General features: G+C 44.6%; 3 protein-coding genes and 1 long non-coding RNA gene across 9 annotated transcripts; 3 read left to right on the forward strand and 1 right to left on the reverse strand.

Moving 5' to 3' along the window:
* The first annotated feature begins 35,694 nt into the window (after positions 1–35,694).
* CRHR2 (corticotropin releasing hormone receptor 2) lies at positions 35,695–174,054 on the forward strand. 5 transcript variants are annotated; one of them, XM_058830968.1, is made up of 13 exons: positions 35,695–35,891; positions 48,684–48,777; positions 76,243–76,362; positions 110,606–110,691; positions 117,268–117,374; positions 132,631–132,748; positions 135,015–135,168; positions 137,888–137,948; positions 141,939–142,011; positions 153,279–153,364; positions 155,819–155,954; positions 157,625–157,666; positions 172,293–174,054. In XM_058830968.1, the coding sequence occupies exons 1-13, from the start codon at positions 35,826–35,828 to the stop codon at positions 172,431–172,433; spliced, it is 1,284 nt and encodes a 427-aa protein (XP_058686951.1). In that variant the 5' UTR covers positions 35,695–35,825; the 3' UTR covers positions 172,434–174,054. The 5 variants fall into 5 exon arrangements, with proteins under 5 accessions (XP_058686951.1, XP_058686953.1, XP_058686954.1 ...); XM_058830970.1 differs by lacking the exon at positions 172,293–174,054 and adding an exon at positions 168,165–168,227; XM_058830971.1 differs by lacking the exon at positions 35,695–35,891 and adding an exon at positions 69,162–69,312.
* Positions 174,055–229,439: 55,385 nt separating this feature from the next.
* Positions 229,440–253,217, reverse strand: GARS1 (glycyl-tRNA synthetase 1). Its single transcript, XM_058832191.1, has 17 exons — positions 253,004–253,217; positions 249,884–249,985; positions 247,288–247,390; positions 246,111–246,252; positions 245,360–245,448; positions 243,838–243,914; positions 242,395–242,540; positions 241,754–241,903; positions 240,147–240,309; positions 239,021–239,185; positions 236,691–236,799; positions 236,225–236,369; positions 234,923–235,008; positions 234,338–234,447; positions 232,030–232,123; positions 231,011–231,201; positions 229,440–229,798 (listed from the first exon to the last, which is right to left on the reverse strand). Exons 1-17 carry the CDS (start codon positions 253,139–253,141, stop codon positions 229,673–229,675), a joined length of 2,136 nt encoding a protein of 711 aa, XP_058688174.1. The 5' UTR covers positions 253,142–253,217; the 3' UTR covers positions 229,440–229,672.
* Positions 251,136–258,571, forward strand: LOC131575991 (uncharacterized). Its single transcript, XR_009276896.1, has 4 exons — positions 251,136–252,684; positions 254,900–255,095; positions 258,136–258,277; positions 258,364–258,571. It is a non-coding gene; the product is annotated as an uncharacterized LOC131575991 (long non-coding RNA).
* Positions 258,572–266,249: 7,678 nt separating this feature from the next.
* On the forward strand, positions 266,250–268,513 carry LOC131576194 (uncharacterized). Of its 2 annotated transcripts, none has more exons than XM_058832603.1 (2): positions 266,250–267,225; positions 267,693–268,513. In XM_058832603.1, exons 1-2 carry the CDS (start codon positions 266,940–266,942, stop codon positions 268,190–268,192), a joined length of 786 nt encoding a protein of 261 aa, XP_058688586.1. In that variant the 5' UTR covers positions 266,250–266,939; the 3' UTR covers positions 268,193–268,513. The 2 variants fall into 2 exon arrangements, with proteins under 2 accessions (XP_058688586.1, XP_058688587.1); XM_058832604.1 differs by having other exon boundaries at positions 267,706–268,513.
* Positions 268,514–287,773: the final 19,260 nt, after the last annotated feature.

The raw sequence follows: 287,773 nt of genomic DNA on the forward strand, positions 1-287,773 counted from the left end.
GGAAGATTTACAGTAAACTTCTTAAAGCCCAGCATCTCTCTGCAGAAGGAAATTCACAGGTCTCTGGAAAAATGCTTTCTCTATGACCTGAGCACTCACCTGGGTGTAGGATCAGGCCTCACATGCACCCGTGTGAAGGGGAAAGAGTTTGGTAATCTCAGTGCCAGCCCTAAAATCAGCCTCTGGAGGAAACATGGTCAGCCCAGCTCAACCCTCATTTTCTGAAGTTCAAACTTAAAATTCCGCCATTCACAGAATCAAAGAACTGTTTAGATTGGAAAAGCCCTCTAAGATCAGAAATTCCAACCATTAACCCAGCACTGCCAAGTCCACCCCTAAACCACGTCCTCAGAAGCCAAACTTCACAATTTTTCAACATTTCCAGAATTGCAGATTCCATCACTTACCTGTTCCAATGCCTGACCATGCTTCCATTAAAGAAGATTTTTCCTAATATCCAGTCTGGACCTCCCCTGGCACAACATGAGGCCCTTTCCTCTTGTCTTCTATTCTGCTCCTTTTAAAAAAACACTGGAATGCAGCTAATTAGACAAACTTCAATACTGAGACTAAAATCTGCTTTAAAAAACCCATCTCCAGTTAGAGGCTGAGATGATTTATTATGTACAAGCAGCTTGGTGATTAGCCAACGTTCTGCGATCTGGAAGTAAATTTTAATAAAAAAGATGTAGGACTGCAAGTAAACATGCAAATTAAGGAATGAGGAATGCACAGCTGATTTTAGTGCCTGCAAAGTGAAGCTGAAAACCAGGAATCTCCCATAACGATATATATCTGTATGCACAGACATCTACTTAACGCACAGTGATCCCATATATTTTAAACTTGAAGTGGAGAACGTAACTCAGAATAGTAAAGATGCTAATTTGACTGTGTAACAGAGAGAGAAAGGCAAAATAGAGGAGTGTAAAGTACAGGCTTTGTGTTTTAATGGAGGAAAGCAACTCACCTTAGGCTGGTGTCCATCTGCAGCTCAATGAAGCTGTAAGAATGTGCACACTTTGACAATATCTGCAATCCTGGGCTGCCTTATCTTTATATTATGATTTATTTGTGGTTTTGTTGCATCTACAGCAGAAAAAGCCCTGCTATTTCCTAGAGTGCTCCTTTCCCTGCTTCATGACTTCTCCCAGGCTTCATCCTCAGGTTTTGTGCGTCGCCAATTGAGACCTCATAAATTATGGAGCTTAAAGACAGGTTTTAATCAAACTCAGTGGTCTAACAAAAACTAAAAGGTGCAGTGTTGTGATGGGGAAGGTTGATGTCCCCTCCTGTGAGTGGTGTCAGCTCTCACTGTCAATCCAAGGTGTTTCAAACCCGGCTGAGACACTTCCCTAAAACCCACAAATTTAATAATACTGGGAACTTAATGCGTACACAGTTCATACAGACTCTCTTGTCAATCCTAAACTCAGCATCTGTGGTCCCTTGGAAAATGAACAGCACTCAGATTTCCCTCTGAGGAAGTAGCAAGGAAAATATCCCATCCAAACCCTCCTCTGTTGCAAGGAAATCCAAAATTACTTTTTTCTTCCTGACCCGTGTTATGTCATCCTCAAAAGAGATAAATGACCCAAGGAAAATTGAGTTATTCAAGCTGAGGAGAATATCTGCACCCTTAGGCCACCAGTCACCAGCTCTCATTGGTGTAGAAAATGTATTCTGTGCCCTACAAAAGTTTTTTTATCGGGGTCATGGTCCCACGTGGGGCTGAAACGCAGTGAGAGATGTCTCCCATCTCACAGGGCTCATAATCGTGGCCAGCAGACCTGACAAGGGGAAGATGATAAAGAAAAGCTGAGAGATCTGCCAAACCCACATAGAAAGTCAGCAGTGGAGTCACGGGCTGAGCCCAGGTGGTTTCAGTGCTGGTCTGGGCTTTTTGGAAGGAATAAATTCCAACCACGTTTGCATTAGTCTGGCACAGGGTCAACAGCAGAGTCAAGAAGGAGAAGTCCAGAGAGGAGGCAAATCAAAGGCAATGGAGATCTGTATACTGCAAAATGAAACCACACAAAACCCTGGCCATTTGCATCCTCTGGAATTAGAGACATTTGGGGTTTGGTTGTATTTGATGGGCAATAAATATGAATCAGGTGAAAAAAGGTTCAAAAGCTTAAGCAGATTCACCATAAGTCCCACCAATCAGTCCATTTTTATTTATCACTCCCCTTGATGCAAAGACCACCCAGGATTTACACAGTGCTGCCCCAAGTTCCTCTCTTTGGTAGCTGCTGGGACTGTGGAGCTGTGAGCATGAGGAAGGGTTTTATATCAAATCCTCTCAAAGCACTCCAAACCACCTGAGATGCTTTATTTCAATTATCAATTTAAAAATAGAATTGGTTTTTGTTCCCCTATCCACTGATTCCTGCTTGGGTTGTGTTAGAATCTCACTGAGGCCCAGGGGCAGCAAGCATTTAATGAGGATTTAGCTAAATGGGTGATTATTTGGCTGAGTCTCTTTTCTTCTTGAAAGGCCACAAGTTATCCCACACCAGCTGAACTTTTAAAAATACCTCACCAGGTTCTAATCTGTAGGTAAAACATTAAAAAAATCCCCAAAGCTATAACAGATAAAAGTACTTAAAACTTGGTTAAATGTTGCTCTACCCAAAGCTTATGCTCAGTCCCAAATCATACTGGGGATTTTTTGGTTTTTTTTTTCCCAAGAAGAGGTTTTTTCTTCATTAGAAGAGCTACTGTGTTTCAGGAGGAGAGAGTCAAGGATTTCCTTGGAAATTTGACCTCAGTTGTGACTTAAGCCCCCACTTTTCTGCACGTGGCCCCAATTTATTTGCTTGTTGCCACAGTCTGACTCCACCAGAGATGACTGTAGGCAGCAACAACACCGTCTTGATTTTTGTGTGAGATGTGGGATGTGAGATTAATCATACATTCCCCAGCTTCTTCCCACTGGCAGCAGCATGTGCAAGAACAAGTGGGCATTTAGGGCCAAGGGGGATGAGAGTTTGGGGCTGCTGAAATCTTAAAAAGGTTTCCTAAAAAGGAATCACTACGATGACAAGCAGGAGATGTCTGCTTCTCTAGGGAGAGACTGAAGGGATTTCTGATGCATGAGAAAGGCAAGTCAATAAATAAGCATTTGCTGAAGAATAAAATAATTTATAGCCTCATCAGGAAAGCAGCTTTCTCTAAACATGGATGGCAGCATGAAGGAATTGAACATCTGCAGACCAAGGAGAATTTATAGAAAATTATAATGTTTCTGAGAGCAGGAGATCTGGGGTATTGGGCAGTTGGGTTTTTTAGGGGGGGTGGTTTTGGTTTTTGAAGCAGCTTTCAGGCAATTTGCCCAGAGAAGCCTGCAATACAGATATCTCAAGGATCTCAGCCCTCATGTGGAAATGAACTGAGCTTAATGTGTGTTTCTCTGGCAGTCAATAAAAGGGGAGGGAGAGACACAGAGAAATTTCATTGTTGGAAAAAACCCCAGAGATCTGAAGAGGCAGGAGTGCCATTTGATGTAACTGAGGGCAGATAAGGAGACAATTGATTTTAAGGAGACCTTCTAGGCCCTGTGGTTAAAGGCTTTTACCCCACACACAGAGGAGCACAGAGAAACACTGGAGGGGTGACAGACCCTAATATCCACACAGAGGAGAAATCCCAGCACCCTGCTGGTCCCAGGGCTCCCAGGAGAGCCTCAACCCATGTGGGGTGACAGAGATGATGGAGATAAGAGGCTCCTTGCAGATGTTAGGGGGAGGAATTGGAGAGGAAAGGGAGTATTTTGGCTGGTTTGGGGAGGAACAAGCATGGAAAAACAGTGGGATAAAGGGGCAGGTCAGGGAGATGAGAGACTTGGAAAAGCAGGTGTTGGGATGGACAAAAGTCTGGGCTGGATATGGGAGAGATGCAAGACTGCTGAGTTGGGTGCTGGAGGGACAAAGGGGTCTGAGCCAGAGAGACCATGGGGGTCTGCTGAGAGACCTGTTTGCTTCCTTGTGTGTCTGTGCACATCAGCTGGAGAGAAGAGGATGCAAGATCAGCTTCTGGGTGGGCAGGGTCCAAGGCCACTTCCTGGAGGGATCTGTATTTTATTTATTTTTTATCTTTTATTAATAATTTATTTTAAAATAATTATATTATATTATATTATATTATATTATATTATATTATATTATATTATATTATATTATATTATATTATATTATATTATATTATATTATATTATATTATATTATATTATATTATATTATATTATATTATATTATATTATATTATATTATATTATATTATATCGTATCATATTATTACATTACATTACATTATATTACATTATATTATATTACATTATATTACATTATATTATATTATATTATATTATTACATTACATTACATTACATTACATTACATTACATTATTTATATATGTTATATATATTGCACATTGTTTATTGTATATTGTATATTGTATTTATTTTATATTTATATTTTTATCATTTATATTTTTTATATTTTATTTGTATTTTCTTTTATTTTCCTATATGTAGGAATCATCTTGCTCTTGGAATTCCATTTCACACACCACAGCGATTGCTCTTTTCCTGCTCTGCTTTTCCACTGCTGGAAAATCATCAGCCAATGTTGTCCTTTTGGACTAAAATCAACATTCAGTTCCCTGGAACCATCTCAACAAGACTGCCTTGCCTCCAGCTGCTGGTCCCCACCCTGCATCACATCAGTGATCCAGGTATCACTGGATTATTTCCTGATCCTCCAAAAACTGTTTGCCACAGTTTGTTTGAGCTCTAAACAATAACTTGACATAACTCCCCACCACCTGAGACAAAAATTACTTTTTCTATAATTTCTTAACCATGAAAATGCATCTGCAATTTTTAAGGGTAATTTTGAGATTTGGAGTCAGACAAGGTTCAGGAAGGAATTATACAAGCAGGTATTTATCTGGCTGTCTCTGCCTAATTTCATTCCTGAAAACTAACGCTCTTTGTTCAGAATGGGTCTTTTAAATGAAGAATTTGTTATCACTATGGTTTGCTTTCTTTTCCACTATTTTTTTTTGAAGCAAAACCATTTATAATTTCATACCACATTATGGAGCTTTTCTGTCATATTTTTCATGTTCTTATTAGGCCTGGTGGGTAAGTCCAAATTCCACACAATGAGGCAGGACCCATTTCTTTATTCCATCAGTGTGGGCAGATTTATGTATTATTTCAGGTTACTATTTCTGATTAAACAAAGGTTTTAAGCTCTCCTTTAAGTCCCTTAATATATTGGATTTAGAATTGTTATAGGACTTTTATATGGGAAATGCTGTCTGGAGATTGGGACAGCAACCCAAGAGTCAAAAATACTAAATGGGATTTCTGAGGTTATGGGCAACTTCTGGTAGATGAATTTTGTCTTCTGATTCCTGATACAGAAACAGGGAAGGGAATGGAAATGCTTTCCAAGGAGAGCTATGGCTGGTTAGACAGCAATCTGTGTTTGTAGTCTGCATATTAGTGAAGTGTTTGGAGACTTCTGGAGAAGAAAATGTAAAGTTTCTGTTGCCTGGGTCAAACGTGGCATTGATAAAGTCCTGCCTTGGAAATCAGGAGAATCAGGCACCTGCTGGGAGGAGAGGGAGCCAGCTGGAAATGAAACAGGAAAATCACCAACCTTGGAGATACTCAAAACTCAGCTGGGAAATATTTTGGGAAGTCTCCCCTAACTTTGAACTCAACCTGCTTTCAGAGGTTCATTTCTAATCTAAATTATTATAAATCATTATGAGTCCCTGGTTAATTTATATTCTGTATTTTATTACATTTTATGACATTTCTGATCTTTTTATGAAGGCTTATAATGAAATTTGGGAAATTTTATGACTTTATTAATCCATTAATCTGGAATACACACAATATTGATCTGTGTATATAATGACTAACTCCATCCCAGTCTGACCCAATACATTTGGAAATGGGGGACATGTTTCCCTTAATTTATTTTATCTTGTCCTCCTCATTTTCTTGTCTTCCTTTATAAAGCACTACTTTCTGAAGCTATTTAATTCACTGATTTAATGCACAAGGAAGTGTCAGTCACTGAGGAATATCCTGTAGCTTCCAACAGTTTTTCCTAGGTTCCTCAATGGAAATGTGGATGTTAAAATTATCCCTATAATTAGAATTCGGCAAAAAAACCCTGTCCTATATATATGGGAGTGTAAATAAACACAAACCAAAACTAGCAAAACATTTCATTAAAAAAAATAAAATGCTACAACAGGTTTCCCACTGTGTTAAAGCACCTTTTTCTCTCTGTTTTCATCTGGGAAAAAAAAAAAAAAAAAAAAAAAGCAAGATTTTTGGTAAATCAATCTAGCATCTTGGGGTGTTTCAGGTTTTTTCTAATGGTGTATTTTCATAGAACACTCATTAATTTAAAAAAACATAAAAATAAAAACATTAAAAATGAGATGAGGGCTGCGGGTCCATGTGAAGTGGTGGTGCTGGAGGAAAACTTCAGAAACTCAAGAGACTCAGACCCAAGTACAGGAGCAGAATAAAATCTCTTACTCACTTAGGAACATTTCCTTACCCTTTCCATGCCTGTTTTGCCTGTCTTGGGTCAGAACTGCCAGCACATGCTGGCCCTCTACAAAATCCATGCAGTGCTCTTGAGAAAGGCTCTGGTGCCTCCTCAGAGCCCTTCAGCCCTCCTGAAGGAGGAGGAATGAGGAAAGGAATGCCAGACTCCATCACTGTAATGCCACTCTTTATCCTCAGGTTCTGTTTGTAATGCCCTGGAAGAATCTGCTGTGGATTTAAAGGTTTGAGGGGATTTTGTTTAAAGACCTCAGAGAGGTATTTAAGGGCTTGGGCCAGGTAATATTTAAGCAAATTTGTAATTGGTGAGCTCTGGGGTGGACTCCACCTTGTGACAGTGGTAGGGATGAGTGTTGTGTGTGCTGGTGATGCTTTTTTGAGAGTTAAAAAAGGACCAGGTTTCCTGTCTCTTTATTTTACCTGCTAGAAGAAAACATCCATAAAGCCTCTGAAGCCCAGTCAAGATGCAGATGGAAAAGGCAACAACACATTTATATTTTTCCTTATTTCCTACTATTCCTTTAATTGATATTAGTGTGTTTTTTCAGTCACAAGCAAAGATCTGAGATTTTAAAGGGCTATTCTTCCTTCACTGAACTTCAGTGATAAGTTTATTGTGCAGATGGTCTCATTAGGCAGTAAAACCAAGAGTAAAAAGATTCTGCCTTCCTAATTTTTCCAGTCAGTGCTTCAAAAGGGTGCTCAAGTGAGCTCTGCCCATCACCATTAAACTGCACATGAGACTGGTGGTGTTCAACACCCAGAACCCTCCTGTTCTCATGTGGGCAGTGGCAGAAAAGACTTTAGCCCAGAGATCTGTCTGTTCTTAGGGAATTTTCCACCCAGCAGCATTTGTGTGACACAGATACCAGGGAGCTCCTGATCAGACTCTCCCCTCTTCACCAGCATCCATCCACTGCTCAGCTCCAGAGAACATTTGGTTCCTCTTGGATATTCCTGGAGCATCTGCTGAGGGCAGGTGCTTCCTCTCTAGCCCTGCATCACACCAGGGTGTTGTGTTATCAGTTTGCCCTGATTTGGGGGATTAAGTGGATCTGAAATATTCTGGCGTGCATCTAAGATGACTGACTGGTTTTAGAAAGGGAATCAGAACAGCAGTGCAGGGAATGGGACCTGGCAAAATTCTTCATTGAGAGACTGCCTGGTGCTCATGGAGAGCAAAACTGAGTGACCTGGGAAAGACTGGTGAAAATCAACCAGAGGAGAAAAATTCCTTCGGGACAGCAACCTTAAGGAACAATAAACAGACGTTTCATTTTGCTTGCACACAGAGACTGCTAGATTTCCTGCCCCAGCTCCCAAGCAGCATTCCTGTCCCTGGAGAGGGTTAATCAGGGCCAAACATCAGTATCTTCTTCAGCCCACACCCACTCCAGGCCCTGGGGGACAGGGGAGCTGGAACCACACAGGCTGGTGTTGGCTGCAGGGCTCAGGTGAGGACAATAACTCCAAGGAAACCCTGTCAAAGCCAACAGCTGTCTCTGCTCATCTTTCCCCACCTATGGGTCTTAGAAAATACATGGATTATTCCTAAGCAGGGAAGTTGTCATTCTTGGCTAGGTGGATCCCAATTTGCACGGGAATGTCTTTGTGGAAGTCTGCAGCTGCAAGAAGTTTGTGTGAGTGGATTCTGTTTCCCTCCTGAGAGTGGTGTTGAAAAATCAATAGTTGCTGGGTTGAAAACCTGATTTTTCAGGAAAATTTTCATGAGATCATATTGGTATAACAGGGTAAGAAAAGAAAAACAAACCAACAAAGAACTGACTCCAGAAAACTCCATTACTGATTGCTCACATGGCTTTTAATTCTTTGGTGGAAATTTTAGTCAGGGTAATAACGGAGTAACCTGTTATATCAACAGAGGGCAATTTGTGAATCTAATGGCATCTCACCTCCTAGTTCCTGGCAGGTGTCCCTGTCTTAAAAAGAAATTAAGTGATAAGAAGCAGAGAGGGACATAAATCCTGCAAAGTACAACAGCAGGGACTCCAGTGGATGTGATCAGCACATGAAATCCCATTATCTTTGGACCCATTAGGCTTTAATAGAGTAAATCTGGAGAGGAGGATGCACAAGTGTAGGGAGATTCCATCAGGAGACTGAAAAATACTGAGAGAGCAAGCCCAGGACTCACAGACAGAGATAATTTTACACATGGTGCAACTCCAAGGAAATTTAAGTCGTAGGTGGGATATTCCTGCAAGAACAGAGTAGGATCTGGATATTGAGTTATATCAGCTCTCACAATCTGAGGTGACTTTTGGGAAAGGTTACTTAAAATTGCAAGAATAAGGAGAGAATAGCACTGACATTGTTTTTTTAAAGGTCTGGTATTTAAATTAATTAATAGTTTTCTTCTCCAAACCTTAAACTAGGAACTTGACCTGTTCTCTTGCTGAAGGGTTATTCCAGGTCCTGTACAGCAAGCCCATGTCATCCTCACAATGCAGTTCCTTAGACCAACAGGGCATTGTCCAGCTGACAACTTAATTACTTGTAATTGTTCATAAATATAAATTTTAATGTTTTGCATTTATTATTCATTAATAGTTCACATTAGGTTTGCTGTTGGCACAGGATCACCTCCTTCAGCAGTATCACATCCTCCAGATCTCCCTGGTGGAGGAGCGTGGAAAGAATTTGAGATGCTGTGGCTGGCAGCAGAAAAAAATAAAAATTTAGGAGGAGAGCTCTGATGCTGAAAGTGAGACATGAGAGCCAAACTCTTCCCACCACCAGCAATGGAGACAACAAAGGGCAACAGCCACAAGCTGCACTCAGGCTGGGCACTGTGACATTTCCATCAGCACAGGAGGGAGCAGAGGGATTGGTGGCTCAGAGAAGCTGTCAGGTTTCCATCCCTGGCCCAGCATCCAACACTCACCACACCTGATTCAGGCTAATGTTCATGGTTTTGATGGCTTTGAGCAGGAGGTCAGGCTGGAGGCATGCAGAGGCTCCTTCAAGGAGAGAATTAAAGCAGCAGAAGTTCATGGCATTTTATAAATCCATCTTCACACTCAACAATCATTGCAAAACTCACTGAATCTTTCCTCCCCTTGTTTATTGCTTAACTTTTAGTTTGCACACTACACGTGGAAGATAGTCTTAGGAAAAGTGTTCAGCACCTCAAGATTTGTACAAGACATTCCTGGGAAACCTCACAGACATATTTTCCTGACAGGCTGGAGATCAGAACAGAACCATTATGAGATTCCTCACTGTCTCCTGTCCAACAAACACCTTCTGTGATGGAGCCCAGCTCTCAGCTCGCACAGCCCCTTTACAGCCCATAGAGATGTTGCTATAATTGCTTTTTATCTCCAGTACACATTAACATATCTCCTTAGTCAGGATTTATCGGGGGGGATGCTGTTATTTTCTGGAGAAAGGCCAAATATGATTTTCAGTTGATGTGTGACTTGGGGCAAGGAATAACAGCTGCAAAAGTGTTCTTTCATCTTGCTGGCTGACACCGTACTTTTGCTCCCCACAGCTCAGAGAGAGCCTTGTTGAACAGAATACAGAACACAAGACCTTTCCTCATATTCCCTTCTTATGACTGCCCTGAGGACTTAAAAATGCCATCAAGTTGTCGAGGCTTAATAGGTTATCAGAGTCATCTGAGATGTCTGTGCATTTGTTCTTATCCCAGGGCAAATGGCAGGGGATACAAATTATTCCAGACTCCCTTCATTGACAGCCACGCACCAAAATAAATGATCTCCACCAGCCCAGGGGCTGTAAGCACACACTGTAACCACACAGCTAAAATGGGCAGGGCAGTGGATATCCACAGCTGAGAACATTACCTGGTGCTTCATCTGCCATTTCAGAGAAATGGGAGTTTTTAGGGCACAAGTCACCTGTCAGGTTTGAAAAGTCTATTTAGGGCAAGATGAATAATGCCCAGCAAGCAGCTCTTCCTTCCCATCAGCTCTGCAGAGAAACCAGGCAAAAAGCACAAATGGCACTGTGGTCATCTGGCCTGGTGGATCTCACCCACAGTCACTTTTTAAATCATCTTAATTGAGCGTCTGACATTTAAACTTGCAAAGAAAGAGGAGAAAAAGAGATGTCACACACTGCCTGTGCTAAGAGTTAATACACCAGCAAGGACTGGGTAGACAATCTCGACGGTTTCTTTATAAAGTTACTGGTTTAGGTTTGGTTCATAAATACAGCCATGTGGTATAATCAACAGATTTCAGGGCGCTAAGTGGATTCTGAGAGACATTCTGATTGAAAAAAGCACCTAAGGGACACATACCACAAATGAAGAACAGATTAAATGTCAGAACTTGGAAATGTCTGCCAGTAAAGGATTGCTAATACATGGGATATTTGTGAAGTTTTTCAGGAACTGGTGTTGGTCCAGGTGCTGTCGAAGAATTCCTGCCACTTTTTGGGTATAGATTAAATGATGTGTGACAGTGAGGACAGATGAAGGCAGGACAGCAGAGCCCAGACTTTCCCTTTTGATGCTTGTCACAGAAAATCATCTTCCTTCCCATGCCCAGGCCGTGGTCTACACACTGACCACATGCCACATCTGAGATGAGGACATGGAGAAGATATTTGCCTCATTTCCTTCAGTTTTTCCCAAAACTGGAAGCCAGGAATGCAGTCCAAGCCCTTACCAGAGTGGCACAGAGTGCAGGCTGATTCCTGATGGGAACAGCCAATATTTAGCAGTGCTGGTTTCTTTTGTGACAGGAGACAATTTTGCATCATGGACAGAAAATGTATTTGGGGTTTTCTCCTCCACTATTCCTCTCAAGGAAAGAACGTGCTCAATTCAGTGTTCCATTAAACTGTTTCTTTGGTGATGAATGTTAATTAAATTTTAGCACCCAAAGTATATCTATTCCTCTGAGGAACCCTTTTACCTTGTCCATCCTATTGCCTGGTGTTCAGAAACCTTAGAAAATCATGAGATTTAGATCAGTTCTTCAAAACTTGTCTCCATTTCTTACCTAGTACCCCCTTGGGAATTTGAAATCCTCCAAAGGATCTTGCCGGTCCTTCTAACAATGAGTAGAGAAGTCTCCCAATGCCTTCTGGGCAACAACTTTTGTAATTCAGTCCAGTCCTAGCTATTTTTGCCAGGTGAAGCTGATTTAAATATCCAATTTGCCATAGTGACACTGGTGTACAGGGAGGAAAAGAAGCTGTGATTGAGCCTTGTTTGAAGCACGGAGTGCCTGGTGAGCAGGAGATCCAGCTTCCACTGAAGTTTGTGGCAAGTTTTCCTTGTGGGATAAATTGTAATTTGGTTGATCTGAAGTTGAACAGTTGGGATGACTGACCTGGAATATTTTTTTATAGTGTTTTCCATGTTCTATAGTCTCTCTCTGTGTCAGATGCCATGTAATGAACTATTTCTTGTTTCTATAACTGTCTGCTGCAGGAGGTGGTGAGGTAACATAGAGTAGCTGTGAAAAAGGAGGAGTTAATTGGGCAGTCCAATGTCAAAGAGAAAGATAAAATCATCTGCTGTGCTTGTGGGAACAAAACAATTTGGGTTAGTGCTCAAGTGTGTTTGCAGAGAGCACATTTGAAACTTGTAAACAGAATTATTCCCTGAGGAAAAGACATGCTAAAAGCTCTGTTCCCTGTGCAAGGAACCAAAATGCAGCGCAGCTCCCCGAGACATCCTGAACTCTGATGCCTGTGTTCAAACCTATGGAAAAAATGCTTGTACAGAAGGGCAGGCTTAGAATCTCTCACAGATGTGATCTGACAAATATATTCATTCTCTGGACTGTTTGCACAAAGCAAACATGGCAGGAATATCAGGGTAAAACATGGTTTATTTAAAACCAGGAGTAAATATTTGCTGAACATCTCTTGCATTTTCGTAGATAAAAGGATCGAAAATAAAAACCGTATGTACTCGATCTGCTCTGCTGTTTAAAGATTCTCCTTATTAATAAGCCTACTTATTTTTAGTATTGCTAAAAATCTGATTTCCATGTTCTGTGTGCACCCTGAAATAAAAATGTTCTAACCTTTCACTTATGCTTCATTCCTGCAGGGGAATAAAGGTTTTTCTCAGCATAACAGTCTCAACTTTTTCACCATTCCTGAAGCACTTCACAATTTAGGCTTGTCAACTGTTGACACCGAGGCAGCAAAATGCTACTGTTGTGGGTGGGTGTGGAATCTGAGCCAGCTGTCTCCCACATCCACTCTTTAAAGCGATGAACAGGGAGGAAAACAACGCTTAGAGCACTGCAGTTCAGTGGCACGAGGTCCCCCACTTTCAGGCCAAGGTGATGTCCTCTCACGCTGCAGGCCACGGCTGCACACGCAGCAGTTACACGAGCAGGAGCTGGAATTTCTCCCTCATTTGATTTTTTTGTGTATCTCTGGTATATTTTTGTTTGGGTGAGTGAATGCCTCTGGGTTCCTTGGTAGTGATCACCCCACACACACCTGGGATGGTGCTACCCCAGAACCCACCAGCCCCATGAGCTGTGGAATCATTTGGGTGGAAAAGGCCTCTAAGATCACCAAGTCCAACCTCTAACCACGTTCACCCCTAAACCATATCTTCACGTGCCACATCCACACGTCTTTTGAACACTTTCAGTGCTGGTGACTCCACCACTTCCTTGGGCAGCCTCTTCCAGTTCTTGACAACCTTTTTTTGTGAAGAAATTTTTTCCTTATATCCAATCTAAACCTCTCATGGCACAACTTGGGGCTGTTTCCTTGCATCCTTTCACTGATTAACTGGGAGAAGAGACCTCCTGTCAGGGAGTTTTACAGAACTACAAGGTTTCTCCTGAGCCTCCTTTTCTCCAGGATGAGCCCTCCCAGTTCCCTCAGCTGCTCCTCATCAGACGTGTGCTCCTTCGAGCACTTTAAAAGCTGTTTTATTTCACTGTCTTCTTTCTGGATTCCACGGTGTCCCAGAAGTTTTGTTAACCTGTCAGAAGTTCAGTGAGGAGAGGGTTGATGAATTGTCACTTATTACCCCACAACTGCAGGAAAAAGCCATTTCTGGTACATTTACATATCTATTTGCAGCACTCTGGTTTGTGCTGCAGCTTTGATAATATTTATATACAGGACCAAATCATATCAGAACTCTTCTTATTTGGTAAATAACACCAGATAATAAATTAGATTGAGAAATGGCCTATGGAAGTGATTGCTCTGAGAGTGATCCTAAGAAGGTTTGATAAAAAAAATCCTGCCAATTTAATTTTTCTCTTCAAACCCATCAGTGTTTTATGGAAATGAGCACAGCATTTCAACAGGGCTGTAATGTCTGGTCAAGTAAGGGTCTGACTGAGGGAGCAATAGTTCACCACTCATCCCAGGAGCTTTGGGACTGCAATTCAAATCATTCTCCTGTCAGATTTAGGCCAGGGACTTGTACTCACACTCCTGTGTCACCAAGGCGTGCTGGTGCTGATTTATCCTTTCATCAGTCAACACCATCTAAGAACACTTGATAAAATAATTATTTTTCCTGCCATCCACTCACTGTCCTATAAACTCCCTCTGCTTTAGTTTTCTGCTTATTTTCAGCCACACAGTTTTCATGTTAGCTGAATAACAATAATAAAACAATTATCAGACATAAAAGAACAGCTGTACCACTGCCCAGGAGAGAGGATTGTGTGGGGGTGTGTGTGTCTGAACAGGCTGGCAGTAATAGAGAAATGACAGCTCTTCTCCCAGTCACTCACAGCTCTTGGAAATGTAAAGACTCAATACCCAGGAAACAACATCCTGGTTTCATAAATACATTCACAACAGGGAAAAAGCTCTCAGGGAGGAGGCAAAATGAGGCTGCCGTAGGCACTCACACATGGAGTGGCTGCTGTTGTTGGTATTATCACTGCAGGACCCTGCCAGCACCCTGAAGGGAAATTTGTCAGGAGATCTGCTGCAGTAATCCTGCACCAGGCTCAGGATTGATTAGCAGCCACTCTGGCCTGTCCAATGAGGCCAAGAGCTGCCAACTCTTAAGTTGTAGGACATTCCTGCCTTTCTGAGTGCAGGGAAACCACAGCAGGACAGGAGGTGGGAACTGGACCCTCCCTGGGACTGCTGTGAGCGTTTACCCTCCACAAAAGCGTGTGGGGCAGGACAAGGAGGGGCTGCAGCAGAGCAAAATCTCCTGTCTGGTGCCAGCTTGGGGTCACTGCTGGTCCAGATCCTTCACCCAGCGCTGGTCAGCAGCCATGGGGCCCTGTGGATGCTGCAGCAAGCGTGGAGGCCACCAGAGACACAGCACTGTGCTGATGGAACCCAGAGCTGCAGGGGATCATCTACAGGGATACAACAGGGGATTATCTACAGGGATACTACAGGGGATTATCTACAGGTGCCTGAGCAGGGCTATTGTTTTCCCTCACCGATGCCCAGAGCAGTGTCAATAACTAAAAAAATGATGGACAGCTCACTTTTAATGAATATTGCAAAACGACCCGGACAAAAAAGAACTGTCCTGGTGTTCCTGCCCGTGGCAGAGGGACTGGAGCTGCCTGATCTTTTAGGCCCCTTCCAACCTGAACATTCTGCGATTCTGGGAATCGTAAGAGCCAAGTAGACCCAGCACCTCTCTCAATAAGTGACAGAAAACATCACACACAAGAACACCTCCCTCTCCAGCAGGCTCTGGTGGCTTGGAGCAGAAAACAACTGCTTGTTCCTCAATTAATCCTGGCTCTTAGGAGCATAAAAGCTCCTTACTCAGAAAAGACTATTTCCTGCTAATTGCTCCTTTCAGCTTGTAAATGGCTCTTAGCAATCCAAGGATAATTCATCTGAAGAGTCATCCTCCTCCAAGGGGGACACAGAAACCTGCCATGGCCTCAGAACAGGCTGGTTCCTCCATGTCATACATGACATTCTGGCACAAAGTGCCGGGGCGCAGGTCGAAGGCTCGGCGTTACTTTCTGAAGTGTTTTGATAGGAATTTCGGGGAGGAGGAAAGGGGAGAAGAGAAATGTGAAATAACTGTTGGACCAGGGCAATTTGCAAAGAGAAACTGGAGAATAAATCACTCATCTAAGGGTATTTGTTCACTGTTGATGAATGTGTTACAATTCCCTTCATGCTCTTTCCCCGTATTGCCCTGATCAAGTTATGCTTGACCTTCTTTGTCTTTTTCAACGCGACATTGACTGTTTCTATTTTTATTGATCCATATAATCCCTTCATGGACCTGGTGACATTAATATCCTCAGGGGTCTGTCTGGGTTCCAAGTCACTGAGCTGTTCTGCTTTCCCTTTCCCATCTGTGCACGGTAATGGCATTGCTCCTGACAATTAATTCAATAATCCACTGGATTGAGGAACGCCTTTCCAAGAATCCTGTGTGAAGTGTCTTGTAAAAACATCAGGCTTGATTAGACTTTCAAACTGAGCATTCTGAGCTGACACTGAGCTTTGTGGTTTAGCAAGTACAAATACATATCCTGATTTAATCTGCCTAATTTAGAGCTGAAGGACTGTTATGAAACTATGAAAGAAACTAGAAAGATACCGTGCAGTTTTTAATCCATAGGATTGGGAAGATTGTTTAGTTTAAAAGATCAGCCTACTGGTACAGGGCACAATTTACTGACAAAGGGACAGATCCAAGGTTGGGATAAGTGTTGGGACATTGAGATTATTCAAATTTGACACCATTTTCTGATCAATAGGAAATGCTGAAGAGAAGCACACAGCAGAAGCACTTTCTCCTCTCAGTGCAAGCACTTTTGGTTAGTTAAATATTGCTACATAAATAGGGTGCAGAGCCCAGAGGATCCCTGGGGGTGGATGTCTGAACTTCACATGGCAAGGGGAGGCAGAGGAATATTCCCCTTGGATTGTTTCTAGAATTTGCATTAAATATCAAGGAGGGTAAAAAATTTCCCTGACTTCAAGGTTTATTATGGTTTCCACTTCAAGCTTTGCACAGTGCTTGGCTTGTAAGGTAAATGGAGCAACATCTGGGGCACAACCATGTGAACCACCCTGACTGTTCCCTGCTTTGCTTCAGTTCCTCAGAGAGCTCATTCCTTGTGTTGGGGCTCTCTCCTGATGCTCAGCTGAAAACAGCCTGTCTTTACTCCTGGTGAAACCAATGCAAAGGGTGTCATTTTTCTGCCTAATTTTATTTTGTGCTACTGTCACCACAGTGGTGAAACATCCTCTGCATAAAATCAGCAGGAAAAGCAGTATCTGACTCTGACTCGAGCTGGAAAGGAGCTTTGATGCCTGGATCTGCTGCTGCACACACTGCTTTAGTATCTCCAGGTTCCTTTACTTCACACAATTTACCTCGAGCTGCTCCTGGGCAAAGGAGGACAGATTTAGACTGTTTAAAGCTGCCTTTCTAAAAATAAACCGACTAAAGCACTCACCATGAGGGTCCTGCAGCTGCTGGGATTTCAAGGAAGAATTTGAAAGTTTGGCTCCACCTTCAGGGTCAAAAAGCCTCGTGCTGACACAATGGGAAACGCAATGGTGAGGGAGGATCCTATGGCAGGGACAGGCAGGCAGTGTTCCCAAACACACACTGCTATTTTTAAAGGAGAGCTGTCTTATGAAACAGATGACTTAGTGCTGCAGTCTCAAACAGGAAGTGTGAATGTGTGCTCTGCTAGCTGGGAAAGCAGGAAGATTATATTAATTATTGTTTTTGAAATGGAGAGACAGTGGGCTCAGGACACCAGGCTGGAAAGGGTTGTTAGGATGGAAGAGCAGCATCAAGTAAAGGAACGAATGTCCTGGATGAAAAAAAAAAAATCAATCCCTAAATCTCCTCAAATTTTCATGGTTATTAGATTTCCATTACAAACTCTGAAAACCTGATCAAATAAGCTTTAGGCTTCTCCCTGGCTGGCACAGTGTACGAAGCCATCGGTGACTCATGATTTATTACAGAAATTCTCTGATAGCTCTGTGCTACCCAGCCCTGTGGAAGAGAACATGAATTTCATGCCACAACACAATTCAGTGCTGTCAACTCACACCCTGCACTATGAGTACCCAACTAGTTCACACTTGCTTCTCCAAATTCTGTAACAAAACCACTGGAAAGACACTTAGTGAAGAAAACCCTCAGAGCCCTTCAATTTTACTCTTTTTTTTTTTTTTTTTACCCTGACTGGTTATGGAGAGAGTTCTGAATGCTCGGTGCAAGAAAAACAGAAATTCCCAATAAATATATGGAGAAACTTGTAAATAAGCATCTTCAAACTCTGCCTTTTGGAAGACTTTTCATGATTTCTAAAAAATTAGCACTGGCAAGATCAATTTAAAAAATCACTTCTGAGCTGGGTATTTATTAGAAACTACCAAAGAAACAGAGTGTAAAAAGGCAAATGGCTGGTTTGGCTTGCTGTGCCCAATAACAATAATAATAATCATAATAATGAGTTTTTGGATAACTTTTCATTAGATCTTAATAATTAGAGTCAAGATTAGCTTAGCCTAATGAATGAGACTTGGCAGTAGAGTAGATTTTTGGGGGTTGGTTTGGGTTTTTATTTGTTTGTCATTTTTAAAGTCCTTTAAAAAGCCTTTTAAAGGCTCTCTAGCAATGCAAAGCCTGATTTTTGATGCACAGGGGAAGAGGAATGAAAAATAAACAATCTACCTTTTCTTTTTCTTTTTTTTTTTTTTTTTTTTGAGTTGTTTCATTACCTTCTGGGTCCTCAGTAACCCTCATTATGATCAGCATTTCAGAGGTGCGATAGTTTCATCCAAGAAGTCCTGGTTCCAAAGGATGCTTTGTGTTTCCTCACTTTTCACTTCCTCATACCAGCTCGGTTGCACCCTCATGGAGCTGTTACAACTCAACAAACAACATCCCTAAATCAGCTGAGGTGGGAAAAAAACAACCAACACAGGTAAACCTTTTTCCTACCTGTTTCTGCCACTTCACACATCCAGAACATCACCTAAAAGCTCCTCAGGTGCTCAGGAGGATGATGTAAATGGATTTTTTGACCATAGAATTTAAATGCTTTAGGATTTAATCTGGAAAATACTACTTGCTGCCATGGTTCAGGCTGATTTGGCAAATATTCTTCAGCCTTATCATCAGCTTGGCCTTTAAAGGAAAAAAAATAAATAAAAATTAGAGGCTATGATCTCTTCTTCCAGTAAGTGCCAAGAAATTCAAGCTTCATTCATCTTGTTACAGAACTAAATGGCTGTTTCTTGGAATAAAGGAATTATGGTCCCCTCTCAAACTGACTTCTTGCATTTGCTCCCTGTATCAGGATATCCAAATGTGATCAGCCTGAGTTTATTCAGGTAATATTTCCTGGCTGAAGCAAAAGAGAGGAAAAAATACCTGTTAGTAATAGCTCTGTGTTTAACTTCTATTTTAACCTACCAGTAGAGTAATGCTTGGTTTAAAGATCAAAAGTTTATCTTTAAAAAGATTTATAAAAGTACTTCGTGGGGAAGTTCTACTCAGTCATTGAATATATGCTCCTCCCCGAAGTGTACCACAGTTTTACCATCACTGCTACCCAGCAGATAAGAGAATTTTTATTTCCTTTATTTATAGGTGCCCCTCTCCCCCCACAGATGAGGTTTTGGCTGCTGGGGTTGGTTGCTGCGGGGATTTGGAGGTACAAGGTGCTATTTAAGCCAGATGCCAAGTAATGAAACATTGCTCCCCATTTTGGGGGAGGTTGGCAGTTTTTGTGATTTCCTCCCCTGGTGCAGTTTCAGGTTGTGCAGCTCTAAAATGCCCATGGCAGGGAGCAGCTGCTTCCCAAGGCAGAGGGAGCCAGGAGCTCCCTGGGTGGTGACACCCTGAGGGTGACAAACCAGACAGCAGCACCAGGACCTCCCTGGCCCTGATCCTGCCCTGCAGTGCCCCACAGGGAGCCCAGCCCAGGGATGGCACTGAGCTTCAGCCAAAAGTCCAAAATCCTCGGGCAAGCTCATGGTGATGGGGCAAGTCCAAGGTTAAGGCAGGAAGTCAAGGCTGGATCAGGCCTGGATAATCCTGGCCCTGCCAGGCTGGCCCATGGTGACAAGGCAGGTGCCAGGTCAGGTGTCTGAGTCCAGATCAGTGGTGTCCATGTCCTAACACAGCTGGCACTGAGAAAATGCAGATATTCATCCAGCACAACTCTGGCTGAGGCTGGAGGACCAGGACTGGACTCAAGTGCAGGTGGTGTCCACAGGAGTGGTTGGTAAAGCCCCTCAGTGCCCTCAGGACTCTGTTTCTGTCCCCTGGTTATAAAGGGAACAGAGATAAGCTCAGACTCCTGCAGATCCATCTCCCATCAACTCTAACATCCGTTTTCTCCTGGGTCTGCCTTGGTTCATAGCCTAAAATGAAACTCTGCTTCAAAGAAAACCTTTCATCCCCGATAGAAGCAGGGCACTTTTGAAAACTGGAATAGCAGTTATTCATTACTATTTTGTTTCCATAGGAGGGATATACACTGCTTTCACAGAAGGGAGTAACGAATTAGATAATTCCTCCTTGGGATCTTTTAAGATCTGTCTGCTCTTGTGTGCAGAGCAGGCAGCAAGTTGAGGTCAGTGTAGTCCAACCTGATGCTGCTGAAATGCAGTAACCAATGAGGCAAACTAGAATCCCTGAAAAGCACAACAGGCATTATTTAGGAAGGTGGCATGAAGTCCTCATGAACAGTTTGGCTCCTAAGTCTTGGAAAATCCAGATTTTCTTATTGTGTTCTGCATCTTTTCTGATGATATCCATCTTTTTCTTCTGCTAAACCTCAGGAATTCATGAATTTATCTCCTCAGACTGTGCTGTGGTGGCTCTGTCACAGTCACCTGGACAGCAGCTAGAAAGAACATGACTATTTGTATCCCTGTCAATTCAGTGTTTCCCAGACCAAGCTATGTAAAATCCCAGGATAAATTCCTCTGTTCCATCCATCTCTTTCTATGGGACAATCTGCCCAAGAAGTTCCAGCAGCTCCATTCCCTGGTTTTCTTACTGAAAGATTCCAGCTCCTCAATCTTGGAGGAGATCTCTTCCATTTTGAATTTCTCCCACACTTTCTCTCACCACCACAAAACAAAACAACTGAGCCAAAAAAGCAGCGTAGCCTTAAATATACTCTGAATCTGGGAAGGAGAAGTGCCAGAGAATCTGTGGAATACTGCTGTTGCTCCTGATCCTATATGGAAAGCAATAACATATTTTTGTGATAGCTGACAGCAGATAGATTATGGATCTGTCTCCTGGGAAATATCTACGTTGTGCCAAGGCTGAGCTATTCAGTCTAGTCTCAACTAAGCTAATTCTGGACATGGAAACAATACAGTTGTGTCAGTAGGATGTTCCACTCAGATTAATTAGCCTTTCCAGCTGACCCATCCCTGCTCCCATCGAGGGGGATATGGCCTGGGTCACGATGAGTTTCCATGACTGTCATCCACAGCTTCCCACAGAAAGGAGAGCTCACACCAGGAGACAGCGATGGCAGGCCCATGGGTAAAACAAACCAGTCTCAGAAGTAAAATATGCCAAATTACACAAGGATTGAATCATGTGTTCTTGCTTCATTGCTAAAATCAACCTAATTTTATGCTGGTTATTCCACTGGAGTAGCCCTGGTAGCAGCTCATACCTGACAAAGTGGAATCTGTGTCCTTGGAGATTTTTGTGCAGTCACCCAGAATCCCAGGTCAGCTGGTATTTAAATGTCTTTGTATCCTAAAACCCTTCAGAATTATTTTTTCTATGAATTTGCCCTTGCTATTGCAGTACTTACTCTGATTTTCCTCATTAAATCTAAATATTTCTGTGTTTTCTACATTTTTCTCTTTCTGAGAGTGCCTAATTATGGGGGGAAATCCACATTTATTCTGTTCTTCCCAGTTTAATGGGGAAGGAGAATTCAAATCATCTTCCTCTTTTCTTAAATTAGGATATCTTGCCACATCTACACACCAAGTCCTCAGCACCTCCCACCATGCACTTTAACCATTCCACTTCAGATTTGGGAAACCCATGCTGTAATTAAAACCTGAGAGGGAAATAGATTTTCTTTTTCACTTGAAATTCTGAATGGGGGAAAAAAAATTTGATTTTTCAATGGGTACTAGAGAAATCAAATTGCATTGGATGTTATTTTTTTGAGGAGCATTAAAAATGTTTAATTATGATTGCCCCATCCCTGGAAGCGTTCAAAGCCAGGCTGGATGGTGAAAGGTGTCCCTGCCCATGGATGATCTTTAAGGTCCCTTCCAACCCAAACCATTCCAAAATTCCATGATCTATGTTTCTATAATTTCTGCTCTCTTTTTTCCATGGGAAATAAAGTAAAAATAAAAGCTGGTTTAAAATGGAAATCACACCCTGCTGCTCCTGAAAGACTGACAGGAGAATATTTCTATGGAAGTGTTCTATTCTGATTTTTCAACACAGTGTTTTATCAACTTGACATATTTCCATGATACAATTTTCTTTTGACAGGTTGCCATTTCCTCATGGGAAATTCCACAGGAATGTTTCTGATGGGCTCTTTCAGATGATCTGCAGTTCTGAAAGTGAAGGCACAACTTGTGGGATGCTGAAAAGAGTTATAATAATTCTGGGGGGGTGGGTTTGGGAGCAGACTAATCACTGTATTTTGTGTTTTGCCTTAATGAATCCATAAACAAATTACAGGACTTAAAGCAGCAGCTGACCTGGTGCCTCTTTATCATGAGAGCACAGATGCTGTACAAAATCCTTAATGTGAGACTTAATGCCCTGGCTCTTAATGAGCACTCCCTCATTAATTGCTTAAGTCTGCAGATTTAAGCTTAGACACTGAGAAGGCAGAATTTACTATCAGAGTAAAATACATTGACTGAGAGGCATTTATTCCTTGAAAACAAATGAGCAGGATTGGGACTCATCTTCTAAGCAGAGCTTCCCCACTGAGGCTGATGAGAACTCCTGCCTTTTTAGCATGCAGTGAGGGCCAGATCTGGCTCAGTAGTTTGAGCATTTTAAAAAGTCTGAAACCATATTCTCACTGGCTGTGAAAGCAGGATAATTCCAGCAAACCTGGCTTGCTTCAGCAATAGCAGATTATCTCTTTTCTGCTTTAGATGATATTCACACAAAGGCTTATATTTTTGTCATTATTAAAAAAAAAACCCAACTTGTGTGCTTTTATGTCCTTTACAAAATGATTGTTGGTGCTGTTGCTTGTACTGACAGCCTACCTTCAGCCATTGAACTTTTAACCCAGATGCATGAACCTGACAATCATATCCTCAATTCTGAGACAACCAGAATTATTGATCTTAGACCTTGAACTATCAGAGCAGGACAGAACTGCAGAAGAGCATGGCAAATACAAAAACAAGGGGATATTTGCTAAGTTACCATGTTTTCATTTCACAGCTGTATCCTGTGGCTTTAAAATAGCCTATATTGCAAACACTATGGCATCTGAAAGACTTGGAACCTGAAAGATTTGGAGAAGGTGGTCAGGGAACTTTTGTTTACTGTTTCTTGCCACTGAAGAATCAAGATTTGTAAAACAAAACTATCAAGGGTCACTGCTTGAGGTGTGAAACTGCTGTGCTCACACAGACCTGTCCAGGAATAGGTGACATCTGCATTTTCTATTCATTGCAGACAATTTGGTTTCATACCCATTTATTTCTCCCAGCTGAGCAGACAGGTATTATATAATTTCAGATTTCAGGGAGGATATGTTTGCTAGTGGGGGTTTGTGCCGCTGAGGTGAGCGGAGCAGATCTGCTCAAAGGATGAATCTGAGATACAAACATTTGCTAAACACATTCACCCTGATCGATTTTCCATGGCTGTGTTTCCTCAAGCTCTCAGAAAGTTTATCAGCATGTCATCAAAGTTTCCACGAACCTAAATCACCACTGCCTGTTGCTACATGAAATTAATCCAGACCTATTCACCTGACTGCAGACCTACTAATAACATTCTTTGCATGCTTCAGTAATCACTGACAAGCCATACATCTAAAAAGTGCTTTGGAACTACTGTCAAGCTCCTTTTTAAACCTCATTAAGATTGGATTACTTGGTTACATTAATCCTGGTGGCCTTATGCCAGTGGTCCTGACTCACAGTGGTTATTGTAACACATTGGCCGTAAGAATACGGGAAATGGAAAATTCAAAGGTGAGACTGAAAGAAAAAGAATCACAGAATAGTTTGGGTTGGAAGTGACTTTTCAAAGGTCACCTGGTATAGCCTCCCTGAAATAAGCAGGGGTATCTTCAAGCACTTCAGGCTGCTCAGTGCCCAGTCCCACCTGACACTGAATAATTCCATGAATGGATCATTTGTGCCACTGTTTTGCCACTCTCATACAATACTTTTTCCTTGTATCTAATCTAAATCAACCCTTCTTCAGTGTAAAGCTGTTACTCCTTGCCCTGTCACTCCATGCTATTGAAAAAGTCCTTCTCCAGCTCTCTTACAACTTTATTAGGTAGTGGAAAGTGCTCTAACACCTCCCTGGAGCTGTCTCTTCTCCAGGCTGAAAGAAAAGCAGAAATTGGTCCCCATGGCCCTTTTAGTGTCAGAGTGCTGTCCATAGGTCAGATGAAATGAGGAGCCACCATCCTGTGCTTTCAGCATTCAATTATTGTGTGGCTGGGGCACACAGAGATGCCTTCAGTTCACCTCCAATAAATTCAGCAGCTGGTGCACCCACCATGCAGTAGAATGGAGCTTCCTGCTTGCCATCCAAGCACAAAAATATTGTTTGTGGATATAAACACCACACGTTCCATGCTTTGCAAACTGATGCTGAATTTCATGGTAACAGCAGAAGCATGTTGGCTCTTTCCAACTTTATAAGCAGGGAAAGCAAAGAAGAGAGACTTTGCTTAAAACACATGTCAGCAGTAGAATGTGTGAGATTTGAATTCCTGGCTCTCATGGCCTTGACATTAAACCAAGGTGGTCTTTCCTTCACTTTATGCTTTGAGGTTTTGTTTTTTTTTTCTGAATACAAAAATGAAGATACCTGCTGCTTTGTTAGTTTCTCATGATTATGGGAATTGCATGCTCTGGAAAGCCTCATAGCGTAAGTCTTGTTTTGTGGGAAGACAGAGGTGAGGGGAGGATGGCAATCAATGGGCTTCCCACACAGGGACTGACACAGTGTGAGAATGCAGAGTATTATATCCTAATCTTTGGAAAATTTGATATGATCTACCATTTGCATTTTTTACAATCACCTATCAGAATCATTAGAATAATAGAATCATTTAAATTAGAAAAATTAGAAAAGACTTCTAAGAACATGTGAGTACAACCACTAAGCCAACACTGCCAAGTCATAGGCTTATGAGCAAAGGGATGAGAAATGGGCATTCCTAAATATTCCTCTGATTCCCTTGGATATCAGTGAGGAGAAATTCTGTCAAAAATGAGCGCTTTTTGAAGCCAGCACCACGGGGTAGAGGCACTGCTGGGAGGTTTCCTCTGCCTCACTCACTACCAAGGTGGCTGATCAACAAAATGCAGATGTCAGGTGTATCTAAATTTACCTTTTCTTGGGTTTAAGCTTTACTTGTGTATCTTACAGTCCTGTTCTGTAAAGGGTTTCCCCACTGGGCTCTCGAGGATAAAGCCTGCTGCCTGTTTTAATCCTGATTGCTGCTTGAAGTAGGAGAACGTGATTCCTCTGGACAGAGGGTCCAGGGATCAGTGAATTTTTGTTTGTAGAAGAAGTTAGAAGGCAGGTGTGGTTCTATGCCAGAAAAGGGGATGAATCCACTGAAGCAGGCAGTGTTCTCTGGAGACTCAGCTCTGGGAAAGTCCCTGTGCCATAAATGCCTTTTCCTTTCTTTTGGTACAAATATTTTTGTCTGTGTTTCACTCTGTGGCTCTGTGAGCTCTGTTTGTGTTCTCCCTAATTTCACTCAGGTAAAATTCACTCTGCTTTCCCTGGCTCCATTTGACTGACAGCATCCTTGGGAGGGAGGTGTGTGGAAAGCAAATCCAGGTGTTTGAGGATGCAGGATATAAAGCCCATCTATGCTACACCTGGCTCCTGGTGTAAATCACACAGGTAGAGCAGGACCTGACAAGGATCACAATCTACTGATGATAATCACACTTCACTATTTGTCCCATCAGGATTTCTATAAAGACTTTTCCCAAAGGAAAAATGTAAAATAAATTTCAATGGAATACAAATTCATAGACAAACCTGGGTTGGAAGAATCCTCTGGAGATGTTGACTCTCACTGCTGCTCAAAGCGGGACTGACTTCCCAGTCAGGCTCAGGGATTTTTCCAATGATGTACAGAAAATCCCCAAACTTAGTTTTTAAATACATTAATTCCCTGTGGCACCGATAGGAACTCTTTGAATCTCTTTTCTTTAAATAATGTAGAATACATTGGAGTCCTTCCCAATTTGGATCAGAAGAGATGTGCTACCATGGTAAGAGACAACACTGGTTTCATTTATTACTGCTGGTTCCTTCTGCCTCCATGTATGGGAATTTCAAGATTTATGCCTTTTATGGAATACTGAAAGACTTGGAATTCTTGTGGAGCACCTGCACACATACCCAAATTTTACTTCAAGCCCTATAAGGATAATATGGTTCTGTAGCCCAGCTGAATGTTCTGCTCACACCTATCACAGATTCCCAGGCTGGTGTGCAGGAGCTGCTGTTCTCGGGACATGAGTTGTATCTGTACATCTCACCAGCATCCTGAAATTTTTCATGTGGCTGGAAAGAAAGTTCTGTGGGGTCTGTCTGCTGTTCAGCTGCTGATATTGACAGCTGCAGGAATTTGGGGAATATTATTCTGTCCATCCTTATGTGCTTTACCCAGCAGTTTTAAAGATTTCAAATGACAGTGAATAAAGCCTTTGTTAGGTCTGTCAAACACCTTCTGCACCTGTTCTCGGAGTCAAAAGGAAGCTGAACCATTTTAGACATAAAATTTCAGTCTTATACAGACTAGAACTTGTTTTGTTGTGGGTTTTTGTTGTTTTTTTTTTTCTGGGATGAAACTCAAGATTCAGTCAAGTGCTCCTATCAGCTTATCTGGAAAGAGAGTGTCTGGCTTGCTTTCCACCTAAAAAAAAAAAAGAACACAAGACAAAAATTACACACCCTGAGGCATTTCAACTGTAGGTGTCTTTAGCTTAATCTCTCTAGCTCTGTTTCCATTAGAGGGTAAATTGCCTCAGCACTGATAATAGTCTCTTCCTTTCATTTTCATGCCTCAGGATGTAAAGCAGCATTTATTGACAAACAAACAATACCCAGAAAACTCAATTTCTGAGCAAAAGGAAATTATTTATTACCATGTCTCTGATAAATAAACATGAAATGATTCATCCCCTTCCTGCTACCATAACTCACAAAAATGCTGCTTGCAAAGGGTGCTGACACAGCAGCTCAGTACAGGCTGGACTGAAAAAATAGGAGAGTAGATGGATGAAAAGATGGTTTAGAGATGCAAAGTGGTGAGCAACCAGCAAAAAATCTTTTCCTTAAAGTGCTGGAAGGAAATTTCTCTAAGTGCTTGGGTAGCATCAGCTCTGCTATGATGAATAAGTGGTAGAATTTTAGAGGAGTGTCTATATTTTTATGAAATGTTTTCCTGGTTAATCCACAGGCTGAGTCCACCCACTTTGCCACCTTCTCTGCAGTGTCCATGGAAACACTGGGGTAAAACTAGAAATTAATTTTGTGGGCCCAAAAAGCCAAATTGTTTTAACTGGCAATGGAGGATCCCCTGGAACTTCATCTGACCCTTCAGGTGAGAGGTTCCAATCCTCACCCAGGATGTGCAGCCCGGAAAAGGCTGACCCATCCTAGTTTAAGGCAGTGTGAACAAGGCTATTATTTCTGCATTGAAGAAGTTGTGAGATAAAGAAATCTGATGCAGAGAGCTGCTCTGGAAAGGGATTTTGACTGATAGTCAGCCAGGACAGAAGAAATAAGACAAACAATCCCACAGTAGGCCCACCAGCATGCATTTTAATTAGGTGCTGCCTGAGTGAAGCATTATTCTGTAAAATTTCAGACCCTTTGAAACTGCTGAGGCTGATTGCTGTAATATTTAAAGGAATATTAACATGAGTGACTAACAGGTTCTCCAGCTCTCCTGCCTGGAAGAGCTCTCATGTACAATAAGGCAGCACAAACAGCTTTGATTCACACGCTGGGAGCCAGATGTTCATCACAGGGAAGTGTTGCCAAAGGTGGCACTAATTAATTGCTGTGAACAAGACAGGTTTCAGAAATCAAATTCTTTCATGCCTAAAGCTGGTGCCTCTCAGTGAGTGTTTAAGGGTGTGGGGCCAGAGCATCAGTCACTGTGAACTGTCCTAATCCTGTGGCAATGAGGAACAGCAAAGTGTGTGGCAAGTTGTAACATCTGCAGCGTGATTTCTTCTGCCTCTGAAGATTGGGTGGGATTCACCTAATTTCAGTTATCTACAATTCCCATCTGAACTCAGTGTCTTCAGCCTTTTTCACAGACATGGGAAGAAACAGACAGAAGTGGGATGTGAGTCCTCAGATGGGCCACAGACACCAAGTTTAGGGAGCTGTGGAGTGAAGCTGGGCTGCTCTGACTGCGTTGCTCAGACATCCACTGACTGCAAAGGGGGAATGGAGAAACCCAATCATTTATAGACACCTAATAAATAATGTCTTTTTTCAGCCCAGTCCTACCTTTGATGATAATTTGTTGAGCCATAAGATGTCTTAGGAGCTGACATCTCATTTCCTATGCCCTTGTTAAAAGTTTAGGGTCCCACACTGGACACCTTGTGAATGTCTTATGCAGAGACTGAATTGCTAACAGGAACCTCTGTTTAGCATTCAGTCTGTGTGCCTGCATTCATTTCTATTTATCAACATCATTTCTAGACCCATTGTTTACCACATGGAGCTTTGTGCTGCTGCTGGCTCCAGTGACTCGCAACACTGAGACGGCTGAAGGGCGAGAAGCAAAAGGAAAAAAAAAAAAAAAAATGATGTGCAAGTTCCTTGTTTCTCCTTTCTACCAGAAGATAAATAAGTTGTTTATTTAGCAGTGTCTTGGCAGCATGATTTTTGCAAGGAGTTTGTATATCAATGGAAAATTGCAGAAGCAAACTCTAAGTCACATTCAGGACCATAAGTGTTGTATCTATGTCCAGCCTGAGAGTCCTAACTCACAGGGATGCCTAATCCTCATTTTTTTTTTAGAATGTTACACTGGCACAGGTTTCCCAGAGAAGCTTCTCCATCTCTGGAAGTGTCCAAGGCCAGGCTGGATGGACAGGTTTAGTGGGAGCTGTCCCTGCCCACGGCACAGGGTGGAAATGAGATGAGCTTTAAGGTACCTTCAAACTCAAACCATTCTGGGATTCCGTGATGTTTAGTTTTAAGTCTGAAGTAACACAAATGCATTTGCCTCCATCCTTTGAGTCACTTGAGGCACTCAGAATAGAAAAAAACTGCAGCAAGCACAATCCAAAATAGAAGGCAGCTATTCCTGGGAAAAGAGTGATGCTTTTCTTCAGGGATGACACAGCACCATTAGGCTAGAGACAAAGAGAGATAAATTATGTTGACAGCTGAATTCTAGACAAGTGGATGGAGAAAATCCCCATTTCATGGATTCTTACACTCACTAAGCCTGGTTCTTCTCCCATCGTACCTCCAATGTGGATTCACTGAAACCCACATGGCTACAGAGTGTAAAATTGGAGTATTATTGCTGTGACTGACAAATGAGTATTTGTAAACCTGCTTCTGATTCATTCACCTGCCAGCTGCTGAGTGAAACTCCTCTCCACTAACACTGACAGTGTCAAGCAAGAATGACAAGAAATATCATGAACCTCTTTGTTTTTTTGTTGTGCTGTGAAATTCCAGAGAGCCTGCAAACAGTTCTTGGTGGAAAAAAGGAGAAAAATAAGTGATTTTCAAACCTTTCACTGCGAAAGGTAAGCGAGCAGCATTGTCAGGTGATGGCAAGATATAAAACAAACATTGCACTGACAAAAAAAAAGTTTTTCTAAGGAAATTCCTGACATGCTGAGTGATAACCCCACACAAGGAAAAATCCTAAAGTGACTTGGCAGATCTGGGGACAGAAATTGCTGACAGCTTAGCTGATAAAATAATTGAGACCTCAAGGAATTCAGAGCAGCCTGTCAAGGGAAGGATCCTCCCAAAAGTTTGTCTGGTGAAGTTGCACTTAAGCAGGGAGGTTTCTCAGACAATGATGAAACTTGTCAGAAATGAGAGTGAGCCCCAGAAGATATCTCTATTAGGCAAAAAAGTATTTTTTTTGTTTCATTGGGTTCCCTAGATCTCCACTCACTACAATATGAGCTCAGCATTAAAATATTGAGACACCTATAGTCATTTATCTCAGTCCACAAGAGAAATCCTGTCCATAGTAACATTTAAATTGCAGGACTAGATTGGGTGTCTCAAGACAGAATGAAAGCCACTCTAGCATGTAAGGGGACATAGCAAGCTGAAGATGAATAACTTACTTGAGCCCAAAAATCCAGACCTAATATTGAACCAGAAAAATCTAAAGAGGAAGGGAAATGGAAAAGGAAAGGAATAAGCTTCATTAATTCTTTGCAAAGCAGTAAATCTTTCAGTTTTGCTTTACATTCCCCAAAGTATTGTAATAAAAGTTCTTATTGAGGCCTTGACAATAACCTATAAATTATTTCAGGCTAAAAGGACTGGGGGTTTAGCCCTTAAGTTGTGTTATTTACTTTATTTTAAGACTGCTGATATTAAAAAATCACCCCTTGAAGAGTAAGCATTGTATGAAGACATTGTCTGTCAAGGGGGAAAACAAATACAAAATTTAGGAAAGAATCCTAAAAATTATATCCTGAAGAAAAAAACTTCAGCAGAAAATACATGAATCAGATTTTAGTGTAATCACAATCAATTAAAGCTGGATGCAGGAACTGTCTCAGTCTTCATTTGATTGTCCAATGCCAGATCTCTTTCAGTATAATAAAATACAGGTGAACCCTGCAATCTAAATGCAAAATTCAGAAGACATTTCTGATAAAAGCATGAAAGAAAGAGGCTGAATCACCCATTTCTCACTGCTATTTGGAAAAGCCAAGATTTATTTCCACAGAAGTAACTTGAAAGTTATTTGGAAATAATCAAATTGTACCAAGAATCCATCAAAATGTCAGATCTACTTAGAGGTGTGGCTCTTCTTACTCAGTGTGGCTTGAAATTCTGAACCCAAATTAGATGATTCCTCTCATGACACATTTCCCCCCGTCCCCATTTTTAAAGTGAAACATCTCTTTTCACCATATTTTTAAAATTTATCTTTGAAACTGCTTTCCCAGGGAACTTTGAACTGTGTCCAGGCTGCCAGTTGTCCTTCCCAGCCTGGAGCAAGGCACCTGAAAGCCCCAAGTACCCAGATCAGCATCCCCAGATGTGGCAGCTTTGCTGTCCCACAGCTGGCTGGGGAAAAGGGAACACGTGGAGCCCTGCAGCCACCAGAACAATTCTCCCAGCCCACATGGGCTCGGTGCTCGCTGAGGTTTGTGGTGCCCTGGGGAAGTGAAGAGCCAATTGCATCTCCTTGACAAGAGGATGTGCCAAACACCGAGCACGAAGAAAAGCCCTGTGTTATTCCATGAGAATAGAGCGGCCACATGAGTTCCATAGTAAAGAAAGCCAGAAAATCTATTTTATGCTGAAGGGGTGATGCTTTCAGCTCATTTTCTTTCTTTCTCCCCACTCCCAAGTTTTTTACTACACCCCAGAGACTTCACTATTAGGAACCATTTCAGACAATGGAACTTTCTTTAAATATCACCATTTTTTCCTCCATCCTACTTACATCCCCCCTTCCAATGCAATTGGAAGTACTGACCTACTGAAGAGGAAGAAGCTCTGTGCCTTTGCTTTGTCAGAGTAATCTGTGTTTTCCTGAGCCGTGCTCGTTACCAACTCTGACCCACCATTATTTCAGGAAACCATCATATTCATAATTAATAAGAACCCCCCAGCTAACTTTCCTCCCTTGCAGAAATTATTCTGGTTTCAAATGTCATCATGGCATTCACTCATTCTGCAAGAAGCAGGGGGAACTCCTCCCATTCCTTCTCCCAGCCTGGCCTTTTCCAGGTCTGGCATGCCCAGATCAATTCCCCAGCCACTCTGAAACAGAGCTGAAACCGATGCAGTAGGGAGGGAACAGGGCAGGATAACACTTCCAGAGAACTGTAGATGTTCTGAGCTGTCCCATCTCTGAAAGGGGTCTAACTTTATTAGTTTAGGGGATGAATAAAACATCTGATACATAATTAAAATTGGATTTCCTGCACAAAAGGCCTAAAACCTATCCAAGTTCCAAATGGGACACAATTTGTCCCCAAGTGAGGACCCACAGAAGAAGGAACTCACCTGAAGAGATGTATTTGATATTTATTGATGTTTTCCTGTAACTGGAAGACATCTCATCCCTCTGAGAGGTCCTCCAGTGTTTCAGAGAGATATTCAGCCCAACTTCACCCTTTGGTTACTGATGTCTTGTGTGATGCTTGTGGTTGTTATTAAAACTGTTTTTCAAGTTATTTCATGGTATTGTAGAAATTCCTCAGGGTTATGGACACAGCAAGGACCTTGTGTTAGATGTGACACCAAGAGCTGGCCATGCCCTTTCTCCAGTGAGGATTCTTTCTGTACAGCTTCACCACTGACAGCCCTGGGAATGCTTAGACTTGAGGTTCTTTCAGGAGCTTTAAAGAGGAATAAAAATCACCACAAAACAAGCAAAAGGGGGTTATCCTTGTATGGGCACAACTGCAAGCCATGGCTGAGAGTCACTTGGGCAAGAACTGAGCAATTGGATCCTTGTCATGACCCCATGTGGAGATTCACTCCATCCAGCTGATCAGGATTGTCTTCTCCTGCATTCCTGAGCCCCCAAGTATTGATCTCAGGGGTCTTGGTGTGTTTCCTTTAAAGAACAAGGCTTACATTTTGCATGCCTTATCCACACATGGGGGGATCTGTGTCTGTTCATCTCTGTCTCCATGTTAACCTCGACCAACCTCACCCACAAATCCAGCCAGTAGGATTCAGGATCCTGCAAGATTTATAAAATGACATGACTGGGAGAAGAGTGCCCTGAATGAAGGAAAAGCTCCAATATGAATTCTGCCCTAAAAGAGTATCCAAAGGGGAGTGACCTTTTAAGCAACCCACACAACAAAAATCTTTGATTGGACTTTGCAACCCAGCTGCAAGGAGAAAAGACCCAGGCACGGGACTGCAGGAATAATTTGTTTAATCCTTAGATAGTCACAATTTTGGGGTTGTTTTGCTCTGTTTCAATACAACTTTTAAGATTCTGAGGCTCTGGACAGTGCAATAAACACAGATAAATCATAATAGAAAGTCATGGAAAACCTTCCTGCTTCCAGGGCACTTGATGTGTGTGCACAGGCAGCTCCAGGCCTCTTTTACCAATTCCCATGAGTTCATGGAATCCTGTCACGTGTGAGTTTCCAGTCCCAGAGGTGGATGTTTAAATGCAATAAAAAATTGGGCTGGATATATTCCTCCCTTTTGCATTTTCATGAACGAACTCATATTAATTGGAAGCATGCAACTTTGGGATATTGCTTTGTTTTCTTTTAATAATGAAAGGAAACAAATGCTGGTGTGCAACAGGCAGAAGAGGGAAAACTAGGCAAGCTGAAATATTTACAAGTATTCAAACTGCTGAATAATCAGAGGAAAAGGAAAAATAATGCTGCTTTGTGAGAACTTTTGCCAGTCTCTTAGGAGGATTCCAAGTTTTCTAGTGCATATAAGTGCCCATCTCCTTGCTGGAATCTTCATGCTGTCCTAAATGGGATTTTAGGAATGTAAAAGAAAATACAATAGGAAATTAGCAATGTAAGTGTTGTTGTAGGTGTTTTAGAGAGAGTCAGAGGCTGTTTTATGCCTTTCTGAGTATATGAGAAAAAGCAAAATAATTCAGCAAAGGCCTTAAAGGAAGATGTCCAGGTATTTCTGCATCTGGGTAAGACTTGCTAAGGTTTTGCAAACCCTAAGAATTTGATGGAACACTTTGCTCTGTGCCACTATGACCTTTATGCCAATTGATTTTGATTAAAAAATCCCCAAGAAACAACAAGGAGGGTTGTGGAAAGGCACTGTCTTGGGGAGGAAAAGGAAGAAAAGGCATCATCTCCCTGAAGGAAACAGCTGGCAACAGGTGACTACACAGGCAGGGTATGTCACTGCTCCCTGAGGAAATCCAGCTGGGCTGGGAAGGAGCCGGTCCTGTCTGCTCCTACCCCAGACCCGTGACTGAGGGCTGTGTGCCTCAGGACACAGCTGGGCTTTTGGGGACAGTCCCAGCTGTGGCTGGAGGAAGGTTCTGACTGTGATTCACACACAGCTGGCTGTCCTCTGGGCAGATGGGGTGGAGCAGAGGGGAAGATAATCTTATTAGGCTCACTGCTGGCACTGGGAAGCCCAGGGCTTGGCCTGATGCCCACACCTAACAATGCCACAGACACATCCATTGTATGGAGAGGCCCAAGTGGACACGGAGGGCAGGGCGTGATAACTCTGCTAGACCCAGGAGCTGGGGCCCAACAGGGTCAGGCATCCAAAACTGTAAGATTCCAATTCCTTGATCATCAACATCCACCCCAGAACAACCAGAGGGCCAGAAGTTCCTTGGCCAAGTCAGCAGGAAGATGAGGGATGAGCTTGCTCTGCCTTCCTTGCACAGGGGTCTAGCCTGGCAAGCATCTGTAGATAAGAGCAGGACAAAAGTATTTTGTTTCATAAACCGAGTGCACAAGGATCAGCCAATCAGGCAGGTTTGGGGTTACCTAGATAGAAGTGTGTACGTGCACTGGAGAGTCCTAAAAGGCTTGATGCTGAGGATAAAAGGGCTTCCCATGGCAGCTGGGAATAGCAGAGGAGGTGCCCCACAGTCTTGGAGACTTTGGCAAAGGTGTGCTAATGAATTTGGTGACCTGTAAGCCAGAACCTTTTTGCCCTGGGGTACAGGGGAAGATGGGAGACTTGCTTCTCATTATCTTGGAGGTGTAGGACCTCATCACACCTGGTAATGTTTCATGGTGGGCTTCAGGGGTGTCCCATTACTCTTGGAGAACAGGCAGGTAGTTCACAGTGCACAATGTCAGGGAGGATTCTTCCTTTCCTTCTCAGCCTTGTAGGCTGACATAGAATCATAGAAAGACTTGGGTTGGAAAGGAGCTTAAAGATCATCCTGTTTCAACCATCCTGCCATGGGCAGGAACACCTTCCACCATCCCAGGTTGTTCCAAGCCCTGTCCAACCTGGCCTAGGACACTTCCAGGGATGGGACAGCCACAGCTCCTCTGGGCAACCCCACCCTCACAGACACGGATTTCTTCCTAGAATCTAATCTAAACTTCTAGCTTAAAAAGCATCCTATGTGCTCAAGCAAAGAGTTGCTCTCCCTGCTTTTATGAAACACCTCTAAATGTACTGTGTGCACAATGCAGTTTGTACCTGGGCACTGGGGGAAGCCTGTTGCTCCTGAAAGTTTTCAGGCAGTGGGGTTAACATTTTACCTATTGCCTGGCAGATTGAGGTGGTGGTGAAGGGATTATTAATGTTCTTGGGGCTCTGCGTCCATTGCACCTAATTTTGGAAAATGATCCGCACAGCACCCAGAGCCTTGGGCAGGGAAAATCCTCTTGCTGCTGGACGCTTTGGAGGCAGTGGAATTTCCAGTGTATGGGAGGGTGGAGGAGGATCCCCGTTATTTCTGGAAGCTGGTGTGGAAGGCGTCCCCAGTGCTGGGGGAAGAGGGATCTCCATCACTCTCCGAGCTCGGCGAGGGGGCTCCCCTGTGCTGCTGGACGAGTGCGGGCGGTGCGGCCCCGCTTCCACCCAGCTCCCGACGGAGCGGGAACCCCCCGGCGCCCGGAGCCGGGGCAGAGCACGGTCCCCCTCGCTGCTGGAGGCTGTGAGGGTCGCGCTCCCCCGGGGGCCCCCCGCCGCCTCCATCCCCGAGGAATCCTGGGCGGAGGGCGGGCTCGGCTCCCCCTTCTCCCTCCCTCCCTGCCGGGGGTTTGCCCTGGGACGCGCCGGCAGCGCCGGGCTCGGCTCTGGGACGGCGGGCCGGGGTCAAGGGCGGCAGGCGGGGGGCGATGCCGGCGCCGGGGCAGCGCCGAGGGTCCGGCTGAGCCCCGGGCACCCCCCGAGCCCTCATGGCGGGGCGGGCGCCTCAGCACAGCCTCCCCGCGGCAGCGGCCGCCGCGCTCCTGCTCCTGCCCGTAAGTGCCGGGGACGGGGACGGGGACGGGGCGGGGGGCGCGGGCCGGGGACCGGGAGGGAACGGGGGGACGCCCCAGGGCCGCGGGGAACGCAGCGGGGCAGCCCCCGGGCGCTCGGGGCTCCGTGTGGGGACCGTGCCCCGCGCCCTCGCAGGTGCGTCCCCGGCTGTGGGACAGCCCGGGCGGGCACCGCTCCCTGCAGGTGCTGCTCGGGGATCCGCCGGCCCCGCGGCCCTTGCCTGCTCCATCACAGGTGCTCTCAGAGACACCCTCTGCCCGCTCCCCTCTGGGTCCCCCTCAGAGCCCCTGGGCCATTTTTAGTGTCCCCTTCCCTGTGAAACAGCCGCCTTTGCTTGCCAGAAGTGGTGCCAGCACAGGGACCCCGCTGGGGTGGCGGCAGCTCCTTGCCCCAGCGGGAAGGGGTTTTCCCTCCCGTCTCTCCGCTCCCCGCCGTGCCCGCTGTGCCCGGCCTCTGTCCCGGTGCCTCTCCGGGCACCCTGCGCTCCAGCAGGGATCGGCACTCAGGGGTGCCGATGGGCAGGGCTCAGCCCACGCACCCTGCCAGGCACTTGATCCGACTTTCTCCAGAGTGAAAGCGCAGGAAGCTTTTCCGCCTGGTCCTTCTCCATCACCAGCATCCCCCCTGGGAGATGCTGGGATGAGGTGGAGATCAGGTCGGACTAGACTTCAAAAGCTTTCCCAGTGCTTTTTGGTGGCTTGTTTTGAGCGACGGTTTCAGGTGTGATTAAGCCAGACTTGAAAGGAAAACGTGAGAGGTTAAGCAGCATTGAACCTGTGCAGAATTTGTAAAGGCTGTTCCCACAGCTTAAAAAAAAGTGGCAGTGACCCTTCTGAACCGCAGTGTAATTGGTCTATCTTTAACATTTCCTTAGATAAAGAAAGAAAAACTGTTCTGTTTCCTTAAGTTCTGTCTATTTTGCTTTGCTTTGGGTTTTGGATTTTTTTGTGGGGTTTTGTTTGTTTATTTCAGGGGTTTGTTTGGTTTTTTCTCCCCTCTTGAATTTAGAAAGAAGGATAAAAGCCAGGTCAACAACAGGCTTCAGAGACAAGCAACAATTTAATTTTAATTTTTTTTTTTTTGCAGTAGCTTTCTTAGAAGTGAGAGAATACTTTCTCACCTCCGCCAGTGTCAGGCTTTTTTAATCTCCAAAAGAAGGAAGAGATCAGTGCACATGGGATCACAGTGGCATGGGCTGAAAACACACTTGCTGTTTTCAACCCCACTTCTTCCTGATCTTTTTTTTTAGTCCCTTTTCTCTCCCAGACTGTGTTTTCTTTTACTGATTTATTTTGGTCCATAAAAATATCTGTTTGTCTTTAGACTGTGGGACTTGCTAGTGAGGCTATCAGAAGTACTCAGGTACTGAGCATTTAGCCAGACTAATCCATTCTCAATGAATCAAGAAATTTCATGTGTTTCCTCTGTGGATATAATCTATGGATTTTCCAGGTTTCCAGTTCTACTGCAACTTTTCATTTGAATTATTTCTGCAGATTTTGGTAGTTACTTCACTGCTTTGAAAACAAAGCTGCCTCAAAAAAAAAGGGAGAAAAAATAGTAGATTAAGGATCAAAAAGTCATAAAATGTGTTTAGTCCAATAAATGTGAACTCTGAGTGTATTGTTTTTTTTATAGAGGAACTTGTTTGGGTGGAACATGCTGGCATCTTACAGGGGCTCATGTATACCTGAATGGGAAATAACATTTTGAATCTTCAGTTTCAGAACAGCTCTGGTTGCTCCAGCTGTAACAGAAGCTTTTGCTGCTCCTTTGGGGAGTGTTTAAATCCCTGGATGTTGTCAGTAAATCTGGATCTCTGCTTTACAGCTGGAGGGAACTTTGCACCAAGAAGCTTAAGAGCAGTGTTTTAAAACTTTGGCTCAAAGCCAAAGCTCTTAAGTTCCCGTTTAACTTGAAAACACTCGAAAGTAGACTCTAAGTCAGTGACTTTATTCACATTTGTGCATTTGAGGAAAGAAATAGCTGCTTGTGGGAGCAGGCCTTCACCCAATTAAGGGAGTTTAAGTTTTCACAGCAGCCGAGCAATTGTGTTTTATGGGAGCTGCAGGTTTGCAACGCCCACGAAATGTGGCAGGTTTCTGCTACAGAATTAGATCTGCCACATGAAAATGCTGGTGCAAATGACCTGACAGATTTCACAGGGCTGGTCAGCAAAAGGGTGAAGACTTGAGCTGAGATTTATGTTCTCTTAAAGGAGTTCTGAACGTGTGATACACTTGAAAACACATTTGACTGAATGTAGGAAACAAAAAACAAACCATAAAACGAAGGCAAATGAGTCTTATGACATTTTTATATAAAGTCCTTGCTAAGTTCATGCAATTTGGAGAGGGGGGGGATTATTCATCAAAACCAAAAGCAAAGCTTGCTATCATTTATTTGTTCTCCTGGAGCTGTTAAAAGAGCCTGGGCAGTGTGAGTGTATCAGCCAGTGATGACAGGTTAAATAGTATTCCTGGTCTGAGGCTGCCAAAATTCAGCCCTATTGTGAATTAATGCTGCATAAACATCTCATCAGGAGAAGCCTTTCCTGGAGCAGTACTTTGTCAGGGTTTGGTCTGTAACCATCCCATGGCAGTTATTGGGTGTTGGAGGGAGGTGGCTGTGTGCTGGGGTTGGCTGGCTGAAGTTTTGCCATAAAACATTTCAGTGATGATGTTCATCCCTGCCCTTAGCCAGCAAGAAAGCAGCTTTAGCTTTTGTGCATATAAGGCATCTGCTTACATATTATTATCCTGTCAAGAGCAGAGGAAATGTCATGATCAAGTCCTCTAAACTCTGTGACCTTCATATTCTAAACCAGAGCATGGTCGTGGAGGGAGAGAGAGCAGGGATCTCTTTGCAGGCTGTGCATTACCAGGTGCAGAATTTTCATTTCAGCCTCACAGGTTCTAACTCCACTGCTACAGTCTATCCTATCTCCAGGAAAGCTCTCCAGCCTTCAGAAACAAATGCCAGAGAGTGACTTGTGCTCATGTGATAGAGCTCCTTCAGCTTCTAAACCAAGGAGATGTGGTGCAGACTGTGCACGGAGCTGGTCCATGGTGCTCCCTAGCTCCCAGATCATTCCCAGGAAGTGTTTGAGATACCACCAGATTGCCTGGGGCAGAAATGTGGCCAGGAGCCATTCTAAAAATTTAACAGTAGAAGTGATTAAAGACTTAAAACAGACCTTTGCACTGCTTGATTTATTGGCTTAGATGGAGAGCGCTGTGCTGCCATCGCTCTGGGCTCGCCGTGAGCGCCCCAGAGAGGGGTTTTCCTCTAAGGCCAACTCTTTATTGCTTTGAATTTGGTGATCAGCTCTTTGTGCCAGGGATTACTGTGGGTTCCTGCTGCTGATGTGCTGAACTGAGAGATTCACCACGAGAAAAGCTGGGGAGTAGTGATATGGACTTATTAAGGATGCATTTTTCTGTTTTCTTTTTATTTTCATTTTGCCCCACATATTAGTAAACCAAATATTTTAAAAATATTGTATTAGAACAAACATTTGCACATTTCTAGATTCTTTTAATAGTACTGCAGATCTTATTTTTTGGGGAGAGGGGGAGGTGAGGAAGTGTGGGTGGTAACAACAGGCTGCACATGCTGCTGAATCTGTTCCTTTTTAGTTTATATCACTTTCAGGTTTTGCAGCACTGCAAACCCAAGAAGATTTAGGGGGAAAGCTGATTTACTCTAGATTAAAAGTTTATCCAGCAGATGACTTTGGTGCAGGAATTTCCTTTTCCACACCACGTCTATAAATTGTAACAGATTGTGTCCACGTCCTTCTTTCTTGTAATTTACACCACTTTTAATCCCAAATGTAGTCTCCTCTTCCTTAAAGTGCAAATATTAATTGTTGGATGTAAAGCTGGAGCTGTCCAGCGAGCCACTCTCACCTCCCTGCCTCATGTGGATACTCAGTGCCCTGTGTTAAAGCATTGCATAAACATTGTCTTTGCCTCCTTATCTTTCTCTTCATGACAACTAAACACTTCGTGATGGTTTGCTTTATCAAACTATTTCTTTATACAGAATTACTTTCTTTCACTGCTAATAATTCTTTTAATCTCAACAGCTTTGAAAGTAACTGATTTAAATTGGAAAATGTTGGGTAAAATGTTTTAATTTTCTTCTCTGAGAAGTTGGATAAATTTGGCTGTGGTCCTCGTTACCAGGGAAGACAAATAGAAAGTAGATCAATCAACAGACAGAACTGTCCTTCAGGTGACTGCTTGAATCTCGTCACTCACGTCCAAATACATGAAAATTTAATTTCTAGCTCATGGTGCCAGCTTGGGGATGTTTGTGAGATGCTCCCTGCAATGCTCTTTGACACGAAGCATGTTCTGTGGTAAGCACTGCTCAGTTCTCTGGCGTTGGCTCTCACAAGCAGATGTTCTGCTGGATCTTCCCAAAGGCTGGTCCATTTTGAAAGGGCTGTGGAAGGGAGAGAGAAAACCACCTCACAGAGATGGATTTCAATGTCCTGCCCTGATCTCTGGCTCCCAAATCCTTCCTTGCTGTGCAGAGGAGCCAACGTTGAGGGTCTGGTGCTGGGAGTGTGCTGCTCCTTCCCCAGATTGGCTGCTCTGGTGTGGAGCTCAATGGGTGGAGAACTTGGAATCTGCCTTTCCAAACATCCTTTAAGCCTCATGTGCCTGCACAGAAACTCAGCATGTTTTTACTAAATAAGAAAGAAAATCCATTTGATAATTCAAGAGCATGAAAAGTGCTTCTTCCACGAAGCTGTAAGAAAATGAAAGTAATTAAATGAAGCAAATTAAAGCTCTATAAACTTTTGCATAATGCTGGCTGAGTAATTGTCCACTCTGGGTTGTGTATGCCGGGAAAGTAAATAGTGAGTAATGCAGATGGAGATTAAAATACATTAGCTGTCCTCACTGCAATGCTAAACCCTTGCCCTGGTAATAGTAGCTGAAGTGCCAGAGGACTGGAGAGGAGCCACTTGCTTCCCAGGGCTGTGGGATAATCCTGTTGCTGTTCCCCAGGTCCCTGGGATGCAGGAGAGTTGCTCAGTGCTGTTACCTCTGCACTGCCATAGCTTGGGAAGTGCTGTCCTCTGGCAGGGGTGGATTTTCCAGTGCAAAGGAAGGAGGAAAGGAGGCAAAAGGGAAGGAAAGGAAGTGTGCTGACGGGCCTGAACAGGTTTCCTGTGGGGCTGCCAGCCAGGCTCTGCTCGCTGAGGTATCGATTCCCTTTGAGTGGCAGGAGCAGATCCCAGGCCCGGGCATGACTTGGGTTTCAGGGGACTCAGGCCAGCAGAGGCTCCTGAGCCACTCCAGGGCTGTGCTGGGCAGTGTGGCCATCACAGCTCCTCCCTTGCTGCTTGCCTGTTTCGTGGGCAAACATCCCTGCCAGGGACCAGGCTGCTCCTTCTGCTATCAATTGGCACTTTCAAAGCAGAGAGGGAGCCCAGGGTGTCCCTCTGGCTGCTGAGAGTGGTGCCTCAGAGCTCAGGAAAGTATTTTCACCAGGTGTGCTTCCAGTCAGATGCACTGAGGATCTTTCCTCATCCTACCTCAAAACTCACCTGCTGGGAGATCAGCTGTTTAGTCCAGCTTGAACTTGAGACAATTTCCAAAGTGTAAGAATCCCCTGCTTTATCAGAACAAGTATGCTCATGAGGATTTTGAGATCTTGTCAGACTTGCAGTATTTCTTCCCTTCAGAAAGAAAAAAAAAAATTAAAAGAAAATTCTATCTTTAAATACAATAATAATTAAAAAATGTCTTTTCACAGTATTTTCATAATATTTCAATTATAATTACTTGAATAGAGTAAAAAAATCTTAGAAAGATGAGTGAGAGAGAAACCTCAGAGCCTCTGGATTGCTGATTATTGTTCAAGGTACTTCTGTAAGCTATTTACTGCATTGCCCATTGAAAGGTTTGGGGAGTAGTTGTTATCTGTGGTTCTTTATAACAGAGGGACTATAGATCATATAGAATCAAAGAATGAAAAAATAATTTGTGCTGGGAGGGATTGCCAGAAGTCCCTTTTCCAGTCACCTTCTCAAGGCAGGGTTAGTTCCAAAACCAAATCAATCTCATCCAGTTAGGCTGTGAAAATCTGCAAAGATGGAGCTCTCACAACATCTCTGAAATGTCTTTTTACAACATTTCTTTTCCAATGCTTAGTCGTTGTCATGGTGCATAATTTTTTATGTCCTGTGAAATTTTCCCTCACTTCAACTTGTGAATGATGCCTGTCTTGTTGCTCTGCTGTCAGCTCCTGAGAGGAATCTGACTCCTCAGAGAAGAGTCTGTGATTCCCCTTCAGGTAGTGAAAGATAATTCCAGACCTGGAGTTAAATTTCACTGTGATACTTGGTTTTCAAATCTAAAAGTGTGCTCCATAGCAAGATTTGGCACTTTAAGGAAAGAAAAAATGGAGAGAAAGTTCACTGCTGATATCCAGTGCCACCTCACTGGCTCATTTTTAAATCCCTGTCAGGAAATTTTGTGAAGCATACAGAGGTACCTCTGTTGACATTCCATGGGAAGCTGAGCAGATATCATTAGCTGATAAAGTCTTGATCCAGATGGATTTTTGCCTTTTTCAGGTGGCAAAGACCTGAAAAACAGAGATTAGGAGCTCAGATTTGTTGAGCTGGAGCTGGGAGAGCCTGTGAGGGGTGGCTTTGGAAGTGTGACAATGGATGGGTGAACGATCCTTGCAGAGGCTCTGCATGTAGGTAAGAGATAGATGAGGGAGGTATTGGCATTCACTTGGGTAAACAGGACTTGTAAACTTGAGCTGCTCTGGATTCCCTGGGTGTTTTGTCTCCAGTGCACAATTACCTCATCCTGGAGTCCATCTTTAAAGCACAAGTGATGGATTGTTCCTTGACAGGGGCTCCTTCTCCCACGGAGCATTAGGGAGCCTGAAGCAAAGCCATCTGCAACAGGGGGGTGAGGTGAATCCCATTGGAGCTGCTGAGAGGATTCATAGGAATGGGAATTGGGTGGGAAAAAAGAACTCACGGGTTTGATGTGCACACCTAAGGAGGGGGCAGACATGAAGGCAGAGTGCTGTGAGGGGCTTTCTCCCCTTCCAGGCTCTGAATATGATACCCATAGGTGTGGGGAATGACCAACAAAACTCTTCAAGGACATGAAACTGAAAAGTCTTTCCATTAAACAGTTTCATTTCAGGAGAGTTGCAGCTTGTGGTTCAAATGCAGTTATGCCCATTTTTAGCATCTCAGGCTGCTTTGGAAGGGCTCAGAGACCTGGTTGGACAAGTGCAGCTCATGGATGGCCTTAACCAGGTTTGGTTTGTATCTTGTAACTTAGAAAATCCCTCAGCACCTGCGTGGATTTCAGTGGACAAAGAACCTCCCCTCCAAAAGCTGCTTCAGCAGAGCATGTAGGCAGTGCTCACTGAAGGCAGATCTCCAAGTTTCAAAGACAGCAGTGAAGTTCATTGGTGGGCTCAGTGCAGCAGATGCTCGAGGGTTTGTTGTTTTTTTTTAATTTATTTTTGCATAAAGATTGATTTAATTTCATGCCTTAAAACTGAGCATGTGTTTAGTTGCTTTATTGAAGTGGGGTCCTAATTCCCATTCCATGCAGACTTTCAGTCTCTTTTTCCAGACTTCCTGGAAGAGCTGCAGAATACATCTGGCTTCCAAGATCATGGAGCAGTGTCTCCTGGAGCATTTGGTGTTCTCTAGCAAGTAGCAATGTTTTATGTGGCCACTTGGATTAATTCAGAGGGAGTTTAAAGAGCTGAAGGATGACTTGAAAAGGAGCCTATTTTTCTTGAACAGTGCTCAGAGTCTTTCCCTTTACAGTAACCTTAGCTGGCTCAGGTTTCAGGTTGCAGGCTCCTGTGAAAACTTGTATTTAGACTTTCTATCCCAAATGGAAATTATTTTTCTGGTGAAGCCGAGCCAGACAATTGTACACTGCCAAGTGCTGCTGCACGAGTGATTTTTAGTTACTGTATTGAGAAAGGCCAGAGACATCTTGATGTGGAGGCCTGACCTTTTTGGTTCTCCAAAAAGCAAAGTATTTCCAACATGCTGGAGCTCTGAATACTGTTCTTTAATAAGCATCTCTTTCAGATGCATCTTGTGGATGAAGTAACCACATGGCAGTGGACATAAATCCATCCTGGGCACTGTAATGATGATTTTCCCTTCCTCTCCTGTCCAAATCTCTGTTTTTGTCCTGAAGCAGCAGCTTTCACTCCTCTGATTGTGCATATTCCTTCAGGTGATTAGTAGTCAGCAAATATTCCAGCTCTCCTCATTCTCTCCCATGTGTTGCCGTCTCTTAGAAGGAAAGAGTGCTCAGATGAAAACTGGCATTTGTTATAAGAGCATTCCAAGGAAAATCTGGTGTTTTTTCTCCCAAAGCATCTGTTTCCACACACCAGTGAAGTAGAACTTGCCAGATGCCCACCTGCCCTGGAAAATTTGTTCAAACAGAGGAAGGATTTTGTCAAGGAAGTGTGGGATTTGCTTTGATTTTTCTACGTTGAGCTCTTTCACTAATTACACTTTCATTGTGAAGTTAGATGGCTGTGTTTCCCTAAAATGAACTTCTGTGGACACAAACAAAAAAATTTTGCTTTTAATTGGGCCACTGTTCTGAGCACATCCATCCCAGAAGTTGGGGTGAGAACTCAATCTCAATGTGGACATGGAGTGAATTTATTTGTATTGCCTGATTGAAGAACTAAAAATTAAATGCAGGTTTCCCTTTTCGCACACACACTTTTTTTTTTCTTTTTTTCCCTGAGTTCTGGGGCAAAGCTGCTCAGCAGCAGCTTTTCTGTGTGCTGAATACAGTTTTGCTGCAATTTTGATGTTGAAACAAGGTAACATTTGCAGCCTCAGGTATTTTAAGGAAACCCATGGGAAAAGCTGAAGTAGGAATCTTAAGAGCAGTGGAGGTTCCCAGGGATGAAGGGTAGGAAGAAACACCCTCCTGACATGATCCGTGCCACTGCCAGAGGTGGTTTCTCAGGAGGGGAAAATGCTTTGGCTTTATAGAGAGCAAAGTGAGTAGTTCAGGCTAAGACTTCATTCTTGCATGGCAAAGAAGACATGAGGTGGATCCTTCTCCTGTCAGCTGTGGACTGAGCACATTTTGTGGCAGAAACTCCCACATTTTTTCATGTTGGAAAGTCACTTCAGCTTGCTCAGTGGAAGAAGGAGCACAGATGATTAAATAAGATGGTGATGTGCTCGTGTCTTCTGCAACCATCCTCTCTAGGAATGTTTTGACCTCTCCTTTCGTATGTAGTGTCTAAAGAAAATTTGGGAAGGATGCATCTAAGTGACCCTGTCCTTACAGTGCATAAGACCCAGCTGATGCAGTCAGTGGAGGTCATTCCAATTTAAAGATTTAAAATACTGCAGATGAACTGCATCTGGAAAATTCCTGCTTCTCTTCCTGAATTCCAAAGGAATCCCTGTGATCAGCTCAGCTGTTGCTCTCTCTGTTTTAAGTCTAAGCTATCCAATACAAATCCCACTGCTTTTTTGGGGAGTGGCTTTCTACTGAGATGCTGTTGTACTTCCATGGGATGGATCTCTCTGGGACCTCGGCAGCACTAGAAACTGCATTTTTTTAAGAAAGAGTTTTTACTCTGTTGCTTTGAGGCTGTGTCAGATGTCAGCACCTCTCAGCATGCCACCAGCAGATGTTTGACAGGGAGGCCTAACAAGTGCTTTTATTAGAGCACTGGAATATGGCATCTGGGAACTCTTGTGTGAGAATGGGAAAGGGGAGTGTGTGCATCTGTCCACGTTTGGCAGCATCCACTGCCTCCAAACTCACCTCCACCTTGGCAAGGGGAGTTCCACTGTTGTGGGTCATCCTTTTCCACTGCAGTCCTTCTCTACAGCTTTCACTCCTGCTGACTTCACCCGCTCTGCTGCTACCTACGGTGAGATATTTAAACTTACCAGATGCTCCACTGGGTCTCTGTGGTAGCCCCATGCTTGTATTGACATTCTTGGCCTATCCATAGCTTTGGGGGCTGGTTTATATTCCAAAGCCGTCCCTTTATATTCCTCTAGCCATTTCTTCCATGTTTGGGAGGAGAAGACAACCTCTCCCATGCAGGTGAATTTTTACAGCACCAGTGTTCATTTGGTTTTATATTTCTGTAATGCTCCATAGTGGAACTCAGTATTCCAAACCAGGACTCTTTGTTAATTCTTCTTAAAATGAAGTTACAAATCCTCTCTAACCTGGATGAAATAACCACAAATTCTGGTGGAAACTGAGAGTAGGCAACACTTGTGTCTCATAGCTGATGTCTTCTGGCATCATCTTTCATGAATTAATGAAGAGCAGTGACCATGTCTAAAGAGAAAGGTCCAACAAAATGCCCCTGAGAGAGGCAGACAGTGACAGAGCAATTCATCCTTTCCCCAGAGTCCTCTCAGATGTGAATGGAAAGTTGACCAAAGGCTCTGTATATTTTTTTCTGAAGACTCAGAGCTGGCCTGCTCTTACTTGGTGTCCCTGCTCTGGAAAGTAAAGGATTAATTTCCACCTCAATCTTTGGCTCAGTGCATGAGTTTTATTTGTTCATAAATGTCCACAGTGGCTCAGAGGAATTAAGTTGGACATTTCTGTGCATGATTTAGGTAAATCTGCAGGACAAAAAAGAACTGATTTGGTGGGCAGAGGTTATGGAATAGCTTTTTTAAGAGAAATGCAGTTTGAGTAAAGTCATGCATTAGTGACCCAAAGCGATTATTTCCGTATTTCAAAATATAATTTCTGTGCATCCTGGGCCCAATTACTTACAATTTACAATTTTACATTACTGAAATGTTTTTTCTCTCTTTATATTTTTTTTTTTTTCTTTTTTTTATTAAGTAAGAGGTGTTTTTCAGTCTTTTGGGATTTGTCTGCTTTAAACACAAGTTTTTTAAAAAAATAAGTTTCGCACACAGCAAGGCTGTTGCCTGTGCTTAGAGGAGTGAAAATGAAACCAAAAGTAACATAATATGTGGAAGGCACTTTTCCTCCTAGCCAAATTAACCTGAGCTGACCCTAAGGCAAATGTGACATTTAACCTTTCCTATTCCTGCCCAAGCTGTGCTGAGCTTGACCTCTGTCTGTTCTTTCCCATCGTCTTGGGGAGGGCACAGCTGGACACGCGGCGTATTTACAGTACACGGGATGGCTCGAGTTTCTTCTTTGAAGTGAGGCAGTGCTTTGGCCTGGGAGGTGGCAGAGGGGTGAGGGATGGAGGGGAAGAAATGTCTCTGCTGTGTCAACTCCCATGACTGTGTCTGACATGAGACGTGGCCACTGCAGAGTCTGGGTTTGGGAGCTGCGTGCCTCAGGAGGTGGAATCTGGACCTGGATTTACCACCTTTATCTCCTTCATCTGACCATGCATGGGAGTTTTGTTATGGGAGGCAGGAGTTTTGAGCCTCCCTAGAGGCGAAACAGAACCTTCATGGAGTTTGTATGGAAAGAATGAAGTCTGAGAAAGGCTTTCTGTTTGTACTTCAACACTTCCTATTTTGCAAAATAACAGCAAAGTGAGAAATAGGTAGAAAAAGGTGCAGTTGTTCTTTAGAGACTGACATTGCTGATGGATTCTGTTGAAATGAGCATTTACCCTCCTTTTTATTAAGTAACAGAGAATTCAGTGACATAAAATGGGTTCCTCAATCACTTAACACACCTTAGAGCACTGAAATAAAGCATCAGCCTTCAATGAGTAGGGTTATTTCCCTGAGTAAAAGCTGCCTGAATTGTGTTGGAGTCATTCTGTGTAAATAGAAAAGCAAAGGTATTTTGTGTGTTACCATGGCTTTATATCCCCCTCAGAAACAGTCAAAAAGATTTTGTTTCACAGTTTGAAAATGGAATTTTCTGTCATTGATTTGTGACTCCTGAATTTTCCTGCCACGTTTCGTTCTGCCTTTCTTAAAGGGCTTTCCAAGAGCTTCTCTTGTTCCAAGCAGAATTCCAAACTTGGCTTTATATTTTGGTGTACAACTCTGTGGGCTTCTCTCCTCTGTCTGCAATGGGCACTTCAGTAATTTCATTTAGAGTGTGAAAGTTAAAATATCCCCATTGATTTTCAACTCTATTTCCTAAAATTTACTTGGTGTTGTTCGCTGCCTTGTACTGAACCTGCAGCTTTCTCAAAGTGTCCACGTTGGCATTACTGCTCTTTCTCAGTAGAAGGCTCAGCCCTGAATGCTGAGGGTCAGAAACTTGTGTGGCTTTCATTGGCTAAAAAGAGCCACAGGACACCTTACAGGGATGCCCAATTATCCTATATATTCCATGGAAACACCTTCTTCAAGCCCTCTGAACTGCCCTTTGCCAATTGCTGTATCTCTGCAATGTGCAAAGGTCTTTGGCACCCGCATTCCAATTAAAAGTTCACTGAAAAACTCAACACATGATCTTCAATGGGATGTGATTCAGCTCTGCTATTTCAGGCGTCAACTTTGAGGTGAGACAAAGTGTATCCTGAGCTTTGTTCAAGGCACTGAGCAGCTCCCCCAAGGAGAGATCCAGAAGAGGTGGTTAATTTGCAGTTTTCTGCATTAATCAGGTGAATTCCATGTGATGCCTTGGAGCAGAGCAAGTATAACCACAAACCTTCCATGTCAGGGGTGTCTGTGCCTGAATAAATCATGGATGGGAACTGCTCTGAGACTGCTGGGGGTTGTTGTACTCGTGAATGAGAAAATCTGTTCTAGGCTGCTGCTTTACCTGCTTGGTTTCTTTCTGTTTATCCAGATAGTTCTCCACTGTGAATCCTCTGTGAACCTGCCCTTGTCTGTTCTGCTGGAAAAGTACTGCGAAGCTTTGTCAGCCCGCACCAATGTCACAGGTATTTATTCCTCCATTTCTTGGTGGCTTCTTGTTACTGGAGGATCTGTTTTCAAAGTGTCCTTGCTCCAGGAACATCTTTTCCTGCTGAGATAAACATTCTGCCTCTGGCCTTGGCTTTTCCTTGGTGACAATGTGACAAGCAAAGAGAACTTGGAATTTCACACACCTGGAGAGAGCTTCAGGGGATCTACTGACAGCCTGTTCTCACAGTTTAATCTGTTGAATTAGCAGTATTCACTGAGTGATGTGATAGCTGAAGATGAGTGTAGCTGAAGTGTCTTGTCCATTTATCCAGACCAGCTTTTAGGAGCAGGACAAAGCACTTGTCTCTTGGCTAAAATACACCAGCATGAAAATGATGCTGTAAGAGCTGTGAAGCTGAATCCAGCTTTGTTTCAGAAGGGAGAATGGGAGAAGCACGCTCAGAGCCACTCCTCTGCAGCATGACTGGGGGGCCTGTGCTGCAATAAATGGTGCTTCTGGAGGAAAACTAAGTATCTTTCCTTCCTTCTCACTTTTTTTTCCCTCCCTGGTGAATCTTCGTGGAGGGAGGAGTTTAAAATAAAATGTAGGTATCATTCAGCCAGTTCCCCAACCCTGGGAAACAACAACTGAAACGAGGCTCAGAGAATTAAAAATCTTTCTGTAAAATATGTCAGATCAGTGGTGTTTTATTCTGACTTTATCAATTCTTTAAGGACAATAAACTGATCTAGATATCAGACTGAAGTGTGAAAGTTGTGGAGCTTTAACTGCCTCTTTAATTTGCATATAAATGGGTGTGTTGATCTGTATCATGAATCTAGCCCAAGCTCTGCCCCTTGGTGCCATTGTGTTCCAGGGAGCAACTCTGCCTCATGTAGCAGATTTGTTTATATCAATTTAATGACCATCTATTCCATTCCCTAGCTGGAAACAAAGGGAAGATAAATGAGGTTCTATATTTGGACCTTTCTTTTAGGTGTTCCTTGCCTCTTGAATGTGTTTGTAAATATTGTCGTAAAACTTGCTATTTATTAATAAAGTGTTTCTCCTTGAGCAGAGCTTCTATTTTAGAAAAAAAAAAACAACCCAAATTTCACATCAGGCTGTCTTAGAAGTCAGCAAACAACTTATTTTTCAGTTGTTGCCAAAATACAATTTTCTGGGCTGTTTATGTGATGTGTGGACACAGGGAATTTTCTCTAGTGGCTACTGAAACAGAATTTTAATGGGAAAAGGGAAGGGAGGAGCCACAGAAGCCTCTTGCCTAGTCCACTAACTTTGTGAAGTATCACTGATCAGAGGTAAAGCAATGCTCTGAAATTAATAGATTTTTATAGTCAGTCCAACCTGCAGCTTTTTTAGAACAAATATTTCCTATCATACTTTAAAATCCTGTGAACCCATTCTGTGCTTTGAGAGTGGGTTCATGCATATAATAAACCCCAAATATAGTAAACCCCAAGTCTGCTCTATGGTCAGCCTCAGGCATAAGCATGAGGAGAACTTTGGGACATCCTAGGGACAAAAATCCACTTTTTTGCTTAGCATGGACCCATGTTCTTTTCTCAGTGTGGTGGATCATCAACAAGAACATGGTGGTTCTAAAACCACCATGACATGTTGGTTTTGTGCTCCATGAAAACTGGATATTCCAAACAGTCTGCACTATTCACCTCTGAGCCTTCTCACTAAAAATGGAGGTCTGCAATATGATTACCACCTCTTCATGGTCAGTATAGCTCTACTGGTACAGTTAAAGACCAAAGCAGAATTTAATCCTAAATTAAAACCTAAAATGGAGCAGAAACAAAGTGCTTTTTCTTTATTGGGATCCAAGGATAATGAGCTTCTGTAACTAAGTCTGCTCTAATATTTCAATTCCAAAATGAGGTGAGCTGCGTTACAACCCTCATTTTGAGCCCTGATAATGACAAGGATGTGTCACACGGGAACATTGGTGAGCTCCATTCAGCAGTGTGGATGGAGAGAACCAGACCACAGAGCCTGCAGTGTCTGAGTCTTTTCTCTGGCTCCTGTTCTTTGACACAGTGCAGATATCATATTTTAGAAGGGGACAAAAAAAATCAAGAAAAGAAACCCAAGGAGAGCCATATTGAACAATCTTTATTTAGCTGGGAGAACAGTAAACATTAAGCTTTGTAATTCGTTATCTTCCCTGTTTCTTTTCCAGAAGATGCTGTTAATTAGTCCAATATGTTAATTTCCTCCTCTTATAATTACTAATTTCACCCCCCAAATATGTTCACACTAAGTATCCCAAACAGATGGCATAAAATGCTTTTGAGAATGTAATGCATGGGTAATTTCACAGAATGGCTGAGAGAATGACATTGTAAATTCATTCTGAAGCGATTTATACCAAGAAATACTTTTTTCAGAGTTGGAAAGCAACATAACTCATTTTCTCTTTTGGGTATAGTTTCCTTGAAAAATCCCTGGATGGCACCTTCATGATTGCTTGGATTCAGTTCCTGAGCTTGATGGTGTTGTCAATGAGTGGTTTTAGGTCATTACAGAATCATCATCAAAGCCATTAGCAAAAGTATGTTTAGCATGAATTTCTAGAAGTGTGAGTTAGCAAAGTTCAGTGTCAAGGTCCACTCTATCATTTTTTACATGGATGAAACACTCAGAGGAAAATTGAGTTAGAACTGGGACAGAATGATTTACAAAGGGATGAAAAATGCAAAAAGGTAAAAAGGGACCCTTCTGCTGAGTCATGAGGGTCAGAGTAGACCTCCCTTGCTTGTTGAACTCATTCCAGAGCTCAGGCATAGCTCAGTCCAGTCTTAGTCCCAGAGCTGGTCAATCATTTACATCTGAAGGATTACTCATGTAATTAATTTGCATCACCTAAAGCACCATCATCAAACGAATCCCAGCAAAAGGTGATCTTAATAGGATGTTGTAAAAACACCAGGTAACCACAGGGGGAATTTTTACACATCTTCTGAACCAGCAGCAACCTGGGGTTTTTTCACCGTTTTTAGGTGGATCACAAGATTTTTAGCAGTTCCTAATCACTGACTAGTTCAACTTTTACAGAGGCTGTCAGTAGAATTTATTACAGCTACAGTAGTCAATCATAGAGATAAGATGGCAACATTCATACTACACTTTCTGTTGGTAGCTAAATTTCCATCCTGGCCACAACCTGGGTAGATAATTGCTGGAATTTTTAAAATTCCAGTAACAATGGAAGGTAAGGAATGTTTCACGGTTGTCAGGGAATGACTGAATATTTCCACCGTCATTCCCCACCCAATATGGTCTCTGCTCCCACCCTGGACACACAAAAGTCCTTGTGGTGTGGGGTCAAGGAGCACTTCACCACCAAACTCATTTCACAAAGGCCACAGCCTAGCAGGAATTCCTGGGATCATAGAACATTCCAGAAGAGATCTGGGTAATAAGGGAAATACACCACTCTGGATGGGGAGTGTCTTTTTGTTTGTGAACCTGAAGAAAGAAAATTGTATTTAATTATTATTTTGCTTTCATATATAATAGGAATTGGTTGAAATGACAGAATTTGTTTTTTTTAGGGGACTCAGTTTAAGATGTTTCTGATGCTGTAATTTCCTGTTCTGGTTTGACTAGAATTACAGTGATATCCAGGATGAGCTGGTGGCTATAATTCTATATATCTGTATGATACAGGCACTGAGTTACAGCTTGAATTTTTATAGGAACTTAGAGAACAGAGGTCCTCAGTTCACACTGATATTTCATGCATTGTGGAATGTTTCTGCATTTTTTCCCTTCACATCCCTTGACTTTCCCATCTAATGTGCATCCACAAGAGACTGCAGGTCTTGTCTTGCATTTGATCCTTCTTAATTTTGATCTGCGTAGAAATGTTTTGATCCCCCTATGGGTTCTGTTGACATATATGACCACACAATCTTTAAGACCTTGTCAAAAGACAATTCATCTGAAAACAGGAATTTTGTCCAAAATAAATACACCAGTATGTGGATGGCCAATGCTACTGTGCTGGATCAGTATACAAATTACATTCTCTGTTTTTCTTCTCTTTCTTCCCCTTCAGTCAGTTTGAAGGTTGCAGTTTGCATTTGTGGTGTTTAAGCGTATTCAGTAAAGGCGAGGCAGTAAATCAGATGTCATGCATTTCATCTCAAGAAGTCCTGGGATGCACTGAAAGGAAAAATTATTAGTTCCTCCTGGTGACCTGATCCTCTTGAGATGGGGCTTGGTTCTTGCTGTCATTCTGGTCACTTGGTAGTGAAAGGCTGTTGTCTCACAGAAATGGTGTGAAAATCCTGATTCTGAGTGGTGCAGGATTCCACCTGTACAAATTCAGGCTTACACTTCTCCTGTGTTGTTTCCTCAAGTCTCTGGGGGAGCTGTGGTTTAAGGAAGGTGTTGGTGGGGATGGGAGGAATGGATCCAGGGATGGATCCACAGCTCATCAAAGATGCTTATCAAGTAGTCTCCAGCTAACCTGACATCACTTGGAGTTTGCCATCATTTTCCCAGTTGCTGGGACAGTGCTGTATTCTAGAGGCTCCTCCAGCACTTCCAGAAGCACAAAACTGGGAATGTATGAATAGTGTTGTTCTTGGCTGGCTTGTTAGTTTTAAATAATCAATTTCAATCATTCTCTAATCAATCATTCTTGAATCAATGATCCTTTTAGTGGATGAAAGTTTTATGACACACAAGCATATTTGATAATTTGCTTTCCATCCTGAACTGTGACGGTGAGGCCCTCTCTGCTCCAGGGGTTATTTATTTCTGTACATCACACTATTCTGTTTCCTGGAAACAGCAGATTTGGCATCATTACATCCCTAAATATCCCTCCAGAGTAATGGTATGGCAGCAATTCTCACTGCTTCCCTTCTGATTTTCCCAGCAGGCCACATCAATGAGCAGTCCCATTTGGAATGAGACTTGGATGGGCTATTTATTTTCACATATGCTTTCACTCCCTTGGCGTCAGCCTGCTGGCTGCAGCTCCCCACGCTGCTCCTGCAGCTACCTGGGGGACAGGGTGACATCCACAGTGTGGAGGCTAGCTTTGGAGCAAGCTGCAGGCCCCATGGCCTGCCAGCCCTGCCTGAGAAGCTAGCCTGGGAAATTCATGGGAGGATTCAAAACAATCCTCAAAGACAGAAAACAGCCTGCAGGTGCTGTTTGTCTGTTCCCGTGTTTTCCTTGCAGGAGAAAGTCAGGGGGGTGGTGAACCCCACTGTCCAATGATGGTAATGTAGCAGTTTACTAACCAATAAGAGTTTCCTTTCTGTACTTTCCACAAACTAGTCTATATAACATGGATGTAGCAATAAACTGGAGATTCTCTCCTGTTCTGACTCCCTTGAGAGTCTTGTCGTTCTTCCTGCTGTTCCCAATTAGAACGACACCACAGCACCCAGTCTCTGCTCCCAGGCAGAATGATAACCTCACACATCGATGTTTGCACCATCACCACTCGAGCTGGACAACACCAACCTTCCCAGCGCTTCCTATTTTCAGATGTTGCAACAGCACTATTTAAATAGAGGTGATGATGTTGGTTTACTTTCCCACTGCCCCAAATGACATACCAGGCAGTCTAGCTCTGCTTGCTTGTGCTTCCCAAAATAAAGCTGACAGTGCTGGGTGTTGTTGAACAATTTGTATTACAAATTCAAATTAAAAAGTTGCATTTTTTTTTTTTTTTGAGTGTGGTGCAGTTCCAAACCAAGGGTATGGAAATCCTTTGTGTATTAGGAAACTGTAGACAGTCCTGCAGGTTTTGTGGTCCACTAGAGGGGACTTTTAGAGTAATAGAAAAATTTAATAATGCCAAGGTTGTGGGTTTGATCTCTGTATGGCCCATTCACTTAAGGGCTGAACTTGATAATCCTTGTGGGTCTCTTCCAAATCAAATTGTTCTGTGATTTAGGTTGGAAAAGGCCCTTTGGATCATCCAGTCCAACCATAAATACAACACTACCAGATCCACCACCAAACCATGTCCCTAAGCACCACATCTAATTTCTACATTTGCTGTAGAAACAAAATATTTAGGATGGGTTTGGGCTTTTATTTTTTGGGTAAATGATTTATGGATGAGATAGATAAACACATCTAAAGGTTCTCACATTTATCCTAGGTGTCCAGAGACTGATGAGTACTTCCAAATTTACACCAACAAATCTCTAAGCTGTGTGAGGGAGGCTGCAAAATTCTCAGCATGGAACATGTCTCAGTAAGAAGTTGCCCCAGTGTCTTGACCCCATGGAAAGGTGTTTTTGCAGAGCCTCAGTAGAGCACCAAATCTGCCCTTGAATTTTACATTACACAGGAATGTAAAGACCCTGGGAATAGACCACTGGGGGGTTTTTTCATGTTTCAGAAGAGTGGCACACCTCAGTCCTGGCTCTGTCACTTCTGTCTGGTGCATTCCCAGCAGACCCTCACTAGTGGCTGTTACAATTCCCCACTCCATCAAATATACCAAATCTCTGAATTTATATAGTTGTTTATACAGAATTTGTACAGGGTTATACACTTATACAGTTCAAACAATAAACACTATTTGCTGAAAGTGGTTTCTAAATTAGATGCCATTTTTTGCACACTTGATAGATGATAATACATGCTGCAGAACCTCTTACTTTGTTAAATTCCACAGTGCCTTCTCTGTTCACACAGAATCATCTCACTGTGCCTGCTCCTAAATGAAAACACTCCCTGTCCTTTAAATCAGCATTTTTCTGTGGGTTTGGGGGATGATGAGCCCTTCAAGGGTTAAAATAACACTGTGGCCAATCCAAGAGGAAAGCCACCAGCCAACAGCAGTGTTCTGAGGGTGGTTCAGAGGATGTCCAACACCTGCAGTGCTGCAGGATAACTGTTGTTAGGAAGTGGGAGAGATTGGGTGGAAGAGGCAATTTTTTTTTGTTGCTGTTTCTGATGTCAGTTAAGTGCCCATGAACCCCTGACTGAGTTGACTTTCCAGGTTAGGAATGAGCCTCTAGACGTGCTCCTGTTGACACACAGTCATCAGCTGTGTCTCCCTGCTTTGGACAAAGTGGATGTTTCCATGCTTCTTTTGGAGGGGTGTCCTGAGCCACACTCAGAGCCAGATTCACCACAAAGCCAGACCAGGGTGAGGCTGAGCTCCATCCATTTCCCTGTGAGGGTGAACTCTCTGTGTCTTAAGCCACTCTGTATAAAATCCTGCCTGCCACTGCTGCCTTCCTTCACTAGCAACTACTGACAGCAAAAAAAGAGGTTGACCTTCCACCATGTGTTCTTGGTGTGTTCCAGATGTGCCCAAAACTGTTTGAGAACCCAGCAGTGGCTGCTTTGAGGATGAGAAAGTGAAATGATGCTTCATACTTGCAGGTGCTGTTCTGGCTTACCCTGGACTAGAATTTGAACAGTGAAAATGGATCAGAGATTCAGCTTGAAGAAATCACCTGCTGTAAAGGTGTAGCTGGCAGCTCCTTGTTTAACTCTTAGTTGCATCACTTGGTTTAACTCTGATGAATGAACTCTGTTATGCAGGGAATTAATTGGCCTTGGCCTTCAATCCTGAGATGAGAACACCTTATAGTATAGCTATAGAACCACTGAACAACAGAATTGTCTGAGACCTTTAAAATCACTGAGTCCAGTCCTTGACCCAGCACTGCCCAGTCCACCACTAAACCTTGTCCCCAAGTGCCACATCTACACTTTTTAAATACCTCCAGGCTGGTGACTCAGCCACTTCCCTGGGCAGCCTGTTGTCCCATGTACACAAAAATAGTTAAGCACTAAAGCTTGTCAAAATGCAAAGCAACCTGTAAAGCTCCAGCTCTACATTGCTCAGCTTTCTTATTCCATTACCAAATAAGAGCTATAAGGGTTGGGTTTTTTCCCCCCTCCAGGCATTCATCTGACTCATTAAACTGTCAGAGGGTGGACACTGGCTGTATAAGAAAGAGATAATGGAAAATGTTAACGTGGTTTATGTAAGCCACTTGGACTTGAACTGTTCAACACTTCACCCTCTGTGCATCTTTATTTGTAGCAGATTCATTCTCTTTGTCGTGCTACTGCTGTGCTTATATAAATGGTCAGACAAAAGGATGCAGATATTTCAAGCTGCACATACCAGTAGCTAAGAGGTGACACAAATGAGAAACAGATTGCTAAGGGTATAAAATGCTGGGTGGTGTCTCAGCTCCACTGCTGTGGAACAGGAGTCTTCAGGAGATTTCAAGGTTCCCTCTTTACTCTGTGCACTTTCCACCTTGTGCAGGTGTCCCTGGTATATCAGGCCAATGATTTAGGAGCTGATCTCTTGCCTGCTGTCACTGTGAAATACATGGGGGGTTATTACCATGCCAGAGAAACCTGGTTCTGTGCAGGAAATCCTCTGGGATGAACATGGGAGCTGGGAGAGTGTTCATTTATCTCCTGTCCCCGTGCTGTTCCCTAAATATCCACTGCTGGAGACTGGAAGATGTAGTAGGTAGACCCTCAGGCAGAACCAAAAGGGCTGCTCTGGTATTTTTAAACAAGCCTGGGTTTTTTTATTTATTGAGTTTAAAGGCAGCCTAAGGCCTGCTCAGCTGTAGATTGCTACTTTGCAATATCCAGAGTTACAGGAAATTAATCATTCTCCTAAGAACCTGCTCTTTCTTTGAAAGAATCCCTGAGGTAATTCCACAGCAGGTGGGAGACTATTACTCACTGCCTTCTGTGTAAATAAAGGGGAAAGAGTTAATATCAGAAGTGAGATGTATTTGCAATTTTGCTGTTAATCTGTTCAAAGAGAGTGCTGGTGAGTTCATCCCTGTGAATGTGGGTGTGAAATCTTTAGATGAATCCTCAGTGTGTAGCCACACCTCAGTGGGCATCAGCTCTTTGAAATTTGTATCAGCTAAACACAAGTTTTCTGACTGAGATGGGCAGCTTCTTATCTAATCAATTTGTTGTGGGTTGTTAAAAATACCTATACCTATATATGTATTAAAATATACACATATAAATATATATATCAATATCTGATTATTTTAGAAATTAAATATATCATTATGCTGAAACTGTCTTTCCACTGGGTAAACTTCCGAGTTCTAGGATTTAGGAGCATCATCAGTAGTTTTTGCTCTCTTCGCTACCAAAAAATGTATCTATTCTCTTGTATGAGTTAATTTAAAACTTTGCACAGATCTCCATTTTCTTCATGGATAAATAAACTCAATGTATGCATTTATTTATGCAGGATGCTCACCAGGTTTTTTTTCCCATTACTCCTAGTGGTTTTAAAAGTCTTGATTTTCAGAGGAGGGAAATGTTATTTTAATGCCACTGTTGCCACCTAAAGTGCTTGTCACTTCTGCTTGGGTGAGTGCCCAGTTCACTCAGATGTGGCTGGTGTTCTCTCACATTGTTTTGATGGATTACTGGTCTTCTTTTATTTAATTTCTTATGAAACCTTCACAGACCAAATGTAAAATTCTTATTAGCAGAAAAAATACAGGTTTTTTTAGGTTGCTGTAAAACAGCATCTTGTGCTACAAATCTCTGGGATAAGTGATACAGAAATTCACCCATAGATGTACTTTTTAAAGAAGCAATTATTTTTTACATGATGACAATGAAAATTAATGTAGCCATACATGTTATTAAATTTTTGGCTATTATTTCCCCTACCTGGAGGATAAGATTTTATGACCTTTTTCAACAGGGAGACAGAGAGCTCGGGGCAGCACTTGAAACATGCACAGTAAAAATTGTTATGGCTCCTATTTTTCTGTTAAAATCATCAGAATTTAATCAACATCCACAAGACAGTGAAATAAATGTGTCTGTTTGACTGGGGAAAACACACAGGAAAAGAAGAACCTATGCAGCATTACATGGTCTCTGTTACCTTGTTTTTCTGCAGTCCCATAGTCCACAGATGGAATGAGCAAAGAATACTCGATTTTTGATCTGCATTGCAGATTTCAGAGCACTTTGTAACTTTTTATCTCATTCCAGGAGGCCTGACTGTGGTGCATTATTTTAAGTCCACAATTTTGCAGCTATTTCTTGCTTCCAGTGTTACAATAAACAGAAACACTTTGTTCTGATTAACTCTGTGTAGTTTAAAATCTAAAAAAACTTATAGCAATAGCAGAATGCATGGAAGCAGAGGGGTGGATATTTTTACCTCTATTCTGTGTATGGTGAAAGATGAAAAATGAAATTATTTGCCAAAAATTCCAAGTCAGTCATCAGAGGAATATCAGAGCTTGAGGCGTTCTTGCTCTGCAGGCTGCCTGCAGTACTTGGTTGGGACTGAACCCAGAGCAATTAAAAGCAAGCAGCTGACATTTTTTCATTGCAAAAGTTTTAAATATTCCGTGGTAGCCTGGCAAGCCCACACACAACCTGAGAGCTTTCTAATTGATTGGTGCAACTTGTCTTGCTTTTAGCTGCATCTCTCAAGTGTTGATATCTTCATTTGATCTTCCTCAGAAATGCTGAAGGCCCCAAAGGTGAAGCTCAGTTATAATCCATGCTAAAAAAATGGATTCCTTCTGAATTTTTGGTGGCTGCTGTGAAGCTCCAGGGAACAGAAGTAATGACTCTGGAGCAGGGAGTGCTGAGGTGTTCACAATGAATAATGCAGTGACTACTGGAAGCTCAAGTAAGGGCACTGGAGATAACTTGTCCAACATCCCAGCATTAGCTGGAGCTGGGTTTGAAATTCCTATCTCTCTGCCCCATGCTCTGACAACCACTCTTTTCCTGTATCAAGTGTGCCACTTATATATTTTGATATGGAGAAAATAGGATTGAATTCAGTGTTACAACACTGACAGTGGCTGGTGTGTTTTGTGCTGCAGAAAAACACCTTTATGCCCTGCAAAAGATGGTATTTGAAAGGTTTTGTGGAGCATGGGGAAGGTGATCAGCATTATAAAAACATCTGTCCTTTTTATCTGTGCCATGGATACTGCTGGTTATTGATATGGAAATGTTAATGGGGGATGCTGTGAGTGTGTTTATAGGGTAAATATATTTGTTTAATTAATTAATAGGCAACGTGGGAAAGGCTGTCATGGGACAGAATAAGGATGTGGGCATGGCAGAAGTCTTACCTGACCATGTCCAGCCTTTGTGTGATCTGATCAGTAGCTGGAAAGTCTTGACCATGTGATCAAACCTGACAAGGAAAACTGAAACACAGTCCAAGTGAGTTAAAGAAAGCTCTTGAGTCACTTTGGTCCTGGCAGACCTCACTGAACTGTTGCAGAATATTCTGGCACAAAGCCTAGGAGGGGGTCAGCTGTGGGATTTACCTCAAAGACAGCGTGCCCAAACACCTCAGCACACGCAGTTATGGGTTTAACGTGTGACAGAAGTGCTGCTAACCTTGTTACCATGACAGCCTTTGGTCTATCCAGCACTTCTCTTCCTGGAATCTCTCAGGGTGTCCATGAATAAGCAGCAGAAGTGCTGCATTCCAAAGCTCTTTTATTATTTCTCTTCGTGTCAGTGCAGTCTGAGTCAGTGTTTTCCTTCACCTTCTATACCCTGTTGATGGGACAGTGAAGATTCAGTGCTCATTTGGAGATTTCACTGGATGGGGAGGGGCTGAGCAGTTGGGGCACAGCTGAGTGTGTCTCTTTCTCCTCTTCTTCAGACTTTTCCTCTACTCTCTTTCCTCTTCCTTCCTGCTCCTTCACAAATTCCTGAGATGTAAGACTTCCATCTCTCACTCCATCTTCCTCTTTGGACCCTCAGGTCCTCCTCTACATCTCATTGGAGCTTTCAAGGTGTCCCCACCAGTCCTTATTCATCTTATGGAGCCTGTTGGGCTGTTGGGAAGATGGGGGTGGTGGAGATGAGGTGGAGCAGGATCTGGAGCTGGACTTTGCTCTGAAGATCAGGGGATGGTTGGGTATCTGGGACTTTTTAGGGTTTTCTTCTTCTGCTGCCATTTCTGCACAAGCTCAGTGGGTTAAGACTGAATGGAGAAGCAGCTGCCATGGGATATTCCAAGAAAAATTTTCTTTCAGTTCCCCTGATGTACTGAGGGATTCCCAAGGAGTAAATATAATTACAGCCAGAGTGTTTGCTGTTCCTTTCTGTTTAGGAATTTCCAACAAAATGCCAATGATAATATAAAATTCCCCATAAGCAAAAACAAACTTTGAAAAAAAATCTACTTTAAAGCTTAATACTTCTGGTTGCTAGTCATTGCCTAAGTGAGAGTAAACCAATTTTTACTCCAAATCATGCAGATTTAGGAATGTGTTTCATTTTCAACAATTACTGCTAGAGATTTAAAAAAAAAAATCTTGATTTCCATAAGTGTAAATGTATTCCTTTAACAAGGGAAAAATTTTTACAAGCTTGGAAAATCTATTTATTAAAAAAAAAATCATATTAAATCCATAAAGGAAAAAATGTCCTTAAAATCAATTTCTTCCCGTTATGTCTAGTCAGAAAATGATTAGAAAATGATTAGAAAGTTAGAGGCTTGTCTGAGTAAATTCAGACATTTCCACATTTTAAAATAATGAAGATAAAACTCACTCTCCACTGTGGGTGCCTAAAATTAGGAGAGAATAATTCTGCCCCTCTTTTTTATCATCCTCTTCTCTGCTTACATTCATTTTAGTGCAATTAAGGTATCATCAACATTTCCCAGCCCTCGGCTTGCATTTTTGTGTGTTTCTCCAATAAACTGAATAGTAAATATCCAAGGAAATTGCTGTTCTGAACAACAGGGGTTCAATTAGGGAAAGCAGCAAGTTCATTTTGAAGAATGATCCTAGAATTACTGGAATCATTTGTGTGGGAAAGACCTTTACAATCATCAAATCCAGCCGTAAATCCAGCACTGCCAAGCCCAGCACTCAGCCACGTCCCCAAGTGCCACATCTACACAGTGACTCCACCACTTCCCTGGGCAGCCTGCCTCAATGCTTGCAGCCCTTTTGATGAGGAATTTTTTTCCTCAAATCCAGTCTAAACCTCCCCTGGTGTAGGTGGAAGCCATTTCATCTTGGCCTATCACTTGCTACTTGGCATATAACATTCATTTTCCACTCCTGTGGGCTTTTGCTTCCACAATTTCTATGACACTGAAGACCATTTTTGGTGATTCATAATGAAGGAATCTACTTTAATGCTGAAAAGACACCATTTTTTGTGTCATCAGCTCACTTAGGTGTAGATTATGTAGCTGAGAAACATAAAGGGGACGTTCTTCTTTCTAGCTCCTTAGAACTGGAATGGTTGTTAAAGTGCAGGCAGAATTCTTTGAAAACCTTTCAAAAAACATTTTGTCTGTCGTGAGAGGGACAATTTGAGTCAGGTGATCACACCAAGGAGGGCTGGTCGTGTTTCTGCACCTGGGAGGAGAGGACACAACATGCCCAAAGGCAAGGGAATGACCTGTAGGCAATGGAACAAGGATAAAACAGAGTCTGTTTCTGGCCTGTTCATGCTTCAATCTCAATATTTTGTCTTCCTGTAAAGGGCCAGGTCACCCAAGTGTCTGCCTTGCCTCTGAACCAGCCACCGGTTTTACTGATTTACAGCCAGTGTACAGAAAGAGGCATCTCCAGAGGGATGGCTCCTGTTAGGAGCAAATCACAGGATAAAATAAATTGATTCATGAAGGCATTTGTATTCTTTGCTGGAAGGTTACCAGCTCTTCTTGGAATCCTTCATTTTCTGTACCTGGATCTTTGCAAATCCATGTAAACTCTGCATTCACAGGTTCACAGCTGCTTTCTATTTTAATAGTTTTTCCTTTGTTTTTACTGTTTCAGCCCATTAATGAAAGCTTTTAGGAGACCAGTGAGTTCTTATTTTCTGGGGCACTTTTAATCTCAGAGATGGAAACTCCAAATCTGTCTCGTGGTTATAAATTATACTTTTATTGTTAGGATTCATTTTCTCGTTAGGATAGGATCTAGAAGCTAAACCAGATCAGCATGTCTCTTGGGATAAACACTGCAGATCTCAACATAATCAGAATGGAGGAGAAATTTTACCCTTTAAACAGTAAGAGTTTATAGTTTTTTATAGGCTTGTTGCCTCCTTCCTTCCCTTTGTATTTATTCTGGAAAGGATGTGTTTCAATGAGATTTTTCTTCTCTTAACTGCGGCTCTTAAAATTACATCAGTCCCAAACTGATGGGCTCTATTAACAGTACCAGTGTAAATGCTGAAAAATTAAAATCTCTTTGCTATGCAAATGGAAGATACTCAGCAGAAAATCCCCCAAATCAGCACTTTGCAGTAGCTGGGTATTTGATTGCTTTGTAAGAACCTGGCAATGTTGAGTTCTTGGTCCTGAGCAGTTCAGCTCCTACTGGGTCCAGAAAATGGGGCAAAATGGGTTGGTTTAATGCTGTTGCTTAGCTGATTGTTTGTTACAGCCTCCTGCATGCTTCAAGACAGACCATGGATCTGTGAAGTCAGCAGGTGCAGTTATAGGATACAGCTCATTATTTCTAATTATTTCTTCACTTTCCTCTTAGCTGGTGCTGTCGGTTGGTAAAAACAAATTGTAGAGTCATGGAAGGGATCTTAAAGACAATTTAGTTTTCCCTTTGCCATGGGCAGGGACACCTTCCACTATTACCAGGTTGCTCCAAGCCCTGTCCAGCCTGGCCTCGAGCACTTCCAGGGATCCAGGGGCATCCTCTGGGGGCCTGTTCCAGGTTCCCAGCCTCACAGGGAATAATTTCTTCCTAATGTCCAATCTAAACCTCCTCCCTGGCAGTGGGAAGCCATTCTGCTTGTCCTGCCACTCCTTGTAAAGAGACTCTCCCCATTTTTCTTGTTGGCTCCTTCAGGCACTGCAAGGCCACAATTGGGTCACCCCAAAGCTTCTCTTTTCCAGGCTGAACAATCCCAACTCTCCCAGCCTTTCCTCACTGCTGAGCTGCTCCATTCCTCTGATCATCCTGGTGCCTCCTCTGCACTCACTGCAACCTTCCTTGTCCTTCCTGTGCTGGGAACCCCAAGCTGGATACAGGACATCATGGATAGGAACAGGATTCCTATGTAGCCAAAATTAAATCATCACGGAAAACTGTACAAAAAACAAAAGCCAAAGCAAAGCCTCAGTGTAAGCATTCAACTCTGCACAAAGTGAGGCTGTTTTTTACAGGACAGATCTTCCAGGCCTGATTTCAGTTTTATTTTCCCCACAGATGGAATTCCTGTCCCTCAGTTCAGACATTAATAGCACAGACATGTCCCAGGGAGCAGGTCAGCTCTGGTTGTCTTTATTGTTAATGGTGAGAAAGAGACACTTTTAGAAGACAATTTATCTGATCCAATTTAAGTGTCTCCTTTATGGTGACAGAAATCATCCCAGAGAGTCCACTGACTTCACAGAGTGGATCCCTCTTGACTTTTAAGGGAACCTGGAGAGTTCTCTGCCCCGACAGCTCCTCTGCAGACCATAAACTGAGACAAATGATCCCAGCCACATCAGCTGCAACTCAGAGGAGTGCTGGCATGAGCAGTGCCCATCTATCAATTTTTTATGGACTGCTTAGTTTATATTTTCTGCAGGTTTTGCTTTCAGCAAAGACTTTTAGGGAACATAATCCATAAAATCCAGTATAATTCTGCTGAAGACAGGTGGTGTTTTCTTCTAAAAAACATAAATTGCTTATTCTTATATAAATTGGCCTATTCTTTTGTCTCCATGAAATAATCAATTCTTTTAAATGAAACCATGGTTTTCTTGGTGTGGGGGAACACTAGCTATTGATTTCTGTGGAGAGTGGAATTTTAATGTTAAACTCACAGGACTGTGCTGGAGAAATAACCTTTGCTCATAATTGTAGAATGGGTTGCAAGGGCCTTTAAAGTTCATCTAGTTCTAATGCCATACAAATACTACTTAATACATAATAATAATAATATAATAATAATAATAATAATAATAATAATAATAATAATAATATAATAATAATAAAATAAATCAAAATATCTAAAATAAAAAATAGAGGTGGAGAAAGAATTCAGCTTTAAAAGGTTAAATATACATAACGTAGACAACCACAGTTAAGTCAGACACCTGAGACTCCACTTCTAGGAAATTACAAGTGTTGGAACAGGTGTCCAACAGGTCCAACCTGGCCTTGAACACTTATCAACACCTAAAATTTAAGGATCCCAACCATTTTCATCTGGGAAGCTGCAGATTTCAAAAAAATCTAGGAGACTGATGTAAATTTCTGCTCAAAATTTTACACCTTTGTTCTTCTGTCTACATTTTCTGTCACCTGGTGAGCTAAAAATTCAGTACAATTCAGACTAAATAATTAAGGTGTAATTTAAATAACCTCTAGGATGTTTCAGTCCAACTCTAGCTAATTTTATATTCAAAGACAGAAGCAGAGTCAAGAGGCCAAGAAAATCCATTTGTCCATTATCTCTGGTATTTTTTTCTATCTGTGTTAGACTATCTCAAAGGATTTGGGATAAAATGACCACAGCCAGGGTTCTTTATTCAAAGCTACTTCTAATTCATAGAAAATGAAGTATTTTTTCTGCCATGTCTGATGGGCTGGCTGGCTTGTATCTAACTTAAAATTAAAAATATTCAAGGTAACTCAGAGAAGCCGTACCAGGATAGTGGCAAAATCCACATCCCTCCCTGGCTGGTGGTGACAAAATTGATTTTGATTCAGGATATACCTGAGAGTTTGGGTGAGCAGTGAGTGACAGAGGTGCAGGGCAGAGTTCATCCCAAATTATTGTTCTGGGGTGATTGAAGCTACTTAATCTTTTATTTTGTCTTTTGTTCTGGTACTCGATATGGCCTTAAGAAAAGAGAGAAGAAAAAAGAATATATTTAATGACTAAGAAACAGTCAGAAATTTTCATTTGGCAATAGTTTGCAGGTACTCCCAGCAGTGTGGGCAGAACATCCCTCAGGGGAATGGAAAACCTTGAACAGTCTCCTCTTTCCACAGGAACAGCACTAATATGAAAGGGGTAAGATGATTGATCCATCAAGAGCAAATTGAACCAGCCCGGGAAATTGGTATTGGGGTGGGAAATAAGTTAGAAATGAGCTGGCAGAGGGCTGAAATCACACTTAGTTGAAAAAAGGAATTGAGTTGTGCAGTGATTTCAGAGTGAAACGATGCGGCGTGGGGAGGAATGGGTGATGAAGGCAAACACTGCTGGCCATCTTAAACCCGTAATCTCTTGTGCAGTTCATAAACTTGTGTGGAAAAAGAAGTTTTCTCTTCAGGGAAATTCATCTCTTCCTGTAGCAACACTTTTTGCTGCCAAAGGCAGGACAGTAAAATAGATCTTTTTCCACCTGCGGATGTCTGGATGAAGCAGAGAACTCTTTTTTGGATAGCTGCTGATTTTGCATTCAGGTAACTACAAGCAGGTTTTCTTTTGCAGTGTTTCTGTCCTCAATCATTCGTTTCTTTTGCAGTAATGAAGAATTAGGAGAGCCCTCCAGTGGCAGAGGGAAAGGGATGAGATCTGGCAGAGAGCCAGAGCAGCCTAGAAACCAGGAGCAGAAATATCTGCTGCGTATTTCAGAGGCAGGAACTTCCAGCCCTGTTAGGGATGACTTACACCCTGCTTACATTAGTCCTTTGATCCAGAGGAATTCCACAGCACCTGAAAAACCCTGTGAGTGAAATATGTGTGTATTCCTTCGTTATTTCTGTCTAAAAAATGGCTTTTTGCCTGAAGGGGATAAATTTTAGGGATAAACTGATAGCTTTAATAACTTCACAGGAATTGAAAATTAAAAGAACTTGTTCCTCACAAAGGTAGTTCTTAGTATTCATAATGCAATAACTGCCAAAAAAATCTCTTCAAAAGAAAATTAATAATTATTATTTCTTTGTTTCATAGCCCTCAAAGGTAAAGCCATGATGACCAGGTCCTTATTGCCTGGAACATTGCTGTAAATTATTATTCCAGTTATCTTATTAACTGGGGAAGGGAAGAAATGCTGAAAAATAATCTTTTGTCCAGGCATCAGTCACAGATTTTGACATCTGCTTCTGATAACTGGCAGTTATCAACCTCATGGATGGGCACTCTGAGGGGTGGTGGGAGATTTTGGAAGGGTAATGAGGAGATTTGGTGAGTCCAGAAGAGAAGCATCATTTGCTTAGCAGTAAGATGTTGTTATCTTGCCTTTGCAATTAAGTGTGAGAACATGTGAGTGACAAAATGTTTAATCAGACTGTTCCATGTTTTCCCCAAACCCATTCTTTAATATTCATTGGGGTGAGACGTGCAGTTTTCCAAATAAAAAACACATTAACACATCCTGGGGAAAGAAACCCAGCTGTGCTGTCAAGCAGATTGGGAGCGCCACACTCCCCAGGATTAATTTGTTCCTGCACCTGTTACTAAAATCTCTATCCCATTAGCAGCTTCTTGATGACATTTACCCATGTTTTATATCTATGCTAAAATAAATCTATTTCAATGTTGGTGCATATTTCAGTTTTCACCTACTTTGCTTTGAGTTCTTGTGGATTGATCCATGGCATTTGTAAAAATCCGCTATAACCAATGCTGATGGAACCAGTTATAGATTGATATCTGCATATCCAAAGTCTTGTTAAGAACAGAAAAAAACCTTGGATTTTGAGGCTTTAAACTGTTTTCCAAGGTTTATACTTATTGTGAAAGTTAACATGAAATGGACACAGACAATTTACAGGTGGCTCAAAATGTATGATTTAAAATAATAGATATACAGATCTTATACAAGATCATTAAAATTCAAGTAAAAACATAGTATTTAAATAAATATGTGTGCATTTCAAAGCAGAATTAAGTCCTGATTTTCAATTTCTGTCTGACACACAAGTAAAACTCCAATACCCATCTCAGATATGTGGTGTGTTGGCAGGTGAGGACTCTTTCCAAAGTACAAATGCATCTTGGGGTGAATAACATCCTACTAGGTACAATATCTAAGAGTTTTAAATTTGAAGAAGGTATTTGTCGCCAAATTAAATGAATCATCATTCTCTGAAAGTGTCCATTTCCCTGGAGACTGTTACAGAACCTGACTTAGTCTAGACACACAAATTTTCAGTGGCTGGAATTAGGTGAGATGAATCCTTCTGCCTCTATGGACCTCTCAAATGGCCTAAGCCATGCAAGACCTGAAGTACCCTGAGCTGCAGAATCACAAATACTGGCCCTGGTGATGAAAACATCAAGGGATAGTGAGCCAAGCTAGGGAGCAGATCTGGAAAGGGATTTTTTTATTCCAGGAGGTATCCAAAATTATATGGGGTCACTGCTTCCAGACACAGGCACAAGCTATTGCAACAGAATTAATGTTCTGACATCCTCTGTGTTCTTCTGGGGCTGCAAACATGTGCAGTAGCAGTTTGAAAATCACACATCAGACAATTATAACATTCTTTTTCCTCAGTTATCGTGGCCATAATAATATTATGATAATCCATTTTCATGCCTAATCATTCCAGCTGGTGTCTGGTGTGACGGGATCCTCCTCACTGTCTGGTGAAAATGATGTGTTTGAGAACAACTGCCTCAATTCTTGAAGTCAGTATTCTGCTCATGCTTCCTGCCACTTCATTTCCAGGCATTTTCTCTGGTGTTCACTGAGTGGAGGCTGGCAGAGAGATGCAAATCTATTTTACAGTGTTCGTGTTGTATTGATTTCCTCCAGTAAATCCATTAAATCTAAGATATGGAATCTCTAAACATAATGCTGCTGGCATTGTGATAGCCCTGTCCTAACAGGACATTTTTCTTCTCATATTTATTCCTGATGTGTTTAATTTCAAATATTTTTGTTTGCTCTCCCGTGAAATGATAGGCCCAAAATTATGGGATTACAGCTGCCAAACACTCTAGGGAGTTGAGGTGGGTCACTGGGGAAGAGCTCAGCAAACAATTTGATCTTTCTTCATGGCATCTGGAATGGGATTAATCTGATTAATGCAGACATTCACATCAATCCAAGCTAGTTCCTCTTACAGACAGCAAAGATCTACTCAGGCTATTAGTTAGAGCTGAGGACAAAATCAATCTCATCAGGTGGATCTCATTGCAAAAGTTCTTTTTTTTTTTTTTTTCTGTTAGCTGCACACCTCAGTTAATTGGCATGTCTGGAAACATTTGCACTGGGGATACCGTAAGAGATGTGTCCAAAATTTGTTTCCCCACTGAGATGTCTTAGCAACATAACAAGGGGAGAAAATGGTCAGGAAAACTTGAGTTGCTCTACAAGGCTACGGCTTGTGCTACTCTGTGTTTTAGGGGGTTTCCCACATTTATGAACCCAAGGAATAAAAATCTACATAAAGCCTAAGTAAGAATAGTGAAAGACTCCCTGTGACATGCTGCTGATGGGATTCTTCCCTTTTATGACAGGCCCAGGTTTGCCCAGTCTGATATCCACAGTTGAGATGCCTGAGGACAAAATGTGGCTGCTGCTTCAGAAGGGATGGATCTTCCCAAGCTCCTGAGTTTCTCTGCCAGCCTCATGTGTCTATTCCAGATATGCTGAAGTACCTCAGATCTTGTGAGTCACACACTTTTGGGCAGTGCAATCAGAGTCTAGATCCTTCTTGCCAGTAAATGGCAGCTTTGATAACTCATGGAAGGCAGAGAGTCAGAGAAATCTTGAGAGCTGGCAACTTTGCAGTGTTTCAATCTGTTACAAGTCCTGGATTTTCCACTTGGTTTGGGTCCAAAGGAGTACAGAGGCCCCTAGCCCAGGGTCCCAAAGCCAGACTGATGGTGCTTCTCAAAAAAAAAACCCAAACAAATATGAGTTGGATGGTTTAAAACTGAGAGTCACGACATTGTAGCTACCACGTGTGCTAGGCCATGAAGGCAGAGCCCAGACCCCAAAGAATTAATTCTCTTCCTTCTTCTGTTAAAGTTGCTGAGGAAGCCCTATTGATTAGATCCTGGCAATTTGGAACAGGCTGGTTTTGCTGGTGACATCTGATTTGGATCATTTTTAGAGCTGGGATACTGAGCAGCATGATCATGTGTTATTTCTCTCTCTTTGTGCTTTCTGAGCTACCTGATGTTTCAAAATCAGGCACCGTGCAGTGCCTGTGAGTTTTCAGAGGAAATGAGGGATTGACTTCTGAACATTTTGGTGTCTTTTATTTCTGTACATCCTCCCAGCTTGTGATGTATGGGAAGAGTCCTCAGATCTTCCCAGCATGCACTGAAAGGCAGCACAACAAAGCAGAGTGGGAAGCAGGGAGAGCAGAAGTTTGGCATATCCTGAATTAAGCCACAAGGAATTTCATGGCTGATGTGAGGAGAGCAGGACAAGACCCCTGAATCTTTACATCCTTTTTGGCAATGGTCCCATTGTACATAACAGAAAGAGTGGGACTAATGACACACATCCTCATGGTCATCATTTGTCCAGGTGGGACTTAACCCCCTTTATTTTTGCTATTTTTTGTGTTTATGCTGTAAACAGAGCACCAGGCCTTTGCCAGGCATAGATAAATATATCAGATGGGCTCCTTTGTGTATCCGTGAAGCGCTGACTCTGAATTTGACCGTGTATAAAATCAGAGTTATTCTGGAGTATTGCTGTGCTCTTATGCCATAGATGGTGTTCTGCACATTCATCCAAAACAGCTTACTTCAAGAAAAATAAGTCTGGCAGGTTATTAGTGTGCCAAGGTTGGTTCTTTTGTGTGTTTTGTGTTCTTGTAATCTCCCTGCAGTGTTTTAGCATTTGTCTCATGCAGCATGATTCAATCACACAGGTTTTGTAGCTGTAGAGAATGACAAGTGTATTAATGTGCCAAAAGAAAAATATTGATATTATATTGAAATATATTGATTTGACAGCGTAAATAATAAATGGCTACAAGCCATTTATTACTTACGCTGTTGGATCTTTCTACACCCCCAGTAAATATTTTCTAGCATCAATGAAGCTGAGAAGATTCATCACCACAGACCTGCATTTATTAATTTTATCTTTGCTCAGTGGAGTCATACTTCATTTCTAGCTATAAAGGATGTCTCCTGTTTCTAACAAACGAGTTGATCAGCTGAAACAAAGATCTCTATGTATCTGCATCTAATCTTCCTCTCCACATACAACAATTTTCAACTCTGAGCTTTCAGTGTAGGTCTCAAGTAGATGCAGAAAGGACCAGATTTTGATTAAAAGTGCAGTCCTCAGTTTGAGAAGGGGTTTTCTTTAGCAGTCTGCTGCTGCAGCAGCAGAGTGGAATTCAAGGTGAGGAGCCACGGTGTGGTGTGGCAGAGAAGTCAGCCATGTGTGACATATCCATGGCAGTTCTAGAGCTGTCTGTGGAGATCTTTAAGCTGTCCTCAATCTCTTGCTGCTTGAATTATCTTGCTCCCTGTGGTCTGAATGTGCTCCCACTCTGAAAATTGCATTTACACACCAGGAATGGGAAGACGAATGTTCTACCAGATCACAGTCATGTTGTCATTGCATTTGAGAAGTGCAGCCAGAGCAGTTTTGCAGTGCAGCTTGAGAAGGAGGGCCTTGAGGTTTGTGGCCCAGAAGCCACTTTGGTAAATTTGTACCTTCCTCAAAGTCTTGCATTCCTTACCAAGCTGAATAGTCCCAGTAGGTTGAAAGTTTGATGCTGGAAGGTCATTGCAATAACACAGGATTACTGGGGGACACCTTTTAGAGAGGAAAAAGAGATGAGAAAAAATTTATTGTTCCATTTGAAATCCTCCAGCCTCATATTTAAAAGTAACAGCTCCATGACTGAGTTAACAGACCAGCTTATCCATTAGATGAAGATGTGGATATTCATAACTGGGTTAGGAGGAAGAGAGCTAACATTGGGATCATGGTGTGATTCTTCCACACCAATCAGGTAAAATTCCTGAAAGCCAAATGGCACTGAGGTACAGAGGACATTGGTGTCACCATCACCAGCCTGACAGATGATGCATTTCCTGCCCTAAGCTTTGGCACAAAGCAGAACAGAGGGTTACTGTGCCTGGGGAGCAGGAACTCTTCATATTGATGGATAGAGAACATGAGTGATAAAACTGTCACTGTAGTGGGAGGCTGAATACAGTGGCTTTTCTTTCTCTGAAGAAGGAAAATGAGGAGAGAACTTGTGTTCTTTTTTTTTTTTTTTTTTTTTTTTCTTTTTGCTCTTTTTTCCCTCCTCTCAATAATCATGCTGGGTCTTGAAATACACAGGAATTTCTTGATTTTGTGTAGATTGAGAGTCTGAGGAAAAGTCAGGTGGTTCTGGAGCTCCTTCTACCCTCTCCAAACACTTAGAGTGACTGCCTGAGTCTGCATAGAGCTGAGTTTTGGTGTTGCTGGATAATCTCAGCTCATCCTTGCTACTCACTGTTACAGGGCAAACTAAAAGCTGTGCTCTGGCTAATTCCATCAGCTGTGGCTTGGAGTGGGTTGTAGATTAAGAAAGCAGCTGTGTAGCAGTGGTGTGAGGGCTGACATGCAGAGGTTTCCATTGCCATTTATGAGCACAGCTTGTTCCTTTCCCAGAAGAACTGTAGGTGACCTTTTAATAAGTCCTCTTTAAAGGGTCTTACTGGGCTCTGTGTGTGTGGACAGGTTTGTCTGTCCTGTTCCCTTCCAGAACCTTGCACAAGCACCCAAACCAACTGGGGAATAGCAGCACACGAGAATCAGCCCGCTTTGAAGCTGGCAAAGGTTTTCTGCCTGCCAAGAACCAAATCCCAGCTTTCCTGGGATGCTGAGGAATTTCTAAGGCAGATCTCTGCTGCCTGGTGAGGTCTGATTTGTGTCATGTGCACCATGGCATCGGCAGAGAAGCAGCAGTGTCAGCAGCTGCAGGATTTCTGTCAGTCTTTCATATAATTGAATTTGCTTCTTGCACAAACAACAACATTTTCACATCAAACGAGTCCAGCTCACAATTCACCAGTCAGAGGGAAACTTTGATGAAGTGGTTAATTGTGCCCAGGGATAGCTGCAAAAGTAGTTTTTCATCAAGAGGTTACAGTAAAATTTGGTTTATTAAAGAATGGTGTTGATTTGTGGACTAGAGAACAATAAATTATTTTCTTCATTCAGACTTAATCTTCAGCATTCATCCCCTCTATATTTATTTTTGCAGTGGGTTTTTTTTATTATTATTAAATATATGGAACACAACAGGATTAAACAATACGTACTGCTTCTGATTTTCTAAAGTTTGAACTGAAAAGATGGAAATCAGTTCAGATTGAAGATTTTTCTAGCTCTTCTTACTTAAATGAAGAAATCATTCTCCTGATCCTGAAAAAACATTTAGTTTAATTCAGGACTATTGTTTCAGGTGTTAACTATAAAGAACAGAACTGAAATGAAATCCAGCTTAGTGTTTGACTGTAATATTTGAACCATTTGAAAAATCTTCAAGAGTTTATGCTGGAAAACACAGGGCAGCATTTAGGAACGTGAAACATTTACCAAATTTAAAAGTAGTTACTTCTCTTCTTGAAACTGTCATTCTTATTTTTGGTAATTTATTAAGTGATGCATTCCTCAAAAAATTCAGGAAACTCCAGTGCCCAAAGCCTCCAACCAGGATTTTGATTCCAGTGTGCTGAACAAACAGTGTGAAAAAATAAAAAAGGCAGGCAGTAGGTGAGAAATGAAGACTTTTGGCCAGGCTATGTGATTTTTCTCCTGCAGAGAGGCAGCAGAAGCAGGAAAAAAAAAATAATCTTACAACATCCTGGACCAGTGTCCTGCTGACTGCTCAGTCCTGCCTGTGTGGAAGAGGCCACTGGGCTCGGTGGTACCACTGGGCACCTTCAGATGAGCCTCTCACCCCTGAGAGGTTCAGCTTGAGGAACAAAAAGGAATTTTATCAGCTCAGCTGCACTGTCAGGAAGGAGAAAGGGGGGTTTAAAGCACCCTTTATCCCTCACTCTTGAAAGTTCAAGAAAAAGGGTTTTCTCCTCAAAGCGTTGTTCAAAGCCAACCAGTAGGTTGGTGGTGGCCATGTTACATGATTGATGTTAAACAAATTTTCTCCCCTGCTTTTTGGGTTTGGAGGTGCATGGGACAAAGAGATCTCTTGGTGTTAACAAGGGTTAATTTGTTGCAATTGAGATTTCTCCAGAAGGGCTGCAATTTTGGGAACATTCACTTGGGAAGGAGATCAAGGCTCCAGAGAGAGAAGCAGAGAGATGGATTCACTTGCCTCAGAATATCACAGTGTCTAGAGAGTTAGTACACTTGTTATTCTTGTGGGTTTTTACATATTTCAAATAAAAATACTTCTCCCAAAACCACAGTGGCACTCCTCCCCTCTCTGCCATTGCAATCTGAAAACGTTAAAAAATCTCCAGATTCCCAGATGGCAAAATAACATCCTGGCTGGTTCTCTCCTCAGTGCATGTTGTTAATTTATTTGTTGTTCTAACCCAGTTATTTTTTCTTTTTCCTCTTTGGATGCCACAATTCTTTTGGTCCTTCAAAAGTAAAGAATAAAGCCTTTAAATCTTAATTATGAATAAAAGGAAAGTCCAGGCCATTGCAGGGTGGGAAACAAATGTTACAGGAAGTCATGTACCACTGCTTGGAGCTCACCTTGTCCAATCTAAAGCTGTGAACAGACTGTAAATATTTCACATTCATTTCTTTCTGTCAAATCTTCTTTGCTGTCCTTGACTTTCTTTTTCTGCATTCCTCTCTGCCACTTCCATATCTACTGATCTTGGTCTACTCCCTTACAAGTTAGTTTTCTGTTTGCTTCCCAAAATCCTTCTGAATCTGTGATCAAAAATGATCCTCCTTAGCAATACCATTTTTTAGGGATTTCCTAATAGCCTGGTGTAGCAAGTCAGAAAGGCTGGTGAGGTCTGAGCTGCTCTCCAGCACGTCCCAGAGTGCAGACCTTCACCCAGTTCCCACTCTGCTGAGCTTTTGCTCCCCAAACATAACCAACCTTCTGGGCAGCTCCTTCCAAATTTCTTCTCCTTCCCCTTCACCACACCCTTCTCATCCTGTCCCACAATGACCTCAGTTTGTCAAGCCCTTTGCTCTTCCCTGCCTCCTCACACCAGGGTTCTCTTATTTAGAGACTCTTCCTCTTGCTCCTGGTCAGTCTGGGTGCTCATCCTTTCTGAAAACCTTGCTCTCTCCTACCACTGGAAAATGAGAGGGGCATTTCTTTTCTTCCTTGTCCCCTGAATGATCCATCCTTTGCTTCAGAGCTCTCTGTGCTTTGCCCTGCTCTACTCTCCACCCCATCCCATCCGTGTGGGTGGCTGAAAGATGGGTTCCCTTGGTGCCTTCTCCCAGGCTGGCTTCCCAACCCTTCCCTGCTCTCCCCACGCTGCCTCTTCTGTGGGTCATTATTCCAGATCTCTTCATTCCAGGCTGGATGGGGCTTGAAGCAACCTGGTCTATTGGAAGGTGTCCCTGCCCATGGCATTCTCATTGGGATGAGATGACCTTTAATGTCTCTTTCAAGCCAGACCTTCTGTGATTACTCCAGATTCCTTTATTCTAACGTCTCTCTTCTAGCAGATCATCTCCTTCATCCCTGCTTTTATTATTTCTCCTCTTTTTCAAGGCCTGCACAGCATGCAGCACTGCAGCTCCTGGACCGGTTCCCTCCTTCCCCCCCTGCCCCAGCATCCCTGCTCATCCTCAGTTCCACGCAGCAAAGGCAGGAATTGCTTTGCTCCACAAAAAACCCGAGGAGTTCTACTCCTCTGATGGCTTTTCCTGTTCTCCCTGGCTTTAATTTGCAGCGAGTATTTTTGCAAAAGTGCTCATCCCTGGAGCTAACAATAAAGCTGTGCCTCTGTGTGTCAGAGAGAGGGAGGGAGAGGCAGGAGAGGGAGGGAGATGCAGCAGCACAGCGGTCTGGCAAAGTGAGGCGGCATCTGGGAGCTGCGAGCCCAGGGACACCGAGGAGACGTGAGCCCCTCACTCCGGGCTCAGCCCGATCCCATTGGCTCCCGAGCCGCTGGATTTAAAGGGAAGAAGAGCTCGGAGGGCTGAACTGCACAGGCAGACGCAGACTCTCAGCCAAGTTGTCAGCACGCTGCGAGCAGGAGAGGCTCGCACACACGAGACTGCGGGGTGCCCGCAGCTTGATGCTCCTTTGGCTCCAGAAAGGGAAAAAGAAGAGGGGACCAAAAAAAACACAAAAGCCAACAACAAACCACAGCCAGAAAGGGGTGAAGGAGCCTGATCCAGTCCAGCAGTCCCAGAGGGAATAATGGATGTGACGATCTCTCAGTTCATCTTAGAAGAATTTGATGTGAATTGCAGCCTCCTGGATCGCTTACACGAGACTTTTTTAGAGAGTTCCTCTATCCCTTTCCTGGGCTTTGATGGTAGGAATTGTTACCTGGTGCAGAGCTCGGGAAAAGCTTTAGAAGTGCTGAGATTCGGTTTGTTTTGTGATGCAAAGTGTGTGGCTTTTGTGCTTTCTCAACCGCTTCTTTTTCCCTTTCTGTCTCGTATTTTTCATCCCAGGTCCGTACTGCAATGCCACCACGGACCAGATCGGAACCTGCTGGCCCAGAACCTCTGCGGGGGAACTGGTGGAGAGACCCTGCCCGGAGTTCTTCAATGGGATCAAATACAACACCACGAGTAAGTACAAACTCCCTTCTTCGCCCGCAGATCTCGTGTTCAGAAAGCGCCTGGGGACACCCAAAATATATTTCCATTAAAGAAAAAATAATAATAATAATAAAAGAAAAAAAAATTGTTTTCTTGGGAATCAACATTTCCTCCACATTCCAGGCTATATATTCAAAATTCTTGCCTGGAATGATGGAGATTTCTCAAAAGCGCAGACTTGTGGACACTGTTTCCTCTTTGCTGAAGTACATTTAGGGAGATCCGGGCAGAAAATATCCTCTGCAGTCTGAGGAGGTGCTTTGTGTGTTTGTGCCTGTGTAGCTCCGTACAGCTCAGTGTGTCTGTGGCAGTGCTGCAGCCACCTGGATAATCAGACAACCTTTGGCTCATGAAATACTTAGTCCTAACAGCTAAAAACTGTATTTTGAAAGAACAGTCCCTTTTCCAGGCTGGCTGTGTGAGCAGGGGTTCAAACCGTGCTGGGAGTTGTATCTGACAGACAGAAAGAAGGCTGAGGGCTGGAATCTGTTTCAGCAACTTCATCAGGGACTGATTGCTGAGGCTGGAGCTGCATCAGCTCTGCACAGGAGACAGGAGAGGAAATTAGGAGGCAAATAATATTCAAAGCAAGAGAGCATGGGGGCTCCTTAGAAATCTCCTGGATGCTTTATTCTTCACGGTAAACAATCATGACTCACTATAAATTTATTATTCAGGCTGTGGGATCCAGGCACTCATTTCCTCTTGCTTATCTGTCAATACCCTTTGGACCTTTCATTAAGAGTTTTTAAACATATTAATTCCAAATATGTGCACCCACTTGTTTGTCACTCATTTTTTCAGTGTGGTTTTGAATGTAAGGATAGTTTCATTCCGTGTTTCACTCTGATCTGTTGCTTGGGTGTTGGTGGTCTCATTTGCAGGTAGTTTTAATTTTGTGGGGCCAGCATTCTCCTTAAGTCCCATAAAAGGGTGACCCTGACATTTTAGATCTTATTTTTAAATTTGTAGAAAGTGAATTTATTCTTTCCCCAGCTCTTGGTATCATGGTCAGATACCTTGCCAAAAGTTTGGTGCCTTGGCTCTGTGAAACAAAGTCCCCTGCCAGATTTGGTCTTAGGGATGAGTTTCTGTTACCCCAGACTCTGAGCAGAGTAAAAGGTTGCCTCAGAGAACTGCAAAATCATCCTAAAGCCCTCCCATCTCAGACCTGGGTCTTTGCAATAAAATAGGAGGGAACCTGGAATGGGCTGGGTGATGCTGGCTTTGATTACAGCAGGTAGTTCACTACTTGGACAAGTCTCAGTTGAGACCAGAAGAAAATTTCTGAGAATCAAGGGCAGTGCAGAACACAGTGGAAAGAATTTAAATGTTTTTTCCTGCGTATGGAAGAAAAAAAATAAAATTGAATACCCCGGTTTGGTTTTATAAACTCTGTTGATGTTTTCACTAGTTCATCAATGACCTGATTTAAAGTTCTTCCCTGCTCCTCTCTTTATCAGTGGTGGCTCATCCTTGTATTGCTTTGCCAATAAGTTTTCTTAAATTCTCTGCTCTTAATGGCATGTTAATTAAACTAAAGACTGATGGAAATAATGTTATTGAAATGGTAATGGGTATTTTTCTCCTTTCAACATAAAATATGAGTCGCCACCTCCAGTTGATCTTAGACACTTCCATGTGCATAGTTCCTCCAAGTTGTAATGCAGAAAACAGACAGAAGGATTATATCAAAATTTGGTCAACTTTTGGAATCAGTAGCTCCTTGGGAAATAGCAGTTAAGTGATTAAAGCTTGGGAACGCAGTAGGACAGCAGGTGAAGGTTTGAATACACAGTGCAATCTCTTTTAGTATTTGAAAAATATAATTACTGCATGCAGAACATGTCCAGAATTTGGGAAAACCAAATACTGACACATTGTGACCACCTGCATGATTTCACCAAGTTGGTTTGTGGGCTGCCTCATTTGTGATCAGGCTCATTGTGCTGAAAACCTCAGCTGTGTTCCCCATGCAGATGATAAAATGAGCAGAGACAACTGATTAAAGAATGGGAAATGGATCTTGCAAATCTCAGAGGTGAATAATACAGCTCAAAATGAAGGTCTGATAGGAGAGGGCTTGAATCAACATAAGATTTGTGCCTAGGACATGTAGTTTTGTTCTATTTGGTTTTGCATTTTGATGAGGCAGAGGGAGAAATGATGGTTTGTTATATTATACTGATTTATTATTTTTTTTTAAGAGTAAAATCAGACCAATTTAGAAAAACCACCTTGCATTGCCTTTCTTCTGCTAAGAGCTTATCCTGCTCTAGGTTGTCAGCATTTATTAAACTATCAGGTATCCCATGTTCATGAGCTGCCACCTTTTAGGAACTACAGCTTTTCTTTGCATTGATTGTTTATATCTGTTGAGTATATTTTGTATATCTGTGGGTATATTTTCTCTATCTGTGAGTATATTTCTCATTTGAAAGCATGTGAAAATTTTGGATCAGTTCCAGTGATTTCTTTTTCAGTTTTAGAAATCAGGCTCTGAAAGATTCCAATTTCCCACCAATTTCCTAAAAGCAGCTGGAGGGAATGAACCCAGTAGCATTCCCTGTGAAGGAAAGCTTTTGCATTGTAGACATTGTCAAATCCAGACTGGGAAGTGCCCAAACTGTATGAAAAGCTTACCAAAAAACTCAGAGAAGCACAAGACAGTGATCCATGGCCAAGTTTTGGTACTCACGGGGCTATTTCTGCACCTCAGTGTAGTCTCTGTGCATGTAGGGAATGGAACTCAAGACAAAAACAGACAGGTAGGTTCCTCCACAGATTCCTCCACAGATCAGCTCATCAAAGGCTTTGGATGCACCTCCCCTGCTTTGTGTCCATCCTGTCACCTCTCAGGCTTTAATGTTCACTCTTACTCAGATGGGGAATGCTATCAAACCCTGCCAATGCCAGCAAATTCAATGAAAAAGCATTTGGGGCAAAAAAAAAACCCTTAAGAAAAAGAACTTATGCTTAAAAAACTCCCCTCCTGTTTGCCATGCTAGAATAAACTGTTTGCATAAAATATTTCCATCCGAACTGCAAGAAATTCCCGTGGTGATTCTGTGCCTGGGTCTGTTTCTCTGTGTCTCCTGGGAGCTGCTGAGTGACTCAGATAAGTTTCAGATGCATTCATAAAACAACGTCTGTCAGTCTGTGAGGATTTTATATCCATGACATTTTGTTATTTTGGTGATACGTTGGGTTTTTTTCCTCCCTCTTTATTTGGGAAATAAAGTCATGTTGACAGATCACACTCTGGTTACCCTGCAGTGTGATTTGTAAATATGGGCTAAAATGCTCTTTGACCAAGGATGTGAAAATCATGCCATCCACTTACAATTTTACAGTTTTGTACCAAAGCTTATGTATTATTCTTGAAGGGGGAAAAAAAAAAATTGAAAGAAACAGGAAAAAAGAAAAGTCTGTGTTGGTGCAGTGTGTGACTGTGCACTTGTCTCTGCTCAGGTTCTATATTTAGCGAAAAATGACAATATCGTTGCTGCCCTCTAGATGTGTTTATGCTTTGACAGTGTGAAGCTTTTAGTCTTGTTTTAGGAAACAGATTAATTCACTTATTAGGATATCCTGAAGCTTGATTAATTCAGCAAATGGCCTGTAATGAGTCTGGTTTTGCTGCTTGCTAAAAAACAGCCATTCAAGCACGTACTTAGAGCATGTTACAGGCTAAAGTATGCCTACATTAACACTTCCCCTACAAATTTCCCTGTGCAAGGGGAAAATCTGGGCTTCAGTGTTCTTATGATGGATAATAAGTGTTGACTTTTGTAGCTTCAACTGATTTGAGTTTGTCTCAAACACGTGGTGGGGCAGGGGGATATTCTGTGGTGACACCCACCCATCATGGGCTGCTCACTTTGCTCTGGGCTGCAGGCAGGAGCTGGAGGCATTTGGAAGGTCTTTCAGATTAAAACCCACTAATCTAGGTATTTCCAAGCAATATCAACAGCTAATTTAAGTATTTAAGCTCTAATACACATCAGTGGAGCTCTAATTGACAGAAGGAATGAAGCCCAGGGAGTTACTGTGCTCAGCCTAAATGAACAGCTGAGCTCAGCAGCCCCTGCAGAAGTGATAGTGCTGTTTGATGTGCCATGGGGTATTTTGTTCCTGTTTCAGAGGGCCCAGCCTTGTTGCAGGTTTGTGTTTTATTTCCCAGGCTTCACAGGTGTTGCAGATGCTCGGTGACAAATGATCCAATGCCTGTGTTCAGGCAGCTGAATTCATCCCTGGGCGTGTGCTGTGCTGCACTGATCCCACACCGGGGGATTAAGATCCAACTGCTTTTGTGATGGACAGGAACAAAAGGTCTCTGTAGCTCCAATCCCTGCCTGCAAATCCCCCTCTCCCAGTGCAGGGAAGCTCTGAATGAAACAGCCGCTCCACAGGAGTGTTTTGGATATCACAAAAAGCATCCTCCTCACCTTCTCCAGGGACTGTGCGGCTGAGAACAGGCACATAATCACTGCTAACCTTGCCCTGATGGGGACTTGGTTCCTCCTTGTTCTCAGGGGGTGTGCAGCACCTTTTCCTTGGCCCTACAAGCAGCTGCCTGCTGAGAAAGCTTTGGAGAGGGTTGGTGGCTTAGCAGGGCTGTGTTCAGGTGGATGGGCATGGGGGAAGGAGGCCCTGGCACATGGATCACACCTCTACCTGTTAGCAGGGCTTGCTCCACACTGAGAGAAAAATTCCTGCAGTTTGTGGTTGTCTCATCTTGAACACAGAGACATAATATTTTGTGTGATGAGGGAAGGGTGAAGAAGTGAATTAATAGCTCTTCTGGTTTGCATTTCCCCTCTTTTGAAAGGGTTTAAAGGGATGATTCAATTTTTAAAGGAGCTAATTTTCATAGGTTAAAAACCCATTCTTTTATGGAGAGCTAACCTTTGCTGCTTTTCCTTCTGATTAATTATTGTTCAAAGTTCTGGAGATGTGGCTCCAGCCTGCATATAAAACATGAGCCTTGCTAGGAAATCGTTGGTCTCAGAGTCTTGTTCGTGTTTTGCAGGCAAGCCCTGTCCTGATAATTACAGAAATGTGCACTTTTATAAGTGGCTGGCCCAGAGGCTCAATTAACATTTTCACTTGTGTTTTATCTCATGTATTTTAGTGTCTTGACCAATTCTGTTGATCACATTCACATGACTTACTTGTTCCCCAGAGGTTTTTCTGGCTTGATTTCTAAAGGCTGCATTTTTGAAAGCAAAGTCCTGCTGTTAATGACAGATACCCTGAAGTTTTTGTCATTACTGGAGAGAAATAAAATGCCCATCATGGCCATGCATTTGTATTTCCAGACTCAAAAAAAATCACTATTAAACCCTGAAACTACTCTCACCTCAACTGTCTTCTGTAACCTTGTTCAATGTCCAGAAGGCTTTTGTCCCGCTGTTAAATGACAGGGGATTTGGGATAAAAATAAATGTTTTGTAGCCAATTTTAGTTATGGAGTCACTAGAAAAATACTTTTCTTTTGTTAATAAAAGTCTGCAGCCGTGCAGTAGCCATGTATCAGCCATCCTAGGAGGTAAAACACAGTATTTTCAGCTAGGAAGTCAAGATTACATGAAAGTTAGAGAAAGGAGACTGATGAGAAATGAAACAAACTCGACAGTGGAAAAAAAGAAGTCCAGAATTGGAATTCTGGGGCAGGAAATAAAACATCATTTTTAAGCTCATAAAGGTTCTCTCTGAGGAGATCAAATCTGCAGCTCATTAGGTCAGCTTGTCTCCAATAGCTTTGTGTCCAGATTAGGATTTCAACCATTTTTGTTCATTTTCTCTCTCTGCTTTTGCAAGAGAAACACAAACACACACATCTTCCACAAATGCAGTGGGAGACTCTGCATTTCAGTCATGCACAGATGGGAGAGGCTTCACTTGTTCCCCCAAGTTTTTCTTCTCTTTTTTCCTTTCCTTTGTGAAGCATAATTTGTGGTATGAGATGGTTCTGATTTTGCAGTCTGGAAGAAAAATGTAGGAAAAAATATTTACAAGGAGGAATGAAAAGAATCCATTTTTCTTGCTCCCACTACTATCATGTAAAACATGTGATTTCTTCATTGAGCCCAGAATACAAGTTAATTGCATTTAGCAAAATAAGGAGATTGTTGATGTTACTTCAGTCAACACTCAAGGACTTTTTCTCCAGCCAATTAAACACGGATTTGTACTTTTGTTCTTTGCTAATAAGTTACGAGGTGGCTCTGCTGTGGTCCCGTTGTAGCTGCTTTGGGTTCTCTTCACTTTAGGCTTGGCTTTTGAGGCAAAATTCACCCAGACTTTACCAGAACTGGAACACCCAAGTCAGTCAGACCTGAGCAGTGGCGCATCTTGGAGGGGGTTTTTAACCCTGGGCCTTTGGGAGGGCCAGCAGACAAAGGGTTGCCCACGTTATTTTGGAGGATTCTTTGTGATTCTTTCTTTCCCAAAGGCGGGTGCCTCCATCTCTCTGGAACTCGCTGTTGTCTAAGCTGGCAGTGACTTCCAGCTGGCAAACAGATGGACTGAAGTCCATTTCTTTCCACACGTTTGGAATTAGATGATACTTGCAAAAATACTTGCTTCTGGAGCACGGGAAGGAAGAGGGAATGGCTGAGGAGCAGACGGGGAAGGGAAAGAATGAAATATATTACAAATCCTCATCACACCGTATCAGAATGAGAGGAAAAATCCCACCCAGCTGCATCCAGTGCGGTCACTCTCTTGTGGATCGGGATTTCTTGTTTTATTGTGCCACCCAGACAAGCTGTGGGGGCTGAGGTGGAATGTGAAGGTGGAACGGGGCTGTTCTCGCCACTCGCTGAGCACCCGAGGCTCTCCGGGACTCGGCGGGTCCCAGCCCCCGATTGCTGTCCCAAAAGCCGGGGACAGTGTCAGGAGGCAATGGTCACCCGCCATGGCAGCCGCCAGCCACAGGGTGTCACCTGGAGTGCAGCTAAAGGCGGTGTCCCCGCGGCTGCCCGAGCCACCTGCAGGTGACCCTGGGCTGGGACAGGGCTGTCCCCATCCTGCTGCACGGCTAAAAGCCTCCCTGAGGTGAAACGGGGCCGAGGACACAGCGGGGAAGGATGGTCTCTGTGTCCCCTCTTCTGCGGGGTGTTCAGGTCACTGCAGGTCACTCTTCCACCAGGGCTGCCCCCAAAAGCTGAGGGAAGGGCAGTGCCAGGCTTTGTTCCCAGGCAGGTTTTTGTGGCAGAGGATGTGGAGCCACACAAAGCACAACACAGCCACGAAGGGGGGAAACAAATCCATCAGAGGAGCCTGAGCAGGCGACAAGAACCTGCCCTTGGATGGTGCAGGGATTGCTCCTGGCTCGACACTGCTGCCCTGTGCATCAGTCTGATGTCTCAATTTGGTTGTATTGTCCCAATGCTGTCCCCTGGCAGCAGCTGTTGATTTCCCTCAGTACCAGACAGATGCTCCAGCTGCTCCCACTTCACAGAAATAACTCATAGGTGTGTTAACAACGGAGCAGCACCACCTCAGCTGTGACCTGCCTGTTGCTCGTGGTCTGCACAACAATTAAATCAATAAATTAACCAGATTTAGATTCCTTAGGTTGCCCTCCATGCTCTCTCCTGACATAGAAGTATCTTTGCTGCTCATATAATGGTGAATCTTTGCAATTCTGTAGCTTAGAAGAACAGAACTTCAAGCTACATCCTCGTCCAAATAAAATTCTCAGGCTCTGACAGTCATTCAAGGCTTTGCCCAAGGTTTGCTGTCCTGGGAAAGGGAACCTCCTACTCAGTTTTGGACCCCAACATCCAGATTTGACGCCCCAATTAGAACAGCCATTCTTAGCAGCTTGAGAAGTCAATAAGAAACGAGGTTTCCCATGGAAATTGAAGGGGAATGGATTTTTAGTAGATATTTTCCTTTTTTTTTTCAGTGTGGTTTTCAGTCCCCTCAGATGTTATTCTTGGAGTTCATAATTAGTAGCTCTTGGGACAAATTCACAGAATCAATAAAACTTGGATTGCTTTATGCTGACTTCTCTCTCTGCAGTGCTGGGAATAACAGAGGGCCAGATACTGCTCCATATGAGACTTTGCTGGGAGAAGCAAAACTCTGAAACAAATTATAGGACTAAAAACTCAATATTAAAAAAACCAAGAAAACCCAGGGAAAAAAAAATTCTCAAGTCTCATGAAGAGTCTTCCCTGGGAAAACAGAAGGAGAAGGAACCTTTCCCAGTTTGGTTGTATTGTCCCAAACCCCTGGTGGTTGGAAAGCCCTGACCATGCTGTGACAGAAGAATTAATGCAGAGGAGCTGCATCCTCCTCAGTCAGCCAGGGAGCAAACACAGCTTTGCAAAACAGAATGTGCTACGGAAATGAGACAAACACAGAAAATAGGAAATTACTCTGCTAGTGCATCATCACCATTTTAACTAAACTTAGATGTGACTTCCTAGGGATTCTTTTTCTCATTTCTAAGAATTTTTATCTAATTTAGGAATTGCTGAATTATGCCAGTAATCTCTGAAACATCAGCATTTGTGTATTTCAAAGTACACCGTGAGCAGTCAGGACTTGTTGCAGGATCTCCAGGCTCCACACTGATTCCTGCTCTGCAACAGGAGCAGCTGATGCAGAGTTTGGAAGCAGAAGGATTTCAAAGATTTTTGTTTCTGGGCTGATCTTAACACACTTGAACAACTGAAAACTCTGATCTCTGTGTAGGAACCGGTGTGGAGAATGGGAGTTTGGGTGCTGGAAATGGATTCCTAGGATTCATAAGGAGGGGACACCCTATTCCTTTGCAAGACAGAGTAAAAGGCTGGGGATGAAGGGGAAAGTGAGAAGCAGAGCCCATCATAGAGATTTCCCAGGGCTGGCCTTCACAGAGAGAGCTCCTCACAGGTTCCTTCCCAGTGGGAGTTTTTTCTGTTCCAGGAGCTCTGGGGGAGAGGGCAGCCCCTGACTTGGAAAGCCCTTTTGGGAAGTCCTTTTTGTAAGGGCTTATTTTTCTTTTCAGGATGTGGGTGGCAGTATCTTGGGTGGGATTGCAGGGATTTGGGCACCTGCCTGGGTGGGTGGGACTGTGATGGCACAGTGACCCCATCACCAGCTAGCAAGGCCTTTGTAGAGACAACCTTTTTCATTCTTCATTGACAACACTTTGAAGTAAAGACAGGATCCCATAAATTCACATTTTGGTTAATTTTGGCCATCTAATCCAAACTTCTGATTCTCCCACTCCACATAACTATCACGTATAAACTCACCCACTTGCCCCTATGTCATTAATTACCAAATTAATGTCTGAAGATGCACTTTTCCACCTGAGCTGCCTGTGCCTCAGGAAGTCTCCTTAGCAGCCCAAAAATCAGAAAGCTTTTGTTTGGTGTGAAAGTGAGGGAACAAATCCCCACTTGGGTCTGTTTTCTGTTTCCAAGCCTGTCTCAAAAGGGACAGGGATAAATCCAAGTGCAGTTGTGGGGGTTCACGGCATCGCCCAGTTCCAGGCAGTGGCTGTAGCAGTAGGAATACTGGGTTTTACTGCTTCTTACTCCTTCTTGGGGAGAACTAAAGGATCCCCACAAAGATCTTTTCACACAGTTAAATCATCCTCGTCCGTGTACAAACCCATTCTCAGTCTGGATTTATTTTTTTGCCCTAATCTGTTTTTAATCCTTTCATCTCTCCCGTGTTCACAGCATGTTTCTCCTGGGAAAAAAAAATCCAGCAACATTAATAACAGCAGTTTTATTGTTCATGAGCACTGTGGTTTATTCCTTCAGTGAGTGCTGAGGGGGAGAGAAGGAACTCTGAGCTGACCCAGTGAGGTGAGTGTGTTAGAAGAGCACAGACACCACAGCAGTGTGATTCAGTTTATCCTGGGAATATGTAAAAAGCTCTCCTGAACCTAGAAATACACTAATCAACAGCTGGATTTTTCAGCAAACAGGTGCAAAGTCTTTCCTAGGGATTCCTGTTTTACTGATTCTCTGTTAGATCTCAGCTGCAGATCTGAGGCTGAGTTGCTGGGATTACAGATGAGCACCTGACCACGATCACTGCAATTACAGGGCTTTGAGAGAATCTGGGGGTTATTTTTTCATCACTTCTTTAAGTGGTTGGACCTGCCTGTCTCCTGTCTGGCTTCAGTACATTATCTCTCCTAGGCTCTTTATCCAACCCATTCTCATTTTCCCAGTCCCTGAGCAGGCCCAGGAAGAGGCATGAATGGGGTAGATGTGAATGAGTCACTGATGCTCTGGGACCAGGTGAAAATCGACTCTGTGTGCACTCAGCTTCTGGTGCACCTGAGCTAAAATTCACCTCCTGCAATCTCAGAGAAAGAAATTGATTTCTCTGTGGTAGGTCAGTTATGTGTGTGTGAGTTTTTAGGTTCATGAGTAGCTTTGAAACCTTCACTGGGATTTTATTTCCTTCATGAAACAAGCACTTCTAGGAATTTCAAGCATGGAGCTGAAGAAGTTCTGGCTTTGCTTGGTGAAAACAAACCTGGTGTGGCAATAGGACATTGCAAGTTGGACCAGATGAACTCTGCTGCTCCTTCTAAGCAGGCATTTCTGTGAGTCTGTGATATCCCTACAGATCTCAGATAGATCCTTTGGTGGCCTCTATCACCAACTGTTTGTTTTTCATGGACACCTGTTAGTGATGGTGTTTTGTGTATGAAGATGTTGTGTTACCAGGTGTGCATCAGAGTGAGAGTGGTCTCAGGCTCTTGTTTTGATTCCATTTACCTATTGATGAGTAATATGTGAATTTCCTGCACCATGAAAATGGTTTAATTCATCCTTTACTTGCTTTTAGGGGAATTGAGTATGCTGCTTTGCTTGCTTTTAGGGGAATAGGGGCACTGACGTTTGTCTAGTTGCCATGTTACCTCAGTGAAAATCAGCTGGAAAAGGCAGGGCTAATTGCTTTGATTTAATCCTGAAATGTCAATGACTCAGTGATGGCTCATTCATGGAAGTTATCTGCTCGAGGTAGAAGGACTGGATAAATATATCTTCCTTGGGATGAACTTTTAAGTGCTGGAAGTTTCAAATCATAGTATCAAAGATTGGTTTGAGTTGGAAGTGGCCTTAAAGATCACCTAATCTGACACTTGTGCCATGAGAAGGGACAAAGGGATGGGGCAAACCTATGGGAAGCATTCAGAAACATTTGTGGGGAAGAACTGCAAAGCCTCACTGCCAGCTGTGGCACAGCAGGCAAAAATCTGAATCACCATCCCAAAGAACAGCAGGTGAGAGAAGGGAATCCAGGGTTTAGTACCAGATGTAGAGAATAAGGGTGATACTGTCGCACATCCAAGGCAGGCAGCAGAGGATAACAGACACAATTCCTGGCTGCAGGGCCACCAGAGCCCCTGAGCAAACTAAAATTCAACAGAAGAAAGTCCCAGACCCAAAGTTTTTGTCTTGTAAATGAACAGGGGACATGCAGCTTGATTTTTAGCATGTTTGGCCTAAGTACCTTCTCCCTTCCCATGTCTCAATGGGAAAGAGATGTTCATAAATTAATTTTCTTCATTATTTTTCTTCCTATCTCTCAGAAGGTGTTCTTGTCCTGTGTTTTGGTGGGCAGGCACACAGGGCAGGACCACAGCTTCCCATTAGAACCACTCTGGTTCTGGCTGTGTTGCCTTCAGTGTGAATTCCAGGACTTCCCTGGCCTCAGCTGGCAGGGATCCATGTGGGACACCCGGGTGGGGCTGTTCTGGAGCCCTGCTGCAGCCAAGAGGCAGCGTCTGTGGCTGTGCCAGTGTGAAAGGGAAGGGATGGAGGCAGTTTCCAGCTTGTTTCTGTCAGAGCAGGCAGCAAATGAGACCTGTTCATACCCTGCAGCCAGCCCTGCCCTTGGTAAATTAACTCCAATATTTCAGGGACTCTGAAGCTTTCCAGCTCTGGAGACTTCTCTCCTCCTTTTTTTTGTTTAGAGTGCAAGAATTTCCCTGCTAACGTGTCACCTTTATTCCTCAGCATCATTAATTTCTTTAGGGCTGAGCCAGGAGAATTTTGAGGAGAGAATCTGTGTTGTTCAGTGCTTTGTAAGAGTTTCCATAGAAAGATTTTTGGATGTACAAATTGCTAAGCAGGCAGCTGGATTTCAGTGTCTTCATAGTGTTCTCTCCAGGTCTCTCTTTCAGCAGTAAAAATCTTCTGTTCTCAATATGGAGATGTGAACTGAATGGAAAGCATGCCCTTGTGTGGTCTGAGAAAAGCAGCAATACTTTCATTAATACCTCCAGAACTGCAGAAATATCCATGAGCTTGGATATTTAATTTGTGTAAGTGATGGGTACAGTCACCAATATATTCATGAGTTTAGCCATAAGATTTCACATCTCTGTAGCTCTGTTTTGCTGTCTTGGTGCAGACCTGCTGGTCTGTAGCACCTGCAGGTTTTCCATGTGCCAGATGAAGTGCTCAGTTATCACAATCACATTTATTCAGCTATTTGCTGCTCTTCTCTGCAATGCAGGGTTGTTTCCTAGGCTACATTTTCTAGTATAATACATATCCTGTTGTCAGGTCCCTTCCAGTGGATTTGGCTTCATTCCTTGATCCAGTGAAGATAAATTAGTGAACTGTCCTGCTTTATCAGTGGAGATGGGCTTTGTTTTCCATAAGCTGAGTTTTATTTTTTTCAATTACTTTTTTTTTTTGCTTTCTGAAAACACACTTCAAATACATCATGCAACTTTGCAGCACGGATGAGGAGGAATTTCAAACTCTCTGACAAAATGATGTGAGACATGGAAAGGAGGGAACAGCCTTTGATCAGGCTCTGCATTGCCTTTTTCATGCTAAAACTCTAAAAAAAACTACTAAAACCTAAATAACAATGTATTGATTCCCTGCAGGCTTCTGGGTGTCAGCCCCGTGGGCACAGGGGACACTTTGGGTGCGATGAGCAGTGCAGGGTGTGACAAGGTCAGCAGCCCACAAATGTAAAAACAGAGCAACAGTGAAACCAGCAGCTTCATTCTGGGTCCAAAAAGTGCAGAATTGGGGTTTGTACTTAACAAGTGGTAGAAGGAGAAACAAAGCTACTGTCAGGACAAGGAAGGAAAGAAGAGGGAAACAAAATAGGAAATGTGAGAAATGGAATTATAGAGGATTCTCAGGGCCTGACTAAAAACTTGCATAGTCTTGTACATTTATATTCAAACTCTGAGATGAGGGGTGCTGACTTAGCGGGGCCATGGAATAGAGAAGATGTTGTTGAGAGAGATTGAACTGGAAACAAGTTTTAAACTGTGATCTTGCAAACAGACCTGATATTTCAGGTAATTTCTGATTCAGAGAATCAGAACTCTGAAAGACACATTGTAGTAAGACCATGTGGGGTAAAAATAACAGGTGATTTGTGTTAGAAGTATTAGCAACATTGTGTGGTTAATGCTAATAGGCTGAAAAACATTTTTAAGGTGTTGTAAGCAGAAAATAAGTTGGCTTCTTATGTGATGTAGCATCTTAAATGTCTCACCCTTCTATGAGGCTGATAATGGAATAAAATCTTCTAAAGCACCTCTCTGTTGCCCCGTCTCTGTAGAGCTGGATTCTTCCAGCAGGAAAGGAGAGGGATCTGTTTTTCCTGTGCATTTTGGGGTTTGATGCAGCAGCAAGTCTGGCAGCCTGCCCTGGAGCTGGGCTTTGTGCCTCTGCTCAGCTCTCAGCACCTGGGAGTGAGCTCTGCCTTGTGCAGCTCCCAGCCAGCTCTTGCCATAAATGAGCGTTTTTGGAGGGGCTGCAGGCAGTGCTGATCTCAGCTGTGCTCTGGGACACACACAGGGCTGGAGCCAGGCACTTCTACAGGTGCACTCCTTATTCCTGAATGGGTGTCATTAGCTCTGCCCTCTGCCCAACCTTCACACTGCTCTCACTGCCAGCAGTCACTGAGATGAGCTAATTACACAGATTATGCAATTCTGCTGCACATAATACATGTAATTTTGTAATGAAGGAGTGGTGGGTGCTATGAAATAACATGTCACACAAACCTGCCTTTGACACAAGGCTCTGGCAGGAAGCCTGGCAGGAGAAACTCTGTAGAAAAGAGTTAAATAAGATCATTAGATCATTGATAGGGGAAAAGATCTCCAGACATCTGTGTTGTTTTGGAAGTGCTAATTTATGTGCTTAAAATCCACTTAAATAGATATATGATAAAATATAAATATAAAACTTTAATAGGTATATTCTAAAAGAATATACCTATTTACATATAAGTACATATATATAAACATGCCTATATTATAGGTGTATTATTATATACAAAGTTTCTTTTATAATAGGTAGTTTTCAGCTGCAGTAGTAGTAGTGTCCTGAGTGCTCAGATGAATTTCATGAATATAAACAAAAAAATGATTCACAGAAGACTTGATTTCATCTTTTTTTGCATGCTCAGGCAAAAGACTATTTTTTGCTTGTTGCAACTGTGGCTTGTTGCTGTGGTGGTGTTTGTTGGAGTATTCATAAAATAATAGAATAACTAAGGTTGAAAAATACTCCTAAGATCAAGTCCAACCATTAAAGCAGCACTTCCTGTTTGCTTCTTTCTTTGTGAACAAGATCACTGATTGTTGATGGTAAAATTAACTTCATTTTGGTGGCACTGTTGTGGGGCTTAAGGACCAGATTTTTATTTTTTTAATAAGCTCTAAATAAAATCTGGAAAATATTTTCCCCAGGCAACTATTGGGAGGCCAGAGAAGAAAGAGAGGAGCTGTACTGGGCTAACATGGCAAGGGTTTGGTAGCAGAGGAATGCAAGAGTGGTTATTCTGAGCAGAGGTGGTCAGGGGCTGTCCCCAGGTTTGACAGAGCCAAATTAATTAACTGAACTGTTAATTACTCACTAAACTGTCTTTTTCTCGTGCTTTGAGTTTTCTATCTTATTTTGTCCTCCTATCATGTTGAGGAGAGGTGGAGAACAGGAGGTCTGGTGGGCTCCTAGCAGTCAGCCAGTCATGCCACCCCAGGGGGATATCAAATAAATGCAGGAAAATTCATCCTGATTTTCATTATTTTTCTCAAAATTCTTCCAGCTTGGGAATACAGTTATGAGGGCTGAACGCTGCAGAGCACAGGCTGCTGTCCTAGGGAGAGGCTTCCAGAAGGCAAACTGGGGCATTTGAATGGAATTTTGAATTGGAATATTCATTCAGACTCATCTCTCTGACTGTATTTTACACCAAGTGGAAATGTTTTAAACCCAGCCCTGGTAAATGCACTCCCTGGTTTTCAGTCTCAGAACACAGTCAGGATTCAGAGTGCTGACTCAGAGACATTTTTATGTCTCAGTGAAGTCATGAAGGAATTCTCTCTGCCTGTAGCAGATATCCTTTCCTCAAACAGAGACACCAGACTAAAGTGATGTTATTTTTACATGAAATTCCAGCTCAGTTGTCTCACTTCAAAGAATATCAAAATCAGTTTTTAATTGAAACAAAGGCACTGATCTGTGGTGTCATCATTCCCTACAAACATTTTTAAACTTCCCTGAGGTTTCTGATGTCATTTGACATGACATATCTTGTTTAGCATGGTCCTTAAAATCCCACAGCAATGAGTGTTTCTGCCTTCTCTAACGTGGCTCCAGAGCTGAGGGTCTCAGCTTCCAGTCTGGTGCCATCAGCTGATTCTTGAGGAGCTGTACTGTGACACCTCCAAGCTAAATGTTCTCCATTCAACTTCAGGAACTTCACTGTCTGCCATTTCAGCAGCATTTGTGAGTCAAATTCCCTCTCAAGTTATCACAAGGAGGGTTGTGAGTTAAGCTGCTGCTCTCCATCTCCCCAAACCCTCCTATAAATGAGTTCTGTGTATCTCAGTGCTTCACTTCTGAGAGCAATCACTTCAACAGATCGTAAACAACACTATTTCAGGGTGGAAAAAAGTGTAAGTGGAAAGAAAGTGGTAAAAAAAAAAAGGAGAAAATAGATGTAAAGGAGAGTTTGTAAGCTGGCTGTGGTCACTTGTAATCAAGCAGCATTTCCTGCAGTCTGAAGCGTCCTGTGAGTGGCTTTCAGAAATTATTTCTGTACAAAGGTAACAGAGGCCCTCAGAGTCATTGGTATATGCATTTTGCACTTTAAATTTGTTTAAAGAGAAAATGAGCTGTATTCTCCTCTCAGACTGAACTAAATCCTAAGTACTTCTCTGAAGTTTAATGTTTCTTCCTGATGTATTCATGATGTGCAGTCATGTAACAGCTAATTACAGTGATTAAGTGCATTTCAGATGATGACCAGAAGAAACTGTTACATGAGGTATATTGCATCTCCTTTGTGTTTCAAAAATGAGAGCAAATTTTAATTACCTTTGTACTGTTATTAAAATAATCTGCCAACCTTCTTCTATTGATTAATCCAAAGATAAATCCTTGTGCACAGGAAGAGACATTTTATTCTGAACACTTCATGTGTAATTACTTAAAGAATCTTCTATCTATAGAAAGATTTAGATTCTATTTTAAGAGGAGAAGAGTTTGAGGGTGGTACATCAAATGATCTCATTTCACATGATATAATTATCAAGATCAGATAGCTGAGAAGGGAAAAAAAAATCTTGGTAATCATTTAATTTTAAATGCCATTATTGGGAACTACTCCAGGATGTTGTAGCTGTGTGACAGTAAAGTCATTTTTTACTCACTAGCATTTCATTTGGGAGCTGTTATGTGGGAAATCTCTCTTTATAAGGCACAAGGAGGGAAATGCAGGTTCAGCTGTGAGCTCCCTAATCAGAGAATGGTTTGGGTTGGAAGGGACCTTAAAGATCATCCAGTTCCACCCCCCTGTGCCATGGACAGGGACACCTGCTGCTAGACCAAGTTGCTCTGAGCCCCATCCAGCCTGGCCTGAAACACTCCCAGGGATGGGGAATCTCTGTTTTTATTATGGATAGGATTTACAGAGTCACAGAATCAGAGAATATCCTGAGCTGCAAGGGACCCACAAGGACGTTCCACTTGATGCCTTTAAGTTTTAGCTTTCTATTTTCCAGATTCTGTACCGTACTGGTATATAACTCTGAACTTCATGTAAAGTGTTGCCAAGTTCTCTTCACAGTTCAGTCAGAAAAAACAATCCTTTTCCAGCCCAAGAGCCAAGGACACCATTGCAGCCTCTTGAGGCATAAAACTCCTGGCCCTGCACAGACACCCCAACAATCCCACCCTGTGCATCTCTGGGAGTGTTGTCCAAAAGTTCCTGGAGCTCTGGCAGCCTTGGGTGGGACCATGCCCATTCCCTGGGGAGCCTGGGCAGTGCCCAACCACCCTCTGGAGGAAGAACCTTTTCCTGATTTCCAAGCTAAACCTCCCCTGACTCAGCTTCAAGCCACTCCCTCAGGGCTTATCACCAGAGAGGAGATTGATGTCTGCCTCTCCACTGCCTCTCAGGAGGGTGCTGGAGACCACAGTGAGGTCTCCCCTCCTGAGCAAGCCAAGTGCCTTCAGCCTCTCCTCACATGGTTTCCCCTCCAGACCCTTCACCATCCTCACTGCCCTCCTTTATCTGAGTCAGGAGCACTTATGTAAAAGCCATCCTCACCATGCTTGTGGCCATCACTCCTTTGGGCTGTGATCTGTGACTGGGGCTTTTTGTTGGGCACTTTGAAGTCTCCTCATTGCCTGGTTTGGTTCCTTCACCCAGCCTCCAGTTTCTTGTTCTTACACCGTTCCTTCCTAGCCTTAGCTCACAGGGATTTTGGAAGGGTGCTGTTTTCAGTCACAGCACCACAACACTCTGGGTCTCTGCCTGAGGCTTCTGCTGCTGGAAGTGCGGTACAAAACCTCCAGATGCCACTCCAGTAGAAAGAGTCTTAAAACTCAAAATATTATTCTGTGGGCATTAATCAATCACCACACCTGCTAAAATCATAGAGGGATCAAAGTCCAGACTCAGGAAGTATTAACTTCTCTTCAGGCTGTGGCTTTCTGCATGGTCTGTGTGCACCTCAGGTGACCCTGCCACACCAACCTGGCCTTAAAAAATGTACAGTTTCATTTAGATTTTATTACTGTGGAATTCTTCTAAGCCTAGTGCTAGAAAACTGTAGCACTGAACCTCAAGATCCAAAGTAAGGGGGGTTTTGTCCATATGAGGCAGGCTTTATCTCACTGAACTTGAGCCATCTCTGCAGGATGACTCCTCAAAGCCTTCTCAACTCTCTGGTCAACAGAGAAAAGTGAAGGGACCAAATCACCCTCTGAACATGTCCATCTTTAGCTATAATCCCAGATGTTTCCACATCTGAGCTGTTTCTGTGACTAAAAACAAGTGAGGAAAGCCTTCTATCTCATCCTGAAGATGGAAGTGCCCCTTGGATGGGCTTGCAGAGGCACCACTGCAATACAAGTAAAAGAGGAATTATTTAGGTGTATTTTGTGAACAGATAATTAGAATGTAGCACTATGGGCCTTTGTATCACATTTTTTTTACCTTTTTAAAAGCTTTTCCCCCCCTTTTCTTTATTCCTCTCCTCCTGTCTTGTCTGGAGATAAGGTCAGACCCACCTCTGGAAATCCATTCCTTCAGGAGGATTCCTGAAGGAGGAACTGCAGGTACTCCAGCAGGTCTTTGCCATCTGGCTTTGCTCTGGGAATGGGAGGTGACAGAGCAGCTGGACACAGACTGGGTCTCCCTATTGCACTGTTATAAATAAAATTCATAGGGTAAAAAAGGGAACAAACAGAGCTTAACAGAACAGCCCTTACTTCATCCCTTGAGGCACTGGTCCAAAATGAGCATTTCCAGTGCAACTGTTAAGTAATTGCTTATTTTTCTTAGAGAGGAGGCTTGAGGATTTGGATGCTCATTTGTGCAGAGGTTTTATGTTGCACTGCAGATTTTTTCATGCTCACATTAAATTAAAAGTAGGTCTAAACTGTCAAGCTTTTATACTTTTCAAAAATATTATGTAGCTTTTCTGCCCCATTCAGGATGTGCACAGGAGGGTTTTATTGCCATAAAACATAATTCACTGCTCTTCAGATGCCATCAGTATTTCACTCTACCTTTAAAAAAAAAATGAAGTTACCTTTTAATTAGTCTATCAAAGAAAGCAACTCTAGTATCACCATGCCACCTTTCCCACATTTGATATACAAGTCAATAGCTCATTATCACTTGACAGACAAAGTCTAAAGCTGAATTAATTTGAAAAGTGTTATAAATTTCAGATACTTTTTCATGCACTTTGGATTCTTTGAAGTCCAAAGCAGTTCATCTGCCCATTCAAGCATCTTTTTTTTTTTTTCCTGTTGTTTGTAGGGTTGGGGTTTTTTTTCTTTTTTCCTTTTTTTTTTATTTTCTTTTTTGTATTCTACACCACAGTTGTTCATGGCAAGCTTGGGATTTGAGGTTTTATGGCTTGGTACCAAGGAGAATATCAATTAAGCAGTCCTCACTTGACTACCCAGTGGTTAAATATTGCTCAATCAGTTTGCTCTTGGGGAGCTCGTTTTGTAGTTGAAAAGCAAATGGCACTGAGGATAAATCTGCCTCAGTGTAAGAGATGTATTGTATGAGTTTTCAGTAGTTTTTCTTGTCATGAGAGAAGATCTGAGAAAATCTCTTGCCAGAGTCAGTAAATGTATAAATGGCAGAGTCTCAGCTAAGTGGAAGTGAATGATGAGCACTAAACATTTCTCTGAGGTGAATGAGCACTTCCAATCATATTTTACCTGATCTAATTGCTCTCTTTGTTGAAAGGAGATGGCAAATTTTTTCAAGAGACCTTTTTTACCATCTAGTTTCTAAAACTCCTTCTGCATTGTCACTGTAAACAACCAATCTTAGTGCCCATCTTCCATGTCGGCATGACAAGAAACCAGGAGGTATTTAAGGAGCAAGAAAATTCAGCTCTGAATGACAGGAGCTTCCTTCAGCATCCTCCCTTCTAGCCATTCATGCAGTTACCTGTATTAAATTAATCAGGGAAGTGCTGAAGCATCACCAACTCTTTTATCCTCTTTGCAGCACCTAGAACATTTCCTCCACTGCCAGATCTTGGCTTATGTCCTTGCTGGATGCAGCATTTCTTTAGGGATGGTGTTGGCATGAGAAGACTGCCCTGCTTCCCTCTTTTATTGTTTAATTTCAGTCCAGATCAAATTTATTGTGCTGCTTCCAAATCCCTGGAGCCAGTGTTTATGTCAGAACAATGTCCCAGGAAGGTGGTACATAAATCTATAGATGGTTAAACCAGCAGATTTGGGGCTTGGAAACTTCAGCTCTGGATTTGAAGAGATTTCCATATCAGCTTTAGAAAGAAAGGGAAAAGGTGCAGTGTAGGGAAAGAACGTTGAGAGAAACACTGAGCTGAGTTGAAACAGTGAGAGGTGTCATTTTAGTGCTCTGAGAGGGTCTAGAATATTGGGGGGGTGGGTGGAGAGGCTGTTCTGTCCTTTTTGTATTGTGGGGAGATTTGTATGACAAGCCTAAGATTAATGCCCTGAATGTAAAGCTGTGCAAGGTGTGCAGTGTTCAGTGCCAGCATGAGATGATTTATCCTTTGCATCCACATCCTTATCATCATGGAACTGCAGGGAGAATTCATCCCATGAATTCGTTCAACCCCTGTTTCCTGCCATTCCCAGAGCTGTTTGAGTGGCACAGACAGCACTGAGATCACAGATATGTGATCTTTAAAACGTGTGTGATGATGTTGGAGATGCCACACCCTGTTTGCCAGGCTGCAGTGAACCCAAAACCACATGGCATGGTTCAGAGATGGCCCACTTATCATTCCTGCTTGAAATAAGCTCAGGATCTTAGGATTCATCAGGGAGTTTAGCCAAGAAATGAAGCTGGTGAAATGCTTTTCTTAGACTGTCACAGCATGTGCTGACAGCGTTTTATGTGCTATAAAATTAGAAGAGATTTTAAAATTCCCTTTCTCCCTCCCATGCCATTTCAAAACCCCAAAGAGACAATAATTACCAGGTGATAAGAAAGCACCTTCCCACATAGCAGCAGGCTTTCCAAATGAGAGATGCATTAATCAGGTTATGGCAAGGGAACAGCCTCTTTACCTCTTTTTCAGCTGCCTTTTGCAGAAGATTATCCCAGGTCTTCCTGGCCAACAAGTGATCCCTCATCTCCTTGTGCATGGGGAATCTCTAGTGGAGGATCATTTGTGTGTGGGCTGGGAGATATCTTGGGAAGCTGGGCTGAAACAGAGACCCAGGAGCAGGGCAGACACTCTCAGAGAGCCAAAGGCATATCTCTGATCTGCCTCTTCTGGCTGATAAGGTGCTGTGGGCATGAAAACAACACATACAGAACAATATGGTCTTTCACAGTTCCCTCTCAAAATGAATCTCGTACTTCTTCACTTCCTTTATGATATCACTTGCAAACCAAATTTCCTGCTGCTCTACAGCACTAGCAAACATTGTATGAAATATTATTTCTCTCAGGTTTGTGATCTCACCTAAGGTTTCAATACATGCTGTCCTGGAGGAAAGGACTGGCACATGATTCATATTCCATGCTATATTTTGGGAAAGAGTGGAAATGCAGCAATGGAAGCAGCAATTTAAAGTATGGAAGGGGAAGACTGGGGGTTTGTACAGTTGGTGAACTTTTAAATCCAAGTAGGTGCATCATCAGCCAGGAAATTGCTTATCTACAAACTCAGCTATTTCCTGCTGCACTTCTACATCCATCTACGAAGCATCTCTGGACACTGAGTTCCCCATAGCACTGCTGTGCTGGGTGATTAATTCAATAAACTTCTTCACACTATTTTCAAGGATGGGAAGAGGAAAACAGAGGGGGAGGCAAAATTGGATCTCAAAAACCCAGTGCTCCTTATTGTAATTTCTTTAATGAAAGTTTCCTGTTCCTCATTGTGGCTGTGTAAAGAAGAAGATCTGAGCTGGGTGCTGCTTTTCTCCTGGCAAGAGCTGGTTTTAAACCTTATTCTTCACCCAGTGAGAGAAGGAATTTATGTGGAGGGACAGCAAATGTAGCACTGTTAGTGCCTGTAAAAGGTTTCTGAGACTTGGAATTATTGTATTTCCCTGTATCTGCAGGGACTTTACTTCCTCATCTCAAACAAACCTAATCTGTGATGGCCTAAAGAAGCTTTTTATATAAATAAATGTGAGCTATAACCCCTCCATCTGCAATCTCCACAGCCAAAATTCTGCCTCTTGATGTTGCTGAATATTTTGCTCATGCTATAAAATTGTATGGTTTGGGAAGGGATTGTTCTCACACACCTTAGGTTCACTTCACAGAAAGTGGGAGAACTTGCCCATTCTCATCCCCTTTTTAAACTAACATTATTAGAAGGGGAAATGTGGCTCAGCAAAATGGGCTCATATCTGCTAAGAAACATCTGGAATTTTTTATGTTCCTATATTAGGCTTAGCTATGAAAGCTGGCAGAGGCTGCTTTGGCAAATGGTCACCCGTCTGATGTTTGCAGGCTTTTTTTGTCTTGCAGACAGTCTGTTTCTTGCCTGCCTTCTGATGAATATTTAGGCTCGGGGAAGACACGGAGCTTTTTGGCAACCACACACAGCAGAGCTGACAGCAGCGTATGTTGTGTTTTTGTCCAGACATCCCAAGACGTGCAAGTGTGACAGGACCTGTCTGAATCATCCTGTGATTTTCTAAATGGCAAAGACTCTTATAAAATGCTGGATGTATGATTTGGACAATGGTTTGAAATGGGAAAAAAAACCAAAAAAACAACAATCCCAAAACCCCAAAACCAACTAACAAAGAAAATCCCTTTAATCCAGGCGACTTCTGTGGTTCCTGATGGGCATTCCTGTGGTGTAGGCAAACCCCAGTGCTGACTCAGGGATAATAATCAGGTTTTGCAGATCCTCCAGGCCTTTAAGCCCAGCTCATTCCCTGTGTTGTGTGTGCTGTTTTCTCTCACCTTCCTGGGTTGCTTTTATTTTCTGTCTCTCCTGTGCGCTGCTTTCCTCTCACAGCCTCTGCTGCTGCACCAGAGGTTTCATGTGAATTCCTTGTCAAAAAGTATTTGAACCTTACCAGGCAAATATCACATGAATAGGTGCATTTTGGAACCTGCTCTCATCCCTCCTTTTCTCAATCACCTTTCTCATTATTTTTGCAGAGTTTTGAGAGCAGATCAGGATTGTTCCTGGTGAACGCTGGCTCTGTGTTCCATCATGAGCATTCCTGCAGCTGCTGTGCTTTGCTTTTGAAACTTTTTGCAACTCATAAATTCCTGAATAAATTCCAGGCAGTGAAAGCTCTGTGAGGAGAGTATTGCTTCCCACATTCCCACTTTGCTGAGGCAAAAACTAAAATAAAGGGAGGCTGCACACACTCCTTTCCTTTGAGAGGTTGTGCAAATTGTCTTCCCGAGTCATCTGTCCTAAACTCCAGCCTCCAGCTCCTTTCCTCTCCCTCTCCCTCCTGTCTTAATCAGATCTTAGTGCTTCTCAGTTCCACAGTGCTTTACTACAGGTAATAAAGTACAGTTACACCTCTCATTATCATTGCCATCTCTCTGTGCATTCAGTAATTATGCCAGGTGACTAATTGAATTTTGAATTTCAGCTAAGAAGCAATTACCATAAAGACCAAACATCATTAGCAGCCTGTGCCCTGTCAGCCTTCCAGAAAGGGGTTAGGGATGGAGTTTCATGGCTCTGTGCTCACAAACAAATTGTTCTGCAGCCCTGGGTGATGCCTTTCCTCCTCCTGTGCTCTGCAGGAATTCACTGCCACTACACCACAAAGGGAGAATTAATGACCTGTTGGACTAACCAGCAGGAAGAACATTTTCTTAGACTGCACCTTTCTCCCACGTGTGTTTTTCAGGTAGCTGTGTAGGTGGAAGTTCCCTCTCCATGTAGGTGGAAGTGTTCTGGGCCAGGGAATCTTTCCAAGTAATTTGTGCATGACCCATGCAAAGACAAGTTGGATGATAGCCTGTTCCTTAAAACAATTGCATTACCCAGAGTCAAATGAGGGAAGTCTTTAAAATAAAGTGATTGTTGCACATCAAATGACAGGCCCATTCAGGCCAGTGTTTTGTTTACCTCCAGCACCTAAATTTAGGAGTGCAGATGCTTCTATTTGCTGTAGGTGGTTAAATCTGTCCTGTTGTCAATGTGGAATCAATGGAACAACTCAGCTCCATAAAGTAAATGGCCATGGATCAGCTGAATCTGTCTAGACTGTGCTGGCTGCAATCTTGGAATCAATTAATTAGCTTAAATTTGGGAATTCAGTATGGTTTGATGGCCTGGATTGAGTAGATAGCATGGACATGAGAGGTGACCTTAGTGCTGGATGTCTGTCTGGCAGCAGGGACGTGGTAACCTTCACTCACACATGAACATCAGGGCCTCAGAGTCCAAATGTCTGAATCTTGAGCTCAAGTAAGAATAGGACAGGTCTGAAGAAAGACTCTCCTGGGTGTTGTTGTCATTTCCAGCAATCCAAGTGTCAGTGACTTGCTGAAGTGCAAGTGATGTCTGTGCATCTTCTTTTGTGTGTGATACCTGGCCTTTCAGGAGAGATTAATTTGAATAACTGGGTGTGGAAATAATCCCAGCATAAATGCCAGAATTTTATTTTGCAACAGGTTTTTGGGGAATTGAACAATTTCTCATTTCTGTTCAGTCAGAAGTGATTTGGGTTGGGAGTTTGGTTTGACTTTTATATTTTTGGTTTTTTTCTCTATTTTTTTTTTCTTGCACTGAAAACCAGGTGAAGGGAAAAGATGATAACCTGAAGAGTTAGAGCTTTGTAATCTTCCTCTTTTATCTTTTTTCTCTAAGATATGTGGAGGTGTGAGCTGGAAGCCTTTTGGGTTCTGTGTGTGCTCACACCTGGCAATGTGCTGTCTCAGGGATTTACCTGCAGACTGCAGGAAGCCTTGGGAGGCTGCAGGCAGGATTAGCCAAGCTTTTGTCAAGTGCTGCTGAGCCTCTTCACTGGGTTTTCTCTCCCTGTCTTCTGGGTATTCCCTCAGCTGTTTCTGTCACAGCACAGCCCTGACCTTTCAGAACAAGAGTTCCCTCAGTCACAGCCATGAAATAATTTCTTAAGGAAATGAATGTTATATAAGGGTAGTAATTATATAATTGAATAATGATTCTTTTATTATTCAGTTATTAATAGGAGGATTATCACAGGAGCTATAAGCAATTTGGGATGAGGAAGGCAGCCTCCAGGATGATTCCCAACTCATCCTTCTGAGGAGTGATTGTCTTGGGAAAGGGCAAGTTTGGAAATTGCCTACCACTGCCCACACCTCAATCCTGAAACAATTCAAAATGAAGCTGTGAAGAAATAGAGTATTTACTATAAAAAAGTTTTATTTTATGGAACAGTTTTTGCTAACGCTGGAGGCACAAGGAGTGAAAAATATTGAAAGATATTGTGTTTCCTGAGGTGAACCATGTGGGGATCAGAAATTCAAACAGAATGTGCGAGATTTTTTGTGAGAAGTTTTACATTAGCAGATATTTCATTGAACAAGGTTGAAAAGAGCCACTTTTCTGACATTTCTGCACAATTCAATCTATGGGATCTTTCTAATGTCACTGCTTGCTGCCAGGAGCCACAGCCTGGGGCAAGGAGAGTTCAAGGCCAGCTTGGATGGGGCTTGGTGTTCTGGAAGGTGTCCCAGCCCATGGCAGGGGGTGAAACTGAATCATTTTAAAGTCTTTTCCAACCCAGAATATTCTGTGATCCTCTGTACAAACAGAACTGAGTTCCTCAGGTGCTTTCAATCTCTGTAGGTCCAACAGAGAGTGCCTTGGGCTAGAAACACAGCGAAATGCTTCTCTAAACTTTGAAGGAGCCTGAAGCACTTGTAAACTTCTGAAAGGTTCTGTTCCTGCCTTTTGACGTGTTCTGTGACCTGGGTGGATCACTTGAGCTCTTCAGCAGATGGGAAATCGATGCACAAAGTGAGCATAATTAGGCTGCTCGAGCTTCTTGTAAACCTTTTCAGGATTTCTTGGCAAAGGAAAACAATACAAAACTCATCGAAGTTCCTAATGTGCTTGAAAGCCTGAGGACACATAAAGCTGAGCCAGACAGAGCTGAGTTTAGGAGTATTTTTCATGGGGAACATTCCTTGCCTAAATTATTATTTATCTGCCTTCCAAGACTCTCCTATAAGTGCATTATATTTCTGTACAAATTCAAAAAAACCCCAGCTGTGACATGCAGAGAAAACCTCTTGGCTTTCAGGTTGATGCTGGCTGATGTACAAAGCAATAAGCATCAGCTGGATAACTGTTCTTGCCTCTCCTTATTTTTGTCAGAATATCCCTCATTCACAAATAAAATATGTGCAGAGAGATTTTTTTTTTATTTATTTTTTTTTTCCCAGTCTGCTGGATGTCACAATTGTGCTGCTGTCACTTATGATTTCTAGAAATAGTAAGCAGTTGTCCTGATGTTTTGTGAATCCTACCTGGCTCGAGCTTGTCACTGCAACAATCAGAAAAAAATAAAGCACCAAAGAGAGAAGGTGGCACATGAATAAATAATTTATAGCCCCATGATTCAGCCTCTATTTTTAGAAGCTTGCTGTTTTTCTGAGACTTTGAAAGGGGCTAAGAATAATCTATACATGAAGTGATGTGTACCTTATGCAACAGAGGGTTTTTCTGTCTCATCTGGCTCCTAGGAAATCTGGGCAGCCAATGTGAGGAATTTGTATCATGCAGTTCCTGTTGGATTTACTGGGGATCATGGTGGATAAGTACCCAAGAGAAAATTTTTTGCTCAATACCAAGCAAAAGGTTTTATTTTGAACATTAAATTAATAAAAGAAGACACTGGGAAAATCTTGCAATGTCCCAGTGATTAGAGCCCCCTGAAAAAAATGAGTCCTTTAAACTGATTTTGAATTGCTCATGAAACCCAGCATTGGAAGAGACCGGAGCTGAACTCCCTGTTGTGAGCACCTCCTGGGCTACAGCATTCAGCACTGGGATATTTTGGGTTGTTTTCCTCCTGTGTTCTTTGAATGTATATAATTTTTTTTCTTCAGGGGGTAAAACCCAGGCCAGATTTACTTTCACCAAACCTCTCAAGTGATTTTTGTTGCCCCAAAACCGTGTATTTGAAAATCCATTTATTCAGCTCAGAAGATGTCATCCAGCTTTAATCATGGCACTGAGACAAAGCAGGTTTTCTTCACTGTCTTTTCTGATTTTACAGACCAGCATATCACAGAAACTATTTTAATTTATATCTAAGGGAAAACCTCACTTACTTGAGCTTGCTTTCCATTGGAAAATTTGGCATAAACACCTTCATGTTGGGGGCACCATGGGCTGCTGTGCTGTGCCATGAAGCCAGAGTAGGAAGGGATTGGTGAGATGTGGACAAGACTGGCTGCAAGTTGTTATTCTAAAATTATAAGGCTGAACTCTGCCCGTGGCAAATATGCTGAACTAACCTACCCTGGAAAGGATGGAAAATTGCTCATCCAGGTCAGAGGGCAGTACAGGGGCAAAAACAGTTCAATAATTGTCTTAAAAAGTGAGGAAAAAATATAGATATAGGATATCAACAAAAAATAATCACAGTGGAGAGATTTAACAGACTGTCTGAAATAGTTTTACAAAATAATTACTGAAAATCTTGGGGCTTCCATTTTTTAATCTGGACTGAACAAGTCCTGTGGGTAGGGAGGTGGATAATGTGTCCCACTGTGCTCTTTCAAGGTGTTTATTGTATCTGTGAGTCTCTGCCACAGTCACTGCTAACCCCACTTCCCAAAACCCTGTGTGCTCCAGGGGGGATTCTGCTTCTCTGATTGATGGACCCTTCATTTCAGCTCAGCTGACAGCTAACATGGGTCAGCAAGCTGTCAAAGCAGCCACATACCCTCAGCTCAGCGCTTAACAGGCTGTTTTATTTCTGTATTCATTTTCCTGTTTATTCCCTTCACTCCAGTAGCTGATGAACTTGTCTCAAGATTCCACGGCCACTCTGTGTCTGTAGAATCCAGGAGATGAAAGGCATAAATAGCCAGAGAAGTCAGATTTCCATTTTAATGACAACTGGAAATGTAAACCTTGTCAAAAAGTCATCTACATGATGTTGCAGCCTGCAACCTCAGGATCTTGTCCAGGGAAGCAGCAGGGTTCTGGGGACCAGCATGAAACACCAACGAGACGGGCTCCCGTTCATGAAACCATTTATTCAGCATGAGAACAAACTCAGGTCCAGAACAGAGAGCCCCGAACAGAGGCACAGCAGGGGTTTTTGAGGGACAGAACCCCCGAGGGTTTACACCTTTGAGGGTGGAGTTCAGGGTCAGGGACCATTAGAAACACAGCAAGGGAGAACCCCCCAGGGACTCAAACCCAATCAGAACTCCTGGGCCGCCCTTCACAAGGGGTTTGGGGTGGAACAATGTTAACTCTTTGCCTCCCTGAGGCCGCTGCAACATCTGCTCCTTTTTTATTTTTTTTTTTTTTTTTTTTTTTTTTCTTTTTTTCAAATTTTAATTAGGAGCTTAAAATGTTTCCAAACATACACCTTAAAATCTCACCTCTTCCACAGAGCACCCACTTTGCTTTGTGGGACACCAATAGCTCAATCACAAAACACATTAGGCAAACAGAAAAAAAACAAAATTAAAAAGAAACACTTAAACCTTGGACCACGCCGGGCAAATTAAACGGTGATGGTACTTAATACAAACATAATATTTTTTTTGTTCAGTCTCTTCCAGTTTAGGATTCTTTGTTAGGAAGGGTGCAGCTCTTAGATCTCCTCTCACGAGGGGCAGAATTCTTCGATCTCCAGCTTCGGCTCCGGCTCCCATGTGGGCGTCGCCGCTTTAGATGATCTCGGTGTAACACTGGCTTTCGGAGCTCGGTTACAGTTTCGATTTCCCTAGAGGGGGTGTTGCCCACTATGGAACAGGCACAGCCCCCAGGGGTGGAGCACCGAACAAAGGGATGGGGCCAAGTAGGAGTTACTGGGAGGTTCGGGAAGGGAAGGTTTGGGACCGGAAAAGAAGGAGCAAGGCGGGAAACAAGGGATCCCAGACCGCGTGGCCGGCGCCATCTTGGGATGGGGGGGGAGGCCGGGACGGACTTTCCCGGACAGGGAACGGGGAACACGGAAAGACAGGGGGTAAAGGAGGACACGGAACGGCGGGCAGACGGCAGCAACCCCGAGCCATCTTAGCTTTTTTCACCCTTTGTCCTGCCCTTAGGAACAGAGGAAAGGGGAAGGTACAGGAAGGTATACACCAAAAAAGGAACTCCACAGAAGACAAAAACAGCCCACCGGAAGATCCATACCGTCCATAATCGTCCATAATGTTGATATAATCGTCCATAATCGTCCATAGTGTTAATAGAATCGTCCATAATGTTGATATCGTCCATAATACGTCTCGTTGGGTGATGTAAGGTGTTTGTCCCAGCGTCTGGTCTCGGCTCCCCCACCTCCGTAATCCCTTTTCTTCCCCCATGCCCGAGGCACTCTCAACCCAGTCTCCCTGCCAGGTACTCTCGAGTCCTCCTTTCCAAGGCGGGGGTCTCGCCGGCTCTCAAGCCATCAGCCGGGGACTTACGAGGTGTCCATGGAGCCGCTCCTGCTGTTCTCCTGGATGCCACGCATTCTCTCACCATTTGTTGCAGCCTGCAACCTCAGGATCTTGTCCAGGGAAGCAGCAGGGTTCTGGGGACCAGCATGAAACACCAACGAGACGGGCTCCCGTTCATGAAACCATTTATTCAGCATGAGAACAAACTCAGGTCCAGAACAGAGAGCCCCGAACAGAGGCACAGCAGGGGTTTTTGAGGGACAGAACCCCCGAGGGTTTACACCTTTGAGGGTGGAGTTCAGGGTCAGGGACCATTAGAAACACAGCAAGGGAGAACCCCCCAGGGACTCAAACCCAATCAGAACTCCTGGGCCGCCCTTCACAAGGGGTTTGGGGTGGAACAATGTTAACTCTTTGCCTCCCTGAGGCCGCTGCAACAACATGAGACATGGCAAGACAAGTAAAATCTCTTTCAGAACCAGCTCAGTTCCAGTTGTCAGGAACAAGATCCATTCTAGCAGTGCCTGTGTGCAGGGTCTGGAATTGTCTTTCACTCCCCTGGGAGGGAGGGAGTGGTGAACTTGTGCTGAGAATGACATCCCCTTACCTTTACCCAGTGCTCCTGTCTCCTGTTTGTGTCATGCTTTTAATGGACTTCTACTGACTAAACACAAGCCTCCCACCAGGCCAATCCATACATATTGAGTTACCACTACCTGAAGGGCTTTGTGTTCTTCAACAGGGTCAATAAAAAAAGAAAAATACGGAGAGATCACTCATCAAACACTTCACTTTACATACCCCATTCGGAAATGCAACATCATCTGCAGTTAGAAATTAAATTAAAGGCTAGGTTTTACCTCATAAACTGATGTAGAACATTGTGCCTGAGCTGTGTTTTAAAGCTATTCCAGAAGATAACTTTATGCAGTTAATCACAGAACCACAGGATGGCTGAGATCTGGTCCAGGCCCCCTGCAGTTGCCCAGGAGCATGTCTTAAAATGTTCTTAAGTATCTTCAAAAAGGGAGGCTCCACAACCTCCCTGGACAACCTGTTCCAGTGTTCTGTCACCCTTACAGCAAAAATATGTCAGTGGATTCTAAGGAGCAGACAAATCCCAGTTGGGATGACAGATATTGGATGTTGCTGCTCCATTTTCTGTTTAGACACTCACTGAGGGCTCTCTAGGAGAGTCTCTGGCAGTGTTTTTAATAAAGTGTTATAAATCGGGGTGGAATTCATTTTACATGAGTTTAGATGACTAAAAGACTCATTTCTGCTTGGGATAAAGGTCCTTGAGGTGATTTGTGAAAAACTGCTCTTATCCCATGCAAGTTTCCCCAGAATTATCTGGTGATACTGGTGCTGAGTTGCAGGGATGCTGAAGAGAGTTATGGGAAAACTGGAAACAGAGTTTGGATGTCTCCCCCCTTTATCAAAAACCAGAGGTGTGAGGAGTCCTTCAAAATGAATAAATAAAAGTCTGTGAGCTTCTCTCTTGTCCTTCCATGCTAGATGAAAAACATTTTCCATTATTATTGATGTATGGGCTCAAATCTGGGTTGATCAGCTTCTTTTTATTGAAACAACAAATATGCCCTAGTTTCTTAAAAGTCCCATTTTCCCTGAAAACAGACAGAGTTATGATTATCACAGTCTGTTTTTTTGGTTTTCTTTATATATGCAAGACTAATTTTCTTCTGCATTCAAGGAACTTTTGCTCTCCATCTTGAATTTCTCTCTTGCTCTTCAATGGTTCTACACCACAAAGAATAAAGGTCAGGCTCTGTATAGTGTGTGTGTGTGGCCACGTGTGTATAAATACATAAAAGTGAGACATTCCTGTAGGTGTTTGATTGTTTACCTGGATATATTCTGTGAAGAACTTTCAAATGATAGACTGAGCTGGACTTTCCCAAGAGCTGGAGTCAGGGAGAATTGGCTGTCCCAGTTGTATTCCTGCCAAAGTCGTGCTCAGATCTTTTGCTTCCCTTTTTGTGATGTGGGATGAAGTTTTTCAGGGGTGGAGACCCCTCTTACATCACCTCGAGTCCATGGGAGCTGTGAATGTTGGTGCTGCTGCTGTTGCTGTGTGTCTGGGCTCTGCCTGCTGCCCTTGGCTTTCCTGGTGGAATGTGACTCTGATCAGCACCCCTGGGTCAGCCCTTAGGGGAAATAGGACAATAATGCATTTGTAGTTTGGAGGGGTTGAAATACATTCAGTGAAAGCTGGATGCTCTGAGCTCTCCTGGATATTCCTTTCTGTTCAGGCAGTTTTACCTCCCTGCCTGTCTCCTGGACTGATGATTAAGCAGAAGAAACCAAGAGCCACAAATCTACAATAAAAGGAAATCAATATTTTCAAAGTGGAAGAAGAGACCACAGACTGAGGGCCAGGAGTGAATATTGGATGATGTGTCTCAGAGCTCTGTGCATAAAGGCTGAGTGCTGCCTGTGCCATCCTGAGTCACCTACTGCTCGTTACTCATTTGCATGAACATTAAATCTCCTTGTCCAGTTGTGTTATATGAGTGCAAGTGCACACAGAGCACAAATAACCATGTTATTATATATAACCATAACGTTGCAACCACCAAATCTCTATTTGGTGTATTCCTTCTTGAAAACAGAGTCAGGAAGGGAGGGGAAATTACAGGAAGAGAGAGTACGCTGAGTTCTTCACCATGTCATTTGTCTAGGAAAATGAAATTTTACACAATTGTTTTTCAACTAGGAAAAAATATTGCTAATAGCTGTATATTTTTTTTATTTTTACCTCTTGTTGCCCTAGAAAGATCATATAAGTGTTCTATGAGGAAGGAAGGAAGGAAGGAAGGAAGGAAGGAAGGAAGGAAGGAAGGAAGGAAGGAAGGAAGGAAGGAAGGAAGGAAGGAAGGAAGGAAGGAAGGAAGGAAGGAAGGAAGGAAGGAAGGAAGGAAGGAAGGAAGGAAGGAAGGAAGGAAGGAAGGAAGGAAGGAAGGAAGGAAGGAAGGAAGGAAGGAAGGAAGGAAGGAAGGAAGGAAGGAAGGAAGGAAGGAAGGAAGGAAGGAAGGAAGGAAGGAAGGAAGGAAGGAAGGAAGGAAGGAAGGAAGGAAGGAAGGAAGGAAGGAAGGAAGGAAGGAAGGAAGGAAGGAAGGAAGGAAGGAAGGAAGGAAAAGGGAAAAGGACCTTTACTGTGGCATATAAATTAGTAATGACAGCCAGAGTTTGGAATGAGAGATTCCCAGAAGCCAGATCTGCTTGCTGCTGTTGTTTCTGAGAAGTGACTGATACTGGAGGAGATCCTGGATGAGAAAAATTCAGAGTTTGGTTTCCCCCCCTCCTGTTCATACCCTCAGTGTGTGGGAGATCTGCTGTGACAGCTCAGAGAGCTGCACTGATGGGGGTTGTACATTCCCTGTGCCTCACAGGGTGGGTTGTGTTTGTGCTCTCCACAGCTGAGCTGGAGGGATACAACCAGGGAAAATGAAGAGTAAGAATGAGTAAAACAAGGGTTTGAATGAATAAAATAAGGGTTTCGTATGAGCAGTACCCTGCAAGTGGGACTCAACATCCAACTAAGCATTAACTCATCTGGAGAGTCAAGAGTTTGCTGGAGGCTCAAAATCAGCAACAATTCTGCACAGAGAGCTTCAGCATTGGCCACAGGAGGGGACAATTGCAAGGGCTTTTAGGGATGTAAACTGGATCCTACCACCTAAACCCCACTCAGACTGTTTTGTTTTGTTTGGCCTCATCACTCCAAAAAGAAACAGTGGAAAAGTGCCAATAGACAGTAGCAATATGAAATTCAGTGATCTGTGTGGATCCGGTGTCATCTGGAGCTTCTGCAGGGACTGTCATTTGTTGACTTCCCTTCTCTTAGAAAAATCACCTGTTCAAAAGTCTCTTTACCTTTTTCAAAGGCTGGTGTCAGCAGCACATTTGGGACCATTTGATTTTCCTGCACTAAATGACCATGGCAAAGGCCCAAAAAGAAATTGGGTAAAAGGCAGAAAGAACATCATGAAGAGTCCATCAGGAAGCTGCCTGTATTTGTCCTTTGGGGATCTTTCTGGATTTCCTGTTTTATTTTAATTCTCTTGTTTCTAGGAAACAGTTCAAAATAAGAATGGGAAAAAAACCAAGAACTTGGGTTTGGGATTGGATGTGCCTTTGATGAGTAGAGGAAGGTTTGTATAAAAACAGTTTTCTCTCGGAATTCCTTGGGATGAAGGGAGTGCTTGGTAGAAATTGAACTCCCTTCTTCAGCCCAGTACTGCCACATGTAGTTCCCAGAGCCCTGCAGGGTGATGTTGAATTTGGACATTAAATCTCTGCTGCAGTAATTTGTGATTTTCACTTACGATCTGTGAGAATTGGCACCTTGGGAAAACACCAAGAATGGTTTCAGTTGCAATGTTCTCATACCTTTGCTGTCTTCTGAATTCATATTCTGTAAGAAAAAAACTATTAATAAATACCTTTAAATACTCGTTGTCTGTAGATGTGTTTATTTATTTCTCCTCTCGGTGGGTTGCTCCAGTCCTCACAGAGCTGGGATGAGTTGATTTGCCTTGTAAATAATCTGTTCTGACAATCTTTTCTTGAACCTGTGAAGTGTCTAGGCTGTTTCAAATCCAGCACAGAGTATTCATCTGTCTTTTATTTTGGTCTGTACCAGGAAATGCCTACAGAGAATGCCTGGGCAATGGGACATGGGCTTCCAAGATAAACTACTCTCAGTGCGAGCCTATTCTGGATGACAAGGTCTGTATTTTTCCCTTCATTCTTCTCAATGACATTTCTCAGCATAGATGAATGCAAAACTAAACTTAAGGTTAATGTGCTAATTTGGGACTTTTGAGAGAGATTCCATTTTTGTCTCTGCAACAAAACCTCCCTGTGAATTGAGGCAAATCACTTATCCTCTCTACATATCCCCTACTCACATGGTTTTTTAAAAAGGATGTTTTATCTCACTCTGTCCCTGATGATGTGTGTTTATGGAGATTTTTCCTAGCTTTCTTCAGAGCCTACAGCTGCTACAGTAAATGTTAGTAATAATAACAATAAGACCTAAAGCCTCTTTGGCACTAAAAAATAAGTTCAGACAGCTGATTCCGCCCTATATCTGCCCATTCTGAGGTCAACAAATGACCTTTACAGATCTCAATGTCATTTCTCCTTAAGCAAATATGTAGAGGGGCAGCAACAGAAAAAATACATAAAAAGTAGACTCAGGACCCAGCTGTCCTTAAGAGATTGAGCCAGTCTTGCATGACATAGGAATTAGCAGATTTAAATTAGCATATGGGGTTAAATTCCTTCAGAAGGGCTGTGAGGAATTAAGCAAAGCCCTTTTCAGATGTCTCAGAGACATCATAGACATTCACCCTCACACAGTTTAAGCCTTCAAGCCCTTCATACTCTTCCTCCTGTGTTGCTGTGTTGGGACACAACCCCACAAAGGCTTTGTTGCTATTTCTGCCAGGAGTGGCTTTTCCCTCTAGGAGCCAGGGTGGAGCCCAGCAGCTCACACTGGTTTGTTTTGGGGTTCATTCAGCTCATTCTGTCCTTGTGGTTGTGCCATGCCAGGGACAGAGAGGAGGGAGATGAGATCCCACGTTTAGTACTCAGGGACTCTGGAGTGGGGCTCTGGAGGATGTGCTGTGGCTGTGGTGCAGCATCCATCCTGTAAGATCCACCTGCTTGCTCAGTGTGGGCTTTCACCAGTGAATCACAAAACAAGTAACAACACACCAGCTGCTGAGGAGGACCTGTTCTTACCCCCTGGCTCATTTAATCCCCTCTCCTTTCCCTAGAGGCTTCTAGGAATTAAGAAAAGTTGTGCCAGTACCTGACTGCCACCCAGAGGGACATTCAGGGTGTTCCAGCATGGTAGGGAGGCTCCCATGGCAGTTTAGGCCAACCTAAGCTGGGACCACCTCAGTGCAGCCCCTCCTTACAATCCATTCCCATTTAAAATGAAAAGCTAACTTGCTGCTGAGTCTTTTTTTTGATGAATCAGGTCCCAGTGCTTTGTTGCAGGAGTGCTGGGGCCAGCACAAACTGGGGGCCTGGGAGAGACTGACTGACCATGTCTTAAAAGTGGGCAAGAGAGGGGATGTGGAGCAGCCAGTGGTGATTTGGAGAATGGGGAGCAGAGCTGGGCAAAGACTCTGTGATGTGGTTTAGGTGGTACAGGAAGCCTGAGCTGGGAGCAGTGAGCTGCACCCCTCAGGAAAAGGCTGCTGCATTTTAATAACCCTCCTTATGTGTTTGCATGGCTCCCAACAGTGGCTGGCTGTGCACGAGCAAATACAGAGGGGTTTTATTTGAAGAGGCTGGAGAAGTGTTGTGACTAGAGGACAGATTATTCCCTTTACTCTGTTTTTGCTTTCAAAAACTTTGCAGCTATGGTGATAGCTTAAAACTCCTTAAATAGCATGTTTCTTAAACAGATGAAAGTGCAGATGTTCCCCCACCCTTGCTTACAGAGGCTTAAAAACTCATTTATTAGATCTTTAAAGATTTGTGACAAGCTTTGCAAATATTAATATTTGTGAATATTTTTGAAATCTCTCATAATGCTCAGTGTTACAGATGAATACTTTGTGATCTCAAAATAAAATAATAGAAAAAAGGAAAAATCCCCACAGATTTGCTCCATTTTGATTAAAGGTGAGATTCAGGCATACAAATGGGTCTATTGTTATTTATTGAGTTTAGCAGATGCTAGACATCAGTTGGGGAAAATGAAATACCGTGTGATTTGTGTTTATTTTTAATCCAAAAAACCAACACTGCTTTTAAGCTTGACCACTCACCAGCAGAGTGCTGAAAAATCACATGGTTTTAATTCAGTGATTGATAACAGGGGATAGGAACAGGACTTCTCAACATCAATCCCATGCCTTATGACAGAGTTTTGGTAATGTAGCAATAGAAATGTTAGGTTTTTATCAGCTGTGGGTCAGTCCTAGGGGGCATCAGCCCAGTAACACACATTCACTGGGTTATATTAATGCATCATTGCTCTGCTTGTGGTTGAGACCTGTGGCAGTAGCTGATAAAACTCTGCCCTGGGACTGATATGGTGTTAGATTCCCACTCTGACTGAGATCTAGTTCCTTGCATGTAGCTGTGTGGTGTAGTTTAAAATGTCCCAGTGTCTCCATGCATCTGGCAGGTGACTGTCCTTTGGAATAACTGTGTCCTTCATGTCCAGAGGAGGGAATGGAGCTGGGGAAGGGGCTGGAGCCCCAGGAGCAGCTGAGGGAGCAGGAAAGGGGCTCAGGCTGGAGCAAAGGAGGCTCAGGGGGAATTTCTGGCTCTGCACAACTCCCTGACAGGAGGGGACAGCCGGGGGGCATCGGGCTCTGCTCCCAGGGAACAGGGACAGGGCAAGGGGAAATGGCCTCAGGTTGTGTCAGGGGAAGTTTAGATTGGATATTAATGAAAATTTCTTCACTGGAAAGGTTTTCAGGCATTGGAACAGGCTGCCCAGGACAGTGGTGACACCATCCCTGAAAGTGTTCAAAACACTTGTGGATGTGGCACCTGGGGACAGAGTTTAGTGGTGAACAGGGTGGTGCTGAGGGACCGGTTGGAGTCAATGATCTTAGAGGTCTTTTCCAACCTTAAAAATTCTGAATCAGCAGCAGGCATGGAGCTCAGTCACCAGGACCAGCTGGGAATCACAAGTGTCCCCAGAGCACCTCAGGGGACACAAGGTGCCTGTGTGTGCACAACTTCTTCTGACACCTGAGTGTTGGTGTCCTCATGTCAGACTGAACCTCACCCTCTGAACAAAGAGGTGGCTCCTCCTCCAGGCACAGGAACAAGATGTAGAAATCATTTTGATCCAGCTGGCTGTTTGGTGGCACGGTGTGTGACAAATGGAAAGATTCTCCTCAGCCTACAAGGTCCTGTGTTGAGATGGCTTTCACTGCATCTGACACAAATCTCTTTTTCTTAGAAGAGAAGCACCTCAGGCAGCAAGACACATCTTAGCCTCCAAAAAAAGCTGTAAATCAGGAACTTTGGTGTTGTGGTCTGTGGCAGCTGTACATTAATTTGCTTCTGCTGATGTTTTGAGGTGGCTTCAAGCTGAGGAGCTGAGTTAGCACCACGCTGGGCTCACACTAATGTATCCTGCATAGGAGCACGGTCACATCAGCCACAGCAGCTCCCAGCTGGCTCAGGATGGGAAAGCAGTGAGCTCAGAGTCATCTGGGATGACAGATACTTCCCAGCTGCTTCTGAAAGTCTTTGGAATTGTGTCCTCAAGCTGTGCTGGTGCTGAGATCATGCTGGCACCAGGAGGAAATAGGAAGTGACTGACTGGCAGTGGCGTGTGGAGCCTCCCAGGGAGACAGGAGCTGAAGACACTGGCAGGACCTGTCAGTAAGTTCTGTCAGAGGCAGCAAGATCCTTGTCAGATGGTCGAAGAGTGCAGCTGTTGGGTGGTTATTGATTCCAATCACTCTCTGAATTGTTTAGGACAGGTTAAGCAGCCACATTCTAGCTGAAGCAAGGGGAAAAGTGCCCCAGACAGAAAGACTGTCATTAGTTTGAAACCTGCCTGTGGGGAACCCACCATGCCTTAGATGTGCAAAGTGAGTGCAGTAAGACATTGTGCTGGCATTCCTCAGTTTACCTCGTAGGAGGCACCTCTGCTCTGCCTGGTGGAAGGTGATTGTCATGTCTAATGTCATGGAACGGGATCACAGTGGTGTGACCTGCTGTGGCCAGGGGGTAAAACCATCTCTGGATTCCCCATCCCTGGATTCCTCACCTGTGGAAATGTTCCAGGTCAGGTTGGACCAGGTAAGGGGCTCTGAGCAGCCTGACCTAGCACCTGGCATTCCTGACCATGGCAGGAATCATCATTTAGGTCCCTTCTGACCCAAACCTTTCCAGGATTCTCTGATCTCCTTCTCTAGCTCATTTCTAATCTAGCAACCTCCCTCCTAAGCCTGAATAGAATTTAAATCTTTGTTTTAGTGAAGTGAAGCATCTTCCTGAAAGGAGAAGGATATTGGGTAACAGGAGAAGAGTGCTGACATTTTAAATGTATCAGTGTCCAAGAGGTCGAGCCAGAAAAGAGTTGTGCAAGTATTTTACATGAGCTGAGCTTTGGGGAGCATGCACATGATTTTCTGGGCATTGCTTTTCAGCCCTGAAGGTGTTGCCTCCCATTCCAGCAGAGATGCAGATTGCATGTAGGCTGGTGGAAAGTGATCTTGCCACCCTGTCAGCTTAGTTTGCAGTTCTTGTTTCTATGATATTGAATTTGCCTTCAGGAAACCTTGTTAGCATCAGAAACAGAAAATATGAAAGTCGTGCCTGTTTTTTCTTGATCAGTGCATCAAACAGGAGCTTAATAATTTTATTTTTCCAAGTAATTTTCTCATGTTTTGAACCACACCTTCTTAAAACTTGAGTGAAGTTAAAATAGTGGTCAAGAGCCAAAGAAGGGTCAGACTTAAAGAGCAGGAACATCATGCTGGAAAAACACAAGGTTTGCAATCTTCCAGGAGATTTCTAGCACTAAATGAGCAATTCTGAAAAAAGTTCTTAGTCAGATGGGTTTGGGGTTTGATAGTGCTGTGGGAAATGATCCTTTTGGATTCCTTGAGATGTTCTGTGATCCTCTGGCTCTGTGAATTAAGCAGGAGAGTCAATGAGCCCTGCAGTTTGCCAGGGCATTGTTGAATAAAGCAGCATTGCACAGGTAGGAACATCAGATCAAATGAGTTTTCTTTCCCTTCAGGTGTCCCCTGGACTGAAGGATAAATCAAACACAGTGTGGAATTTGCATTCTGTAGCTCCGTTTTGTTGTGTTTTTTTTTTCTTTTCACCTCCAGGCAATTCAGAAAATGGGCCTGGAGATGGGGAAGTTTATTTTAGGGGATTTTATAATAGACTTAAAAATACTCTGCGTGGTTGAGTTCTGTCCAGAAACAGCACATTACTCTGTGAGCTGAAGATGCAGACAGGTTTCATCACAAAAACCATTCCAAGAGAGCTCTCTGGCAAAGTGCTGGAAGATGCTTATCTTCACAGAACAATGGAACAGATTCACTACAGCTGCTGGTTGTAGTTTCAGCCAAACATTCATTCACTGACAAATTCCTTTCACTGGAGTAAAATGTTAAGGGAAATTGTTAGGGGAAAAAAATTAAAAAAAAAAAAAAAATTCAACCAAAATTTTTTAAAAATGAAACTGTTTGTAGTATTTTACTTTCATATTTTTATCACAAGGGAGGAAACGTAGGTGGTTAATTTTTAAGAGTCTTGTTCTTATGAAGGAGGGCAACATCCCAACTTGGGGAAAGATCTGCTTAACTTGAAAAGAAATAAATGACAAAACTAATAAATAAATATATTTTTCAGGGACATTTAGTCTTCCAGTAGCAAGCCTCTTTTTTAGCCAGCTTCAGTATTTATCTGAATAATGTCTTTCTACTTCTTCCTAGCCAGGCAAAGAGAGGAGATGCTTCTCCTTTCTCTAGAGCCAACAGCAGCCCACCAATAAAGATGTTTCTGCAAGGTCACATCGTGGTCACTAAATCCCTAAATTCACTGATTTAGATGGGAGCACTTCTGTACATATTTTTTTTGTTTACAGGATCAAGAACCTACCAACAATCTCCCCCACATCCTAAGAAATAGACACTAACACAAGAAATTTCCCCCCATATTTAGGTTACTGCTAAAAACAGCAGGATCCCTGCTTTGTCAGGCTCTCCCACAACTGAAGGGACACCACTGGGTTCTCATTGGTTCTGCCCTGGGTTTGAAGGATAAAGATCACAGCCTTCAAGGAAGATTTTCAGAAGATTTTCTCTGATTTCTGAGGAAAATCTGCCTTTATGGGAAGGGCATGTTATTTATTTTTACTGACATTTTTGTGTGAAAACCAAGCCATTTCAGTGGGAAAATGGCATAGCCTGGCTCATTAAGACCGTGGTGTTTCCTAAGAAAATGCTTCATAACTTTTGAAACTCTGAGAAGATGTGTCTTTAGCAGGTTTGTCACATAAAATGACAAAGGTTTAAAATAAGAAAACCTGAGGAATTGAGAGAGGGGGAAAAAAAAAAAGCTGAGACAAAGTAAAGTTTTTTGCAGATATTTACAATAAATTGTAGACAAATCCCAACCTGAAACGACACCAAGCCTGTACTTTGTGCCTGGGCAATATGGGCATCAGCCCTGGGACTATTATGTCATTGTAAAGTTAAGAAAAGTAATTACTGTTTTCTGAAGTGATGAACTGTGCCTGAATGCCAGTGCTTGGAGACTGATGCTGATTTAACCCTGTTATCTCTTTACCTCCAGAGGAAGTATGCGCTGCATTACAAGATTGCTCTCATCATAAACTACCTGGGCCACTGTATTTCAGTAGGGGCCCTGATAGTTGCCTTTATGCTTTTCTTGTGCTTGAGGTGAGTAATGTGTTTGCATGTTTCTAACTCAGTTGGGTGATGATTTCTGGGTTGCTCCAGCCCTCTCGTAACTCTGTCCAGGTCGTGGATGGTCCTGAAAGTGGTCATGGCTTTTATGTTCCTCAGCACATCCGTGGTTTTGCTGACTAATGTGCTGGATGAGCTCCTCCTGAGAGTAGGAGCTAAAGCCTGTTTGGATTCAGGGAAAGAGCTGAACATGATTTATTGATGCATCAAAAAAAATGCAGTGAGTGCAGTGTTCTTCATTAAGGGGGACTGGGATCTGAGTGTGTCAAGTTGCAAGTTTTGGGGGCAGGTTTTGTTTTCTCACGAGGCAGAACATGGTAATGCCTTGCATTCCCTGACAGCTAAACCCAGATCTAAACCAAAGGAAACAGAACAAAATATTTCCATTTTGCTTTGGGTTAATTTTGGTTTTTCTTTCATTAAAGGGCTTAGAAGTTTTCTTAAATAAAAAGGATTTATCATCAGTGGAGCTTAATCCCCAGCAGTGCTCATGAAATGATGAATGCAAATCAAGGAGACTGCATAGAAACCCTTCCCTGATCTGGTCCAGGGTGCAGAAGGGAGTTTGGCAAATGGAGATGTCAGTGAAAGCAGAATTAGGGCTAAAGGGACCAGAAAGGACAGGGGGGAAGGCAACTTAGTGGAAAACAAGTAGATGCAGATCAGTCATCATATGTATATCCACAGCCTGAATCACAGGAATGTATTTTCATAGGAGTGGCCTGGTGGGTTAATTCTGTATTATGTCTTGGATTCCATGGCATTTCTGTACAATTTGTGCTTTGTTGTCCAGGAGAGTTCAACCTGAATTTAAAACCAGCTCCACTGAGTGCTGTGGAATGATAATCCCTAAGAAAAACCTTGCTCTAATAGCAGAGGATAAACTGGGTGGAGGACATCCTCCCCCTGCCCAGGATTACAACAGGATGATTGGCAGTGACCTCAGAGCAAGAATTACTCTTTTCCTGGAGCGGAGCATCCCAAAAGTCTTAGCTAAGTCTTCTGAGCATTCCTAACAAGGCCTTTTCTAATAACAGTAGGAATCTTCTCGCACTCCAGCATCTATAAACAGAATAAATCTATGCTAATGGAAACAAAAAAAAACACCTTAAAAAATTAAATGGGAACTTTTATGATGCATCAATTTAAACTTCCATTTCCAGCCCTCTACAGTGGATATAAAGCTAATTCCCACAGTGCTTGGAGACCTGAATTAATTTGCACTGAATAAAGAATGCAAATTATTCATTGCAATAACTATATTCCCTGCTTTTATGCTTAGTCTTTTATAAATGCTTGAGTAAATAACACAAAAACAATTAGGTAGGATGGTATAAATGTACCCAGCTTCAAACACAGAGGGGGCCCAGCTGAATTCTTCTAAATTGTTCTTCTGTTATTTAAACTTAAAGGTTTAAATTTTGCAGTCAGCTTCAACATTAAAAACAACTAAGTAGTGGCAATTAAGTATTTCCCTGTACATGCTGTGAATTAAGATATTCTATCTTTTCAAATTCACATTGTGTCACGTAAAATGTGTCCAGTGTGCAGCCAGAGTTAACCAGCATGAGATTCCTCAGGGTCTCTTGACACACCTCCACTCCCCAAAGTTCTAGAGATCTTCCAGTGAAGGCAACCCAAATTCATGTTTCATTACAGGTTGTCCCTACCCAGATTTTGGGTTATGGACATCTTCATCACATTTACCTCTATAAGGTGCCCCAAGAACATATCAGTTTTTATAATCACTTTCTGTTACTTGGGGCTTTTTTTTTTTTTTTTATGCTGTTTTATTTTGGATGGAAGAAGGTATGATGGAATTAGGTGAAAGGAGAGAATTTAGGCAATTCATGGCCAAAAAAAAAAATACAATCTGATAGCTCCTCATCTTGACCTAAAGTAGAAATCTGCCAGTTCCTTATTCCTGCCCCACTCCATCCATCTACCTCACTCCATGAGTCCCTACTAAGAGTGAAAATAGAGGAGACCTCCAGGAAGATTCAAGTTTTACATCTGCTCCCAATTTTTAGGCTTCTCACCCATGACCTGCTCAATTTTCCTTTTCTCTGTCAGTTCAGGTGGATCCCAAAGGCAGCCCTGTCTCAAGAGGGAGGCTGGAGCACACCTGCTCTGTTGGAACATAACTGTTGGCCAGACTTTGGGATCTCTCACTCTGGGGGTTTTAGGAGCAGGTGAAATATCTGGCATGCACGACAAAAGGTGTTGCTGTGGTGTTCAGCTGGTCAGGAGGATTTTCTGCTCTTTGAAATGAGCTCCACCATCACTGGTGCTGCCCCAGCCCAGTGGGGCTTAGTCCTCCAGCTTAGTCCTCAGTTGTACTGAAGTGGGAAAGGGGAAGGAACTGGTTCTTGACCCTGTTTGCCCAAATTTATCTGTCACCTTGTACCCAGCTTTATCCTTCAATCACAACCCATGCTCCATTTAATGGAAGAGTCTTTCTGCCGTAAACACTGAGGCATCACACACCTGTTTTAGGGGTCAGGAATCTCAGATGTAGCAGCAGGTGATGAAATCATCTGCCATTTGTGTCCGTGAGACCCCAGCACAGCTGGGAGGGGATGAGAGCTCAGCCAGGGCCCCCCTTTTCCTGTGCAGACCCATTTTAGCCTTGTTTTCTCCACATCTGCCACATCTGAACCTGTGCAATGACAAGCAAGCCAGTAAACATTTCATTTAGCACCTGAATGATAAACAGTGAAGGAGAGGGCTTGATTGTTGCTGGCACACTGGCTGAGTGCCAGTGAGTCACTGAGGCAGCTCCAAAGGTCCAGGTCAACAGCAGTTTCTCAAGGTCTAAATGTAAGTGGTCTTAAAATTGTGAGATCCGTGGTGTCTGTACCATGCAAAACCAAACAAACTCACAAACAAATAGGAATGCATCAAGAAGGAAAAACAAAGAATTTGTGCACAAAGTGTGCTGTAGATGGAGGTCGATTGATTTCCAATGCAGGCCTGGAAAGATTTGCTCAGGGCACTTCACTTGGCATTTTTGAATGGGTCTGCACTGCTGGGATTCTCACAGTCTGTTTGTTCTCATTGACAGTCAGGTTTGCTCCCTCCCTCAGGTGCACACAGGCAGCTCCCACTGACTCAGCCTCATTGTCCCACTGAATCACAATCTCGCACTGCTGAAGCTGAAATTTTCCATAGGAGGAATCCTGCTATCAGTAATACCAATCAAGATGAGGAAAAAGAAAATAATTTTAAAAAAAAATTCCAATGGATTAAAATACTTCTTTTGAATCACATTTTTCCTTTGCTGATGCTGATAATGCAGAAACCCAAATTGCTTTGTCCTAGATTTTCCCTTGTCACTGTGCTGTTAGAGCATCCTCTGAGGTAGAAGGAGAGTCCTTTGTAAAACTCCTGACTTGTTTCTAAACAAAGTGCTGGCAGTGGCCAGCAGTGACCTGAGTAGATTCCATCAGAAGTTTTATTTGTGCAGTGGTTATCAGAGAAGAAGTAGGGGAATAAAGGTATTTGTTCTGGAAAGCATCAACGTCCCTGCTGAGTTTTGAATCCAATAAAGGACGGTGCTGACAGGAAGATAGGCTGGAGATTAAAAATGGCATGTCCTTGCTGGATAAAGGCAGCTATAAAAACAACCAAACCCACAAACATTGTCATAACATCTTTTGTCACTACTATGGTAGCAGTGAAAGCAAATTGAAGTTTTGGGGGAAATTCTGCTTTCCTGTTGCCCTTAAATTTAGCTTTTTCTATTTCCCCAGTAAAGCATTTGATTATTTTTTGTCCCTCATAAGCCTGAAGCAGTGTCTCTGTTCTTTCTTATGATTACACACAGATTTCCTAAATCCCACATATTATTTCTCCCCAAAAGACTGGAACATTTTTTCCTGAAACAATATAGTTGCTTCTTTTTTTTCCTTCCCCCCCCTCTAACCATCTCCTATCTACTTTCCTTTATTCTCTCCTGTTCCAAGTCCCTTTGAACCACCCTGTGCTCTTCAGTCTGGTGCAGGATTGGCAGGATTGCTGCTGCAGGCCTCTGTTTGTAAGAATGGAAGAGTTTGATTAAACGATTTTAGAAACCTGTCAGGAGAAATGCAGAGCATCAATACAGAGCAGGTTCCACAGAGCAAAGTGATGTGACACCTCTCAGAACCTGCAGACTGAGGATATCTCGAGTGAGGAGGAGATCTGCACGATTAATTCTGGTTTGCATTTAAGAGGATGAGGTTTCTGATGTGACTGGAGCAGAGTAGGCTCCACATCTAAGGCACAATATCTTTTCTTCTTGTGGAACAAGAGGAAAGAGCAAGTCCCAGGTCAGGACATCACTTAACAGAGCTCGTGTCAGTGCTCCATGTTCTTCCTCATCTCCTGCCTTCCCACCCAGCCCAGTTCAGTCTGTTCCCTCTGCCACTTCAATAGCAGAGCCTTCATTAATGATTCAGGCACATGGAAGTGTTAAACTTCACCATAAATCCTGGGCTGGGTGTGATGGCTGTGGGTTTGAACACAGCTCTGTCCCACCCTGTAACAATCCACAGTAAAGTCCACAGAGAAAGGCAGGAATGAAAATTTGGGAGCTCTGTAAATAAGAACAAACCCAGTGAGGGGGCCATCTTTAAATACAAAACATCTGAAGTGCCTGTACTGCCTGAATCTCTGTGAAGAGTCTCATCCAATGAACTCAGATGAAGACCAGAAACACTTTTGATATTGATTAACCCCAGGCCATTGCCTTTGCTTCCCACTGCCTTTCCTCGCTCCCTCCTCATCTCACATCTGTAGGACTTGTTCTTTACACTCTTTGTATGGAGCCTACGCCACACAAAATAAAACCCCAGAGAGCAGGGCCCTCATGAGCTCCTGGAATAATAGCAGTAATTAAAAGTGTGCCCAGAGAGCTCTGTTCTTAAAATGTGAAAGGTTTCACAAGCTGCATCTGAAACAGTGGTATTGTAACCTAGCACAAAGAAAGCCACTGAGGAGTGTTGTTGCTGCCTATAAATACATCACCACTGGATAAACACTGGGAACTGAAGAGCTGCTTCTGATCAAGGACAGTGTCAGTGCAAGAAACAAAGGGTATAGGTGCTCTACAGACAGATTTGTGAGTGGATGTGAAAGGATGATTTCCAGCCCACAGAGCAGAGGGGTCTCAGAGCACTTTGGTAGAGGAAAAAATTTAAGTTGGAGTCAAGCTAGAGTAATGGGAATTTATGAAATGCTTCTGCTCAGTAACTTTCTTGACCTGAGGTTTGGAGGCCACTTTCTATCCTGTGCTAGAAAGATGTTACTGCTGGTATATTTCTGTTGCTGCCAAGATTTTTGGCTGTGAGTTTTTGGAGATGGACATGAACATGTTTGAATTCTGATTATAGAGCTGCTCTTACAAGATCTAGATCTGTGCTGACTGGCAAGCTAAAACCTGTCTGTGTTCTACTTGTGAAGATGATGGAATGGTTTTGGGAACAGTGGAGAAAACATTGCAGCTTTTCCAAAGTTTCAGAGAAAGGAGGAAAGGAAAGTTGGGTCTTTGCAGTTTATATCTGAATCATGTTCAGGAGTGCAATTTGATTAAAAAAAAAACAAAAACACATCCTGAGTCACCTCTGGGAAGGAAAATCAGAGAATATGTTTTCAAGATGATGTTTAGAGTTATGAACTGCAGATGCACCTTCAGCTGTTCAAGTGCTAAATGGTTCAATTTCAGTTTTCATCCATGGAATTGCACATGTAGGTCCCTCACTAACTCCACTGTAGTTGTTCATCACTCGGGAACCTTCTCTTCTGCCTAATCTAAAAGATAATTCAGATGCTGGAGGGAGTCCAGGGAAGGGAACAGAGCTGGGGAAGGGTCTGGAGCCTCAGGAGCAGCTGAGGGAGCTGGAAAGGGGCTCAGCCTGGAGAAAAGGAAGCTCAGGGGGAATTTCTGGCTCTGCACAACTCCCTGCCAGGAGGGGACAGCCAGGGGGCATCGGGCTCTGCTCCCAGGGAACAGGGACAGGAGGAGAGGGAACGGCCTCAGGCTGGGCCAGGGGAGGTTTAGGTTGGATATTAGGGAAAATTTCTTCACTGAAGGAGTGGTCAGGCATTGGAACAGACTGCCCAGGGCAGTGATGGAGTCACCATCCCTGTAAATGCTCAGAAAGCATGGGGATGTGGCACTTGGGGGCAGGGTTTAGTGGTGCTGGGTCAATGGTTGGACTTGATGATCTTGGAGGGCTTTTCCCACCTACAACAATTCCATGGTTCTGTGAATTCTGCTGTTTCACATTGCTCTGTCAGCTGAAGCATGAGAGGGGAGAGGGGGATGTTTCTGTCACCCCTAAATGGGCCATGGGCACCCCTGGCAGCCTCTGGGTTGCCCCTGCCTGCTATGGGAACAGCAGCTTCCCTGGGGATGTGCCCAGGCTGAGCCACTGGACACATTTCCTAATTCCCAGTGAGCACCATGAGAATGAATAATTTAGACCAAGCACAGGAATGATTATTTGGGAAGTTTCCAGTCTTTCCTGAATTCCTGGCCAAATGCTCCAAAATAATTAAATATTTCACACCATGTCTTGGTGTAAATGAGGCCAAGGAGAGTGTGAACAGCAGCATCAGCAATTCAGACTTTCCTCCTTGGTTTATCACCACAGTATCTGCAAATGTAGATAATGTAATAAACTTTGCTAATTGTGTAATTGTATTAAAAGAAAAAAAAAAAAATTAAAAAAGCATAACCTTTGAATTCCCTAGCTGGTTATTTAAATTAATTTGGTTTCAGATTTTTTTATTTTATTTTATTTTTTTTTTTGTATAATCCCATAAGGGGATTATGAATGAGGACATGCTGTGCTCTCATATTTCCCAAACAGTAGCTGTAAGCCAGATCAGCTACTCTGAGCTCTCACTGTCTGCCTTCTGATGTCCTGTCTATGATTTGTGCAATCCCACTGCAGTACTCACTCTCCATGGAAAACATTTACCTTTCCACAGTGTGAACTGGTAATTACAGTCTGTGTCAGAAAACTTAAATTGCAAGGTGTTTTCTGCTCAAAAAGATACTTTACAGCCCTGTTTTCTCTTTGTTCAAAACTTACTGGCATCTGACTGCCATTTACCAGTCCTAAATCTTTTCTTCAGCCACACTCACATGCTGCACTAAATTAAGTCATCTTTATTTATCATTTCTGTGAAAATTGGGGATTTTCTCCAGTGGATGACTCGATGGCACAGTTAGGGTTGGAGTTCTCTTGGAGTATGCAGGGGCTGGGTTTCAGCTCTTCCTTATTTAAGCAGCAAGCACAGCCAGTCTGGGGCTGCCCTGCCTGTTGTGTGTTGTGTTGGCTGCATCCTTCCCACCCCTGGAACATCAGTGCTGAAAGCCTTTGTGTCTACAGCAGGCAGGATGCCCCAGGTCCTGCATTAAAAACTGGTTTGCAGGCAGGAGGGTGAAGCTTTGGAAAAGACAAATGCACAGACAGTTCCACAGTGGGTTTATTTTTGGGGTCTCTGTACATCCTAAATACTCATGGAAGTTGCTGCTTCTCCTCTTCACCTGAGCATTTCATTCCTGTCCTCGTGATAAGCTCTCACTTCCTTCCAGGCTTCCATTCTTCCCTTGCTCTTCCTCTTGCTTTTCCTGTGGGAATATTTATATTCCCCAGGCAACTGCCACCAAGAAGCTGATTTTCCCTGCCAGCCTCTCCAGCTGCTGTTCCCATCTGGAAGCATTGGGAGTTCCAGAATATTTGCACTGATTGAGCACACCGGGGAAACCGTGGGGACCTCAGGGGAGGCTTCCATGTGGGTGAAAGCAAATAACTTGCTGGGAAATAACTTGCTGGGAGGTATTCTTCCCACTCCGTGCCATTTATGGGTTGTACATGTGCTTTGCCTGCCCTAGAAAAGACTAAAGAGGGGAAATGGTTTTTTAAGTATTGTCCACGATTCTCCTCCTTCTGGCATGTTCCACTCATGGAATGGGAAGAGCTCCAGCAAAGTGCACTCCTATTTCTCCTATCAGCTATTTCCAGAGAGGCTTTGGGACAGCAGTCTTAATTGAACATCATTATTAATGGAATACTACATGAATTAATAGAAGGTTTCCAAGCTTCCTTAATAAAGTTTTCATTTGTGATTATTTCTATGCAGATGATGCAACTAATTCAGTGTGCTTTCAACCATGCTGGCACATTATTATGATTGTTAATGCTAATTGTTTGTCTCATGCTTTGAATCAGAAAATAGTGGCTCTGTGCATCCCAAAGGAAAAAATACCACTGTATGGATAGAGTGAGGAAAGAACCCAGTAAATCAACAGAAAGCTACTTCTAGTTTTACCAGGGCTATTTATAGATGGACATTTCTGTATCAGTGAGGCCACCTTTACAGAAAGAGTTGATGTGATTTTCTTTCTGCCTTTCCAGATCTCACAGTTTTGCAAGTCAAAAGATTGGGGTTTCTATTTCTCTGCTTTCTCTATCAAATCACACAATTAAGGTCATTTGGTAGAAATAATTAGCAGGACATCTTCTCTCTACCAACAATCAGAAGCTCCTTCTGCCCACCTCTGACCCAGGCTGCAGTCAGCTGCTGGAGAATTTGGCTTTTTTTCCCCCTTTGCTGCTGTTTTCCTTTGTGGAAGCCCAGCTCTGACACCCTGCACACGAGGCAGTTCAGGAGGCTGGTGGTAGGAAACCGAGTCAGGGAACAACATGGTCTGTTCTCAGATCAAATAAAGGGGCTGTTGTGTGCAATTTCTCACAATGCACCTGGCTCTTGATTTACTAATTAGGAAGGCTAAGGAGAAGCATGTTGGCTTTTACTTTAATTGCTTCTTCACATCCAACCTGCTGCAAAGCTGAGCTGAGTGCTGTGTGTGTGTGGTGAGAGGGAGGCTCATCCCAGATCCCAGATAATTTCATCTGGTTTGGTCAGCCACAGGCTCTGGGATTCTGGATTCACTGGAATACACACATTTTCCTATAGACCCAGGGAGATTCATCGAGGTTGCAGTAGACCTCTAAGATCATTGACTCCAATCTTTACCCCGGCACTGCCAGCTCCACCACTAAACCCTGTCCCCAAGTGCCACATCTAAATGCCTTTTTGAACCCTTTCAGGGATGGTGACTCCACCACTGCCCTGAGCAGCCTATTCCAATGCCTGATCACCCTTTCAGAAAATAATTTTTTCCTAATATCCAATGTAAACCTTCCCAGGTGCAACTTGAGGCCATTTCCTCTGGTCCTGTCCCTGTTCCCTGGGAGCAGAGCCTGACCCCCACTTCCACCCTCCTGGTCAGGGAGTTCTAGAGAGGGAGAAGGTCCCTCCTGAGCCTCCTTTTCTGCAGACTAAACACCCCCAGCTGCTCCTCATCAAACTTGTGCTCCAGATTCTTCCCAGCTTTGTTTCCCTTCTCTTCACAAGCTCCGCTATTGTTGTCCCCAAATTCCTGCAAATAAAAAACAGGACACTTCATAACTCAGTCTCCGTGAGTGTGCTGTCACTTGCTACACTCCTCTACCCAAAGCCTCACATCATCAGCCTTTGAAACAGGTTTGGTGTCAGGTAGACCAACCCTTGATGAAAAAACACAAAATTCTCCTGGTGACACCATGCTCGGAGCATTGATGATCTGCTGGCTCTTCCTCTTCCTTCCTTCATCATTCCCTCCACCTGGAAGGATAGAGGAGAATGGTATTTGTGCTTCTTATCCCTTAAGCAGTTGTCTGGGTCATGAGGCCATGAAAATATGAGGATATGAAGCCATGAAAACATGAGGATACCTCTGCTGAAAGCCACAGCAGGACTCTTGTGCATCAGGCCCTCATCAGAAACTGCTGCCCTTTCAGGAGGAGGTGTCTGGATACATTCAGCAGGGAAAGCACTGGTTCTTAAATCATGAGGAACCGATCAACCCTTTCATTTACAAGGTTGAGATGCCTCCAGTGGCTGTATCTTTTCTCTCCATGTCAGAAATTGTCTGTCCTTTTCTCAAGGAAATCCTTTTCCTTCTGTGTGTTCCTTCACTGACACACACCCCCTGCTTGTGCCTGGCTGACTTTGCTGTATTTCAGGGGGAAATTTCCTGCCCAAAATCTGCTGTCAGGCACAAGCAGAAGTGAAATTGCTGCATGAACCGTGTGAGAGCAGGATGCAGCACCAAGCACTCCTCCCAGCCTGTTCCACAGCCCATGGATGAGCAGTTTCTTGCTGTCCAGATCCAGGCATTTTCTGTTCCTTCACTTTGCAGCTTCCAAGGACAGGAAGGGGTGAAATTTGTGAGGAAATGCCTCCTCACCCAGCCCTTGGGAATGGGCAGAGAAGTAAAGAGGAACCCAGACAGACAAAGGTGTTCCACTGTGAATAACAGGTTATGAGCTCTTCATTCCATCGTGTTGGTGGAGTAATCCATGGTCTGACCCCCGTAAATATAAACCACAAAAGGAGCCCAGTGACTCCTGGGAGGAGTTGGGGCCACCAGTGAGGTCATTTAATGCATTTAAATAGTCTCTGAATCAGGAACATCTTCAGACTGCCAGGAGCAAGGAGGTAAGAGCAAGGAACAACTTACAGTTCAAATGTTTTCTCCCTGTTTCAAATGCTCTTTCCCAAATTAATTTTTACTGATCCCCACAGGGACTGAGTCCCAGCCTAAATGGCACATTGGTCTAAGTGAACATGAAAGTTCTTCTGTCTTTATATTCTGACCTCAATCTCTAAGTCTGTGGTGAGTGAATTGCTGCAACTTCTCTCTTTATTCCGTCCATCCTCAGCCCCATGCTCCAGGGAAGAGCTAGCAGAAGAGTGCAGCCCAAGCTTTGACCAGTGATTTTTGTCTGAAAAGGATTAGAGTAGGAAAGCAATAGTTAATTCCTCCTCAGTGGAAACCCATAGCCTCAGTCCTTGGTGTCTTGTGATGTGCCAGCCTTCAGGATCTCAGGGGTGGTGATTTGTGCTGCTGTTCTTGCACCATTCAGCACACATCAAGGCTTGTAAAACAAGTGGAAATGGCCTAAGTGATGTTACCTGACATGAAGATGAATAGGAAACCTTCTGTCATTGGATCCTTTGGGCTGGGGAACTCTGAACGGCTCTGTAAGTCACAATTCTTTCCAGCAGTGCTGTAATTATGTCTGAAGCAGCAGTTCAGCACCCAGTCCCCTCAGCTCCCATTTCTCCCCTCTCCCTTGTGACTCTTTCCCTCCTGAGGGGCAGCTCTCTGCTCTCTGTGCTCTCATTCTCCTCATGTTGCCACTGCCACCACCCCCAATTGTGACATCCCCCTCCTGCGGTAAGAGCAGCCCCAAATTTCCTAGCTTCTGGATTTTGAGGGAATTCATTCATAACAAGGCTTGTGCCTCCAGAAAAAGCTCACTTCACCAACTTGTGACACAGCTTAATGTGTTTTAAATTCCCCCTCCTGCCAGTTGCAGCATGATAGGAATTTCTTTCTCTGTGCTGCCTGTGAGGGCAGCTATTGCTGCTCCTGGAGCACAGGCTTGGTTACTTTTCCACTCCACAGAGCAAAGGCAATAATTAATCAGGGAGGAATGAACTGTGGGGTTCATTGTCATAGGAGACTGATATGGGTGTTTAAGTTTTCATAACAGGACGGGTCATTTTCATGAATAACAGGAGCATTTACATTTAAATTAAGGCTCATAAATTTAAGCTACCTTCTATCTGCAAAGAGCCAGGAAAAGACCTGTGGAGGATAAATGACTCCAATGAGTATTCTGGTTTATTTCCTCAGGCTTTGAGATGAATGAGTATGACAAGGTCGGCTTTGTCCTTTCAGCAAACATTAGCTGTGCTGCAGGTCTCCTGTTGTTCAGCACTTTTGTTGGCCAGTTTGGGAAATGTCCTTCATTCAGTGTCCACCTCGGTCTCCAGCCTGGCTGCAGAGATGAATTCTGTGCACAGAGTGAGCTCCTGAGCCCAGCAGAGCAGTCTCACATGAATAAAGCCTGGAATGAGTACCCTCCTTTCCTCAGTACCCCTCCAGATGCTTTACACCTACTAAATTACAATAATTCCACCCACCAGCAGTGCCTGAAAATGAGAGCAGCTTTTTCAGGTGGCTGCCAAGAGATTGTTCTCCTGTTCATCGACTGCAGCCCTGCACTGCTGTGCCCTGCAGCCTCCACATGCTTTATTATCCTGCAGATTCTCCCTCCCCTGACACAGTTATTTCTCAAGCCTTCCCTGCCCTTGGCTGTGAATTGCATTACTGCCACTGTGATTTCTGTGCTGGTGGTAGTTAGGAGACAGAACCGTGGGCTCTGGGCTCATCAGGAACAATAACAAACTTTCAGTGTCCAGCTGGGACTCTTATTAAAAGAAAATGAAAAGGAAAAGCAAAAAGAAAGGGAGAGGGTTAAAGCCATTCTGTGCCTGGGGTCACATCACTGCCTGAGTTATTTAAGAAAGTCTGTGACACTTTCAGATATCTCTCAGATTATCTTGCATGGCTCTGTTGGCCCCAAAGACAGGAAGCATTTCAGGAGGGAATTTAGCAGGGAACTCTGCAAAAGGGAATGAGGCAGTGGTGTGAGGTTACTCATACCCAAAATACAGCTTTTGCTAAAGGCAGTGGGACAGAAGAGCCAACTGTCCCTGTTTCACGGCCAAAGCCAGAACTTCAGGCTTCAGTTTGGTCAATTCCAGCTGCTGGCCACATTTACACTTTACTTAATTTTACACCAGGCACACATTTTCCCTCAGCAAACAGGGTTTTTTAAAAACAAGGAGTGTTTTGATAAATATCTGTTGAGATTGGGGGTTTCCAGCACAGGCCAGTCCCTCTTGCTCTGGGTCCTGCACAGACATCACTAAAAGTCTGAAGGATGCAGAGTGATGGGCAAGAAGCAAGAAGCAGTAAGGAGAGTGAAGATCATGTAGATACTAAATAAAAACATAGAACCATAGAATTGTTAAGATTGGAAAAGACCTTTGAGATCATCAAGTCCACTGAATTTGTCTTAAGACAAAGAAAACAATGTACATTTGATGACTGGGATCTTCCTGGGGGAAAAAACTCTAGTTTAGGAACCAAAAATCTACAATTCTTTATTTGATCCTGTTTGCCTGTGTGTCCAGTCCAATGTCCTCTTGTAAATCTTGTGGCAATAAGATTGCCCCTAACCAGATTCAGTGATGTTCCAGCATATGGGATGATTAAACTAAAGAAATATCTAAATATATCTATATCTAAATGGATGCCTGCAGCAAGGAATTTTTTTTCCACCCACTACTTTATCTTATGTTTGCCAAGAAATACATTCAGGTGACAAGTGTGCTGGATCTGTTTTGTTGTTAGAGATCTCAAAAGCAATTAATTCCATCTCAATAACTCAGAGTTTGACCTGAATTTCCTTAGTTTTAGTTCCCTGCCTCCTTTTCTCCCTAGAAGCAGTGTTTCAAACTCATCCTTTCATTTGTTAATCCTTGACCTGGAGGGAGTGAATAAAGCTTTTAGGTGAAGAGCAGCTGCAGGACATTGATGTGCAGGATGATCCACGGAGGACAGCCCTGAGCAGGATGTTTCAGAGCCAGGTGGTTTCCTGGGGCTCAGCATGGGCAGCTTGGTTGCCTCATTTCTTTGAAAGCCAAACCCTGCACCTCAGCCCCTTGTTAGAAGTGAAATTCTCAAAGTGAGAGGTGCCTGATATGTCCAAGAGCAGCCTTTTGGAGTTTGTAGCTTAAATAAAAGAGAAAGGGTCTGAGCAGCTGGAAATTTGTTCTCCAAATTAACTCATCATGAGTCACTGAGGCTCTCAAACCAAATACCAATTTCATTCTGGCAGCCTGAGTTGTTAAACTCAAGAGGCCATTTTAACATTGGCTTAGCAGGGTTATACCTCTGAGTGTCTCTCTGTAAGGATTTCATATGTGGGAGGTCTTCTGTTTGTTTTTTTGCTCAATTGCTTGAAATCTCTGAAAGATTTATGAGGCTGAAGGCCATAACAGAATTGCTTCTGGCCCTAAGACTGACTAATTTAGTCCTAGGAAAAATACAGTGAGTGTTTTATGACAGGAAAATAGTGTTTGTTGCTAAGAAGAGTGGTTTGTTTGCTGTGCAAAAGACCTGAGGCAACAAAAAGTTGGTTACTGGATTGAGACTCTCTTTTGCTGTCCATGGGGTGAGATCAGTCAGTTCCAGCAGAGCAGCTTTGAGCCACTTTCTGTGTTTGTCCCACATTATCTGGCAGCTTTCCTGGCAAGCAGGGAGCCTGATCTGGCCACTGCCAAATCCCAGGAACTGCTCTGGCTGTTTGAGCCCCTCTGGAAGTGATTTTCATAAATTGAGTACTTTGCTTTTAGCTGAGAAAAGATCATTTAATTGAAGATTCTGCAACTGCAATGCTGTAACTTGGCACTTGCCATCCTTTACCAATTCACAAAGAATCAGAAGAGAAATGTTCTGGTCTTAAATGACTGAACCTGTCACGAGCAACTCTGTCTTGCTTCAGTGATGCTTTGTTTTTGTCAACAGCATCATGCCCTGCCTGCCTCCTGGGGCCATTTCCAGCAGCAAGTGTATTTCAGATGTGCCCTCTTTTGTTTTATGGCTCTGTGTCCCAGCTCACTGCAGCTCATATTTTACACTGTGCCCATAATTTACATTGCACCTGAATGGGGGCTGGGGAGGGGCTGAAAACAGACACAAATATTTCCTGATGAAGGAGGTTGTGCAGCTCTGCCTTGTTTAAGGTACAGCAGTCTAACCCAGGATTGAAAACCAGGCACTTCATGCTCTCCATTGCATTAATTCAAACTCACCCAGGTGTGCCTGTTCAGGAATTAACCAAATGTGAACTGTTCCAGCTTTGCCACTCCAGCACAAATATTTGTCACTAAATCTCCTTCTGTGAGCAGCTCAGCAGCCTCTAGGGCAGCCTGGTTGTTCAGAGGCTTTTCTATCAGTTCCAGTGGTTCTAGAGATGGAGGGAAGGGGAGCAAAACTAATAACTGATGACATGACAGTTTGAATGTTTGATTTTTTTTTTTTCCAGTAGATCCTGTTTCACTTGCTTGAATTGATTCAATTGTGTTGTCAAGACAAATTCTTGTACATGGCTTTGCAAAAACACAAACCTCCTGTTTCATAGAGTAACAGAGGGATTGCAGGGGGATAAAGTGTGCAATAAACAGAATTTACTCATTTGTTTTATATAGTTATTGATGTGTGTGTGTGTATATTCACTATAATATGTTCACTTAAATGTGTTTCCCTGTTCAGGAGTATCAGATGCCTGCGGAATATTATCCACTGGAACCTGATCACCACGTTCATCCTGAGGAATGTGATGTGGTTTCTGCTTCAAATGATAGATCACAACATCCACGAGAGCAATGAGGTGAGTGCTGGGAGGAGGCAGGGCCTGGAGTTCAGGGCACTGAGTTTCTTGGTATAAATATTGCAGAGGACACTTATCCACGTGCTCAGAGAGACTTTGATACTTCCCTTCATTTCAGTGTCAGCTGAGCACTCATCATCCTTGATTAGCTCTCCAAATGTAAGATTTGACATCTGAACTTCAGTCCCATGCTTTGGGAAAACAAACAGAGAAATCATTAGTGCCCACATAAAGAAGATGTCCGTGCATAAATCTCTATTATTATTCATCCAGATGCTCCTTTGAGAAAATGTAAATTCTGTTAATTTGGTGTTTGCTCTGTCTGTGTTTCTGACAGTCTCACACTCCAGAAGATGGAGTTTATGAGATTTATGTTCAACAGTTTCATGCTCTGTGACTTGCTCTCATGATAATGCTGCAAATCTTTATTGAGATTTTTGAAGTTATTTAAGAAAAATCTGCTGGAGACAGGACTCAAATACCTCTCAAAATGTGAGCATGAAGTGCCAATGAAAATATAACCTGCAAATAAAAGAACAGATCATCACATGCTCCAGTTTTCATTAACTCATCTTTTCTCTGCAGCCTTTTTGGGAAAGGTGCTTTATACAAACCTGGTGATAACTTTGTTATGTGATTGTGGGATAAGCCAGTCAAAATAACAGTACCAAAATGAATGGGAACATCATTTATTGTAGCTATTGATGTGATCTCTTCTGTGCTGATCAGTGGAGATTAAATAACAGATACAGAAGCATCAATGTGGAAATATTTTGCATTAAGTTTATAATGCTTACCAAAAGTTCAAGAAGGAATTGGTGAAGTTATCATGAGTCTAATGGTGGGTACATGTGGAGATCAAGAACCCTCAGTCAAATAAACAGAAAGGTGTGAACTAATGAGAGCTTTGCAGTTTTGGTTTACTATTCAATATTAATAAATTCACAAAGGACTTGCTCAAAATTTATTTTATCCTGGTCTGCTATGGAAGTCATGAAGGGGGAGATCTCACCATCATTACTTGTCTGTCCCAGAATCTTCCCAATCCACCAGCCAGGTCCTCTTAGTTCTGACACAAGAAAAATTGACTTGGATATAATTCTATTTTTACAGGAAAATCAAGGCAAGGCAATTTGGTTTAAACAAACTTTTGAAAACAAAATGCTTCAGCTTCTTCTGGGTTGTTTTGGGCTTTAATCCTATTTAAGGATGAAGCCAAACTAAATTTCAAATATTAATGAAATAATACAGAAATGAAAGTGTCAACACATCCAGAAGAGTTCTTTTTATTTCCATTCAATAAACAGAAGTGATCACAGCTTGTGGATGGGCTGCCATTTTTGTAACTGTGCTTCTTGCCCAGTAAATTCTTAAACCTCAGAATTTTCCTGGGCTTGGTGCTGCACCTGTTGCTCTGTTGGCTGCCTGTAGAACATCAATATCTCCTGCCTATGGAGGCGAAAATAAAATTAACTGAGGGTAAAAGCTGCAAATACTTCACTAGAGTTAATTAAAAAGCTGGAGAATGGTGAGACCAAAATGACCAAAATCAGTGGTAGCAGAGAACCCAGGTAATTAGAGTTGTGCTTCAGGGAATGCACTCGATGTCTGGAAGTTTTCCCAGACTTAGGTGGGCAGCAGTATGGAAATTGCCCCCAGTTCCTTGTGATTTTTTGCTGGGATGTTCCCACTGGAGGTCATTGTGCCTCCCACAGCTGTGCTCTCACTGCACAGCCATTCTGGGGAGATCCCTTTACTGATACACAAAAAATTCCTGTTGAGGCTGTGGCAAAACTCAGAGGTGACATGTGACATGGTGTGACTTGGAGAATGAAGCACCAGTAACAGGAACAGAGGAGATAAACTGGCTGACAAAAACATGCCTTTAAAATATTTTTTTCCTTTAAATATCAGTTGTGCTTCTTCCCCTCAGTGGATACGAGGCAAGACTGTGACATTGACACAGCTCACCTGTGGACAAATGGAGAAAAACCTCTTGGAGGCTTTTTCTGGAACCTGAATTTTCCAGACAGGTTTAGATGCAGCAGATCCTGCAGGTTATGGTCAAAGACAGCCTCAGCAGAAGGTCACAGTGGATCTGTGAGTTCCTGTCAGCACCTAAATATTGTAATTCCCAGCCACAGGATTAATCTGCATCCCACGAATGAATTCTACCATTGGATTTTTTAAGGGAAAAACAACATACAGAAAACTTTTAAATGTTCTCACAGTGATTTTAAAATATTCTCTTCTGTTCCCTTTCCAGCCCTGGTGTCGATGTATTACCACTGTCTACAATTATTTTGTGGTGACCAACTTCTTCTGGATGTTTGTGGAAGGCTGCTACTTACACACTGCTATAGTGATGACCTACTCCACAGATAAGCTGAGGAAATGGGTCTTTCTCTTCATAGGATGGTGTAAGTGACCTTTGTGGTTAAAATGGTGTTCTGTGGTACCTGGAATTAAAGTGTTAAATACAAAGAGAGGCAATAATAAATATTATAAATCCCCCTGGGGTAAAATCTGGGCCACTCAGTCTGAACAGACACTTCTAAGTGAGGAGCTGACTTGAAAAGGAGCCTCACTATCTGCCAGGCCAGCTCTAGGGCTTCTGAGGGGTTTGTTCCTAGAAAACAGCCTTTAGCAAAGAGTCACACGTCATCTTTGTGCTGTCCTTGGGGCTACTCAGAGACTCAGCTGTGGCCAGGCTGCCTGTGGGATGCTGTGGTCAGTTCTGGTTTGTGAGGTCAGAAAGGCATGTGGAAAAACTGGAGATTGTCCAGCTGAAAATGTGAGCAGGGATCTAAAGGACATGAGCTGTGATGTGAGGCTGAAGGAGCTGAGCTTCTTTAATCTGGCAAATTAAAGATAAGGGGAAGATAAGGAAGGATCTGTCTGGTACCAGGAGTGATTTGAAAGATAATTACAAAGATGATGGAGCCAAATTCTTCTTGGTAATAGCAGATGTTATAAATAGGGACAATATCCATAAACCACAGACTGGGAAGTTCCAGGTGGATGTTAAGGAAACAGAAAATGTACCAGGAGATGGTGGAACACTGAAACATGTGACTTAAAAGCTGTGAAACCTCTGACTTTGAAGTTATTAAAAATTCAGCCAGGCTAAGCCCTGGCTGAGGTGGGTGAGTGTTGATAGTTCTGCTCAGAGCAAGAAATTGGAGCAAACACCATCAGAGGTCCTTCCCAACCAACATCTCCATGGTTTGAATTTGGCCAGGAGATGTTTGGCAGGACAAACCCCATGCAGGCAGTTTGTTCACTTGATTGAAAATCTGAGATCAATCAGAGCTAGTGAATCTAGCAGTTCTTTTCTGTTGAGGGAAGAAAGGTGGAAAAAAGTCACCAATATTTTCTTTTGTGAAAGCAAAATGACATTTTGTTCAGAAGTGCCTCTTCCTCTCTGCAGAAGTAATTGAATCACAGTTCTGAAGGCAGAAACAGCCTTTGAAACAAATATGTCATTCAATCCAAAATCAAATGGCAAGAGAGGAGTTGCAGGAGAAAGAAAATGTTTATTTGGGGAGTTAATTCAATTTTTTCCCCAATAGTTTTCAGTTCTCTCAGCAAACTGGAAAATCAGCTGCTTACACAGCTCTCACACACTCACAGACTGGTTTGATCCCTGGTGTTTTCACTCCCTACCTCAGTCAGAATCCTCTGGGTCTCTCATTACTAATTTTGGAGTGCTGTGAGCTGAATGAACCTTTCCTGCCACCTTTTGGGTGCATTCTGGCTCTGCTCTGCCTCCTCATACACATTTTTTTACCAGTCACATTCTCAAATCCCTATCCTTTACTTAACAAGGAAAAGTAAAATGTTTTCCTTCTGGAGAGAGAACATGCCTCCATTTTCTGTGTCCATTCCTCCCAAGAACATGGGGAGATGAGAGCACCAGACTCTTTGAGTCCCTGGTGAGCAGGATGGAATAAAACACAATCATTTGAAGGACACAGGAGCCAGCAGAGATGAAGGGGCAGGAGATCAGAGCTGCTGTACTTCTTGCTGAGGTTAAAGATGACCCTTCAGCAACTCAGCCCCATCCCCTCTGTGTTGTGGTTCTCTTTCCATCTCTTTAAAGCTTCCATTTCACACAGAAGGACCAGGTTAAAAGGGACAAATTTGTGTTAGAAACAAATCCACCTCTGCTGCTCCACGAGGGTTTGACACACGTTACCCTCACTGGGGTAGAAGCAGATACTTGTGAGAGTCACTGGGGCTCTGTCCTTGCACTCCCCCCAGGGATTTCAGTGGTTTCAGAGAGACATCAACCTGCAGTCTGGAATGGAGGATGGAGCTGGTGAGGCTGGACTTGTCTGGGTTTTCCTGAGGTGAGAAGTTAAAGGGAGAATGGAAAGGGAAAAATCTCCCCTTTTAATTTTGACTTCGGTCTAGTCCTTGCCTGAGTGTGAGTCAAGAGGCCACTTCCATTTACTCTTCCTCCCTTCCAGGTCCCTCCTCCAGCAAATCCCCTTCAAACCAGCTGGTTTGGGAGGCCAACACAAACACTTGTTAGGGAGTGCAGTGATGTCTGTAAGGTTTAAAGTAGCTGGATCCTTCAGAAAGAGAAAAAAACCCAGGAATTCTGATACTGCAAGATCTCAAGCTGTTCTTTCTCACAATCCTATTTCATAAGGAACACTCAACTCAAATTGTTGCAAGTTTTGAAAGTGTGCTTCATCTAGAGATCACAGTATGTTTACAAACTTCTTGGACCCTGGGAGATAAAAACCTAAACACCCACTTCCAAGTGTTGTCTTTTAAGATTCTGCTGTATCAGCTGCAGGAGAATAAAAAGGAACCAAAACTGCCTTTAAGTCAGCCAAAATTCTTCTGGTCATTTACATGAAAATATAGGTATTTTTGTGTGTGTTTGTTAGTATTTTTATTAACTTTCCCTGCTGGTACTAAAGTTTTGTTGAGATGATCTTTTTTCATTTTTAAATTAAACAATCTTAGCAGTTGTGATGTCTCAAGCAGACCAAGATAGGACCACAATTGTTGAGAGTCTCCCATTCATTAACTCAGACTCTCCTCACACAAATTTAAATTTACTTTGGTACCATGGACACATCCATCCAGCCATGATTAACTCCTAACCTTTTTTTGCTTCTGAAGGTATTCCCTGTCCAATCATCATTGCCTGGGCCATTGGCAAGCTGTATTACGAGAATGAACAGTAAGTGATGTTAATATTTGTGTTTGTGTGGCTCTCTAAACAAATTAGGAAATGAATACACATCTGAACCATATCCCAGGTCACATTTTCCTGCTTCCACTGGCTGTGCATTTCCTTCTTCCTCGGTTTGAGGAGCTGCTCCTTGCTCAGCCGTGCCCAGTCCCTGCCTGATTTCTTACACGTGGGATTGGAGAGCTCTCGTTCTTGATAAACATCCTTAAAGAGCTGCAGGTCTGGCCAGTTCCTCTGTCCCTAAGGATGGGTCCCCAGGGGGATCTCATCCCCTAATTCTTCAAACAGCTGGAAGTTCCTCTTCTAAAATCCAGGGTCCTGACTTTGCTCCTTGCCAGAGCTTTTGTCCATTTGTCCTGAGCACGGGGGGAATCATGTGCTGCTCCCAGGAGGTCAGACCCAGACAGCTGGACACAGGCAGCAAACATGGATTTCTCTGCAGCTTCCAAGACTCTTTGAGACTGCCCAAAATTCAGGAAAAATGGGAAGTTTCTCTTTCTCCATCTGAGGATCCATTTAAGTTGGGTGGAGGTTCAGCTGGGGTTCAGGTTGTGTAGGTTATTGTAGTTTAAAAGCTCAAAATAGAAAGAATGTTAAAGAAATGCTTCAACCAACTTCCTAACATTTTAATCTTTGTATTTAATAGAGATCATTTTCTGCACAGTGAGGTAATTTTAATTGGTGCTGTGGCAAATATCCTGTCTGGGGTTTATCAGTTCTTTAGCAAAATATGGCAACTCTGAAAAAAAAAAAAAAAAAAAAAGAAAAAATACTGTTAAACCTCAAAAAAAACCACACACAAATTATTAAGTGTTATTGCAGTAATTTCATTGATGGGCATTTGCTAAGGGGAAGAACATTAGTGAGATCTAATTAACAATAGTGATAAAACCAGTGGTGGGTTTGGTTATATAAAGAACTATCAGAGTGCCCAGAAGAATATTAAATAGTGCTATTCAACAGAAATGTGTTTTACATTACATAAATGAGTCTTATCACAACTGTCTTCCTAAATTGTCCTCTTCAATATTCAGGGGGTGTTTATTTATCCTTCCAGAGGTAAAAAAAGAATAAAAAGTGGTTAAAGGGCTTTTATTTCACACATGCACCAAATAATTATCAGAGATGCAGCAAATAATTGTCAGTGATTTATGTTTCTCTTTGTGGTTTTAAAGAAATTGTTTTATTCCAGGAACAATGGCTTGTGTTAGATTTAAAGTAAGAGTTCAGATGATTGGCAGAACAGTTTTGCAATACCTTAGCTAGAAGTCCTAGTTGGAACAGTTAATACTCTAAATATGAAATATTGCTAATCAATTGCAGACATTTAGAATGTTTCTGGCAAATAGCTGTCTTCTCTCAGATCTGGTTTATAACCTAATGAGATGAACACAGACCTAAAAAAGCTGTTGAGTTTTTTTCTCCACTACCTACAAGAGGAACCCTGGAGCACCAACTCCCCTGGAGAATCCTGTGTTGCAGAGTCTGTCTTTGGCCACAACTTTGTTTCCTCAGTGTGGAAATTAATCCACATTAACTCTTCACTCAGCACAACCTTGGACTTCAGATAACAAATTTCAGCATTTTGGTCATCCAGCTAAACAACATTTAAATTCCAAAGAGCAACAAGCAGCCTTTGCCCTGGAGCCTCATTTGTGCTCTACCAGTTTAGTTCCAAATTCTTTGCTGACTTTTCTAGCCCACTAAGTTCCACCACATGCTTCAGTCTGCTTCATATTAGTCCCTCTGCTAGAGCAGCCAGCTTCCCAGGAACTCTTTGCTTCTCTTAGTTCTCTGAGTTTCAAGCAATAAAAAATAGTTCTCCCAAAATACCCTTGACAATCTTCTCTCAAATGTAGATCTTGCAAGTTCTGGAGAAATTTGTTTCCTGCCCTGGCCTATCTTGTAATTATTTTTTTTTTCATGTCTTTCCAGCTACACAAAAAAAAAAATAAAATTCAGAAACACAGTTTCATTCATTTAAGGCTGCCCTGGGGATTCTTCTTGGATGATAACTTGGCTGGAGGAAGTACCTTATTCCAAGTCTTGCTCTCATGCCCAAACTTTGGAAGATGAGTTGCAGAATTAGCAATTCACACTCATTTTCAGCCAGTGCAGCAGGGAATAGCAGACATCTTTCACATTTCTAGAACATCCAAAGCTTTCTCATTCATTTGGAACTTAAAGGATTTAGGAATTGAGCCAAGAAAAGGCCAATAATTGTGAGGTCCTGAACTGTGTTCCTGATTCCAGCTGTGTACCTCAACACTCCTGTCCACTCAGAGCATCTTGCAGTGGGCAAGCAGCTCCTCCTGTTATAGCAAACAACACATTTTGGAGAGAGGCTTCGAGGGTGAGGTGTGATCCACAGGGATCCCATCAGAACCAGAGCTTTCCTAATCCCAGCTCATTTCCCCTGGACTCGTGAGGTCGTGTCTTACAGACTCCAACCTCTTTGAGGCAGCCTATTACATCTTGCTGCTTGTAAAAGAGCAAATGTGGCTCCGTGGTCTCCCTGGCCCAGGAATTACCTTTGTTTCCATGGCTCCAGTTATCCAGTCTCTAAATTATCTGTTTCACAAAGCAAACATGGGGAAGGCATAACTTTCACTGTAGGGACTTGTTATGGGGTATCCATGACAGGGAAGAAAACTCTCAGACCCTTGAACTCCAAAATCTACTTCCTAAGGGATCTGGAGCTCCAATGATCTAAGCTTAAAGGAATTATGAATGCAAAGCTGTCTTTGCTTGGTGGAATCCTGGATCCAGACCCCGTGGCTGTAGCTGTAATACTAAATTAGCTAGGCCTGGATTAATTCCTAGGGCTCAACTTCCAAATACCTTCCAAATATCTTGGCCTCCAAAATCAGTGGAGCTGCAGTTTGTGGACTATTGGGAATGTCCTCTGGCTCCTGCTAGCTCCAGATTTGTTCCCCAAGAATAGTTTTGGACGTGGTTAGTTTTCAGCCTGGACCAAAACTACCCAAAGGAAAATGGAATGGTGTGAGTTCAGACTTGAGCCCAGTCTCTCATTCATTTACCAGCATAAACAGAGCAGATTTATTGTTCTCAGTGAAGAGGATGAAGTGAGTGTCAGTGTGGGTTGCTGTGAAATCACAGGGTTCTTGTGTAACACAGCAGGGAGAAAAACACTTGGAATTAGTGGAAGTCAAGCCGGTGCTCAGTCACGTGTGACACATCCAGGCTCTCCTCTGCTCTGAGGCCACTCACTTCACCTGTGACTTCACCTGAGCCCATTTCCCAGCCTGGTTTGGCTTGTCCCAGACAGTTTGGAAGGGGATGTTGGAGCAGGAGTTTGGTGGTTTCAAGTGGTGGCTCTGTTCTGTCTGCTGGCTTTGGTGGCCATGGAATCATTAAGTCTTGGATTGTGGAGCTCAGCCACTCACCCAGCACTGCCAGGTCCTCCACTAACCCATGTCCCCAAGTGCCACATCTGCATGGTTTTTGAGCACTTCCAGAGTCCCCAGTAGTCCCCAAATTCATCCAAAGCCAATGGGATAACTCCTTATCCATTCAGTGTTTTATTTAGACAGCATTTCCATGCAACTTGAGACATTTGCTTTAATTAGCAGCATTTACTTTGTGTCTCTGGGCACTGCAATGGATAACAGGGTTTGTTTTTTTCTTTCTTACACAGAATATTTCTTTAATCCATTTCTCAGACATCTCCTGTCTCCTTCTCATAACAGGTTCTCATATTTCTTGTAAATATTTACATAGGCAATAGCCAAAACCATAGAGGGAACATGAATGTTCTAATGGCAGGGGAAAGTGGGGCTCAGATCTGTGTCCAACAACAGGTGATGTGCAGCAGAAAATTCAGTTATTTGCTGATTATTTATATGTGATTAAACAATGCAGTGAGTTAAGGAACCCCTCTACAGTGTCTTTCATGTTACAGTCTAAAAGTGAATTTACCTTTGCAAATTGTTTTCTTATTTGTTTTGTTTTTCACAGGTGCTGGTTTGGAAAAGAGCCAGGGAAATATATTGACTACATCTACCAAGGGCCAGTGATTCTTGTTCTCCTGGTAAGTGTTTATGTGGGTGGGAGGACACTGCCCTCTCCCACTGAGAGGAAATTTGATCTGTCATGTTCCACATCTGCTTTTATGGGAAATAAGACACAAACAAGGCCAAACATCTTCAGGTGTTCTCTGAAGTGGCCACAGCGGGTAACACTGCAAGAATTGAAGTGATTTGGTTTTGGCTGTTTCTTTGGGTTTGGGCCATTCTTTCCTCCTCCCTCTGCAGTGCTGTTTGCCTTTGTGTAAGGTTTTGAAGGTGGGAAGGAGAAATGTTCCAAGCCAGGGGGTGCATTACAATATCTGCTCATCCACTTGGATGACAACTACAGCAATTCTGTCACACACATTATTTAGAAAAATGTAATAATCATGGTCAGGAATTGCATCTTTCACAGTCATCTCCATTTTCTCCATCACTGCTGTGTGTTTGTTTCTAGATTTCCTGTTATGAAGTTCCCTTCCCAGTGCTGCCCACGCTCACAGGCTGTTTATCTGTTTACCCAACACTCTGTCTCCTGTGCCAACCAAGAGTAGGCAGAGGGAGAAGGAAGCTCATTCATAACCCACTTTGAGCCTTCAGCTGAAGCACAGTGGTGCTTTCCCAGAAAAAAAAAAAAAAAAAACCCCAAAACTGAGTGTGGATGGAAAGCATTAATTAGCTATTAGTAAGCTGAAAAAAATTCTTCTGCTCTTCCAGGCTCAGTGGGTTCCCCTCTCTTAGGGAACCAAGGTTTGCTGTAGTTGGCTCTTATGTCACTCCAGCCCCCAAGGGAAGGTGCAAATGCTCCTGAACAGGCACCACTGGCAGCTTTCTCAAGGCTGAGGATCCTCATGTTCTCACCTTGGCAGTGCCCTGTTCAAGGGAGTCAGCGTGAAAAAGGTTTCTGTGTTGCCCAGCAGCTGATCTGAGTGTGTGTCCTGAGAGCAGGAGAGTTCACTTCTGTGTTAATTGTTAAGATAAAGCAAAAAAATCACCTGAGAAGAGAAAAAAAACCAACATAATAGGAGTAAGTTTTTCTGTTAAAATTCTTTTATTTATGTTCTAAGGAGAGAAATAGCAATGGGTGTGATATACAAAATATAATTTGTGCTGCTGAGAGAGCTTAAGGCATCACCATCACAAAAGCAGAAAGCCTCACAGTAAATTGACCTCACTGATACAGAGATTCCCTCACAAATAAATCCTATTTAGACAACACAAGGTGGGAGATTTATGACATTTGGAGCACTTGGGTTTCACATCATTGCCTGGAAATCTGTGACTCTGAATTTTCCATAACCCTTTTAGTCCACAGGATCTGGGTATCATTGGGTAGCATCTCTGACAGATACCACAGAGTCATGAAAGTGTTTTTTTCTCTCCCCAGAACAGCACTGTAAATATTTAAAGACCCCAGAGAGACCCAGGGATATCTCTGGAGGTATAGTTGGGGGCTGCCACTTTCTGTGCAGGTCATTATATCTGTCTCTAATTTGGAACAGCCTTGAGACCCCTCTAAACTGAGCCAGTGACTGAAGAGCCCAGACCTGATGCTGTGAATTGAACCTTCCTACCTTGGCCTGCCTGCACTTGAGCCCTAATTAAAACACTAATGAGATAACAGCAGTAATTGCACTGTGGAGTGGAAAGGAGCTGGTAGAATTGACAGAAGCAATGTAAGGGCGAGCCCTTCCTCCCCTGGCTTTAGGGTTATTCCCCACAGAAAGCACCTCTGGGGGTGGAAAGCAACCCTTTGCACACAAAATCTAAATGGCAAATCTGAAAGCTCCTGTTGGAATAACTCCTGATTCCTAAAATCTGCCCCCCTGCTTTTGTTTTGTTTTTTTTTTTTAATTAATTTGAACTGTCAGTTCACTTTTGGAGTGTTTCTAATTAAAACCCACAACCCCGCGGTGCCTTAAAGCCGCTTGACGTGCTCATTTTTTTGATCCTTATGTGAATAAATTCAAACTGTAGATAATGACTGAAGCATCACTTGCTGTTATTGGAGTCACTGACCCTTTCAAGGGTGCTGTGAAAAGTGCTGGATTAAGAGCACTGAAATCTGACATCTGCCACGCACTCAGGGCAGCACAGTCAGGCATCACCGCCCTCAGATGTGATTATGTCTCTGCCTTAGCTCAGACGGGGACAAGGCTCTGCCTTCCTCTTCCCTCCAGTGAACAGTGATCACCTCAAGTGGAAAACACAGGGATTTCAAAAATAGGACATCTCTGGGACCACTTTCAGTCACCGCTCATGAGAATTTGAACTAATGAGGAATTGAAATGGAGCTGCAAATTGTGTTTTGTGAAAGAACGTACAGGACAGGGCACAGTCCTCATGGGGCAAGGGGGAATGGCTTGAAGATGATGGAGAGTAGATTAAGATGGGATATTGGGAAGAAATTCCTCCTTGTGAGGGTGGGCAGGCCCTGGCACAGGGTGCCCAGAGAAGCTGTGGCTGCCCCTGGATCCCTGGAAGTGCCCAAGGCCAGGCTGGACAGGGCTTAGAGAAACCTGGGACAGTCAAAGGTGACCCTGCCCAGGACAGGGGTGAAACTGGATGGGCTTTAAGGTCCCTTCCACCCAAACCCTTCTATGACAATTCTGTGAGACAACTATCCCAGGCCTCTGCTGGAAAAATAAAGACACATGAATATTAGAAGAGGAAATGAGTGTTATTTCCAAAAGAGGACTGTTGTAGTCTAGGGCATAGCAGAGCGGAAGAATTCGGGATGTAAGGGAAAGTGAGTAAACCCCCTCTCTGTTAGGATAGTAAAACCTTCTGCAATTAGCCAATAGCATCTAGGTGTGATGTAAGCAGATGGGAGTAACACAGTGACCTCAGGCTATAAAATGTTAAGTTTCCCTGCAATAAATTGCCATATTTTGCCGTCCATCACATTGATGCAGTGGGATATGGACCATGTGGCTGAGGATAGCCGCCCGTGCTGGCTCCAGCCAGGGTACCAGCCTTGCTTGAACCCCCACAGAGGACTAACACTAAAAGCTGAAATTCTAAATACTCCATGAAATTACAGTTCCTGTGCTCCTGGGAACACTCCACCTGGGGCAGTTAGAATTGGCTTCACCCACCTGAGTGAAGAGCCAAGAGCTCAGTGTCTAACCCAGGGTGAGCTTTGGTTCCCTCTTGGACACATCTTTGTGTGTTCCAGAAGCATCATTGCACCAACCAGTGGCAATATGATTAGAGAGCTGAATATTCTTAGAGGGATAAAACTTCCTTCTAAAGATGCAATTCTGTTTAAATATAATTTTTAAGGATTTTTTTTGTGTTAAAAATTACTTTCCACTGATTTTGATTTCTCATTTTCTTACCTCAGGATGGTGTGAGACAAGGAACAGGTCATGCAGGAGCTCTAAGCCTCACTGGGAAATAAGGATTAGCCTAAAAAAGGCCTTTGATCATGGCAGCAGCCCTCAAGTCCACCTCTAGATCACATTACTGTGTTGTATCTAGGGTAAAAAATCTTTGAATGAGGCAGTTGAGTTGCTTGATTGATTGATTGATTGATTGATTGATTGATTGATTGATTTTCTACTTGTCTGTAGAAGGAGCTTAGAGATTGACTTGGGCTGAAAACAGGGAAACTATTTCAGAGACAATTTCAGAAGAAAAGGAAACTTTTAAGTGCTGATTCTGTATAGTGAGCAAGAAACATGTATTTTTACTGGCAAAACATCTGAGGGAGAAAATTTAGGTAATCATCTTTTTTTTGTTTGTTTCATTCCTGAATGGATTTTGATTTGCACATATCCCACAAGTGAACTAATAACTGAGCACATTGGATGCTCTGAAATTCAATTTCTGATAGCACTAGAAAAACACACTCTATTAGGTATTTTCTCTTTAAATGAGCACATTGGGGTTTTTCAGTTCTGATCTGTTTTCTCAGAGTCACATAACTGAGTTTTAATCACACATCCCTCTCTGAAGCTAAAGAAGGGCTTGGAAAAAAAAAATGCCAGGGAATTTCTTCCTGATTTTGTTAAATAAAACACATTTCTTGCAATTTTAGATGTAAAACTGCCAAAGAACTGGTGAACCATGGAAACACAGCAGGGTCAGAGGACAAACCTCAGGGAAGAGGCACCAGGGGCAGTTCCCTGAGCTGCTTTTTCCCTCAGTAACTTCTGCTGTGAATTCACCCCAGCTATGAACCCCTCTGCAATATTTCTCAGAGATAAGACTGTATAAATTTGTAATTTTTCAAACAGGCAGATCAATTTTTTTTCCCCAAAACCTTCCACTCTGCTTTAATAGATTTTTTTTTTTTTTCCTCTTGTGCTGGAGAACTGAACAGTTTTGCAACCTCTGGGCTTTTTGGTGTCTGGTTGAAAATAATTCAGTACAACCAATTAGCTGCTGGAGTGAGTGGGTGTATGAGGTGGGGGAAGACCTGGATTTCACTTCTGCCTCTGCCTTCATCATTTATTTAATTTTGAATAAGTTAGATTGCTACTCAGAGCTCAACTTCCCCAGCTACAAAGCCACTTTAATGATTATCTATTTTAAAATTATCTATTTAAAAATTGTCCTCCCTTGCTTTGAGATTCCTGGATGACAAGCAAAGGAGTGAAGGGTCCTTATTTCAGTGTGGGACTCTGCTCAGGAGAGAAAACCACAGATAGCCAAAGGTCTTCATGATGTGCTGCTCATTAAAGATGCAGCATTTTTGTGGTGGCAAGATCAGAGCTGGCCCCTGTAATCAAGGTGTGACCACACAAATGAATTTTTACATCTGCATCCTCTTGCCTGGTTTATTTTCTTCATCAGTAATTCCAAGCATTTCTTTTTTTGTTTCCTTTCTCCTGCTGGGAACTGAGATGAGGTTTTCAGGGAGCCAGAGAGTGTAATTCCAGCATTTCTACTGTGAATGAAAACTCCCAAAGCTCATAACTCTGCATGTAAAGCTGAGATTGTTTGTCTCCCCCGTGGTGTTACCTTCACATCAGGTGATTTTCTGTGCCAGATTATTGCCTGATCACTCAGTCCCTGGACAGCTCTTTGCAATCAGTCTTGATTTTTGCTGTTGTGAGCAGTTTACTGCCACTAAAAATCTGTCAGCCTGTTCTTCAGTCCCTTTTACAGATCACTGAGATTTGTGTGAAACAGCACAGATCTTTCCATTGAAAAATCAGAATAATACATGTGTATATATATATATATATATATGTATATACACACTTAGGTATGTATTCCTGCCCTTTTTCCCTTGTGTTCTTATGCATAGTGATCTCCCCTTCAAACCTGCAACAGCCAAATTTCTATGGGAACCTTTGGAGTTTGGAGTTTGAATTTCTTTCAGAGGATTGTCCACTGGATCTCCCTTGTCCTCATGTTGGCTCTTTCAGAGAACTTCACAAACCACGTCATTCTTCCCTTCACACCTTGTTTCTCTTCTTTACAAAGAATTTGTCCAGACCACCTTCAGGTTGTGGGAAACACCAGTATCTCAATGTAGCAACCATTGGCTGATGTTCTGGAAGGCCATGACAGGAAAAAAAATTGACAAAAATAAAGTTTTCATAAGTGAGAGTTGTCTTTCCACTATCCCAGGGTGTTCCAAGCCCTGTCCAACCTGGCCTTGGACACTTCCAGAAATCCAGGGGCAGCCACAGCTTCTCTGGGCACCCTGTGCCAGGGCCTGCCCACCCTCACAGGGAAGAATTTCCTCCTAATATCCAATCTAAACCAACTCTATTTCAATTTGAAGCCCTTCCCCCTTGTCCTCTAACTGTCTTCACTTCTTTTGATCTGCCATGCTCCATTTCAAACACCACAGTCCACATTGCTGAAGTTCTTCTGATCTTCTAAAGAAAACAGAGTTTTCTCACTCACAATTTTATGTATAGAAATGTCTCACCTGTGTATGTAGCTGTATGCATTTCATTTATGGGTTTTTTTTGCTGAAAAGCATTCCCTAGTCCTGTGTAAGCATCCTCCTTGCTGATGCACTTGCTTGTCTGAATATTTTCTTAGTTTCTACTGACTCTCTTCACACTTCTGTTTTCACTTCTGCATTGTTCTGTTCAGAAACTGAGATATTGTTATTATATTATTGATTTTTTTTTAAATTTCCCTTTCTCTTTCCTCTCTGAATGGCTTATGTTTTTTCTCCAACACTGATCAAATTAGTTTTCCTATTGATTTTTTAAAACTTCTTTTCTCTAAAGAGGAGCAGTTCCTCCAGTGCTGCAGGTTTGCAGTTGATGACCTGTTGACATCCCCAAGTTCTTCTTGCAAAGCCTTGATCATAATTTCTGCTGTTTTGCATGCAGGTTGTGCTATCTGCACAGGGCACAGAGATAATGTGCTGGTTTGAGTACAGTCCATCCAGAATTTATTTCAAATATTGCTACTATTGCTATTACTGACTTTCTGCTGTTTATATTTTGTAGTTGTGAGGTCAATAAGTGCCCAGCAAGGTGTCCAATGTCTCACACACTCTACAAATTTTCTGAAATTTCTACTTCTGTTTGTGAAATGTTCATTCTTCATAATCATGTCTCGTTATTCCTGATTGTACATAAAAGTGTTTTCCAGCCCTTTGCCCAAAGGACTCATTGTGGTGCCTGTGACCTTTGAAAAGGAAACTTTTGTGATGAAAAGCCCTGTCTGAGGATCAGGTCAGGCCAACATGGTAGAACAATTAAAGCATTAATGAACTGGCAGAGTGCTCATCTGAGGTCAGGGTGGCAGCATCCAGAGCTGCCACTCAAAGGACTGCTCTGATCCCAATCTGAGTTTCTTAACCCTGAGGTGATTTTACAGCACTGCATAAAAATATAAAGTCTAAATGGAATAACTTTTACAGTTCCTGGGAGTGAAGAGGAACAAACATTCTAGGAAGCACAGGAGCACAAGCTTTCTTTGAAGCATGACATACAAAGCCCAGCAGAAAATGAGCAAAATAAAAGCCAGTTGTCCATTAAATTCTCCAAAGAAAGAGCAGAGCTTAATGACCTCCCTTTGAAACTCCTGGGCTTGGGGAAAACTGCAAAGAAGCCCTCAGAGTCAGCATTGACTCTTTTGTGCACTTTGGCTATATTTCATCTTGATAAAGGAGATAAATTTCCTCCCAAGCAGAGTTTGGTTTTTATGACAGAAAACTTTTACCACCAAAATCATTTACTGAGAAGTTTCTTTTAGTTCAGAAGATTTTCTGGGCTCCTGTGTTCAGGTTATAATAGAACAGTGCCAAAACAGATGGCTCAAATACTTTCTGGATCACTGGCTTGTAACTCCATTTTGGGGGTCTGAATTTTCATCCCAATTTAGAAATGGAAAGACTAAACTTCTGTCAAGAAATCAAAACTTTTTCTTTCCCATCTGTAGTTGGAAGGGGTCTTATTCCAGCAATAGTGATATTCTTAGCATGGCATAAATAAAGGAGAAGAAGAAATAAGCCACTTTATTCTGTTTTCAAGACTTTGCCTTTGGATTCATTTCATCTACCAGTAAATTTCAAGGTAAAAATCCTTAGTTATGTTTTCCATTAGGAAGCAGAAAACATGGATAAACAGAAATGAATGAAAACAGAAAATGAGCCTAAAGAGAAATAAAAAGGATGCACTGCCTTTTATCATTACCTCTCTTAAATTACCTTTCCTGAGTCTCCATTTATGGAACTGATGTGTGGGTTTTGTTAGAGCTGCCCAGCTCAGAGGAATTAATCTGTTGACACAGAGCTCCGATAATAACAAAAAAGTCCTTGACAAATAATTGTGTACTTTGGTCAATACAGCACTTAGGCTCTTTTCTGGGAAAACTCACTTTGCAGTGGAGTGAGAACCTTCTTCCTCTCAAACACTGTGATCTCTCTGAGGAGCAAACACCAGAGGCTTCTTCTCTGCCTGTAAATCAGGCTGGGGCTGGTAGCCACTAGAACTGCATGGTGTCTCTCCAGCTGAGAAAACAGCTCCATTTTCATCTCCAAGCCTTCAGCTCCTGCAGGCTGTGTGCAGCAGCCTGACCCCTGCTTGATTCCCAGACCGTGTCCTCTCTCCTGGGCAAACTCCCCCATCATCCCCAGAGCTGTGCTCTCAGGCCCAGCAAGGACAAACGGACAATTAAAACCCCATCTGATTATGCACTGAAACTTGATCTGCAGATCAGACCCCTCTGAGTGCTGCTAAAAGGCCCTACTGAGCCAAGTGTCTTCTTCTGAAATTTCTTGTTCTTTTTTTAAAGAAATCATTGAAATTGAATATACTGAAATGTGCTTCTAGAAGGCAAAACAAAAATAAGTATTTTTCACGTTTTCCCGTTTTCATCTTTTCCCTTGGATTTTTTGCTCGCATTGTAATGGTGACTCTAATCCAAGCCTTAAAGATCTCTCAGAGAAACCTTAATAGAGACAAAATGTTGGTGCCTCAAAACATTTTTAAGCTTCCACAGACTGTAATGTCACAGAACCTCTGTTGACACATCCCCATTCACTTCATTGAAGCTCACATGGGATATCCTGGGCAACCTGAAGATCAGGTGGAAGATTTGTGTGGACAGCTGGTTCAAGTCCAAGCCCTATTAGTCCAAAAACACTCATTTAAAATATGTCAGATGAACTGCTGTTGAAAAGTTTCCATTTCTTTCCAGTGAATATAAATAGATCTTGGGATAACCAACTGCTTAATCTAACAAGAAATTATGCCAACCCAACTCAGTTCCTTATGCTCTTGCTCTTCTTATCCTCACTCTGGGATGGAATTGATTCATAGCCAAGGCCAAGTCACTTGGCTTTTCTCTCTTAGGTACTAAATCTAGAATGGGGGAGAATCAGTTATTCCTTTTCCTGGAGAAACTGGGATGAAGCCAGCAGCAGGAGCTGTGTGTGGAACAGAGCTGCACTCATGTCCTGTCCTGCTGCAGCAACAACTGGGAGAGAAACTGATGGGAAAGTGGAAAACCAAGCATTGAAGGAGCTTCACACATTCTAAAGGAGATTCTAAAGCCAGAAGGAGCTGTGAATTATTTTTCTAACCTCCTCTTATGCACTGAAAAGGCCAGAGGATTCTCCTGACTTGATGGTCCTCTGCATCCAAGCCATCACTTCTTGGGCATATACATGAGACCCATTTTTCCAGTACCTTCCCTCCAGCTCCAGATACTCTCCTTCCACCTGTCCCATTCACCAGCCTTTAAAAAAAACAAAACAACACAATTTTGTGGTTTGCAGAACTGATTCTCTGATTCTCTGGTTACCAGAACTGGTAAAAGAACACTATAAGAATAATGGAAGAAGCAGAGTGAAATTCACTCTGAAGTTCAGATTACTCGGGAGGAGGATTCAGTTTGAGTGGCCAATGCTGCTGTTACCTTCTCCTAGAAAATGTAATTAGAAATGATGTCCTGGCAGGCTTTTCTCAGACACCTGGGCAGTTTGTTAAAAGTCAGCACTGATGAATCTGCCTTCCTGGTGCTCCTGCAGAGAGCTGAGGTTTCTCACCTGGTGTTACATGTGGCATTTGTGCCACATGTCCCAGTGCCACTCTCAGACTTTGGGGATGCAGGGGTTCCTCAGGTGCTCCTCTGCTCTGGGCTTGGGCATCTGAACTGGGAGAATTAAAAACAGGATTTTATAGAATGAGAGTGTTTCTGACTAAATAACTCCCAGAATTTTCAGCTAGCAATTCTTCTGGACTGATGAATCACGCCTATGCAACTGAATTTCAGAAAAGGCCAGAATCTCTAATTTTCTGATGCAGGCTGTGGCAATTTGAATTTCCAGTTCAGATAGCAGGATGCTGTCACATTGAGGAAGGACTCATGAAACTTGAAATGCCTTCTTCAGCCCAGTTCATTATGATAATGCCATGTAATGAGTCTGACTGATATTTGGAATTAGCTCTTACCTAAGTGTCTATAATTCAGTCTGGCACTTATTGCAATTGCAAAACTGGCACATTTTGGATTGGTGCCTCTTTTGCATCCTCGGTAGAAATAACCCAAACATGGCCCTGAGCTGATTGAGAACCTCAAGATTCAGCAGCAGAATTTCAAAGGGGAAAGTTTTCTTTCTGTGGGTGAAGGCCACTCCATTCACCTCCCTCTGAGCAGAGACTGCCTGAACATTTCTTTTTGTGTTACTGAAGAGCAGTGCAGTCACCAGTGTGGGGAGTTTAAGATTCAGCTCAAACCAAGATACGGAGCTGGTTTTGTCTCTGATAAATAAAGCGTGAGCCCATTGACTTCAAGCTCTTAATATGACACAAACAATTCTGAGTAGAACAAACACACAGGCTGCACTGTTTTATTTATTTCTTGTACTCCCCAGGGCTAAGGAAATAATTTCCACAAATGCTGTTTTAGCTGGTGGAACGGTGTTTTTGCATCTCAGGTAGTGTGTTTACACAATTCCCAGTGCTGCCAGTCTCCCAGTGTCTGCTCAGGTGTTTTGTTGCTCCATTTGCTCTGAGCCATGCAACACAGAATGCTCTGATGGATGCCATGAGATGTAAACATTGAAATACACCCCATAGCATGGGGGGGAAAGGAGCACATTTTGAGAACACCTTTCAGTTGCCAGCTCTGCTGTAGTGTTTGTAAATATTCAGGTGTCAGTCACAGAATTGTTCTGTTCATGGGCTGAAAAATGCCCTGGAATTGTGTGTGAGGTAAATATTTTCTGTGCTGGGACCCCAGCAGTTGTGTAGTTCTGACAGCTGTGGGACAGACCCATGTCTTGTTAACTGCCCTACTTTATGCTCTGAAAGCAGCTCCAAAGAGTTTTACTCCTAAGAGTCAAATCCTTCCACTGATCACAGTCTACAAATCAGTCTTCTCTTCAGTTTGGTGGGCTTTTTAAAATCTCCTTAATTTTTGAAGTATGCAAGAAAAGCACTAACAGATGCTACAACAATAATCAGAGCAAATATCAATTCTCAGTGGTGAGACTGCTGCACAAATAATAATTACCCAGCTCAGCAGATTGAAAAGGGAGTGGCAAATCCATCAATCTCACCTTTAGTTCCTCATTGCACCCAGAAAAGGAGAAAAGGGAGTAAAAATAAGCTCCTTGTTAGGGCAGTAATGATGTACTCCATTTTCACTGCTGTTTTGGAAACATTAAGAGCTGTAGGATGTTTGCTGTATAATCTGGTATTTCTAGTAAACTTCTGAGTCTGTTGCAATCAATGGCAAAGCCAAAAGGCTGTTTTCAGTCAGACTGAAACTGTAAAATGTGCTTTTTAGGGTGTATCACATCCTGTTAGCCATTATTTTAATGACTGGTTGCATTTTTTCCTCTCTCTCTCTTGTTTTCCAGATAAATTTTGTATTTCTATTTAACATAGTTAGGATTTTAATGACAAAGCTGAGAGCTTCAACCACTTCAGAAACAATCCAGTACAGGTAAGTCAGCTTGTGATTCCTGCTGCTCTGGTGCTAACTAAGCTCTGCCTTGATTGTCCTGTCCTCGTCACATCTTTATTTTTCCAGGTGCCACTGTTGCTGGAGATCATAAATTAGGCCCATAGATAATAGTATTTATCTATGCAGGCTCTCCAGAAAAACCTGCTCGCATTTTTTTCTGTCCACTCCATTTCCCTTCAGCCCCCAGCACACACATGGAGCCCCCTCTTTTCCATGAAATCTGAAGGATTTGGTCTCGTGTGAAGACAAATTTATCAATTTCTATGTGTACACAAGTGTATATTTAGTAAATGCTGCATCCAGCTCTGGGGTCCCCAGCACAGGGAGCACCTGGAGCTGCTGGAGCCAGGCCAGAGGAGGCACCAGGATGATCAGAGGGATGGAGCAGCTCTGCTGGGGGGAGAGGATGGGAGAGCTGGGATTGTTCAGCCTGGAAAAAGCTTTGGGGTGACTTAATTTTGACCTGAAGGGAGCCTGCAAAGAGATGGAGAGAGACCATTTACAAGGATCTGGAGTGACAAGAGAAGGGGAAATGGCTTCAAACTGACAGAGAGTTGGTTTGGATGGATATTAGGAAGAAATTCTTCCTTGTGAGGATGGGCAGGCCCTGGCACAGGGTGCCCACAGCAGCTGTGGCTGCCCCTGCATTCCTGGAAATGTCCAAGGCCAGGTTGGACAGGGTTTGGAGCAGCCTGGGACAGTGGAAGATGTTCCTGCCATGGCAGGGGGCTGGAACTGGTTGATCTTGCACCTTCCAAGCCAAGCCATTCTGGGATTCTGTGGTTAATGTGTGCATACAGGTATTTAATGCTCCATTTCAAATGTAGGGCAGGAGAATGAGGGGTGATTGTGCTCCTTCCTTTCAGCTGGTGCCAGAATTAGTGTGACCACTCACTGGATCACATCACAGAACTGATCCTCAGCTAATCACTACCTTTATTTGGGTTTGGCTTCTCAGGTAAATCAGTTCCCACTCCCAGCATAACCCCACAAGTACTGGGATGGCAGAAAGGAGAAGTCAGGAGGGAAGGTGGCCTGGCCCCTTCAGCCACCAGTGTGGGCTTAGATCAGCATCAACAGTCTAAAAGTGAATTCTCAGACACCAGGAGATGCTGAGTGTCCTTCTCTTGTCATTTGCAGTGTCTTGAAAGATATTTGGAGGAGTTATGGATTAACAGGTCCTTGCAGTAGGAAATGGCACAGTTTTAGTGGAGTTAGAGCAGTCACTTCAACTCATTTCTGGATAAAATCCCAGCATATCAAGCTGAGTTGCATCTTGATGTCCTCAAATCAGGCTGCTCTTGACTTTGGAGACAGTTTTGCTGCAGTAATGGTCTTTGTTGTTTTGCCTGATTCCTTCCTTTTACTCCTGTCAGGATTTTGCTAGTGAAGTTAGTGCAGTGATCTGACAGTCAGATCCCTCTCTGCACATTTCCTGAGAAATCAAGGGAACAATACCCCTTTTTATTGCTCAAACCTCATGCCATAAAATTAAAACTGGCCTGAAAAGGCCCTGATTCAAACCTCAGTACATTTTCATCCCTTCTGCAGCTTGCAGGGGAGCATTAGAGACATCAGAGTGAATCAATCTCCAGCAACTGCCATTGTTCTTGAACAGATGACAACGATCTTATCCTTGCAGGCTCTGTGAGAGAATTGTCTTTTCAGAGCCTAAATGGAAACCTTTACAATTCCAGCAAAGCCTGGGGCAAGCTCTAAAGCAGAGCAGTGCAACCCTTTGCTAAGCAGGTATTAAATTGTGTGCATTAAGGCTGTCACTTTATCATGACACTGGCAGTGGTTTTGTGCTCCCCTGCCTGTCTTTATCTACTTGTTATGGCATTATTCAGAGATTTATACAGACTTAGCCAAATTTCAGCCTCTGTGCTTGCACAGTGCCTAGTGCAATGACATGCAGCTCTCAGCTGAAATCCCAAAACGCTGTTACAGCATCAACAATAAGGATTAGCCCCAAATAATTCTGTTAATCACTGATGCTTCTTCATTCACCACCTGCTTTGTGATTTGTGATTCCTAAGACAGCTCTGAGCAGTTGGGTGGACAGGTGTTGCAGAAAGTGTTTACATTGCAGATAAAATCAAATTATGGGTGCAGAGCGGGTCTCAGCTGAGCTGGGCACTGATCTCCCTGAGGTGTAAGAAATCACTCAGCAAACCTGCACATCCCAAGGCTTCGAGTGATAGGAGAGAAAAGAAGGAAGAGAGTGAAAGAGAGGGATATAAATAAGGTTCCCATTCACCACGTGGAGTTCAGAGTGTGGGGGGAAACAGCAGGATTCAGAGGCTGTCCCAGGACACTTTCCCCAGGTGGACAGGCACAGGAGGGGAGGCTGGCACTCTTTCCATGCTCCTTTCCACTCCCAACACGGTTGTTGTTCCCTGTGTTCACTTGTTTTCTGTTCCCTGCCCACAGGAAGGCAGTCAAGGCCACCTTGGTTCTCCTGCCTCTGCTTGGCATCACCTACATGCTTTTCTTTGTCAACCCTGGCGAGGATGACATTTCCCAGATTGTTTTCATCTATTTCAATTCCTTCCTTCAGTCTTTTCAGGTAAGAGAACAAGCTTATAAGCTGTATCAGCTGACAGGATCCTCGGTGCTTTTCAGCCATGAAACTTCAGGCAATGAAGTCTGTGATAGAAATATTAGTTGCAAATAGCTCAGCTGAGTTCACACACACATCATAGATGTACAAGTGTGTCATGTGGAGTGGAAAATCCTCTCAGGTGTGGACTGGAGGGATTCATTTCCCCTAACTCAGCACTGGGTTCAGCTCCTCACATAAAATCAATAGAGAGATAGAAGATGTTTCAATCCCCATCCCGAGGTGTCTCTCTCTTCCCAGAGCACACAGTGGGCTGAGACTTGGACTCAATGCTGCTAAACCAAAGGGAAACAGCTCCTACCTCTTGGATTTGCTGTTCTATTCAGGTTGTAACAGTCTCCAGACAAGTTTATGTGCTGTTCTGTGCAGTCAACAGGCCAATTTTTAATTAATATTAGAACTTATGTAACGCAGTGATTTTTTTTAAGGGATGTTAGGAATTTATTTTAATTATTTTCTCTGATTCAGAAAAAAAAAGTATAAGTATATATGGTAAGTATAAGTTTAGAACCAATTGGTTAAAAAGAAAGTTAAACAATCCCATAGGAAAACAACAAAATATTAACCAGCTGCTTTCAGAGAAATTCCTAATATTTTGCCTTCAAAGATAATTCATGTTTCAAGGGATGAACAAACTTTTGGTAGAACTCAGGAATTTAACTGGGAGGAAAGGGACAGTTTCAGACACACTTGAGCTGTTTCCCAGCCTGCTGTGGTGCCATCAGCTCCATCTCCTCCCTCCCCTGAATTTAACTGGAGCTCTGGCAGGGTGGGAAAGGCAGTGGAAAGTGAGAAATTGCCCCAACTCTGTGAATCTGACACAAACCCAAAAGCAACTGAAGATCCTGAAGGATCTTTAGCCCAGGTGTGTCCTGTAGCTTTACCTCTTGAACTAAGGTGGGAACGTGTTTGACGTTGATGTTTTTACCTCCTGTGTGCAGGAACAAGTGCTCTGATACCCAGGATATCAATACAAAGATACAGCTGGCAAAATCTACAGCTGGATTACTGCTTTTGCTGAGTGCTTCCCACCAGAAATTACAGATGAATATCCAAAATAAAAAAATGTCCCTTTTAACCTGTGGAAAAGGAAACTTAGCCTTTACCTGTGAAGTAATTCCATGCTTTTCATTCCCTAAAATTGGTTGTATTTTTTATCTGCTGTTACTCAGTGTCTAAAGAAAATGCTGCATTGCTCATTCGTTCTCTGAAGCTGTGTGTAAGAAAGAAAGCACAGGGAGTCTCTCTTTAATGGTGATAATAATTACAGCCCTAAAAACAAAATGGGCAGAATTCCACCCAGAGGAATTCCAACCTTTTCAGTCATTACAGGGCTTTAGTCACTGCTGTCAGCAGAGCCCACAAAGCCTTTGAGCTCAGGTGAATTTAAGCAATCTGATGATACCCTTGGCCTCATGAGACCAGCTGAAGCCATTCAACACCTCCTGTGGGTGCCTGGGATGTTCTCCCAGAGCTGGCAGCCTTGGGACAGCTCCTCTGAGGGGTCTCAGAAATTGGATGCTGCAGAGATGTTTTAGCCCAGCTGCAGGGACAATCCTCTCTGTCAGTGGAAGTGTTAAAATATTTACCTAATAATTGCTTTCTCTTCTTTCCAGGGTTTCTTTGTGTCAGTATTTTACTGCTTCTTGAATGGTGAGGTAAGTAATTCACCCTGGGGAGGTGGAATTTCTTTGGGTGCCTGATTACAGAGGCCTGAGATGTTTTTACAGGGTGTCACAGTCCCATCAGTCTCTTGTGAAAAGCTCTTAACGTGCTCCTGAATTTCCCAGCCTTTGTCCTCAAAACTTTATCAATTTCAGACTTGTGAGGTTAGGGCAGAGGGAAAGAAGTTTTGTCAGATTATAAAATTTGTGTTCTTCATCTCAAGACTTCTCTGAAGTTTCTCATTAGTTAAATTTATTATTTCTGGGCATAGCTAATTGCTTCTGAGCTGGACTCTTGTTAGGGATATGCTGCAGGGGACCCATTTTTATAGTGTCATGATGAGTTGAGTGAGTTTGGGTTTCTATCTCTGGGTGATCAGTGCCTGTTGCATTCAGAAAAGAGGGATGAAAACAGATTAAATCAGAATTAATATAAGGCTACTCAAGCAAGAAATGCTTCACTAATATCCCTCAGTGTTTACTTCCACCCCAAGGTGTGAGAGTTTTAAATCTTTCCCCTGCTTACATTGTCACTGTCTCATTTACCTGCATTAAAGTGTGTCGTCCTTGTCCTGCTAAAATTTTAGTCTCTGTGAAAATTAATTCCATATTTCATTATTCCTGCTGTATTGGTATAAACTTTGTGCTGCTTCTTAATTTCATTGCAGACTATGAGAAAGAATAGGCATGTCTTCAAAGCAGCAGTATTTTATTTTTAAAATTTTATTTTATTTCTTTTGTTTTCTTTTACATTAGTAACTTCTCTCTTCCTCATTCATTCTGAGGTGATGTTAGCAAGAAGCAGCTCAGTTTTCTCACATTAAATACACACCACTTTTGTACCCTGGCAGCAGAGCTCTCAGTTCTCTTTCCAACTTTCCTTCCAGAAATTGTCACCATTCCATTTCCCTCTTAAAAAAACGTGGAGTTTAAATCTTCCTCCAAAATGCGGGTGCCTGTTGAGCTCCATTTACCTCAGGCTGTGTCAGGGCAAGGTTCCTCCCCCAGAGGGTGCTGGCACTGCCCAGGCTCCCCAGGGAATGGGAACATTCCCAAGGCTGCCAGAGCTCCAGGAGTGTTTGAACACCACTCCCAGGGATGCTCAGGGTGGCATTTTTGGGATGTCCATGCAGGAGTTGGACTGGATGATCCTTGTGGGTCCCTTCCAACTCAGGTTATTCTGTGACTCGTCACATTCATCAGGTCTGCACTGTTAAAGCAGGAGGAGAATCTTCCTGTAGACAGTGGCTTTTTAAATGTCTTTTTTCCTTTTGGTTTTTTTTTTTCCATGGTGTCCCAGTGAGGGTCAGGAACTGGAACCCAGGCCATGTGATCTCACAGCCAGTCAGGACTTTCTGTCACCCCACTTCCACTCTGTGACACTCAGACTTGGAGTTGTTGGCTGTTCACAGCAGGTTTTCGCCCTTTTGACTGTTCTGGCATTCTTTCAGCTCTTTCTACTGGGAGAAATACCCAAATATCCCCTTCCCTTCAGCAGTCTGAAGCTGCCTGTCCAAAGCCATGAGCCAACTTCCCATCTCTTGTAGCTTTGATGAGTTCAAACATAATCGAGCCTGTCAAAGGATTATTCACCTCATGCACTTCTAGGCCTTGATAACAATCTACTGGGAAATCTGGAATGATTTCAGAACTGATTTTCCTGCTGTATCACACTGCTGTCACAGTGGGAACGGGCATTTCTGAGGGAGTCTGTCCAAGGTTGAGACACCCAGCTTGGGATGTTGATTCATTTCCCTAAACTCAGATATCTGGTGCTGCTGGGGAGGCTGCAGCGATCTGAGGCATCCACGTGGCTCTTCCCAGCTGTTCCAGGATCTGGAGAACATTCACATCTGGCTGGGAACTGGGAAAACCAAGTGGGATTCAATAGGGCTACTCCAATGGTTCTGTGTCAGTAATCCAATCAGTCAATACAACCTTTTTGCTTTTTAAGCTTTTCATCAATTCAGTCTACAACAGGCACCTTCATCTGCTCACCTGAGCAGCTGCAGTCTTTGCTGGCAGTCTGGGCTCTCCACTGCATGCTCGCTGCCATGTGGGCACCCACAAAATTTGGGAATTTGAATTTCCCAAAGTTTGAATTTGGGAGGGAAGTCTTCCCTGTAGCATTTTTTGACATCTAATGTGCAACTTCCACTTGACTGACTAAACCGTGGCAACTCTCTGACTGCTTCTTTGAGAACTTTGGGGGGTTTAGACTTCAAAACATAAGCCCAAACTTCCCAAATATTACAATATTGTCTATTTCAAAACTGTGGAAAAACTTTGGGCTCATCTTAATGTACTGTGAGAATGGCTTTTTGTAGTATCATAAAGCTTTTAAAGGATAAAATTTCCTGTCCTGTTCCAGCCTCAGCTTTTCTCAGCACCAAAGAAAGCAGCAAACTCAGTGAATTTTCAGAGCTTTTGGGGTGTTTAACCACAAATTTGCATCTTATAGTGCATTATTTTAAAAACTGAGCTGCTCCCAGCTGGGCATCCCTACTAGAAGTGGTGATGAAGGCAATGCCACTCAATCCCCATGAGGTACCAGATTTTGCTCAAAAAGGGGGAAATAACCTGTGAGGAGCAGCTTTTCAGTAGCCTGAAAGCTTCATAGATGTCACTGAAGCCTTGTTATTATCTCTTCAGTGAGCCTGATGTTGCTGTCTCCGTGGTAGGTGTGCTGATAACTTGCTGTCTCAGAAGGTTTTAAATACTTCAGGTTTTCCAGTTATAGCAGAGCTGTGTTCTTTAAACACAAGTAATGGTCTTTATCAGGTTACTCATCCCCCACAGTGCCAGACTTGCTCCAAATGATGACACGAGCAAAAAGCCTGGAAAATCCATCAGTTTTAGCTTTAATAATATTCTGATCTCAGCTGCATCTCTTCCACCCCACGTTTGATACACATCCTGCTGAGTCCTTACGAACTGCCAGTGTCTGTAGCAGAGCTCAAAAATTACAGATTGCCCTCAAAAAAAAAAACCCAAAATATCTTTCGTGAGATCTTCAATGAGAGCTTCATGTCTGAGAGACTTGTCCCTTTGCAATTTATGTATTTCCTTTTGCTATGGGACTAAAAGCTGCTGCATTTAGTGGAAGACAGAGGAAACACCATTGTGAGTTCCTCAGGTGTGAAAGAATGCCTGTAAGGATGTTCTACTCCCTAGGTAACCACATTAAAAACTCTAATTTGGGTTTCTCCTGAGGCTCAGAGTGTGATTTCACTGAGTTTTTTTCATCAGGAAGTATTTCTGGGGAAGGAGAGTAACAGGAAATAAAGGAGCAGAGGTGATGTTGTTTTCAGCAGCCACTGAGGGACTCATGTGAAGTTCCTTCCCTGTCAGGACTGGAACTGGATGCAGCCTTTGCCCAGTTGTGCTGTATTTTAATGTTCTCAGAATAAGGAGAGGCTACAATTAACTCCAGCCCTTTATGAAGAAAGGAAATTGTGCAATGAATTTACTGCCTGTATTTTAAAGTGCACATAGAGATTTTGCAGTGAGATTTGGTAAGTGCTGAGACTATTTCTCAATCTGATGTGAAAATCGCTTGGTTTGGGTACAGGGAAAGCATTAATAGCAGTTACTGGAATGAGAGAAATGGCAGAAATATTACTTAAGGCTACATTTTGATAGAGTCACAGGAAATGGAACCACGTGTCCTGACAAACCTGCATGAACTGAAAATAAAGGGGAAAATTCTACTGGTTCTGGTAGCTTTATGCTGTACCCCAGTCCAGTTCCTACAATATCTGATCAGTGCGGTCTGTGTAGCTTTAAAACCTCTGTACAACTAAAACTGGGTTTAAAGATCAAAATTAGCATCTTAGAAACTCTCAGGATGTGAGAGGCTGTTCCAAAGAAGAGTTTGCCAACAGAGCTGACAAGGGTTGGACTCAATGATCCTTTTGGATCCCTTCCAAGCTGAGATATTTTGGAATTCTGGGATTCTATTCTGGGAGGTTTCTTTCCCTTTGAGTTCTTTCTGAAGTTTGTAAAAAGAAACAAATGGGAGTTTTTCCTCTGTAACTTCCATTGATTTAAATAAACGTACCTTGAGATCTGACCAAAAATGACACCTTGGTAACACCTGATACCACCATAAAATGTCTTGATTTTCAGTGATTTGGCCTCACAAATGTGGCATCACTGAAGGGAAAAAGTGAAGTGATTAAATTGCAGTCCATGCAAAGAATTTCAAACGAGATGAGTTTATTTCCTTTTGTTTTTGAGCAGACATTCCACCTGGGAATGCAGTCCTTTCCCTCATTCCCAGTGTTTCACACAGCTCCTGGACTGGCTCTGTTGGCTGCAGTGAAGGAAGGTGTGCCAGGCCCCTCAGCTGGAGATAAAGAAATCAGTAAATCAAAGAACTAATGTAAGATCATCAAGTTCAACCATTCAGCACACACTGCCAGGCCCTCCACTAAACCATGTTTCCATCTACACTTTCTCAACACTTCCAGGGATGGGGATTCCACCACTTTGTCAGCCCGTTTCAGTGCCACCCTTTCAGTGAACAAATAGTGCCAAATATCCAATCTAAACCTCCTCTGCTGCAATTTGAGGCCATTTCCTCTTGTCCTATTGCTTCTGACTTGGGAGCAGAGCCCAGTCCCCCTCTGGCTGTCCTCTCCTGGCAGGGAATTGTGCAGAGCCACAAATTCCCCCTGAGCCTCCTTTTCTCCAGCCTGAGCCCCTTCCCAGCTCCCTCAGCTGCTCATGGGGCTCCAGACCCTTCCCCAGCTCTGTTCCCTTCCCTCTTTCCAGCATCTTATACACAAATTATTGCAGTGAAGCCATGGAGGAGAAGCAGTTTGGATTAAAAGTTTACAGCTTTTTATGTTTCATTGCTTCTGAAAAGTTCTGAAGCAGTTTTGAATGAAGCGTGTGTGCCATGGATGGGCACAAGGGGCCGTTGGCACTTGACTCATTAATTTGTTTTGAGACTTTATGGCAAAAGAATTATATTTTTTTGGACATAAAGAAACACTAGAGGGCAAAAATATGCAAATTTCATTTAATCCAAGTGGAAAAGAGCATCTCTGGATTTCCAAGAAAATTGACAATGAGAGGTTTCTGAGAATTTGAAATGTTATGAAAACTGGCATATTGAAAAATCTGTATGCATTTATGTTGAGTGCCACTTCAGAAGAGTGAGTGCAGCTTTTCAGCTTTTCATTGAACTTTTTTCAATCACTGCAAAACAACAAGATGCTCCTCAAAATTTTTTCAGTCAACTTACAGATCACAAGACTGAATTTAATTTCAGATAACACTGGATTTAAACAAAAAAAGGGTTTAGGATGGAGTTTTTTGGAACAAGGATAGATGGACTGTACAAGAGCATGTAAAGACAAGCAGGAATGTCTTCAAACTGAAAGAGGGCAGGTTTAGATGAGATATTAGGAAGAAATTCCTCCTTGTGAGGGTGGGAAGACCCTGGCACAGGGTGCCCAGAGCAGCTGTGGCTGCCCCTGGATCCCTGGAAGTGTCCAAGGCCAGGCTGGATGAGGCTTGGAACACCCTGGGACAGTGGAAGGTGTCCCTGCCATGGCAGAGGGTGGAACTGGATGAGATTTAATTTTCCTTCCAAGCCAGGCCATGCAATGGTTCTGTGATTCTGTGAATGGAACTGTGCTGGAGGAATGCACTCCCACACAACTCCTGCTGGGCAGTTTTCACTGCAGCTCATTTTTTTCCTTTCAGTTCTTTAGTGTGCACCTTCTGCTCAGCAGAAGATGGGTACAGCACTCCCAGCATTTCTCTTTTACCTGTGACTGGTTCCAGACAAAGCTTCTTTAAAGGAGGATGGATCTTCCATCCAGTTCCCTTACTGGTGTCATGTGTACCTTACAGCCAAACCTTCTTAGCAGTGATGGTTTTCTCCTGAGACAAACTAAAGTGTTTCAGAGAGAGGAAAGGAATGCATTTATGGTGTTTCATATTTCAAATAGGGCTGGCTCCACTCCTGCTAGCTCAGCAGATGATGAAAACAAGAGGATAACAGAGGAATAAGAATCCCTCCAGAGATTGCTTGTTCTTGTGATTAGGTGCTTCATGCAATTTCCAGTTACCACCAGATCCCTCAGAGAGTTCTGTGATCCTTGGAAACCTCACCAGCCATGATGGGGGATCCCAACACAGCCATCCCAGAGCAGGAGCTTGGGAATGGAGGTGCCAGTGTTTGAGAACAACCCACATCTAAAATGGGATGTGCTTGATGAGGAGCTGCTCAGGGAAGAGCTCCATTCTGAAACTGAATGAACAAGGCAAATCCTGATTAAACAGGGAAGAAAAAACATAATAGTGAGGGTGTTGAAGCACTGGAAGAGAGACTCAAAGGTGCTTTGAGATCTCTGTCCTTGTTTGTGCTCAAAATGACTCGATAAGAGTCATTTATGACATAATCTCAAAACTGGATAACACCACTGTGCTGTGATCATGGCATAGGAGCAGAGGCCTTCTGATGTCCCTTCCAACTTTAATTATTCTATAATTGATGAGTTCTGTGTCCATTAGAAAGTGTCTGTCCTTCCTTGCTATCCATATCCTGGATGGATACATAGCCAGCCAGACCTGAGTCTGAAAACATCCTTTTAGAGCCTGAATCCTTAGCTCAGGACTCAGATTCAATATCAATAATCATCTATGAACTGACATTTAAAACAGAAAGCAATTAGCTAGCTTTGAGAGAAAACATCATCAGAGAGGAATAGATCAGATGCCACTGTAAATTATTCTCACAACAAGGTGCGAGGCAAGGATAAATAAGGTTAATTTCTTTTTTCTGTTTTACCCTTTTACCCTTTAGCCAAGCACCATCTGTCTCTCAAGATCTCTGAAGCTCAAAGTGGCTTCCTTTGAGCTGATCATCCTGGGAGGCTGCTCATTAGAACTGCCAGCTCTGAGTCACCCCTGAAGTGGTTACTCACCCCCTGCCCGTCAGCTCAGGAAGGCTCCACATTATTCATCCCAAGCCCAAAGGACTCGTTTTAATCATTCCTTAAAACCTCTGAATAAATATGAATATGGAGGTGGACTAGAGGGCTAAAGTTTGACTCCATCAGCTCTGAGGGTCCTTCCCCATCCCATTTTCCTCCTCCTTACACCACTGTTGATGTGAGGGTGACTCCAGAGCACCCCACAGGGGCTCGAGGTGGGCTTGGTGCACCCATGGCCTCCCTCTGCTGTGGGTAGTTCTGCTCCTTTGAGGGCCAGAGCTAAGGAGCAGCATTTGTTTCCACACAAAAATGCGTGGCAGATCTTCCTGACTAGTCAGAATTGTTGCAGCTTCTTGAACTGTTATTTGCAATAAGAAAATTGCACTGCTGTGGTCTTAGAAATAAACTTTGATATCCCAGGCTGGCAGGTGCTATGAAAATATCCCCAGATTGTAAATAATAATAAAAAAAGGATTGCAGACCAATTAAGCAGGAGAATTTATTTTTTTATTATTTATTTTTAATTTAATAACAATGTTACATAAATAGTGGTGTGATGTAGGGTACCTGCTGAAACAGAAATCAACATTCTACCCAAGCTTTGTTTTTGTTTCCTTTAAGCCTTGCAGTTTGTTTTGACTACATCCCTTCCTGACCTCAGGAGGATTAAATACTGATAATGGCATCTTGATGGGGATGTTCAGTTCAGCATTTTGTGTGATGGTAACACGAGCACCCTTGGCCTGAGGGGTTGGGTCTGTGGGAGCCTTGCAAAGGCACAGCAGCAGGGTAGGACACAGGTGCAGTTGCTCAGTGGTGTGGTTTATTTACAAAACGTAGATAAAGACAATCCAATCTCTCTGGGAGCATTAGAACTCCTCACCTGGAGATCCACAGGTCTGTCAGCCCAGGGGTCTCTGTGCTTAGGCCACTCTGTTCCTTTGCTTCAAATCATTCTGTGCTTAATCCTTTCAGGGACCTGGAGAGGTTTGACCAACAGCTGCTTCACAGCATTTGCTATTAAATACAGCATTTGCCATCCCTCTCCCCTGAGGGACACCCTGAACCTTTGGAAAACTAATTTTAAAGTACCATTTAAGGCATCACCTTACATTTATTTAAGTTCTGTTAAGTAATGGATGGGATTTTTGCCCCCAAATCTTCAATGCCTAATACATGCACAGAACCAGCTGAGCTTATCACCTCCAGCTTCATTTATAGGCAGCGATTCACACAAATGAGGGCAGATTTCAACTGACCTATTTTGGTTATTTTTGATGAGATGTTGCCAATACCTTAGGCCTTACTAAGTCTGCTGGATGCAGGGAGAGGCCAGGACTTCAAAAACCTCATGGAAGTGAATTTTACTGTGGAGTCAGGTGCAGTGAGACCAGTGCCTTGAAATTTAAACATCCATTTTGCTGATCTGGACATTGCTTGAAAGTCCCTCTTGTTCACCTATAGATCCATTAGAAAAAGGTCCATTCAGTCTTCATCAGTCTTCCCCAGTTTGCACCACTGTTCAAAGATGTTTAAAATCCAGAGTTACTCTCCAGTCACCTCCAGCTGCAGCACAAGAATCAGAAACACGGCACAAAAGGTCCTTAAATGTAGATGGAAGTTGTTGAATTCACCACTGTAACCTGTTTTCAGAGAAAACATATATCAGTCTGTTTTAAAGCCCATTGATATCTGTGTAAATCTTACTAATTTAATTAATTTGCCTTCTTATCAGGATTTCTGGGAATAAAAAGTGGCATTTGAGCAAAGCAAGAACTTAATCAGTCACAGAGTACTGAACACCATGAATATACAGATTGGATATTAGGAAGAAATCCTTCTCTGTGGGGGTGGTGGTGCCCTGGCACAGTGAAGCTGTGGATGTGCCATCCCTGGGAGTGTCCAAGGTTGGGCAGGGCTTGGAACAGCCTGGGATAGTGGAAGATGTCCCTGCCTGTGTCAGGAGAGTGGAATTAGATGATTTTTAAGGTCCCAACCCAAACCATTCTGATATTCTGTGATTATTCTACAGACAGAGAGGACCTGCTGTCCATCTGACCCTCCTTCATTAACACTTCCAAGTGAGGGATGTCCCGTGGGGACAGAGGATGGTGGCATCCCAGGAGTCTTAATTCCAGCTTCCATTACCGTGGCAGCTCATTTATTCCTACTCTATTTACCAAACACCTACATCACCATTATAATTTAGTGTTATTATGTCAATATGACAATATGAATGGGCCCCTTTACTCTGTGTAAATGGATCAAAACTTCCTCTCTGCTAATGACACATGGCATTCCTTCCAATTTTTAATTTTGATTTTTAATGTTGCTCAAGGCTCTTTTCTCAGCTCATTTCTAGTCGATGGCTGCAAGAAATCAGCCAGCAGCCAGTGTCTGGCACAGGTTATAGCTGTACCAAGTTGATGTCTATTTTGTCAACAGAAAACCTTTTAGATGTTTTCATCCTTCTCTTCATCTCTTTCATTCTTTTTGTTATTCTGCTGTGGAGGAGGGGGAAGAAAGGTTTTTAACAGTATTTTTTATTTAATGTGATCTAAAAGTTTGACAAGTCCCCTGGTTAGGTGATCCAGTAAGAAGAGAAAATCTGTCACCCACTGATTTCCTTTCATCCCATTATCCAAACCCTTTTTCTTGACTGTTCCAAAGCAGTGCCCACACTCAGTGGGTACAAATAATGTTGGCAAACCTGATTTGACCACATGCTCAGAAACTGTGATTATTCACTGCACACAGAGCAGAAAGAGCTGAAAAGGGTTATTCTGAAAGAGGACCTATTGGCAAGGAAAAGACCAAGGGTCAACACCCAGCTCATTGCTCAGAGCAGGGATAATTTTGATTCTCTCAAGCAACTAAAGTTCCACAGAGGTGAGGCTGATAATTTGTGTTCCCAAGATTCCTTCTGGAGCTTTAAGCACTGCTGACAGCCTGGAGCATCCTTGGGCTGTTACAAGCCAGTGCTGGCAATTTCAGGTCACAAATGTGCTAATGCTGACTCTGGGGCATGGTCCTGACTCTAGAAATGTTTAATAATAGAGGAGGCTGCTCTTACAGATATGAACAATCATGTTTGACAGTTGATATTTTGCATTCTCCTTTTCTTTTACTCTTCCACTCTGCAATAGCTTTTTTGGTGTCCTGTAACACATTATAACAGCAGCCACAACCAGTTTTTTCTTTTCTTACCTAAAGTTAACCTGGCTTTGTTTTTTTTTTTTTACAAAAAACTAGCTAACCCAGCGTTTTGTTTCTCAGTTCAAGTACAAGATATAAATTTGACCTTAACCTTTTCCGCTTGCCCTCTGGTCACATACTAATTGTAGTTAATTATTCTGTCATTAAAAAATGCTTTGCCCTCACCCTTGAAAGTGCAGAGCCTGTTTCCATGTGCCCAGTCTGTTAGGAATGGCTCCTCCAGCTGCACAAGAAGACAGCATTTTTGGTTTTGGGTTTTTTTTATCCTATCTCAAACTGTATCACAAAAGCCAACTGCTCGTTTAGACTCACGTCTTTATCTCCAGGTGGCTCTTTTTGACTTGGTTGGCTTGAAGCACAAATAAATCTAATCTGGCTTCACTGGCTGAGTAAGTATCTCTTCACACTGGTTGCTCAGAAAAAAAATAAACAAAATATCACCGCAGGAGAAAGGAGGAAAATCTTCTCTAACAATATCTCGGCATTTGGTGATATCTGGGGAGAAAGCATCACTCCAGAAGTAGCATCCCTCTGCATCTCAGGTCTTCATGGGACAATTTCTCATGACAATGGTCTGACACTTCATGTGTTACCTAAACCACTTGTCTGAGGTGCCCAGCATTCAGTTAAGCTGGGTTTGTACCCAGAGGAGCAAGGAGTGTTTCATTCCATGTGTCTAAGTGCCATCCTCAGGGGAATTGCCTCTCTTTCTCTATCTGTGTTGGAAGCAGAAATAATGGATGCAGTAATTGGATGGGGCTTGGAGCAGCCTGGTCCAGTGGAAGGTGTCCCTGTCCATGGCAGGGAGTTGGAATGAAATGAACTTTAAGATCTCCTCCAACCCCAAACCATTCAGTGATTCTGTGATAATTGGCCAAGGTGTGAGTCTTTTATGGGAGGTGCCTCCCCCTTGCATGGACTCTGGCACACGGATTTATTTACCTTTCAGTGTGCATTATATCCTGCCTCCCATCCAGAATCCCTCTGCCACTCCAGGTGGAACCATGGTAGGTTTGAAAATAGCGAATTTCTGGAAAAGTACAACACAATGGCACGGCTTTTCAGTGTTTCTCCTGTTTTCCCAGGAGTGTTCAGTGAGCCGGGGAGGTCAGTTTGGTGAGAAGGGGATGATGGTCAGCAGTTCAGGCTGCTGCAGTTTGTGATTGAGTCCATCCATCCTGACTGGGCTATTTCAAATAACTGTGTCATTCAACTCATGGTATAACCTGACCAAACCCCATCATAAAACTGGTGGAGAGGTGTTGCAGCTACTGCTTCATGAGAGGCTCTTCCAGAAATCCTCTGCACTGTTGTTTAACCACATTGTTCTCGTTCTTATCTCCAAATCATTCATGATGATCATGTTCTTCCTGGAAGTGCTGTCTTTAATTCCCCTTTCACTGGGTATTGTCTCTTTGTCCAGTTCTATTCCCTCATAATCTTTGTTTCATTAAGTTCTGTCTGAGCCCTACTAAGTGTAAAAAACATTATTATTTATATTGAAACAAATAATTGATTCAAAATTAGGAGAAACCCAGTGTGGCTTTCTCCTCACCTTACCTTAGAAATCTGCATCTGCTTATCTTAAATCACACAATCACAGCATCACTTAGGTTGGAAAAGACCTCTGAGGTCACTGAGTCCAAAGTATGACCTAAAACCACCATTTCAACCATGGCAGCAGCACAGATCACAGATAGTTGAGAAAACAATCAAAGAAAGAAATTCTCTGCTCTGATTTGCCCAGTCTCTGCCTTCTAGAAGGGCTCTGATGGAAGAGCCACGTTTCCAGGTTCAGGATTCCCTGAAAAGGCACCAAAGAGGCAATTGCAAAACTGTTTTCCAGGCTGGGACTCATAAAGCTGCAGTGGAGCGTATTTCATGGACAAAGCTGTGATGAGAGGGGATGTTGCTGCCAGACCACAGCAGTGCTACAGCCCAGGGCTCTGAAATCCCACCCAGAAATGGGAAAATTTAAGCCAGCCAAGAGAAGGAGGGCAGTTTCCCCCTTTCTGTGTCCTCCTTTTGAACTCTTCTATGTTTTAACCGTCAGACCTTCACCCTGTTCATCTGGGGCACCTAAAACTGACAGGGTGTGGTTTGGGTGGAAACACCTCCAATCCTGGAGCTCTTTAACTCACCTGAGCACCCTCAGACAGGATGTTTGAGCTGCTCTGAAGTGGGGTGCAGACTGCCTGTGTTCTTTGTATTTTGAGTAAGCCTCACAGACCCCTGCAGACAGTCCCCAGGTTTTCAAAGAAATGAAGCAGTGACTCTTCATCTTTGGGCATTTTTTTTTTCGACTCCACCTTCCCTGCAGCCCCAGAGGTGGTGACAGACACACCCAGGGTGGCTGTGATTGACCTCAGGTGCTGATAACTGAGAACCTGTGCCAGCATGGGCTTCACAGGCTCTGGAAGCTCCTCCCTTGATTATCCCATCATCCTTGTACTGATATTGTCACTCATGCCTCTGAGACAAGGGAGGAATGAACATGATCAAAGTTTGGCTGCTGCCTTTTTTTCATGTGCACCTCAGGGATTTTGTAAATATGCTCATGTCTCCTCTCTTCATGGCAGCTGATCCCTTTGAGGTCTCCTCCACAACAGCATCACTGCTGATAATACCCAAAGTTCCCATTGTCTGTGGTAAAATGGGGCTTAAAACAATCCTTTACATTTGGGGGATGCAGTGAAAATAAGTACATTAAAGACTAAAAAATATCCAGAGTTAGATATCAATATTGTCTGAACTTATTTATAATCCAGACATCTAAAATAGAGCTGGTTATCTGGACTCATTTCATAACCACTTAAAGGAAATAGTTATTTTTCATCAGACCACAAATATCTGGCCTATTTTGGACACCTGCTTTAGAAGGAGATGAATCATCCCCTTTGACCACAGTGACTGGTTCCCTCTTGGTCAGAGGGAGTCCTGCAGGTCAGTAGCTGAGGTGCAATGTCTATATTACATTATTTATAACCCCTCTTGGTAAAAAATACCCAGTTTTGGTAAAGGAGGCCCTGGCTTGATATAGAAGTTTTATGTAACAATGCTTCTTTCAAAGTTCACCAGGTTTCAGGTTGGCAGCAGAACATCAGCAGCCTTTCCAAGTGTCATGAATACATCAGGCTTTGGACTTTCCAGGAAACTGGGCCCATATTCCTCTCACCTAATTTTGTAGGTTTCTTTATCTCCCTAGGTTAGGGGTCTGAATTGCTCTCCTCTCTGCCATAAGCAGATACCAACAAGAATATCCAGAAATTGGTCCAAATGCTTCCTGCCAGGTTCTGACTTTGAGTCTTCTCTGCCAGGGATTTGGCAGGAATTTGGTCTATTTTAGGATTATTTCAAGCCTTCCCTCCCACTGTGGTTGAGGTTTAGGGTTCCTTTCTGCTGTTTTTCTCTTGTTTATATATGTATATATTTGAGCCCAAGTTCCTGGGCTCTCTCTATGCTCCATGCAAAAAATAAGAATTGCACTGAAATTCAAGGTTCATGTGAACTATTGGTCAGCACCTGCTTGAGGATGACCTTCTGCTGGTGTGGAGCAACCTCCAGTGCCTGCATGAGGTGCTCCCAGGGGCTGGGTCAGGTGTGCCTGTGCTGCAGAACCAGTGCTTGCTTAGATCCCCTGTGCTGGGATGGGGCTCTCTAAGAGTTCCATCAGGTCTTGGACAGACCTTGGATGCACCGTCAGGTCCACCCATCCTGAGGGCTTGATTCAGTTGGAAATGCTCTGGGGTATTTAAGATACCAGATATGAGGCATGAGGTGTGTAAAAGCCATGGTTTTCCCTGAGCCAAGTACTTAAGAGAATATCAATGAATTAGGCGCTCAGGTTCAGGCATCTGAATCAGTCTCTGTGATGCCTTGAGAGGCTCCCTGGAACAGAGGCTAGAAAGGGTTAAAGGAATAAAATGGGCATTTATTAAAAGGCCTTTAAAGGATGCACTTTGGGCAGTACAAGAGCCCAGCTGTGGCTCCACCCAAGATGGACACCTGGTCTCAAGTTTTCACACTTCTGTAAGTTTGGTGTGTTCCCATATTGGGGATAATTGTCCAATTCCAGCTGCAGGTGATGCAGTCCCATCCTCCCAGACTGCTCTCCTCAATTTGCAGCTGTTTGTACTTTTTGGGCCTGAAGCTGCTGCGGTGTCCTTGGTTCTGGGGCTGGAAAAGGATTGTTGTGTCTGACTGAGCTGTGAGGAGAACTTGCTCACGCTTTACATGAAGTTCAGAGCTATATACCAATGCAGGACAGAATCTGGAAAGTACAAAAGCTAAAACTTAAGGCATCATTGCCCCCCTTTAGAGGCCCAAGGCATCACCTGTGTGCTTCAGTGCCTTGACAATATTGTCTCAGCACTTCCCAGCTTGTCCCTTCTTAGGGGAAGTTCTGAGGACACCTGAAATTCTCCCTTCATGTTGTCCCCTGTGTTTCCCCCCAGGTCCGTTCTGCCGCCAGGAAGCGGTGGCACCGCTGGCAGGACCACCACTCGCTGCGGGTGCGTGTGGCACGAGCCATGTCCATCCCCACGTCCCCCACGCGCATCAGCTTCCACAGCATCAAGCAGACGGCGGCCGTGTGACCGCACCGACACCGCCCACCAACCACCCCGTGGCCTTCAGAGTTCTCCTGTCTTCACTCCCAGCCCAAAGCCCCTTTCTGCAAACTCTCCTCCTTTGTCCTCACTGGTCTCTTTTCAGTGAGGGGCCCGTCCCGTTTCGGCGGGCTCTCATCTCCCATATCTGCGATGCTGCTTTGAGGAAACCAGGAAAAAGCCTCTTGGAGTTGGTGGTGATAAAACAGATTCAAAGAAGGAACAGGTTCAACCCTGACTGCATCCTGTGGAAATTCACAATGCACAGTCTAAAACAGCACACTGGCAGGAATAATCAATTTTTTTCTCCTTCCTTTCTTTTTATTTTTTTTTATTTTTTTTTGTTTTTATTCCCCCTTTCGTATTGCAGTGAACAAAGACTGTTTTTAACACACTGCCCATCTCCCCCTGTACATTAGTTCCAAATGTTTTCAAAAGTTTGGTGTATAATAGCCCATCCCTTTCTTGTTTTCTTTGTAAAAAGTTTCTTCTCTGCAAAACTGTCGTTTGAGAACTTGTGGCAGCAAGAAAAAGAGCATCTGAAAGGTGGTGTGAAAAGCCTGAATTTATCTGCCTTCCCCATTTCTCTCTTGGACTGACTGGGAATTGTCAGGGCATCGCTGGAGTGTTCCACACAGGGCACTGTGCCTGCCAAGCATCAAGCCCTGCTCTTACACCGATTTTCAAAGGACAGGAGTAGCTCTAAGTAGCTCTACAAAATACTCTCATTCCTCTTAGCCCCACGCTTCCAGCACAGTGTAAGTGGAAAGCCTTTGGAAAGTGGGGTTTTTTTTCAGCTCAGAGGATTGGGGTGGGGAAGGACAACTTTTCTGGGTTTAAAAAACACAAAAGGGAAGCACTGTAAAGATAATGATGGTGAGAAGAGGATGTTTGTGTTCCGAGGATAATGCTGCGTGCTGCACAAAGGTATCTATTGAGCATTTTGAACTAGAGCAGTTGTATCTACCAGGCTTTTTATGTGGTGTTCAAAAATACTGTATATTTTCAATAATAAACACTACTCTGGGTTGGTTTCAATAAAACCAGGCATCATTTTCTTTACTCTGGAAAGGAAGAGGACACCTGTCTTGAGAGTGGTTTTGTAGCCAAGATCAGGGAAGGAAATCCTGTTTGATAATGAGCCAAGAAGAAGAACAACCTCGTGATAAAATCCTAACAAGGGGGCATTGAAATGCAAGAAGAATTGCCTCCCTTCTCAGCTCATGGTCTTACGCTGGATCCCTGTCCCTCCGCTCTCTCTCCGCTGGGTTTTGCCACAGCTGTAAGAGAAAATATTGTGTAATGTGTTCTCCATCACCTGCATCTCAACAGAGCTGGAGTAATTTACTCTTTCCACTTTTATCAAGCTTATTCTGAATTTTCTTCAGATGTTTTATAGGACTTTTCAGCACGAGCTTGAGTTAAACCTCCAGATTTATGTTGCTCTTGTTTTCAGTGGCTGGAAAATCTCTTGGAAAACACTGTTATAAATGCCCTGCTTATTGGGGGGAGGAACATCTGTCCTAACAGCTGTCCTTACAGCTCTGTCATATTCAACTTTGAGCTTGCTGGCAATGAACAGCAAATTTAAATAAACAACATTTTGTAACTTTTCCCTCTCCTAAGTCATTTGGATGCTTGTGCCTCAAAGAGAGAACAGAGGGAGGAAGGAGATTGGAGTGCCTGATGAGAGAGGACCAGGTCAGTGCTTTTATTCATCACAGTAGCAATGCACAGCCCCTGGCATCTTGTGTCTGAAGGGAGGGATACATCTACAGGTTAGAAATATGTACAGTGAATATCTCTGTGTTTGCTCTGGCTCTGGGCCATGCTGGGATGAAAAAGGGATTTGCAGTGCAGTGGATTCTGTCAGAAATTGCAGATTATTGGTGCTGCCAGGAGAGAAGCAGACATCCAGGCATGGAGCAGGTCTGAGCAGAGAAGAAATCTGGCAGCTGAAGCAGGGAGCTAATGGTTAACTCTAGAGTTCTTTAGAGCTTAGAGTTTACCTCAGTGAGCCACTGGAATATATCAGTGCCAGTGTTTTGGGCTATTGCTGCAATGTCCCTAGTTTCACTTACAGTAATATTCACTGAACATGTAAGACCAATAAACAGGTGAAGACAGTTAAATTGGGTCTGTGTTTCAGTAAGTCAGGTGGCTGATCTCCCTCTGCATTTGGTACCTATCCAAGGAAATTGTGAAGCTTGAAGAAAATAAAAGTAACCTTTTTGACTCTGCAAGCTCTCACCCACAGGATTTTGGAAGTTCACAGTTCAATTTCCTGACAGCAATGGTGCTGCTCCTGTCTCTGCTGCACTGTCTGGTCCCACAGGTGGAGAGCTGACATCTGTCACCAACAGCATTTGGCACATCCAAGCTGGGATGACAGAATGCTCACCTTTCCTGGGAACACCAGCCAAAGTAGCTGCTGATGCCATCCCGAGGCATGGGGCTGCTCAGAAATGGATTTGAGTTTAGCTCTTTGGAAATCAGCCCAGGAAAAAAAACACCTGGGAGCAAAACAGATAAGCAAGAACTTCCATTTTCCCTGGGTAGCCCTTGACAACAATGTTGGAGGTGAGCCACACACCCTCATGTCAAGAAAAACAAACATTTCTGAATTTGCACTGAGTGATGTTCATCTTGCCTTTTAACTGTGATTTAATGGTTTGATGATAATCCAGGACACCTGTGAGCAGAGCTACTGAGATGTTCCCCAGATGTCTTGGGCAGAAAAGGGGAGTTCTTTGGCCACCTGGGCCCTCTCCTGAAGGTGAGAACTTGGCTGAGGAGCAGCAGTGTGGAAAAGCACCCAGGGAGCTCATGGATGCTGAAATCAACCCAAACCAGGTGTGTGACCTGGCAGCAAAGGGACGTTTTGAGGGAAATGATTACTCCCTTCTCCTTTGCACTCCTTAGACCACAGCCAGATGCTGTGCCCAGCTTGGTGACCCCATACAGAAGATATTAATAAACTAAAGCAAGATCAGCCACAGGGACACCGAGACACTCGGGTCTGGAGCACTCTCCATGAGCAGAGATGCAAGGGGACCTATTTCAGAATCCAGAAAGGATTTTGGATGGAGCTAACAACAGCCTGCCAGTACCTCGAGGTTGCTGATAGACCCAAGCCTTTCACAGTGGTTTGAGGCAGGAGGACAATCCCCAAGCTGTAACAAAGAAGGGCCAGATAAGATACAAGAAGAAAGTTTTTCCTCGTAAAGATAGTTGAGCAGTGGGAGAAGTTTCCCAGTGAGGGTGGGAAAATCTTTAGAGATTTTTCAAGACCCAAATGGATAAAACCCCAAGCAACAATCTGAGGCTTCTGTGAGTAGGGGGTTTGGGCTGGAGACCTCCTGAGGAGGTTCTCTCCTCCTTAAACCTGGATTATCCCATTGTCCTTGTACTGATATTGTCAGTCTCTAAGACAAGGGAAGAATGAACATCATCAAAGTTTGGCTGCTGCCTTTTTTTCATGTGCATCTGAGGGGTTTTGGAAATACGCTCATGTCTCCTCTCTTCAAAAGAAGCTTCTTCCTTTGCTGTCTCCTGGCAGGAAGGCAAAGATGAATAAAGTCACATCTCTTTAGGGAAAACTCTCCTCTTTACTTTGTGATGTCTTTTAAAGCTCTGTGTCCCTTTCAACAAAATAATCATTTATGGCACAAGTCTGGGATGACTCAGAAGCAGCTTCTGGATCAGCAGGAACAGTCTGAGCTCAGCAGTGCCAGGAAGATGGTGGTGGATCTGTTGGACTGACAGCATCTGTGCACGTGTGTGTGTCTGTGTGTGTTTATGCACACGTGTGCCCATGGCCTCTTGTGCCTTTGAAGAAAATGGATCAAATTGCTCTGGATTTATAGCTTATTGTGTAGGAGGAAAACAAAGCTGCTTGTGTTCACTGAGTCATTATGGAAATGAACAACTAGGAGCACTCAAGTGCTTGAAACAGGACTCTCCAAAGCTCTTCCAGGAAAATGTTTGCAGTGCTGAGCACTGCAGACCACGCCTGTGCCAACTGGCATGGGGCAGCAAGTGTAAGCTGACTTTGGATCTGGGCTAATTGCTTCCCTCTGACACTATTTAAATCTTTTTTCCCCCTCCTCCTCCTTTGCAGTAAATCCCCAGTTCCAGCTTGCAGGGGAGACAGCTGTGCTGCAGGTCCTGGGATGCAGGAGTTGAGGATTGGGTTTGGGTGCCATCACTGTGAGTGTACAGGACAGGGGACTGGGGCCTGAACACGGGGTGTGGAATACCCAGCTGCAGCTTCCAGCAGAGCAGCACAACCCTGGGGATGTGCTCTGCACTGAGACACGCTCCTGTGCTCAAGCAAATGGGTCTGGGGTGGAAAATGTGTTCTGAATGCTGAGATGGAGTCACTCAGGACACTGTGGAGCAGGAGGCTGGGCAGAGAGGAGCTGTGAAGGGACAGAGCCCTGCCCTGACCACCCTGGTCTCTGTCAGACTCATTGTTTGTTTGGTACCTTCTCCTGCAGACAGCCACCACAAAGCTCTTCTCTTAGTCCAAAAAAGTAGTTTTGGGGTTACAGTCCTCTGAGTACTGAGTATCCCTACATGGAAAGGATATTGTAGGTTCATGAGTGTGCAGGTTTCAGATAAATACCTCAAATTTTCATAGATTAATTCACTTTATTCCTTTTCTCATGTATGTCTTCCACAGAGGTGGAAGAAGAGAAACTTCTGGAAAAGACATAATATCTATAAATTTACTAATGGTAAAATATATAGTGGAAAAACCTGGATCACCTGGATAATTCTGTTGGGTTCTACATTGGTTTCTTAAGTTTCTCCACTTTTTAATTAGTGCAGGAGAAAGCAAGCCCTTCTGGTTGGTGTAATTACCTCAGAGCAGTGCTATAGTGACCTTGTGCTCTGATGGGCCAAAGCTTTAAAGAACTCCTCAAGCTTTAATGAGTTTCCCAGATGCCAAGGAGGCAGCCAGGAGGGCTGTGTGTGCTCAGCACTGTCCAAAGGCTGGGAAATGACCCTCCTGACACATCTCCCCTCTGTATTGAGGGCTGCATGAAACAATTAATTGCACTCTGCTGATTGGTATGTGTCAAACGAGAGATTCAGCCTGCTGAGGTGGGAAGATGACAAATTGCAACGCTGCTGGCAAGGTCACAGGGAGCAGCACCCTGCAGGGAGGTGTCCTCAGGGTCCAGCAGGGTTGTGTTCATTACTGGCACGGTGCTAATGAGCTGCCCCAAGCAGGATGAGCAGGGAACACTGGTTAACCTGGATTATTCCAATCCCAGGCAGCCACAGCCAGCCTGAAAGTGCACTTCCACAGGAGAAATCCTGCACATCCCTCAGCTGGCTTGCCCAGGATGTGGTGGTTGACTCGTTGTGACCTTTGCTGGTTGCTGACTTCCAGCCCAGCAGTTCAGCCAGAGGCTGATGGATCAGCAGCCGTGACAGCCCAGGGATCCTGGCACAGCAGGGATCCCCTCAGCCTGGGAAATGGGGATTGCTGCTTCCTAGCAGGACAGAAAAGCTGACTCTGTGTGCAGCAAAGAAGTGCAGTTCACAAGGGACAGCCCAGCTGCTTGTGGGGCAGATCTGAGGTTTGTGTCTCCCTGCAAGCCTCCTTGTCCTGCAGCCAGGCAGGGATTGGCCTCAGGTCTGTAAATCACAGCTAATTTGGGTTGGAAGGGACCTTTAAAGGTGATCTGGTCCCTGCACTGAGCAGGGACATCTTCAGCCAGGTCAGGTTGGTCAGAGCCCTGAGCAGGTACCTGTGCTCAGGCCATCAGAAAGGTCATCGAGTCTAAGGATTAAAGAATCCTTCTCTTTAATGAAAGCATTGTATGATTTTGGAGAAAAGAACCCAAAGACAAATCATAAAATCATGGAATTACCCCTCTGGGGTGCACACTTCCCTCAGTGTCTGTCCACAGAGCAGCTCACACAGTGTGGGCTCTTTTTGCAATGTGCAACACCAAAATGCATAAAACCCCATAACAAAGTGACAGGTTTGCTCAGCTGAACCCACATCTGAAACCTGGTGTACCCCTGCATTTCTGTTGGAAATGTGACAGACTCAACTCACTTTATAAACACCCTCACATGTGCTTGCGTGGTTTTCAGTGTGCATGAGCTTCTTTAACATATTTCTGACAGATCTTCTGGAAATATCACAGCTCCATCGAAACACAGAATGGTGTGGCTTGGAAGGGACCTTACAGATCATCTCATTCCAACCCCTGCCATGGGCAGGGACACTTTCCACTAGAAGGAAAACATTCAGTCCTGGGTTTGGAGTAGGAGAGTGATGTTTTCACTGGTCCTGAGCTACATCCTGTGCATGAAGGTGCATTTACTGCACAAAGTAGCTCAACACGAGCATCCACTAAGTTTGCTTGAAGGTTTTGTTTCAGTTTTGCTGATGGGCATTTTCTCCTTTCAATAAAATTACTCATTTTGCATGTTTTACATACTCACTGAGAAAAATCTGCACCCATCAATATTCCTCCTCATTTGTGCTGTGCTCCAGGCTCACCTTCACCTTGTTAACAGCTCATGGTTTTCCAGCCTCATGGTTTTCCCCTTTTTGGTGTGCACAGGCTTTCAATTTGTGCACATATTCGCTTTGCTCAGCACTGACAAGCATTGGGAAGTTGCTTGCAAAGCAAAAAAAAAGAGAATAAGTTGCATAAAAACATTTTCTCAAAGCTGCCAACATCATAAATCTTTAGGAACCATGCAGTTCCCTCTCCTGCTGAACTCATAAAGGCAGAGATGTAAAACCAAACAGCTCCAATCTGCAGCCTCTCCAACTCTCCCAGGGATTGGGGGGAAAGCCTCGAGCCTGTGCAGCCCCACAGCTCATCGTGTGCCTCCTGCCATAAATCATCCCTTCCCACAGGTCCTGCAGTGACAGGAGCTCCCATCCACGAGGTGTTTGTGGTTCACATGGGACGGGCTCCTTGCGAAATGATTGCAGCAGTCCCATCTGCAGCACGGAGCTGAAATGCTGGGCAGGCAGAGTCAATTAAAAACCAAACCCATCAGACCTCCTGCTCCCCAGTTCAGCAAGTGAGGATCACATGCTTTTCCACATCACTTACACATCAGCATCTTTTGGGGTGGTGTTACTCATCAGTTGTTCATAAATGAATCAACAACCTGAACAATCAAACTCTCTCAGCTCAGATATTTTACTGTTCACAGACGGTTTTATTGGCACCACTGGAGTAGGCACATATATCCCATCTGTGTCACTGCTGAAATGAGGATATTTTGTTTGCCAGGACCAGATTAACATCCAGAATCACGTGGAAGACTCACCTCACACCCTGCAGAGATCATGCCAAATTTGTGGCTGTTGCCACGCAGGGAGCATGAGGTGTGTGGGATTCAAAACAGGTTTTCAAAAGGTGGGGGCTTCCCAAATATCTTTTTGCTTTCTGACACCTCCACAGGATTCCTGGCCCACCTCTGTCCCAAGCTAAGGAGAAATCTCAAATCTGCTGCAGGAGAAGGCACCAACACCTCAATTCCTGCCCCTCTCCAAGGGCAGGTGAAGCTGCCACCTCTCCATCAGGATTCACCTCACTGAGAAGGACAACCAGTGTGAAGTATCCCCATGGGTGTTTTCTACACCCCCTGTTTTCTGGCAGGATTAAACTGACAGGGGAAAAAAAAAAAAAAAAAAGAAAAAACAAAAGAGAGAGAGCAAAAGCAATAAAATAATTGTAATGCAATTACAAGTGCCAAGGAAAACATTCCCAAGTCACAGCGCAGTTTTTCACAGCAGAACTGCTGGTCTTGGCTGGAGAGCTGGAGGAAGAAAAGTCCATCAAAAGCAATTCTGAGGCTTTCCTGACTCAGCTTTGGGACTGGGATGTGCCATAACCCCTGGAGCAGGCACGTGGCTGGTAGGCAGGCTGGAAGCAATCCCTGCTGTGGAGACAGAGAAGGGAGCAGCCAGTGCTCCATCCCCTCAGCCCTGTGAGCCATGTGTGGCTGGGGGATGGCTCCTGCCTGCCCAGCCAGGGGCCCCAGCACAGCTTGAACACTTGGAAAACCTCTCCTGTGAGGAAAGGGTGGGAGAACTGTTCAGCCTGGAGAAGTCTCTGGAGAGACCTCGCTGCAGCCTTTCAGCACCTAAAGGGACTGCAAGAATCCCAGAGAGGGACTTTTGACAAGGGCTGGGAGTGACAGATGGTGAGGAAATGGCTTCAAACTGGCAGAGGACAGGGTTAGATTGGATATTGGGAAGAAATTCCTCCCTGTGAGGATGGTGAGGCCCTGGCACAGGGTGCCCAGAGCAGCTGTGGCTGCCCCTGGATCCCTGGAAGTGCCCAAGACCAGGTTGGACCGGGCTTAGAGAAACCTGGGACAGTCAAAGGTGTCCCTGCCCATGGCAGAGAATTTGGGAGTGGTTTTAATACCCTTTTTTAATACCCTTTAATAATGCCTTTTACATATGAGATCTCCTGGCTCACCAGAGAATTTTTACCATTTTTCCACATACTGCAGAAGAGATCTTGCAGTTTTCAGTGAATTTAATTACGTCCTTCATAAAGAAGAAGGTAAACAAAGCAGGATTTCACATGATGCCAAACATGATTTATCTCCAGTCTTCTGTTGTGGTTTATTAGCTAATTTATACACAGCTTGGATCAAGAGTCATTATGGGCTCGTATTTTTCCAGCAAAAACTCACTGTAAGTAAAGAAAAATTAGCTGCTCACATTAGTGTTCAGCATAAAATTAAAAGGGAATTATTCAAGGTTTGACATGAATTAGTAAATGCACAAGCAGTGGCATTTTAGAGTCAGACACAGGAAAGTTAAAAACCTCCCTTCTGCCCTTTTCACAGATGCACAGTTTATTTGTAGCATTTTGAAGAAATCAGTGAGTTTAACTGACTCGTGCCCATTTCATACTTGTCTAAATTCACAGCAACAGTCAGGGACTTTCAGCAAATGCCCAAGTCTGAGATGGAAAAGATCCAGGATCCTCATATCCCAGTACTACAGCTTTTTTCCAGATTTTATTTTTTTCCTTTCTCTACTGATCAGGAATATATGATTAAATATCTCTATAAAATCAATCCATCAACACATTTTTCAGACTCTAACAATCTACCCAGAGAAGTTCAAGGCCAGGTTGGACAGGGATTGGAGCAGCCTGGGCTAGTGGAAGGTGTCCCTGTCCATGGCAGGATGATCTTTGAGGATGATCCCAGCCCAAACCATCCCATGATTCCGTGATGGTGATGAAAGAGGCATTAATTAAAATAACATTTTCCACACTTGTTTTCTTTGTGCTGTTCCTGGCAGAGGAGGTGTGCAGGTAGCAGTGGTTGATTTTTAAGCAGCCTAAAAGCTCTTCCATAACCCCGAGGCTGGGAGCAGCCTGAGTGAGAATTGAGGAGATCTAAGCTCTTGCAGGAAATTCATGGCAGGGATTTAACAAGCTCCCAGCAATGTTTGCTTTTCCAGAAAACTGTACCCTTATTATGGAAAGTTCTCCTTTGTCAAAGTTAACTCCTGGATGAGATCTCAGACATTTTCCTCCAGTCCTTGTTCTCAGCACATGGGAGAGATCAGAAACGTGGACACTTTGAGATAAAAACTGTGAATCTTCTCAACCAGCTTTTATTCAGACCTTCCCACTCTCAGGCACCTCTTTGTGGCTGAACCAGCCCAAACCCCAATCGTTCCAGGCTGATGGCAGAATCTGTTGGAGTCAGAGGCACAGAGAGTGTGCCCTTATCTCTGATACCTGGCTCTGACATCCAAGAAAACTCTGAATTACATATAACACCATGAAAACACATTTGAAGTTAAATAGAAAAGCTAAAAGTGTGAGTGTGTAAATTAGAGAGTTTTCTTAAGTCACTGGGTGAAAAAGTTAAAGTTTAGAGATTAAACAAGATGGAAGATTCCAGGTGTTGTCTCCTGTCCTTCTTCTTTCTTCTTCATCATCTTCTTCTAGAGGTTTTTGGGCAGTAGTAGGTGATTGGATAGAGAGCAGCACACAGGTGTTGGGTCATTGTGTCACTCAGAAAAATAATTTACATGTCTATTGTTAATTGGGTGAAAATGAGTAAAAAGATAAAAGAGCTGCGTATTTTGGGGCCATTTTGCGCCATTCGAGCCAATTTGAGCCAGGTGATGGTGGATTGAACTTGAGCAGAAAGTCTGGGGAAGACCCACCAAGCCTTTTGATAATATATTAATAAACATGAGAAACAAGAGCCTGAGGAGCCTTTGGAGTATCCTTTCTGACACAGAACCAAGATAAGCGAAACTCCCCGTGAGGGAGTACCCCAAAATCCCTGCAAAGACCAAGATCACGCATCAGAATCATTCCTGCTGCCACAAAGGGTGGATTCCACTCCCAGCCACTTCAGCAGGGAGAAAGCAAAACCTAAAATCCTTTCCCTCCCCATGTGAGGTTCTCTGCTACAGCAGCTCTGTCAAGAGTTCACTGGAAGTCTGTCAGTGCATCATAGCACAAATGAGCTGCACCAGGACCATCTCAAAGGGAGGGGAAAAAGGGGAAGAAAACATTTTGCAAACTGTTCATGAACTTGTTGAAAAAAGAAATTTCATTTTGATGTTAGTCGTCTAAACTTTCATCACTTTTATCTTTTAAATTTTTATCACTTTTAATGAATATTAGTCCAGACTTTGGAACCAAGAATGATTTTCAAGATTAAAAAAAAAAAACCAAACAAAATACACCATGAAATACACCATGCAAAAATGAATGAATGTCAGGAATGTAATAACAAAATAACTTCTGGTATTAATAGGTTTTATCCTTTGAGAGTTGACAAAACTAATGAGTTCCATGAGTCAGCTCTTCTTTCAAGTGCTTGCTACTTTCTAGAGTTTGATCAGAAAATTCAAGGTCTCCTTTTTAATCTGTGGTTACTCCATAATTTAGCCCTGTCTTAATTTAAACCTTGGCCAGGACAATCTGGTTAATGTTGGAATAAAACCCTAAATAAATTTGAAGTGCAAATCTTGCTGTCTTCATTCAAAAAGTCTTAATGCCAAGTGCCTTGATTTGTCTTTTATGGATAGAATAAACTAAAATCAGTCACTTTAACCCCATTTTGTGTTATTTTTGGACATGGCCTTGCCCTGTAGATGACAAACTCCAACAGCTGCTAAAGGTACAGTGAGGACACATCCTCTGGTGCTGGATGAAAGGCTCCATCCCAGCTCATTTGGGATGTCCATGATGTAGAAACGAGTCTTTGAGCTTCTCACTCAGTGAAAGGAACAGGCACTGTGAGGCCAAACCCACCTGTCCTCTCACAGGCACAGCTGAGATGAATTCCCCTTTTATCCCTCAGCACAGAAATGATCCCCATTCTGAACCTGCTAAAATCCACCTGGAATATTTCACTGGGGGCTCACTTCACTTTTTTTTTTGTCTAATGTGGTGATGAATCAGATCTATTGTTTTCCATGGAGCTCCTTTTGGATCCAGAGTGGAGTAAGTGGGAGGAGAAAGCTGCTAAATGATACCATTACCATCCTTTTAGGGAAAGTCACCTCCTGAATCAGACTGTCACTACAAAATTCATTTGAATTCACTTGAACATTGCAATATTTATTTTATGCAGAAATTCTACATGGGGAAAAGTATATAGGGAAAAAAAATATTTTAAAAATCTGTTCTCAATGGAAACAATAGAGGTAAAGCAACCACTAACTAAAAAGAGAGAAGAAATCCTTTCTTCTGGAGGGAGAGATGATATGAAATGAAATTTATAGAATAGAAATGAAAATACTCTGAATCTTCATTATCTCTAGTTTCTTTTTCATTCACTTTCAGGGGAAGCAGCCAAGGAATACCTCAGCAGATCCTAAAGGACAGGAGCTGCCTGAGTGCTGCTAAGGGGATGAGGCCCTTGGACTGTGCCTGGTTCCATTCCCAGTGTGAAATTTTTTTTGCAGACTGTAACAGGAGCTGGAAGTCCCCACCAGAGGCAAATGTCACTCTCATAATTACTCCTCACTTCAAGAGTTTTGCTCCATTATAACCTCAGTGAGCCCTGCTTGCTCTGATTTATATCAGCATTCACCCAAAACATTCCCTGAACATCCACAGGATTATTTCTAAATATCTCCAGTGCAAACCACAGGGGAATTTGGTTGTGGAATCAGCTCTAATTTTAAGAGCATAGAGAACTAGAGTGAGATCTAGCACAAGAAATTCTCACTCTGTCCTTTTTTTTGTACTTCCACCCCATGCTCCAGTAAAAGAAAGCAATTCTCTGCTACCTACATGTCTCCATCTGCCTGAGGCACCAAAGAAACACAGAGCACAGAGTTTTCTCCTACAGGGATCAGAAAATGCCAGGATGGATGGGGCTTGGAGCAACCTGGGACAGTGGAAGGTGACCCTGCCCATGGCAGGGGGCTGGAACTGGATGTTCCTTAATATCTCTTCCAACCCAAACCATCCTGGAATTCTAGGATTTAAAAGTTTCCTGGTGAGGAATCCCCACTGCAGGGATCCCTCTCTGCACAATTCCTTCTCCTGAGCTGGAAGAGACAAAGCACAGCACAAGTGAACACCATAGCAACTCAAGCACCTCTTATTTTTTAAGTTTTTTTGTATTTTTTGATGTTTTTTGTTTTGTTGGGGTTTTTTTGTAAGAAAGAAGCAACAGAGTGTGAAGTGAAGCCAAATCAAAGAAGAAGAAGTCAGAACAAAGAGGTGTCCTTGTATTTCATCTCTGATTAATGCAGGTTATTTATTGTGAATAGCACCACTAGAGACTGTACCTTGTGCTGAAGGCACTTTTCTGTCTATAAATAGACAGTGCTCAAGGCTATTTGAAAATATATATAAAAAATGAAGAAATAAAATGTCCCAAGAGATCATGGTTTGGACAGATTAATCCAAGGATGATTTCCACTGGAACTGAAGTCAGAGAAGAGAAAGTACACTGAGATTTGGAGGTGTGTCCTGCCTCATCCCAGGTTACTGAGATTTCTGGTGTTCTACTGGAGAAAAGCAGGGTCTGTGGAGAGATCTGATATATCTATATATCTCTATATCACAGGTGATTTATCCTGAGCTAAATTCCATCCTGGAACTGGGGACTCATTGGATCTGAAATACCCCAGGGTACTGGAGACCTCTCCATGGAGCTGGGAGATAGGACAGGTAAAGCCAGCTGGAATAACCCAGGTGGGCTTCCCTGGGGCACAGAATCATCAAATTGTAGAATAATTTGGGTTCAAAAAACCTGTCAGTGCCAGGTCCACTGCTAAACCATGTCCTTAAACACTTCCAGTAGCAGGAGATGCAACTGAATCAGGACTTCTGTGTCCGTGTAGTAAATGTTCTCAGTCTCCTCCATTTTTCTTTCCCTCTTAGCCCCAAAGAGGCAAAATCTGAAAGGATCTGAGATCTTAGGTGGTTTGTCCTTGTCCCCAAGCACCTCAGCACCTTTAGCATGGTTCTCCAAGGAGAGGGAGTTGTGCTGATCTCTGAATGTTTCAGGAGGACTCGGTGCATTTCAGGGACCTGTTTCTGTCTGGGTGAGGCACTCGCTGCTTTGGATTGTCACAGTCACTTCCTCTAAAGAGTAAAGAATGCATTCCCTGGGAATGGAGGGCATGTGGGATGGAAACGTGTAATTTCTCTTTCTTTTCTTTGCTTCCTTTGGGCTCTATTCTCTGTGGATACAGCTTTTCTCTAGTCTCCCAGCCTTTTTTGGGCTGAATTCTTCTGGGATGCTCCCTCGTGGGGAGTCCCACTTATCTCAGTCTTTATGATTCGAAGAAAACTCCCGAGCTCGTTAGAATCTTGTTTCTCGTGTTTATTGAAGGATCCTCACAAAACTTAACAGGTCTCTCTAGGCTGGTTTCAAGGTTAATCTTTGCAATTTGGTACATTTCTTTCTTCTGATGGTACAAACAAGGCTTTGTGGCACACTTCATGTCTGATACACAAAATGGCCCCGAACTACGCAGTTCTTTTATCTTTATACCTATTTTTACCCAATTAACAATAGACACGTATATTATTTTTCTTAATGACCCAATGACCCATCACCTCTGTGATGCACTGCGGCTTTTTCTATCCAATCACTTATTACTACCCAAAAACCCCCAGGAGAAGAACATGAAGAAGAAAGAAGAAGGGACAAGAGACAGCACCCTAAATCCTCCATCTTGTCTCCTGTTCTCTAAACTAACTTTTTCACCCAGTGATTTAAAAGACTTTCTAATCTACACACTTACTCTTTTAGCTTTTTCTAACTTCAACATTTGTTTTCATGTATCACCATGAAAACATGCTCATGAATTTCATATTATATGAAATTCAGTGTTTCTTTGAATCTCAGAACTAAATATTAAAAACAAGGGCACACAGTCTGTATCTTAGACTCCAACAACATGAAATACAGAGTCTGAGCAAGGCTGATATCTGCACAGCCACTTTTCCCCACTTTCACCACAGGAATTTGCCCGTGCAATGTAAAACCGTGGCTATTTGGGATTGTCTGCTGCACTACAACGACTCCACTTCCCAGTCCCTGCTCTCACACAGAGAAATTATTTCTGTGTGAGAAGGAGGTAGGGGAGGTGAGGTCACATTAGGGTATTCATTATCTGGAGAAAATGTGTCAGTGCCACTTGGGAGAAAAACAGAAAAAAAAAAAATAGAAGTAACAAAATAAATAAATAAATAAATAAAATTAATATATTAATGTATAATTATAAGCTATTATAATATATTGTCTATATTAATAGTTATCATTATTTTGACATTGATATTCTTATTATTATTAATTTATTTAGTATTAATATTATTAAAAGTAATATTAATCATTGTATTACTATTACTAATAATATTAGACATTATATTAATATTAATAATAATATTAACATTATTATATATGGTATGTAATTATTTATATTATATATAATTATATATATTATATGTATAGTTAAATTGTTATATATTAGTTAATATTAATATTAATATTAGTAATTATATTTGTAATAATAGTAATAGTTAAAAAAGCAAAAAGCCCCACTGAGCCAATCCAGTCCTGGAGACAAGGCACACCAAGCCATGGGGTGCTGGCCTGCTCAGACCCAGGTTTTGCCTTGCAGGGTGGGTTGAGAGAAAGAGCACAGCGTTACCATCCATCAGCTGAACCCTGCTGCTGCAGCACCACGTTCAGCTCTGACAGGCAGGGAAAGGCTGGAGCTGCCTGAATCAGCAGCACCAAGGCTTCTTTTTCACAATCAAGCTTGAATGGTTTAACTGGAAAAGCTGCCTCTGTCAAAAGTCAGTCATTTCTACCACTCTGGACATAAATTACGTGTCCAGTTTGGCAGTGAAATCCTGCACGAGCATCCACTGACCTTGGGTAGAGAAGTGTCCTCTATTTAATTGCCCTATGCTCCTTCTTTGGTCCATAGAGAGCCAGTTGACATCATCACAAGGTCAGAGCATGACTTAGCTCATCTGGATGAGGAATTTGGAAGAGATTTTTAGGCCTCTCTAAGTGTCTGTTTCTCTCTGATGGTAAAAAAGGGTGAGGGTGACTGGCCTGGTTTTAGACAGACCCATTGAATCACAGAATAATTTGAGATGGAGGGGACCTCGAAAAGTCACAGAGTCCATCCCCCTTTCGATGAGGAAGGACATCTTCAATGAGATCAGGTTAGTCCAGCCCCATCTAGCCTGGCCTTGAATGATGGGGCAGCCACAGCTTCCCTGGGCAGCTGTGCCAAGGCCTCATTGTAAAAATCTTCCTTCTGATGTCTGCTTAAACCTGCCCTCTTTCAGTTTGAAGCCATTGTCCTTGTCCTGTTCCTCCATCCCTTGTCCCAGGTCCCTCTAAATCTCTCCTGGAGCCCCTTCAGGCTCTGGAAGGGGCTCTGAGCTCTCCCTGGAGTTTTCCCTTCTCCAGGTGAGCACCCCCAGCTCTCCCAGCCTGGCTCCAGTCAGATGGATCTTGCCTGATCCCTTTTTCCCCAGCCCACACGACCTGCTCCAAAGGCAGCTGAGGAACCAAGACATTTATTGAGGACAATTCTGTGGTAAAAGCAGCAGCCCCCACCCCAGCAGGGCCTGGTCTGAAACAGCCCAGCTGATGCACACAGGCAACATGTGCCAGAAAACTGTGAATAACAGCAATTTTCTTGTATCAAAATGTTTTGCTGATGCTTCAGGCTACAGTAAAAGGAGGGAAAATAGTCTTGAAGCTTCTTTTTGCCAGTTCAAGATCCTGTTAAATATCTCCCGTTCACCAGTGCTTTGATGCAGCCAAGAGACTGCTCCTGAAAACACATTTTCCCCAGAGCAGCAACACATTGTGATCTAAAGAAAGAGGGCAAGAGTTCTCAGCAAAAATCCCAACTTCTTCAGGTCTGACAGTATGTGCAATTTTAGATCCATTATCCACCAATCTACCAGCTGTGCTTCTTCCACCACCTTTTCCAACTAAAGTATTATATCAAAGGCTGGCAGCTGTCATAATGCTTTGATCCATCTTCAAATTGCCATTCTGGATTTAATATGATATTGTTAGCTGAGTCAAAGCAAGAGAAATTTCTCTAATTCCAGCATTTAACAACCTTTCTGTCTGCTAGCCATCCTCAGCCACGGGAACAGGTGAATGTCTGTCTTGGATCTGTGTTCCTGTGCTCTGCAATAGGCACTGACCTAATCTTTGTGTTTCAGGCAGAAAAGTAAAGCCACAACACAAGCCCACCCCACGCTCTGAGACTGTTCCCTAACTCATTTTTTAAAAGTAGGAGATAAACAGCTTTGACAAGAGAATCCTGTGTACTGCAAGTGAAGGAGCTGATGAAGATGGAGCCAACATGCCTGAAATAACCCATGTGCCCCCAGCACCCAGATCAGGGAGATCTGCAGAGCAGTGGCACCATGGCACCTCCAGCAGTGATATTCCATGACATTTTCCCTGTGGAGGAGGAACCAGGAGCCCAGAATCAGCTTTGTGGAAGCTTTGGCTCAGTGTAACTCCATGCTCTCACGTGCACACCCACAGTTTGCAGGGCAAGCCCTTGGCATTCCCAGCAGAAACATTTGGGATTCAACAAGTGACTCTTTAACTGGAGCTTTCCAAAATTAGCAAACTCACTCTCCACCCACAGGGGCCATCCCTGCCCGAACTGTGAGTGCTTTTTTGCAGTAAAGTAATATTTGTGTAGCTTGCAACAGCTCCAACACAGCGTGGAAAATCCTGCTTGTTCAAGCACCTTGCTCTGATGTATAAAAATAGACAGGGTATTTGTTATCCTTCCATGTGAATGGGAACAGTGTAGGAAACAGGGACCAGGAAAGGAAACTATGGAGGAGTTGTGCTGTGCTTCAGTCCTTTGAGCAGCCTGGGCTGGGACACCAGCAGAGCTGACTGTGAAGCCACAGCAGGAACGTGGACATCTCCTGGAAATCACAAGGGAAAAATGGGTCAAGGTTGTGATTTCCTGGAAATCTCAAGGGAAGGATCATCCTCAGAGATGTCTGGGAGCCAATGCCAATGAAAGCACATGAAAATCATGGGATGAGACATGACCCACTGAGGCTAAAGACTGGGTTTGTTGTGATGTTCAGCTATTAAAAGACAGCAGGGATTTCAGAGGAAAAGGTTTACTGGCTCCTCTCTGGTTTATGCAGCAGACACATCACCCATTTAGCTGTCCAGAGTGAGTGCTAAACCTTCAGAATGCAACATAAACTAGGTTCTAAAAGGAATCAAGGTAAAAGGGCACAAATAAATGCATTAAACTGCTGAACAACAAGTGAAAATGCAAAATACTCAACACAAATTGCAGATGTGTACAGAAACCAGCCGTTCCTCTGTGCCCTCAGAAATGTCTCAGTGAGAGCAGGCCATTCCCCATAAGCATCCCTTTCTCAAGCTGGACATGTCACATTCCTGACACCATCCAGGGGCTGTTTATTGCCTCTGTGAAAACCCCAGGGCAAAGCAGGACAATCATGGAGTCCCTGCTTAGCCTGGTTTCACCTCTCAGTGCTGCAGAATTGTCTTCTCCTGATCCTCCTGTCACATCTGCCAGGAGACAGCAGCTGCTCAAAGAAGCCAGGAAATGGAATTTGAGAAAAGATCCATCCTACCCAGGCTGGTTTTATGCCGAGAAAGCTTTGACAAGTTTTCTGTTCCTACTGAGAGGCTTTCTAGTTCCCATTCTACCTCTGAGTCTGAAGTCCTTGTTGGATTTGCAGAATCTGTGCTCAAGGATGCATTGGACTGGTGAGGACTGGAGTCTTCTGTTCTCTCCCCATTTTCTTGCAGACTGAGAAGCCAAAGTTCTGCAAGTTCAAGCAGGGATTGGTCTTCCTGTTCCCAACTCTCATCTCCCCTTTTAGCCTTTCCAAAAAGACACCTGTAAGTCCTCCTTAAGGATAATCCTAGTTGGTATCTTCTCCAAACACCTTGAAAAACTCATGAAGAGACCCCAGATCCCCAGGAAAGCACCAAAGATAAAATTCCACAGCTCTGGGGATGGCTTTCCTCTCTGCAGACCAAAGAGCTCTGGTATTGTTACCCATGAACCAGCACTGGGAAATTTCCTCTCTGGGTTGGAAACTGCCACTGCTGGTTCTGGTTCTGGTTCTGGTTCTGGTTCTGGTCTGTCTGTCTGTCCCCCAGCTCAATGTGCTACCCCTGATGGACACCCAGCATGGCTGTGATGTCTCTGCTGCCTGCCCCTGCATCCCTGAGCCCTGACATCTCCCTCTGCCTTTGCAAGCCCTTTCATAACCTAAGCTCCCCTGCAGGTCATGCTGGCTCCAGCTTTTCCCCTTTCTAGAGAGCTATTTCCTTCTCCACGTCCTCTCAGGCCTGCTGAGGGGCTCTCCAAGGAGTTTGCAATGTCAAAACACCCTCGTAAATCAGTTCTCTGCAGCTTTCCCAAGAATGAGCGCACAGGCGCCGCCGTGTCCCTCGGAGCCATTTCCCACCATTCTCTTTAAGAGAATCCAAGCTGCTCCCTGGATTCTCAGCCCCCAAAAATTCCACCAGTGTTTTTCTCATTGCATTTCAGAGCTCACAAGTAGGTGTTTGCAAACAAGCCCAGCCAAACACGAAGCCCCACACTCCCCCATCCTGACTCAACTCAGGCATCAGCAGCGGGGAATTTGACAAGCTGTGCAATGCATTATCTCACCCCTGCAGCAGCTTTCACCCACGCCTTGTCCAATCAGGAGCCAGTTACCCCACTGAAAATGTCAAACCAGCTCAGAAAAGGATGATCAAAAATACCTCATTGCTTTACAGAACCTTATGCTGTTCATAACTCTTTTCAGCAAGGCTTTTTTTTTTTTCATTGTTTCAGCAAGTTGGCAGCTCAGCCCGCCCTGTGACACTGAACAATAAGCTGGGTACTCAGCAGCAATGAAGGAACATTTCTGAAGTTGCCATCCCAGCCTTCAGGGTCTGAATTGGTAGCAAAGTGATGCCTCACACTGGCACAGCTGAAATCCACTAATAATCCCCTGCTGGGAAATTGCTTTCTCACCCATCCAGCAGCAGAACTGCTGAGAAACTCCCTGCCAAAATAAATGCCACTGAGAACTCTACCTGTCCTCCCCTGGACTTTCCAGCACAGAGTGCCTTGAACAACAAAAAGAAGTGGCATCAGGAGAGGAAGAGAGTCAGATAAAAAGCCCATCTCTGACCTTATGATTGCAATGAGTCTTTTATAATACACAGGAAAGCCAGCTGACACTGGAGGAGACAAGGAGGGAAGGGGGACCATATGTCTCACCTCCATGGCTGTCAGCGCATTTCTGACTTGTTAGAAAACCTGATCCTCAGCCAAATGCTCCGCTGTCACTTTTCTGAGCAAGGCCCAGAGGGCACATCCTTGCACTGGCACTCCTTGGCTGTGTGTGAGATCTGTGCTGACTCCTCAGCAGCAAAATGCCCTCAAGAAGTGCAACCAAAAGAGTGAGGTGGTTTGGAGTTGCTTTGATAGGAGTAACCCACTGAAAACCCCAAACCCTGCAGTCTGGAGGTGGTGCTCTCGAATGTAATTCTCAGAAATCTCAGCAGTGTCTTTGTATCCACTCCTCTGCACTCTAAATATATCTCAGATTTCAGCACAGCACCAGCACAATAGGATGCCTAACACAGAATATGTGTCTGCCCATATTTTCATTCTGGAAAAATGTACCCAGGTTTGAGACAGGGTGTTAGAATGTGGCTGGTCTGTCACCCCAGACTCTTCCCAAGGAGAAGCAAAAACCCACTCACCTCTAGATGGTAAAAGGCATCCCCAGAATGCCCTGGCTGCTGTCTGGGGGAAATTCCTGTCATCCAGCTGTGCCAGGGAGACTCCTAAAGCTTTCCATGAGATAATCCCACCCCAGAATCCTTAGGGAAAGGTAGAATTTGGTGCCCCTGCCATGGCTTCACTGCAGAATGCCTCCATGCTGCAATCATTCAGGACAGCAGTTTTGCTTTTCCTCACTGGAACTCAACAGCTCGGTGCCAAATACCTGCCCTACCACCTCTCTGCCCCTGTCCTTCATGCATCCATCCTTCTGAGCAGCCTCCTACCTTCCCATCTGAATTGCTGAAAATCCTGGAGTCTGTAGAACCCCCAGGGATTTTTACAGACCACAAATCAGTGCCATCCTGAAGCCCTTTCCATCTTGCTTGCCACATCAGCTGATAAACCTCCCTCTTTCACATCCTTCTGTTTTTCCTCCCCCTCTATCCACCAAATTGCACAAATCTGCTCCAGCCACAGGTTCACAGCTGGTTCCTGGGATCAGTGCACAAAGCCTGAGCAAAATCCATGAGGTAAAGCCAAGCATCTGGTTTTTTATCCTTATGGCAGATCCAACAGCCGTAGCTGCTCTTTAGCCAGGGAGAATATCAAGGAATAAATCTCTGGCCAAAACAGCTTTTAAACCTGAGTTGAATTAAGGTGGCACATTGCCTGGACTGTGAGCTGTGGCTTTTCCCTGTTAGTTCAGGTAAAGAGCTTCCCACAAACCCTAAACTGGCATTCAGACACCGTGAAGGGGTCCCTGGCCTAGGCTGACCCTCGGTTAGCACAGCCAGTACTTCCTAGGAAAACACTGACTAAAATTAGCAGTGGGAAATACAGAAGGGCTGTCGTGAATAAGGTTCATAGGCCAAAAAAAAAAGAGTTGGAAGTAGAAATAACTTTTATTAAATTAACTGGTGGGTCTGTAGAGAGTAAACAGACTGTTGGGTGCACAGGATGTTTCCTCCAGAAGCAAATGCCTCCAAGCTGCTACTCAGCCTTCAAAACTCAATGTGATTTTGAGCAATCACACAGATTGTAACCAGTAGCTAAATCTGGCAGAAAAACAAGGCTTCCTTGGTGTCCCAAGTGCATATGGAATTCAGGATGCTTGCCAGAGAAGGGAGAATGTATGTCTGGGAGTGTGATGTGTTTGAGTGACGGGGAGAAAAATGTTTTGTGTTTATTTTTGTCTGGGGTCAGTGTTGACTCAGAAGGAAGGCAACACAAACTTGAGCAAACAAACAAAAAATGACCAGGTTTTCTGATGGCTGGAGCTGCTCATGTGTGCAGGTGCTGAGGGAAGCTGGCATGGTCACTGGTCTCATGAGCCATTTAGAGGTGTGAGGACTCAAAGCCCTTGGCTCTCTATCTGCAAACCAGCGTGGGGCTGGGAAACTCACAGGGAGAGTTCATTGAAACCTGGATTAAATACTCCAGCCTTAGGCTGAAGATATTTTTAGACAGAACTTTGTTTTGCTGTAGAATCTCCCACAAGCTCTTCTTAGCTTGGTCCTTCTGTCAGCTTGGAAGCCACCAAAGGAGAAAAGACAAAGCAAAAGCTCCCTACAGAGTCCCTAAGGACACGTCCATGCAGCTCTGCACAGGGCTGAACAGCTTAGACACACCCAGGACAAGGATGAAAGAACAAAGATATCCCCAGCTGGGCAGCTCATCACAACCTACACGTCACAGAATCACCAAACACCAGGTTGGAAGACGCCTCAAGGATCATCCCAATATTTTTTGGGAAAAGCACAATTCAGACGAGACAGCCCAGGATGCTGTCTGAAAGAATCACAAAAGTGTCCAGTGTTGGGAATCTACCACTTCCCTGAGAGATATTATTCCAGTGGCTGATTGCTCTCATTGAGAAAAATTTTCCTCTGTGTCCAGTAGGAATCTCCCCAGGAGAACTTGTACCCATCACCCCTCCTCTTTTCCATGTGGCTCCCATAAAAAGTGAATCTCCATCTCTGCAGCCACCCTTTAAATACCTTTTAAATACCAAGACCTTGATTCATTACACTGAGATCCATGGAAATTGACACAGTCCTGTGCTCCAAAATATCTGTGTCCCTGAGCTCCAGACTCAGAAAGTCAGAATTATGAAGGAAAATAAGTCAGCCAGGGAAGTGCTGAGCCCATATTGCCCCTAGATGGTCTCATTCTTTTCTCCTCCGGAGACACAAAGTTTTCAGGTGTTCTGCCACCTTCCAGACTGCAACAGATTTCCCTTGCCAGACAAAAAGGAATCCATGTTCCCCTGCCTGTACAGGTCCTGGAGGTATCTCTTTGTCAAGCAAGAAAAAGTCCCAGGGTAAAATTCAATCCCTAATGTAAAATTTAATCCCTATTCTTCAATTAATCACTTCATCTGCAATTAGGCTAAAGCAGGCTTATCAGCTATGTGTGTCAGACCTCCCAGTTCCACCTCCATCTACAGATTTCACCTTAATCAGACACAGAGAGTGGTAAGTGCTGGTCTCCAGTGAGGGTCACTCATTTCTCTGGGGTAATTAGTGATCTCTGCAGTAAAAATGCTGTTGCACTTGCCCTCACAAGCTTATTGCCTCAAGTGATTGTACTCCAGTAAAGCAAATAAAACCCAGTCTGCTCATTAGTTCACAGGATGGATTTTCAGAGCTGTGACTGTGCTGGAGGATTTTCTATCTCACATTTACGTTGTGCTGATCTCTGGTGTGAAAACGTGAGAACAGCACCCATGGCCACAGCGTCACAGGACTGGAGAGGGCTCCACGTGGTGCCAGGGGTTTATTTATTTCTCTTGCACTTTCCAAAGTTCCTAGGAAAGCATCATGCAGGAATGAGGAGAGCCCAGAGGCAGGAAGACTGCAAGACAGGATCTGATAAATTGCAAGTGGGTAAATGAGGGGAAATGGGAAAATTACAGACACACGGTACTTGAAGATGTAAAACTTCTCCAGGAATAAAAAAATAGTGTTGCAGTAGCAATGTCATCACTGCCTCTCAGACCATCACACCATCAGGGCTTTGGAGCTGGGATCAGTATCTTTGAGGAAAATTGCTGGCTCCTAGCACAGCTTATCTTTCCACATTTCCAGAGCTGCTTTGGAGAACTGGAGGGAATGTCACCTTGTTAGGAGAAAAATTTCTAGGGAAACTTCTAGGCTTCCCCTGGAAAAGCATTTTCCCAGTATCCATGTCTCTGTATTGGGAGGACAGGCTCAAAAGCAGAACAGAGCAGGTGAGGGATGCACCTTGCACAAACTGACCCCTCTTGGGAGCAGAGAGATGCAGGGACTGGAGCTGCTGGGAAGCCACACAGCCCAAACTCTGACTGCAAAGGGCAGGTGACTCAGAGGAGAAGACAGCAGGTCCTGTGTGCATCTGCAGAGTCATCCCAGAGGAGGGATACCATGAGGTGCTCATCATTACTGCTTGTTTTATGGATGGGTTGGTGACAGTTTGTCTCTCTAGTTCTTATTTACCACGTATAGTCTATTACACATCATGTTATAAATCCATATTGTGATACTGGCTTTCACAGGTATTAAGATGAATGTTATATGTTATATGCTTTTGCTATGTCTTTTTCCTTTTCTCCTGCTGGCAGGTTTTAGGCGTAGGTCAAGAAGAATTTTGGATGTTAGGGCAATGTCCTGTCTGTACAAAGCCAGATAACCTCCAGGGAACAGATGATGGGGCCCAGGCTGTATCAACACTGACCTCTTGCAGAAGAAAGAACCCCAGCCCAAATAAAAAGATGATAAAGGAGAAATTAAGAACAAATGCACGTGCTCTGAAAAGGCAGACCTGGGGAGTGGCTACGCAAAGTAGCTCTTGGAAAAATTTGAATGTGCATTAAAACCCTACAGCAAAATGGGATAAAAGGAGTGTTCCAAAGACACCAGGTGTGTTCTTGGCAGAGAGCCAAGCACTCGGCCATTTTAACCCTTTGCTTTATTATCTTTGTCTCCTAATTGTCTTTTTGTTTATATTAAACCTTTTATAATTTATCAAGCAAGTGAACCTCGTTTTTCACATTCAGAACATACAATATATATCTTTTACAGGGGTGTTTTTATAATAAACACATTCAGAAAACCTAAATATCAGCACAGGCCAAATAAACCCTAATCCCAGGACCCACTGTAGCACTACTGGCACAGGTGACGAGCACCTTGCTTGCTTGGCAATTGCAGTTTCCAGCTGTCTGCTGAGTCTTCTACGTCTCTGAGTCATCTTATAGAATATTAATGGAACACAAATTGCTCTTTGAAATGTTCTTAATAGGCTGTCCAAGCCAAAACCAAGGGTGAATCCAACAATGTCACTATTTAGGATTAAACTGCCTGGGTTGGAAGGGGAGACAGGATGTCCCAGCTCTGGGGCTGCTCTCCTGCTGTTGCAATTAAATTTATGTGAAAAGGCAATTTTAAAAAATTAACCAGCTGGAGGAGATTGCCAAGAGAATGACAGTGCAGGTGGAAATATTTCAATGGCAATATCCTCTGCAAAACTGGCCTGCCACTTTTGGGTAAATCACAACGAGCTCTACCAAGCCACACACAGCTCCTGAGAGTCTTTGCTGAGAAGCAGCACCAGCTGGAAACATGCCAGAGGAATGAAATCTGGGGTAAAAAAATCCCAGAAAACTCCAAGTTACAATTCCCCATCAGTCAGGTCAGCTTGCCCATTCCCACAAAATTCCCAGACACCATTTGGAGGTTAGCAGGAGGTGGGACACATCCTGTAAGCAGGCTGATGTTCACCCCTTTTTTCAGAGACATGGAAGATCTTAGTCTCAGGAAAGAGTTAAATTAGGAGCTTATTGCTTTTTTCAATGTATCTATATCTTTTAAACACAAAGGATAATACCTGCAATCATGTAGCACAATAGATGTTTTCTGCTAGTTAGGATTTTGGACAATAAGACTTCTTTGTTTGGGAAGGAAAAAAATATTCTCTGCTTTAGGAAAAAGAAAGGAGGAAGAAAAAGAATATATCTTCCATTTAGGCTTCTATTGAGAGAGATTATTATGAAAAAAAAAAAACCCTCATTTTAAATGCAATCATTTCATTCAGCTCATTTTAACTATTATGAATTGACACTAACAAGTGAAGAACATGGCTCCTTTTTCATCTCTTTCTTCCTGTGCTTTTATACTTTTGTCAAGGTCAGAGCAATTAAGCTTTACTCTTTCCACATGATCAGCTGGTCAGAAGCCCAGGAGAGGAACTGGCTGACCAGGCAGAATGTGATTCCAAAGGCAGGAGGCTGAGGAGGGACAAAAGAAACACTCAGGTGCCATTTCTTCAGAGGAAATATTATACTGGGAGACATTCAGCCCCTGCTCAGTGCAGAAATATATGTGAAACCTGGTGAATTTTGTGTTTATTGCTTACTTTTAATGACCAAGATTTTGACCAGCCCAGCAATGACCTTCACTGCTTGGAGCATTTGTGGTGCCTTCTCTGGAACACTCAAGCTGAAGATTGTCACAGTCTGCAGAATAAAGTGACAGAGAGGCTCATGACCAACATGGATTTCTCTCACCTGAGTACAGTGGTCAGGTCCACAGTTCACCTTCCCAGCCCATGGAAACCTCGGGGTGATCTCTCTATTTTTGGGTGTTAAATGAGACAATTTAGAGCATCCTGCCTGGCTGTTGATCCAGGAGGTCACAGCTGACACCATTAGAAATCTCCAGCAGCTCTCATTAAGCTGACTGAATCAAGCCCTTGTAGATCAGGGATGGGCACTTGGACACCTAATTCATGAATAAATTGAGTCTGGGCTTTGAAATGTCTTTGCCTCCCCCACAAGTTGTCCTGTCAGCTCCAAGGCAGCCACCTCCACTCACCACCTGAGTCAGACACCTCCAGGCCCATTTGAGGTCATCAGAGAGAAACTGCCTCTTCTAGATCACAAATTACCTACCCTGTGTTTGGATGAGTGAGATCTTCTTACGAATTTCTAATCCAGAAAATACAAACTCATGAGTGATTGTCTCTAGCTGCGTGAAAATGGCATTTTTGTCTTCTCCTTCCCAGTTATCATCAATGATTTAGGCAAACCCTTCCAAGATTCCTGTTCCCAATGGGAGGGCTCAGGAGTGTCTTTCTTCCAGGATTCAGCATTCCTTGGCTCAGGAGCCCTGTAAGTCACAAGACAGGATTTCCAGCCCATTCTCTTTCTACATGGAGTAGTTGGCTCAGGGTGACCAGAAAAAAGCCAGCACCAGATAAGGGTTGTGGGAAAAGGATTTAATAGAATTGTTTAGAAAGTACTCTGAGCTCCCCACCATAAATGGAGGTATGAGGAAGCAGAACATTTCACCCAGCAGCTGGAGCTCCTCTTTTGCCCCTTGATGGCCTTCAGTATTATATTGGTGAGTTCTCTTCTCTTCTCTCTCTTCTCTTCTCTTCTCTTCTCTTCTCTTCTCTTCTCTTCTCTTCTCTTCTCTTCTCTCTTCTCTTCTCTTCTCTTCTCTTCTCTTCTCTTCTCTTCTCTTCTCTTCTCTCTCTTCTCTTCTCTTCTCTTCTCTTCTCTTCTCTTCTCTTCTCTTCTCTTCTCTTCTCTTCTCTTCTCTTCCCTTCCCACACCTTCCCACACCTTCCCACACCTTCCCACACCTTCCCTTCCCACACCTTCCCCTCCCTTCCCTTCTCCCTGAAGGAGAGCCATTGTTTCCCCTGAGATCTGCCTCCTCCCTGTGGCACTCCTGGCTGGAACCTAAAAATGTCATCAATATGAAAATACAAAGGCACAGAAGTCTAACACATCATCTCCTCACACAGACTCCTCAAAGGATACTTCCCAAGTAATTCCACCCCTCTCCTCATCTCCCTCACTTCTTAATATCTCCCTTTCTCATCAAAACATCCCGTTTGCCTAAAACCATGGATCTCACACCTGTGTTAATCCTACAGCAGTGGATCTCATTTGTATGTAAAAAATATATCAAAAGAGGCACCAGTGTTTTAAAGAAGCTTACTGTGTTTTCATCCTAACAATTTTCCCCTCCTACTGTCAGGGAGCTGTTACTGTCACTTGTTTCAGACAATAAGAAGTAGTGATAAAAGGAAGAAAGCTTGTGAAGTGGCACCTGCCAAAAAAGCAAAATTTGTATTTTCCCCTTCCTCCAAAACCATATCAAACCCAATGGTTTCTCACAAAGAGGGATCTACAAACTGAGAGTGTCACAGAGACATAAATAATAAAGCCAGGGGAGCAAAGGAATAGAGGATGGAGAAGAAAACCCCAGGACAAAGATGAGAAGAAAAAGGGCTCCTCAAAACAATCTGTGCTGCTCTGGGAGCCACTGCTCGCCAGGAACCACAGGCAAGGTGTGTCTGCAACATTGTCCTGTTTCTCTCAATTGAGTTCTTAATTTCTGCCAAAAAAATCTTCAGTGATCCATCTCTTGAAACATAAATGATCTCTAAATGCAAAATATTAGAATTTTCTGTGAAAGCACTTAAAGTTTTGTTGTCTTCCTATGGGAGTGTTCACCTCAACTTTCCCTTTAAGCAATTATACTCACCTTGTCTTTTTTTCTTAATCATAGAAAATAGAAATACATCCCTATAATCCCTAAAAAATCACCACATTAAATAATATCCTCTAATATTCATTATAAATTGGGCTGTTGGCTGCAGAGAACAGCACATAAACTTTTGGCTGGTGATTCTTACAGCCTGCACACAACTGCAAACATCCCTAAAATTCAATCTTTCTACTTTCTAATGCATTCAATTTTTCAACTCTTTTCCTTTTCAACTCCTTCTGTGTGTTTGGGAGCTGGAATGATTGACCCTCTCTGCTCACATCACTGCCAAGACAGACACAACCTGCTGAAGTTGTCAATTGGCTCCTGCTGTGTTCTCTCTCTGGGGATTTCACAGGCAAAAACTGCCAAAATGAAGTTTTCTGTCTTCTCACAGCACCACAAGGGTTTTACAAGAGGAAAAGTGGGATTTCCGTGCTTTCCCTATGTTATGTGGGATAATTAACTCGTGTTTGGGGAACTCAGCTCATCCTGTGGACACTTTTGGACTTTGGCAGTGGTAGAGGTCTAGTAAATGGTGATTTCCTGATGATAATTAATTACAAAGGCATCTGTTAAAATTACAGATTGTTAAATTTGAGCATTTAAAAGGCATTTAAAAGGGTCCATTCTGAAGGAAGACTTTGTCAAGCCCTTGCATGAAATCTCAAGACTGAACCCACAAAGTCCCATGGATGGATGGAAAAAAGGAGAGCTGGTGATGTGGGTTTGATTTTTGCAGGAGAGGGGCTGAATCTGACGTGTTTCTCTGGTTTATTCAGCTGCCAAGGGCAATGGCAAAGCAGAGGGGCTGGCTGTGATTTCTAGAGTGAATGAATGTAAATCTTGATAAAGAGCTGACTGATTAGAGGCACTTCTCAGCTAATGACCATCAATTAATGCTCATTTCCAATGAGCTGCAGAGTAAAGTATGGATTCCTGCTGGCTACACCTAGCTGCCTGCACAGATCAAATGTCCTCCTTCTCTGCATGGCTGCATAAAGCAAAGAGTCTCAGGGCATAATTCAGAGAAAAGGCTGAAGGATCTGGAGCATCCTGACTGTGTTCACATTGTGCATACCCGCTTTGGTTTTTAGGACCCAGCATTCCTGTCTGCCCACACTGCTGAAAAATAGATCTTGGTGATGCCTTCTTCTTTCCTGCACCCTGTAACTCAGAGCTGACTACAGCACTGGCATCTCCTGGGCTGGTGGATTTCAGATTTTCTCTTGAACAATTCCCTGATTTTTTTTAGTAAGTCTCAGACTGCCATCAGACACTCACAGGAGAAACACATGCAAATACCTTCCTACCTTCCAGAGGGTGGCTCTGGCACAGAAGAACAGCTCTCAGCTAGACAAAGGAACAGGGTTCCAGCTGTTTCATGGCTCCTCTTCACCCCCTCCCTGGCAAAGCTTCAAGCAAGGCAAGGACAGGACCCTGCAGAGAAGGGGACACAACTCTGTCACTACTTGGTACCAGCCATGCAGGGCTGGCACTGCTGGGACGCTTCAGGAGTGGTTCCAGAGGCTCCCAACAGACCCTAAAACTGGATACTGGCAGGAGATTCCAATCTCCAATCTGCAGTCCCCAGTGTTAGGGCACAGAGTGATGCTCCAGAAGTCGCTCTGCTCAGCTGGAGTTACTCTGGGCAAAGCTGCCCATGGACAGGCCTTGCCTCTCACACTGCCTGGGCTTTCAGAAGGGAAAAGAGGAGGAGATGTGGTGGAGTCTGAGACACAGAGTGTGTGCCCTTATCTCTGATGCCTGGCTCTGACATCCAGGAGAACACTGAATTTCGTATAACATGAAATTTATGGGCGTGTTTACATGGTGTTACATGAAAACAACTGTTAAATAGACAAACTGAAAATGTGAGTGTGTAAATTAGAGAGTTTTCTTAAGTCACTGGGTGAAAAAGTTAAAGTTTAGAGTTTAAACTAGTTTAGAAAATAGAAGACAAGATGGAGGCTTTAGGGTGTTGTCTGCTGTCCTTCTTCATCTTCTTCCAGAGGTTTTTGGGTAGTAGTAGGTGATTGGATAGAGAATGCCACAGTGCAGCACACAGGGGTTGGGTCATTGGGTCACTCAGAAAAATAATTTACATGTCTATTGTTAATTGGTTGAAAATGAGTATAAAGATAAAAGAACTGCATGGTTCAGGGCCATTTTGTGCTTTTTGAGCCAATTTGAGCCAGGTGATCGTGGATTGAATTTGAAAAGTCCAGGGAGGACTGCCAAGTCTTTTGATTATATATTAATAAACACAAGAAACAAGAGCCTAATGAGCCTTTTGGAGTATTCTTTCTGAAACAGAACTGAGATAAGGGAAATTCCCCTTTGAAGGAGCATCCCAGAGGGAACACAGCCCTGGAGAAACCGAAATAACCAGCAACAGAGATGAGAGCTCGGCAGGTGGATGGGAATGGGAAATGGTGGAATCACCATCCCTGGAATCCTCATAAGGTGTACCAGCATGGCCTTGGTTTAGTGGTGCACTTGGAAATGCTAGGTTAATGGACTCGATCTTATAGGACTTTTCCAACTTTAATAAATCTGTGATTCTATGTTTTTCCTAAAAAGCTCTCCCTCTCAGCAGAAATGTTGTCACCAACGCTGAGAAATTTTCTTGGAGGTTTGTGGCGGAGCCTCTGGAGGGGTTGTTCCTCATGGGTTCTGTTGTGTTGAGCATTTCAGCTGAAATCATCACCTCTTTGGAGCATGGATCATGAACCCACCAAGTTTGACAAGCAGCCCTTTCCCCCACAAACTGCCTGGCATATGCTGCTCGAAATGAGAAGGAGGAAACTGGATAGGGATCTTTCTGGGAGAGCCTTAGGTGTGTGAATGAGGCCAGATGGAATGAAATAACCCAGAAGAGCTGAGATGTCACGTGTTTGGGAGCTTCTTAATTTTTTTCGTGCCATGGAAATGAATTTTGCAGGGCCCTTTGCTACAAAAGTCCCCTTGTTGATCACACATCCCCCAGAGAGAAGAACGGGGAAAAGCTTCACATTTCTTGATCATCACCAAATACAGATAACCAGAACAGCTCCTCTGGAAAGATTAGCACAGCACTCTCCTCCTTGCATTTCCAGCCTGCAAATTACCATTATTTTCCTCCCTGACAGCTAACAAACACATCCATTAACATTAGGCATGACTTTTGTTTTGTTTGTACGTGAATGGAGGAATTCCAAGACAAAGGCACAAGTAGAGTTGGCAATATTCTCCTTCCACATTCCTGTAATCACTGTGGGGCAAATAAAAAACAGGAGGAGAGCAAGAAACATGCAAACGTGGTTCACTGGGACCTGCAAACGTAGCAGAAGAGAAATGAGGAACTTCTCTGCAAAATGTCCAATGCAGAAAGGCTGGCACAGCTGGAGGGAGGAATATTCACTCAAAAATAAAAACCTGGACAGTAAATACCTGTAAAATTCAGTCAAATGTAAATATCTGACCTCCATCTGAGTTAACCCCTTCAGACCTCCTGAAACCAGCAAAGATCTGACCAGTCTGGAGAGGGCACAACTCAGACATGAGCCAAAAGAGCCCAGGTAAATCATGATGTGAAAGATATTATATTCTCTTTTACTGCAAAGTACTCTACAGTGTACTCAGATTAGCTCAGCTGCCTGGTCTGTGAGAATGGACAGTTGCTTCCTATATATTGACTTTATTTTATTGAAGCCTTGATTTTCTCACTCTCTGGACACTCAGTTCCTCTGTGCAGTGTGACTAAACACTTCTGATATTCCTGAAAATCTCAGTTATTCTGTTTCACTCACTGCTGCACTGCTTGAAGTCACATTCTTACAGGGAATCTCAAGTTTCAAAACCTAATTTTTTTAAAAAAATATAAATTCAGAGCAAACTTTTTTTTTTTTCCCCTTGTCCTTAAACCTTTTTAAACAGATTTTATTATTTTAGAAAGAGTTTTAACTCAAGTGTTTCAACTTTGGCATGTTCAACCAGAATCTCTGAGGAGCAGCTGACATGAGCTCCAATCTGAGTGATTTCACAGGTCCTGTTATCTTTGCTTTGGAGAAAAAAAACCAAAAACTTCTCCATCTAGTGATAAAAATATACTGAGAATTCTAAATCCTGACAAGTATCTTTATTTCTGACTGATGTTCTTCCTCAAAAAAAAAGAGGTCAAAGCCTGCAACTTATTGGAAGAAATAGCTTTCCAGCACAAATGTCCTCCTGTGGGTGAGGAAAATACTCTTTTTTGCACCTCCCTTGGTGAGCAGAGTGGCCTCCTGAGTGAAAATACCCATCTGTGAGGACATTTGGATCACACAGAATGGGCCTGTTTTTGTCAAGTGCAAGTTCACCTGCTCAAATGTGGAAGAATATTCAAATTAGATACTGAAATGTAAGTGTTTACTGTCTTTGCACAGCCTTGATACCCACAGAGGGAAGAGAGACATGGGACAGAGCCTTTAGAGACTTGCACTTCCCTGGGGCAAAAGCTGGAAGATTCTGGGGCAGAGCATCTCAGAATATCATTAAATATTTATGTTTAATCCTGGCATTGAGCCAAATCCACATTGTCTCTCTAAACCAAGCTCACAGACATCAAGGAGACTCTCTGCAGACCAAGCAGAGGATTTATCTCCCCTCCTTTTGATGGTCTGGGTGTCCAATCTAAGGCAGATGTCCAGAGTCTCTCTACAATCAGAGCAGAGAAATTGGATTCTCTAGAGGACAACTTCATCCCTTTTCCTTGGGATGGGCTGAATCCCATCATGTATTGACAACAGAGCAACTGCAATGAGCAAAACTGCCTCAAAGGTCTGAAGTTTGCTGAGATGAGATGAGATGAGATGAGATGAGATGAGATGAGATGAGATGAGATGAGATGAGATGAGATGAGATATGTATCCCAACGTGCTGCTCTGCATGGGTGGGGTTTTGGGATCTGCTCCATAGGAAGATGCAGCAGAGCTGGAGGGTTTTGGGATCTGCTCCATAGGAAGATGCAGCAGAGCTGGAGGGTTTGGGATCTGCTCCATAGGAAGATGCAGCAGAGCTGGAGGGTTTTGGGATCTGCTCCATAGGAAGATGCAGCAGAGCTGGAGGGTTTTGGGATCTGCTCCATAGGAAGATGCAGCAGAGCTGGAGGGTTTGGGATCTGCTCCATAGGAAGATGCAGCAGAGCTGGAGGGTTTGGAATCTGCTCCACAGCAAGATGCAGAAAAGCTGGAGGGTTTGGGATCTGCTCCATAGGAAGATGCAGAAAAGCTGGAGGATTTTGGGATCTGCTCCATAGGAAGATGCAGCAGAGCTGGAGGGTTTGGGATCTGCTCCATAGGAAGATGCAGCAGAGCTGGAGGGTTTGGGATCTGCTCCATAGGAAGATGCAGCAGAGCTGGAGGGTTTGGGATCTGCTCCATTGGAAGATGAAGCAGAACTGGGAGGAGGAGCCAAGGCAGCAGGCAAGAGAAATATGGAGCCGAAACTTGGAAATCATCTCCAAGCACATGGCTGGGATTGTGCCACCTCTGTGGATTGCTGTTGGGTAAACAGCCCCATTTGTTTCAGACACACCACGTTTCCACTTTGCAAAAGCTCGCTGAAACACGCTCTACTAAATAGACACAATCCAGCTGCCCTCTCAAAGGGAAACGTCAGGAGCTCATTACCCAGCATTAGAAAGACTGTGGCATAAACTCTGCTTCCTTCTGGAATGAACACTGGGATTTATTGACTGAGAAGGCTGGAGCTTCTTCATCCCTGGAGGTTTCCAAGCAGGTGTTAGACACCCCTGGATGATGTGGCCACTTCATTTCATAGAAGAAAGATTTGAAGTTTGGCTCATTTGGATAAAACTTCTTCATACAGGCAAAAGAAATGCAGTGGCACTGCTTTCTAAGCAGGATTGTGCCAAAGGAACACAAAAGGGAGGGATGCTCCCAGCCAGGATGAGTCACTGATTTCTGTTTAGCTTTTCAGAAAGCACTGGTCACTAACAACAATAAAAACCTCCTTTAACATCATTCCAAGAGTGAATTAAAGCACTGTGGCCTCAATGTCCTGTCCTCCCTTATTCATCATCTAGGAAAGTGGATGGAAACTTGGGGTTTATTCCCAGCAGTGTGTTAGTGCTTTATAACATGGGGTAAAATTGCTCTGGGCCTGTTTTCCGCAGTGGTGAAACTGGAGATCCTGGCACTGACCTTCACTTCCCAATCCCCTGCCAGGGAGCAGCAGGAGCATCCCTGCAAGGCTTCAGGGAGCTTCCCAAGCCAATTGAGAGCTGAAGGGGCTTGAAGTGCCACCACTTTGGCACTGCCCAGGAGTGGCTGAGGAGATGGAAACTCCACTGGGATGTTTCCCCAGGCTGCAGTGATCTGCAGGGATGGAGTGCCTGAGGGCTGCCCTGAGTGCAGCAGCTCTGGTTTGGGTGACAGGAGCTCTGGTTTGTGTGGCAGCAGCTCTGGTTCGTGTGACAGCTGCTCTGGTTTGGGTGACAGGAGCTCTGGTTTGTGTGGCAGCAGCTCTGGTTCATGTGACAGCAGCTCTGGTTCATGTGGCAGCAGCTCTGGTTCATGTGGCAGCAGCTCTGGTTTGGGTGACAGGAGCTCTGGTTTGTGTGGCAGCAGCTCTGGTTTGTGTGGCAGCAGCTCTGGTTTGTGTGGCAGCAGCTCTGGTTTGGGTGCCAGCAGCTCTGGTTTGGGTGCCAGCAGCTCTGGTTTGGGTGACAGCAGCTCTGGTTTGGGTGACAGCAGCTCTGGTTCATGTGGCAGCAGCTCTGGTTTGGGTGACAGCAGCTCTGGTTTGGGTGACAGCAGCTCTGGTTTGGGTGACAGCAGGATCTCAATGTCCTGTGCCAGCAGACCAGACACAGCTGCCAAGGTTGTCAGAACCACAAGCAGGTTCAACTCGTGCTGTGCTGACTCCAGCCCACAGAACCATAAAATCATAGAATGCTTTGGGTTGGAAGGGGCCTTAAGGATCATCTCCTTGCGAACCTCTGCTGTGGGCTGTCTCTAGAGGACATGAAATGATTCACTTGAGCTCCTCTCAGTGTCAGAACAGAAAAGCCATGCCTTTATTCTCTGACTCCAGCATTTATAGATTCTCTACAATAACCAGGAACTGGATAATTAAGTTACCACCTTCCCAAGCACACTGGTCATGAGAAACATCCATCAAAAGATGTTTCTTAGAAAGAATGTGATAAACAACTTATGATTATAGAACTTTCATGGGAAAGTAACTAAAACTACGAAAACATTATCAGATGGCTTCAGTTTCCAGGGTGACAGTGGGCAGGGACAATTTCCACTAGAGCAGGTTACTCCAGGTCCCATCCAGCCTGGCCTGGAACACTCCCAGGGCCAGGCAGGGAGAGAAACACCTGCTTTTCTGGCTCTGGAGGCTGAGCAGATTCCTGCCAGGAGAATGCTCCATGCCCTGGGTCAGGACTCAGCACAGAGCAGGGGAGACATCGGTGTTGACCTGAAACACAGCACAGACACCCCAAAAATACCAGAGCAGGAAAGCTCTGACCTAAGCAAGCTTGGGGGACTGGAGGAGCAGAACAGAGAAATCCTGGTTCCACCCCAGCAGGAGCCCATATTAAAGTTCCATTGGCTCCAGCTGCAGAACAAAGCCCTGGCACTAAACTAAAAAAGGTTTATTTTGTGGTGCTTATCCCATAAATAAGCATCATCTGCTCCTTCCATCAGCAGAGCCATCCCCTGCTTTGCTCCCAGCACTTTGCTCCCAGGGCCTGGCCATGTTTATATAACCAGGAGCCTCACCTGCCCAGGTGAGAGGGGACTGGCAGCTTCCCAGAGCTCAGGAGGAGCCCCAGAGTGACAAGGGGGGATTTGGATCCCAGAAAGGCGTTGTGGTTGCTTGGAGAGCCCTCTTGCTTCCAGTTCTGCAGCACAAACCACTAACTCACCCCAAGAGCAGGAGATGAGTGCTTGGGTTCTCTTTAAATGACTTATTGTCACACAATTAGCGTTTCTATCAGGGAGTTGCAGCAGTTCTTTCTGGAGTCCACAACAGGATGGGTTTTTTGTTAAGCTGGGAAGGCTCTTAGAGCATTAAAAGCAATTTTTTCGGGCTAAAAATCGCAGAAATTGGAGATCTTCAAAAGTCAGCTGAGTACAGTCTTGGGCAACCAGCTCCAGGTGGCCCTGCTTGACAGGAGGCTGGGCCAGGTGACCTCCAGAGGTCCCTTCCAGCCTCAGCCAGTCTGATTCTGTGTGAAATCCCTTTAAATACAGGAATAATCTATCTGCTGTGCTTCATTCTGTTTTCCTAGAGAACAATTTGATATCACCATGGACAGCCCAGGATGTAAACCCAAAGTAAATCTACATGTGGCCTAAGAAAGAAATGAGAGAAGAGGTAGGAAAACAAGTATTGTTCTGAATTTCTGTTCTAACCCAGAGCAACATCAGATTCCCAGGGAGGCCAGACAGACCCCAGTGCCAGTGATGTCCTCATGAACTTGCCCTAAATTTTGTGGCATATCCTGATTTTTTAAGTGTAATGCCAACACTGGCTGTGTCCTTATAATAAAATCCTGGAATCACTGAGGTTGGAAAAGATCTCTGAGATCATGGAATCCTGCCATTCACCCAGAACTGCCAAGTCCACCCCTCAACCCTGCCCCCAGGTGCCACATCCACATGGTTTTTTCAATACTTCCAGGGACAGTGATTCCACCACTTCCCCAGGCAGTCAGTTCCAATGCCTGACCGCATGTTTAGTGCAGATATTTTATTAAATATCTGATCTAAAACTCCCTGTGTGTGACTTAGGGACATTTCCTCTTGTCCTACCTCTTGTTACCTGGGAGAAGAGACCAAACCCCACCTGGCTTCACCTTCCTGTCCCCCAGAGCCTCCTTTTGTCCAGGCTGAGCCCCTTTCCCAGCTCCCTCAGCTGCTCCTGCTGCTCCAGACCCTTTCCCAGCTCCTTCTCTGGACACTCTCCAGCCCCTCATTGTGTTTCTTGTTGTGAGGGTACCAAAATTGACCCCAGGATTTGAGGTGGGTTTGATGTGAGGCCTCACACTGCAGATCAGCATTGAACCCTCCTTTTATTTCTCTTGTTGTTTACTGGATTGTTACAAGTCTCTCACTCCACTCTGATGGTTTCAAACCAGCTGAATTCAGGAGTTTTGACTTGCACAGCAAATGAAGTCACCCCTTCAAACTACAAAGCTACTTGGGCTGTTCTCACATCTTCTCTGCTCTTGCAAAAGATTGGTGTTGAGGGTCAGGAGTTTGTTAATTTTTTGATAATTAACTGGCACAGGCCAGTGCTTGCTGGAGGTTTTGCTTCAAGTAAAGGATTTGTCTTGCTCCAAGATAATGGGAGGGATGAGTAAAGGTGTTTCTTATGCCTTGCAGAGCTCCAGCTGCCTGGCAGAATGTCACAGCTCACCCTGGCTGAGTGGAAAACAAGGAAATGGGGCTTTTTTTCCTTCCCAGCCCTCTCTTCTCTCCTTTAAAGTCTCCTCTGCTTTGAAGTATTATTTAAAATACAAGAACCAGAACACCACTTATTTTCTCCACCTCCAAAGGAAGTTTAAGATAACAAGACAGCAAGGCTTTAAATGTCAAAAATCTCTTCTCTCCTGAGCAGGCAGCCAGCAAATCCCTGTGGCTGCTGCAAGCTCACACTGCCAACTCCTGAGCTCTGGGAACGTGGGCACTTCACCAGGACTGCTCATCTGGACAAGATGTTAATTATTTATAAACTTTAAGCTTTGTGAGCATTCCCTGCTGGGTTTCTCACAGAACCAGGGGCAATGGGGAGCTTTGGGGATGCACAAGGACCAGTAAATGCTCTGGGTGTCTCAGGGTAGTGGCTGAATCACCAGGAGCATGAGAGTTACTGACCCAAAATATCCTGGAGCTGAAGGGCTCAGAGACATTTTCCCCAAACCATTTGGCTCCCATGTCCTCCTGGAAGGATTTCCACCCCATTTCTTCACCTGCAAGTTTGGGTTTTAAGGCTTCTTGGCAGGAATCCAAAGTGTTTTCTGGCTGTGTTGACTAAAACTCACCCTAAAACATAAGATCAGCTGGGCTTTGAAGGACAAAGATGGTTTTCCATATAATTTAAAAAATAAATCTGTGAACTACACTCTAGGCCTTTGAGGAAGTCATGAAAGCTGATGAAAGGCCAGCTTGTTTTATTTTCTCCACCAGCTTGCTGGTTCTCTGTAGATAGATAAAACCACTTTGAATTATAAGTGTTTCTACCCTCTAAAAATGAATTTTGCTTTCCTTATTCAGTCTTGGAGACTTTATGCATAGAAATCCTGACCATCCTTTCTCAAGTGGAGGAGAGTGAATGAGTCTTGAGGAGGGGATCAGGGAGATAAACCAAACAGGGGATGAAAGAATAAGCAATAATTGCCCTGCACCAGAGAAATCTTGTCCTTTTAGCACAGGCTGAGCACTTTAATTCAGAGTTACTCAGTCACCTGTTCCTTGGTCCAAAGAACTGAGTGCTGCTCCTCTCCCAGGGTGCCTTTTTACTACGTGGAGGATGTACCTAAGGGGTAAAGCAAGGAGGAAGGAAATGTTCTCTACACTAGAAGGCAAAGCAGGAGAAAGATCAGCAGAGCAATCAGGTGAAGGCTCTCAGTCAGGAATGAGATTGGGACACAGTGATTCTCATATCTGGAGATACTGATTATATTATATTATATTGATTATATGATTATGATTGGATTTATTGCTAAGACAGCACCTAAGTACTGCCAGTGCAGAATCTAAAGAACTACCCTATCATCTCCATAGTTTAGATTATAGATTATTTTATTTTAAATAGATTATTACAGATTAAATTTGGGTTGTGGTCCCTCCTGTTGAGTCACAAGTTTTTGTGACGCTCCCTTACTGTCTAAATTTCTCAGAGAAGTCTAAGCTGCTTGGTCTCAGATTTGGTCAAAAATCTGTGTCTAAAGGGTTATAATATGAGAGGGTTTGGCCAGAAACACACAGGTTTGTTTACACTCTGTGATCTTGCAGAGCTCACAGTTAGAAAACAATGAGGCACATATGGAGCTGCTTTAGGATTTTATCTCTGTATTTGACCTGATTTTAGTGCCTTTTATCACCCATCCAAAAGCGAGTGTTCCTTGCCTTGGAGCTGGACACACCCTGCAGGGATGCCAGGGTGGGATCCACCCAGAGGCAGCCTGGACACACCAGTTTGCCCAGTTGCCCCAGTGTCCAGCAGCATTTTATCCCCTTTTTCAACAGCCAGTCGCAAACACCTCAGCTCCCCCATCCCTGGAATGCATCATTTACAGGAGCATCCAGACAGCTCCTTCTGCAACACCCACTTCGTGCTCATAGAACCATGGAAAGGGTTGGGACCTTAAAAATCAACTCATCCCACCCCTCTGCCATGGCAGGGACACCTCCCACCATCCCAGGGTGCTCCAAACCCCATCCAGCCTGGCCTTGGACACTTGTGGGGACCCAGGAGCAGCCACAGCTTCTCTGGGCACCCTCTACTGGGGCCTCACTTCCCTCACAGGGAAGAATTTAATGCTAATATCCAATCTAAACCTGTTGTATTTCAGTTTCAAGCCGAAGTGTTGTTATCTCAGCATAAAGCACATTTCCTGTGGGAGAGTGTGGAGAGGGAGGTGAGGGGTGTGGGGGGGATGCACACAGAGACTCAGCTCTGTTCCAGGGCTGGCACTCAGGAATTTAAAACTGAGTTTAGTGTTAAAACTCACACATTTATTTATCAGCAGCTCTCCCACAGCTGTTCACAGCTCCCAGGGCTGTGTGCACCAGGGCACCCCAGGCTTCCCCCAGAGCCAGCACCCTGTGACACAGCACATGGGAGAGGGCACAACACCTCCCCAGCCTCCTGGAGAGCAAATTCACACGTGTCTCCTGCCTTTGGTCTGCACTGACACATCCCAGAGAGGAGAGGGGTTGGGAAGAGGCAGGAGAAGAGGGGAGGGAGTGGCAAATCAGGATTTGTATTGATACTTCTCTCTCCTTGCCTCCTTTGGGCTGGATTTTCTGTGGATATAACTTTTCTCTAGTCTCTCAGCCTCCTTTGGGCTGAATTCTTCTGGGATCCTCCCTCGTGGGGAGTCCCACTTATCTCAGTCCTTATTATTCGAAGAAAACTCCCGGGCTCATTAGATTCTGGTTTCTCATGTTTATTGAAGGATCTTTACAAAATCTTGGCAGGTCTATCCAGACTGACTGCACAAGCTTAAATCACCACAGCCTGGCTCATCTTGTTCTGATGATATAAAATGGCCCCAAACCATGCAGTCTTTTCACCTTTATACTGACTTTTATCCTATTAACTACAGACACGTGTATTGTTATTATATCTCAACAAATAAGTTTTCTATATCTACTCACGTAATTAAAAGTGCGACTAACTCTAAACCAATCATATTTTGTGCTTCTATAAACTGCAGAAGCATGGAGAAGAAGGAAGAAGAAGGATTAAAAACTACACCCTTTTTCCTCCATCTTTACTCCTCTTAAAGTCTATACTTTCACCTCTGTGTTAAAAAAACCATTTTTCTACTTTCTATTTAATTTCTTACAAACTCTGGCTTGCTCAGGGATATTTGGAAGCCTTTTTATCAATGTTATATATGATTGATGTGTTTTTTAAAGAATGATATAGACAGAGAAATGTCTCTGCATTTCTAGACTCCTACATGTATGGCAATATCTGCACATCCTGCAGAGCCAGAACCCAGCCTGCAGAAAGCAGCTCAGGGTGATCCACCCCAGCCTAAGGCAGATGTCTCAGTGCAGATGATTCACACCTGCCACTGTTGGACACAAAATGATTTACACAGACACCACTCCAGGTGTGGCAGAGGAAGAAGTAACTTTATTCTGTCATTTCAGTATTTATAGATTCTTGACAATGACCAAGGATTGGATAGTCAGGTTTCCACCTTCTCAACCACACTGGTCGTAAGAATTGTCCATCAAAAGACATATCTTTAATGGAATGTATAAACATCTATGTTTATAGTTACTTTCCTGGGAAAGTGTTTAGAAACTATGAAAACAATGATAGAAAACTTGATTTTCAGGGTGACACCCTTAAAATTCCTCCACTGAATATACACTCACTACCAGGGTGCCTGGCTGTGCCGCAGGGATTTTTGAAAGAAAGGGAAACTGAGGCACCAGCAAAGGACAGGCTCATGCCCAGACTCCACTTTAGTTCTCTGGACTGGGAAAACACCTGCCAGTCCTAGGGACATGTGTTTGGAGCCTTTCAGGGGGATGTGGGAGCTGAATGACAGCAGAGGACAGGCAGGACTCACTGCCTGGGGAGCCACAGTGTCATTGCAGGTGGATCCTGGCAGGGAGGACCTGTGGGGTTTGCTGGGGAGGAGGGATGAGAGCAGCAGAGGAAGAGCTCTGGACAGCAGTTTCTGTGTTGGAAAGGCCCTGGGAAGGCTGCTCTGCTCTCAGCAGGGCTGTGCTGTCTGTTCAGCCTTGTGCATGCCATTCAGACATTTGGAGTTGCCGTTTTTTGTGCTGTCTTGTAAAGGGGCGGCTGTTTTGGGGTAGAAAGTTGTAACCACAGTGAAGAGAGGATGCAGGGGATGAAGGGTGGCTGGTGCAGGGATGAGTACCCAGGTTCTTGGAACATCCCAGTTCCCTGCTCACCACTTCAAACTCTTGGAGCTGTTTGATCAGTCCCACAGTGGTGCCAGCATGGGTAGGGCAAGGAGGGGTTTCTGATTTGGGGGCATCACAGCCATAACCCCTCCTCTGTCTCCTGACACAGCAGGATGGAGTGACCAGGAGATGTCCCCAGCAAAACAAAACCAACTTCAGGTTCAAAAAGCCCTTTGATTGTAGGAAGCAGATAAGTCACTGGAATCTGTCCAGGCTCGAAATCAATACTGGGGCCATTTGTGCTTACACCAGATTTTCATTTTGAGCTCTTATCAGATGAATATGATGGATATGGAAGCAGCCACAGACACTGCAGTTGTTTTTCTTGTGGCAGGAGGGGAAACTCTGGGCTTGGGCTGCACAATGAAGCTGTGAGAGATGATCCCAAACAAAGAAAAACTTTCCTTGCTAATCAGATGCTCAAAAGCCATTAAAGAAAAGCAGGAGGTTGGAATAACATAGAAAATTAGTTGTAATTTTGAGCACTTTATTCTTTTGTATCACACTTGCCTTTCTCTGAGAGCTGTTTCCTAAATTAACAAAAACAATCCATACTGTAACAAGGGAGTGAGGGGCTTCCTCAGCCTCTGCTGGCACCTCTCATGTTTGCAAGTCTCAGGAACAATCACAGGCTCACCTGAACAAATATCTGGGCTCCCTGCTGCCTTTCTCCCCACACCCAGTTGTCCATCCCTCCTGCATTGTGTGTACCCAGCACAACCTCTTGCTCTGAAGCCTCCTGATGTGATTAACTGTGGCATCTTTAACAAAACCTGCGGCAATATTTCCTTCTAAAGCAGAGCAAAGATTTCATTTACCCATCCTCCTTCAATTTGCCAAATTTCATTTTTATTCCGCTGTATAATTAATCAGGCACTGGCGCATATGACAGCTTGGCTTAAATTTAGTTCTCACTTCTGCTATGTAGCCTTGTCAGATGCAGATGGCTGGTCAAACACGGGGCTGGGGTTGTCTGAGAAGGCAACACAGAAATGGCCAGCCTGGGTCAGATCTTTTCTCCACCAATTCCAACATCTTGTCTCCAATGGCAACCAGCTCCAGGCACTCCAGAGAGCAAGAGGTGCACAGGTGCTGCAGGAGAAGGAGGCACCAACACCCAACCTGCCCAAAGGTGTTCCTGAGCTGGGGGCTCCTCTGCCATCAGGAAGGACCCACTCCCACATCCCTCCTGCAGCCTGGGTAGCTGCTGATCCTTGTGCTCACTGAGTGCCCATGGGACAGTCCAAGCCACTCAGAACTTGTGCAAGCAGGTGAAAAAGAAAGGTGTGTGCAGCAAAGCCTGCTGGCTGCTGAAGGGTTTAGACCTGTGGAAATGTCAGGGGGGAAAAATGGGACAGATTATTTTCTGCAAAGTGCAGAACTCCAGGCACTGTAAGGCAGAATGTGAGATCATTTCAGTCCTGTGCTGATCTCTACACCTGGGAAGAGCAGCACAGAACTTGCAGGTGTGCAGGGCTGTGAGATTTATTTTTTCCCTTTCTCCATGTAGGGTCTCTTTCCTAGTTTCATTCATTTCACCTTCCCACCAAACACCTGCAAGCTGGTTATAGGCACCACTGCAATAACTTGCTTCTACACCTTGATCCCTTCCCAACTCTGTGCAGATCTGTTCTTCCAGCTTATTATTCCCACAGATGGAACCTGTGTTTTGCCTTTTGCTGATCTGATGTGAGGAATGATTTCCCAAAAGAGGACAGGGCTTGGATCTGCCATGCCAGCACCTCTGCATTTCCTGGAATGACTGTTCATATCAAGACATCAAATCATGATCCAGTGGAGAGAAGATTTGGCAGGTGAAAATCTTGGGGGATTAGGGTGTTTTATGAGGAAAGGAGCTTGGGGGTGAGATCCTGGTCTGGGAAGACACTGGGAAATAATTCTCATTTAAGTAAGAGCAAACAAAAGCAAGTTTATAATATATATTTGGGAAACAGAGACAGAAATGGAGAAACAGAGACAGGATGTGAGCAAAAGACATTCATACATTTGTACATACCTAAATGCAAGAGACTTTATTAGACCAAAAGTAAAGTGTTACCTTAAAAAAAAAAAAAAAATAAAAAACCCAAACAACAAAAAAAACCCACAAAATCCCTACAATATAACAAAGCAATTTGTCCCAAGTATGAGGTTTTCTAAGTGGGAGAAGCAGGCAGGGCTTTCACTGGCATCTAGTGGTGCATTGCAGAGGCAGCTGATGGCACAGCTTCACTCCCAAAGTGGATTTTCCTGGGATGGTGGAGACTCTTCAAGCTGGGTCATCACCACTCCTAATCTGGGTTTAAAAAGAGGTTTATTTTTGGACACAGCCTAACTCTGTCAAACTGTCACAGCTTTGCCTGTGAAACACTTTGTGCATGAACATAAAATGTGTGCAGTTTATATTTCACCACAAGAGCAAAACCTTGAGATCATACCAAGGAATACTTGGTCTCTCTTTCCTTGGATTTTGGGTCTTTGCATGAGTCTGAGGGGACATCAGGCAGATCTGGTCTGTTTGGAGGAGAGGCTGAGCTGGAGCTGGGAAAATGCAGATGTCAGTGGAGAGAAACAGGAGCTCTGAGGGTACAAGTCCTCTGCCCTTCTGGAGGTGTCCACTTGGAATAATGTAAATTGTAAATATAAACAGTGGACAAATGGACACTGACTCAGCTGGGATGGCACAATCCTGGCCCTTTCCTCCAGAACCTTCTGGAAGCAAAGAAGTCACACAAACAATCTCCACCCCTCCAGCTGCTCCAGGTGAGCCCCTGCCCATGTCCTGTCCCAGCTCTTCACCTCCATGGTGCCACACACCCCCATGGGGCTGGTGGATGGAGCTGCTGCCTGGCCCCAGGCAGGATTTCTGGGAAGGTATTATGGAAAAAGAAAGGATGGAAAGGGGAAATGTTCCCCAAGGAATCCTAAACATGACCTGGGGTCTGCTGTGGCCCTTCCCCATGGTCTGTCCTGCCTGTCCAGGGCCTGCTGTGGGACTGTGGGACTCTTGTGCATCAGAGCTGGACAATTTGAGCATGGCAAACTGAATGAGGGCTGTGTGTCCTGTGCTGTGCATGTCCTGCCACAGAGGTGAATTTGCATGGATTCTCTCTTCACTGGACTGGGGTACAAGCTGCCCCTCAAACTGGTGCTGCTGCCTCACTCTGCTGCTTTGTACTGGGGTAGGAAATACATCAGCAGACTTTAGCCCAAGCAGAAACAGTGTGTAGAGTAAATCTGACCTCCAGAGAGCCTGAAAATTTTCCTGTGTGATCTAAGCCAGCCACCTCACCATCTCCTGCCTCAGTTTCCCGCATTAAAGAGGAGAGGAACAGCATGTTTGGAGCCTTGAATCATATTTAGGAGAGATTTGGAGGTGCTGGTGCATGAGGAATGAGTGCTATTGCCCAGCCTCAGAGACCTGGGACAGCTCCTAATCTCTGACTTGAACGTCCCTGGTGAAGTGGAGATGTGGATAAAACCCACAATTCCTCAGTATTTCCTTCCAGCACATCTGTGTGGACACCTGGCCAAGCAAAAACACACTTTGGGGTTCCTGATGTTGCTTGCACACCACTGTTCTGTGTTTGACTTTGTCATGATGGCTCAAGCACGACACTGAATGCAGCTGCCAAACACTAAAAGCAGAATAATTTTGGTGTTTGGACTCCCTCAGTCTTTGATATGCTCAGGGCAAGACTTCAAACAGCAAAGCAAGCTCTGACAGACTCAGAAGGAGCCTCAGTCCCCTCACCTGTGAACTGTGGATAAAATTGTTCATGTTCATGTTCCCCTTAAATCCCTCTGCTCTGGTAGAAATTCACTTTGGGACAAAAAAGGCAAATATATGAGTGAAAACAACAGTTTAGGATGTTCCAGGGAAATCTGAGGATCACCCTTGTTAGAAAAATGGATTTGAGCCCTGTGGTGGGCAGAAACCACTCTGCAGGACTGGGAATCTCTTCCTTGGGAGCAATGTGGCTGAGACAAGCTGGACAGAGCAAAACAGCCTCTCTTGGAGTTGCTGAGGGACAGGGGTGCAGCAGAGCCTGTCAGTGGGGACAAAATGATGGATGCCATTTATTTCCTTTCCATTAGCCAAGCTGCAGAGACTTTTGCCAGGAGCAGAAATTGCTGTGAGAGGATTCCAGCTGTATTATTTTTGTCCCTGCATAGACAGGGCAGTGAGTCAATGCCAGCAGCTCTCCTGGGCATCACTGGATCTTCCACCCTTCACCATGGCCAGTCCTACCTTCTGGGGAAAATCAGGGCTGACAGTTTGTAATATCTCCTCAATTAATAAGTATTTAAAGAAAAGAAGGAAAACTGAGCCTCTTTTCTGTGGTTTTTTGGGGAGGTGTGAGGGTTTATCATAAATATCACAGAGAGAACCACGCTGTGTTGTCCCCACAGTGCAACAGGTGAGCAGAGCCAGAGCCAGCTGTGCACCAGTGGCAACAAAATGGGTTTAACTGGGGATTATCACAGAGTCACAGAATGGTTTGGGTTGGAAGGGACCTTAAAGATCATCCAGTTCCAACTCCCTGCCCTGGGCAGGGACATCAGGATTGAATAAAGCCAAATCCTCGCAGTAGCAAAACAGCCTTCATCTTTGTCTTGCTAAATCCATTAAAAGGGCTCCCAGATAATAACAAAATGCTTAAAATCCAAATTGTTGCCCCATTTTGCACTGCACAAGTGTAACATAAACCCACCTTTGTAAGGAGTCCCTGAGCAGCCTCTGTCACCAAGGAAAAGGATCCTCACAAGGCCTGGTTTTATAGTGAATTGAACAGGTAAAACTGAAACCAATGGAGTTAAACCTAAGTAAAAGTCAGGTTAATGAAGAGAGATCCAAGATCTGATGACTTTTAAAAAGAAATCTGGTTTTGCACTGCAGTAAGGTTTGTCTTGAGACAACTAGGTACATTTTTTCCACAGAATTCAGGAGGAATTTGGCCAAGGACCACCCCATTGCCAATCTGTGTGTATGACTCCAGCATCAGTTCTGTGTCCAGCATTCAGCAGGGCCTGTCTGGATGGAGCTGGAGCTGGGGACAGGCTGTGGTGGGCAGTGTGTGATCAGGAGAGTTCCTCTGGTGCTCCAGGGGACACAACTGGTGCTTGGCGTGTCCTGCTGTGGTGGGAACGAGAGGGTCCTTGGCTGCAGAGCAAACATTGCTCCAACAGAAGTGCCTTGGGATGTTTACTTGTCCTTTGAGAACGGGATAGTTCCCATGAGAACTGCTTGGAGAATCCCAGGCTGTGGAGAGTCTGATGTCCCCAGAGAGGGGGAGTGAGGGGAGGAAAAAGAGCAGAGTGAAAATTGGGTGAGCAGGGTGAAAATTGTGTGACCAAGTATCAATATTTTCCCACCATCACCACCTTGGCTGCCTCTCTTCCCATCCAGAGCCAAGGGGAAGCAGCCAGGCAGCACCAGGTGGGGCCAGGTGGAGCTCAAGGTGTGCTTGGAGCCACCTCCTCCATCTCCTGATCCAGAGCCCTCCCTTCAGAGGGATTTCTTCTGCTGGAACAAAGCCAAGGTGAGAGATCTCCCTCAGAGCACCAAAGCTTCTGGCTTGTCATTCCCTGCAGATCTCCTGATGAGGCCATAAACAAATCTGTGACCTCAGCCAGCTTTAAGGTCTCTTCCAACGCAATTCCACAATTCTGTGATTTCATCCCCAGGAAATGTCCCTGGTGCAGCAGCACGAGGTCACAGATGTCAGGGGAACTCCCTTCTCCTTTGCCTGAGGCCTCCTTCTCCTGCCTTCTCCTTCAACAAACTAACTGTTTCAATGTCTCACCTCACATCTTTAACCAAAAACCTACAGAACCAACCAAAACAACAAGAAAATGTGAAAACATCCACTGTGACAGGGCATGATCCAGAGAGGAAAAAGGGAAACTGGAGCTGTGTTTCCCAAGATTTCAGATTTCGAATATAATTGCATTTCCTTCCCCTGAGGATACCAAATTCCTCTAAAAGACAAAAAGGTATCGTTTTTCAGCCTAATTTTGGAAATTGGAGAAACTAAGGGAAACATTGGATCTCAACAAAATCCCACATGCAGGGTATGTCAGGCACACCCTCATCCTTCTGTTCCCCCATCCCATTGATCTGTGGACTCATTTAATCTGAATAATGAGATCAGGAGAAATTGGTTTGACTTCTAAGTGACACACATGTGAAATCAGAAAACACAAACTGCACGAAATATGCAGTTCCCAACACAGACTGAACTCCTTTTTTACAGTACTTTTTTTTTTAATTAATAACATTTTCTTTAAAAACTCCGAATTCTGAAGGTGTGTCCCCAACATTTTGACCTGTACTGCCAGAGGAAGATGCTGCTGATAAACAGCCAGGCTGAGTGGCTGTGGCTGTGTAGTTCAGCCAGGCCAAGAACACTTCTCCAGCCCTGCATCCATACAGATGAACTTCATTTGGGGTGGCCTCATCCACCTCTGCCATGGAACTCTTCCCTGGCTCAGGCTAAAAGTTTCAGCATGAGAGTTGAGACAATTGTGCTGTGCACAGGAACACATATATTTTATTTTTTTTTCAGTGAGGTGGCTTAGGGTTCCCTTCACCCTGAGTCAGCACATGTCCAGTAGCCCCCTATTGCTCCAGGAGCTGGCCCAGGGTGGCACAGCATGGATTTATTGTGGCTTTCTGAGGGCATCAGCAGCTTCCCTGGGAGCTGGGGGTTCACAGGGGGACTCCCAGACACAGGGAGGGAACATTCCCTGGGCTCCACCTCACCCTGCCAGGCAGAGGATGCTGACCTGGGTCTGCCACTGTCACACCAAATATCCTCTTTCAAGCCCCCTCACTACATTTCCCTTTTGCAAAGAGTTTTGAGCTCCATGGACAAAAAAGCCATGGAAGAGCAGAGCAGGAGGGCTCATGGAGTGACTCCTGGGGCTGTCCTGTGCAGGGCCAGGAGCTGGACTCGATGGTCTTGTGGGTCCCCTCCAACCCAGAATATTCCATGAATTCTGTGATTATTTCCTTGCCCAGCTCTAAGGGGCTCAGCCACATGTGTTTTACAATGCAAAGCAGCTCAGTTCAGCAGCCTAAAAATAGCAATTTAAAAAGACAACTATCGTAAACAAAAAGCCATTTCCAGCCTGCTGCAGCATGGGCACTGCAACACCCAGACACCAATTTTGATTTTTTTTGGCCAGATTTCATATGCTGCATCCCCCCACTTTATTCTCTCCCAGTAGATCTGCTTGATTTTGAACATTCCCTTTGGCAATTCTGTCCTTTTAATTGGCCTTTTTTCCCTACATTTGTTTTGCTGGTGATAAATTCATCAGCTCTAAGCAGGCAGAGTGATAACAAACCCTGATGAGATGAACATACACATGAAAAGCAGGGAATCAATCCATTCACTGGGAAACAGGCTGTGGTGGAGGACTGCTGCTTCCTGGAAGCTTTGTAGCCCTTTTTGTTTTGTGCAAGATGTTCTTGCTCCAGTAATCTTTGCACAGCTCTGCCCTATTTCTGCAAGCCACAGACACAGCGAGGCTGGCTCAGCCCTGCCGCCAGTCCCCCCCTCCTCACCCCTGGCTCAGGGATTTTCTTTCAGGAATGAAATGACAGCGAGAAATAAATTACCCAGCACCCCTTTTCTCCCTGATTTCTTTTGCCCACGTTGTGTCTTGCTAATAACCCCTCTGCACACAAACAAACCAGAGCCAGGATGGTGGAGAGGCAGCCACGGATTATCAAACCTCAAACCCCAAACTCCTGCCCTGATGAGGTGACGGCTTTTCCAGCCAGGGGATTGTGAGTGATGAGTACCAGACCGTGTTCCTGGAGCAGGGATACGAGGAGAAAAGGCTTTGCCTCAGCATCTTCCAAATGAGACCCTGGAGGGCAATTAGAGAGCGAGCACGGCCTGGCTGGACACAGCTCTGGAAGAGAGAAGCGGCTCCGTGTTGATGGGATGTGCTGGGGCTTTCTGGAAAGGTTTGACAGCTCTGGGGTGAATGGAGATAAATTCTCATAACAAAGCCTCTCACCTGCAGATCTTCCCAGGGTCAAGTGAGAAAATTAAGAAAGTTTGGAACAGATGTGTTTTTCCCTCCCTCAGTGGTTGCAGGTCCTCAGGGTGGGATTTTTTTGGGATAGGAGTGCAGGGATAGGAGTTGGACTCAATGATCTTTGTGGGTCTCTTCCAGCTCAGGGTATTTTGTGATTCTGTGATTCTGAGATACTTTATCTCACCTGAGCTCCTGATGTAAACACCTGAGCTGGCCACCCCTTATTCAAAACCAAAGGAAAGATACAAAGAGATGGGGAAAGTGATTTTTCTGCTCCATTTAAATTATGACTCTGGGATCATACTCCAAGACTCCTTCTGGCTGTGTCTCCATGAGCAGCAGAGGGGAGCCAGGCTTGGACAGAGACATCCCCATCAGTCCATGGTGCTTTTAGCCTACAGAATCCAATCAATTCGGGAAGAACATCCAGGAGTTTTTAGTTATGAGACAATTGGTGCACGGGGTCAGCACTGCAGATGCCTCTGGTGCAAAAACCCCCTCTGGCAGTGCTGGCTGGGCCAGTGGAGCTCTGCAGGCTCTCTGGGGGAGGGTGCTGCTGCAGACAGGAGGGTGGAAAGGCTGCTATAACCCACAGAATTTCCCAGATATATTTTTTGTGACTTTGTTTTCATTAACTGCTAGGCAGAAGGTAGCTGAGCAGGTCATGGAGTAACTAGCAGGAGTGAAATATCAATAAATGATCCAGGGTTTTTTTGCTACTCACAGAACAAAATGAATTGCATTTTTTACTACCCTTCATTCTAATATCATATCCCAGCATGCATTTGCTGCATAGGATCCTCCAGCTACAAGACTCACTCCTCCCCCTAGGATTTTTTCTGTATGTGCACTGATTTGAAGGTAATTTGCCTCTATTTTTCCAATAAAAAGCTGTACTAGAAAAAGGTGTGCATCGGTGCTGTCAGATTCAAGTCATCCTGAATGGGATTAGGGTGGAGGAAGTGAGAGCTGGGGATGGAAGAATCCATTTGGGACCAGAAAACCACCATCCTCATCTCGATTCAGCAGAGGGGCGGTTGTGAGGCTGGGGGTTTGCTACAGGAGTCACTGAGAAGGAACTGAACTTTCCAAGTCTCCCTATAAAGATCTGGAAAAGCACACTCAGAGTCCTCACTCATGCTGGTGTAAATCATTCTGGAAAAATCTGTCACAAGCAGAGGCACCTGGGATACTCCTTTGGGAACATCTCTGAGCCAGAGATCCCCTGGTGACCCAGTGGGATGTTTCAAGGCCAGGTTGGATGGGGTTTGGGGCAACCTGGTTTAGCTGGAGGTGTCCCTGGACATGGCAGGGGATTGAAACTGGATGAGTTTTCAGGTCCCTTCCAACCCAAACCCTTCCATGACTCTGTGATTGTTTCCTTAACTGTTTTCCAAGCAGCTCTCCATTGAGCAGGAGGATTTCTGGATTCTCCAGCCTCCATCAATCCCCATTTCCATTTGCTGGTTGAGCAGCTCTGCTCCTTTTCCCTCACAGAAGACATTTTTTATTCAGAACAAAAATATTACATTGCCGTGTTTATTTAATCAAGTCAAAATTCATAGGCAGCATCTGTGCAGAAGATAAAATGTTTTGGGACAGTTTAGTCCTTTTCTTATCTGAGTGATTAGGGTTATGTAAAGTCTTTGCTCTCAAACACAGAGATGGAGTTTCATAAGCAATGGACCAAAATAGTGCCAAGTGTCCAACCACCTCCCCTGGATCACACAGGATTAGTACAATTAATCTGTGGGCATTAGTGACCAGCAGGGGTTTGCTTGGAGGATATAATATATATTTATTATTTCATATCAGATTTCCCCCAAGAGCAGAAAATTCAGCTGTGGGCTTTGCTCTTCATCGTTATATTTTTTTGCAAATGGCTCTGTGGGACTTGAAAAATTACTGAGGGGCTTCTGCTCAGAGGAAAATAAAGCTCAGGGATATTGAATTAAGGTGGGAGGTGATTCTCCATCTTTACTTCACTCTCATGAGACCCCACTCATAGAGCTGTGCCTTGATTTGGGGTCTCCAGCATAAAGAAGGACATGGATCTGCTGGAGCCATAAAGAGGTTCCAAGGAACCCCTCTGCTCTGGGGACAGGCTGGGAGAGCTGGGAGTGCACACCTGGAGAAGGGAAGGCTCCAGGAAGATCTTGGAGCCCCTTCCAGGGCCTGATGGAGCTCCAGGAGAGCTGGAGAGGGACTGGGGACAAGGATGTGTAGTGATCGGACAAGGACCTGACCAGAACACGGCCACCAGAAAATGCAAAGCAGAAGAAGAACAGCTCAAACACAAGTGATTTTCCTTTCCTTTCCTTTCCTTTCCTTTCCTTTCCTTTCCTTTCCTTTCCTTTCCTTTCCTTTCCTTTCCTTTCCACTTTCCTTTCCTTTCCTTTCCTTTCCTTTCCTTTCCTTTCCTTTCCTTTCCTTTCCTTTCCTTTCCTTTCCTTTCCTTTCCTTTCCTTTCCTTTCCTTTCCTTTCCTTTCCTTTCCTTTCCTTTCCTTTCCTTTCCTTCCTTTCCTTTCCTTTCCTTTCCTTTCCTTTCCTTTCCTTTTGAGAGGAATGACAGGTTTGTCTTTACAAACAAGCTGTGGGTCAGTTGATAAGGTGTACTATCAGTGAGAGACGACAGAAACAATGGGATGGATTCCAGTAGAAGATCAAAGGGACACTAAAAGAACACTATGAATTCCATAAAAGTTAAGAAGAGATTATGCATGGGGGGGGGGGGGGAAAGGTATCACCGCCGGTATCAGGCGTTCCGGGAAGCCTGTACCTCTCAAGTACCTCAGCCTATGGGGAAAGAGAGAAGGGACAAGCGGCCGCGGGGGGGAATTAGGATAAAAAGGAGGCTGCGCCCTCCAAGAATTTGAGAGACCCCAGGGGAATGCCCCATGGCCTCTCCCTTTATTCGAATAAAGAAAAAGGACTCCTCTGTCTCCTTTTTGGACATAAACCTCTGGTGTTTGTGGATTAATTTTCCTGACACTTTCCTTTCCTTTCCTTCCCTTCCCTTCCCTTCCCTTCCCTTCCCTTCCCTTCCCTTCCCTTCCCTTCCCTTCCCTTCCCTTCCCTTCCCTTCCCTTCCCTTCCCTTCCCTTCCCTTCCCTTCCCTTCCCTTCCCTTCCCTTCCCTTCCCTTCCCTTCCCTTCCCTTCCCTTCCCTTCCCTTCCCTTCCCTTCCCTTCCCTTCCCTTCCCTTCCCTTCCCTCCTCCACTTTCTGTATTAGAAGAGAAAATGAACTTCTCTATTTTACTCCTCCTCTTCAAACACTTCCTAAAAGTGGGGAGTGATCCTAAACTGTCTGAATCCACAGCTGATCCAAGTGATGACAAAAAAGACATTGAGGGGCTGGACATTGGTGTCCAGAGAAGGGAACAGAGCTGAGGAAGGGTCTGAAGCAGCTGAGGGAGCTGGAAAGGGGCTCAGTCTGGAGGAAAGGAGGCTCAGGGGGCTCTTCTGGCTCTGCACAATTCCCTGACACGAGGGGACAGCCGGGGGGGTGGATGAATATCTTGTCCCAGGTAACGGGATAGGATTAAAGGAAACAGCCTCAAGCTGAGACAGGCAAGGTTTAGATTGGATATTAGAAACAATTTCCCCACCAAAAGTTCAGTGGTGGGTTTGGCAGTGCCAGGTTAACAGTTGGACCTGATCATCTTAGTGCTTTTTTTCCAGCCTAAGGCATTCTATAGTAACTTAGGAAAAACCAGTGGGGTTTGCCAGCACTTTTCATTTTTCTGAGCTTTATGAGCTGAATGGACAATGTTGTCCTGTCCCCATGCAGGGAGATGGCTGCAGATTACGGGTGACACATGATCAGCCCGGATGGGAACATGGAAATGAGGGTGGCAGAGCCCTGGGGAGTGAGACTGGGGCTCAGCAGCCCCTGCTTATAAATACTAAACTCTGCCTGTGTGGCACAGAGGGTGAATTGCAGGTCACAGCAAAGATAAGAATCAAAAAGGTTTAAGCTGAGCTTCCAAAGTGCATCTGTTGGAGCCATCTTTGTTAGGACAAGCCTGTCACCTTCAGCAGTTTTTCTTTTTTATCAGGGTGATTTTTTACCAGGGAGGTAAGGTTCACATGGTTCACTTCAGACTCCTTTCCACAGCATCCCATTCCAGCAGCAGGGTAAACCAGAGGTTTTTTGGTGACACTTGTTTGCAAAGCCCAAGATGGAGATTGAGGCAAACTGTGTCCCAGACTCTGCTGATCACAGAGGCTGCACTGCAACCATCCACTTCTGGGATGGTTGGACAGGGCTTGGGGCACCCTGGTCCAGTGGGAAGTGTCCCTGCCCATGGCAGGGGGTCAGAACAAGATGGTTTTAATCTCCCTTCCAACTTGAACCATTCCATGATCCATTCCAGGCACAGCTCTGTGCACTCCCCTGAAGATGAGTTACCACAAGCTACGTTTCTAAGCCTCTCACAGGTTTGTTGTCCCACCTGCATTAAAATCCAACCTGCAACAGCATTTTCAGCCACTGAATTAACACAGAGCATTAGAGCCAGACAGTGCTGGAGGTTCAGGGCTGCAGCACAACCAGAACACCCAGGAGAGTTAAAAATGAACGGTTTCAGTGCCTAAACACCATCTTTCCTCTCGCTATTTTCTGCCTGACAGCCCCCTCTTCTGGGAAGCAGGTTCTGTGCTGGCTGAAGGGCTCTCCCTGCTCAGCTCCCATCGGTGCTGAGCAGCAGCAGGGCAAGGGCAGAGCCTCCCAGGGTGTTCAGGCACTGAAATCTTTTCCTGCCATTTCCTGCAGCTGCCTTTGGAGGAGGTTGGAGGTTTCTGCATGACCGAGTGCTGGCCAGTCACAGCACCCAGTTTTGGGGTACCCTCAAGGGGTGGGGGCAGCTCCCAGCACTGGCACTGTAAAGCCTGGCAAACTGCTGCTTGGGGGTGCTGGAGTTAAATCTGCACTGTCCTGGCAAGGACTGCCCTAAATGTATGTCCTCAGGTGTGTCCCAGCCCTTTCATTTGTTTGAAATGCAGGTGAGCCATCAATTTTCTGGAAATCATGTGGTTCAGAACACTTGTGTCCAGATGGGGACATCTCACAGGCTGTGGGCTGAGAAGGGGGTGAGCAGATCAGCTGCCCAGGGATGCTGGGCAGGGCTGGGGCAGCACCAAGAGCATCCCTCCTGCAAGGGTCCAGGTCCCACCTCCTCCAAAATCCTCATCCTTTGCCCTCTGCAACAGCAGGAGCTCCTCACTTGTGCCTGGCATTGATCTTGTCCCCACTTGAACAAATTAAACATTGTGCAGCTGGCCCAAGAAATTATTTTATATTTTAAATTACAAGATTTTTAACTACAAACCACACACAGGGCTTACCTGCCTCCTGGGCTAAAACTCCCCTTTGAAGCCCAAGCAGTGAAGTCATGACAATTTGCCGTCTAATTAGTTCCCTTGTAATGGTTTCCCACTCCAATGGGAATGAACTTTCCTGTTCACTGCCAAGTTTTCTGTGTTTTTCCTTGATGGATCTAGCCCTGCTGCACCTGCTGGGAAGTTGAATTACCTTTATTTACCTGAAGCATGGACAGCAGCAGGGGCTGGGGGATGGATGGAGCTGACCTGACTCTTCAGCCACAGCTGAGAAGGTGGGCAGAGGGAGTGTCTGGCAGTGAGCAGGTCTGACACCTGCTTGGAGGCAGAAAGGTCCTTCAAGGCAGCTCAAAACCCACATCATTTCAGGGACTCCTCAAAGGCAGGGACACCCCAAAGTACTGCTGGCTTTGGAGAGCCCTTCCTGCCCTTCTCCAGTGACCCTGGTCCATCTGCTTCTGGGGAAGTTTAGCTAAAACTGAAGGAAATTACTCAGGAACATTCCCTAATTGCTGTTTGCCTGCCAGGCTGAAGAAGGCATCAGCTGCCAGCACAGAGAAAACTTTGTCACATGAATCCCATTGATGGTTTCAAGTGTCCTCGTCTGCATCTTTGTTTTTTTAAAGCCTTTCCTTGCTGAATGTCAGACCTGCTGATACCAGGGGCTAACACAGCTAATGCTTCCCAGAGAGGGTCTGTGTACCTGCAGCTGACAGTCAAATCCCGATTTGGGATGCAGAAAGGTCGGGATCAGTCCTCAGATTCTGTTACCAGGGTCTGACAGGTGGGGCAAGCAGGTAAATTAGAGGTAAAACTTGGGCTGCATCAAAGGCAAGGCAAGGAGGGGAATTCTTCCTCTCTACTCTGTCCTTGTGAGACTCCACCTGCAGTGCTGTGTCCAGCTCTGGGGCTCCCAACGTGGGAAGGACATGGAGCAGCTGGAGTGAGTCTAGAGGAGGCCACAAAGATGCTCTGAGGGCTGGAGCCCCTTTACTATGGAGAAAAGCTGGAAGAGCTGCAGGTGCTCACCTGAAGAAAAGGCTCTGGGGAGACCTGAGAGCCCCTTCCAGTGCCTAAAGGGGCTCCAGGAGAGCTGGAAAGGGACTTGGGACAAGAACCTCAAGTGACAGGACAAGGGGGAATGGCTGAGAGTGCAGGTTTAGATGAGGTGGTAGGAGGAAATTCTCCCCTGAGGGTGCTGAGGCCCTGGCACAGGGTGCCCAGAGCAGCTGACCCTGGATCCCTGAAGTGTCCAGGGGCCAGGTTGGATGGGGCTTGGAGCAGCCTGGGATAGTGAGAGGTGCCCTGCCAATGGCAGAAGGTTGGAGCTGCGTGATCTTTATTAACCTCTTCACACCCCAACCATCCCAGGATTCCTGTTTTCTGCTCCTCTTTAAATGAGTGTTTAAACCCAAGTGGAAACGTGGAGAACACTTCCCAACCTTCTAAAGTGAGTTTCTAGCCCAGGGATTTCTCTGTGGGGTGAGAGCCTGCAAGACAAGGTGTGAGGCCTCCCCTACCTGGCCCAGGCCAGGGTTTGGTCCCCAGAACCAAGGTCCAATGACAACACAGGGCTTTGAATTCCTCCAGTGCCCAGGAAAGTGAAAGGGTACCTGGCTCTTCTCCCACCTGCTCAGGGCAGTCTCTGGTTTCAGCCCTTGCTGCCAGAAGACACTGAATGAAAAAACAACCCTGCCAGCTCTTTGCTGCTCACTCCCTCAGCCAAGGAAACCAACCATGTCCAGCAGGAGCAAGAACTGGAACAGCATTTTCTCCCCCTGCTCTGTTCTCCCGTGTGCAAATGCTCCCAGTTCTGCAGAAATAGACATAAAACACCAAAAAAAAGACCACTGAAGCCATCTCTTGAGGTGGCTGCTTGAACCAGTGGAGAAAAGAGGACTGGCACTGTGATCACCCCTTCACAAACACAGCCCATGCAACTGGGACCATCTTCCACCAGAGTCCAGGATGATCCAAACCCAGATGAAAGCCAGTGCATGAACCTGTAACACCCACAGCCCTAAGCAGGAGGGCAAAAATGAGAGAAAAAAGGGGCATTTCTAAAGAAAGCACAAGGCTGCAGGAACACAGAGAGGCAGGCATACACAATGGTGGATTTATTTGTAACACCTTCAGCTCGGGCTGCAATTATTTCAGTTTTTAAAGTTAAATCCGGTCAGCAATCGAGGAAAAGAAAAAAAATACCCAAATATTCCCTGTGTGCATGAAGAATGCAGCTTTGAATAATACACGGTAAGTTTATTTCATATTAACATGAACAGTAAAAAGTGGACATTTTGACAGGATTTTACTTCAGGTCCTTTTCTTTATTCCTCTATTGTGTCCTTTTTGCCAGTCTCTTGTCCCTCAAATTGTGGATACTTTGCTTCAACATCAGCCCAGGTGAGATAACCGTTGGCCAGGTCTCGGATGATGGCAGGAAGTTCAGAGATCTGCAGGAAAAGTCACAAAAACATAAGAAACACAAAGTCATCAAAATCAAGCTGGGTATTTGGGGATGTGGGTAATTTTTACATCAGCAGTAGAAAAGGTACAAGATTATCTCCTGGAAGATGATATTTTTTTGGGGAGAAAACCATTAATTAGAACACCTTAGATCAATCTGTTATCTGTTATTAGGGTGATCCAGGAGGGAAAAGATCAACCAAAGCACGGTAATGTGCTACAGTATGGGAAGGGCAAAACAAACCAATATACACATCCAAAAGATGCTGTGAGCCAGGATTCAGCTAGGCCCTAACTACTGTAAGATCAGCACAAGAAAAGCTGTAAATTGCCTTTTCTTTGCTCCTCACAGCACAACATCATGGTGCAAAGGATCAACCAGAAAGCTGAAAATTTGCAGAAACTGAAGGAGAGCGAAGTCTCATCTCTGCTGGTTGGCAGTGAGCAGTCACCCAGGTGACAGAAAGACAGAAGGGTGCCCTGAGGAACTGGCACTGCCTGTTACAGCCAGCCAAACTCCAGCCAGCTCAGCAGCCCCAGGCACTGCAGCTGCTTCTGTGGAGCTACAACTCAGCCTCACAGGTGAGCACCACCTCCTACTGTGCCTGAGGCAAAAAGAGCATCAGGGAGAAAAGACAAACCTGAAAACCCCCCAAGACTGCAGACCTCCAGCTCTGAGCAGAGGCAGAGCCCACCATAGGCAAGGTTTTGCTGTTTCAGTCTGCACTGTGGCCACACTGGCAGAGCGTGCTTAGGGCACACACAGCTTTGGGGCAGTGGCTCATCAGCTCCTCTGGTGCTGCACAGGCAACACCAGCTGCAAGGCAAACCCCAGAGCTCTGCCTTCTGGTGCCTGGGGATTACACCCAGCCCAGCCCTTGAAAGCCAGGCACAACCCAGTCACTGCTTTAACTCAGCAGCCTTCACTTGGAAAGAGCCACTCCAAAGAGCAGCACGATCAGCACAAGGCATGGCTTTCAGGTAAGAGCAACACCTCTGCATGCAGGACAAACAAAAGCTTCTGTTCACTTTATCAGCTGGGCCAGCATCTTCTGTCTGACCGCTCTCTGTTCCTGGGCATTTCTCACAACAGCTAAACTGCTACAGAGCTGGGGGCATCTCCACAAGGATCAGCAGCAGGTCAGAATGAGCAGGGGAGAAGGAGCACACGTGGCTGTGTGGCCCCTGGCAGCGCTCACCTCGGCGCGGATCTGGCGCATGGAGTCGCGGTCGCGCAGCGTGGCCGTGTGCGGGCTGCGGTTCACGGTGTCGAAGTCGATGGTGATGCCGAAGGCGACGCCGATCTCGTCCGTGCGGGCGTAGCGCCGGCCGATGGACCCCGCTGCATCATCCACCTTGTGGGAGATGCCGTTCCTGGTCAGTGCTTCAGCTGCAGGGAACAGAGCAGGGGGTGTTACACGGCCCCAGCACAGGCTCCCGGTGCCCCCACCAGCACCGCCTGTCCTGGGTGCAAGCAGCATCTCGGAGTCCCAGGTTTATTCTGACAGAACATCCAACGTTCCACTCTTAGTAGGAACACAGGGTCAAACCCACCCTGCTCTCTCAGCTCTTCACATTGCACCATAACTCTCGTCCCAAGGGCAAAGTCACCAAGTTTTCCCCCTTGTCAGCAGTGCCACGATTCTGCTTTAACTCCAAACCCCAGCCTCAGTGTGCGGGGCACATCCAGCGCAGGGAGACAAAGTCCCAGGCAGAACTGGTGCTGACAGCAAAAGGCACTGTCTGATATTCAAACCCCTGTTCCTTCCCTTCATCTGTTCAGTATTATGGTCCCTATCTTTTACCATGATGCCCCCTACTTGTGGGCAGTTTGACCCAATGGTTGCAGGCTCAGCAGCTCTGGGACAGACTCAATAAATTAGGCGGCCAATAAAAGCAAAGTGAATTTCAATAACAAAACAAAAACCCCCACTGGTCCAGCTTCTCCTAAGCAGTGGGAAAGATTTATTTTTGACACAGAAGGAGAAAAAGCAATTTCTTTTACACTCCAAACCAACACAGGGGAGGTGGTGGTGGTGGGTTTTTTGGGTACAGCTGAAGAGTTTGATGGATACCCAAAGCTTGTGGATACTCAGCTGGTTCAGATCGACAACTCTCCCTGTGCACTTTGCAGAGCCACATGATCCCAACACTATTTTGAGAGACTTCTCTTCCCAGTGCACAGCCCCATCAGAGCCAAAGTGCTTAACACACTTACATAATTCCTTGACAAAAGGCATGAATTCCTGATTCTGGCTCAGAGGAAGAACGGAGCACTTGAACGGTGCTACAACAGCTGGGAAGCTGAAATACTGTGGAAAAAAGGAAAAGCACAAGAACACACTGATGACATGGATGAGGGTATTGAGTCTTTCATTAGTGAATTTACAGACAACACTAAGCTGGGAGTGTGTGCTGTTGATCTGTTGGAAGAGAGGAGGGCTCTGCAGAGAGACCTGGAATGGTTGGATGGATGGGCAGAATCCAATGGGATGAAGTTTAATAAATCCAAGTGCCGGGTGCTGCATTTTGGCCACAACAACCCCCTGGAACTCTCTAGGCTGGGGATGCTGTGGCTGGACAGTGCCCAGAAAGGGACCTGGGGGTGCTGGTGACAGTGGCTGAACACGAGCCAGCAGTGCCCTGGTGGCTGAGAAGGCCAATGGCCCCTGGGCTGGATCAGGAATGGTGTGGCCAGCAGGAGCAGGGAGCTCATTCTCCCCCTGTGCTCGGCACTGCTGAGGCCACACCTCGAGTGCTGTGTCCAGTTCTGGTCCCTCAGTTTGGGAAGGACCTTGAGACACTTGAGCACATCCAGAGGAGGCAACGAGGCTGGTGAGGGGCTGGGAACACAAACCCTGTGAGGAACCACTGAGGGAGCTGGGGGTGTTTATCCTGGAGAAAAGGAGACTCAGGGGTGAGCTGATCACTCTCCACAGCTCCCTGAAAGGTGGCTGTGGGCAGGTGGGGTCGGTCTCTTTCTCCAGGCAGCACTGACAGAACGAGAGGTCACAGCCTCAAGCTGTGCCAAGGGAAATACAGGTTGGATCTTAGGAAAAAGGAAAGAATAATAAAGTACTGGAATGTTCTGCCTGGGGAGGTGGTGGAGTCACCATCCCTGGATGTGTTTAACAAAAGACTGGATGTGGCACTCGGTGCCATGGTCTGGTTGAGGTGTTAGGACTGGGTTGGAGTCAACGATCTTGAAGGTCTCTTCCAACCCAGTGATTCTGTGAATTCAGTATAAATACAAGTTTGATGGTCAGATCAGACTCTCAGGAGGTGAGAATAAGCTCTGACTGAGGCTGGAGACAGGGTGAATGGTCTGGGGGAGTCTCTGGCCTACTCTAAGACATCAGCAGTGACATCTCACACCACTGGAGCAGGACTGGTTTTCTTCAGCCTTCACTTCCCCTTATCTCCTGACAGCTAAATGTTACCTCCTACCACAATAGGTCTATTAGAGCACTCCTGAAAAAATTTAACCTTATCTGAATTACAGAAAAAATAAGGCTGGAGGTGTCTTACCAGGAGATTTAGTCTTATGCACAGTCTAAATCAAATTTCCTGTTTTGAGACTCCACACACACGGAGCATATGCAGCAAAAAGGTTTTCAGAACCCTTCACAGACACCCTCAGAAAATAAAAATATCCCAGAAGTGAGGGAAAAATAATAAAATCTTTCCTGGAAATCAGCAAGGTATAAAAGGGACAGAAGCAACGCATGTGAGATGTACCACAATATAAAGCAGCCCAGGCTACATAAAAAGTAAAGGGGTACTAGAAGGAAGGTAAATCCAGGAAAGGAAACCTTCAGGAGGTTGGGACTCAAAGTCAACTGTGTCCTAACTCTGGGCTCCTGAACCTTTTTCCCCCAGTCTTAAACACCCTATGGATCCCAGAGACACCAAGAAGTGCTTTTATAACGTTATATTTCTTTTTTATGAACACAGTCCAGGAACCAGGAACAACAAGCAGGAAGCAGCACCAAGTTTCCAACCAGCCTCTCATGGGCCACCAGCAATGGCACAGAGCACCACATCTGGGCACTGGCTGGAGGAAGCTCTGTATGTAACAAACCCTCTCCTCTGGCCCCTGCTACAGCAAAGCTTCAGGCCAAGCTTTTAGGGATGTCCAGAACCAGAGAAGGCTGAATTTCACAGGGGACTGAGCAAACGTTGTCCATCCTGCTGCACACAAGTATGATTCCAGGAAAAGCAGCAGAAAGAAAGGAAATTAAACACTGAAGATATGCCTTTCTCTGAGCAATGGAACACTGCCAAGTGTGGGTCCAGAAGGAGGAATTTCTCACCTCCTCGCCAGTAATCCAGCGAGAGCCTCAAGCACACATGGCGTCAGAATGCTCTCACGTAAAAATGACATGTACTCTGGCAAAACAGCAATTCCACAGCCCACCTGGGCTTTGCCATCTCTACAGGGCATTGTGCAGTGTTGTTTTAGCCCTCTCCCTGGATGTCAGGGGAAGGCAGGTGCCTGCAGCTGCCACAGCCTCAGAGACACTCACCGTTCTCTGCTCGTCTCCTTCCCGGATGCGGAATGTGTGCTCAAACACTGTGTACATGATCCTTCCAATGCCAAACGAGGGCTCAATGACATTGGGGATGATTTCTTCCACTGGAACACAAAATCACATACATCACCATTAAATATGTGTTTGGACACAAGAAAAGGATGTGGATGCTGGTGCTTTCTGCTCAGAAGTCTGGTTACGTGTAGATGAGTACACAGAAATAAGAGATTAAACTTTTCTGCTCTAAACACAAATACCTGAAATAGAGATTTGGACTTATCTCATGTACATATTTAGGCTGTAAAAAACAACTCAAGGTCCTTTTTCTGGCTTCTTTGAGGCACTAAATCCATGCACTTTGGAAAGTCTCCTTTTAGCCCCATTTCCTGTATCAGGAGAAAAACTCTGTGGAGATGCAGTCACTGACTTTCCAAAAGCCTTCCTACTCTTAAATTTCAAGGAAATTACATTTGGCATTTTTCCTATGCTGTGTTACAATATTACAGGACAAAGCTACCAATAAAGCTCATACTCAAAGTATATCCTGATGATGATGAAACAACAAAGACTCAAATTTACCATGTAATGTTTTCTGAAATCTCTTCACAGTAACCATGTCCTTTGTTAATAGAAAAGTTTTCCCTTCAGTTTCAACAGTGAATTCCCTGCAAAGGAAAAAGAAATAATATAAAAGCTAAGGCAGTAAACAAGTGTTATTTCCTTAATTGCATCACTTGGTTGACTCTGAGACTGGGATTACAGGAGCCAGGGAAAACCCCAGAGATGAAAGAAACATGTAGCACACCCATTAAAAGAAATTTGCATTAATAATAAAACTACTACATGTACACTAAAAGCAACCATTTTCAGAATCACAGTGAATTTAGCTGTGGTTAACAGCCTGAAGCAAAGTCAAATGGGAAACTCTCAGGATGAAGCCTATACATCATAGAGAAAAAGGGAAACACATAAAGCAGGCACTGGACTATCAATAAAACCAGGAATATTGCTTGTAACTCATCTATTGAACTATTTCAGGGAGATTCTGGATGGACTAAGTTTATTCTTTGCAACAATTTCTCTGCCCATTTTGAGTGCTACTATTTTTTTCTACATTTTAACATTCATAGTGATGTGGAAGAAATAAATTTAAGCTCAGGGGAAAGAAAGAAAGATGTAAATGTTACCATTCTGTATGATATTCATTGATCCTACACCTTGCACCATTTCAACCAGGAAATTAAGTTTATTTTTTTGTTACTGCACCATTAGCTTTCTCCTAACACAGACAACAGCTGTTGGCCTGCTTCAGCCAAATCTATGACAAATTTGACAAGTGTAAAGACTTCTCATATTTTCAGCTCCTGCACGTGTTGTTAAGAAGGCAGGTCAGAGAAAATCATACAAATTGCTGCCACAGTAAATCAAAGGCTGAAATAGGTCCTAAAGCAGCTCATTGAACACTGGAGGTACTGAGGCAAGTTTTGCTTCTCATTTAACTATTTTGTTCCATTGGTCACAGAATTATTTTAATAAAGTTTTAAGTCAGTCCTGGTCCACTCTCAAACCAGAGGGGTGAAGATGGCAAACAATTCCCATTTCACTGAACTCTGGGATGGGTTTCTCTTCTGGGATGATCCTACTAAAGCCAGCAGCTCATTCCCACACAGACAAACAAATATTTATGTGCATACACCCAGAGATATGTTGATGGGTGACCAGCAATGCCTGGTGAGAAGGACAGCACCCAAACATCTCAGATGACCCACACAGCCTGCTCTCCTAAGGAAACTGGTTTCAGGTGGCTCAAATAAATGCAGCAGCCCTTTGGAGGCCACATCAGGGTGTGAGAGGAAGGTACCACACACAGAGCCAGCTCACCCTTTCTCGTTGAGCAGCTGCTCCATGTCGCTGATGTAGCACTCGTCACACATGGAAAGGTATTCCATCACCACCTTGGCATCCTTCTTGTAAGCTTTACCAATGGCTCCCTTATTTGCCTCAAACTGAACAATGTTGACTGTTCTGTACAAGGCAGTTAAGGAGCCAGTGAGGACAGAAAGCAGGGCCTGGTTCCTTCATTATGTCAAAGTTAATTGCTACACAACACAAAAACTTCTCCACTACTGGATGAAGGAACTTCCCTCCGAGAGAGGAAAGTAACAAATGCTCAGTTCTTTCCAGGTCACTTCCCAAAGTGATGCTGGCTTGTAGTTGACGGTTTCCCTGATAAATATACAGGAGCAACTTGAAATACAGCTGTGCAGATCTCCAAGACATCTCCCTGTCCAATCCCTTTCCACTTGAGGAGAAGCTGAAAGGAGCTGAGGTTTATTCTGAAAGGATATAGGTTCTTTGAGATGCTTCTCAGCTATGAGAGGAACTTTGGTGGCGCGGGCATGGCAGGAAAGGTCATAGCAGGAGCGATCAGCACAGCCAACGATCTCAATCCAACCCTGAAAAAACAAAACTGGAAGCTTTCACCAACTCACTTTTTTGTCCACTTAACCATCAAATATGTTTATTCACCCTTAAGCCCTCCCTGCTCCCATGACTGTTTTTTCTACATAATTAGCTCTGTTACAATAAGCAGCCCTCCCTCACCAGTTGCTCCCTCATTTGAGTGATTCCATTTGTTTCCAGAGGAAACGATCAGTCATCTACCCAGTGCCTGTGCTCAGGGCCAGCTTTTCCACATGGCTTGGCAGAGCACAGCCCTGTGCCAACAGCTCAGGCTGGGGCCAGAGCACACAGTCCTATCACTCACATACCACAGGCACACCAAGGCATCATGTCCCCAGGGCTCCACTTGGCCATGGGACACACAGCAGGGAACCAGCCACACTGGAACGGCCAAAAGCCTGGATTAGGAGCTGCTACAACACAGATCACATGGCAAGAGAAGCTCTTAATTTGGTATTTCAGCATGTGTGGCAAGGAGGAATCTCAGAGCACCGTTCACAGTGGATTGGTGAAGCAGCAAATACAACCTCCCTCTGGATTTCCTGACAGACAATCCCCTGTAAGACAAGGCTCAGCAGCTGCTTCCCACTCACTGTCACATCAGTGTGGGATGCACAGGCAGACAGATGTTGTGTGGTTTTCCAAGCTGGAGTGATACAGCAGGGTGTCAGAAAAGGTGTGTGAACAGAAACAATCCCTGTGCTTGACAATTGTGGTGTTCCAAGGTATTTTGGAAGATTTTTACAGAAATGAAGCCATTAGGTTGTTACAGCTGCTTCTCAAAAAACACAGAATACAGGTTCGTTGTTCAACCTGGAGAACAGAAGGCTCTTCCAGTGCCTAAAGGGGCTTCAGTAGCTGGAAGGAGACTTTGGACAAGGACATGGAGTGACAGCACAAGGGGGAATGGCTTTAAAGCAAAAGATGGCAGGTTTAGATTAGACATTAATAAAAAATTCTTCCCTCTGAGGGAGGTGAGGCCCTGGCACAGGTTGCCCAGAGAAGCTGTGGCTGCCCCATCCCTGCAAGTGTCCAAGGCAAGGCTGGATGGGGTTTGGACCAACCTGGGATAGTGGAAGGTGTCCCTGCCCATGGGAGGTGGGTTGGATCTTTAAAATCCCTTAACCCACACCATTGTATGCAGTAAATTTATAGAATGGATTTTACGCTACTCAGACCACTTTCCTTCTTAAAACTGAGCGCTGTAAGCTGATACAAGCATTTTTGGTTAGAGTTAAGTAACAAACCAAAGCATGGTCCAGCTCTCCAGGTGTTCCTTTCATGGCCCTGGGATTGCTGTGCTCACTCCTGGGTTAGGCTGTTGGACACCCTCTCTGTGAGCACTGTCCTCATCATCATGACAAGGCTTGCAAAGAAAGCTGAATAATCTCATTTACATGGTGTGGCCCACACATGTCCAGTTTTGGGCTGGCTGGAAAGAGGCTGTGAACTTGTGGAAGTCAGCTATGGACATTCAGAGGAAGACATTCCTTCAGTCACCTCTCCAGGTCTTTTCTATATGAAGACAAATCACTCATCTGAGCTGCAGGAGGTTTGTTTCTTCCCTAATCTTAAGTTTGGTAGAATTTTACTGGCTGCTATTCCTCTAACACACTGTAACAAAACATCACTAGTGATAAGTCTAAATCCAACCAACAATAAATGAGGGAAAAAAAGGCTTTCAACAAGGTTTGAATGATAAAGCTCTTAATGACTCAGCAGGAAGATGATAACAAATCCTGGAGGAATTCTTCTTCCAGCACCAGCTGTCTGAACTGGCAGGAGTGAACTCATTTCTCACAGCATGGAAGAGGGAAAGGAAGAGCAAGCATTCAAGCAGGAAGCAATCTGCCCTGGAGTAACACCTCCAGCAAAACAAATCCTTCCCCACTGCTGTTACAGAAGTTACAGTCTTTGGAAAGCACCAGGACTCAGTTTCCTTTAACTCCAGATGAAATTTGACCAGTGAAGTGTCCCCAGGCTACTTTAGGCTCCAGAAAAGGAGCCTGGACCTACCAAAGCAGCATGAACAGCTCATAAACTTTGTGCAGGGTGCCCACCCTCCCCTTGGTCCTGGACTCAGAATATTTCAACTGCACTACGTGTGTTCAGACCAACGTGGAGCCAGCCAGATGCATCAGACTCACAGCCCTAACTTTAAAAAACAGAAATAAACAAGGGGTTCCCCTTGCTGTTTCCACTTTGCCCACTTACATAGGAGGTTTTGGACTCTGCATCCCAGCAGTCACAGGCATAATGAGCCATCTCATTCTCCATGTGCTGTCGGAAGCGCAGCTTCTCCGGGGAGACGCCGACCTTCGTGAGGAAGAGGTAGATTCTGCCGATGAAGTAACCGAGAACCGAGTTATTGATCACACCCTGCAGGGAGAAGAAGCAGGAAGAAAACACCCACATGAATTCCTAAGGAAGCAAAGTCATGATTTGTTGAACTTCTGCAGGCAACCTGATATGTTACAGATAGAACTTGTGGTTAAGTTCTGTCTCCTCTGAAGCTGTTACATCTCTTCAGATTCACCTCCTGCAACTGGCATCATCTCCATCTGACCCAAACAGTGAGATACTGTCACTGCAGGACTCATCACCCACTGGCTCTGAGGATCACCTACTTGTAAATACCCCACTGTATGCAGCAGTGCAGTCACTGGCCTTACAACAGCTGCACCCTACAGTTCACAGCTGCAATACAACAGAGGAGTGGTGTTATCTTTTTCTTTTTTTTTGGCTCTTGTTTTTGGGGTTTTTTGCTTTGTTTATGTTTTTTAAAGACAAGTGTTTTGGTGGTTTTTTTGTTTGTTTTTTTTTTTTCATTTGGGGGTTGGAGGAGGTTGGTAAATCAACCCATTCATAATTAGATGAATCAGGTAGTGATTTATCTAATTATTGAAGCCACATACTCATGGGGCCCAGCAGCTGGATATGAGATTCCCAGATACTGCTTGTATTAATATTCCTTACTGTCCCTTTTCACTACCTAAGTGTGAAGTTTAGCTTCCAACCCCTACCCCAGCACTCCTTGCTACCACCTGCACTCTTCTGGTAGCAAGGCCCAGATCTCAGTCTCACTGATTCACTGAAGAGAATCTATTCATAAACCTGGGACCAGCACAACACAAACTTTGTGTAATCCCAGCGCAGGGAACTGATCCATGCCCTCAGTCCTGGATTCAGAATATTTCAACTGCACTACGTGTGCCCAGACCAACAGGGGACTGGACATACACATCACTCAGAGCCCTAGTTTTAAAAAGCCAGTTTGTAACTTGGCCTTGAGAGCAATGCTGCAGGGAGCAAGCTGGGTGTGCTGTGGGAGGAAGGTTACCTGCTGGACAGCGTCTCCCAGCCGCATGACGTGCGCAGACTGCCCGCTGACCTGGGCCTTGGCCGAGTACAGGAGGATGTTGAGATCTGCCACGTTCTGAAACTTGGGGTGGTTTTTCTCACTGGGGTCCACAAAGTGCTCAATTTCTGCCATGGTGAACTCCCTAGTGAAAGCAAATGTACACACATTCAATATTTTATGTGTTAGACCCTAATAAACCATTGTGCTTCTCATAGCAAGCCAGTAATTTAAAGTCATATGCAGACCCAGCCAGGACAATGTGCAGACTAGAACATGAACTAGTCTCATCACTGGATTTAGTTTCATTTTTAAATTCCTAACAAAACTTTCTACATATTCATCTAGAGCTCTCCAGGCCATGGTTAACACCACTGTGAATCAGAGCAGAGAACACCACCTTTGGAAGTACTTCCACAAGTTCTCTAGAGTTTTTCCAGACTTCTGTGATGCCCATATTAAAAACAGTTGCTCCTTACAGGGTCTGATGATTAAATCACTAGCTTTAACTCATGTCAGAGGTGCCAAAAATAAGCAGGTGAGGTAATAATTTCCTGAAGATAATGATACTGCAGCACACAGCAATGGCATGAATTCTGTTTTAAGAACTTGTCTTTAATATATCTTTACTCAGAGATTGATTCTGAGCCTTCTTGCTTGAAATCACTTTCCACTGAATTAGCTCATTATCAAGAACCTTTAAAAAAGCTCTAGGTAATCATTAACTGTAAATCACAGCCATCAGGGTGTAATTTGCTGTGATTGCATAATAACAGTCTCCAATATATGTGCCACAAGCATATCATTTATATTTGACTGAACATTATTTCCATGAGACAAGTTCTCATTTCCAGATGAGCAAAACAGAACAGGAAGATTGAGGAAATTCCTGAGTTCCCTCTGTGCTAAGGAAGCTACGGCCTCTCAGTGATATTTATGGCACCACAAAATAATCAATTACCACGTTTACAACATGTACTCTGCCTGTGCATGGGAGCTCTTGTTCCAAATTGTATGGAAGAGACTTCCAACTAGGATAGATCAGTTTAAATACAGAGATTCTCCCTAGTGAAAGGCAATAATCACTTTTATCCAAAGACAGAACTGAAAATAATTTCCAATAACCCTGAGCTTTCCAGCTTGTCTGATCTTGCGACACAAACACTGGTCCTGTTTCTGGTAATCTCCCAACTTCCTCTCTGGAGCAAGTTGTAGAACTGCAGAATCTGCAGGACTGAGACAAGGAAATATTGCTGCAAGGTCAATCACGTTTTGATTTCAGTTTCAAAAATTGCACAAACATAATTAAACAAGCAAGTCCTGTAGAGAACACAGCTACCTTTGACATGACCCTTTTAGACTATGATGGAAGCCAAATTCTGTCAGTGAAACTGTGCTTCTAATACAACAATTTCAGAGATTCTACTTCTCACATGCCAATCTCGGAATTCTGTACTTAAAATCTAAACTGTGAGTCTCATCAAGCACATAATCAGAATTCCTCTGGGAGAAAGCACTAAAGTGAACCCCTGCACAAACCCTGGAACAAAAGGAAGATGCTCCCTGCTGAAAGAGGATGGTGGCAGTACCTCACTCTGATAAGGCCGGAGCGGGGTGAGATCTCATTCCTGAAGGAATTTCCAATCTGGGCAGCAGCAAAAGGCAATTTGCCTTGGTTAAACTCCAGCAGACGTTTGAAGTTGAGGAATATTCCCTGTGCAGTTTCTGGCCTCAGATAGCTGAAAGGAGATGGGGGAAAGGAAAAATCAGGAAGATTTCAGGGTGGGTAAAGAAGGGAGAAAGCCAAAGTTGCTACAAAACTTACAGGTGAAAATTTTTCTCTTGAGACTTTTAATTCCAGACCAAAAAAAAAAAACAATTAAGCAATAGACTGAAGGAGAAAAAAACTTCACCTCCTTCCTCAAACAGGCATCCTGAAGTAGTTTTTCTACAGCCATGAAGTCACTGACAATTGGAGACCAGCATAAACTGGCTTTATGGAAACTATTCCAACCAGCAAGGGCACAGCTGGATCTGTATTATGGGTGCTTTAAGTATTTCCATGATTCTCCAACAGCCCCTTCTTTCTCCTGCCTTTCCCCAAGACTCCAAGGAATGCTACAGGAGGCTGGGACTGACATGCAAGGCAAGGCTACTCCAGAGATTTAATTTTTATTCCAAATATTCTCTAAAGCAAGGAGAGTGTGAGCAGGATGAAATTAGCACCTACCCAGGCATGTTTCCTCCAGGCCCAATGGAGGTCTTGAACATCAGATTGAAAGAAACAGGAGGGGACAGGTCATTCCCAGTGACAGGGGACTTCACATTGTAGTTCACAAAGAGATCTGCAAGCTCTTGCTGGCCATAATTGTCCAACTAATATCAAAACACAGGAGAATTATTTTAATTACTAGACAAGATAACAGGAATGAATGTCCTCTTTATCTTTTATTGAGCGTGATCCACAGCTCTGAATCACCTGCCCAAAATATTCCCTTCCAACCTAAATTTTCAAGCAAGCTGAAGTTTGAACTAGTGATACAAGAATACACTTTGCACATTTTCAAACCCATTTTAGTAATAGGTCTGGGATTTATCATACCACAGGAAGTCTGAGCTTAAGAGTGGGTGTAAAGCACAAGAAAAATCACTGGGACTGCACCACCACCCACCAGAAGAGATTCTTTTGAACAGATCCAGCTAAAACATGGGGAGGTCTGTGCTGGGAGCAAAATAAAAAAAATACAGCAATGAGAGAGGAGAAAGCTAAAATTTCTGCAGGGTTTTGTTTGCACTCCTTTCTCTTTCTTCTGCAGATTAAAACACAATATTCAAGCTATGCATCAGATGCCCTTTCAGAGCTGTTCTGCATTTCTAGATGTCATGATCTTTCATTTACCAGGGAAAAAAATCCAAAAACAGGATATAAAAATACTTTATTAATAGAGAGGTTTCCCTAAAGGATGGTGAAAGTTCTGTGTTGTAGTGTGGAAAACCTAGTGACAGCTGCTCAGTGATGCAAAACATTGACAAAAAGAGTTTCTGGAAGGAAACATTTGTTCAATGCATGACTTTGGAAGCATTTATCCTAGAAGTCATGAGAACAAACATTAAAAACAAAATAAAACAAAAAAAAAATAAAGGCAAACGTTTGTACAGTTGTTCAGGAATGTCAGCCTGAGCACCAACTATTCCCATGGTAAACACAGGAAAAATCTTTGTGGGGTGCCAGAGACAGAGGAACAAATCCCCAGTGCTTCAAAGCCAAGACAATTTCAGAGCAAAGCAAATGAGTGCTAAGCTGACTCCAAAAAAACCCTGACGAAATTTGTGATCCATCTCTGTTGCTTTGTATGACAATCCCACAGAAGGGACTGACAAATGTAAAAGCTTTCTGCCAGGGTATGAAGTGAAACAGAACAGACCATTTCCAAGACTGAGCTTCAGCCCTCTCAACCCAACACTCAAGAGATTCATTAACATAATAGCAGCAACTCTCCAAAACAGTGAGGGAGATGTGATTCACCAGCAAGCTCAGAGTATTTAGTAACAATTAAATTTTCAGTGTTTGAGAGGCTCTCTGGGGTAAAGACTTCTGAGAACCTTCAGGAACAGGAAAGGATCACTGCCTCTGGAGTCTATCACACACCCCTCTCCCTGAGGCAGCACCAACCTGTGTTAGAACATTTTCCATTTCTGCCTTTTTCTCAGCCGTGCACTTCTTGTCAGACATCAGTTTCTGCAGGTGAGCTGTAAGAAAAGTTGGTCATGAGTTTATAGTCCAATTCCACCACTGACCCCAGCATGAAACAGCTCAGAAGGATCCCCCAGCATGAGTTTAGTGATGTCCACAATTTGTCCTGACAGTGTCCACCAGGGTAATTCCAGTCATGGCCTCAGGGCAGTGCTGACCTCCAGTTCACTGTACAGGTGTGCCACAGGAAAAACAACACATTCTTATCCAGTTCCTTTCAAATATTATTTCTCTAAACTCAAGCAATGGCTTTGTAGCCCTCTTCTTGATTTCTACTACACAGACTAGAAATGAAATATCTGATCCCAAGCAGCAAGGCTGGTTTTATTCACAGAGGCAGGTACAGAGCTGGTACACTGGGGCTGGACTGCATTCCACGTTACAGCACAACATCCTCCCTGACACACAAAGGCACACAGTGATGCCAGGACTTCCCACTCTTGTTTGAAAAAAGCAATTTGACTTTTTAGTCAGTAACAGCTCAGTTTGGCAGTAACAGCAGGTGGCTGCTCACAGGGAGGGGCTGCAGAACACAGGGACATGCTTGTTGATGAGGCTGCTCACCAAAGGAGGCAGAGGTTGGATGGGCTTCTTTTGAGGTATTTTTTTGGACAAAAAAAAAATTCTTGATGAAAATCATGAAAACTGCTTTAAGGCCAATATAGATTGTTCTGCATACTTGAATTTCAAGGAAAAGGCTCGAAAACCAGAGAGCACAACTCACTTAAGCAGAATGGAACAATCCTTCCATTCACAGTGGAGCTGTACATGAGAAAGTTTTCAAACAGGCTTCTTGTTTCTGAGATTCCTTCGTGTGACCTTCTTGGTTTGTTTTTCCAAACAAATTTTAATAACCAGGAAGAAGTGTGAGGACCTTGCAAATCAAAGAAATGCCTGAGGCCCATTTCTAAGGTACACATTAAAGTCACCCACTGCCACATAATTGACCTCTCACAGGAAAAACATACTCTGACCCATCCCAGCATCAATAAATTGTTTCTCAGTACTTAAAAAAGCAACTGAAATTCAAGGAAACTAAGATCAGAATGCAGTGGAGTACATGTAGTGGTTTAGGTTTGCTGATTTGAGTTTTTTGATTAATGTATTAAATAATGTGGGTTTAGTGCTGGTTAAAATTACTAGAGTACTTATTTATTATTGTATATTACTGTATGGAATCTTGTTATATAGGGAATCCTTGGCTTAGTAATCTTAGTAATCTTTCACAGCCTGATGACACTTTTCACCAGAGATCCTGAACCTCATTTAAGACACTCACAGAACCTACGAGATTTTTGGTATGGTATGATTAATTAGCTGCAAACACAAGTATGAAAGACTGGCTACACCAGCATGCTTTCCCTGAGAAAGATTCTCTTTCCCAGTGCTTGTACCACTGCAGGAAATCCCCAGGCCCACCTAGCTTGGAACAAAATCAAACCTTTTAAGAGATGATCGGCACGAAAACATTCCCCGTTCTTCACATCTTTCACCATGAAGTCAGCAAACTTGTCTACATGGCCAGAAGTCCTAGAAGAGGTGACAGACAACAAGAAATGTGACAGCTGCCACCAGACAGCCCCAGGTCTGTGTGATCCCAGTGGACAGACCTTTATCAAAGTGAAATCCTTCAAAAATTGCAGGCTCACTCCTGCTTCAGATTACAGAGTTCACGTTAAGCAGCATCACTCCTCAGAAAATATGATCTGTGGGAAGCATCAATACATCTAAATCTTAAAATCTGTCACAAAGAGGACACTTAATGCATTCAGAACTGCATTGTGATCAAAACTAGACACAGCTGCAGTAGTGAGGAGTAACCACTAATTCAGGTGGAAATATTCCCAGTATTTTACATCTCAGCTGCATGAAAGCTTCTGCCCTTCTTGTCTTCTTGATCTTTTAGAAGAAGGAATAATGACAATTTCTTACCTAATGGGACTGCTAGGAGGCTTTGAACTCTCAAATGTGAGTGCCACTGCTTTCCCTGACTTACGAAACAACAGCTTTTCACACTGACCTGTGCACTGGTACCTAATTATGGTATGAAATTAGGTGACCCAGACTCAAGATCCCTGTGGATAATTTCACAGAACACTGTAAAAAGCACCTATGACCAGAAATTAAATGCTGCAGGTTAAAAAAACAGAAACAAACAAACAAAAAAAAACCCCAAACAACCCCATATTTACTTAAGAACTGGCTCAGGCGTGAGCATGGTGCAGTCAATCTCCAGGATTTGCTCTTCCTGGATAAAGTGATGTCTCCATGCTTGGATGATGTTGTTCTTCAAAGCACACCCAACAGGCCCAAAGTCATACAGACCACTGACTCCTGAGAAGAGGAAAAGGTAAAAAAGAAGTGTGAGATTGTACAAAGCTGCACTGTTTGGAGGAGATGTCTTCCCTTCTCAACATTTCCATCAGTTGGTTTCCTTTTATGAGCATGAAGCACAGTTCAGCTGCAGAGTACTGAGGCATCAGTTAGTGACAGAATCTAAAACAGATAAACTCCTGCAACAAACAACCCTAAAAACCACATTCCCTCCACCAATGGACACAATGGACTCTGTTTTGTGGAAAGTTTTGTGGGAACAATCTATGTGAAGGAGGAGTCTGAATACAGAAGTGATCATGCACCACCTGAAGCAGTGCTATTGTCAGTAATAGATAACACATATCTGCAAATCACCAACGTAGCTGCAAAGATTAACAAAAAGCCAATAAAACAACTCAAAGTACTTAATTTAGCATCTAAGGTGAAAGAGCAGTAATGATAGAGGCACTGTGCTGCTCATATCAGCCATCTGAAGAGGTTTAACCACCACATTTATTCACCTGTGCCATAAAGTTAATTGGAAAAGTTCACTGAGGAAACAGGTTCTGAAGTTCACAGTGAGTTTAAGCACTGTTGGTCCCCCTGTGGGCCATTCACTTAAGAGCTGGACTCCATGATCCTTGTGGGTCCCTTCCAGCTCAGAATATTCTGTGATTAATTTGCCAAGAGAAGCTCAGGTAGAGATGAATGGTTATAAATAATAAATAAGCTGATGATCTCCTTAAGCCCCAAACACCCTATCCTCAGCAAAGAAGCCATCTTCTACCAATGTAATGCTCAGGACATGCATCCTGGAGGCCACAGCTCCATTCAGAGAGCACAAGACAAAAACTGAGCCCCATTCCAACCCAAACACTTCAAGAAGGGAGAATTCTTGAAAGGCTTACAGACTCCAGGAAAGTTTAAAGCAAACTTTTAAAAAATGATCTTGGATGCCACATCAATATAACATTGCTAGAGTACAGCACTTCACCCAGCAAGAAAGACCAGAATATTAAAGGGATTGAAATCTACATTTCTTCACACCCATACCTCCATAAATAGAAAAGGCTTGGTCATAGAAAAACCTCCTTTTGAGAGTGTCTTCCATCTTAACTCTGTCCACGATGTCATCTTTGGGCTGTAAGGCCAGCTCCTGTAAGTCAGGCAAAACAAAAGCAGTTAATAGCTCCTGATTCTGGCAGGAGGAGAAATCCTCTTCACCCACCAGAGTCAAAAGTCTGCAAAGACCACTTTGAAGAAGAGGTATCCTGTCAACATCCTTATGTTCCAAAGAAGAATCTTCCCACTGAGATTCAAGTGCTCGATTATGAACATCCTTGTCTGAATCCAGCATTTCACACACTTGAGATGGACTCATGACCTAACTTTCCCTGAGCAAGTTATCCTCAGCTTTCCTCACAATCCCTGTAAAAAAATGCCAATTTCCAAAGCAGTTCTGACCTTCTTCCCTCTCCTGACTATGAAAAGAGCTTCAAGTGAGCATCTCAGACTGCACATATCTAATTCTTGGCATATATAAACCTTTCAGTAAGGTGTTCCTCACATGAAAGAATTTTGACTGTGAAGATTACAAGCACCATCATCCTCATGCTCTGCCAAAGGAATAATTTTAGGTACTTGTGCAAGGAAAATCTATTTGTAAAATTTAGGTCTGCACTCAGAAAACTCAGGAGTGCCTTAATGCCCTGACAAGATACTGTGAAAATGTTTAAGAGCAGGTTCACTATTTTATCTGAAAACCTGTAATTTTTGCAATGTAATCCATTAGTGAGGTCAACAGACTTCAAAGATTTTCTTCAAAGAAGCTGCTTTGATATTTAAGGCAGAGTTAAATCCAGAAGTTCAATAAATTCAGATCCTCCTAAGTGTCTCAGACTATCAATTTGAAAAGCCTTTGGGTAACAAGAAGTATTGTGTCTCCATTAATTTCAAACTTCCCCTTTTCTATCATCAACAAATAAACGTGGTCTAATTTTAAAAGCACTGTACTCTGTGTACTCAACTACTCCACCCTGCTCAAAGCTTCAAATTCAGAGATGCTCTGACATCTTCAAGCAGGAACGACAGGGCCTGAAAACCACCACTGCTGCCTTCCCCAAAAGGTGGAAGGGATTCTGATCCTTGCTGGGAACAGCACCAGGACAGAAACACTCCCAGTACTGGAGTGCTGCGCTCCCAAGGGCAGATGCTGTGTTCACAAGGTCACCCTTGCACTGACAGCCCACACAAATTGTGTAAGTGCTAAGAAACCTCCCCACTGCATCCTACAGGCACCCTCCAACACAGAAGTGGGGCTCACAGGGATATCAGAACTCCAAACCTGCCTGGTGACACCCTCAGGGACACCAGGACCCCTCACCTGCCTGGTGACACCCACAGGGACTCCAGGACCCCTCACCTGCCTGGTGACACCCACAGGGACACCAGGACCCCTCACCTGCCTGGTGACACCCACAGGCACACCAGGACCCCTCACCTGCCTGGTGACACCCACAGGGACATCAGGACCCCTCACCTGCCTGGTGACACCCACAGGGACTCCAGGACCCCTCACCTGCCTGGTGACATCCCCCCAAGCTTCTGAGGGTTGGCACACAAAACTTGGAAAACATCCAGACAATATTTCCCCCAGGATGACCTAGCTATCAATGCAGGTTTCATGCAATGGTTTCAAAGCCCAGTCCCTATGCTGAATACTCAGTAAAAATGACATTTTCTTGGGTTCAGTGTATGTAAACAGGCAGCCACAAGGCCAGACCTGGCAGAGAGCAGCACCTGTTCATCCCACGTGACTCTGTAGGACAAACAGGGTCAATGGGTTTCAGTTCAGGTGAACTCACATTCTCACAGTCAGGCAGCTGTAAGAAGTGTGTATTTACTCATTAATTTGTTTATTTTTAAGTGTACCACCCAGGCACAACTACAATTATGTTTACATGAAATAGAAATCAGAAAGAACCTGGGTGAATCTGCACAACTGATTGTTTTTAAGCTTCAAGAGTTTCTTTTTGTTGTTTCAGTCTGGGAAGGGGAGGGAAGCTCACAGGATAAGAAAGCATATTTTACTTCTTTATTGATCTAAAGACAGCAAACTTCAAATTCCATCATTTAATTTGCACAAAGACTTTTCAGAGTATGGCTGCATTTAAAAGGGAACACAATTTCACCTCTAAGGCTGAGGAGAAGTGCAGGTCATTTGAAACATTTACAAAAACTTTGTTACTGTAGCAAAATGGGTGATTTCTAAATAGACTCATTTTATAACAGTTCAGGGAATTTCAATGCACAAAGTATCTGAAAATTCACCACAGTTACCAGCATGTGCTCTCACAGCACACAAAAAATCTATACAGCAAACAAAGATTAGTGAATATACACTCAATTTCAGCTTCGATTACTGAGCAGCCTGAATGTATTTGCTTCCACACTGGTTTAATGCTAACAGAAATTAGTGTAACAGGTAAAGAATGAAATTGCCACTAGTTGGAAACCTGTAAAAACTACTTCCAAAGTGATTCAGTCTAGGACTATCTAAACCAAACCTGCAATAAAGAATTAATTAAGAAGAGATTTCAAGGCTTTTCAGACAAAACTGTGGAACTCAGAATTTAATTTCCAGACTCACCTTTGCTTCTAGGACCCTCTTCCGAGCTTTGAGCTCTGCTACTGCTCTGTCTATGTCAACCTGGGGAGCCTTCTCTTCCTTCAGCTTCCTCACCAACTCTCCCTAGGGGGAAAAGAACATTATAGATTCATTCTTTGCCACAGATAAGACCTCTCATTCTTCCAGCTCCCCTGACAATCCAAAAGGAGATTTTTGTCCAGCCTGCACACAGGTCTCCAGAGGCTGTGAGTGAGAAACACGCTTTAAGAGTTTGCAGAGTAGACTTCATTAGGGAAATTCAACCACCCCACACAACTGTTAAATCACAGAGCTGCTATTCAATATCCATGTGTAATTGTATTCCTCTGTGTACATCACATTTCCACAAATTCCTGGTTTCTGTCTTTGAGGATGCACTTATTATATTTGCAGCCCAATATCTAAGCACAGAACACATTGCATTTTGAGTAAAAATTGTTATTATTTTTAAAACCACTTCAGTAACTCTGAGATAGAAAAAAGTCAACAGCAACAACAAAAAAATGCCCTATAAAAAAAAAACCCAAAGCCAAATATTTCACAGCAGCAAAACCCTGCAGTGGGCTCACAGGAGGTCTTGACCTGAGTCAAACCAGCACCACCTTGTTACAATTCCACAAAGGTCTCTCTGCCCTGTGGGGACAATTCTCCCCTTTCAGCCCAGGGAAGTGCTCAATCCCAACACACCCAAAAAGGTTCTTTTATGAACATGATCCTCAGCTGTCAAGCCCAGCTTGCTCCTGGAGATAAGTTAACTAAAAGTCTTCCTTTGAGTCCACTCTTCTTCACCAAAACCAGGATCTAGCTTGAATTGCTGAGAAGGACAAAGGTGCTGGGAGGAAAAAAGAGATGCCAAAGCCACCCCAAGTGGGATATTCTAAAAATGGGATGCTCCAAGTTCAGCATTTTTCTTGTACCTTGCATATCTTGAGGGAAAAAGGAAAAAAAAAAAAAAGGAAAAGGCCCCCATAATCCACAGAGAATACAACATTTCCACAATACCAACTTTTCTCCCTAGATTCTGAACTTTTCTGATATAAACATCACAGGTAACTGAGAAAGCAAAGAGAAGAGACTACACAGATTGCCATTCAGTAATCAGATTAGAAAAGATAAAAGTGCTCCAGAGACTGAGGGGTTCAAAGGCTCATTTTATTAATAAAAGGAAGTCTCCAAGGACTGCATTAAAACACACACAAGGAGAAGAAGGAAAAATAAGAATCCTGTCAGGATTAACCCCATCAGCTACAAAAGAACAGAACAAATCTGCTGTTTCCTTCCTGTTAACTACTTAAACCAAAACCTGAAAGTTTCACTCTGGGGCTGAGGACTGCAATTGCCATTCCTGGGAAACGTGGCAGAGGGAGGGATCTGAGCTGGTGTTTTTTTCTTTTAAAGTAGAAATCCAAATTGCCTTTGTTGAGCCAGGGGGGTCGGCAGTGGAAAAACATCAAGGCAGCAGCAAAGCAGCTCCTGCTGACTCAACAGAGCCCTCACCCTGCTCACTGCTGAGCATCCAAAAGCAGCACACAGCAACTCTTTGTCTTGACCTATAAGTAAGAGTGCTCAGACATACGCAAGGAGAAGGAAAAAAAAAAAAACCCAAAAACAACCCAAACACAACTGAAACAAATAATTACGCCTGCTGACAGGACTCAATCTAATTACAGCTCCAATCTCGAGCCCTGCCCAAGAGGAGGAGTGCACAGCAGCACTCGATGTGGCAAATTTTGCTGCAGCTTTGTCCCACAGACCAGCAGAGCAGGGAGGGATCCACCCCTGGATCACGGCAGCTTATTGCATCAGGCACTGCTGCAGGAAGATAGGCTGCTCCCTCTCCATAGGCTGAGTCCCTTAGGTTTAATTAAACCACTTCTCCTGGAGCTGCCAGACACAGACTCCTGCATCCAGAGGCATCAACCACCCCGATCTTTGTTATCCCCTCCCTTTCCTCCTGTGAGAATATCTCTGGGAATTACTACAGCCAGTTGTACAACACAATATGTGTGGCCCCAGCTGGACAATTTTTTTTTCCCTTGGTGCCCCACATCCCAGTTTAAACCCCTGAAAAGAAGGGGTGCGTTGGTACTCACAGGCAAATGACAGCACCCAGGATTTTAAACTAAATAAATTGGCTGGTTCTAGAGATCATTGCTTTATTTACAAGCAGCTCTCTTGCCAAGGCATTATGCTGTACAGTGATTCATAATAAAAACTCACTGAAGTGCTGGCATAATTAGAGGGCCATAAATCCACTCATTTAATGGGGAAACACACGCACAAATCTGCGAATACAAGGGACACACGCATAGCTAAGGAGAATAATATGGATTCAGCCACTTAAAGGAGGCACATGGGGGACACACAGGTCTGGCAGGTGGTGAAGAGAGGAAAAGGAACTGCGCAAGATCCATTACCGTACACAGCCGGAGTGCCAAGGTTTATTTAGGAAACGAAGAGACAACCAAACCCTTCTCAGGTACGAGGGGTTATAGAGGTAAAAGGAGGGAGATGGGATGAGAATGCGATGCAGCCCCAGCCAAAAGGACACATCACCCACCTAGATTAATGAGAATGATGAAATGGAAAATACGCAAAGGAATTACCATCCCTTACTGCATCAGGCAAATATGCAACTCCAGAGAATGTCATTTACCTCCGAAACTCAGCTCGGAGGGGACATCACCGAGTGACCCCGAAGGGACGAGGGACACGAGGAGGGGCCCTAGGGCAGGGCACGGGGAGCCAGCCCGGGCGCAGCCAGCCCGGGAGGGGACACCCAGGTAGGCTGACGCACAGACCCAGCCCTGCCAGGCAGCTCCGGAGGGCAAAGAGCCAAGGGGGGAAACCCGCACGCGATAGCTGTGCCCGAGGGGCCGCCCCGCACCCGCTGGGCAGGAACCCCGGGGACACCCACGGGGACAGCCGGGGGCCGCTCCGAGCCGGGAGCCGGAGCCGCCGCAGCGCCCGTGGGGATGCGCCAGGACCCCTCCGCAGGGCGGGCAACCCCCGAGGGGTCCCGGGGGCACCTCCCACAGCCCGCCCGACCCCCGGGCGACACCCCCGAGCCCCTCCGGCGGGGCGCGGGCCGGGGCGCGTTACCTGCTGCCGCACCGCGTTCCGGAGCGGCGCCAGCAGCGCCTCGGCCTGCGGGCCGTCCATGGCGGGGGGGGCGGCGGAGCGGAGCGGGCGGGCGAGGCGGCGCAGCAGGGCGGGCAGGACGCTACGGGGAAGCGGCATGAGGAGGAGGAGGAGCGGGCGGAGCGGCGCCCGCCCCCCGCATGATGAAATCGCGGCCGGGGTAAAGCGCGGCGCGGGTGAAGCGCGGCACTTTCCGCACTGCCCGCAGATTCGGCACGGGGCGCGCGCGCGCGGCCGGCAGGGGGCGCGCACCGCGCACGCGCAGCGCCGCCGGTGCGCGCTCCCGCGGCCCCCGTGAGGGGAGCGCTGCGCCCCCGCGCGGCCGGAGCGGGGAGAGGCGGCACCTGCCACCCCCACACCCCTCCCGGGGACACCGGACACCACCGAAGACACCCCCGGGCAGCCCCTCCGGACCACACAAGAGTTTGTGTATGCTGGGAAGTGCCACATCCTCCCGAGTTGTGCGTGGGGCAGGGTGACGCCTGCCCGGTTCCTTCAGGTGACGTGTCACCCCAAAAGTGTGGCTGGCCTTGGGGTTGGGGGGCACCCCACGGTCCTTGAGCACACCCCCAGCCCCACAGCAGGGTTCGTGTGTGGTGGGAGTACTGCACCTCCCGTGGGGTGCGTGGGGTAGGGTGGTACCTGCTCCCCTTTAGGTGACACCTGACACCCCCAGAAGTGTCGCTGTCCAGGGGTGGGGGACACCCCATTGTCCCTGAGCATCCCCAGGCCCACACCAGCACCACCCACACCCTCTGTGCTCAGTGTTCCCTCGTCCCAGAGCCACAGCCCCATAGGTGTCCCGGCCTTGGGGCAGGGACTCGCAGGAGCGAAGGCGATGGCAGGGGGCTGGGGGCAGCGTGTTGTTTTTCCAGTCAGCTGCAGTACTTGAGCTCCAAAGGCTTTGTAGCTTTTGGGCTCGGCACTGTTTTGCTTTGCGCTGATCCACGGCCGTGCCTCGCTGCCCCGGGGCTGTGCAGGGTGGGTTTAGGGCCACGGGCAGGAGGCCAAGTCCTGCTTTCCCCAGTGTGGGGGGTCTTCCCTGGGAGCCAGGCCAAGCAAGCCCAGGTCAGGCAGAGGAGCCGTGACGAGCATGGTGCCGCAAGAGAACTCCCCATCCTCAAGAATTAAACCCTCTCTGGAAGAGAATCCAAACACCAGTTACATAAAACAAAATTTAAGGCAAATTTAAAAAAAAAGCAGTAATAATAATAATGCATTTCCCACACACGCTTTCCCCACTGCCCTCCTCCTCCTCACCCTCTCTCCTTCTCCCCCTCCCACTCTCGGAGCCGGGAGCATCGGCACTGATGCAATGTTGGCGTAATTGGAGTATTCAGGCTGCTATTTTGTACCTGTCTGTTTATTTGAGAGACAGCCTCAACCTCCTAATGAACGCGTCTGAATATTTATCTGCTGCTCCTGAATGGTGCATTTGTGTTTCAAATGCTTAACTGTTATTTTTATTTAGCTGCAAATTGCTGTTTTTATTTCGCTGGCGTACCTGCTTGGAAATTGCTGTAGCATGAGGTTAATGCCGAGCTGTTTTCTATTTCTGATTTTTTTTTTTTTTAATTAATCCTCTGCTGATAAAAGTGTAAGGACTGGCTCTGCAGTCCCCTTCTAGCTTGTCATGGAGTTAAGATGTGAAGATTGTGGAATCAGCCTTGGAAGGAACTGGCTCATGTGGAGGAATGAGGAATCCCAGTCAGCTGGGATGGTAGAGGGAACATGGTCAGAACCCTGGGAGATGGGAAACACTAGTGACCAGAGGCAGCTCTGTTCTCCTATGCTACACTTGAAGGTACCCATACCACATAGCAGCATTTCTCAAAAATCTCTTTTTCCTCCTCCTAGAAGGCTTCCTCCCCTCCTCAGTGGCAGAGGCTTGGTCCCCAGGGCAGGACTGCAGGATGGAGATGGGCCAGACTGGTGTCTTGAGCCTTTTCCCCTGGATGAAATCCTGCCTTGCACAGGGTGCTGACCCCTGCAACGCCTCTCCTTGGAAAAAAAAAAACATGCCTGGGACCAGTTCCAGCACTGTCACCAGCTGGTAAGGGGCAACCTCAACACAAGGGCCAAAAAGATCCCCTCCCTGCCCCATTCCCAACTAACTGTGGATGCAGCACTTCACACAAAGGACTTCAAGAAGCATCTGGCTGAGAACACCTATGGAGCAAGACCTGTCCTTGTGAACAAATCCTTCACAATGTGTTTGTCTGCCCATGCTCTGGGCTAGCACAAGGTTTGGGTTCTACAGTCAACTTGAACTTCTAAAGTTGTGTTGGGTTTGGATTTTTTTAGATAAAAGAACAAAGCGATAAAAGAAGAGGAAAAAAGGGAAGGAAAACGAGGGTGAACACGTTTTTGGAGCAAGGTTAGAGGCCGGTGAGTGGGGAGAGCACAAGGAATGGCCCTTTTGTCATGGTGCTGGTGAAGATGGAGAGTGTTGATTTGGAATCCTTGGATTCCTGCTGGATACTTGTTAAGTTGTGCAGGATGGCAGGAAAATCAGGCAGGGTTTTGCACCCAGCCATAGCTGACACAAGAGACCATGAGCAAACTGGATTCCCAGAACTGGGTCACATCTGGGGTTGGTTGAACCTCATCTCCAAGCTGATTTCAGGGGGAAGGGCTTTGTGCATCCAATGGAGGGCCTGTGGGCACAAACCCACAGTGTGCCTGTGCTATCTTCCCTGTGCTCTTGGGTCTTGGGGTGCTGCCAGACTGTTCTGACCCACTCCATCAGAGATGATCTCTGTGTCTGGTCTGGTTTGCCAAGAGGACCCATTGCTGGCATCATCTTTGACACCCCTTGGGTGCTCCTGGGCACAACATCACCCTGGCTGACATCTCACAACTACCCAGGGCCCAGCTTTCCCTCTCCTTTTAAATCTGATTCCAGCTCTGCACCTCTTTGCTCCTGATAAGCATCATGGTGGGGGCTGGTTAAACATGTCCATGTTAGTTTTCTGCTCTGTACCCCTCAAAAGGACCCCAAGGGGCAGGATGGGATCTAGGAAGTGCATTAGTCCATCCCCTTCTGGGGTGGCCTTTGAAAAGCCATCTCCATTTCCTTCCCTGGGTATGAAATGGGACTGTTACCCCCAAAGTAGAGGGGAGCTCCCAGCACAACAGGGGAGATTTGCTGCATGATGGAATTTACAGGAAGACACAAAGGAATGGGGGGTTCAGGCCTCGCCCCCCCTCCCCCCCTTTCAGGTTGCAAACTTCAGGATGCAGAAACAGAGAGGTGTCAGCATCCCTGAAAGATCTGTGGTGTTAAAGACATGCGAGAAGGAAGAGAAGAAACGCGGCTGTGTCCCTCCCGCCGTTCTCCGTGGGGACCAGCAGCAGTGGGGGAGCAACGAGACCACAAAATGGGAGGCAGGAGGGAGCCTGCAGTCAATGTGAAGGGATGGAGGGGAGGGGAGAGCCCTGCTCCTGCCACAGGGTATTTCTTTTAATGGAGGGAAAGGAGGATAAACCCTTCGCAGAGGCATAAGGAGAGGAGAAGGTGCAGGAAGGGGAGGGGGAGAGAGCCACAGGCAGAAGTCCATGGCTGCTGGGTCGGCGCGGCTCCTCAGCTCGCAAACATTCACGCTCCACCGCATTTACGTCTCGGCGGATTTTCCCGGCAGATGCTCCAGCCCCGCTGGCAGAATCCCCTCGGAACCCCCCAAACCCGAAGGCGATTCCCCCGCATGCAGAGGGATGGCGGGGGGTGTCGGAGGGGTCTGGGCTGTGTTCGGGGGGTTCTCTCGGCCGGGGCAGGGAGGACACCGGGTCCCGGTACCACTAGATGGCAGCGGCCCCGCTGCGATCCCGCTGCCGCTGCCGCCGCATCCCGGCCCCGGCGCGGGGCCTCCCGGCTCCCCGGCATCCCCGCTGCGCCCTGCGAGCAGCGCCCGGGACAGGCTTTCCGTGCCGGCATCCCTTGGAAAAACGAGGGGCACCCGAGCCAGAGGCTCTTTCGCAATGCGGGGCGACGGCGGGGACAGTCCTCAGAGGCTCCGACGCCTGCCCGAGACACAATCCTCCCTTTCCCTTCCCTCCTACCCGCGCTTTTGGTTTCCTTCTGTTTTTCTTTCCTTTTTCGTTTTCCCCTGTCCCTCTCCAAAGGGCTGCCTGCTTTTCCCTAGCTCATTTCAAGCGTCAAGGGTTGCAAAATCAGACAGATGCGCCCTCCGAACGCAGGCTGAGCTGCAGCAATGTGCACACACGGTCCAAGCTGATTTCCCTGCACTGGGGGATTTTTAGGCTGGCAGTAAACTAAGCAGGGCCTGAGGCAGTCTAATAAATAGCTTTACCTGACTTTCCTCTACAGGGCTGCATTTTTTCAGCCTTTGAAATAGTGTGGCTGCATGCAGCCTGCTCCTAGGGCACAGGCCCCAGCTCCTGCCTTCCCCCAAGGAAAAATGGTGAGAGAAATACCCACTCCTCATCCAAACCCATGGCACAGAGCATGCAGATAACCACGGGATAAATCCCTAGGCCCTGTTGTCATCTCTGGGGGGTCAAGTTGGCTGCAACAGCCACCACTGCTCCTTTTGATGCGTCCCTCCTCCTATGAGCCATTCCAAGGGTGGTGCTGCTCTGTCCCTGGACTACCTGCAGGGAAGGATGTTCTGAGGGTCTATCTGCATGTGGAATTTCCATCTGCTTTACTGTCATTGCCCCTGTGCTGGATACAAAGAAATGGAATATTTGGTGTGCGTGTGTGGGAGACACTCTGGATGTTACTGAAACTCACCCCCTCCTGGGACAGGGTTTTTTTTAGACTGAAATAGGAAACACAAACCTCACCCTGAGCTTCCTCTAGGGTTTGGTTCTTCCTAGAGGTTTCTCCTTACTGGAAATTTCTTTCCTGCACCTCTGGCCTGTATCCAGCCAAATTATTAAGCACAAGTTTAGCTTCAAACCAACATTGCCACAGTGTCTTCTTGGGTGGGTTGGATTGTCTTGTTCCTCCTCACCTTGGGAAAGCTTGTGCCTCTCCATGCTCCTGCTGTGATATGATGGCAGTAAGAAGCAGGTGTATCAACTTGATTTTCTTGTGCACCAACCACAAAACTGATCCTGTTTGTGTGCAGGAAGAGAGTTATCAAATCTGTGAGGGCATGGGAATGCTGCATGTGAAGATTTGGGATCCCCAAGCATGAGCACCTGCAGCCCTGATGTCTACAGCTCAGCCCATCCTCATCCTCTCTGCTCTTCTCACCAGGGGACGGTCAGGTAATGCTTAAATTGCCAGTAGTGCCAGTGAATATTTGATACTGGCTGAAATGGCCAAGCAAAATCACAGCTGCTGTCACCAACAGGGACTCACAGATTTACTTCCATATCACTGACAAGCCACAACACCTGTTCTCCAGAGACTGGGACCACCAAAAAGTCTGATCTGTTTGGTCACACCCTCCCAACAGCTCGGACCCTGATGATCTCCCAGGTCTGGGTGTGCAAGAGCTCTGATGGAAATTCATTATGATTTCCTGACCCTTCCCCTGCCATGAATTTAAATTTCCCAAACCCTAATGCAAGGAATTGAAGCGCATATTGATTAAGGGCTTTTTATGGATGCCTGGCAGAGCATATTAAAAATTATTTAAAACTTGCATTCCAGTATTAATGACTCTTGTCTCCAGCACTTTGCAGCAATTCAGTCTTGACTTTTAATTGAAAATCTTTAGTTAAGACAAATTCTTACAGCCGGAGAAGATTAAGTGGTCCTCCTCCAGGTATGTGCCATGGAGGGGCGTTCAACCTCAAGGTTCCCAAGTGGCTGTGAAATTCTAAAGAGGACTCTCTGTCCTTAGAGTGGGTGGGTGTGGGTTGTTCTCTGAGGAGCCAGGTCTTTGGGCTTCCTCTCTAGGTGCTGCAGAATGGGTGTTTCACTGCTCCAGCACTCAAAGCAATGACATGGGAAAGATTAATAACCTCCTTCAAAAGGGCAATCACTGCAGCCACCTGCAGAAAAATGTGGCACCTCAGGGCTGGTGCTGCTCTTACATCCCATTTCCAACAACACTGGTGAATATCCACGAGCCAAACAAATCTGAGCCGATTATTGCTGCCACCAGGTCAAACACCTCATGCCGCCTCAGTCATGTTTTCTGCTGCCTCTGCATTTGATCCCAGGGGACTTCTTCCCAGCCATGAAGCTCGGGTCTGAAAGTGCACCTTAGCTTGAAGGCACCCCCAGACAGGATATGGAATTTTGTAGAAGGAACAGCAAGAGATGTCACCTTGGGACTGTCAGCACCTTGGTGGAGACAGCATTTAATTTAATATTTGTTGGCTCTATGGTAGCTGACAAAGGATCCAGGAGTCTGCATTGTGGTTTGGTGTAGGAAACCAAGACCTTGCATGTTATAGAGCCTTGTGTCAGTGTTATCTTCCTGCTCCATGCCTGGAGCCCTCAACAGGGCTTTGTCTTTGCATTCCCTTTGCCTCTGAGGAGAAACAAGCCCTCAATAAATGCATCTCTGAATGTGCCTCCTCTGAAAGGAAATCAATATTTTCCATCCAGCCTCTGGTGGGACAGGATGTTGAACAGCAATCAGTGCCTTCATCCCCCTGCAAGGGCCCGGAGCCAGGGGAACTCCAAGACCACAGGGATTTCCAGGTCACATCAGCACAGGATAGGAGAGTCCCCCCGTGCATCAGAGGGGACTTCTGACCACGACAGCAAGGAATCAGTACTGGCCACAACCTGCTATGACTCTGGTTTAAAAAAAAAACCTTCTTCTATCTGCTGATGGCATGTTAAAGGACTGTTTGATTTTTTATGACTGCATGTAAAACATGACCCAGCTGGGACCCCAAGTGCTTTTCTCCACCATGAGTGGCTGTCCTATAAATCTCATCAAAGCCACCTGTCACCAGACACTACCCCAGGGACTGAGTTGTCCATTCAGCCCATTGCATGTGCAGCACAGCTCTGCTTCTAATGTATGGGGAAGTTGAAACTGGATGATCTTTATGGTCCCTCCCAACCCAAACCACCCTGTGACTCTGTGATTTACATCCTGAGAGGAGTCACAACCAACAGCACCATTCAGATGGTGAATAACCATTACCCCAAAGGATATAAAGAGAAAAATATTTTGCAATATGCTGTAAGTTTTTTCCTTAAATATTCATTCTGTTCCTTCTCTTGTTTTAGATTTCTTGATGCCTTCCTTGTCCCACTCATCCAGAAGAGATAGAAATAAGCAGGGTTGTACTTTCACATCCAAAGAAGGTCCATGCCTCCTTTTCTCCTAGGTGGTAAAAGTGCTGCTCCATAACTGACTGTGCCATTGTGGTGTTTTACAGGGTAATGGAGTCCACTCATCTTTCCAAGGATTTTTATTGTTCTTGTTGATGATTTTTCCTTGTGAGTCACGCAGTTATTGGCTTGATTCTCTGGGTCAAGTGCTTGTCTGGAAACCATGGGGTTCATCAGACTGCAAGCAACTCATATTTGCTCTTGTGATGTCCAGGAGTTAAAAATCATGAGCTAAACCTTCAAAACCCAAGCTGAGGCATCCTCCAGGCCCAATGTCCACATATAGTCATATTTTTTTCAGATTTTTAACCAACTATAGGTTTAGGTTTGTAGGAACTATAAACTCCAAGGATAGTCAGGGGTGCATCACCTATGCCTTGACTATCTTAAGGAGCGTGTTTGGTGCTGTAGGTGGGTCTATGAAGAGGACCTTGCCAAAGATCACCCAGACTTTCCAAATTGTGGTGTTTTGTGCACATGGAGTGAACTACACGTAGCCCTCGTGAAAAAGTCCATCAAATAACCAGCACATCCTTCTCCTCAGCCTCCAGTGCCCACAGACGACAATGGCGTTACCAAAGGACTTCCAGCAGGCAGTGAGTTCTGATTAAAGTGGTGGTTATTTATAATAAACGGAGCACTCAGATGGAAAAGTCCAGTTAACTCTCCTAATTGTGCCCTGGAGTGGCTGTGTGCTCAGGGACACCCTCCCCTCACTGTTGTACCACAGCACTGTACATCCTCTTCCAAAATCATGATGAAGTGACTTTGGTTTTGCTTTGAGGCAAGGGTTTTGTTGTTCAAGAAGAAAGCAAGACTCTGGCCTCTTCCCATACCCCTTCCATTTTTTGGTTGTTTGTTTTCTTGTTTTGTTTTTTGGTTTTTTTTATTTGAATGGAAGGCTGGAATTGCTTTTCTATGCACAAAATGAGGATGCTGGTGGAAAGCTTTGCAGAGATGGTACATTTTATGTGCAAGCAGTCCCTCAAAAACTCAGGCCAAGGTGCTTATTTACTTATCCCTCAAGGGCTCAGCAGCAGGAGGTGGTAGCTGGGATGGAAATTACCTGCCAGTGAAGGAGCACTTGGAGGATGCCACAGCTAAAGCTGAAGAAAACCCACACACCACCATGTGATGCTTTCACCCTGGGGATTCTGTGGGTTTTATTCAAAGTCTAATGTGTTTCCTGAGTGGAGACACAGCTGCATTGCTGTAATATTAGGCTTCTTCAAAACTGAGACCTACACACACAAGGATCTCACCTTCCCATGAAAACACTCTAACCCAGACACTCCTCACCACTTAGGGCAGCTCAGAAGACAGAAGTGAAGTGTTGTAACTCGAACTCATCTCTAATTATCTGGAATTTGTTCACACTAAATCAAACAGAGTGAAATGTCCTACAAGCATAGTCCATAATTCATGACTCTGTTGATTTCTCTCCTAGGCTACAGTGACATCAGTAAATAACAAAAGACTGTGTCCTGTCAAAAAAATCAAGGGGGATATTTCTGAGGAACTGGGAAAATGCTCTCCAAGGGACATGAAAAGTGCAGCAGCCTGCCATCACCCTGTGAGAAAAATAGAGTGAAAGCACATGAGATTTAACTCATTAAAAATGTGGGTTTGATGCAGATTTTTGTTTTTATATTGTAGCATCTGGAGTTTCCAATGAGTGTGACCACATCCTCTTTGGATTCAGCAAGCCTTTAAGAGTGAACCACAAAGGAAGCACAGAAATTACTTATTTAGGGACAAAGAAAAGCTTTTGTTTTCTGTTATTTTACACAATGCCATTCTGACAGAACCCTGCTTATTCTGGGACCTGTGTTATGGAAGCAGATCCTCCTTGTTCCAAGGGACATATCCCAGTCTTCCATCTTTAGGACATATTCCATTCCCCTGCCTTTAAGACAAGATAATAATATTTCCCTAACACAATAATATTGTGTTTTTATACTTCCACAGCATCTGAATAATGTGGCAGAACAAGAAGACCAGACCTCACCTGCTTTTTTTTCTCTTCAAGCTAGTGACAGACCATATCAGGGCATCCTTGATTTTCCATCTCTCAGCCTCCAGCAGCACCTGTCAGCAGCCCATCTGTTGGAGAGAAAACCCATTTGGCTCTGCTCTGTAGTTATTTAAGGAGAAGGATGACAAATGCTTACATCATTCAGGAGCCTGAGTCCTGGGGGAAACCATCAGGTTTTGATTTTCAAAACACACCAAACTTGAGCATTGCCTGGTGGCACAAAGCTGGTGGGATAGGAATGTGCTCTCATGTTGCCACGGCCGTGTTTTTCCCCACAGCTTCTCTTCCCACGTTCCGTGTTCAGCAGTGCCCCGTAGGGACAGTGGCCCTTGGAAGTGGCCTCTCCCCTCGAGACAGGGGTGGAGATGAACACCAAAGTCTTTGGGCCAGACAGTCAAGAGGAAGCATCACCAGCAGGATCAGCAGCTTTTTTCCTAGAGGATGATGAATCAAAGCCAGCCAGCTCCTGGCTGCTGCCCTGGTGTCCAGTCCAGGAAAAGAGAATTGGTGGCGGTTGGGTTGGGCCATGAATGTGGGAGGATCTCTGAAGGAGGGAGAGCCTTGAAAGCAGGAAAGTGAAGCTCAGAGGGATGTGCTGAACTCACTCTAGACTGGGTGGGGCAGAAAACCAAAACGTGAATCAGCTCCCGAGCCCTGGAAAGAGGCTGGTCTTGGCCATTTGGAATTGGCTGCCACCGACTCTTCTCATTGCCAGTCTGTCTAGCACAAGCTGGACAGGATGTGCCTGGCAAAGGGCCTGCTGAAGGGGATGAAATCACCGTTCTGAGGCTGTCTGAAACTTCCTACACCCCTTTCTGGAGTGGGAGGACCATTGATCATTTCTCAGGTGTCTCCCCATCTCCCAGCTATCCACCCTCCTGGGAAGGGTAGGGCAGCTGAAGTGTGTGCTTGGTTAGTAAAGGAAGATGGACCATTGTACTGATAGCTGCTTTTCCCCTGAAAGATAGAAGAGTATAAAGGGCTGGAGCAATGAACCACAGCTCAGGAGAACCAAAACCACCATGGGCTTCTGTGGCTCTGTGGGAAGCAGGAAGGATGAATCAGGAAGCAGGACAACCTGCTCAATCATGGGATGGGGAGACACCAGATGGAGATAGACCAGTGGAGAGGTGGTCTGGAGGGACAGAGAGCTGAATCCATGAAAGCCAGGAAGCTCTGCCTGGCCCCCAGTGGGAACCTGGAGAACATCAAGGAACAAGATCTTCCTGCAAATCCTGTCCTATTTCTCCACAGGGGTTGACCTGGGCCCTTTGCTCAGACCTACCAGCTCAGCCTCATTTTTCTTTGTGTAGGTGAGTTGAGTTACTCAGGAGTCCAGAATGTGGGATGTTCTTCCAGTGAGTTTCGTAGGAAGGAGCTCAAGCCAGGGCAGTCCTGCCCTGATTATGAGCAGAGAGCTTGTAGGTTACAAAGAGTGGGGAAATGCGGCCACAGGTCAGGAAAGGTTGGATGAGTATCCAGCAGAAAAAGGCACACTCAAGACAGTTTGCATGAAATGCCAGAGTTATTTTGAGATTTGGAGCACAGGGAGCGGAAAGATGGGTAAAGAATTTGGGGAAGATGAGCTTGGGCCAGCTGCAGAGCATCCCAGCAGGGAGGTTAGAGGAGCAGCAGAGAGATCTTATGGTAGGTAATCTTTCAAACAGTGCAAAGTCTTTAGAAACAATAAAACAGTCACTTTATATCAGGTTAAGTATCTGGTTCTTGTAGCCCTGATGTTTACATCTGGCCCTAAAACTCAAATTACTGCACTGTCTGATGTTGATGGCTTTAGGTGTCTTGAAAATCTCACATATCTTCTACAGTATAATTGGTCTAAAACATGTTTTCCTTGTTTTTCTGGTGCCAGGGCCAGTCAGTGGTCCAAGTTTTGTAACCTGCTTGTTTACACTGCTTCAAGCAAACCCAGAGTCAAGCCTCTGGATGTTGTGGTGCCACATTCTTCCTTCAGTCTTTTTTTTTCTCTGCCTTTTCCACCCCATCCCTGACAGGGGAAGCACTGTTCTTTCCGTGCTCCTTGGTTCTGTGTTCAAAGCAGTTACAGAAAAAGTGACAATTAGGAAAGAAAGAACCTTCAGTATCTGCTTTGGCAGGCACAACACATCCCACTGCTGAGCTGCAGCAAGGCAAAGCAGCTGCCTGCTTGGGTCAGATGGAGATTTTAGTGCCTTGTATTGTGGGATCTCCCCAGAGAGCCTGGTGCTCTGCCATGCTGCAGAGGCAGTGAAAAGCCAATATTAAAGTCAAGCAATGCACATTTATAGCAGTCCTGCACGGAGCAGGGAGCTGAACTTGTTGATCTTGGTTATTTTTCACTTTTTATTTTTCACAGTTTTAGGGTGGTGAGGCCCTGACACAGGGTGCCCAGAGAAGCTGTGGCTGCCCCTGGATCCCTGGAAGTGTCCAAGGCCTGGCTGGACAGAACTTGGAGCACCCTGGGATAGTGGAAGGTGTCCCTGGCCATGGAAGGGAGCTGGAACACAAAGGTCTTTGAGGTCCTTCCAACCTAAACTATTCTATGATCCTTCTGGGACCCTTCCAACCAGAGATACTCTATGATTTCAGGATGCCAAACTGCAATTCAGAAAACAATAGTGATTAGAAGCAAACAAGAAGGTTAGATAAGTTAATATTTGGGTGATCAAGTAACCTGGGGCAGGGTAACAGACATCAACTTTGTCTTTCCCACATTAGTGTGCTCTACCAAAGTGATGTAAAGGTTGCTAAGCAATGTCAGTGGTTTCCCCCCAAACTGAAGGAGGATAACAGAAGCAAACGAGTTCACTGCAGTAGAACTGAACTTATATAAAATCTAAATATATATATATATATATAATCATTGCTATTGAAAATTTCTGTTTCTTAAAGCATTCCAGGCAGCTGAAAAACCTAATGAAAGCCCAGATCCTTATTTCATGTCATTTAAAGTCTTCTGGATCAGCCAACGTGGACCTGCAACCTCTTCTCCAGGTCTTACCTGGCCCTGGCTCACTGTCCAAGGCTGTTGATAAATGCTGCATGAAGCCCCATTTTCCTTCCTTTTTCATTCCAGGGAAAATGAACCAAAATCTCCACCCCAAATGACAAAAAAGAAAATCTTATCGAAGCATGACTTTATGAAGGGCAAGACAGACAAAGAGAGTGGGAAGAAAGAGAAGATAATTTCCTAAACCATTAAACAAGCCTCATTTTCCCACAGCATCGCTTCTCCCTCCTTATTTTTATGAGGCAGCAACCAGCCCCTTCCTGTCAACACATCACCTTTGTGTTTTGTGGGTGAGCAGGGGAGGGTTCTGGGTCTGAAGGTCCCGCTGGAACTCTCTGCTAGTCCCTTCTGTCCCTGCTGGTCGCCTCTCTCATTTCCTCAAGACACTCTCTGGTACCTTCACAGCACCACAAGTCTGGATAGGACCTAAAAGCAGCATTTTCATGCCACGAAAGGGAGAATCTCCCAAAAAGGCTTTTAGGACTATGGTAGAGTGACCAAAGAAGTCTGGAAGTGACACAACAAACAGTACATGCCAGAGGACAAGAGATAAGGACTTGGAATTGTCCTGTTATGTCTCACAAGGACACAAAAAGGAGACTGAGGTGGACAGCAGAAAACTCCCAGTAGGACAGGAACCATCAGCACGTACTGGAGGTTTCACCTGCCTCCTCCAGGTGAGGACCAGGAAACGCTGGAGACATGGAATAATGTGGAGCTGGTGCTGCCAGCTCCCTGCAGCTCATCCGTGCAGTTCATCCCTCCAGATTTCCTAGTATTTATTCTCCTGTTCTGGGAAGAGTCGAGAGCTGCAAGAGGCCCAACTCACAGGGATGTTTAGAGAAAGGAAAGACCATTGTGTGAAAGACTTTGGTATTTCAGGGTTTGTTTTCCTTCTGACACAGAACAAAACACCACCATGTCAAAACCCTCTGCAGGGCAAAACAGAACAACAACAAAAAACCAAACCAAAGCAAACAAACCAAAAAATATCAAGCAGCAGCATTTTGGACATGGTCTGTGGAAGTGTTTCTCTTCACTTTTGGGCTTTTCAGTCTCACAATCTACTCTTGGTAGCTATTTCAGGAAAATTTTTTAAAAGGGGGAAAAAGAAAGAAGTAAAGGAAAATAAAAGCCACACCAAAGCAGAGATGAGAAGCCTTTCCTGAGCCAGGATCTGACCCTGCCTCGGGTTTTCTCTGCAGTGGCACCAGGATCAAAGCATCTCCCCTCTTTTTACCCTAGGTGGGATGCAGAGCTGCAAAGGAGCCTCCAAGTTTTAAGCAGGAAAACTTGGGAACCACCTGTGTGACATCAACAGAGCTGTTTTTCACCAGCTTTCCTTGAGCAGAAGGACCAAGCAGTCCAGAAATTTTAGAAAGGTGCGACATAAGGGTTGGCTCCCAGCAACAGAACCGGGGGAAAGCCACTGTTCGGGGCGGTGTTTTGGGTCAAATTCACTCCGAGGGCTCCAAGCCCAGCCTCCTCGCTGGCCCTGGGTGGGTTGGTGTCGCTGCTGACGCTTTCAGGCCCTGTTTCGGGGCTGTTCTGTGGGTGGCTGGGTGAGTTTCCCGGTGCGGTGCCGATGCGTTCCCCGGCGGCAGAGAGCAGCTCGCCACCGGCTCTCTCCCCGCGCTTGGCAGCGCGCCCGGCCGCCTTTCACTGCCGCCTTTTCATTCGCCTTAATTCACTGCGTTTCCTTTCTTGCTCCTTGCGAGGAACAGAGGGAGAGCTTGTTCCAGCAGACGGGCCCCATCCGCCCCACCCGGCTCCGCTGGAGCGAGGGCTGGAAAAGCGGGATGCGGGCGAAGGGGATCTCCCACCCCTGCGGGGCCCCCGCGCCGCCTGCGCGCCGCTTCCCAGCAAATACGGTAAGCGCTCAGCCTAAAAATGTAAGTCTGATCTCATGACACAGGGTGGCCCTGCATTCCTCACCTCTGACATAACCCGCTGGGAGTGTGCTCCGCACAAAAACACAAACAAGATGTCCTGGCGGGCTGGCGGCGGGGGCCGGGCCGCTGGCAGATGTTCCGCAGAGCCCCCCGGGTGCTACAGCTCCGGCACAGGCTGTACCCGGGCGGGGAGGGCACGGCCACGGCCCGGGCTGCCAGCACAGAGCCGGCCGCTGGTGGCTGGATGGGAGCCCAGCCTCTCCCCCGGCCCAAGGGAAGGGACCGTGCTGTGGTTCTGTATCAGGGAGGCAGCTGGATCTCTTCCCAAAACCTCCCCTGGGATTTTGCTTGGCCCATGCCCGAGGGCATTCGTAAGGACTTTGCGGTGCTTTTGCAGGAGGCTGGTGGTTGTTATTTTTTTGCCTTGTTTTTTGTTTCTTTCCGAGTGTCCCTGGGCAGGCTCCGCTCTGGCTCTGCCACGGCCACGATCTTCTGTGTCCGTGAGCTTCCCGGTCCCGCAGCAGCTCCGCAGCGATTCCCAGGCCCGGCAAGCTCCGTGTCGTGCCCCACAGAGCTCGGCACCCGAAGCCCCGGCTGCGGTGGGGCTCTGATTCCTCCCTGCGAGCAGACACAGCCTGGGATGGGATGCTTTGCCAAGGATCACGTGGAGAATCCCAGTCCCGCTGCCGAAAACACGAGGCTGACTTTCCTCCCAGCCAAACCCTCCTTCAAAGCACAGCCTTGTCTAGGGCAGGAACAGACCCTGCTCTCCCCTCTAGCCCGGCCACACCGCACCACTTGTTTACTTTCTTCTGCAAATGCCCTAAACCTTGACATCGACCTATTTTCCCTTCTGTTACGCAAAGCTCCTTTCCTAGAAAGAGGCTTTGTGAGGCTCGGTCCAACCAGCCCAGCTCTCCTCCATGTGTGTAAAAGCAGACTGTAAGAGCCTGGCAGGTTCAGCTCAGCTCCAGCACATCCAAAACCCACACAGGGATGAGTCAGGAGGCTCGGGCAGATGTTACCTGAAACCATCCTGCGAGACAGCCGGCCCCGTTTGCGGGAAATCAGATAAGCAGTAAGGCAGCCTTCAAGTCCACTCCTCAAACTTTGCTTTTTATTAGTGCTTTTCATCCATCTCCTCCTTCTCCAGCATTCAACAAAGCTGGGAGACAGGGTTTTTTCCAGACATTTTTGTTTCTCTCCTTACCTTTCACTGGCATGGAAAACGTCTGATTTTTTTTTTTTTCTTTTTAATTTCACATTTTCAAAAAGAAAATTAAAAAAAAATTCTCCTCCTTCTTCCACAATACTTCTAATTTTTCAAGATTGCTATTCTTCTGGCAGAGGATGCTTTGCAAGAGAACACAAGACAAATAGTGGTAATGAGAAACAATAGTAACAAGAGAACAAAAAATGTTTCAAATTTGCTCCTTCAGAGCACACAACGCTAGATCCCAGAACGGAAGAGAGCCTTTCCTCATGGGTCCAAGGCTCTTTTCAGACACTCCTTTATCCTGGGCCTCTGATCCTTTCTTTTTTCTCAAGGAGGTGCTCTGGCCATGCTCAAGTTGTTGGCAGCGTGGAGTTGTCCCCTCCTTCCCTCACTGGTGATCACAAACAGCTCCTTCCACAATTCCTTGTACATCTCTAATCCACAACCCAGCTTTTTAAGCTAACACAAAGTCAAGGATGGTTTATTTTAACCTGCCAGGCTGTAACCTGGAGCTAGAGATACAAACTCAGCCTAACAGTTTCCTTTGGCCAGCTAAGAGCACAGGTTAGAGATTAATCCAACTGCAGCAGATGGTCTGGGCTGGACGCTTGCTGCTTCCCACAGCTGCTCTTTCCTGTCCCCTCAGTACCTGCAGCCTGGCTTGGCTTCTATCCTGCTCTTGCCTGGGCAGGGACAGGCTGCTTTACACAAAAACAAAAGCAGAATTTGAAGCCTGATGTGCTGGAGGCAGGGCCTGGCTGTGAGTGGCTCACAGCACCAACACCCACACGTGAACACTCGTGTTTTCCATCACTTGGAACCATCAGACTTCAAATCACTGCCAGTGACTCCTTGTGCCTCCATCACCTTGTCCATGCAGGACAAGGATGATGGGGAGGGCTCAGTTTATGCCAGAGAATTCTGCTGTGGGTCTTATCCCTTGTTCAAAGCAGTTTGAGATGATGCAGTGAGTGCAGGTACTGGGGTAAGTAACAGACCCCCTGCTCCTTGGGAAGCCACTCATTAAAGGAGTGAGTAATCCCACACATGACCTGGCCTTCCCTGGTTGTAAGAGTTGAGGTTGAACCCTTGGATGGGTTCTTGTGTCCCAGAAGTAGTAAATTTCCCTTTCTCTCTCCCCCTCTCCCTCCCCTCTATACCTGGCTGTCTTTTGGCACAAACCTTGTTGGTTTCAACTCTTTGGGAATGTAAACAAAGCTGGAAATTATCCCTTGGTTCACAGTGAACAGGAAGTGGCAGAGAAACTGTCTGATCACATCTGCCTGTTTTCCTGCCAGAAATGCCAGGGACTACTTAATCCCAAGGTGCTGATGAATACTTTGGGTATGTTACCCATAACAGTCTATGCCAAGCCCCAATTTTCCATGATTTTAGACCAAGAGGAGGCAACTATAAAGTCAGCAGGAGTAAAATTTTTATTCACCTGGAGAGAAAATGATTCACATAATTTTAATTCACCTGGAGAGGTTTAGGTCAGGTGAGGAGGAGGTGGACATTCTTTCCCACTGAGACCTGATAGGACATCTCTGGCCACACAGGAGCCATGAGGAAAGCTTTCCCTGCTCTGAGGATACTTAAGGGAACAGTGGATATAAATGCACTGAGAGGCTGTACAGACCCCCCCTTTCCACCTCTGAGATTAAAGAAAGCAATGGAATTAAAGGAAACAATGGTTTTATTGGTAATTTTGAAAAGCATCACATGGGACTTTTCCCATCTAAGGGCAAAACTTGCATAGGGTCACCAGGGTGTTGTGACTTCCCAAAAGCTCCTGCCTGGCTGAGCAGAGCTGTCCTGCTCATCTCCTCCAGCCCCTGGCCAAGACAAGGGTCTCACACATGACTGGAAAAAGTTTAACAACCTTTCAGAAGGGGGCAGCCTACAAGATGGGTTTGGAGAAATTTTGTTTACTTATTCCAGCTGACTCCTTTGGGGCGAGATGAGCTGTGCTCTAAAAGGGTCATTCCTGGCTGGAAATGTAGCACAAGGAGATTTACCCAGGGGCTGCAGCTGTGACCCAGTGGAGCAACAGACAGCCCTCAGCATCAGCCACTCTTGACTGTGCCAGGGATCAGGAGGATGCAATAGGATCCTGTTTTGACTTATTTTTTAGGAAACCAGGTGTCCTGCTTGGAATCTAGTGGCAGGACAAAAAGCTTCTTTCAGTACCCACCAGTCTTCCTCCCTGAAATTCTTTCCTGAAAAAAACCCATGATCTCTTTGACAACTACATAAGCCCTGCCTGGAAACCCCATGGAATAAAGGGTCCTTGGCTGGAGCTGTTCTTTGAGCTTTGATCACCCTGCAAAAATTATCCCAGATCTGCTGGCAAATTTTGAAGGTGACACTAGGCTGAGGTGATCTGAAATACAAGTGGCCTTCCAAGGAATGTTAGCCACTCACTCTATTTTATTTTTTGCCTGCTTTTAAATGCACATTGAATGCAAACAAGTCAGGAGTTGGCAGCTGGGCTGATTCTTGTGCTTGCTTACACAAGCATTATTGGGCACCTGGGATTTCCAGAGGCACAACGTTTATTAGGGGTGCTAACAATGTGCTGCAGCAGGGGCTGGGGTTTTGTAGCAGATGTGCTGTGTTTTGGTACTTTGGCCCATAATGATGAGCAGTCAGTCCCAGCATCCCACTGAGACAGAAGCTAAAAGTTGAATGCTATGAACAGAGCAGGGCTGGGATGTTGGCAGGCACCTTTCCCAAGGAGGCAGCACTAATATATTTTCATTTGTTTTCTCCATTTTAAAACTGAAAACCTTGGAATCAGCAAGTAAGGGAATGCCAATGTTAGGATTAAAAATAAAAATAAACTAAAATTGAAACAAAAAATAAACAAAAAACAAGAAAAAGTCTTCTGAGCATCCAGGCAACCAGAGGGAAATAAACTTTGTCCCAGAGTTATTATCTTGCTGTAATTCCACACAGCAACAGGATAAATGGCCTATTCCTGGAAGTGCTCTTTCCATGGTTGTGTCTACAGGCTTGGATTTAAGGTCAGATTACCTGATTTAACAAATTGAAGAGTGTCAGCTGATCCCAGTAACCAACCAAGTGCATGCTGTGCCTCCCAACCTTCTACCTCAGTGTCTGAAACCGTCTCTCCTAAACCAGCAGTTCTCAAACCTCAGTGTCTGGGCTGTGATTCAGCAGCATAAGGAACATCCCAAAATACAACCCCTAAAGTATTCAGGCATCAGCTAAAACCCATACACGGTCCCTATACTTGAAAATTCTTTTTTTTTGAGGCTTTCAACCTTTTAAAGCCTGAAATTGCCTTTCACATTCACTTTTAACTAAAGGATGTGAGAAAGCACAGCCCTGTGTGTAGTCACTGCTGGACAGAAAAGCCCCATTGCTGCTTCCTCCATCAGGCAGGAAGGACCTTCAGGCTGATGCTGGAAGGTCACATTTCATTGCTATCTTGTTTTCCATGGAACTGCAGCCAAAGCTGAGGCTCCAGCCCCTCTGGGCTCACTTAGGGGATGTCACTGACTTGCTGCCATGCCTTGGTTTCCCTGATGAGAAGTTGGTCAGCAAACTACTGATCCTCGTTCCCCTGGTGTGTCTGGAAACCTGCTCAGCTTCCCTCCAGATCCAGCACAGCATCATGAGCCCAGGAGCAAAACAGTGGCCCTGCCAAAGTCTGCAATTTTTAATTCTTCACTCTGATTTCCTCTTTCTGAACCCAAATGTGCCCATGGTTGGGTTTTCTCTTCCCTGAGTCTCCCAGAGCCATAGGCATGCAGCAGTGAGAGTGGGATTTAATGAGGTTTGTGCTGTTGGTTGATCCAGGGAAGGACTGATGTGGATAGCAAGGCAATTCCCAAAATCTGCAAGGAGAATTGCATGGGCAGCATCATTGTGTTCAAACAGTAATTCAGTTTCTAGTAACTCTATAGAGTTACACAACCCCAGCCTTTGGAAGATGTGTGACGTGAAGGAGGAGGCCTGGAACCAGTGACCCTGAGATCCTCAGCTGGATCGTGCCAGATGCAACAGGAGGTTGGAAAACCTCAGGAATTCACTTGGACCACATTCAACTCCCTTCCTGTGCAGTCTGACAAAGCCTTAAACATCAGCAGGGCTGGGGACAGGTACAGGCACTGTCATTGCGAGCAGGGATGGACCTGGTGTGCTCTGCAGCCTTCAAACAACTCTGAGGTGGTGCTTTTATTTCTCCCCCACTGATGAGGTGCAGAACTCAGAGCCTGGCAGCCCTGGAAATGGAAAGTTCCTGATGTAAGCAGGGTTTTCATGATAGCAGTGGGCACTGAGTCTGTAACAAGCTCTGTGGCTGGCAGCTTGAGGAGAGCCCTTGGTGTTCCAGTGCTGTGTCCCCTCACAGTGGCCAGTTCTCCCTGATGTTTGCAGCTGGAAAACTGCAAAGAAAAAAGCCCATAGTGCCTCATTTGCTGCAAAATACAGCAATTAAGGAGCAGGAACACTCCTGAATGAAGTGCTACAGAGATGTGATGCTGTTTGTTCTCTCTGGAGCTGAGCCCAGGGCTGATGACTGAAACCTGTTGAATCCCACACCTCCAAAGCCAGAGCCTGGTCTGTGCTCATGTGCCCTATCTTGGGGTGAGAGCTTTCCTGGAGCCACCAAAAGATGCCAAACCCTTTCTTCTGTAATCTGTCCTGCCTGCCAGGATGCCAAAAGCCACGCCAGACCTGGAGCCTGGGCCAAAAGTGCTATGTAGACATGCCCAGAGAAGAGAGCTGGCACAAGGGGCTGTGTAAAGTGAGATATGTGAAGCTGCAGGCAAATAGTTTGGTAATCACAAGGGCAGGTTTAGCTTGGCATGTCTGCTCATTGAGAAAGAAGGAGGCAAAACAGCTTGGGAAAGGTTTGGAGCCTGGTTTGGTGGGAGCTCAGGAAAGCTTCAAGGGGTTAAACATCCTCTGAGGAAAGTTGAGGTGAAGGACTCAGTGATATCCCTGTGAGGCCACACTCTAACAAAAGAGGGTTTTCTCAGTGGGGAAAAAAATGCCCAAATTTCTGATAATGAATCCCATCCCATGGTGTGGGAGGAGTGTGTACCTTGCTTAGCACATGTGCAGGGGGATTCATTCCCTGCGTGGCTGTCACTGGTGCTCAGGGCCAGCCAGCCCCCAGTGAACTCAGTGAGCATTTCTGATCAAAACCTTCCCAAGCTGATCTATTTTCAGCCCAACCCACTCAATACCTTGATTGCCACACAGCTCTTTTAGCTGCTCTTAGGTAAACAGGCTGTCGCTCCTTGGCATTTTGCCTTGCTAAGCCCAAAAATACAAGTGGCACAGAAAATTAGAGAAGCTGCTCTCCCTCTCCGGGAAAAATGATGCTATTTCTGAAATAAACTGGTTTTAATACACCTCACTGGCCATGCAGGGATAAATATGCATAAATACACTTGAACTGAAGGTTCAGCTGTTGACATCTCAGTGTGGAGACTGAGACAGAGAGAATTATGTGTCTCACAGGAGATTGAAGCACTGCACAGGACACTTTTTACACATCCTCCCTCAGCCAGCATCCCTGGGGCTGAGCCACAGGCTTGAACAGATCGAAATCAGAGCTCCATCCACGGCAGATCTTATTTTTGAGGAATGGCAGGAACACTGGCCAGAGCTGGAAATTGTGTTTTCAGTTTCCCCTTAGTAAGTAAACACAAAGAAGTCAACAACAGATGGAGCATCACATGGAATTACACAGGTCAGCACAGACTGCAGAGAACCCCTGAGTCTGAAAAAGGAATAATTTGGAGGGGGGGAGCAGCTGGGAGATTTTTCTGAGAGATTGAGAAAGACAGCAAAAAATACTGGTGTGAGCAATCAGCAAGCAGCAGCTGAAAACCCAGGGCTTGTGGAAGGAGACAAAGATGGGCAGGCAACAGGGCAAGCTGACAGCTCCTGGGTAGGACAGGTTTGGGGGTCTTTTATTTGGCTGGAGACTAGAGAATGCAAGCAAAAAGGTGTTGAACTGATGACAAAATGAGCAGGACTAAAGCAGGCAAAAAGCAGAACAAAACTGGATTTTGTGTAATGAGCAGATCGAAGCTCTGCCAGACAGAGGAGAGATTTCCAGCAGTTCATAGAGTGCTGTGGGGAGTCTGGGGTGAGGCATGAGGGATTCAGGTGAGTGGAGTGCTGCAGTAATGGGCTGCAGTGTGGAGGAAGATGAAAGGGAGGAAAGGGAGCAGAGGACACCTATTAATAAAAAAATACCAATTTCTTTTAAGATTTATTGATACCTCAGAGCCTGAAAGTCTCCCATGTCTTCGCATCTTTGTGCTAACATTACCCAAGAGTGGGCAGTGGGGGGGATTTGTGATGAGCCTTTGAGCTCAAGTGGGAAAGAGCTCTCGAAGTTAATTTGTAGAAATGAAAAGAAGACTTTGGTTAACAGAGATTTCAGCCTGAGAAACCTGTGCTGCAGTAGAAAGATGGCATCAGTGTTTCTAAAAACCCAGCTGGCCATTGCTGAACATGAACTACCACACATAAAAATGCAATCACTCAGTTGGGGACCTCAGGATGGTGGCTGTGGATTAATTCAGCGCTGGAGGGAAAATTGATGGTTGCCCTGGGACCGGTGTTTGCTGGCCAGCAAACAAAGGACAGCCCCATCTGGTCATGGGGAGAGCAGTGACAGTGCAAAAGGATGAAGTGATCACAGAGCAGGTCGTGAACTCGCCCCAAAGGAGGGGCAGAAGGGATCTGTTGAGGAGCTGCAGGGCTGAGTCAATAGGAGACAGAGGTAAAGTTTATTCCTTGCAGGGTGTTAATGAAACAGGTACTGAGAAGTTCCCGTCAAAAACAATGCTGGGAAGCTGGGGACAGTGAGTCACCAAAATAATGTGATAATAAACGTGATAATAAATATTTATCACAGGGAGAGGGCTAACAAACAAAAGCTAAAATTGGGAGTGGACTTCATTACAGCTGAGGATTGCTTCCGAGGGGAGAGGATACAGGATACAGGGCTGGCTGACCTCTGGGAGAAAAATGTGATCACAGCAGAAAGCTGGCAAGCAGCTCCAAGGGAATTTGTATTCCAAAGGAGGCAGCTTTGGTAACATCGATGCTGACAAATTATTAGGGCACACTTACAGGGCAGCAGTCTCTATTCCTCACACCACACCTTGTGTGCAGCCAGCCTGGGGGGAAAGAGGCACCTTCAGGGCACTGTAACTCATCTGGTCCATTTTGGATTCCTGCTGGAAATTGGGACAGCAGGTTCCTGGTCCCCATCAGCTGCTCCATCAGGATATCAGCAGATTTAAGCAGATGAATTCAGTGCATCATGCTTTGAAATCAGTGCTGCTCGCGTGGCAAATGGAGCTGTGAACCAGAAGATGGGTTCCCAGGGGGGTAACTGGTACCTTTAATGGCTTGTGAACCTCCAGAGGTTGGGATTTTCCTGGCTCCAGCCCATGCATCCCCACTCATGCCATGGAAGGCGTGCTGAAGGCAACACCAGACAACTTTTACCTATCAGCAGCTCTCCATGCTGAGCAAATATTTGCCTTATCATGGCTTTAACATGCCCATCCCAGCTGTAGCTAAATGTCAACCACAGAATAAAGCTGTGCCACCTGGGGAAGACCCTGTGCTGCTTGTGCAGCTCCAGACTGATCAGAACATGGGGCAAAGCAACTCGGAAAGACCCTGTTTCCAAAGGTGGTGTTTGACAGGGGCATTGTGGCCTGCTGAGGATGTTTTTGGGATCCCTGGAGAATTACTGCTGTGCCTGCTGGTGGATGATGATGGCTGAGAGCACCCCCTTCTCCCCCCATTCCCAGGTTCTTTCTGATGCCGTTTTTGCTCTCTCTGGCGTTTGCAGCCAAGTTTCTCCTCCGCTGACCGCAGTTCCCCTCCGGAAGGGGCTGCTGCAGGGAGCTGCAGTTCCTCAGGCCACGGTGACATTTGCAGTGACCGGGAGGTCACTCAGGAACAAAACAAAAGCAGCGGCAGCCCTGCCGCGCTGGGCAGCCACAGAGTGCCCTGCAGAGGGGAGAGCACAAGCGGGGCATTGAAAACCTGCATTTTACCTCACACCACACTCCTACTTCACACAAAACATTTTTTAAAATCTCTGGCAAAACTTTTTTTCTATTTTTTTCCTTCCCTTTCCCTTTCCCTTTCCCTTTCCCTTTCCCTTTCCTTTCCTTTCCTTTCCTTTCCTTTCCTTTCCTTCCCTTCCCTTCCCTTCCCTTCCCTTCCCTTCCCTTCCCTTCCCTTCCCTTCCCTTCCCTTCCCTTCCCTTCCCTTCCCTTCCCTTCCCTTCCCTTCCCTTCCCTTCCCCTTCCCCTTCCCCTTCCCCTTCCCCTTCCCCTTCCCCTTCCCCTTCCCCTTCCCCTTCCCCTTCCCCTTCCCCTTCCCCTTCCCCTTCCCTTTTCCTTTCTCCTTTCCCCTTCCTCTCTGTGCTGCACTATCCATTCTGTCCAGAGAATGGAATAGAGTTGGGAATGACTCTGGAGCACAAATCTGATGAGGAGCCCCTGAGGGAGCTGTGGGGGCTCAACCTAGAGAAAAGGAAGCTCAGGGGGACCTTCTGGCTCTCCAAAATTCCCTGGCAGGAGGGTGCAGCCAGGTGGAGGTAAGGCTCTTCCCCCAAGTAACAAACAATAGGACCAGAGGAAACGGCCCCAGTTTGTGCCAAACCCTGGCACAGGCTGCCCAAGGAAGAGGTGGAGTCACCACTCCTGGAGGGTTTAAAAGACTTGGGGACAGGGTTTAGTGGTGGCCTCGGCAGTGCTGGGTTAAGGATCGGACTTGGTGGCCTTAAAGGTCTTTTCCAACCCAGTGGCTCTGTGATACTCAGGTCTGGAGGAAGATGTTCAGTGTGGACTGAATTCATTCCATTCTTCCCTTGCCACATTCCCTTCATCATCCTTAATGCAATCTTCACAAGGACCCTGGTGAGCTCAATGACTTGTGCTTCCAGCATCAGAGATTAAATGAGGCTGGAAAGGACCTCAGGAGGTCACCAAGCCAAATCTTCTGCCAAGAGCAGGAGTCGGGAATAAACAGGCACTGGTTGTTAGGCTTCTCCTCTCAGTTGGCAAGAACCAGTTTAAAAATGGTTTAAAAGTATTTTTGAGTATGCACAATGTGTTTGCAGCATCCTTTGAGTCAGAATATTGTTTGTTATTGCACTCCCTGTCCACATGTCACCTTCCCTTGCTTCCTCTTATGCTTTCTTCCTGTGCCATTCTTTGCCTTGGAAAGGACTCTTCTTTGCACCTGCTCAGCATAAGGAGAGGGGAGGAAGAAAAGCTTTGGTAGGTTTTACTATTGGTTTTTTTTTGGAAAGGTTGGTGGTGGTTGTTTTTTAAAACTTTAATGGAAAATTTCAATACTGAAACTTTCCATCCTGGTAATGGGGCTTTTGCCAGAAAACAAAAGAAAGGGGAGGGAAGCCTGAAGGAGCAGTTAAATTTAGCTTTCCAACTCCATTGCATAAAGAAACCCTGACAGCTTTTACCAAGATTTGCACTTGGAGAAAGACATTTTGTTAGTGATTTGCAGGGTCTGTTTTTACTTTAGACACAGATGAACAAACGCAAAATCTTTGCTACAACACAGTTTGTGTTTATCTTTTCCATTCTGTGTCTGAGGATGAGGAGCCACAGTCAGAGCTGCTCCTTAGCCCCAGAGTGCTCTGGATCCAGGTGCAGCCTCTGCTTTGCTGTGCCCAAGGAAGAGCACAGGCTGCCAGGAAGGAAGCAGAGAGACAAAGCAGAGCTCAGGGCTTCCAGCCCTGAACTTGTCAACCCAGAACCTCACTCCTGGTTCTTGGGCACCCGTAGGAAACAGCTGGAGAAGCAGCACCCTCAGATATGTCAGTGTGTCCTCTGCAACAGCCTCACGTGGCCTGACCCAAAGCCCTTTGAGGCAAATGAGGAAGAGAGCCTTGCTTCCAGGAACAACCTGGACGGGGTGCAATCGAGGAGAAAGGGCAAGAAGAGTTGTGCCAGGAGTTTCTCTGGGAGAAAATAAACGTCAAGTGCTGCTTATTCCCTCCCCTGCTCCCATCCCCTCCTTCAGGGAGATGAGCCCCAAAGGAAAAATCTGACTGGTTTTGGATTCTGGATGGAGACTGGGCCCGGGGTCAAGGCTGCCAGCCCTGTGCTGGGGACACAGCACGTGAGCAGGTTCAATTAAAATGTTTCACAGCAGTGGGAGCGACGGGGATCACGGGCATGAGGAGCCGGCTGACCTATTCCAGACAAATTAGTCTTATAAATAAAATGAATGTGTGCAGGACAAACAGGGAGCCTGTCACCGAGCAAGCCATGCTGGGGCGCTGGGAAATATTTTATTGGGATATAAAGCCTTAAATGCCATTCTCCATGCATGGATGGGGGCTGTGTGGCTTTCCATCAGCCAGCCCTGCTGCCTGCTCCTGCATATTGATTCATGGCTGAGTGGGAACCTTCAATTCCCTTTGGTGGCTCCAGAGAGTGTGACTGACACCCCGCAGGACAGAGGCTGCCTTCAGCTCCCCTGGTGCCCAGGAACACAAAGAGGAGAGCTCAGGGCCGTGAGGACATCACTGAGGGGAGTCCTGTCCTTGCCAGGCCAGGCTGCAGGAGCCCTGGTGGTCCCTATCGCACCATCTCCTCTCCACTGATGCCATTAGCATGGGGGCAGAGGGGACGATCCCATCCCAGTCACGTTTTTTTCCCAGCTCCATCCTCATATCTGTCCCTCCTTGGCCAGAATTAGAAAATAAAAACAACCAAAACCAGCCCCAAGCTAAACAACAAATTGAATTCCCATCTTTTTCCCATTGAGTTTATTCACCCTGAAAAGGGCTCAGCCCCTCTCACCCTTTCTGAGGACAAGGGGACCAGGGATGTTCAACAGGGTCAGACCCAACCTCCTGAAACCCCAAAATAGACCAGGTGGGTGTAAAAGAAGCTCTCCAACCCCAGCAGACATTTAATGGCACTTGTACCAATGCTAATTACATCTTAACATTTTCCCTCTGTATTTTGGTGTTTATTTTGGAAAAGCTCCTCCCTGGACTCATTTTCTTCCTCAGCTTTAAAACAATAACACCACCACGCTTGCTTTTCCCTTGGCTGTTTCCCTCATTATTTTAACTCTGCCATTCTGCTCCTGTACAGTCAGCAGAGGAGTTCAATCAGCCTGATGAGTAAAAGTGCATAATTTTATGGCTGCATATCAACTGACTGTTATTAAACTAATCAATCAGCTTCAGTGCAGCTACCAGTACAGCACAGGAGAGGACAAGGCAGAGGAAATGCTATGCTATTATTTTTCCAAAGGAAAAAAAAATACAAAAAAATACAATCTGGCCAACCAAATTCTTCAGCTTGTCCTTCTCTGCAGGGGGAAATGACTCAGTGAGTTATGGAAGAGGTGACCTGCAATGGGGTAGCGAGGAGGAGTTTGCTCTGTCCTGCTCACCCGCAGTGCTCAGCCATAATGCCAGCAATTGCCATGCTCCAGAGACCAGGAAAGTCATCAGCTGCTCTCCCATCCCACCTTGCAGTGTCCCCCTGCAGCTGCCTCTGACCTCCTGCAGCATTTTGGCACATGTTCAATTAATCCCATTGGAGCCACTAAGGTCATCTCATCACCTGTGCCCATTTTTCCAGCCTTAGGGTCAGCACTCATGGAAGAAGTCAAGGATTTCCAGTGGTCTTACCCCAGCAGTCCTCTCCCTGATGACCCCAGTGAGACTTAGGGGGTGGCACATGGGAGGAAAACATGCCTGAACCTCCTTGCCCATAAATAGTTACACTCCTTGACATATTCCCTGTCAGGAAATGCAGGACTGACCTCCCCATCCCTTTTGGGATGTGGCACACAGGCCAAGGGCTGCTCTTGAAAGGTTGCTGAGTTCACCAAGGGACAGTCTGTTCTCCATGTCCCTAAAGAGCAGGGGTATGCTACAAGCAGGGGAAATCTGGGATAAGGCAAAGCTTTGTGCCAGACAGGGGAGAGCAGGGACCAGGACACGCTGCCAGGAGGCTGGGGAGGTCTCTTTGAGCAAGCACCAATTGTTGCTTCTTTTACACAACCACCTGTTAAGGCTGGACCTGGTGAGGTTCAGCTTGAAGCCACAGGTGGGCATGATGGCCTTGGGGGTCCCCTACAGCTTTGAGAGACAACCCAGCTTTCCTTGACTTCCAAGGGAATGAGAAGATGTAACAGGGCTTTGAACCTCAGCACAAGTCAGGGGGATCTTAATAAACATGAGGAGGGAAGGGAAGGAGGGAAGGAGGGAAGGAGGGAAGGAGGGAAGGAGGGAAGGAGGGAAGGAGGGAAGGAGGGAAGGAGGGAAGGAGGGAAGGAGGGAAGGAGGGAAGGAGGGAAGGAGGGAAGGAGGGAAGGAAGGAAGGAAGGAAGGAAGGAAGGAAGGAAGGAAGGAAGGAAGGAAGGAAGGAAGGAAGGAAGGAAGGAAGGAAGGAAGGAAGGAAGGAAGGAAGGAAGGAAGGAAGGAAGGAAGGAAGGAAGGAAGGAAGGAAGGAAGGAAGGAAGGAAGGAAGGAAGGAAGGAAGGAAGGAAGGAAGGAAGGAAGGAAGGAAGGAAGGAAGGAAGGAAGGAAGGAAGGAAGGAAGGAAGGATCACTTGCCAGTTTGTGCTTTTCCCACTGTAGCTGGCAGACTTTGTGCTTCCCTCTCTCAGCCATGGTCCCTCCATATCCTACAGATAAAGTCAAATGGTGCAGAACAGAGCAGCACACAGAACAAAGCTCTCTGTGCTGTATCCTCCAAATGCTTTTAGCCTGGATGTGCATCCTTAAATCCACAGAGGAAAGGAAAGCCTCTCTCAGCCAGCCTGAGAATCCTTCCCCACTTAACTACATTCACTTCATACAGATTGAATTGCACTGGCTCCTGCTTGGGCTGTTATTTATCCCTGGTTTTGCTGTCACATCCGCAGGTGCAGAGTGCTCTGTGCCGGGCACTCTGGGGCATACAAATAACTCTGTGCTGCAGCTTGACACAGCGGGTGACCGGCAGTAACTCGCTGTGGACCCGACCCAAAGGCTTTTCCCGGACAGGGAAATCAGCCCTGCGAGCCCCCGCTCCGTCCCGCTGGCCAGGGCTGACAGCTGCCGTCCTCCCCGGCCCGCTTCCCTCGGCTGCTGCCAAGAGCTCCTCCAAATGAATTTTCTGGAAAACAAATTAAAGGCAGGGTTACATCACGCAGCAGACAGCCCAAATCCTGCCTCGGATTTTGGGCTGCGCCACATTGCTCGCAGCTGCCGCTGGAACCCGCAGCTCCCATCTGAATGCGCTGCAACAATGAACGGATCAAAGCTGCCCAATATCGCTGTCTGCTCCCGACCAAAGCTGCCCAGCATCCCTGTCTGCTCCTGACCAAAGCTGCCCAGCATCCCTGTCTGCTCCTGACCAAAGCTGCCCAATATCGCTGTCTGCTCCTGACCAAAGCTGCCCAATATCGCTGTCTGCTCCCGACCAAAGCTGCCCAATATCGCTGTCTGCTCCTGACCAAAGCTGCCCAGCATCCCTGTCTGCTCCCGACCAAAGCTGCCCAGCATCCCTGTCTGCTCCCGACCAAAGCTGCCCAGCATCCCTGTCTGCTCCCGACCAAAGCTGCCCAGCATCCCTGTCTGCTCCTGACCAAAGCTGCCCAGCATCCCTGTCTGCTCCCGACCAAAACTGCCCAATATCGCTGTCTGCTCCTGACCAAAGCTGCCCAATATCGCTGTCTGCTCCTGACCAAAGCTGCCCAGCATCCCTGTCTGCTCCTGACCAAAGCTGCCCAGCATCCCTGGCTGCTCCTGACCAAAGCTGCCCAGCATCCCTGTCTGCTCCTGACCAAAGCTGCCCAGCATCCCTGTCTGCTCCTGACGGGCGGCGAGGAGCGAGGGCTCCCTGAAACCTCCGCTTGCTTCGGGCTTTTCCCCCCCCCCGTGAAAAAACCACAGACAAACAAAACTGGGGGGAAGCAAAGGAGACTCCAGTGGGTGTTGCGGCAGCACAGCCGAGGGCTCAGGAGTCAGGAAATTCCAGTCCCGGCAGCCTGCTGGTTGGAGTACATGGAGGCCAGGGGTGAGCAGGAGGGGACGGGACATTCTGCCGGCTGGGAAATCATCCTGAGCTGGGCTGGGATCTCGGTGACCTGCGCTCCCTCCTCTGCTCTGCCACGTCCTCCTCGCACAGCCCTGAGCACATCACTGCGGGTTCTTCTGGCAGGAATCATCGCCCTCCATCAGGTGTGCCCACCCATCAGGAGCTTCCCTGGAAAACCCAGGGCCCCCAAGCCATTCCTCTGTTGGATACTGGTAAATAAAGCAAGCAGGGATGAGATCCCAGCACCAGAGGCACGGCACAGCAGCTGGACCAGCACCAGGATGGGGATGGGAATGAGGTGTCTGGTCTTTACCCAGCACAGAGGGACCGTGCCAGCCCACATCTTGGCTTGTGCAGAGCCTCCAGCCATCCATTCTCCCCCAAAAATCTTTATTCAGGTGAGCTCATCGGTGCTGCCATGGAAAACAAGCACTGCTGCAAATGAGTAGTCATGAATAATCATGCTGGCTATTTTGAAAAGCTCTTTATGCTTTCCAGAAGAGATCCAAAGAAGATACACTTTTAAACAGAAGAATAGGTCCTTTGAAATGTTTGGTTCAGTCCCCAAGCAGGAGATGATCCTCAGCATCTCATTCCAGGGGACAGCGAGTTCCTGCCATGCACTGCTGCAGGGTCAGGCAGGGAAGGAGGGAGGATGGGGCAGCACCAACTTCTGAGCATCCATCTCCTCTGCCATGGGCTGTCTGCAGAACCTTGGGCTGAACCTGCCCTGCCTCAGCTCTCCAGCTGCAGTGGGGAACACAGCCACATGCACAGGCAGTAAGGGGTTTACAGCCATTAAAAGATGATGAATGAAATTCTATCCTAGGCAGGCTGAGAGAGCTGGGGGTGTCCAGCCTGGAGAAGAGAAGGTTCCTGGGAGACCTTAGAGCCCCTTCCAGTGCTCAAAGGGGCTACAAGAGAGCCAGAGAGGGACTTGGAACGGGGAGTAAACTTAAACTGGAGGAAGGCAGACTCAGGTTAGATATTAAGAAGAAATTCTTTGCTAAAAGATCAGCGAGGCCCTGGCACAGGTTGCCAAGAGAAGCTGTGACTGCCCATCACTGGAAGTGTTCAGGGGCAGGTTGGAGCAACCTGGGATAGTGGAAAGTGTCCCTGCCCATGGAAGGGGAGGTTGAAATTTGATGGTCTTTAAGGTCTCTTCTAACCCAAACCATTCCATGATTCCATGATTACCTCTACAGAGGAAGCTTTCTCAGTGACTGAGGAATGCAAACAGCTTTTGCATAAGAAAACCCTAAAGCCCAGCTTCTGCTTGTGCATTAACATGGCTCCAGTGAGAGATTTTTTTGTTGCCTGTTTCCACTCAAGCTGGGTACATAACACCTGTTATTTACAAAGATAATTTAATTCCTTCCCCACACACAGTTCCTTCTCTCACTGCCCAATACGCCCCAACCAGGAATTAAGTACACAAATGCAAAATCTCCACTTGTTCTTTAATGTAAGCACTTAGTCCATGTCTCCAGCCTGTCCTGCCCAATCCAGGAAAGCCCAAGAAAAAAAAGGGAGAAAAATGAAAATTAAGAAAACGCTTGCTTTGCTGTAGTTAAGCCTGTAGAAAAATATTTCTTTTGCTACCTATTTATTAGAATTCTGCTACACCAGTGAAAGGGTTATCAAAACAGTTCCTGGGCCATGGGAAACTTCTTTTTTTGCTGAGAATATGAGATTTTTGGTGAGCTGTCTCCAGTAGCTTTATGCACTCCTTTTCTGAGGAATATTTTCATATTCTCAATTTCAATGTCTGATGACTGTTGTGTTGGGCCACATGGTGCACATCTGGTCTGGGCAGAGCAGGGACATGCAGGGCATGTTCTCAGTGTGATCCTCTTTCCTTACAGCTCCCCTCCAACCCAAACATCTGCCATCATGCTCAGCGATTTGAGCCAAACGAGCCACCTTCAGAAAACAAAACCAGACCCAACTGATGTTAGCAAAAAGGAGTAAAAGCATGGGAGGGGAAATGAAAGCTGAGAGAAAGTGGGAGGAAGAAAAATGCAAGGAGCAAATAGCTGGAGAATGATCCGATAACCACCACAGAGCAGCAGCCCCTTACTTGCCAAGAGCAAAAGAAAAACCCAAACAGAAAGCAGGTAAAATCTGCAGAGAATATGAAAACAAGATTGGTGGCAAGTAACCAGGGGCACAGGCTGGTTGTGCAGGCAGGTGCTTCTGAAGTGGGAATCACTGAAAATTCATTTTGGTGTGGCTGTAGGAAAAGGCGAATGTTTTGGAGCAAGTGATGGGGGTCACACCTTAGGGGATGTGTGTAGGGGGGTACATCCTGGAAATCAGTGACTCAGAACCAACTGGAACAGTCCTGGTAGACAATTGCTGGTGTTTGAACTCCCAGCAATGCCTTAGCCAAGAAGGTTGGAGTAATCCTTGGCTGCGCAGACGGCAAGTATGAAGTGGGAGTGCTGAACTGATGTTATCTCTGTAAACAGCATTAGTGAGACCATTTCTGAAAAGTTATGTCTAGTCCTGATGTTCACATGTCCAAAAAAAGATCTTAAGGAAGCAGCAAAGATTCCTGCCAGAGTAATTTCAGGCATTGGAAGCCTACTTTAGAGAGAGAAAAACGTATCCAAGGGGAAAATGGAGTGACTTTACTGCAGGTTATCACCATCTGCACAGGTATAAACCCTGCAAACGGCATCAAGGAAAGTTGTAATGAGATGATGTCTGGGAAATTCAGATTAAATCCAAGTGAGAGATCTGAATCAACTGTGCAGAGGTCAGGTTTCCCCCACAAAATCCAGATGACCTCCTAGCATCCAACATAGCTAAAGGTTGGCAGGTTTTTCACACCAACTGCTCTCTCATCAAGGTGGCCTTTGGCTCGGTAATTGGCTGACCCCAACTTTGCAGGAGTGGAATGGCTGGGTTTTGGTGCAAAAGCTTGAAGTTATGCCACTATGGCCCAGAGCTGTGGGTGGACCTTCTGTTACTGCTATAGGTCATGGTTTTGGGGAGATTTGGGGGACTGGGTGAATCACAGCACACAAAGTCACTTTGTGTGTTGAACAGAAGGCTGGCACAGGGAGATTTTTCTTAGATTACTCAGCCAAAAAGGTAGCAACAAAGGTAATGGGGCACGAGAGCACTTCTTTTGCTGACTGCTGAACACCATGGAAGAAAACAGATGGATCAAGAGTTGTTGATGTTGATGGGGATCTTTCCAAGCACCTTCAGTGGGCTTTTGGGCGAGGTACATATGCTCTTGGATATCAGTAGGCTGATCTCCACAGCAAATGAAATGGCCCCTGGATGTCACTGCTGTGCTACAGTAGAGCAGCAGAGGAGCCTCATTCTATGGGATGTAAAGAAGATGGAGTTAAGGCCCGGAGATGAGGCCTGGATAACTGGAAGTGTTGGCTCAGGCCCTTGGTCTGCCTCCAGCACAGATTGCAAATGACTGCGAGTTATCATCTGACAGATGCTCTGTCGTGGCTCCCGTCCATTTCCTACTGCACAAGTCTATACATCACAGGCCTGCGTGGTCAAACCAGCCTTGGCTGCTGCTTTCTCTCCAGCTTCTCCTCTTTACTTCTTCAAACCCCTCCCTTCTCCAGGGAAAAATAAACCAGCCAAAAACCCAACAAAACCCAATCCACTATCCACCACATAAAAACCAGCTTTAATTGGTTTCAGCGTAAAGTCTGAGCCACGTGCTCTCGTAGAAGATGTAGGAAACCAATTCATTGATATCTCTCCTTCAGTTTGCAAATTCCAGTGTGAGAGATGCTGCAACTCTGAGCAGGTTGGTAACAATGAAACTTAATGATGACATTTAAACATATTATTTCTATCAGCAGTCTACCTGGGGTTTAATTTGGTGACATTAAACATATCATTTTATCAACACTTTGCCTGGGGCTGGGTTTGATGGAAGGCATTCAGATGAGTTGCTTGTTCTGGGGAAGGCACAGGACTGGATTGTTTGGGGTGGATGAGAGAGAAGAACCAAAATTCCTCCCATTACCCCCACAATAATTCTCATGAGGGAAATATGTGTAAGTCAGCACAAGAACTTGTGGGAAGTGCAGACTGTTGGGGTGGAATACAATAGTTTCAGTTTAATCTGAGAAGAAACACTGGGAAGAGTGGGGCAATTGCATCACTCATCTTCCTGTTGGCTGCACTAAAAACCTTTCATTCAGCTCTGAGAATTCTGCTGAATTCCTGTCCACTGCACTAAAGTAAAGCAGCCTTGCTCCACAGTCAGTTTTGACTTTGCAAACAAATCTGCAGGAACTCCTTCTCAGCTGACCGCTGTCATTTATTTAAGCAGCTTGGTGCAGGATTAGGTAGCCCTGGAGCCTGGGATAGCCTTTTATCTTGAGAAGTGACTGTCCCAGGTAAGAAACAGAGCAGTGGGAGATGTGGGATTTCTCTCACCTGACTTCATGTATCCACAGTGCAGACGTTTCCAGCAGAGCCGGTCACCCCGGGCTCCCTTTGTAGTCAGCAGAAACAGACACTTCTAGGGCATGATTCATCTGCCCTATTTTCAACATCTGTGTTGGGTTGGGATAAATTACAACCAGGACTACAGAGTCTGCACAATCGAGGGCCTCAGCCAACTGTCCCCAGATGTACTGTGCTTGGGGATGTCCCCCCTGTCCACCACCTTCCCATGTGGCTCCTCCCCAGACCCACTGTGGGGACATCTCTGGCCCTTTGAGAGGCCTGAGAGGGCACAAGGTGCCTGCAAGCCTCCAGGGCTTCTCATTTTTGCTTTATTAAAGCTCTGACACCTAACACCTCTTGAGATCCGTCACCTAATACCAGCTGTGAATCCCCCAAGGTGGTAAAGATTCAGCTCAGGATTGACAGAGGAGGATATTCAGCTTTTTGGGACCCTCTTTAGGTCAAGGGGAGGCTGTTGCTTAAATACCTTGGCACTTTATTCTGTGTTGAGACCCCAAGAAAAGTTTAGGAATATGTGGGACACTTTCAAGTTGACTCATCACTCATTTGGCAGAAAGAGAGAAAGATGCATTACTTTTTGGGAGAATCCATACATGGTTATTTAGCTTTAAACGGGCCATGGAAATAAACCCATCCACAGAAAGTTCTGTGGGAATTAATAATTACAGCTCCATCTCAGCCTGGTCTGTGGCTTGTGCTCAGTGGGTACTGTTGTTTTTCCAGGCTCAAGTACCTATTCCTAAGGAATCTGAGGTGTGCC

Source organism: Poecile atricapillus, chromosome 2 (assembly GCF_030490865.1).
Source record: "Poecile atricapillus isolate bPoeAtr1 chromosome 2, bPoeAtr1.hap1, whole genome shotgun sequence".
Classification (NCBI taxonomy): domain Eukaryota; kingdom Metazoa; phylum Chordata; class Aves; order Passeriformes; family Paridae; genus Poecile; species Poecile atricapillus.

What these genes read in the sequence shown, in the direction of transcription:
- GARS1 (XM_058832191.1), bottom strand. Translation starts at nt 253,141, where the DNA reads ATGCCGCTTCCCCGTAGCGTCCTGCCCGCCCTGCTGCGCCGCCTCGCC. An exon ending in TGGGAGACGCTGTCCAGCAG is followed by an intron (nt 239,186 to 240,146) that starts GTAACCTTCCTC and finishes TTCTCCCTGCAG; the next exon opens with GGTGTGATCAATAACTCGGT. An exon ending in GAAGCATCTCAAAGAACCTA is followed by an intron (nt 236,370 to 236,690) that starts TATCCTTTCAGA and finishes CTGCCTTGTACA; the next exon opens with GAACAGTCAACATTGTTCAG.
- LOC131576194 (XM_058832603.1), top strand. Translation starts at nt 266,940, where the DNA reads ATGCGTTCCCCGGCGGCAGAGAGCAGCTCGCCACCGGCTCTCTCCCCG. An exon ending in GCCGCTTCCCAGCAAATACG is followed by an intron (nt 267,226 to 267,692) that starts GTAAGCGCTCAG and finishes TTTCTTTCCGAG; the next exon opens with TGTCCCTGGGCAGGCTCCGC.
- CRHR2 (XM_058830968.1), top strand. Translation starts at nt 35,826, where the DNA reads ATGGCGGGGCGGGCGCCTCAGCACAGCCTCCCCGCGGCAGCGGCCGCC. An exon ending in ACATCCACGAGAGCAATGAG is followed by an intron (nt 132,749 to 135,014) that starts GTGAGTGCTGGG and finishes TTCCCTTTCCAG; the next exon opens with CCCTGGTGTCGATGTATTAC. An exon ending in CCTTCCTTCAGTCTTTTCAG is followed by an intron (nt 155,955 to 157,624) that starts GTAAGAGAACAA and finishes TCTTCTTTCCAG; the next exon opens with GGTTTCTTTGTGTCAGTATT.